Below are 243,926 nucleotides of genomic sequence, written 5' to 3' on the forward strand. Positions count from 1 at the left end.
CATGCTTGCAGATGGTAAATAGCCCAGAGTACACAAACAAGCAAAAAAATTTATAAAAACTTGATAATTATTTCTTGTGAACATTAACAACAGATTAGTTCTTTATAATCCAACATGAGAAACAAAACGTGACTCAGTGGACTCTGGTCTTGTTCAAACAAATTAGTTTGTAGCATGATTTCCATAAAAATGTTTTAAAAACCTGAACCATTTCTCTTCTATAAGTAAATGTTCAGCCACAAACACCCATTTCTCTCCTCAATTTATGAGCACTGTGCGCTCTGCAGGTCACAGTAAATGTAGGCGTGATTTGTTTTTGGTAGTTCAAAGGCTTAATCTGTTGGGATTTTTGCCATAACATGATTTTAGGTTTGTTTAAATGCTGAAATAATTTATGTGAAAACAAAAGGCTGACTTATAGCTTTTGTAGATCTCCAAATCCAAAGTTGAATTATTTAAAGCTCCTCAGGGCAATATTTTTTCTATCAGATAAAGATATAGTGTTGGCCTCATTGATCAATAAATCGAATATCATTTGCATGCCACTTGAATGTTTGTTTTGAACTCCACTGTAAACTCTCAGTATATTGGCATTATTGGAAAAGTTTTGTGGATTGGATTGTGTGATGTGAACAACGTGAACAAACCAGATCAAAAATTGTTCCTAGTCTGGAAAAGAAACACAATAAATCACAGAAAGGATGAAGTAATCTTAAATATCAGAAATGAAACTTCGAACATCGCAGTATTTTGTATCGTAAATTTAGTAGGAATGTTGGTGTGTAAACATTTACTCGTGTACACATCAACGGCATTCTAGTCAGGGAAAATGATAGCCCACTTGTGTACAATCTGTGCAATAAAGACTTTGCCTATCACCAGAGCTCTTCTAGCCTCTGTTACCACCTCATTGCTAAACATGTAGCAGCTAACATGAACAATGGTCCTAGTCCGAGCAGGCAGTTTCTTGAATCCACATGATGGCGGCACCTGTGTGTGGTCTCGCCGCTGGTTGATAGCCTTAGTGCCTCACGCCTGTCCTTATGCTGTATGGACTAGCTTGCTTTTTAACATCAAAGAGTCGATGGAATGCTGTTTCAATAACCATTTGTGTGTGCGCCCACCTCTAAGGAGTACCTGTTGTCACTTTGTGTCCCATGTAATCCAAAGTAGAGGCCAAGGAAGAGAGGTTGCAGGGCTGGCGTCAAGGTAAAGATCAGACATACCTCACGGCTGGCTGGTTTCCCAACTTGGACCAAGACTACAGGAGGCTGTGGGCTGTCCCTCTCCATCAGGACACGCCCGGTATCGTTACCCCACCGCCGCCGCTTCCCTGGTCCTTCTGCAAGGAGCCGATGATGCTGGAAAGTTGATGGACGTGATGCCTGGCGGTTGGGATCATCCTGGTCCTCCGTGTCAGCAACATTGGAGCATCAGCTGATATGCCGGTACAGATGGACACCACGTGACCGTGGGAACTGGCTTCGGCAAATTCCACTGCGCCCAGAGGACACAAAGTCAACGTCATCAACGAGATGGATTGGGTTGTTGAATGCACGCTCTATTGCAAATAAAGCCTTCTCTCTGAACGAGCACTTCACCAAGGAAAGCCTGAATTTTATGTTCCTGACAGAAACATGGCAGATTGACATAGAGCTGATTCACCTGAAGGAGCTGTGCCCTGTTGCCTGCTCCACTTTAGGGAAGCCCCATCCTGGGCGTCGAGGCAGAGGTCTTGCTGATGTGTACCAGGACAGATACACATGCAGAATGCCTAGGTTTTCCTCTAGAAGGGCAAAAAGGAGGATCGTCACAGAGTCCACAGCTGGCAAATTTTGTGCATTATTTGAACGTCGTGCTTTACTGGAATGCACCAATGTGGATACATTCTTGGATTGTTTTAACACTCAATGTTTTGTAATCTTGGACTGAGTTGCTCCCTTTAAATCCAGAAATGATGGCCATGTGCAGTCATGTCCCTGGATAAACAAAAGTATTTTGAACTTAAGGAGACTGTGTCGGAAAACTGCAAGCTTGTGGAAATCTACCAAACTCGAGGTCCACATGCTGCATCCATACCTGTCAAGTATCCCGTTTTGGCCGGGAAACTCCCGTATTTTACCCCTCTTTCCCGCTATCTTCCCGTATTAGTATTTTCCCGTAAATATCCTGTATTTTACTGTAGTAATAATTAAAAGATGCCTTCCAAACTGAACGCCGTCACTAGCCTCGCGAGAACTGCCACCTGAAATGGCCTGAGTGGCAGTTCTCACGAGATTAGAGCGGCAAAAAACCCGGAAACAACTCAGAACAGAGATGATGAATGAAGACGTTCTGGTGAAAAAAACAAAGAACTGGTGTAAATACGTTGTAAAATGTTACAGAGAGTTTATCTTCCTAAAGAGCAGCAGGATGTGACACAGTTACACGTTCTGTTAGATTAATAACTGAGATTTTAACGTCTACCACAGCGGAAGGAACGACATAAGTCACCATGAAAAATCAGCCAATCACAAGCTCCACAAATATAAACTGCTTTATAAAGTGTTAAAGAATGTGAGGTCTGTAATAAATGTGTCTAATAAGTCATTAGTGAATACCAGAGAACCACATGAGTGAGCATGAGAAATAATAAGAAAATATATAATGAAAATAAAATGTTAATGTCTACCTCAAAGACAAACAATGTGAAATTAACGGTAAATATGCAACGTGTTGACTTGTATATGAACTGTAAGTATATTAAATAAACACATGTGCTCCATATACACATTTATGTTTTTATTTAGGCGGTTTTGTAATTTAGGAATTAGGGCTGAGTGATTTATCGAGATTCAAGATGTATTGAGTTTTGCTATTTTGGCAATATAGAAAACTATAATATTTCATGTATCATATGAAACAAAATACTAGTTTTAGGAGTCGCTGCTTTTACTTCTCAGAACAACATGTAAAGCTCAGTTAAATGGATTTCTGAGTGTCACATATTGTGCATCTGTTTGTCAATAAATGTCCTTGTGTAGCATTTAGCATCAGCAAATTTAACCCAGAATTGTCTTTCTAGTCAGACTTTATTTGATAAAATTATCTAGATTTATATCATATATCACCATTTTGAGAAAATATTTTGATATATATAATATATAATAATATTCACAGCATTTCAATGTTAATAAAGGTTGACTTACCAGATTCTAATCACATAATTGTATTTAGTAAGCGGTTGACAAGTGGCTATTTTAGATTTCTTGTACACCTATGTTAAAATATAAGGGATACTGGAGCTTGATTGGGCGGGTGGGACGGCTCGTAGTGAGCGTTAGAAAATTTCCCTTATTTTCAAATCCAAAACTTGACAGGTATGGCTGCATCTAAGAGACATTTTCTCCTCCTTGAATGTTCTGATTAAAGAGAGAAGATCAAAATACTTTAACCAGTTCATAGTTTCTAACAAGGGAAATCCAAAGGTGTTACTTAACACTATACATTTTCTGGTGCCCAATACCCTTCCTGCTACCTCCGTGCTTTGTAAAGCAAACAACAGTGACTTTATGAACTTTTTTCTTGATAACATCAGAGACATTAAGGGTAAAATCCCAGCACCCTCTTGCTGTGGCCCAGCCATTGCTGAACCACCCCCACAAGTCTTTGCCAGTGTCGTTAGAGGACATCGCTGCACTTACAGCTAAAATGAGTCCCACCTCTAGCCTAGTTGGTGTTCTCCCTTCTAAATTTTTTTGTAAACATTATCGATTTGATTGGGCCATGGGTCATTAAAATGTGCAATCTGTCTCTTCTGGAGTGTTTCCTAGCTCCTTTAAACATGCAGTGGTAGAACCAAAGCCAAAGTAGCTCAGCTCAGAACTTAAGAACTTTCGGCCAATATCAAAGCTCCCTTTCTTGTGAAAACTCTGGAAAAGGTGGAAACAAAACAACTGACATCCTTCCTTGAGCATCACAACATCTACAACATATTTCAGTCAGGGTTTTGGAAGCACCACTCTACTGAAACAGCACTGCTGAAAGTGTCCAGTGACATCCTGATGTCAGCTGACTCAGGAAGGTGTATCGTACTGGTTCTGTTAGACCTGTCCTCGGCTTTTGACACAGTTGACCACTGCATCTTGGTAAATTGACTTTGGGATCTGGTGGGAATGTCAGGCTCTGTACTAGAGAGGTTTACCTTATATTTGAGGGGTAGGAGCTTGAGTGTGTCAGTCAATCACAACATGTCGAGGTCAGGTGAGCTATTCTGGGGTGTTCCGCAGGGCTCAGTCCTAGTGCCACTTATGTTTTTATTGTACCTTCTCCCTCTTGGACAGATATTTCAGAGGTTCAGTGATGTGTCTTATCACCTGTTTGTGGTTGACTTACATCTGTACTGCTTGTTGCTGAATTAGAAGTAAGTAAGTAAGTAAGTAAGTAAGTAAGTAAGTAAGTAATGTTTATTTGTATAGCACCTTTCACAGACAGAAAGTCACAAGGTGCTTCACAGAATTACAATAAAAATACAAAGTACATTTACAGTCACAAAATATGATGGTCATTAAACAACCCTTAAAAATGCTTTCTTAAACAAATAGGTTTTCAGTTTGTTCTTAAAAACATCAACAGAAACAATTGAGCGTAAGGAAGGCGGAAGATCAGAGGGTCGGGGCAACGGCCTGGAAGGAGCGATTTCCTCTGGTCCTGAAATGAGTTTGAGGGACCATGAGCAGGTTCTGATCCAGAGACCTCAGCCTCTGAGAGGGGGCATAAGGACACAACAAGTCTCTAATGTAGGAGGGAGCCTGGCCATGCAAGGCTCTGAAGGTCAGCACCAGGATTTTAAAATGTAAACGAAAAGTAACTGGGAGCTAGTGAAGGGCTTTTAGAATGGGAGTAATATGAGTCCTTCTGTTTGTGCGAGTCAGTAACCTCGCCGCAGAGTTTTGTGCCTGCTGAAGAACAGTCTCTAATGAAACTCAGAGAAAACTGAGACACTTATTGTTGCCTCCGACAGTGCCATCCTTGGCAAATATTGGGAGACCTGAGCAAATCATCAAACCTTTGATGAAGACATGTCTCTGGTGCAGCGTTCAAGAAAGTCTTTAAAGAACTGTTCAACTGCGTAATATCGCCAAGCTGAGCCAGATGTGGGAGGGGTCGGCCACAATCTGTCCTGCATGCCTCAGAATCCTGGAGGCATACAGGTCCTGGAGGGAGGGCAGATCGCAGCCGATGAATACACGTATTACTCTGTAGTTACTATCCTGAACAGCAGCTGCTGCCGTCAGCTCGTCCCTGCCACAAGTACATACACAGTCGCATTCAGACTGTAAAATGAATTCACCTTGAAAAAGCTTCTCTTGTTTTACACGCAATTTATCCTGTCTGTTCTCGCTCTCCCTCTTACACCAGTGTGTGTGTGCGGCAGGGAAGATGCAAAGCGAAAGCGGCCCATTTCTCCTCAGTGGTCCTTTCCTCCTCAGTGTTTGTGACTTTATTCTGTTGCTTCTCCACCTCGGTCTGCCTTTTTCTGCTTGATTTGCCGTGTTACTGTTGTGTCTAACGCCGCGATGGGGACTTCTGCTTGGACATCCGTCATTAGGCTTTTACTACCGATGGTACCTGAACGTACCTGACTTCAGTCGAGCAGCCAATAGAAATGCCCAAAACAGCTCGGAGCACACGTGTTTGTAGAAAGATCTCTGATTGACTGACATCTAGATTCCAGGAGTGTCACACTCCTGGATTTCTAAACTTCATTACAGGGCCAGGAGAAGGCGATGAAATTCACTACTCAGAACACTTTGGATTATCATATGCTCAAAGATGTTTATGGATTTTTGACCAAATGATCCAAAAAATGTTACAAACTGCAGCTTTAACTGTTCCATGTATACGTTCCAAGGCAGGGGACGATGCTTTCAGTTTTAAGGCCCCTAGTAAAAGGAACACCCTGCCTGCATACCTGAGAGGGGCTCCTACATTAAACACTTTTAAAAGCAGAGTGGAAACTCTACTTTTTGCAACATTTTATGGCTCCTGTTTTCAGTGTTTGTTTGTTTGGGTGCATGTTGGGTGAGCTACTTTGAGCTTTTATTCTAGATATTGAGCATCACGTTAGTTCAGGCAGGCACAGAAGTCAAGCCAGCCAGCCCCACAAACTGACAGAAGCAATTCCCTTATCAGTTAATCATCCAGTTGATCATGTTCCATGCTTCCCATTGGTTCGAGTGAGTCACAGCGCTGTATTTAAACCACTGCAAATACGTCTATTTCAGCACGCTTTTTCACATCTCATAACCCAACCCAGCTCCTCCTCTTCTGTCTAATTAAACACTGTCTTTTGTTGCCATCTAACGCCTGTGCTTCTGTTCCAGGGGGTCATGCTGACCGCTCTCTCTGTATATGCTTTTCTATGTAGCTCATGAAAGAGCAAATGGGAGCTCTCTTCGCTTTGGGCTTTTCACACAGCCGCTGGAATGGCAGAGGTCCCAGAACAGAGCCTTACTGCCAAATCTAAAATGCATGCTAAATAAAGCTATTTGACTAAAGTGATCCTGACTGAACTGTATATTGTCTTTTTGATTTGCAAGTTATCGTTGTGAATATAGCTTGAATTCTTTATTAATATCGAACATTAAATAAGCACTCAGTGATGAAAATAATAAATGCAAATTTGTAAGCTAACTTGTTTTCATTGGTTTAAATTGAAAAACGTGGCTTCTTGCATCAAATATTGCTCCGCTAATAACTGACATTAATTAAAAACAAAGCCTCTAATTAATTAGACTTTTTTAAATCGAGTCCCACCACTAGTAATATATACAGTAATATATGAAAGCAGCAGCAGCCAGAGCAGAACATTTAAAAAAAAACTGTGGTTCAGGATATGCAGTCTGCGGCACATTTGAACACTTCTGTTAACGGCTATGCTAATGCACGCCTACATGCAAAAGCATGGAGCTGCTAACATTGAGGGAGACGATGGTTGCGAGAGAGAAAACTAGTGCTGTCTGGAAATATTTTAAGTTTCATGCAAACTGCGCATCACAAAGCTTTCATACTTTAATTCAACCAGGGTTAAAGCCTTACATCACTGAAGAGCACTTAGACGTCAGCTTGTGCTTCACCTGACATTAGCACAGATTTATCCTAGTTGGACTGACCCTACATCTCACTTCCTACCTGAATCAATACCATGCATAATGGAAAACATACCAAGCCTTTGCAATATGCTTCTGCTAAAAATTTTCATAACTGTGTAACAAACACCAATTAAACTTTATGGGTGTGTTCAGAGCTCATCATTAAATCCTTTTTTTTCGCTGGATATCTTGGATCCTCTGTGATGGACTGGCGTCCTGTCCAGGGTGTACCCCCGCCCAGCGCCATATGAGAGCCGGAGATTGGCACCGGCAGACCCCCGCGACCCTGATAAACGGGAATAAGCAGGTATGAAAATGGATGGATGGATGGATCTTGGATCCTTAAAATCAGTTCCTCTCTTGTGTGGGTGATACCATAGTCTAATTTGGGCAGCTCACCAGTCCTTCACATGCTTAACATTTTCCTCCACTAAGGCTGTAGCTTGGCAGATGGAGCAGTTAATAGAGGTAATGCAAGCATGGCAGCCCTGATATCAAACCCAAAGATCTGGAACAAATATGAGTATAAAAGTCCCAGCAGACAGAAAAAATGCCAATATGTGACTTCCAATTGCCCTTAATATGTGGTCACACAACTCATCATTGAAGAACCCAAGGTGGTCTAGAGGTGGTCATGGACCACTGGTGAACAGGGGGATACATTTGGCCCTTATCTGTCAAGTCTCCCGTTTTAGCCAGGGAAATACCATATTTTACCCCTCTTTCCCGCTATCCTCTCGTACTATTATTCTCCCGTTAGTATCCCATACTATAATGCAATAGTAATTTAAATATAAATAAAATAAAAAAAACATTCCTCTGCCTCTCCAAGCTAAACGCTGTCACTAGCCTCACGAGAACTGCCACCTGATGTGGCCTGGGTGGTAGTTCTTGTGAGATTAGTGATGACATCAGGAACACACCTGGAAACAGCTAAGAAGAGGGATGGATGGATGAATAGATAGAACAGCAATTTTACCTTCCTAAAGAGGAGCAGGAGCAGGCTCTATTGGCCAGCAGTGGAGGCTGGATAATAGAGGACGCTAGGGTGCCACCCTACCACTCACCACGTTCGTTTTAGTAACACATAAAACATATTAAAAAATGAATTTAAAATACTGCAAAACAAATGTATGTCTGTATTTAGACAATCAGAATAAGACTTACATAGATTATGATGATGTGTAAAGTAGCTTTGTTGTCTGATTGGTGAGGTGTTTCCTCCATTGGACGCACTAATCTTTACCATCTGCACTCATTAAAAGTTGTACATGTGTAGTCACTCCTCTTCAATACGAGTCAATGGAGTAACTGTGGGCGCAGATCGCTGCGCTGTGTGTGTGTGTGTGTGTGTGTGTGTGTGTGGCTCGGATATATACAGAGGCACACTGATTTAATAATGGCCGTGGCTATTGATACAGAAACGTATCATGCGGCACATGACTTAAAGTTCCGTCAGTTTTATTTTAGCTCAAATTTATTTTTAGCTACTCCGCTAACCCATTTTTTGTAGCCCTAACTCTAACCCTAACCCTATCTCTATCCCTAACCCAGGAAATACCCTAAAATGTAATTTTTTTTCATATATGCATTTTTAAATGTTAAATACGTTAAAATGAAGAAATATATATGACAAAAGGGGTTTAAACCCACGGCAGCAGATGGAATTATCCTTGAGTCAGGCGCCTTTGATCACTCAGCCATCCTGGCACGGTGAAAACACAGACACATTACGTTTAAATATAAAAGGTCCTGAAAACGTACCCATAGATCCGTACCAATAGAGACTTCCTTTAATACTTGCCTTACACATTTTTTGAACAATTCGCTTAAAAAACAGAAAAAAAAGAACTTGTTATACTATGACGATATACTTACTTTGAGTAGAGGCTGCTGCGGCGTCCTCTCTCCAGTTTATCCCGTGTCAGTAAAACTGGAGATGGCATATCTCTGTTTTTAAGTGTTGAAAACAATTTTTCACAGGTTTCGATGCTTCTAAGGTTAGAGCAAGGCAGTAGGCTGCTAGCACGATTAGCATTGCCTGAAGTGCACAGTTAAATGTGCTGAGGACATTGGCAATTGTCCATTTGTCGTCTTTGTGGGGAACTGGGGTGTCAATCATCTTCCTCATCAGGAATTCCATTCTGACGCCGGCTAAGCTCACGTTGGTGTAAGCCCTCCCGGAACCCATAAGGAATGCATTGTAACGACTGAAATTAGAAAAAAAACTGATTTTACATGGGAGTCTATATGAGCAGTCTGGGCAATTTTTAATTTGACTGAGATCGCCCAAAACGGGCGTTACTTAATGGACCACAGCCCTGTGCTGATTGGACAATGACATAGAGAGCAGCTCAAACTGTCTAGAACTGTCACAGCCCTGTGGAAGAATATGATGAAAAAATTACTCCTTTTCTTCTTTGGTAGGGCGTCGCCCTATCGCCTTTATGAAGAAACCGCCCATGATCTCTTCAAGTGTAACTTAAGGACAAAACTATGTTTTTCTGCTGAAAACAAATGTATTTGGGGATGAAGTAATGTTGTTGATCGATTCTTGACCAACTGTTGATATTTTAGTGAAGTATTTCAAATTTGGCGTATTTTGTAGTAAAAATGTAAGTGTGACTGTCTTCTATGCATGGGTTGAAACCCACGTATTACAAAGTTGCTATTGGCTGAGAGGAAGTCAATGACGTTTTGGAGGAAGCGTCACTTCTTAAAAAAAACCAGCACCAGTTGTTCTGCTATCTGTGGCAATAGTTTGGACTGAGAGAAATGCAAATAGAGAGGTATAGTGAGTGTTTAGTAGCTATTTTCCATCAATCAAATACATGTTCCTACTGGACTTTTGTGATTCTTCTGTGTGTTCCAATGAAAGGAACGTAAAAGTAGATCCTATAGAATCACATTTTACAGGTAAAGTGAGTGACCAGGTTGTAGTGCGAAGTATAAAGGGTTGCTATCTCATGTGTTGTTAATAATGTTAGGGAACATGATCTGGGACAAGACTGTCATGAGAGTTTAGTTTTAACCTACTAATGACGTGTTATTGCAATAGTAATCCTAAAATTCTAGCTTTTATGCCCTCAACAATAAAGCAAGCTATCATCTAAGTGAAGACCTTATTATACGTAAATGTTTCCTGGGTTTTTATTGTTTTTGGTTTTTTTTGTGTGTCCTCATAGTCTAATGTTTGTAACGAGCAACTCCGGTTAATATATTTTTGACAAATCTGTGGCGTATGAACGCTCCATAAACATTAATGCACTACAGCAGCCTGTAGCCCCAAAGAAAGATGGTGCTGCATAGTCACGTCACTTCCAATCAGCAGCAGCAGTCGATGAAGCATCTACATATATTATGTCTATGGTTAGCATGGTATAGATTGTTCCTTGGAGATGTCAGAGAGTGACGGAGCGTGCTTTAACTGCTTCATAAAGGCATTAGTTTTATTTTTATTTTTTTTTTCCAGCAAAGACGCACATAAGCCTATACCTTGGGGTTTAGTGACTTTAGAAAGGTGCATGCATGCTGTATCTACACTTCAAAATTGCCCATCATACCAAAGAGTTGCTGTGTCTGGATATAAAAATAACCAAGAAAACATGGGAGACAATCATCTGTTTTTATTTTGACATATTGTTGGAAACACAAATGTTTTGAATCAGTGTGTCTGCAGGGTTAATGGTTGACACACAGGTCGGTCTGTTTAACACAACGGCTTTGTGTTTGTTTGTGTGATTCTCCAGTGGGTGCTCTTAAATCCTTTTTTTGAGGTGTACCCACTGACAGCCTGCAGTGCGATTATTTGGGGGTTAAAAGCAGCACCCCCTCAGCTTTTTTACCCCAATCTGGTTACCAGCTCTGACTCATTGAAGCGGAAGACAATGGCGAGCATAGGGATGAGGCTAAAGGCCGGCTGCAGCCGCCGCTTCTGCTTGGATGAACTCATTTCAAGCATGATTTGTTTTGACTGATATGAGCTGCTTGGATTAGCGTTAAGTGTCTTTGTTTCTGATCGAAAGAGGTCCAAACCAACTCTGAGTGCTTAGCTGTCCTAACATAACCTCTCCTCTGATGATTAACATTTACCATCAGTGATGGACTGGAATAGTGCTGCATTTTTACAAGTTTGACTTCTAAGTAATTCTTTCACCCCCCCACCCCCCAAAAGGGGGAGATCAATGATGCCACACCTCTTCTTTATGATAGTCAAAGTTTACGACTTCTCTCTTGATAGCCTTTTTGTATTCTTTGCCTTTTTAATGTCACAGATAGCTTCATATTTTATATCTGCACGCCTAATCTTTAACGCCTTCCCAAGTGTGTCATTCATCATTTGTTACAAACCATGTTTAAGACAGCTGATATCTGACCTTATAATAATAATAATAATAATAATAATAATAATAATAATAATAATAATAATAATAATAATAATAATGCATTGGATTATTATTGCGCTTTTCATAGTCACAGTGTGTGACAAAGCCTTTTTTTTTTTTTTAAAAACCTGATATGCATGTGGTTCTTTGAGCCTCGAACCCCCCCCCCCCACCCACTATTGCCATACGTCAGACATGTGCAACATGCAGCTCATGTTTTCAATGAGAAGAGGAACAGACTTCACTGTGACAAAGCAGAGAAGCTGCTCTTTATCTAGAACTTGAATGCCCTTTGTATTTTCATGAGAGAACATTTAATTTGAATGTTTTTCAGCAGCCCAGTCACGTATAGGCCAGTGTGTTATTACTGTATTTAATGTTCAATTGAGTGGGGTCAAGTCTGAAAACAAAATAAAATAACAGCTTTTTAATCTCTTACAAAAGTTTCCATTTTAAAGCAGTGAACAGTGTGTCATCATCATCATCATCATCATCATCATCACTCATTCTGACAGTCTTCCTCTATTTAAAAAATGGTAAAATATGTGGAAGTGCAAAGCCTCTGCTTTCAACCTGGTTAAGCCTGGTTAGAATTTCTGCTTCCTATTAAAAGCCGACTCTGTTACTGATTGGTCACTTTGGAGCGTTTCAGGAAGTGTGCTGTGAACGCAAACCGAGCCAAATCATGCTGATGAAATTATCAGCTTTTTGCTCCCTACTTACCTGGAACCTGGGACTGTTCCTGTATGAAATCAGCTGAAAAGTTACTACAGAAGAAGAAGAAGCAAAAGTTCACTTCTTGCACAACCCTCTGGGGGCTGGATTGCAGGCCGTCCAACACTCATACTACAATGGGGAAAATAAGTATTTGATTTACTGCCGATTTTGCCGAAGTTTTAGAGGTCTGTAATTTATATTGTATATACACTTCAACTGTGAGAGATGAAATATTTAAAAAAAATCCACAAAAACACATTGTATGATTTTCAAATCATTCATTTTCATTTTATGGCATAAAATAAGTATTTGATACAATAGAAAAATGGAACTTAATATTTAGTACAGAAACTTTTGGTAGTAATTAGAGATGTCAGATGTTTCCTTCGGTTCTTCATCAGGTTTGCACACAGTTCAGCAGGGATTTTGGCCCACTCCTCTAGACCTTTCTGGGCAGCACAGAGTTTCAGCTCCCTCCAAAGATATTCCATTGGGTTGAGGTCTGGAGACTGGATAGGCCACTCCAGGACCTTGAAATGCTTCTTATACAGCCACTCCTTAGTTGTCTTCCTTGGCTGTGTGTTTTGGTTCATTGTCATGCTGGAAGATCCAGCCACGTTTCATCTTCAGTGCTCTTCCTGAGGGAAAGAGGATGTAGGGCAAAATCTCGTGATACATGGCCCCATTCATCCTCCCCTTAATACAATTTCCAACCCCATGCTTCATGGGTGGGATGGTGCTCTTGGGGTTGTACTCATCGTTCTTCTTCCCCCAAACATAACGAGTGGAGTTCAAACCGAAAAGCTTTGGTCTCATATGACCACATGACATTCTCCCATGTCTCCTCTGGATCATCCAGATGGTCACTGGTCACTTTAGATGGGCCTGGACATGTGCTGGCTTAAGCACATGCCTGCGCTGCAGGATTTGAATCCATGATAATATAGTGTCACTGTGGTCCCAGCTCTCTTCAGGTCATTAACCAGTTCCCCCCGTGTAGTTCTGGCCTGATCCCACACCTTTCTCATGATCATTTGTACCCCACGGGGTGAGATCTTGCATGGAACCCCAGACTGAGGTAGACTGACAGTCGTCCTGAGTTTCTTCCATTCTAATAATAGCTCCAACTGTTGTTGACTTCCCACCAAGCTGCTTGCAGATTGTCCTGTAGCCCATCCCGGCCATGTGCAGGTCTACAATTTTGTCTCTGGTGTCCTTAGACAGCTCTTTGGTCTTGCCCACGCTGGAGTGGATGGAGTCTGAGGTACCGAGATCAAACTGGTGCAGTTAATACGGGTAATAAATGAAGAATAGTAAAGCTTCTCAAAGAAAAACTAATAGGTCTGTGAGAGCATGAGGTTTGGTTGGTAGGTTTTCAAATACTTATTTTACACAATAAAATACAAATTATTTAAAAATCATACAATGTGTTTTTGTTATTTTCTTTTTTAGATTCTATCTCTCTCATTTGAAGTGTACCTACTATGAAAATAACAGACCTCTCCAGTCTTTGGAAATGGGAAAACTTGCAAACTTGTCAGTGTATTTTCCTCACTGTACCAGGAAGTGGGGTGGGAGGTCCCTGCCCTCCGTTGGTGCTCCCAAACTCCCTTTCCCTTGTATTTCCCGTATCACACAGTTGAAACACTGCCCTCCCTTTTTACATGTTTTTCCTTCTAATAAGTCCGGTTTACAAAAAGTACCAACTTTATGGCAAATATTGTTTATCTGGGAAGCAATCTTCTTCTGGTTTCATTTAAAATCATATTAACCTCAATATATGACACATTAGCCATGAATGTTAGAGGCACCTGATGTTCCAACAATATATTTATGACACAAAGACTCAATAAGTCGTCTTTAGTATTTGTTTGTGGCTCCAATAATCTGAATTGACTTCCTAATGGAGAGAGGTCAACACAATTAAGATGGTAAAGTAAGTCAAAGAGCACTCTGCTGTCATTTATAGCCCCATTTTGTGGAGAGATCTATGAGTTATGATGATGCTCTGCTAATGGAGACAGTAATAACTCTTACATCTGCTGCCTGCAGTGGTTTATTACATGGATATGTTCACATACTCAGTGAATAAACAGGGCTGGAAGGCTGGGTTTTTGAAACAATAGGCGTAATGTACTGTGCTGGTCTGGATTTGCATTAGCTGCATTTAGCATTTTTCTGATGAACAGGAGGCTGGTAACTGTGTGAGCATGCTCCTTTACAGACATTGTCCTGAAGCTGCTTTATTTAACATTACCTATAGAGTTATTGTTCAAGTACAATCAATGTTCTTATATGTCTGTTGGTCATTATCAGTTAAAGATGCAGCACACAATAGTTTTTTTTTTGTTTTTTTTGATGAAGTCATGTCGGCTGCATAGATCAATAGACTGAAAATCATGTGCTTGAAAAAATATGTAAAGCGATGTAAAAAGTTTATTTTTTATCTCCAGTGTAAACACTCTTATTGTTGCATTGCATTGTGGGATGTGGACAGATGCATAGAAGTGTTTTTTCTTCATTGTTACAACGATAGTTTGTTTGACTCCATTTTTGTTATAGTTTGTTCCCAGTATCGCTTGTGATATCACCTCACTCTGCAAGACATCCAATTTTAAACATCCACCATTGTTTTGCCACAACTTTTGGCCTATTAAAATAACAGAAATGTGTTGGGGAGTCACTTTGGCAGAGTTTTTGGGTTCAACTTTCCAGCTGTAATTTCAACCACAAAAGACAAGAAATGAATTTTCACACCACCTAATAATAGACACAAATGTGATATATTGATCCGTGGCCTAGAACATGTTTTTATGTTGTTGAAACAAAGAAAGAGAGCTATCTTTTTTAACTGAAAATAAATTCAGATTAACATAACATTTAAAGTGTATGAAGAAGAGTTAAGAAACTTAAATGGTGCAAAAAAAGTTTAGTCAGACAAATCTTCTTTTTTTTTTTACCTTATAACCAGACATCCACATACAGTATATCCTGAAATTATTTTAAAATTGGAGCAGTTTGGAAATTGACACGATATTTTATAATAGGCTCTCAAGAACCATGTGCAATACGTTACATTCTTAGTGATGCTCGATATTCTCCGCCAGTGGCGTGCACAAGTAGACACTAGGTGGTGCTAAAGCACCTGCCTTTTGCCCTCTGGACCAAGCAAGTGCCCTTTTCAAAGTTCGTGTTTTTTTTGTGGCCCATGCTGACATGATCTGTTAGTGCTCGTCGATTAAAAGCGTGCGATAATAATACCCCATTTAATAACCCCTCCACCCCCACCCGCACACACCTCTGTCAATGTGAACGCGCAGAGCGAACACAAACGGAGGAGCATTGTAGCAGCAGACAGTGCACAGCTGCAGCCCACAGACACCTCCTCCCCTGCCCACTAGCCAGGTAACACATAAACGCATTGAGTCAAGTTTATAACTTGCATTTATTTATCTCTGTTGTGAAGTAGCCTGTCTCAACGCCACACAGCTAGACATAAAATAGCCGACCGCTCACCTGCTTACCCAAAATCATTAATAAATGACGTGATGATGACCACCGATAAAGTTTGTCATTGGTATCCTACAGCATGTGAATCTATCAGTATACTTACTTAAGATGAATATTTAGTAGGCTATTGTGTAGGTTTACATTAGGCTACATAATTAACACTTGCATTAATGTATATGCTAAATGATGAACAGGCAATTCCCAATTGCCTGCAGAAAAAGTAACCCTGTACCATGTTGAAATATAACCAAACAGTCTTTTTCTTATTGTTGGTCTATTTTAGTTTATTTTACCAATTGCTGTATACTGCCTAGAAAGGTGAGGGTAAGAAAGGAAAAAGAAAGGAAGCTACAGCAGGCAGCCCAGGGGAGCAGCTCTCTGCTCTCCTGGATAAAAGCATCCACCAGCCGAAAGGAGGAAGAGAAAGATGACAGATCAGAGTCAAGAGTCATGTTCACTGTTTAGGGCATTTTAAAGCTCAGAATTTAAAGTTGACCTATTCCTCTAATTTTACTGAAATATCTTAAAAGCTGTCCACATTTTATTTTAACTACACAAAGTGGTTTGCCTGTACTAATTTAGGCATTAAGCTATTTTAGTTAATTATATTAATTTAAGTTATTTCTATGTTACAATACTTTCAGTAATCTTATATTTACCCCAACCTTTAAAAAACAGGCTATTACGAAAACTATTATTATTTTATTCTAGGAAGCCACAGCAGGGAAGCAGTAGGCCATCTACCAGCAAAGAAGCTGAGACAGATAAAGCAGAGTCCATAGCAGCACCAAGTCTATGCACAGTTACAGAATCAGAAGTGCTGTTTGATGACCAGATTGAGGGAGAACAAGAAAGGCATGATGTGGCAGCTGTATGTGAAAAAGATGACACAATTAAAAAGATAGCAGCTTGCCATAGAGAAAGACATCCAGGTAAATCATAGTGAGGTCATCAGACTCTTTAAAGACATGGCACCAAGGAGGATGATGCTCACTCTTCACTCCTCACTTCAAAATGACACTTTGTACACTTCTTTTGTTCTGACAGGGGAAAAACACTACACTAATCTATCATTGTAGCTTGTAACTTGCTTAAAACCTCTCCATGTGCGTTCATTCCAAAAAAATAAAACAATAGTGATTGACTGATCAGTGTTCTTCGCCCATTATCAGTATCGACTGATATCGGCAGTGTTACTCCTTGGTGAGGGAAAAATTAATAGGGGAGAGGGAGTTAGGGTAGGACAATGGAAGGAGTGGGGAGAGTCAGCAGAGTCAACTATTTTGGTTGTGCTGAAAGTGAAATGTGATGCTCCTGTTGTGCACATTGTGTTTCTGGGTGAAATCTATTGAACTAGTCATTGGTGACAAATATGGAGAGATTGACTAAGGTGACATTACACCCAGCTTAGGTGTAAGGATGGTGGCATTGATCCCAACTAGAACTGATAGTTGAGATCAATGTGTCTAAAGTTACGAGCTTATCCCAAAGCCTAATGCACGTCAGTATATCCATGACCGATGTGCCTCCAAGAGCTGCTATTGTGAATCCAGGCACTCTCCCGGGCTTGAAAGACCCCCCAGGCCGGCAGCACCAATGGGCGTATCAGTGACCAATCCTTTCGCGGGCCTGATAGTTTTGGATCCATTCCACGCATATGCAAAACGCGTCTACATCCGGTCGGCGTATTTTGTGGCAGTTTGTGTACTATTTTAAAGGTTGAAACCCTTAAAAGAATTTGAAATTTATGTTTTGAGTGAATTCAAATTTATTCTAGTTTTTATTTTATTTTCTGTTTGATTTTTGATTGTCAGTGCTGGGTATTGTGTTTTGATTCATTTTTCTATATATCATCTTGCAGTGTTTTTTTGGTTTTTTTGACAACTTTAAACACTTTAAAACAATCACATATTTACACGTGTATAATTCAAATATTTAACAAACGTCCTATGGTCTGTTAACATTTAAATATCACATCCCAGGAGCTCTGTCGTAAAGATTGGGAGTAAAGGAAGTGACGTATGTGTTGAAAGGATCTGAAAGGATCAGGCACTGACAGGGCCACCTAGGAAACCAGGGGGATGCTGCAAGTGTAGAAATTGTTTTAAGTAGCAGAGGCTACAAGTATCTCCATTGTTTGCTTTAAAAACAATGGAGATATTAAATGATTAAAGTCATGATTAAATATAACATGTATTTATTCTTATTTAGCACAACAAATGATTCTTGATGTCACATCGTTTTCAGTTTGACCTTAAGTCTGCATTTTTCCAGCAGGCCAACATGATAAAGAGTCTGCAGAATAATTTGTTAATTCCACTACAGAAACATTATCGGTATCGACATCGGTTATCGGCCAAATGAGCTTTAAAATGACGGCATATCAAATATCAGACAAAAATCCAATAACTTGCATCACTAGTTATAATCACTTTATTTTACATGATTACATTATGAGCTGCAGGTGTGTCCCAATAGGCTGCTCTAATTGTTCACTTGCATTTGCTTTCTTACTCCTGCTTATTACCAGAATGTGCCTCCTGATGCAGAGAGGACTCTAATCCCAGTAAGCCCATTCTCAGTAATCGGGTCACACTCAAGCCCCTTACCGCCCTGATTAGCCCTGCTTTGGCTTCAGCCTTTACTCTTACTATGAAGCTAGTTACTTCCTTTACTTGCCAGCCAACTCCCTGTCCACTCAAACATTTTCTACTCGACCTGCATCCTGCGTCTGAAAGTAGTATAAAATCTGCAGCCCTGATTATATAATGAAATGTAATTAGAATGGCTGTTTCAAGCACTGATCATTAAGTTTACTGACCCTCCCTCTTTCATAGTAAATGTTTGGTGTGCTTTCATTAAAGCGCCATTTGCAGCCCTGTCATTATTAATCAAACAACCTCTCAATTGAATTGTGAGTCGTGGGCTTGAATATCATACAAGGTCAAACAGAGCTCTATTAATAATGCAGGTCTTCCGTCAGCTCTTTGAATGAGTGCAGCTCGTTCTGGCTTTAAAAAGAATAATACAAAAAATAAAACTGTGTTTTTGGTCTGTTGTTTAGGGCTTGTAAGGATTTTCTCTACCTTCTATTATTTATTTATTTAATATTTTCTGATTCTGATTCTTTACAGATCTTTTAATTGAACGGCTTCAAGGACAAATGACAAGTGTAGTATTATTTCATTGTCATAGAGTTTCAGACAATTCATTTGGTAAACGTCTCAAATAACTGACAATGTACAACTCAATAGGTAAGGAAGTGTGCTTGAAAGCATAGTATTAGGGGATTGAACCTACTGTGGGCCATCATTCCTTTTCCGTCTTTTTGGGATGTCTAGAATACATCGTTTTCGGACTTCCAGACGACGTCCAAAAAATCACGTCGTTTCAACGTTTCAACCTCAGTCTGCTCAGTGGGCTATGTTTCTCTATGTCTGTGTGTCTTCATGTCTAGTTCATGCCAAGTTTGATTTTAAACTCTTTTTATTTGTTTTTAAATTATTGCATGGCCTTGCACCTAATAATGGCAGACCTTCTTCACCCCTATGACCCTGCCTGGGTGCTTAGATCGGCTGACCAGCCGATCTAAGGGTGTCAGACAGCAGAAAAAGCTCAGACGTGGCCAAGCTTTTGTAATTTTCAATTGAGGTGGGACATGGCCGGCCTGTAGTGAGTGTTTTAAAGGAGACATATCATGCATTTAAGTCCTTCCTTTTTTACATATAAATCATACAGTTGTGGTCTATTTAAAGTGGAACTGCAATGCTTGGGTCTGAATTCCTCATTATTATAGCTCCACCCCTTTTCTACCCCTTTTCTGATGTGCTTCTGAGAGCAACTCGTTTTGGTGCGGCCTCTTTAAATGCAAATGAGACACTTCATACCCCGCCCCCTCTCCAGGTTGCAGAGGTGACACTCGGTTCAACTCCACCCTGTTCGGCCATTTTTGTAGTTTGATAGAAGAGATACGATTGTTTAGCGGCGCATAAACTTGTCATTCAGAGGTTATTTCCAAAATGTCAACAACAGAAGACTTGTCCATCCAGCCTTACATGTTCGAGCCAGAGTCTGACCTGGTGGAGCGAGATGAAAATGAAGATGATGAACCTGCAGAACCCTAACAAGTGAGCTAACACAAGCACCGAGCTAACGCTAGCGCCAAGCTAACGTCACAAAATGCATTTTAATACAGTCTTTTCAAAGACAAAAACGGCAAAATGAAAAGACTAATGAAAACTTTAGACTTAAATTAAATCACATAGACCATATCATCAAGGATCTAAAACGAGCACACAGCGCTAACATATGAAGATGGTGCAACTGCTAATGCTAACAAAACAATGACAGGGATGTCTTATCATCACACTTTTTAGCGTTATTTACAGCTTACCGTAGTGCTCTGTTCGTCGTCTCCAAAGATAGAAGGAATTGAACCCTCAATCAGACAAAGTCTTTTGACAAATCCTTCTTTATACTAGCGAAGCAGTCATCCTTTTTGAACACAAAAATTACCTTACCCACAGATGTGGGTACATTTCCGTAAAAAAAAGGTTCTGATGCTGGGAGACGGTGTAATGATTTTGACTTATCCTCTCATAACTTCGGCATCCTTGAGCTTGGACTACAAAATAAAAGTGAGAAATAAAAATGGCGGATTGCTCGAAGTGTTGGGCCTGGAGTCGATGTCCTAATTTGGCAGTTATTGTTCAAAAAACGTAATAGAGAATAGAAAAGTCGAAGCAGATTGAAAAATATGACCAAAACAGAATTTAAAGATATCGACATAGCACCTAAAAAGACTAATTTGAACTTTTCTGTACTTCTAAACACTCTAAATATACAACAAAATGCATTTAAGGGCTAAAAAAGTGGATTTAGTATGATATGTCCCCTTTAAGATAGAGTTGATGGGTCGACTGATGGTCATAGCTATGGGGATTGGGTCACAAGTGAATGACTTACTTTTCCTTATGATGTCCTTAACCTCCAACTGTGTGATCACATCCAAATAGAAGAGGAGTCGGGCTGTCTGAGGCTGGAGTTTGTTGGGTGTTGGCGATGGAGAGGAGAAAACGAATGGTATCTACATTACCCTTATAAAAAAAAAAAAAAAAAAAAGTGATGTAGCTGTTGCATGTCTTGTCTGTGGCCTCCTAGTGTATGATCGTTTTTGGATTGAGAATGAGATTTATGGGAGAGAAAAGTTTCATGTTAGAGTATAACTGTGCATCCTTAAGACTTAGCATTGGACAATTAAATTAAGGCAATTTAGTCTTCAAGACTTCAAGACATTTTTTTTAAATATGTTTATTTCATGCTCAGCAATTAAAAAAACCAAAAAGGTGTGGGGGGAAATACATTCAATGAAAATCAAGCCTGTAAAATAAATACATGTAATTACATTTTTACAGCTCAAAGCCTGGTATGTTGAATAGAGAATCTTTTTTGTGACACACAAGCTGATGTCACACAGGTAAAGGAACATCAGGGGAGCTATGGAAGGAGTTTGTTTTTAGCATCGGGCAGCTAGGATGATAAATGCGAGGATAACTGCACTAAGAAAAGACTGAAAATGTTAATTTTGGGAACATAATAAACTGGCCATCAAGGTGTGTTTTTATAGAAAAACAGCCTTTACATTCCACAACAGCAAGTAACACTGTTTCATCTCCACTCAAAGCAGTCACTCGGTCCGACAGCAGCGGTCACCAGACACAAAGCACCGCAAATTAATGATTTTAAGAGTCAATGTAGCTAATTCTAACATAGCGTTAGGCACAATAACAGGTTTCTGTTAGTTATGAATACTGTTGTTGATGTGAAGCAAGGTAATTGTGCTCTAAAACTGCCCGTTTGAATGGCTTTGTCTGCTGGCCCAGTCATTTTTCTACCTCACACTCAGCGTGACTTAAGCACGCAGACACGATTGCAGCAGAAGTCTACGTCCTCCTCAGCTGGGCCACAAGTAACAATCCAAGTATTTAGTTAGGAACTGTAATTTCTTTACAGTTAGGAACTGTAATTTCTTTACAAGTATTTCAGGACATGCCAAGCCATCTTCATTTTCCGCTGCATGCTGGTTTAGCACGTGGCTGAGTGTGCAAAGGTAATATTTTGTAATTTGACGGGGGCATAAAGGTCCCAAAGACAGCCCAACGACTGGTTGTAAAAGTCCACTGACTCTGAGACTGGGAAGAAAATCACACAGCGAGAGAAAGAGGGGTTGGATATCTTCTGATCAGATACACTCAGATCATACACCAATAGCTTATTGACAGTGGTAAATTTTGTGATTATGTGTCTGCCCTCATGAGTATGTGGGGACATCAACATGCTGTTGGAAGTTCAGGCAGTCCAGTAGTTGGAGGAACTCAGCTGTAGGGCTACAGGAGGGAAGTGTCAACATGAATATTCATGTCTTGAAGAAGTATGATGTTTGTAGAGGTAATGCAGAGAGTGGTGAACACTACAGTCATGGGGAAAGGGAGCTCACATGTGAAAGGAAGGCACTCTAAAAGATGACAGCGTGGGCAGGGTGATAAGGGTTTCAGTCCCTGTCAGTGTAGCACTGGCAGCCCACCACCACACCCTATGCTGCGTGCTTTCTATATGTAACTGTACTCAGGAGGATAGGCTTCATTACAGGCTGAGTAAACATCTGGTTGGTGCCAGGTTTATTTACAATAAAATGTAGTCCTTTTTCAAGGATGCAGTTGTAGGGATTTTTTGTTACCAATGAATTTTATGTTGAAAAGTTCCAGTTTGACCATTGATTTGGGAGATGAATCTCTGTAGTGGTTGTAATACACTAAAATCCACTCCGTGTATACTTGAATCTGGTCCACATCTTGGTTGAATATAAAGATATGGTCAGAATCAGAATCTTGCGATGCTTCTTGTGCATGGGTGTAGAGATCTTGCAGTACTACACACATTGAGAGTGACGGTGATCTGATGACAATAAAGGGTTGACGCTGGACCAGATGGATATAGGATAGCGTAAGCAGAGTGGCCGGTATGATGATGATAAATCAACTTTCGCCCAGAGCTTCTATGTAAGTAGCAGGGTTTGTGTCAAAGTCCGAGTTCTTGGCTGGCTGGAGGACACAGTGAAGTGCAAATGTTGAGGCTGAACATTCTTGAGATGGAGTTCTCAAACATCATTCCGCAGATCGCCAACTGTGTTAGCCTGTGGCTAGTTTTTATCCAAACACGAAGCTGGAGAACTCACAGCATAAAGTTGAACCATAGCATAGCAGCATGAAGGACTGGGCGCAGATTTCACCTTGTCACATGTGTGGGATGAAGACCGTAAACATCAAAGAGAAGTGGCAACCAACTCATGCTAGAGTACCCTCTCCCCACTGCTCACTCCAAATCCGACTGAATTTCTGACCAAATTTCAATCTTTTACATCTTTTTTAGGAGCATATGAGCTTCGATTTTTGTATCTATGAGGCCTACACTATTTCTAGAAAATAAAATAAAATTGTCTCCAGCAGGTTTGATGGACTATAGTGACACAGAAGATTTGCTCTGGATCTTAACATTAATCAAATATTTAGACAGCCTCTGTTTTGTTATAGATTACGAACACTTTCCCCCCCCCCCAATTTCTCAGAATTCGTAGAATATTGATAAAAGATTCCCTTTAAGGCTTGTTTCAGTTATAAATAATCCTGTCTGGATCATCTGACATATTCACAATCTGTCTCACTAGCATGCAAACAATCATGTTTTATCCAGCTGTCTGCTTCTATCAGAGAGCAGAACTGCTTCACTCAGTCCTTTGAAATAGGTAGAAGAGGGGAGGTGGTGTGGATGGAGGAAGGGTGGAGAGGGTGGGCATGTGTGCATGTGTCTGTGTGTAGAAGAGAGTGAGAGAGAGAGGGAGAGGGAAAAGGAGGGAGGTGCCGCATCAAGCCGGCATAGAGCAGCAGTAGCAGCAGCAGCAGGCTGGGCTGGGAATCTATTGTTCCCAGTATTATTACAGCCCCAGCTCATTCTGACTCATCACAGACGCTACCGGTGTAAGGACACAAAACCAGAGAAACACAGCAGAGCCTGTGGGATTACTTACTCCTGGATCAAGAGCGAGGACAAAGCACAAAGCCAGAAAACACACTCAAGTCCAGCTTCTTCTTGTCCTGTCGTCTGCATTGGGATCCACAGTGCAGCTCCCTGTGTGCTGTTGGCCATGGGGCCGGCCGGCAGAGCTGTTTGGATGCTGGGGTTCTTCAAAGGGGCAAAGCTCTCCTCTCTGTGGAGGTTAACACTGCTCTTTTTTTGGATCTGGGGACTGAATGCTCAAACCGCATCTGAGTCCAAACCCATGTACATTTGGCAAACAGGTAAGACTCATCCTCTTCCACAGAGCCTTCCTCCTGGTTCTTGGAGATGCTGAGATGTTGGCTGGATGTCCCATGCTCTTACTCCTGTGTTATTGTTGATTAAATATTTAAAGGCTGTCTAAATGTTTGTGTACATAACAGGCTTCAAGGGCTGCTTGGGAACTTAATCGGAGTGCTTTTTGGACACGTTTCTACTAAGTACAGTCTTTGTAAAGGTCACATCAGCTCACAAATTGCCTTAGTTTTGATGGAAAAAAGTTTATGGCTCAATCTCTTTCTTTACCATGTGGCTGAGAATGATGGCTGGAGCCATTTTGCTTGAGTAGGGTCTACAAACGTGTTTACTGCAGTCCTTGAAGTGAGCATCTCTTTGGCTGCCCAGAGAAGGTGTGAGCCCGGGTGGCTGGGACTCCTCAGCTTCCTTCATGATTGGACTCATTCATCACAGTTGGATGTGTGCAAGTGATACGAGGTGGTGTGTGCAAGCTGTAACTGCAGGTGGTGCATTCACGATTAGCACTGGGTTTAAAAACATAAGCCCCAAGCTAAATGAGTGGATGTAAGGCACTGTGGTGTTTGTGTTGATGGCTGAGTTAAGATGAGAAGAAAGAAATCAGGCACAGAGGTGGATGGTGAAGAGTTCAAACATAGTGTATTTTCAGTGTGCAGTAAAAAAAAAAAACAAGGCTGGCTCCCCCCTGCTGCGGCACTCTGCTGATGCTGTTTTGGGTGGTGCCTCTTACCCTAGCTGGGAGAGAGTGAGCACATGGTCAGAAGGACACAATACTGATGCATGGTCCAGTGAGCAGAGGGGTGGAGGATAGTAGAGAAGGAGGAGAACGAGTGATAGAAGCGTGGAATGAGCGAATGTGTGGATATCATTTTGACCCCAAAAGGTCATAAGTGCCCTTTGGGTTCCTGCAGGAGATCAATGTTCTCCTTTTCTACTGCCAAAGCTCTTTGTTTTACTGGATCAATTTACTGGTTTCACTAGGATAACGGCAACATCACCCGCCCCCACAACCACTACCAGTAAGGGCTGATCAATGTGCATCTTGCTGGCAATAGAGCTTAACTTTTTCAGGATCAATGAGGCTGTGAGTGGAGCCTCCATTGCAATGATCTCTTTAATAGATAATTACTCTATGAAATCTATAGAAAAGCTGTCATTTATTTATACAGCTATGTACAAGGGACACTCGTAAAAGGATATTATATATAAGCTGTCTGCCAAGACATCTAGGTTGAGGATATCCCAACCTGATAAGTATCAGATAATGGTCTCAAATCAGTCAAAAAAAAAAAAAAAATGGAAGGTTGTTTACTTCTGGCGATCACTGAATACTGCTACTGTGTTATGCTAGCGACCTCACTGCTCGGTTTAGTCAATATTTGCCTTTTATAATCACGTCTTTAGTTGTTGTTGTATTGTTTTATTATTTGTGTCTCCCCTTATTTATATATATATATATATATATATATATATATATATATATATATATATATATATATATATATATATATATATACTCTTCTCACAACAGTTAATATGAGCTCATAGCGTCTGTTTCACTGAATACAATACAAACGTGTGCTGTGATTAAACCTGTGATGGGATAACTGAATTTATAAGGTGTTGGACACTTGTTGGACACATAATAGGAGGTCAATGAAAGTTTACAGCACGAATCTCTATGTGTAAGGCATGTCTTCTGCATGATGTTCAAGTGTGTTTGTCATTTCACTTGCGTAACTTTTACCACCGACACATTCAAGTCAATGTACAAACAATGAAATCACATCACATGATCGTGTTTCGTCAGTGACAGTAAATAGGCTTGTATTTTATTCTTGTCTATACTCTACCTGTGACCAGATGTAACCTGTAGTATGTTGCAACTGTCTGAAGTTTTTTTATTTTTTGACTGTCAGAAGTAGGTCGCCAGTTGAACCAAAACAAAGTCATAGTTCTTACTGTGAAGGCACCACGCTGAGGTTTGGCTCCACAGCTTGTTTAAAAAAAGGTTATTAGAGTCATTTGTGAACAAAAATAGAGATAGCTTCTCCGTGTGTAAATTCAGGTAAACTACTGTATAACACCGGTACTTCTGCATTTAGAATGCCGCAACATTATCATTGCATCCTTACACCAAACACGGAAATGATGCATTCATATAGCCCATTATCAGTAATTTAAATCTCTGATGTAATATATATTGTTTTAATTGTCTTTATTGAGGTTATTTTTCAGGGTGTTCTATTTTGTTTCTTTATTTTTTTTATGAGGAATAAGGAGCAAGCATGGCAGAACATGAATGGATGGATTGTAGAATACTCTTGTGTTTAAGGTTAAAATATGTACAACTCCTTTGTTAACAATAAAACAAGTAATAAAATTATGTATGATTTGTGCTGATATTGTATCAGATCAGCAACACCCAACGCTGCAATGTCGATATCATATCGGAAGTGAAGATGTTCTATTAGGACACCCCTAGTCTTTGTCATATTGGTTCTGGTAGTTTAGTCAAGGCAACTTGACTTGAAGATTTGCTTGAAAACAATTCACCTCTTATTCAAGAGGAAATGAAGAACTGAAGAAGCCTCTTGGTTGAGAGGTGATAAACGTGCATGTCTTACACCTGCTTGGGCATTATTAAATTCTAGCTGTTATCTGTTAAAATGATGACACTATGCACCTTCTGTGATGTCAGCACTCCAGGTGTCTGCTGTAAATCTGAGGACCATTCCTCATCCATCATTTTCCATCAATACATTCTCTTCCATGGAAGAAAAAGCAGCTCAGTCAAGACTTCAGGAGTTGCATCCAAACCTGCTGGGTATCACTTCTGCTAATAGGGTTGACACACATGTTAGGTGGATGGAATACCTTCTAATAGTGTTTTTTTACAGTATGTCATCATATTCCTGACAAACCGCTTCTATGCCATTTTTAACCCAAGTGAACTTGTACTATGCAACAGCACTATACTATTATGCAACTACATGGGTCCAGACATTGTGACTGTCCTATGGCTATTTTGGTGCTTGGTAACCTAGAAAACACTGTTTATTAAAGTTTTCAGCATTTATATCCTACTAGGTATAAATTATATATTTACCAATCAAGTGCTTTTATCCTCTTTCCCTTGTAAACTCTTTCAGTGTAACTAAACCTGAGGTTTTGGCTGACGTGCATCTAGGCTGGAAATTTTAAACGATATCTTAATTATGAGCGGGGCCATAATTAAGATATTGTCTGAATAAATGCGATTTTGTGACCTGCTCTGAATAACGATAGCGCTTTTGGATTATTTCATGTTCTGATTATTCTGAGAGTTGACGTATCATGGTAAGCCATTTAGAAGAAGGGATGGGCTGGTTTTGCAGCTTTCTGTGGTTATGGATAGTATGTTTTAGAAATCTGTTCAAACCGGCTGGAATTTGGACTCCTGCCTTATCCAGACAATATGGTTTCTGATACCAGGGTCATTTTTGGTGTCTTCAAATCTATTATAAAAACACTGTAATTGTTAGACAAAATGATAAAAACACACGTTTGCACATAATCAAGAGGGACATTTGGAAGTGGGTCACAGCCTTGTGTAATGGTGCTGATGTTGTGTATTTGTTGTTGTTTACTTCGTTATAGGTGAAAGGAATTGATATTCTATGGTATTATGTGCACTACCTCCCACGGTGTTAATTCAGGGGAGGAGATTAAGGATAGAGAAACCAGAGCAGATTGGCTAGGCAAATTTAACCTAGATACTGTGTGTGTGTGTGTGTGTGTGTGTGTGTGTGTGTGTGTGTGTGTGTGTGTGTGTGTGTGTGTGTGTGTGTGTGTGTGTGTGTGTGTGTGTCTTTCCTTTTGGCCAAAGTGTGTCGGCACTTGGCTCCCTGATGCTGGTTTGGCTGACTGACAGAATAATAGCTGCAGCGTTGAGTATATTAGTGGTGAACCATTGTGGCCTGTTGTAAAACACTGTGCTTTGATGAAATGATTTGATAGGGAGGTAAAAGTACGATCCCTAATCCCTCTGCTCTGAAATGTGGTGCAGGAGGTGGTCTGTTTATGTCTGGGGACAGGAACTATTTAATTAGGTCTATGAGACAAATTGGAAATGTTTGGAGCCCTGAAATTAGCCACAAGAGTGTCATGGAGGGGATGGGGCGTGTTTTCAGGAGACAGATGTTTCCAGCAATGTTTGGAATTTAATTTCACTAAATGCATTATAGAAATCTGAGACCGATGAGTAGCCAAATTAACTATGCATCATATAGGGGCTCTGAAGTTCTGTTAACACATAAAACAGAAAATGAAATTCTCCTATTAAATTCAGAAAGCAATTTCAAACGTTTTAAGAAATTTCACTTTTTTATTTTATTTATTTAATATAAAAAGATTCTATCTTTATTTAAAACCAGACCCAAACATGACACAGAAATGCCTCAAATGCATTTCTTGGGACAATACCACACATTTGCACACTAGTTTTCACAGTGATTCGTTGGTTGGCGATAATTTAGAATTTCACAAATAATGTTTTGAGACCATATCATGCATTTCCATGGGATTTGCCCCTTAAGCGGGTGGCTGAGGTCCAGCAGTATAGGTAACGTCACTCTTGAGACATAATCTTGCATGATTTCAGCGTATCCCACTTACGTAAAGTCTCTGCAGCATATAAAAGAAAAAGAAAATTAAATAAGCAACAGTAGTGGGCTCTATTAAAGGTAGGGTAGGTAATTTTTTCCAGAAACACTTTTTAAGTTTTTGGTTGAAATTTTCTTTATGTCCTGACAGAAACTAAGATCTTATGTGCTCTGAAAAAGGAACAAAGAAAAAGTAAAGGCGGAGCCCTCGGAGGACGCTACATTCAAAATCATGCTAGCTTTCGAAAATTACCTACCCTGCCTTTAGCACTGATTGACTGACTGACTGACAGGTACAATTTTTAGTTGAATGGCCAGTAAATAAAGGGTGGGAAAAAAAAATATTTTGCGATTTATTGCAATTTTTTGGGTGCCGATTTTAATGATCGATTTTGCTTTCCATTATCAAATTTTTTTTAATTGTATTTTTTATATTTTCGTATGCAACTACTGGGTGGCGGTAATGCACCAACAAGTGAGTGCAAACACGAGGAAGACTTGCAGCATGAAGAAGAGTTGCAGCAGCTGTGATTTGATTTGTCCACTCCTTTTCTTGGAAGGATGTTGTAACATTGATGACAGATGATGATGATGATGATTAGGATGATGATGACGACGACTATTGTGCGTAATGTGCAAAATCAGGCTTCCTTCACAAACAAACGTTATTCTGTTGTTGGTATGAGGGGAAAAAGAGGAGAAAAATGAGGCCGATCTTCACACTGCAATACATTGTGACTTCTCTTTTGGAGCAGCCTAACTACCAACATGTTGACCAGCTCCTGTTCCTACACAAAAACCCAAACACTCCAAAGCATAAGCTTGATGAATATTAAACGTTTCAGTGGACTAAACTTCAAAAAGTTATGCACAAATTTGTTTTTGTTTTTTACATGTTGTTTTCCTCCTTTCTGATGTAGGTTGTTTTTTGTTTATTTCAGTATAAATTATAATAAATCAATGAATAAATAAAGGATTAAATAAGGATAAAACAGTGAATGACTGAATGTGATGTGATGTGCATTGTTTTTTGGAACTGTGACATATTTCTAAGAAGTTTAGGATTCAACTTATGTGTTTGGATAAGGAAAAAAAATGTTATAATTGTCACTGTAGAATTGCAATACTTGTAAAATCAAAATCGCATTTTAAATCGAATCGGCACCCTAGAATCTAGATTAAAATTGAATCGGGACAAAAGGGTATCAACCCAGCCTTACAGTAAAGTCATCTAACTAGGGAAAGATCATGAAAGAGGAAAGTGCAACATGACACAAATGTGACTAAAATGGGTAAATTTGGTTAATTTTGAAAGGAAAAACATTGGAAACCCTAATCAAACCAACCTGATCTACCTAACGTGTGTATTTGTATTGTTCTTTCTCACATTCCACATATGTGTGTTGTGCTTATTGTGCAGCTTTTTGAAGGAAATGTTCCAGGAGTGTTTAGCAAGCGAAGCTGGAAAGCCTCGGACAGAATGTTGGGGATTAAGGTTTTCTCTCCATCAGCGTGCGTTCAGTTGCTCTTCCAAAGGGTTTCTTTACTCAGAGATTTACAGCAGACGGCAGAGTAATCAGAGCACTTGTGATATGAGCTGCTTAAGCTATACAACCTATGCAAGACAAGCAAACGGCATTTTTTGAGACAATTTAGATTTGGAAGTATTTGACTATGCATCCATGTTGCATATTGGTTTTTCAAGAGGAGTTCTCATGTTACCCTGGAACAGATGCAACCAGTCAGCCCAAGCTATGAACCAAAAATGTAAAGGTTGGCTTTATCATCTGGGAAAATGGATTTGATGGGGTAGCACTTGTTTTGTCTTATCTGTTTGAGCAGAATCTTCCCAGAAGCGTTGTAGCTTGTTGTTCTGTCAACAGGAAGGTCCTCTAGGGTTATCTTCCATCAGGTTTACTCAAACTATGTGACAGATAACACAATCAGATGTGAAAGGAGACTGACTTTGGATTTCAGCTTGTTTTTCTTTGAAATCTGACAGCAGTACTTATTTCACAACAGTTTAAGAAGTTTCTTCTTCCTACTCCAAGCGTCAATAGAGGGATAGCGACTGTTTAATGTACTGCGTTTCTGACTAGCATCTACAAAAGTTCTGACTCTGGGTGGTATAATAGGTCCACCATTAGTATCCGCTTATAATTGCATGTTGGTCGAAATCTGTATCGACTTTTCCACCGATATTGAAAAAACGAGCAGTGCAATGACACCGATGTGTGTATTATGTCAATTTTAAAGTAAACATCATCAAACATATAGGGGTAGTATTACTTTATAATGGTTTTGCTACAGTGATATTAGAATCAGAATTCCTTTATTAATCCCAGGGGGAAATTGCTTTTGTTACAGCCACAGAACACATCACAAATAAAAGAATAAAAATGTTAACAAAGACAAAAGAAAGAATAAACAATAAAATAAGCCTATAATTAAGTAAAAGACTGTTAAAAATAGGGACCAAAAACACACACATTACAGTAGTAGAAAAAAAAGTAGGATAGATAATAATAATAATAATAATAATAATAATAATAATAATAATAATAATAATAATAATAATAATAATAATAATATACATTCCTTTAGCCTCATTCAGAGGGCCAAAGTTGAAAAAGTTCTGTTTCCTCCCTCCTTTGTTATTCTACATTTTGTAAAAAAGTCAACTCCAAACGGGCGGAAACTCCTCCTCCTGACAATTCTGGCTCCTCCTACCCGAAAAGAATGTGAGCTCCTCCCTCTCAAACTTCCTCACACGAAAAACAAACACTGCGGTTTAATACAGAATATACATTATACTTTATTGTCGTATATGCAAAGCTACATACACGAAATGTGTTCTCTGCATTTAACTCCTCCCTCAGGAGCAGTGGGCAGCTATGGGAGCAGTTAGGGTTAATATAAGGGACCGATCAACAGGGAGATTAGAACCAGTGAACCTACGATTACAAGCCTGCTCCCTTAACCACTAATCCCTTTATCCACAGATATATATATTTACACTCAATATATAGATAATCCAGTATATAGATAATAGGAAGCGCAGTGTGAGCGCTGACAATCAGTTCCATTTTTAGTAGCCGTTAAAACGCCTCATATCGCCTTTGATATAGGGCGACCATGACTCAGTGGTAGAGTGGATTGTTCAATAACTGAAGGGTTGTGGGTTCAAATCCCGCTCCAACCGAGTCATTGTCGTTGTGTCCTTGGGCAAGGCACTTTATCCACATTGCCTTGTATAAGTGAGTATGAATTGTGCATAAATGTCCACGCCTCTGTCATTCTGCCCTAGCTGTGGCTACATTGTAGCTTACCACCACCGGTATGACTGCGAGCCAATGGGAGCCGAACAGGAAAAAACGTCATATCCCGTGCGCCAAGCAGTATCAAAACAAACATGGCGGGTGACATGGAGAAGACCTTCGCAGCTGTGGTCTGCTCAGTTTTAAAAGACTTGGATATATTATTGAAATCACAACAAGAAGAGGCTTTAAAACCGTTAGTCTGTACCGTATTACACGCTGTTTATGTCTGCTGGCCTCATTTAAGGAAAAAGAACTACGCTTGTCGTTGTTGTTTGATTGTTTGCGCGTGTTTGTCCCACCCCGCTCAGCCACCAGAACTCAAACGCCATGAGCGCTTCCAGACAAATCACCTGTATGAATAATACAAGGAGATTAGGGTGGATTCCAGGCTACATCTTGCACGTCTACTTACGTCTCGTCCTTTATTTGTTTTACGATAATGTCAATCAATTTAGGCATAGTTTTAGTCTCAATCAGTGACTTCTTTTTTAGTGTTCATTTAGTTTTCATCCGCAAAAACATATTTGTGACGAAATTAATGACGAAAAAATTTAGTCAACGAAATTAATACTGTTTGACACTGAGTTACTAACTCAATTCCTTTTTGGGAGATATCATTTGTAACGGTAACTAATTTCTTTTTTTTTTTTTAAGTAAAACGCCCAACACTGCTTAGAACAAATGGAGATGGGCAAAAAATAGCATATTACTGGACCTTTAAATTAGGTTTGTGGGATGGGTTCTATGTATGCATCAGTATCGGCTAATATCAAAAATGTATTGTCTGACATCATGGGCCAGTTGGATAACAACAAACAGCTATTATTGAACATCTTCAGTTGAGACGCCTTCATTACTTGTCAATAGCCTAAAAGCCTATAACTTCCCCATGGTGTGTATTTCGTTCAATTCAGTCACTTGTGATTTATCTTTTCCAGCTTCACATTTAGTGCTGTAACACAGGCAGCCTCTATGCAGTTAAGCGTGGGATATTCTATGCTGTGGAAAGGACAGGCTAGCTTCATCCACTTTGTCAAATGCCGCATTGGTAAAACACATAATCTTTCTTACATCATTTTTTTTTTCTCAGTAGAAACTCAAAGCATGGACACAAACTATTACTCATTCACACCATTGTGTAGCCACAGCTGCCCTGGGGCGGTCTAAGTGAAAACTGGCTACTGCCTGCAGTCCTTCTGACCAGCACGTTTCCATAGGGCAATGCAGGTGAAGGACACAACAACGTGTTGGATTAAGTGGAATTTGAACTGGTAACTAGGGTCAGAAGTTATTTTTGTCTAATATATAAACATTTTGTAACAAGCAGAGAAGAAAACTAAATCTGTCTTTATTGCATTTTGCTTAATATGTTTTTGTGTTTGTAGTATAGGTATTGGTATCGGTACCGATTGGCAAGCACCAGAATTGTAAAGAGTACTGATATATCCTACTCAAGTAGAAGTACCGTTACTTGATTGAATTTGTACTCAAATACAAGTACAAGTAAGTCATACATAAAATACTCAAGTACAAGTAAAAAGTCTAAACTTATAAAGGAAGAGATCAAATCTAACACAATTAAATCTTAATTTATTTTCCACAAAGGAATCTGTATGAAATAAAAGGTTTGTCAAAATGTACAATTCTTTTTTTAAATAAAATAACACCAATTAATTAAATTCAAAATAAACAATTTCACAGGCTCTTAAGTATAGCTCCATTTATAAACTCTAAAACGAAGAAAATAACCTGCTTTCAGTGCTGTTTTGGCGCGGTGCATTACGTTTAATCTGATTGGTCGGGTATAATGTGACGCATTTAATTGTTCTCTGATCATTTTAAAACAAAAAATTATAATGTACTCAGTAGTGGTTGGGTGTAGAAACATAACTAATCGCGTTACTTCTTTTAAAACGTACTTAAGTGCAAGTAAAATTACTGATTTAGAAATGTACTCAAAAAACTACAAGTACCCATAAAAGCAACTCATTTATGGTAATGTTAGTACTTGTAATTAGTTACTTTCACAAATGGCAAGCACACATACCCAAGTATCATTATTTTATCGGATTGGGAAAAGTGGTATTGGTGCATCCCTACTGTTACCCCGATTCCAAAAATCAAGAACTAAGATAAAAACTGTGTTTGAAATGGCACACTAACATATTATACACTACAAACTCAATGAGTATATACTGTCTACTATATACTACAACTATTATTAGGGTATTGACCATTCCCACTGAAGTAAGTTAGTCAGTACATTTTTATTTATAAAGCGCTTTTCACAGATAATAATCACAAAGTACTGTACAAAACAAAGGTGAATTTAAAACAACAGGAGCAACATCATAAAAAAGGATTTAAAACAACAGGAGCAACAACATAATAGGATAACAAAAGTTACAAATCAATTAAACGAAAGCTTTTCTGAAAAGCGAAGTCTTCAAGAGTCCACACAGTCAAGCTCACGGAGGGACTGGAGGCTACAGCCTGGAATACCAGGTCTCCCGGGTTTTAAAATGAGTTTAGGGATCTTCAGGAGACCCTGGTCTGAAGACCGAAGGCTGCGCCCTGAAGTATAGGAACACAACAAATCAGTGATATACTGAGGGGCCCGAACATGCAACGCACAGAAAGTCGGGACTGAAATTTTAAACTTGATGCAAAATTTGACTGGAAGCCAATGAAAACTTAGAATAGAATGAGGGTAATGTGGGCTGTTCTGGGTGCACCGGTCAAAAGTCTGGCAGCAGCATTTTCTACAATATGAAGTCTTTTTTAGAGTCGACTTGTTGAAACAAGTGAAAACAGAATTACAGCAATCAATGCGAGACGAGATGATCACATAGATGATTATTTCGAGATTCGATTTAGACAACAAATTCCTCACTTTAGAGATATTTCTCAGGTGATAGTTTTTTGGTCAGCTGATGACAGTGTCCTTCCAAAGACATTGATTGATCAAAAACAACCCCAAGGTTTCTGAGGCTGGTTTTAACAGACGAGCCCAGAACACCAAAAGAGTTTTTAATCCGAGGGATCTTTTTTATCAGGAGCGATGAACAGAGTTTCTGTTTTGTTAGAATTCATCTGAAAGTAATTCAATGACAACCAGTTTTTGATGCAAGTTACACATTCCAAGAACTCAGATAAAAAGTGAAACTCTGAGTCATTAAAGCAGCAGTACAACTGAATATCATCTGCATAGATATGATAAGACACATTTCCAAAACCACTTTCTTAAGAACTTTATATTTTGATAGCGCTTCGAGATGACCACTGTTGTAATTTAAGCTATATAAATAAAGTTGAATTGAATTGAATCAATAAAAATATTAAAAAATGAACGTAAATATGTAAAATCACACCAGAAAACAGACCAAAGCCTTTGTTGGTTTTTCCTGTGTTAATGTTCAGATCAGTCCATATTCTAAATGCTGATATGAATGTTGATAGTGTGGCCCTCAGTTCAGACAGTCACACATCTGAACATCTCTGGTCTTTGGTGTCAGGCTCTTTATTAAAGCTTACATTTTCATAAGAGTATCATATAGCAGAATTGGCTTTGCATTCAATAAATGTTTTGATGTGTGGCTCTGTTTGGAACTTTTGCTGCAGCTGCTCCTGTCCATGTGACACACAAAAGGGAGACGAAGCCTCACCTCCAGCCTTTGTTCATCCTCCTTTGACCATTACATCCCATGAGCAAAGTGCCACCTCCTCTTTCTCTCAGGGTGACCTTTAACCTCAGAGCTGAGAGAGGTCCCTCGAGAGGATGAACAGTAAAAAGGAGGCTGGGGCGTGTGGTGCAATACTGCAGCTTCAACAGATCAAGTGTCAAGTGGTTAATTCAGCCATTTACACCAGCTGGTTTAATGACGAGCAGTTGAAGAGGAGGTCACCTGAATTCCATCCATAAAGATGACACGACTGTCATATTTTAAAAAAAAAAAAAAAAGAAAAAGAAAATCTATAATCTATAAATACCATTATCACAAAAAGACAATTAGTCAGGTGTCTTAGTCAGTCCCTCCAGGATTTCGCTGCCCATTTCTGTGATTGTTGCGGCCTAAAATGCCTGATTTTGCAACTTTAAAAAAAAAAAAAATGTGGCAAAAGTTGCAGCATTTTGAGGCTTTATTAGATTCTATAACTTGCCTAAACTGGTCAATTTGCCAATTTGTGAGAATTTCATCAATGCACTCATAACTTTTGCTACAAACACCTTTGCTGCAGAAGAGTCTCATGTGTTCAGCAATTTGTAAATTTGTGCAAGCACCAATGACATTGGCTATTGATACAGTTTTAGACAGTACCTGTAATGAAGCTCTATCAAAGATCATATATAATAGTAGAGGTTTAATCAGGTTATTTTCTTTAAAAGTTTTTCTAGAGCAGCAGGAGATCATTAAACAGTTGCATTCGTGAGACACGTTTGCCGCAGTTTCGCGTTTTTGCGTTTTGGCTGTTGCGACACAGTCTGTAACCAGACTAAATGGTGATTTCGCTCGCACAGGGAGACTTCCAACGGCTGATAATGGCTGCCGGCTTTGGATGTTGATGTGGCTTACACAAGGCGGACGGGCTTCAGCCACGTTGTGTCGCTGAATCGACCGGAAATCTTTAGTCAGAAATGTTGCAGTGATTGAACAGAATGGCAGGGCCACGCAGAATTTGCGGGTATTGGCTGAATTTGCATTAATAGTTGCGATCACAACATTGCAAATTCCTGGAGGGTCTGCTTAGTCTAATGTAGAGAAATGCACATACATAATTATTCTGCATAGACGTTGTCATGTTGGCACACACACACACACACACACATATATATATAAATCGCAAATTTAATTATGAATTAAATTTAAATCCGAATTAGGAGCTTTAGGTTAATTCCAGTTGTTCTGCGCATGCTTGGCCAGTCACGATGATGCGCGGTGACAACGTCATCCAAGAATACGGCCCAGACTAGAGCTGAGACTATTTATCTAATAGGAGCCTTAGAACACATGCATATAATGAAAAGAGTGGATGGACGGAAGCATAAACATGCGGACATTCACGCAGACTTATTACACACGCACGGACATCAGCAAACAAAACATTAGTTCCTTCATCTCCTTCTCCTTCTCAGCGGACCAAAGTGAAACCGTGTTAATGTCGAGCTGCTTCTTCAGATCTACAATCAAAACAGTTCTCATGTGACATTCTCTGTTTTAGCCGACAGTAAAAGATATGTTGTGTGTTTTTCCCGAAAGGCGTGAATACGTCACGTTCGCCCCCTGTCCATTCAGAACCCTGCCCAACCCCCAGACCTAAAGCAGAAAAAAGCCGATTTAACCTGTTTTTCATGTAAACCTCAATTCGGAATTACTATTTCTATGCAAAGACAAAGCAGAACACTTTAATTCAGAATAATTATTTAAAAAAAAACATCATGTAACCGTGGCCAGTATGTTTTAAATCTAATAATAGACTCACTATTTGTGCCTCACTGTGACTAAACACTAAGCCTCTGATTACTCAAACAATGTTACGACACATGTCCTTTTCTGAAATCTCTCACTGTATTAATGTAGCACTTGTTGAAATGTTTCTGCTGTAGATGTGTGGTTGATTTTTAATTGAAACATCAGTGTTTAAGACTAATCTATGTAATTATAAAACATCAAGCCTAATGGAAGGTTAATGACAGCTGTTTTTTTGTCACTTTGTGAATCCAGCTGTTTAGTTCTGTTTCACGTTGTCCCTCATCGCTCTGCTGTCTCTAACCGTTCCTCCTAATCCTCATTAACGCATACAATTGTGTTCTCACACTTTAGGGTTTCCAAAATCCATTAAAAGCTCCCATTCTGCTGTGGCTTTATGTTCTTTTTGTTCCTTCAGTTTCACAGACAGCTTCAGTGACACCCATTGACTTAACGTGCACACACACACAGAATTTAAGGATGGGCTTTGTGTTTAGTGTGTGCGTGCCTCATTACGCTCCATGAGAGAGTTGATGGTGGGGGAAGAGTTGTGAGTATTCTGCCCACAGGCATTGGATATGGAAAGGCTGAGTAATTACCCAGGAGTGGGTCTAGTTGTAAATTTTGTACCACTCTACTGCTGCTCACTCCTTTGTCTGATAAGAGGCTGTGGCTCCAACAATGTAAACACAGAGTTTCACTGGTAATGGAGCATCAAGGTATACACCAGACATAGGCAACTGGAGACCCGGGGTGCACATACAGCTCTCGGCCTAATATTATGCAGCCCCCAAAGCAAGCATACAAAATGACAGAAAAATACATAAAACAAAAGCAAGAATGCATCACAAAATACAAAGAATTACAACATTGCAGGAAAATAGAAGAAAATAAGCAGAATACAAGGAACAGTAATACACAAAATTACGCCAAATAACACAAAACAAGATAAAAACACACAAAATAACTAAAAAGATATACAGTATTACAGTAAATAAAAGCAAAAGTAGCTAAAAAGACAGGAGAAACATTTTTGAAAAACACAAAAAAATTGCTTTTCTTAAACAAGAAAAAAAAAAAAATGACAACATTTACAGGACAACAGAAATGCACAAAAAGCACACAAAATAACAATAAAAACTCTTTTTTGTTTCCTGTGTTATTGCTCAGATCGTTTAATATGCTAAATGCTGACATGAATGATGATAATGTGGCCCTTCGATTAAACATACACTTTTTTGTGGCCCCCGCTGTGTGGAAGTTGCCCACCTCTGGGGTACATTATTAGGGCTTAGTTTCCTTTTCAAAATGCCGATTCTTTTTTAGGATTTACCCATTTCTGCATCAGGTCCGTGTCACTTTACACTTTTCTGTTTTGTTTTCCTTTCATCATCTTGTGTTCATCAGTGTTTGTGTGTGCGCGCGTGCACGTGAGTTTGTGTGCGCACACCACGAATGTTTGTGTGTGCACACGCACAAGTGTTTGTGTATGTGCACGCAGTGTTTGTGTGCGTGCGCATTTGTGTGCACACACCACAAATGTTTGTGCGCGCGTACAAGTGTTTGTGTATGTGCGTGCTGTGTTTGTGTGTGCGTGCACCACTTAGTGTTTGTGTGTGTGTGCACCACTTAGTGTTTGTGTGCGCGCACCATGAGTGTTTGTGCATGTGCGCGCACAAGTTTTTGTGTGCAAGTGTTTGTTTTTGTGTGCGAGACACTTTTATTACAGTTTAATCAGCTTAAGCAGGGTTTAAAAGTACTGTGTTTAAAAAAAACTCTTATTAATTTATTAATTTATTGGCCGATTAATCGATTATAAAAATAATCGTTAGTTGCAGCGCTAAGCCCATCATCACCATCTTTCCGATACAATCTACATATAGTGATGGGTGATCATGAATGACTGGTTTCATGGCAAAGATGGACCAGACATAGTATGGTGCAGAATGAAAAGCATGATTTATGTTAAAGTCAGCAGGTGTTCAACATCAATGGCAGAAATCAACAAACAGTGGTGATCCTTTTAAGGGGTTAATTTTTCATTAATAATCATTATATTTCACACATACATACACATAACCTCTCTAAGCTTTGAAAAAGAGCCTTTTCACATTGCACAGACATTATTTGTGAAGTTTAGGATAAACTAATTTTCTTTTAGAAACCATTTCCAGCAACTTTACTGAATGGTACAAGTTGTGCTGTCGTCGCACGCTGTCTTTTCTGGCACTGCAGGAAAAATAACCAGTTTTCATCCAAGAAACTCCTGCTCACTTACATATTTGACACAGTGAGAATAAAATAATTCACTGCATAGTGCGGTTTCTCAGTAAATGGAAACTTCTGTTAAATAACAACAAATGAGTGTTGAAGAAAGAAATTTCAGTTTGAAGGGTAGAAGTTGTAAATCATTTTATAAATACTTTAGCTCTCATATGGAACAAGGAACACTGACTTTTCTCACAAATATTGTAATGTTGAAGTTTTTAAACTGTCATGGCAGACAAGGGCATCTTGCGACTCAGGGGCCACATGCAGTCCTCGATATAATTTAGTGCAGCTCCCAAAGTAAACACACAAAATAACAGAGAAATACAAAAAACCAATAGAAAAAAAACACAAAAACCCTATGAAATTACAAAGAATTGCACAAAAGGACAACAAAATACAGAAATGTACTCTAAAAACACGTACCTGTATGACAAACATAAACTGAACTGAACTGAATGACTCATATAACACAAAATTGGAGAAAAATGTACAAAGGACAGCAAAAACAGATTAAACCCTTTGTTATGTATTGTGTTTATGCTCAGATTGGTCATTATTCTAAATTTTGACATGAATGTGTTTACAATTTGGCCCCCGCTGTGATAAAAGTTGTCCATTCCTGGTTTAAAAGAAGACTAGTCAAACTTCATTTCGACCAGGCAAATAGTTAGTGTGATATCTCAGCCTTTTACTGTTAGACAGAGGAAACCTGACATGAACAGCCTTCAGGCCAGTTTCCAGAGGTGGGGCTACTGGAGGTCGGACTTAAGTGAGCCGGGTCTCTACCACGGCTCAGGGGAGCTGGAGAAGGCAGGCCCTCCCATGACTTGTGCCCAGAGACGCCCAGAGTATAGGCACAGTCTAACATCTTCCATCATTCAGATTTATACAAAGGTTATATAGATCCATTTTGTGTGACGTATGCATACTAAATTAGGTGCATGTGCACGCAGGCTCGGTGCAAAACAACTGGAGAACTGCCTAGAAGATGGTTCATGGGAGCGGATGGAGCACTATCTCAGTCTGGATCCAGTAAAAAGTCACCATGAAAAGCTGTAAATGGACTGATATGCAGACATGGGACAGTGAGGAGGAGACTTAATGTAGAGATGGAAACTCATCCGTTGAAACTGATCAGACTGTGCAGAAATACACGGAAACCTTTGGTAATAGGAGTACAGCAGCCCGCCTACCTGCCTGTTCATAACAAGTAGTTATAATCATCTAGACTTAATGCTTTTAGGTTTTCTTTCGTATCTACACAGGGTTTTTCTATCAGATATGTATAAAAATCTGGCCATTGAACATCGGGCCAGGAGAACTAATCAGATAACCACTCGGAATTGCTGCATGGGTCCTGCAGTTATTCACCTGTACTTAAAGTCAGTTTCCTTAAATAAGCGGCCGCGTCCTCAGGTGACAACCTTTCTACATACTACAAACTATTTACGAACCTTAACAGTGGTTCATTCATTGCCATTTTTACATTTTTCAAGCATTATATATGTAAACAACATGGTAGGTCTATAGTACTTCATTTTGAAATAGTGTTTGTGAACATGTGGGCCGCTGTGACAGTTTTACTAAACTTTATAGCTACTGATACAGGCTCTGAGTTGAAATAGTTAAAATGGCTGTCAAAATGATGCGGTCGCTATCAGTGGTGCTGAACTGCTTTGAATTTGTGTTGCTTTGATATTAGTGACCATGTAGTCTAATGTTTTTGTTGTTTTGTTATACATCATGTCCGTTTGATGGACTTCAAAATGACAGTCGTTCTCCATTGTAAGCCCTGATGTTGCGGGCATGTGTTTGTTGTAAAATGATGTTTTCATGAGCTTTATTATTTGGGTTTAAAAGGCCCGGTCATTTGCCCCGCCCCCAGCCCGGCTCTGATTTGTTCCGCGAGTGCCTGTTTCCATTTATTTCATGTGTAAATATGGCTTTACAAATATAGAAATGAAGGTTTAAGCAAGTTTTTTTTGTTTTTCACATTTAATTTGAGCAGCAGAATCCACCCATAGTCACTGTGAATTGGGTTTAGATCATTGAGTGAATCTGAAGCTGAGCTTCACTTTGTTGGTTTGTATCTGATTCATTGAGTTGCACACTTCTGACAGCCAGAGGTGGATCTCTGCTTGTGTCAGCTTCTTGGTTATTTATAAACCAGCACACACACACACACACACGCACACACGCACACACACACACACACACACACACACACACACACACACACACACACACACACACACACACACACACACACACACACACACACACACACACACAATGCATCATTCTTTGTGTGTGCAAAAGCCAGCCAAGTTCCCCAAAGACAACATGTTGCAAAGAATCAATATTAAAATGTGGAAAAAGTTTGTGGTAGTAAGTTAACACTAAGTGCATTTTGAAGCAGGGCCAGCGAGTAAACATGCTTTGTATAAAACTGATAAGCCAAAAGTATGAGAAAAAAACCATTTAGTAATGAGAATTAATATTTAGTGAAAGGCCACTTCATAACAGCTTCTTTTTAAAACAGATTCATGATGCACGTTTTTAATGAATTAAATAAAGATGTGTCTGTTTAAACCAAAGTCTAATTATTTCTAAGGGTGTCTGGATACAACTTTTTCACTTCAAAAAAATTAACTTGAGTCAGGATTGGGGTCAATTACATTTTTCAGTTACAATTACATTTTAAATTATCCATGTTCAATTACAGTTCAATTATGATATCAGTGACTAGCATTTTTCCTAATTAGCATTAAATTACAATTGTTTTTGTATCATCTGAAAGTCAATTACAATTATGTTCTCAATTACAAAAGTTATATTACAATTACTGAGCCTATAAATAAATAACCTATTAAATGTTAACCTTTCTGTTAGCATTTCTTATGATAACAGGTCCTAAATCAGCTGTAAAATACACTAAAAACAAATATCTATCATCTAATTTATTTCCTATCTATTGATTACCTTGTTAGGCTCAATGAAAATAAAAGATTTCATATTTTTGGTGTGGGCGTCTGAGCATTTTTTGTGTCAGTATAGCCCTTGATTAACATTTTTTTTTAATGGTAAAATGTGGGAATGCTTGATATGAAACTTATATGAATAATTTTTAACTACATATGTGTAGAACATTACATAGAACTGTAACATGGTTCCCCAGTTTAGCCTTAAATCATAATTCACACTTTTTATAGAATTTTCATGGCAAGTACAAATACAAAGTCAATTATCTGAACTCAATTACAATTTAATTACAATTATGACAGCAACAGATACTTTCAATTACAATTTAAATTATAATTACGCCATAATTGTAATAAATTATCAATTACGCAATTACAAATATAATAGACTCCAACCCTGCCTTGAGTGACTAATACCGATATCTATCCAAAACAATATCAGCACAAATCATACAGACTCTTATTACGTATTCTGCCGTGTGTAATGTTAGAAAAGATTTGATCAAGTGATATATTTCAACACCCAATAAACTGCTTAAAATCAGCGATTTTAGATGCAGGCGATATAATCTGAAATTAGTTTTTTTTTTGCTAATATCAGACCAATATCACATATTAATATCCCTTTTTTTCTTTCTATTTGATCTATTTAACACACAGTTTTGGTATTTTGGGGCGGGCATTGCATAGACGGCACCTCCTGTCTGATTGGTCACTTGAAAAACGGTCAAAGCCAATCAGAGGTACAGTAGGGCGGGTCATCACAGTATAAAGTCCGTGGCCGTTTCCTGGGACAAAAATAAAAAGTAATCTCTCAGATTTCTTTTGATTTTATGCTGGGACCAATGTATGGAGCTAGTTTTTTTTTACTGTAGTAGCTAAACTGACTTCTGGTATATGTACATATACAAATGTTAAATAAAAAAATCACATACTTAATGAAGTGTGAAGATCAATGTCTCTCTTATAATATACATACAACCTGGAGATTCCTGGAGGCGTGGCTCAGTGCCGCATCAAATTTATCATGAAAGTGGAAACGCGTCATCAAATTGGAGTGAGATGTTTGGGCCCGCCCTGCAGTAAGAAGGAGCAACTAACGATTAAGGGAATCAATAAAAAAAACACTTTGGACATGTGTATGAAGCCCAAATAACACTTTTATGATGATTAAAGCACAGAAAAGGTTATTTAGCGTAACATGGGCCCTTTAATGCTTCTTATAGGCCAATCCAGTGGCACGTTTTCCCAGCCCTGACTGAGTCTCAAGGGAAGCCAGGCTTTTTCTGTGAACAGGACCACTTGGCGACTCACTGATGGTTGCTCAGCTTGGCAGCGTTCAGAGTGACAGTGGTCCATGTAAAACAATGGATTAGAGCAGCCTCCTCTTGGCTGCTGCCACCATCTCCACATCTCTTTGATGTCTCGCTCTGCGCTTTGATTGTCTAACAGTGAGCAGCCATGTTTGAAGACAGGATTTAGGTTTAGTGGCACCTGAATTTGATCAGGCTGTTGATGGCAAATGTAATATTGAGTTTAATTCCCTCAATTGTACCTTTCACATTTGAACAGATGTATGTAAAATAGGAACTTTTGTTATGAGGGTGACAATGACTCCTTCTGCAGAATTGAGACTATAATAAAAATCTTTTACAGGATGAACTCATTCAGCCAAAACTCTTGTGGGAATAACATGTCTTAATGCCAACATGTATCACAATCTCAGGATAATAGTTAATGTACATGTATTATGTTCCTAAATGATTTTGGCTTTGTGTAATTAAAGAAATGCAAACTTTGTTTCATCACATTCAAATGTTGCCTAATGCTCCCTGCTTTGAGACCAGTCATTGATGGACAGCTACTACTTGCATTGATAACTGATTTGTATAAAATTGATCTCCCCATGCAGCGCCAATAATGGATGTTTTGCCCCTTAACAGTTTCGCTTCAGTGTCTTTCACAAAGATAAACCCATTTATCTATGTCTCATTTTACGCTGATCAATACAATAGTGTAGGAAAAACGGTTTTGGACGAACATGGGCTTTCACTTTTCATCCAGCATGTGTCACAATCCAGTTGTTCAAGTTAATGAATTCTTGTTTGAATGACTTCAGCACTGATTGTTGCAAAAATAAGTTCCCATTCATATGGCTGCAGATAGAGACAGAATCAGTGTGTAGATTTAAGTCAATCTACTGGTTGTAAACCCTGCGTTAGGTTAATATTATTGGGCTGAAATTTAGAGCAGTACTTCTAGTTTTAGTGTGGATCTTTTTTTAAAAAAGCTATGGGGGAAAAATCACCCTCCCACCCTGGGACGGTTATTCAACTCAGTCTCACAATGACACAAAATGGACTTTGGATCATTTTTCATTTGAATCAATGCAATTGTACGTGCTGCAGGTAACAATATTCATATTTACTGCACTACACGTTTTTTTGTTTTAGGTGCTGCCTAGTGGGAATTGCAAAGTAATGCATGTTAATAGGAGTTATCACCCCACAACACCTACCCTAATTGTAAACCAAACTCTGAGGCAAGTGTTCAAATTGGCTCATTGCATGAAGTAACTTCCAATCAAAAAACATTGGGGCAGATTTCCTGAGATCTGAAATAAAGGGTGCTAAACCACTTACATGCCTAAATACTTTGTTGGCCCTGTTACCTGCTGTGGGGAATTTGATGACATCGCAGCGTAAATCGGCCTTATTTAAATGAGAATTATGAAGATTGGAGACAGTGGACAACATGGTGTAGGAGAGCTGTGTGGCTGAAAGCACACAATTACATTTGAAGCAGTTAAATTGGAGGTGACTGTGCAATGGAGCAGCAGGTGGTCTTCTCTGTCTGCTGCACAAACTATTACTGGCTACTCCATTGGTAACCGTTGCATTGCTAATATCAGCCCATTGAGAACAGGCATCTTGGCAAAGTCTAGAAACCGTCCTGTTGATTAATGATTAACGTTGATCTTGAGTTACTGCAGCAACAGAGAATTCAGTATTTAAAGATGAGCTGCATCGCCCAGCAGGTCTGAGCAGTCCGGGGCAGGGGTGGACCGGCCATCTGGCCATACTGGGCATCGTCCTAGTGGGCCATCAACCCAGAGTGGGCCGGTCCAGTCTGCTACAGTTTTGTTACAGTTGACAAGCAAATGGAGGCAGACATGGTAACAGCCGACAGGTGGCAAAAGATGGTCAAATAAGTGACAAAAATGTGACAAGAGTTAAAATTGCCAAAAGCAGTTAAGTGTGAGAAAGTAAGAAGAAAAGGTGATATATAATGGTAAAGGGAAGCTCAAATGGACAAAATGTGCCAAACAATAATGAAAAAGGGCAAAAATGTGCAACAAAAAAGAGGAAAGAGGTACTGAAAAAGGAAACAAGTGGTATTTATTGGGAAAAAGGAAGCTTATTTAAATTAAAAGTGGCCAAAAAATTTAAGAAAGGACAAAAATTGGATAATAGTGTCAAAAATAGCTTGCAAAAATGGACAAAAATAGGGGGGAAAAAGGGATATTTATTAGCAAAAGGAAGCTAAAGTCTGAAAAAAGTGTTAAAACTTTTTTGAAAAGGGGCTAAAAGGAATTTTTTAAATGGCAAAAGAAAATAAATATAAAGGGGTGAAAAAAAATGTGAACTCTTAAGTTTTTCTGGGGGAAAGATAATCAAAATTGAGACATGAAGAGCCATGCACATGTTGAGCATCACTGACTTAATAATGGCTCCTACATGGTGTCGCTGATAATGTAGTGGGCTGGTCAGGACTGAAAACACCCAGTCCACTACTGGTCTCTGTCTCTTTGTTTTTTTTTTGGAAAAGAAATTGCAAGTTATTTAGAAAATAATACGTGCCTAACCATATGTGTATGGTGTTGAAAAAAATTAATAAAAACAACGGTTTCAAAACATTCACTTGGTTGAGGATATGGGCGGGGCCACAGATAGCATCGTCTGAACCAACTGATCAACTGCTACATAGAAAGACAATTTCAAATGAATCCATCATCTTCATCAGTTGCTCTGTTTATTTCATGCCACATATATTCTAACTATGTTGCACTGTTCAGTTTCCACTTCTCTGGAATGTTCTGTACTAAGTGCTGTTTTGTATTTAAATAAACAGTTTATTTAAAAAAAATCAGAAAAAGCATGAATATAGCTTACTTAAATTTAGTTTGTCAACAATGCAATCATAATATTCTGTATTCATATTTATGTTATCACTCAGTGATGAAAATAATAAACAATTTTCTTGTTTTAGCTCATTTATTGTTTTTCATATTAATTTAACAACTATAAAATTGTCAGATATGCAACAATATATTTGATCCATATTCATATTAAGAAAATAAAACTGCCTTCATCAACATTAGTATTTACGTTCATGAAAAGGTAAATCCAGATTTACAGTGAACGCCTGTTCATTAATCTATTAATCTAGTGACAGTGTATGGATGAATTTATTCTAATCAATATGGATTAATATATAATATTTTAGCTTGTGGTTATCATTCATCCTTTTTTTTTTAGAGGGATGTGAAGAACTAGTTTTTTTAATTCTATGTACTGTTGGATTCTTCCAAAGCTTGGATGTTAATGTATTTCATAATTGTATTATTTGTTTTTTCAGATTATGTGTAAAATATTGTATACATAAAAAGGTTGTGTGTATTTGATAAGCTGGAAGTAGTTGTGCTTGGTGCTCAGGAATATTAAAACATCCATTCTACAGTCGTGTCACTGTCATATCAGGTTGACATTTCAAATAATATTAGAATAGAGCAGCAACATCTCTCGAGTGTTCCTTGGAGAAAACTTGTTTTTTTCAGTGATAAGTGGAGGTAGAAATAAAAAAAGCTACTTTATTAAAAAAGGTTTCTCTAAAAAAAACATCCTGCTGTGCTACAGGCACATGTTTATGAAGTGGATGATCATCACTGCGTGATTGTTACACTTTTAGCACCTTGGACAGTTTCCCTCCAATCTAATGACCTAATGATCCCTGTGTCACCATATTTCTCCTGTTGTGCAGTAATGTCACATACACACTCTCTGTGTGTAGCTGCACACTGCACACTGCACAGTGAGTGTTGTGCATCTGTTTCACTCCACTAAACAGCACGATCAAATGGTCAGCATGCTGCGTCGACATATTGACACACACACACATGCACAATACCCAACGCACACATTACAACACACATAGAAAGCTGTTGGAGCACACATTGATATTGATATCAATCAAACTCCAGCTCTGCTAGTGCTCAAATGTTGTTTACTAGTCAAGTCGAGTAAAAAGTGTCACTAGTACAACTAGTAAAGACTAAAAAAGGACAAAGCAAATCCGGGCTTGCAATTGGATTTTAAAAACATTACAACCAATCAGAGAGCTGTTTGGTTATTATCCCTCCTACTTCATTTGCATTAAGTCTACTTGAACTACCAGGGTTGAGGTCAATTACATTTTTAATTACCCATGTTTAATTAAAATTCATTGTGATTACGGTGAATGGATTTTTTTTCCAATTACAATGATTTTTTTTTTTTTATCCTCAGAAAGTCAATTACATTAAGTTCTCACTTAACAAAGTTCAATTATTGTATTTTTTGGCTTTACTTAGTTTGTACTACTGGTGAAATTTTGAGTGCGCGAGTAGTACTAGTTAACAAAAAGTTTTACTAGATAGTTTTTGACACACTAGTGTTCATCTAGACTTTACTAGTAAAGCAAAATCATCAATGCTTAATATTAACACAAGTAAAACAGGGTTCTCACCAGGAATTTTTCACAGTGTGGTGCGCCAGCTGATGCAGAAAATGTTAAAATGTATAACTCTTTGAAGGCCAAAATTAGTGAAGTAAAGCTAAAGTTGTTTTTTTTCTATCTTTGTGTACTGCCTTACTTTTAGGGGTGTGCCATCTGAGGGACCTCACTATTTGATTTCGATTCAGGGTACTTGTAAACAAGGTACATGTGTCTGTATCCATTCATTAAAGTAACCAAACAAATACTATTTTCTTTATTTATATCAATTCACCAAATCCAACTGTAATTATATTACAAAATAAAATAAATACATATAAAAATAACTGAAATATTAGCGCCATTGCTCCGTCGGGGAGAAAAATTACAACGTCAGGGGCCCCTACGCTCAACAGCGCTGGTGAGAACCCTGTAAAGCTTTGAGTTTTTATTAATGAAATAAGTTTGCTAGTTTTAATATTTAATAAATGTATTATCCCACCTTTAGATTTGACTTTAGTTAATTTTAAGAGCACCCTAACCCTAACGCTAATGCTAACCCTATCCCTATCTCGATCCCTAACTCTATCCCTATCCCTATCCCTAGCCCTATCCCTATCACTAAACCTAACGCTAACGCTAACCCTATCCCTATCACTAAACCTAACGCTAACGCTAACCATATCCCTATCACTAAACCTAACGCTAACGCTAACCATATCCCTATCACTAAACCTAACGCTAACGCTAACCATATCCCTATCACTAAACCTAACGCTAACGCTAAACTATCCCTATCCCTATCCCTAACCCTAAACCTAAACCTAAACCTAAACCTAACGCTAACCTTGACCCTAACCCAGGAAATACCCTAAAATGTTCCTTTTCTTTCGTTTATGTATTTTCAAAGTTGGAGTTTGCCATGTTAAATATGTTAAAAAATATTTCAGAGGGGGGATTCAAACCCACATCAGCGGGAAGGAAAAATCATTTTGTCTAGAGCCTTAAACCACTCAGCCAGTCAAGCATGGTGGTAACAGAGGCAGATTACGCTTATGTAGAAAAGGTCCGGCAGTGACGGAACTGCTCATGTGCATAGGAAGTGCCGTAATTATAGTCAGGTCTGTCTGCGGTCCGGGTCCGGAACTATAGACACTTCGTATTTTGTCTGATAGAATATACAAGCTTTATTCACATGAACAAACACAATACACACCCACAACATGCACACACAGGAGAGTCCCAGTTCAGAAACATGGCAGTGGTGGTGGAACGGAAGCTCGTAATCAGAGGGTCAGTGATTCAAATCCAACCTGGTCCATCACTGTGGGATGTTGAGCCTAAAGTCCCTAAACCCTATCTGCTCGTGTTGCACGTCACTTTGGATAAAAGTGTATTGAATGAAATTGTAACTGTAAAAGAAGCATCGAGGCTCAGTAGAGCTGTGGTCCCTTAACCACTGGACTATGGACGGGCACTGGTCAGTCCATTTGGTACCAGGCCTTCAAAGTAAGAAAATGGTTTTAAAATTGTTCAATTTCTGGTTGTTACCTTTGGAAAAATTCCACTTCTTCCATTTCAATCATCATGCCTGTTCTTGATTGTGGTGTGCTGCAGTACCACACATCTTTCACACACACACGCACACACATGAAATGGGCAGAGGTGTTGGGGTTTTATGGAGCGGATGATAAGTGTTATGGGTTTGCTTCCTATGAGAGAGCTGCAAAGAGCAGTGGTTTCTGTGACGCCTGATGCATCAGTGTAATCAGAATGACAAGTGAGAGGGCAAAACGTCAGAGGGTACGGTTAACCTTTGTAAATGTGAAATCTGTCACGATACAGCCAAACATCCAAATGTTGTTGGTACATTTGAACAGTTTAGTAAATGAGTGTGGGTGCTCAATGGGGATGTAACGATTCACTCAACTCCCGATACGATTCGATTCACGATACTGGGTTCACGATACGATTTTCTCACGATTTATTTTACAAAATGGGAATGTTGACAAATGACTGAAAAATATTCCTTTATTTTTTGGGGGGAAAATACTATACTATTTTCTTTTTATTTTTCATTGTCAAAAGAATTCTTTGATAAACTATGCAAAATGATGCAATTTAACTAAAAAAAAATCTTGAATGAAATACATAAAGGAATAATACAAATGAAGAAGAAACCTATTAATTTAAATTCTGGTTCTATAATAAACAATTCAAAACTGCATAATAGTTCTTTTTCTTTTTAAAAGTGCAACTGAAAATGTATTTTGTGCCTTAACAATTGGACTTTAAAAAAAAAAAAAAAACCGTCATTTTACTGTATTTACGTCAGATATTTGTTTGGACCAGCAGAAGGCACTGGTAACCCAGTGGTCGGTTGGCATGCAGTTATTCCACCAGTGAAGAAGAGAAGCTATGCTAGCAGACAGAGCTAATAGAAAAACGTGACTTTTACAGATATTCATGTAATATTACAGATATTCTTTCGGTGCTAAAGGAGTAAAGAATCATTTATGAGCATGTTTAACAGTAAATGGCAGCCAAAAAGAAAATAGTAGCAGATTCCGCCCGTCACGTCCGCTTCTGGAAGGATTAATATATAGCGCCCTCTGCTGTTTAAAAAAGTACTGCGATTCAATTTTCAGAGCATCGATATGAACCGTGGTACCTATGAATCGATTTTTAACTGCCTTACGATTAATCGTTACATCCCTAGTGCTCAATGTTTGGTGCAGGATCCAATTTATGTGTTGCACTGCTGATGTAGCTGTCCATTCAGGATCTTCATTTTGTGAAAAAAAAAAGTCAAGTTTATCTAATCTTGCCCAAGCCCATGAGCCACCAAGAAATATATGAAAACACCTTTTATTACCATAAATTTCCCAATTTTTAAAACTGAACACACGCACTTTTTCAGCTCTCCAAATACAAATAATAAAAATAATCTTCAGAAAACTGTATTAGACGAAGCCTTCTGACCTTATTTGTTTCAGAAAAGTAAATGTAACATTTCACCAATGGCTTTTCTGAGGTTTGCCACAGGCAGTAACTGTGTTTCCATTACTCTTGGAAATGCGCAAAATCTACATAGCGCAATAAAAACTGGTAATGGAAACACCCACATTTCGAAAAAAACACTCAAATATTGCTTTTTATGCTTTCATGAAGAGGTATTCCAGGCATTTCAAACGCTATGGGAACACTTGTTACCCATCACAGAATGTGGCATGTGGTGCTTGGTCACATGACTACTGCTCTCAGAGTAAAAATGACGTGGTACATGTAAACAGAATTGAAGACCGGGACATTTCTTAGCATTATACTTTAAAATTATTACTGCCACATTAGACGTGAAACAACAAAGGAATACAAAGTTATTCTAGCTTTTTTTGGGGGACCCTGTACAAAAAGCTGTTTGGAGTAGGGCTGGGCTGTATTGAGGCTGTATCCAGAAAAAGACATATATCTGTATTTTTTACTTGTTTTTATTTATACAATCACACAGTACAAATCAAACTATTCATGTATCTAATATTATTTATAGACTACTGCTTATATTTCTGAGATACATATTTTATAGCTTAATTTGAATTAAAATACTTGTTTTAGGAGTCACTCCGCTCTCTACTTCTTAGAACAGCATGCAAAGAACAGTTAGATGATCACTGAGTGCGTCCTAACTGTCCCCTAAACAAGCTACACTACAGAACTCACACACACGTGCTGTCCCTTATAGGAGAAAAGGCCAAAAGTGGCACATGTTGTGCAGCTGTTTGTTAGTAAATGTGCCTGTGTGAAACTTCTGAGTTTAAAATATCGAGATTAATATTGTATATCGTAGGGGTGTCCCGAACCAATATCGGATATCGGATAACGGACCGATATTAGTCTGAAAACAAATATGTATGTAACCAATTGGTTAATAATAAATGGTTTTTCTCATACCTACTGTTGCTGACTATTGTTCTCTGTTTGAGTAACATCACTTGATCAAGCCTTTTATAACATTACACACTACAAAATAAGTAATTATTATTTTCTTATTAAAGAAAAGAGAGAGTAAGAGAAAAGAAAATCACAAAAAAAAAAAGATATGTATGATTCATGCTGAAATTGGATCAACATCGGTATCTGCCCATACGCAAGACTGCAATATCAGAATCATATCAGAATTGAAAAAAAGTCGGGACATCCCTAGCCATTTTGGTCCATATCACCCAGCCCTAGTTTGGAGACCCCAGTTTGCGTATCAATATAATTCTCTTTACCTCTCAGTGATGATGGCGTTATAGCTAGGTTGTGGACTTTTTCATTTAAGTGGAGCAAAACCAAAACATTTGTGTGAGAATGTTGTTAAACCTGCACACTGCAGTGTTTAATAAAGAATAAATCACCCTCCGTGACTCAGAGTCCCCCGTCTAAAGCTTTTAGACCATCATCAGGACTGGTCCACACCAGCCAGCAGAGAAGATCAAACGCCATCCACAGCTCCATCTCTCTCCGTCTCGGCTGTCACTGGGGATTTAGCATAAATGCAGCAGTGTCTCTTCCTCCACCTCGGTAAAACTCAGCTGAATATTCAGAGAAGTGAGAGTCCCAGAGAGGCCGACCTCCACAGCACAGCTTTCTGCTGACAGTCAGTGTTTTTCTTAATGAGATTGAGACAGGCAGCACAGAGGGTGGGACCTGCAGAATATGAGGGGATTCTCTTAGTTAATGGCACCACATGGATGCTGTAATCACATGTTGTGGTACTGCTGTTATGTGCTGTTAATGTCATCATTTAGCAGGTAAAGAGAAAAACAGTAAAATCACAGAACTCATTAGATATTTGGTGTTATTACAGCTTGTTACACTCGTATAAACTATGAACTATTCAAATCACAAACGTGGCTAGTATTATGTTAATGTAAGTCACATTTCTGGTGTTTATACGGATATAAAAGAATTAATTTTGTATGTCCATAGTTTAGTTTTTCACCATAATAGGTATGATGTCCTATCATAAGGAAAACCATTAAAAAAAAGTAGGACCACATTGAGATCAAGCCAATCACTGGCTTCACTGGCCACGTTTACACGGGAGCTTTAATTCCTCTTTAAAGTGGAATAAAAGTGAATTCCTCTTTAACCTGACTTTGCGAACACTTCCTATGCTAATTTAATTTGGAATTAAATTTGTAGCCTGTTCACCCGGAGAAGGTAGAAATGCGTCCCCATACTGCCGCACATTATAATATCATCAAGTTTATCATTGTAATGGTTGTTAGAGCTACTATCTTTACCAGTGAGCTAATATATATTCCTGGTTATTGTTTTTTGAAGTTTTACTGGGTTTTATACCGGTGATTAGTTCATATCTCTTCCGTTCCATGAACCAAAGTGTGTTATTGTTGAGCTGCTGCTTCAAAACAATCAAAATAAAGGTGAAAACAGTTCTCATGTGTGGTTTTCTGTGTTATAGCCGACAATAAAAGATTTGTTTCTCCCGATAGACGTGATACGTCGCGTACGCCCCCTGTCCAATCAGAGCCTTCCCAACCCCCAGAACTAAGACGGAATAAACTAAAGCCGACAAAACTGGTTTTCCATGTAAACCTCAGTTCGGGAATTACTATTTCTATGTAAACGCGAAGCGGAACACTTTAATTCTGAATGATTTAATCCAGAATAAACAATTCCGAATTAATGTCGTCCGATGTCAACTTTTGATATCCTCACTTGTTTTCTGACCACAGAAATACTCATCACTGCTATAGGATAACAATGCATTATCATACATTTAGAATGTAATTAATCTGATAGAGGCAGCACAAGCAGAGTATACATATGGGTAAGTGCTGTTGATTGGTCCTGGTCAAACTTTTAACATTTTAGTAAAAGTATTTAAATTTTGCATATTTAGTTGTAAAATGTCAAAGTTACTAGCCTCTAAGGGTTTTACAACTGAATTTTGTTATTGGCTGAGACGTATTTTTTGGTTTATCAAGCGTCACCACTTTTCACTGTTAGCTCCGCCCCTCCTATAAAAGATGGGAGGAGGGAGGAGGGTTTCCTCCAACCAGCTGTGTGTTTATGTTTGTGGGCTATGTATTATGTGTCGTCGTTAGGTATGGGCGATATGGACTAAAAAAAAATTATCACGATAATTTCTGGTATTTATCACGATAACGATAAACATCACAATAAATAAAAAATTATAAATAAATAAAACAATTCCCAGCTTAAAGTGTAAACAGGTTCCTTACAAACACAAATACATTTTCAAAAAAAAAAAAAAGCACATAAAAAGCACAAATAACTCCATCAGTGTTTTTACTGTTGCTGAATCTTGTTTAATTTATCATATAATGAGTTACATAAAGTTATGGTTAATATGATAATATTTCTCTGATTTCCTATAATTAAACCAGATCAAGCTGATGATTTAATCGTTCAGTATATTTAGGTGTAATAATCTCAATATTTACATTAGTTTAATAGGACCACCTTTGTCTCGCATAGTGACATTTAATATTATGCTAATATTTATTTCACACGACGTGTGACATGTTTAGCTTTAATCTTCCATACAAGTGTTAAATCTGACCATAAACACATCAATGGCTCTCTGTGGCTTTATGACAGTAAGACGTTAGTGGTCGTTAGCATTAGCTCTGTGTGTCGGTGTATTAGCTTAACATAGTTAGCTTTAGTTGAGTTTCCAGTTCATAATCGTTGCTACAGGTTCATCTCTGTCCCCGTGTTTGTGGAACTTTGGGTGGATCTGACGGAGGAACTTGGACTGGTTCACTTTGTTGGATGGTTATCTGGTTTTAACCAAATAGTGTCCATGATGTACCGCAGCACCGTAGCTTCAGGTAGCCGTGATGATCACCGCCATCTGTGTGTGAGCTGGGGGCGGGAGGCGTGGTGCACACCGCGCCCGCGGAGGCTTCGCTACGGAGCTCCCATAAACAGCGTTCCGCTCCAGAGAATAATAAGTTGACGACAAACAGGGGTAGTTTTGGCCTGTGGAACAAGGTTTTTAGGGGCATTCTATTCTAAATTGAAGGACAAATGGCCCGTGACCCTCGCTAATTTCCAACATGAGAATTTATCGTTTATATTGTGGGATGACATATTCTTACCGGTGAGAATTTTTTTGACTATAAATCATAAACGATAAAAAATCTCACCTTCCTAGTAGTCGTTGAACAGACAGTGGTCTGTCACTGGCAGCACTGACTTCCTGACTGGGCGTGTCTTACGGCGTCAGGAGTAACAGCCATAATCAAGGGATTTTTTTAATTTCTCCCTTAATGCCAGGTCAGCAGAAAACAGGGGTTTAGTTCCTCTTTAAGTAAAGTATCGGGACAAGTAAAACTAAAACTGAAATGTGTAATTGTTTTAATAATGAACTCACCCTCTCTCTGGTCTGGCTCTACTCAGTGCCTCTGACTGCTAAAATAAAACTGCCTACATCTCATGGTGAGTCACATTTCTTTGTGAGTAGATTCTTAGATCTATGAGGCCTACACTACATCCTTATCTTTGAAAAAAAAAAAAAAAACTGTTGTCGCTAACAGCTTTACATTTTGCAAAAGAGTGGAGTGGGAAAATATAATTGTAGTGATCCTGAATGTTCCATGTCAGCATGGTTGATGGTCTGGGCATTCAGAAACCATTCATTTACTCACAACCATTTCAAAGTTTTATAGACAATTTTCTTCAGAAAGAGTGGTTAGTTGCAGAAAAGATGTGTTGCTAAAGTTAAAGACAGAGGTAAATAGATTCACTGGTTTTCACAAGTAGAAAGGCAACAATAACTCAAACGACCACTTGATAAATTATGCAGAAAACCTTTTCTAACTGCACAGCATGTTGAGCCTTGAGGTGAAAGTGATACAACAGGATGTTTCTAGGCATTGTGGACTAACCCTATGAATTACTAATGTGAAATTCAGAGAGTAAGACACAAAGACTGTGTCACACAGGACACAGGGATAGCACTAAAACTAATAGGAAATACTGTTACTGTGAAGTAGACAGAGGCTTTGAGAATCTCTCATTTGAAATCAAAAAGCTAGCTTTCATTTTTTGTGCTTCTTTAATATCAAGACTGTTTTGTACGACTATCCAGGGAAGCCCTCAATTTATACAATTTATGTTTTGTGATTTATTTCACAGGGAAGGTCACAACTATTTTATGTTGCCACCTTTTTCATTTTGTACTCCTGAGCAGCAGCAGCAGTGAATATAAATAGCTACAAGTAGGGATGTAACGATTAATCGTAAGGCAGTTAAAAACCGATTCATAGGTATCATGGTTGATATCGATTTTCTGACAATTGAATCGCAGTACTTTTTTAACCAGCAGAGGGCGCTATCCGGAAGTGTAGGCGTCGGGCGGAGTCTGCTAATACTTTCTTTCTGGCCGCCTTCTACTCTTAAATATGTTAATAAATGATTCATTACCCCTTTATCACCGAAAGAATATCTGTAATATTACTTGAATATCTGCAAAAGTCACGTTTTTCTATTAGCTCTGTCTGCTAGCATAGCTTCTCTTCTTCACTGCTAGAATATCTGCATGCCAACTGACCACTGTGTTTCCAGCGCCCTCTGCTGGTCCAAACAAATATGACGTAAATCAGTGCAATGACGTTTTTTTTTTTTTTTTAAAGTCCAATTGTTAAGGCACAAAATACATTTTCAGTTGCACTTTTAAAAGAAAAACTATTATGCAGTTTTGCATTGTTTATTATAGAACCAGAATTTAAATTAATAGGCTTCATTTTCATTTGTATTATTCCTTTATTTTTTTTTATTCAAGATTTATTTTTAGTTAAATTGCATTGTTTTGAATAGTTTATCAAGGAATTCTTTTGACAATGAAAAATAAAAGGAAAATAATACAGTATTTTCTAGTTTTTTCCCAAAAAAAAAATTTGTCTACAGTCCCATTTTGTAAATGAAAAAATCGTGAGAGAATCGTATCGTGAACCCAGTATCGTGAATCGAATCGTATCGGGAGTTGAGTGAATCGTTACATCTCTAGCTACAAGATATCATTAAAAAGCAGCTATGTGAGCAACACTTGGAGGGCTTGTTATTGGATTATATTTGTAAAATGTGTGTAGATATTCTTTGATTGCTGTAAATCTCCTTGAATTTAATGTCTGTTATTTAATGATGCAGGACTGACCTTATCAAGAAAGGATGTAAGGCTTGTTATTACTGGTATAGTACTCAAAACCAGTCTTGGTGACAAGACCACATTTTGAAAGTCTTGGTTTTGGACTTTATATCCATCAAGACCAGCTATTGTTCAACTTCAATGATGTGATAAGAAGAAGAACTCTGAACTGTTCCTGATTAATGAAATCTGATTTTAGCTCACTGATTTGTTTAGTGCCTCATGTTGGTTGACATCAGTCCATCTTATTTCTAGTCAGAAATACTTTTGAACACTTATTTTAGGCCTTGTTCACCACTAATAAGCATCTGATTTTCAAATATCTAAAATAATTCTGGACCTATCAGTGTCTTTTAAAAACACTCAAGGATTTTCATTTGTATAAAAGTTGCTGACTCCTTGTTTTTGTCTGTCAATTTGATAAGAAAATTAAAATTGAGAGAATGCTCCTTCACTGCTCAACTTTGTCATGGTTTAAAAAAAATACATTTTATGGTCTTGGTCTTGACTCGGACTCGACTACCAAATCTTAGTGCATTCTAATCTCCGGTAAGTCTTGTGCCGTGCTGGAAACGTCATACGAATGTACTACTCATACTAAGTTTGACGTCAAAATGTATGTAGCGCGTTCATATTAAATAGTATGAAAAGTATGCAAGAAATGTATGGGGACATTTTTTAACTACACACGGTGGACACACTAGTCATCCTCAACTGTCCCATGATGCATTGTGAGCAGAATGTAAAATAATTCTGGGACCGGCTTCAAGCTAAAAACCAAAAATGTATATCACGGTATTTTTCAAATTTCTAAGGTTTCACGGAAAATGACGGCATTTTTTTCATGCATAATCAGGTTTTCACAGCATTTTCTACTGGTTGAGAGAGGAATTACTGCATACTGGCTCTTTGCCGTGCTAGCTTAGCTTGATTTCTAGCTTTAAATGCTGCTTACTCAGTGGTGTGGTGGTTTCTTATGGTGAATAAGGTAGCGTTTTGTTTATAGGAATTACAAATTGCGATCCTTTGCTCTCTATTTTTGTGTTTTACTGCCGATCGGCCGACATGCTAAGCTAACCGTGTTTCCGTGTCTGTTGTTCTCCTGTAGCAGAGGCATGCGCACGCAGGCACATGCTCACATGCAGCTTCAGAGCTTTCATTTGTGTCTTTCTTATCCATTTACACATATGATTTACACCACAACTAACCAGTCCCTCCAGGATTTTGCGATCGCAACTGTTAACGCAAAATCAAGCAAACTCCGCAAAATCAGTGCTGCAATGCAATTTTTCCAAAAGCCCGCAACTTTCCCGCAACTTTGCTGAAGATGTACTATGGGCTTTGCGCCATAGACATGTATACGTAGATGCCGCATTGACTGCTGCCGCCCATTAGAGCAGTGCGTCTACATATATTATGTCTATGCTTTGCGCTGCTTCACATCCTGTTTTGAACCAGTCCTGGGAGAAAGCATTCAATGGAGTCATGTGTGATAGAAATACCTTGCATTTGCGTACAAAAATACCAGCTAAGGACCGTGCAAAATAGTACCCCACATTGCTTCATAAGAGTGGAGGTACAGTAAATGTTTTTTGTTCAAAATGCAATGTTATCATCGAGCAAAAGCGGAAGTCGTCTATGGACAAGCATTTTGCTTCTGCAAAGCACGTCAAGAGAATGCAAGCCAGTGCACAACTCCATGTGGGAGAACAAACAGGAAGCACACAATAGAGTATGTTCTTTAATGCTTTGTATTTTTTTATTTTTTTTTTGTTATGCCTAAAGAAATATGTCTTCATGACAGGTTCATGTTAAGCACTTTAAGATTCCCTAAGTTCAATATTGTTTACTGACTTGCACTTCTGATGATCATTTCGATTAAAAAATGTTGCAGCTTTTGCAATCAGGGTATGTTCAGTGTATAAGCCCCCCCCAAAAAAACGTTTGTATGTTTTGAAAAATTGTGCAACAATCACAAAAAATGCCTGCGAAATCCTGGAGGGACTGACTAACACCAGAGCGCTACTGTTTACCTTCATATTTGGAAGTGAAAGGTTGAAAAGGGTTTGGTCTGAAACGCGGTGCACGTTCCGAAAGTTGTGTAATTAAATCCACTGATACGACAGTTTATTAAAAATTCCTATCATAACAAAAACATATACCGGTATGAACCCGGTATACCGCCCAACCCTATGGTGGACAATATAGAATCTCTGAAATGTGTTTATTTGAGTTTTGTGGATCAAATGACCACATTTTGATATTCTACTTGGTCACATTCTGGCTTAAAAGCTGAATTTTAGCCTCAGTGTCTTCAGGTTTTTGTTGTTGTAGGTTTGAAAGGCATCTTGGGGAAACTTGGAAGTATTCATTAAGTGGAAACGGTCATCATCCTAATCATGCTAATAGTATATAGGAGACAGTTTATACTCATTGGGTTTGTAGTGTATAGTGTGACATTTCCAACACAGCCATGGTCTTGGATAGTATTGTCTTGAGTACAGCAATTTAGCATTTGAAAGTCCAGACCCTGGGCTTTGGCTGTGGAGGATGCAAAGTAACAAGATTTTTATGTCAGGTTGATGCAGGAATGTTGCATGTGTCTCTGATTACAACTGTCATTTCTATTTGTGATATACCTTTTAGGGTACCCTAATAGGGTATATTAGGGTACCTTCTTTCATTGCACTTTCGAAATAAAACGTACCTCCTTAATGTTTGGATAAATGTAGAGAATGGGTGCAGAACTGCAGTTGTACCTGTGGGCATTGTGGGTAATTCCATAGCTGCTGCTATTGCTGCCAGTTTAATCTTTGCTGAAAACAAGCTGTGGAAGTGATGAGCGTGCAGTTAGCCAGAATATTTAACATAAGAATATGCTGCTTTATGACTCCAGAGACTAAATGAGGGGTTTCCTCTAGACATGTTAGTAATACAATCATTAACGGCATAGACACTATTATTAGTCAACTAGCTGGTTTCAAATGATGGTGTGCTTCTGTCTTGAATAAGACAAATGAGTAATTATTGATATGAGTATATCATTAATAATCAAGTTAACTTTTAATTTTCATAAAAACAAAGAAAAATCTTCCTCACTGACACAGAATTTTAATAAAGGGAAAAAAAACCCTGTTTGACCTGGACATCTCTCTATAAAAGCAAGGAATCTGTGTGTGTGTGTGTGTGTGTGTGTGTTCCTAAAATATCTCTACGTATCAGGATAGACTGAGCTGAGACTTTCAACATGGCTTCTGCTTGGTTCAAGGGTGTGCAACGTCAGATTTGTTTGGACACCCCACCCCCACCTCCTGAGTCGACGGACTCAGTGATGATGTCATCAGTCGTAGGTTACAGTGATGATGTCATCCGTTAGAACATTCTAATGTTCCAATGTATTATAGAGAGAGAGATGCCATGAGTCCTTACCTTTTAAAAGCAAGGAGTCTGTCTGTCTGTCTGTCTGTCTGTCTATCTCTCTGTGTGTGTGTGTGTGTGTGTGTGGGTGGATTAGCTTTTATAATTACCAGTTTAGATAGTTACTGATGATAATAGTTTGATATCAATGACAGCAGTTAAATTCATCAACTCTCTACAAAACCTTTGCCAAAATTAAACTGTAGTTTTTTTTTTTTTTTTCTATTGCAGTCCAATTTGATATTCACCTACCTGCGGATGTTAACATGCTGAAAGCCAATCGTACAAAAACGTCAGGCAATGCGCCATGCACAATGATGCCGAGTCAGCTGAATGCACCGTGCACAAGATGCTGAGTCAGCTGAGGCACGAGATGCCCGCCGGGCCAGCAATGCTGCACTCCAGTCAAGGCTCCCCGAGGCTGAAACCTTAGCTTCCCACTTTTCTATAGCAATACATACTTCCTACGGGCACTGCATTAGTTAAAATAAAAAGAATAATTGTTCAACCTTTCAGATGGTGTCATAGAAGTACTTTGGGAATAAAAATTGTGTGTTTGGGGAAAAACAGTTTTGTAAGGTTTTATGAAAAGACGTCAAATTACAAATTAGGTTGCAAAATGTCCTAAAGGCCATTTATACGCCATTGTCAGAAACACATGGGGCAAAAATTCAGAAAATCAGTAAAAAATAAAAAAGGTTTCATTTGGATAGTTGACTAATTATTTGGCACCGGGGCAGTACCGGTATCATTTATGAGTAATAACATTAATGAAGCAAAATTATTGCTCCCTCAGCAAATAATATATGGAATATGAGATGACCTTGCTTTGGAATGGAATGACTTTCCTTGTGGTAATAGTCCAGCCTCAACCCTGTCAGTTATTAAATTATAAAACTGATTTTTTTTTTTTTTTTATTAAAACCAGTTTTGGGGGTCGTCCTTGTAAGACATTCATCAGTGTTATTTTATTTTATATAATTTTCCTGTGTGTTATTTTTGTACAGCTGTGCTTCATACATAATGATAAACTAACAATCAGGCAGGTGGTTTCTCTTTTTCTTTTCAGTTTGTCTGATTTCTGATTAATTTCCTTTTTGCTTTGAACGTCTGCAACGTTTGGTGAGATGTGGAAACGCAATCAGACTCTGGTGCAGGCAGATGGAAGTAGCATAATAAATCATACTTTAGTCTGGATGCTGAGGGAGATTTCAGCAACCTATTGTTATCCAGCGTGTTCATCTTTTTGCACTAAAGTCCAGTTCCATGTGAGATTACCTCAGCTGCAAAAACAGGCCAATCATCCCAAAGGTGATGGTAGAGCAAGCCTCTAAATTTCAAAATCTTGATTCTGATCCCACAATGTTTTGCTCAATTGACACCAAATATGCACATCTTGATAATCCCTTATTAAACCATCCACACAGATTTTTAATTTATCAATATTGGGCCTTTAAGGCAAGACAAGGCAAATGTATTTGTATAGTGCATTTCATACACAAGGCAACTCAATGTGCTGGATATCTGCCCAGCCCCTGCCCTCACCCCCTCCCAGATCCACCACCCACCTCCATCTGCCCACATGCTATGGTTTTTGTGACTGTATTTTTACTTAATGCATGTATGCCGAGAGGTTTTTTCCTAGTTTTGTACTTTACTCTCCAATAGGGAATTCACTTCAAAACCTGCCTTTTCCCCTCACCTCTCCTTATGTTTTTCTCATTTTTTAACTAAATTCAGGGCGCCTCCAATGCCCATGGCAACCCACAGTTCTCTTGTTCTTGTCTCTTGTTGCGGAAACGTTACGAAGATGTTTGAATTTGAATTTTTTTTTTTTTATTCATAATTGCCCGCACTAGTTTGTTTCCGCGGCTGTGTGTGTGTGTGTGTGTGTGTGTGTGTGTGTGAGTGTGTGTGTGGCTACGGTTTTAGTTTGGACAGCTGAGCGAAAGAGAGATAATCACCAGTAAATAAATCCCAGTAAAACTCCAAATAACATTCACCAGAAATAAATATTAGCTCCCTGGTAAAGATAGTAGCTCTAACAACTGGTAAAATGCTTAAATGGTGATATTACAGCCTCTGAATGCAGTACAGGGACTCATTTACTCCGCCTCTGGGTCCTAGTGCTAGCCGTCCGGTGAAGGCTGTTTCGTTTATCGAGTTTACCGAGGTCAGTGTGTGTTTAATAAGTCCGTGTGTGTCCATGTGAAAGTCTGCATGTTTATGCTTCCATCCATCCACTCTTTTCATTATATCCATGTCTTTTAAGGCTCTTATTAAATAATCTCGGCTGGAGTCCAGGCCGCCGCCGCCTTATCATATTGTCACTAGCGCGTCATCGCCGCAGGTCGCACAAGCGCAGAACAACCCCGAATTAACTTAATTTTTCTCAACAAGAACTGTTGATTTGTTACATGACTATTCCAGGGTTTGAGTTTGTTTTATTTAGTTTCACATCTACCTGGGCTGCAGCTCTTTGTTTTTTAGATGCTCCCAACTTGTTTGTAGTTTTATTTCAGCAAGTTTCAGTTTTACAGTTACAGTTGGGAACCTTTGTAATTGAATACCCTAGTTACAGTACAGCCACCGCATTAAACTGTATAATAAAAATGGCCTGTTTTCAAATGAAAAAAATGATCCTGTTAAATCTGACAAAGAATTGAATTCGAGAATCGTTTAGAACAGGAATCGAATTTGAGAATCGGAATCAGAATCAGAATCAGAATCGTTAAAGTCCAAATGATGCCCAACCCTATTTGTGACTGTCTTTCCATTGTTTCCTTTGGATGGGATGATACTGAAATGTTTGTACAGCACTTTGTGGTTTTTACCTGTGAAAGCGCTCTATAAATAAAGTACTTACTTACATAATCAAAAAGTGCAACAGAAAACATTCAACAGCTTAAAAAATCAACATTACAAGAACATTAAAACCAGCAGCAAAAACATTTTAAAATGCATCAAAATGTTTGAGTGTATAGTATACCCTGATGTAAACATATATGTACAGTACGTGCAATTCAACACTTCAGTATTCATGAGAAAAAAAATTGGAGTCATAGTGGATCATTTTAAAATACATTGTCATGCCAACAATTGGAGTCAATGCTAAAATTACATTTTTAAACATCAGTTTTTAACTTATGGAGCCAATAAATCATTGTTAAAAACAAATTCAGTCAGGACCGCTTTAGTCAAAATAAATGATTTATTTACAATAATAATGTATTTATATAGCGCCTGCAAGTGCTTTACAATGATGTGCATGCAGTCTTATATTTGGCCGTATGGGTCTGTTCCGGGACCTACTTGCCCTTTCCACTTGCTTGCGTGGAAAGCCGGAGGCCGGAGCGCACTTCTCCCTGACCTTCCATGAGCCCTAGCTAAAGGCTAAAGCAAGAAGAGCAGTTAGCAGAAACCTCCTGGAACAGAGCAGAGTTGTCAATGACAACGAAACAACACCCAGTTGGTTGGATACATACTGACCTGAGGAGTTGGGGTGGAAGTGGGCTGTGAATAAGGCTGAACAATTAATTGCATTTGTGATATTATCACATATCATAAAACGTGATTTTCTAATCGCAAAGGCTGCAGGTGTTTTTTTTTTTGTTTTTTTTGTCTGCACATGCTGTCAAAGGTCAACACTACAAGAAGTGCAATCTTTCTAAAACAGCAATGCATGTTTTGTTATTGCAATTAAATAAATTAATTTATTTTATTGCATAATTGTGACCATCACCAGCCCTCTCTAAGGAAGGGTAAGAAACACTATATTTTAGGGAGGATTTTTTTTATATATATTAGTTTATTTGATTTATTTATTGACTGTCTTGTTAAGTTCAGAGAGTGTTTAAGGAGGGCAGTCCACATGTTTACATCAGAATCAGAATCAGAAATGTTTTTAATGGCCATGTACAGTTTTAAGGACTGTACAAGGAATTTGTCTTGGTAGTTGGTGCACAAAACAAACAACAACAAAGAATAAAAAAACAAAGAACAACCCAGCAACAATAATAATAATAATAATAATAATAATAATAATAATAATGATAAAGGATGAGGGATAAATAAAGGATAGATAGAGAATAAAGGATAAATAAGATAAATATATATATATATACAGTGCAGCAGATAATGTCATCATAAAGGTGGTGATCGGGTGGGTGGGGGGGGTTCAGTGGGTGACTTGGGGTGTGTTCATGTGGATGGTGGCAGAGGGAAAGAAGCTGTTTTTGTGTGTCTGGAGGTTCTGGTCCTGATGGACCGAAACCTTCTTCCAGAAGGGAGAGATTGAAACAGTTTATGACCGGGGTGGGAGGGGTCGGCCACAATCTTTCCTGCACGCCTCAAAATCCTGGAGGTGTACAGGTCCTGGAGGGAGGGCAGATTGCAGCCGATGACCTTCTCTGCAGAGCGGATGATACGCTGCAGTCTGGCCTTGTCCTTGGCCGTAGCTGCAGCGTACCAGATGGTGATGGAGGAGCAGAGGATGGACTGGATGATGGAGCTGTAGAAGTTCACCATCATCTTTGTTGGCAGACTGAACTTCTTCAGCTGCCGCAGGAAGTACATCCTCTGCTGAGCTTTTTTGATAAGGGAGCTGATGTTCAGCTCCCACTTGAGGTCCTGAGTGATGATGGTCCCCAGGAAGCAGAAGTACTCCACAGAGCTCACTGTAGAGTCTCCCAGGGTGAGGGGGGTGAGGGGGGCTGGGTTCTTCCTGAAGTCTGCTATCATCTCCACTGTCTTTAAAGCGTTGAGCTCCAGGTTGTTCTGGCTGCACCAGGACACCAGCCGGTCTGTCTCCCACCTGTAGTCAGACTCGTCTCCATCAGAGATGAGACCGATGATGGTCGTGTCGTCTGCAAACTTCAGGAGTTTGACCGACTGGTGAGAGGAGGTGCAGCTGAAGAAAGAGATGGTTTTTCCCAGCTTCACGTGCTGCTTCCTGTCAGACTGGAAGTCTGTGATCCACGTGCAGGTGGAGTCTGGCACATTCAGCTGGGAAAGCTTGTCCTGAAGGAGAGCTGGGATTATAGTGTTGAAAGCAGAGCTGAAGTCCACAAACAGGATCCTGGCGTAGGAGCCTGGGGAGTCCAGGTGCTGGAGGATGAAGTTTCATGTTTCATGAAACGTGAAGTTAGTTAGATATGTTGAAGAGGTAAAGCCACAGAAATATTTGCTTTATTGTTTTAATCTGTGCTTTAAAATGTAAATTTAATATTTATTATGGAACAGATTGCTTTAAAAATTTAAAATTTAAAAATACGATAAGAGGCCTATGAAAAAATAATTGCATATTAAATTGCAATCGCAATATTGAGGAAAAAAATTGCAATTAGATTATTTTCCAAAATTGTTCAGCCCTAGTTGTGAGATGCTTGCTGAGAAGGTATGAGGCAGCTGTCATGGTTTAAGTAGTGCATCCTGTCTGCATTGGCCAATTGGGAGTCAAGAGGGGAGTCATCTGGGCTATTGGTTGATTGGAGGTGTGGCTGGCTGACGTCCGCAGCCTCCCTGAACTAACGCTATGCTCACTTTATCAACATCTCCATGCTGTCTCCATGCAATATGTGTATATTTACAGATTTTTGTCTTAATAATTGAATTTTTGACGGATGTTTGACATTTTTATGAAGGCGCTAACAGCTGCTGTCTTGTCGTGCCTAAAATTCCCTGGCCCTTGCCCATTTCTGCACAGCAACTATAATTTCAATTAAACTCAGCTGAATTCCACCCTGGTGACGTAAAGCTGACAGACAGACACTACAGAAAGGTTAAAGTAGCTGTAAATCAACATATGCATGCAAATGTGGAGCAGTCAAGTGAATGAAGGTCGTCGAAGAATCGCTGGCTTGCTCAAAATCATATCAACACTACGATTTCAGTTACAGCGTCCCCAAACCAATTTTTCCTTGTAACGCTGGCTTATTTTAGTTTGAAGTGTTTGAAGAGTGCAGAATAAATGCAAACTGAGCCAAAGTGCTTACTTTAGCAGCAAACAAGGAGGTCACGTGACTGTTTTAATGCTTGTTACTGGGGTTTTCCACTGGATACGATCCAGTTTTGCCCCGCTGTCCGCCCTCTGGTAATCCCCACCAGTCGCGTTTTGCGTTTGGACAACTGTGACATCACGAGACAAAGGAGTTCTCACAATATTTATATAATTGCGTGAGAACACAGTTAAAGGTTTATGTTATAAACACAACAATAAACAGATAAACAGGTCAGTGTTCCTAACGAAGGAGAACAAGAAGGTTGGACTCTGGTTTTGTCATAGACACATTTTTTATCAACAGCCAACAGAGAAGAGATAAAACTGCACCAGTAAAACATGAACTAAATCAAAGTTGCTGCAGTTTACAGTGTAGTTACAGTATGAGGAAACAATATAGTGAATGGGATTTTGTTTTTACACATTATGACATTTTGGTGATGTAGTTACTTGAAATATAATCTGAAGTGTTTTACTTTGAAAAGTAACCAGATATTTTATTGTGGAGTATGTGCTTAATTTCCTGTTTAGCTTTATTTGCTCTGTGCTGATTGATGCGTTGTGCTTCGGCGTCTACCAGAAATAGAATCCCTGTGTATTTCTGGTGGAGGGCACCGGACTGCTGCAGCTGGGAAGGAGCAGACACGCAGCGCAGCGGACCCGGTAGAAATTAACACATAGACTAAAGTGGAAACCTATCAGCTCCGGTGGCGCGGCGGACACGTAATGCAGTGGAGCCGCATCCAGTGGTAATGGGGGTTAGAAAGGATTTCAAATAATATGAACAACTTTAATTGTTATTTTGTATTTGTTCCTCTATTGGATTGCCCATGATCGGACTGTACATTTTATTAACTCATGATTCCTACACACGTGCTATTTGTGCACAGTAGATATTCCCCAGTGAACATTTTAATTAGCTGATTACTTGCAGTGCTACCAAACCATGTCATTGCTTTGCAGATAAATAAATGCACAATTTAATTAAATTTGATCTAAGCTCGACACTCAGGATAAAACAGACACATCAAGGGCATCAAACATGGGAGTGACAGATTCATGCAATGAAACATGATTAAAGCAGCTCAGTGGTCATGTGATTGTGTGACTGTCCTCCGTGGTTACAGTGTTTGAGGAAATAGTTCCTGGGACACATTGTGTACCTTTTGTGGGTTGACAAGCTCACAGTGGACTTGGATGAGCACATACCGCCAATCTTAGTTTGTTCTTGAGTTCTGGTGAGAGTCGCCAGATTTCCATTGTGCCCAGCCAGGTGAATATCACTGCAGGGCAAAGCAATCACTCTACAGCTAGTGCGTGAAATGATACTTCAACATTAAATATTAACGGCAGCTGTTGGCTGACGGTGGCAGCCTTCCACATGACTGATGCATACGTGCTGGCCAGATTTGTCATTTTACATTGTGGATGTCACGAGCAGCGCAGAAAAGAAAACAGTGAGCTTTCAGGGCAAAGTGCAGCCACTGAAATCTCATTTATTTTAAACAGCAATGTCGTGCAGGGGTGAGGCCATGTAACAACTCATAACAACACCGCTTGATTTTTATTGAGTGCTCTCATCTGTGACTCTGCATCCACTGCTGCTGTGTGATAAATCACTCTGTTTAACCTGCCAGGTTGGACAAAAGACAAACAAGAAATAAATGCATAAACGAGACCCAATGACATTTTACTTGATTTCTCTGTTCAATTGATTGCAGACACACCCTCCTGATTTACATGTTTTAATTCCATTAACCAATGTTTTGTCTTTTTACTGATTTTCATTTTTTCTCTCATGTATTTACATTGTTGCTTTTTTATTTCATATTTTTACTTACACTTCCAGTTGCCTATAGGCAAGGCACATTTATTTATATAGCGCATTTTATACAAAGGTAACTCAATGTGCTTTCCATGATCAAAAAGTGCAACAGAAAACATTCAACAGCTTAAAATCTATAAGAACATTAAAGTTGGAATTTTTTTGTAATCATCAGTAAAAGCCTTTAAAATCATCAACAAACACATTACATCAACAAACATTTCCCTCTCAATCATATGCAGTAGAGAAAAAAAGTGCCTTGTTTCTCATTTGTACCTACTGTAGTGCCTGTGTTTGAGAGAGAGAGAAAGTGGAAAATTAATAAATGGAAGCATTAATAATAGTCTTGGTTCCACACCATGCGGGAGATGACCGTGAGTGACACAAACTATAGAAATAAATCTATTCAGGAGGCACTAAACACTGTTTAATTCCATTTATTTACAAAGTTAAACTCTTTAGAATGTGTGTTATCACTCATTTATCCCATCATTATGGTATAGTATAGAAAAATGTAGTAGTTGGACAAAAGGGGGTACTTGGATTCAGAAACAAGAGAAAGGGGGTACTTGGACCAAAAACCTTTGAGAACCACTGCTATAGGGAGTGACTGTAGCTCAGGTGGTAGGAAAGTTCAACTTCTATCAGAGTGGTTGGGGGTTTGAAACCAAGGCTTCAATGTGTTGAGGTGTTTTTGGGCTAGACGCTAACATTTTTACAGATGAAGATTTTGAGTGTACGACGCTAAATTCTTTTAAGTGTGGTCAGAAAGTGTTATCTGGAATACCAGGAATGCTTCCACCTCAATCAGCTGATCAAACATTATTCATTATTCAGTGCCTGTAATGTTGACTCTCAAGCAATAATCTCTTGTTTACGTTGTCTTTTTTACCACCTCCTCACAATCATGTCTGACTGCAGAGAGAGCTCTTACACCGGATTTCTACTGGAACGTGTAACTACTAGTGGGGTGGCAGTCACCCCAGTAATATCTGTCATTGTGTCCATGGGCAAGACACTTCACCCACATTGCCTAGTATGAACGTACTGTGTGAGTGAGTGAGTGTTGGTGGTGGTCCGAGGGGCCGATGGTGCACTATAGCAGCCTTGCTTACGTCAGTCTGCCCCAGTGCAGCTGTGGCTACAATAGTAGCTTACCACCACTAAGTGTGGAGTGAAAGAATAATCCCTTAATTCTGTAAAACGACTTTGAGTTCCCAAAAAATGGCTATATGAAATTGATCATTATTATAATTATTATTACTACGTAGCGTCTCCGTAATTGTAGCGTAATCCGCCGTCCATCAGTTCCCACCGCCTGCGTCTGTGTTGCTGATTCACGCATAATCGCACGATAGAGTTGTAATCAATACAAAGAGAACCACAAAGCCATATAAACAGTTCATTGTGTTGTTGAAGAGGATCAGAAGGAAATCCACTCGGTCCTGCCCTGATATTATTGTGATCTAACAATGTATAAGAGCAATATTTATATGTGAAATACGATCCACTGCCGATCTGTCCATTAGGGCTTGAAGAAAGTGAATTTAGGCACCAGCAGACATCCACGACCCCGAAAAGTGAGTCAGAAAAGGGATTGAAATAAGATCCGCCTTGAACACAGAGTATTTTATTTTGAGAATACAGTATACTGTATGTATTATTCTGTGTCTGTGCGCTACTTCCTGTCCCACACAAGCTTATCTTTGCTTAATTTATGCATTGTTGCTCCAGCGTTTGGCAAAAATGGACACATGTCCTAAACTATGATGTTAGATTTCCTCTTATCGCTAAATAATGTACATACCAGGGTTGGGGTCAATTACATTTTATTATTACAATTATGTCCTCAATTATCCATGTTTAATTACAATTACTGTGACTTACATTATTTACAATTAAAATAAAAATTCCAAACATTATTTTCCCTCAGAAAGTCAATTACAATTACGTTTCCAAATACTAAAGTTCAATTACAATTAATCATATTTACTGAGCCTGAAATAAATAACCCAATAAATATCCTTCCTCTTGTGTTAGCTTTCTGTTAGCATCTCTTATGATAATGGGTCGGCTTTAACCTGTGTTAAATCAGCTGTAAAATATTTCTTGGTTATGTTGTTAGGCTTCCTTATATTTGAACATATTAGTATTAATATTTCTGTCAGTATATTCCTCCATTTCAATAAAAAACTGGTTTAAATGATAAAATGATCCTCAAGAGATCTGACTTATTTGGTAAAACTTGATCTGAAACATGTCATTACTTATTAAGTACATACGTGTAAGCTATAGAACTGTAACATGGTTTGTATTTAATTAAATTGTAATTCACAGTTTTAATAGAATTTCCATGATAATTACAGTCAACTATCTGAACCCAATTACAATTCATTTACGATTACAACAGCAACAGATTAATTTAATTACAAAAAAATTATGTCCTAATTGTAATTATTTTTCAATTATGCAATTAGAATTATAATTGACCTCAACCCTGCTACATACACGCACATACTTATAAATATTGTGCACAAACATGGCCATGGTTACATGATGATTTTTAATTCGGAATTAGTTATTATTCGGAATTAAAGTAGTCTGCTTGATGTTTACATGGAAATAGTCATTCCGAATTGAAGTTTACATGGAAAACAGTTTTATCCGGGTTTATTCAATTCCGCTTTAGGTCTGGGTTGGGAAGGGTTCTGATTGGACAGGGGGAGAACTGGACGTCCTATTGGGAAAAAACACACTACAAACCTTTAATTGTCGGCGTAACACAGAAGACCACATGAGAAGTGTTTTCACTTTTATTCTGATTGTAGTTTTAAAAGAGCAGCTCGACAATAACACACAGTTTCATTTCATCGGAGATAGGAAGTAATCAGCGCTAATCTAAGGCTCATACTAAATAACTAGTCTTGGCTCTAGTCCAAGTCACCATTTTGGATTATGTTGACACAGAGCATGCACAGAACGACCGGTATTAACTTTAAGCAGAATTAAATGTTTCCAAGATAGAGGACTTTTTTAATTCGCAACTCAAATCAGAATAAACCAACTACCTGATTCAGATTTAAGTTCAATTTGGAAATACATTTGCATTCGGAATTAGGTGTTTACAAGGTCAGTTTAAAGACACTTTTATTCTGAATTAAAGAGGAAGTAAAGCTGCCATGTAAACGTAGCAAGTGTGGAATTACTGTATTTGTGTTGTAATAAAGTGAAATTGACTGATTGTCCGTTTATTGTCCGATGAATTACTATATATTTAAATATCTCACAAGTTAGTAAATTAGCTTCTCCTCGTGGTTTTTAGCTGCAGAAATAATGTTACTGCTATGGATTTTGTTAAGATGGAATTGTTTGTTCCTGCATTGTAACATTGGCTATTCTGCAAAGTTTCTCCATGTTTGTGATTGGTCAGATGCTGCAAACTCCACCCCTTTTATGTGAGCGCGCACTGATTGAGATTGGAAAACCCCGGATTAAGTTAACATGTTGATAACCAGCTTTGAGGTGCAGCTGATGAATTGGTTATAGGTAAAGCCAGCTAACAGATACATAACGTGGATATGTGTCCCCAGCTTCAAAGCAAAGAGCCCTAATATACAAAACATAGCATAAGATGATCACTTACACTGCGTACCATGGGGATTTATGGATTACATTGTGAGAAACATTAGTAAAGGCATTTTAACACTTCATGTAAGAGGTAACTAAGTCTCTAAAGTCCTTATTCATAAGGACTTTCAATTTATCTGAAGATAAAACCAAATCCATTTCATTGCGCTCTGCTGATCTAACATTGTATGTCTGCCTTTTCTAAAGACTCCATTTAGGCTCCATAAATTAAATCAAACAACCTAACAATCCACTCACATAAGTATCACATATATGTCTACACACCTTTGCTTTTTCCAGTGCTAGAGTAGCCTGAGAAAACGGGGGAGGGGATTAATATATTACAGTTTAGCTTTAGCCTGAAGGTACCATTCAGCAGGGTCATTCATGGTAAACAACTGTCAGTCTGACAGATGTGTGAAATACCAACGTGTGTTTGCAGAGCGTTATCGCCGGACATGTGGGCTCGGAGCACTATTGTTTCTTTCAGGTGATGAACACGTCTGCCAACCTTTCAGATGACAGATCACCACTGGTTTGCATGGACGGAGATGTCTGTTTACACTAACACAGCTTATGTCTGTGTTTATAGATTTATTTAGTGTTTGCACGCAATCATTTTAGATGATTCATCTCGCAAAACATTATGTTGAACAACTACAGCTGCTCCTTATGTGAGCAAAATAGTAATGTTGGTTTAAAGCTGATATCCAGAGTTTCTGAGAAACGTCTCGATGTCCCGCCCTAAACAGTCTCACTTCCTCCCACTGCCTCTGCCAATCTACCACAAGCCACGCCTCTAATTTTCTGCAAGCGCGTCACGAAACATAACAAGGTTGTATCAGGTCACATTGATATAGGTCTATGGGTCAGGTCAGAGCCAAAATCATATTTACCGGTTTGCTGTTGTAACACGCAGCCTTGTTTCCGTGCACTGTTCCGCATTCACTTTGATTGACAGTCTCAAATACAAGAAGTCGAAGCCTATTGGCTGGGAGCACTCTGCAATCGTTTTCATTTGTATGGGGTCTATAGGATGAAGGAGGGACTTGTATACATTAATGTATATTTATGACCACTGGCAGTAGACCATAGTAAAAGACTAATTAGGTATTTTTTTGCATTTCAAAAGAATCATAAATAAATATAGATTTCTCAGAAACTCTGGATATCAGCTTTAAGTTAGACATAGGCAACTGGCGGCCCAGGAACTACATGTGCCCCTTCTGTCTAATTGTATGTGACCCCCAAAGTAAACACACAAAATGACAACAAAAACTATAATAAATAAATTGATAACTGAACTACATACAAAAGATTTAAAAAATTAAGGAAAGTTATCCAAACAAGAGCAAAAACACATGAAACGACAACAAAAGACAAAACACTGCCACAGTGACTTCCCAACACATTTACAGCTCACAAACACACACACACACACACACACACACACACACACACACACACACACACACACACAATGTTTTAATGTTATGACATCATCACTGAGTCCATTGACTCAGGAGGTGGGGTGTAGGGGTGGGGCGTCCAAACAAATCTGACGTTGCACACCCTTGAACCAAGCAGCAGCCATGTTGAAAGTCTCAGCTCTGTCTGTCCCTGAACCCTAGAGATATTTGAGCCACACGCACACGCACGCACGCACACACACACACTCCTGGTGGTGTATCTGATGACATTCATCAGCATATCTCAGGCTGTGGGAGTGAATATCAGAGTACTGTTGCTAATGAGCTACTTCTGTAGCTCTTTCCTGTGAAGACACCGATCCCTCTATCTGCTTTGAAGATGGATCTAATCTCATCTAACAATCCTATTCCAACTAATTCAGACTGACACTGTCATTAAAAAGTTCATGATAACATATTTTAATGAAATCTGTTTACTCAGGGACCAAGTGTATCAGTCCAAAAAGCTTCTGTGCATGATAAGTGCCAGAGGGACAGTGACAAACGGATTATATTCAGTGTTCTCATGCATTTCATAAAACATGAGAAAAGTGGATTAAAGTGCAGGGATTTCCAGAGAACATGACAAGTGGATGGAATCAGTGACGTGACGTGAGGTTGATGACTGGTGAGGCACTGACTGGAGTCAAATCTACATCATTATGAAACCAATCAAAACTTAAATACATTTCTTTCTTTTTTAAAAAAAACTAAATTCATATTTGTAAATTGGGAGCTGTTATTTCATTGCACTTTTGCTTTAATTGCAATTGTATATTCTTGCACTGAAATGCTACTAGTTTGAATGTAATGTACAAAAAATATTTTGATTCTGATTATATTTTAATTTTGACCTTAATTAAAACATTTAGTTGTTTTGAAAGCCTTTGATTATTCTTTAATCCATTCCATATGTTTTAATAGTACAATAGCAAGAAAAACAAGATGTTTCATTATCTCAAAAAATCATTTGAAATAAAATGTACATGTTTTTTATTCATTTATTTATTGGGCGGTGGGGATCTATCTTTTACTAAATAAAAAATCTAAATCATGAATGATCTTCTCTTGAAGTTTGGGATTTAAGGGCCTCACACTTTACTTTTTCACTGTGCATTTATAGACGCAGCCAACCACAAAGACTAAATATGTCACACACATTTATTAAACATATTAGACAGACTGTGGAACGTCAGCATGTCAGTAAATGAGTAATCAAACATATATATGAGTGATATAAATAGAGAAAGCAACAGGTTGGTGCTGACTGGCTGCTCCATTAGTGACTGCACGTCACTGGATAGAATAGAACAGTCAATTTCATAAACCACCATCACACACTTAGATAAACACTGATTATATTTGCCTAACAATGTACTAAATTGAATTTGTTTGAAGTGTTATAGTGCTAAATATACACTATATTTATATATCATCAGTTAACAAACAGAAGTTGCTCTTCATCCAGAACTTAAATGCACTTTGTGGTTTTATGAGAGAATTATTTTATTTGACTATTTTCCTGTCAGTGATGGGCTTGTACATTATTATTTTATGTATACATGAGTGGGTAGGGTTACACATTTTATTTTATATTGTGCATTGAAAGGTTTTTCCATGAAGTATTAATATTAATTTATGCAATTGCACACAGTCAGAACCACAAATGCAATGGTACTACTAATTGCTGTAATAATTTCTTTGTGTTTCAGTTTAAGCAATAATTTCTATTTTGGTACATCTATATATATATATATACATATGTTATATTTATCTGACAATGAATTGTAAACTAGATTGCAGTGTGCCTACATTGGGCTAATCAACACCTCTTCCTCCACCCGTCCATCACCCCCTCCACACTCCTGTGCATTGCTCCATCCTCCCTCATCTTCACCTTCATGCAGTCCTCCCTCAGGTGCCAGTGTACCCCATCTGCTCTGTTTACAGCAATTAGCCTGAGCAGGAGAAGGGATAGCAGAAGCAGGGGGTCACTGCCTTTCTTCTCCCTAAGCGCCTTTCCTCTTTCTCTTTCATATCACCTTTCATATTCTCTTTCAAAGCTCCCAATCATTAGCCCATGTACATGAAATGTAAATGCAAGACTCATACTGTAACAGACAAAGGCACATTTCATCACAGCCAGGGCCACAAAAACAGGAAGGAACAAAGGGTTTTGTGTGAATATTTTGATATTTTCTGATTTATTTTTATGTACTTTTTTTGTAACTTTGGATATTTCTCTCTTTTTAATTAATTATTATTTCTCACTTTGTGTATTTTGTTGTTATTTTATGTGCTTTTTTGTTCTCCTTTTGGTCTTTTGGTCGTGCAAGTTTATGAAGGAATTTTTTATTTCATGTGTATATTTTTGTTCTCGTTTGTTATGTTTTTGGATCAGTTTTATGTATTTTTTATTGTCATTTTGTGTTTTTTTGGTGGTTTTGTGCGTTATTGAAATCTTTTTGTGTTTATTTATGTTCTTTTGTTTATCTGTCTCTAATTATGTAGTTTTGTTGTAATTTGGTATATTTTCTGTAATATCTTTTTTTTTTTTTTTCCTTTTGGATGTTTTTCAGTTGTTCATATGTTGTCATCTTTCATTTATATAGAGTAAGTTGTTATTTTGTGTATTTTAGCTGCAGGTGGGCAAGAAAAGATACAACATTGGGGAGTGGCGGCCTAGTGGTTAAGGAGGGTCACCCGTTCAGATCTCACCCGGGCCATCACTGTGGGGTGTTGAGTAAATCCCTTAACCCCAATCCAACTGCTCACTGGGCACCTGCTATTGGCAGTCCACTGCTGCCTCTCAGGGAAAATGGGTAAAAATGCAGCGAAGAATTTCACTACGATGATGAATAAAGGTTACATTGTTAATATTCTATTATGATTGTCTGTGTAATCTGGGACACTAGATTAAGCAATATTCAAAATAATTTCAATCAACCTGTTTTCTCCCATTGGTTCCCTCACAAAAATATGGTAAGTTATAGTTGCTGCACAGCAATGGTTGGGGTCAGGCAAGATTGCTGAGTCAATGGTTTGCCTTTCGGTTTCTCAGGTATGTTGTAACGCACCGCATGCAGGAAAAACTGTGCTCACATGAAGCAGAAGTAACAGGTAGCGTGACAGAAATGAGTAAAAGTTTGTAGAGGCTCCCTGGGAGACAGGCTCTTGGTCTTCATTTTCTACGGGAACTATTTTTCTTAACTATCCATTGCATTGGACTGCTAGTAAATGATAAAATGATGCGTGAAAAAGGCTCTTCTGCCTCTCCCATCACTTATCACACACACACACACTGTAGTATATGTTAATTAATGGGCCCCATTGAATGGGGTACAAGCAGGGATTTGATTGGAACAGAACGGCTACTCTGGAACTTTTTAAGGTTTTTGAACTCAATAAATGAATAATAAAAACATTTTAAAATAATAAATAAAATGTTTAAGGAGCTTTACTGGGGCTACACAAATTCCTGAAGGGGCTATAGCGCCCCCTAGCCTTGGTGTAGTGCCGTCCCTGATCTGTAGCACATGGTTGATTTATTGTGAATTTTCAAAATGTTAAACTTTAGAAGCTTGCTGTAGCACCACCATCAGACGATTGGCCTGTTTTTGCAGCTAGGGAAATGTGGCATTGAACTAAAGCTTTGTGCCAAATTTACTGTATTTTGGCGCATGAAAAGTAGGATTTTCTCAAAAGAAGAACATATTACATGCAGCATAACAATAGCTAATGTAATTTATTTACCACAACATTGGTTAGGGTTTAATGATGATTCTAAATTTGGAATTAGTTATTGGGAATTAAATTATTCAGAATGAAAGTGTTCCGCTTTGTGTTTACATGGAAATAGTAATTCTGAATTGAGGTTCACATGGAAAACAGGTTTATTCGGTTTTATTCAATTCCGCTTTAGGTCTGGGGGTTGGGAAGGCTCTGATTGGACAGGGGGAGAATGTGACGCGTCACGACTATCGTGAAAAAACACACAACAAACCTTTTATTGTCGGATCCAACATAGAAGACCACATGAGAAGTGTTTTCACTTTTATTTTGATTGTAGTTTTGTAGCAGAAGCTCAACAATAACACACAGTTTCACTTTGGTCCGCTGAGAAGGAGAAGGAGATAGGAACTAATCACCAGTAATTAAAGCTCAGTACAGCTCCGGAAAACAATAACTAGGAATAAATATTTGTTCCCTGGTAAAGATAGTAGCTCTAACACCTGGGATAATGATAAAGTTGGTGATATTACAGCCTGTGAATACAGTATGGGGACCCATTTACTCCATCTCAGGGTTTCATTATCACCCGTGCGGTAAAGCCTGTTTCGTTTCCCGAGGTCCTTGTGTGTAATAAGTCCATGTGTCCGTGTGAATGCCTGCATGTTAATGTTTCCATCCATCCACTCTTTTCATTATATCTATGTTTTTTAAAAACCTTGCCTGCAAGATGGATTATTCTGGTGTTCACAAACACCAGACTTCATCTTGTACTGTTCCCGCCTTTGCCTTTCAAATCCGAACTAAAACAGTTAGAACCAATCATAAGACAGTGTTGTGGTTTAGGGCGGGATATCCGGGTGGGACAAAGGCAGAAGCACCAAAGCAAAACTGGTGCATGCGCAGTTGTGGGCAGAGGGACTAGCTGGGCTACCGCTATTAGCATAGCTCCGAATCGAAAGATGTCGACGCAGAAGGATGATTAATGTGCCCTTAACTCACATACTCGTGTTGCAAAAACGGCAAAAGTCAGTCAACAACATAATGACCCCAGCATTACTATCCCAAAATAAAGTTTTCACCAGCGGAGCCTTGTTGATGTTGTTGTAGCAGTGTCTCTGCGGCGCATGCCAATGACGACATCATCATTTGTTATCGTGTGATTGGCTAAAACAAATCATGGTGGACAGGTGCTTCGCCCAATCAGCTTCAAGCATTCTGTTCATGTCCCTCCCTGGTTCCGAAAGGATTCGCCAGACACAGACCCAGATCGATGTAGAGAACTGGAGTTAGAGGGAGGGGCTACACATCAATCTGGCTCTTGCCAGGTTAGTCTTTTAAGGCTCTTATTTAAAAAATGGCCTTGGCTCTAGTCTGGGCTGCCATTTTGGATTATGTCATCACCGCACCTCCTCGCGACTGGCCGAGCATGCGCAGAACGACCGAAATTAACTTAAAGCAAAATACAAGATAGAAGAATTATTTAATTTGGAATTAAAATCAGAATAAACCAGTCACCTAATTCGTATTCAAGTTTAATTCGGAATTAAATTTGCGTTAGGAATTAAAGCTGCCATGTAAACATGGCCATTATCACAACTGTAAAGTTGAGATCCTGTGTTTGTATTTAAGCTCCTCCTATAGATTTTTACATTGAAAAAAACCTCAAAGGCTTTGTGCTCTCTGGGTCACGACTGTCATCCACTTCAGCACTATGGACAGCTCCGAGCCATGGTGCTGCTACAGCTACAGCTACCTCATCAAGTCCAGTGATAGGCTGGGGCTGGCTGATCCTCAACGGAAAGGGAGGGGGGACACAACCCACTGTGAAACAAAGAAATAGAGAGTTTGCTAAAGAAACTGTTGTGCCCTTTTTTCTTTTTGCAAATAAGACAAGGACATAAAGCAAACGTGTATATAGTAAAACATTGTCATTATTTATTGTCAGTAGTTGCTTGGTGAAAAAAGCTTACCTGCAGTCGACACTTGTACTTGTTTACAGTTTATAGAAAACATCATATGCACCGTTGGATTTTCCTGTGTGTGTGTGTGTTTTCCCCATCCCCCTACATGTCAGTGTGTAGCATCAATTGAAGAACATGCCCCACAGGCTGCCTGGCAGACTCAGACAGGAGGTGACAGCGCCCCCCCCCCCCATCCCCACCCCCCTCCGCCCCTTTAAAAGACACGTATGCACTGTGAACAACATCAGTGTGCCCACACCCGTCAATATCAGAATAAACCAATCTGTTCAAATAATTGGATTATCTATGCAATGATTGCATCAATGTTCATGTTTTTAATACATAAATATCTGGTTTCAGTACATTAAACTCTGAGACTCATAACTAATGACGACAGATGCAAACGTTGAATACTGGCTACGGTTCTGTTGTTTCCATTATCCATATGTGATGGATGATTATATTCAATTTCACTGGGAATTCACAGTAGGTTTGTAGGGGCTCTGATTTTCTGTTTCAAAATAATAAATTAAACCATGATACTGTTTACATTGACAAAATACACAAAACGAAATGAATGTTTGCTTTACATTTCACTTGTTTTTATATTAAATAAGATTAGCTACACTAGCGTTGTTCTTGTCTGGGACTGGAGAACTGTTTTCTGTTGAGACCAGCACTGATGTTATTCTGTTAAAGTGATAATAAGAAGAACCACTATGAACTGTTCCTGGTTCATTAATGTTGTACTTTTAACTCCTTGGAAATCTTCTCCAGTGCCTTATTTGTCAGACACCTGCAAAAATATTATTCCTAGTCAGAAATCCCTCTGAACACTTACAGTAGTTTATGCCTCATATACCTGACTGATAATCTGGTTATCAGATATTAAAAAAGTGTATGAACATGTACATAATGACATATTGTCTCTAAGTTCCCCTTTAAGCCATTAAAGAGTAGAGTAAAGAGTAATAGTATAAAAGAATAAAAACAAATAAAAATGGAAAACACCAATAATATAGAATATATGTAAAAAATGTATACAAATATATAATAATTATACAAAAATACACAAAACAATACAACCTCAAACACAGTAGCATCAAAAAAAAAAGAATTGCAATAATTCTGGTGTTATCAATGGCTTTTACATACATACACATATTTATTTGTTTGCTTATTTGTTTATTTTTAAGAGTTTAGTTGAACAAATTTGTCATGTTTTGAGATTTTTGCGTGTTTTTTTTCTAAAAGAGTTGACGACACCTTGGTTTTGTCTGCCAAATGTATTTAAAGGAAAACTGAAATTAAAGAGAGAGTGCTCTTTATTTTTCAACCTTCTCATAGTTTTTAAAATGGATTTTTATGGGTCTTGGTCTCGATTCATTCTGGTCTTGGGCTGTGTTGTAAATGTCATATTAACGTACTACTCATGCTAAGTCTGACGTCTAAATGAGTATGTAGTGTGTTCACATTAGATAGTGTGAAAATATTGAGTACGTGAGAAATAGCCGGTTGCATATTATATCTGGACATTTCCTAAGTACAGTATGCACAGTGGGCTAGTCCTACTCAACCGCCCCATGATGCATTGCGAGCGGAAAGTAAAATTGTCCTGGAACCGGTGTCACATACTGAGTTTACCTCCCTATTGAGATTATAACCCTAACAATATTCTAATCCAATAAACAAATAAAACACATGTACGTTGACTTTGAAAACAAAAATAAACAAAAAAGCAAAAATAAATTTTCTGGTAGTGCACATGTGCGCACATGCGTACGAGGCGCACTCAGTACATGACAACAGCTTCAAGCTAAAAATCAAACTTCCCCTTTTCAAAATAAAAGCATCTCTTCTTTTCTTGCATTAGTTTTGTAATGCTTTTGTAAATAAAGCTCTTGTTTTGAAGTGAACTAGAAGTTTTTTCAGTAGCACAATGGAGGGTCTCTGACAATCTCTGAAATGTTGGCATGAAATTTGTTTTCTGTGAGTTTTATGGATAAAATGAGGACATGTTGATATTCTACTTGGTCGCTTTCTCACTTAAAATGTGTTCAGAACTTTCAAAGGTTGATAATCAATAGAGATATTTAGTGTGCTTCAGGTTTTTGTTGTTGTAAGTTACTAGTGCATCAGTCAGAATCAAAATCAGATTCACTGATAGCGGACGGAAGTCTGCTCCATAGATATAATATACTGTGGTGTAATTGTTTAACATTTGTGCTATTGAATATACCCTAGAGCTGTTGTTAGGATCAGCCAGTAGAATGTGTATACAGTATGTCTATGGCCTGCTCTGTTGATTCACTCACATTGCTGTATCGCAACAAAGCGAGAGCGCTAAATTCAGATGGAGAGCAGGAAGTGAAGCTTGAGAATCTGCCATCTGAATCATCAAAATGCCCATATTTTGTGGAGTTTACGGCTGCTCCAATCGCTCCAACCGAGAACAGGAAAAGAGAGTACCAAAGATTATCATTCACAAAGGTGAGAAATGAAAAAAGCTCACAGAACAACGCCGTAAAAAGTGGATTTGAACCCTGCGTCTGCGGTCGGGAGGAGCAGAATCTGCAGATGCTGTAGCGACCACTTTATCAGAGGTATGTTAGCAAGCTAACTTTGTTTTTGTGGCTGTGTTTATATTATAGCATTCGGTTGTCATTAAATGCTCATTTACTATAATATTTAGCGTTTTTGTGCACCCCACAGTTTTCTTAATGCCCCCCCCCATTTAATACTGCCTGGTGCTGACTCTGCCCTAACATCATTGAGCAACCAAACTAAACTTGTTGAGCTTGAACTGGTCTGTTCCAAACATTACATACATTCTGATTCTGACTGGGCTGGGGTGGACTGAGATCTGTTAGCCAAGCCACTGTTATCAGCCTAGAGCTGTTATCAGCCCATGATGATATTGTGCAGCTGGCTGTTAATAAAAGTGCCTGTGTAGCATATTGCACCAGTGATTTTAACCCAGAATCGTCTTCCTGGTAAGACTTTATTTTGAAATGCCATTCTTTTTGTTTTGTCTTGGAGCTGTTGTAGTACATTTATAATGGATATTCCAGCACTGTGGGAGTGAGAGGAAACCATCTCTAAACTGAGCCATGATACAGCCTAAGCCTGTATTTCTTAATATATTAGCATGCTAATGCATATGCATGCATTGAGAACACTTTACATAATCCCGCTCCCATTTCCACACTGCATCCACGGCACGTAAATGACTCTCAGAGTATATGAGCTCATCATTTAAATGTCTCCCATCATATTGCACTTCTATTGCGTTTGCCACCGCTGAAGAACAACTGAGCCCCTCCACCTGCTGAATTATTCATCAGCTACAGTGTGCTGCCAGACATGGAGCAGGTGATGGGTGTTGAGCTGCAGGACCAGGCTGGCACCTACAGAAAAATTGGGATATAGTTTGACTGTCTGTCATATTACACAGATATCACAAATATAGATTCTCTGCTACGTTTCACACCAGATACCATCAACATAGTCCAATCAGCAACTAGAGTCTAGTTATTGGACCTTCAACTTTCCATGATTGTGGAAAACGAACAGAAAATACAGAATTCACTATTTGGAACAGATCGGCAATATTATTAAAAAAAAAAAATGGTAACACTTTACTTGAATTTTTATACATAAACTGACATTACACTGTCATTAGTAGGGATGTAACGATTGACTCAACTCCCGATATGATTCCATTCACGATACTGGGTTCACGATACGATTCTCTCACGATTTATTCTACAAAATGGGACTGTAGACAAATGATGACTGAAAAATATTCCTTTTTTGTTTTCGGGAAAATACTAGCAAATACTGTACTATTATCCTTTTATTTTTCATTGTCAAAAGAATCCCTTGATAAACTATTCAAAACAATGCAATTTAACTAAAAATAAATCCTGGATGAAATTAATAAAGGAATAATACAAATGAAGAAGAAGCCTATTAATTTAAATTATGGCTGTACAGTAAACAATGCAAAACTGCATAATAGTTCTTTTTCTTTTTAAAAGTGCAACTGAAAATGTATTTTGTGCCTTAACAATTGGACTTTTAAAAAAAACAGTCATTGTACCATATTTACAACAGATATTTGTTTGGACCAGCAGATGGCGCTGGTAACCCAGTGGTCAGTTGGCATGCAGCTATTCTAGCAGTGAAGAAGAGATGCTATGCTAGCAGACAGAGCTACTAGAAAAACTTTTTTACGGATATTCACATAATATTACAGATATTCTTTCGGTGCTAAAGGGGTAAGGAATCATTTAAGAACATGTTTAAGAGTAGTAGGCGATTCCCCCCGACGCCTACGCTTCTGGACAAGAGAAGGATAAGTAGATTAATAGACAGCGCCCTCTTTAAAAAACTACTGCGATTCAATTTTCAGAGTATCGATATGAACCGTGACACCTATGAATTGATTTTTAACTGCCTTACGATTAATCGTTACATCCTTAGTCATTAGCATGAATAAGGTGTCATGAAGACTGTCATGAAGTGTTGTTCGCTAAATGATGACACCTTTGGAGCTATGTTGGCATTTTTTGTGTTAGGTGGAGGGATCTAGTGGGGTTAGGTAGGGCTACGGATAGGGTTGGGCACCGAGAACTGAAGTCAAACTGAAACTTGCTGAAATAACTGCCAACTTGTAGTGCTATTTCTGCAAGTTTCACTTTTACAGTTACAGTTGGGGACCTTTGTAAATGAACACCCTTGTAACAGTACAGCAACCAAATTAAACCCTAGTTATGGACAGGGTTAGGCTTTAGGGCTCTGGGTCAGGGATAGGGTTAGGGTAACAAACGACACTTAATGACAGCCTTTATGACACCTTATTTATGCTAATGACAGATAATGACAGTCTAATGTCAGTCTTATGTATAAAACCTTTTTTTCACTATTATATTATCATTCTTATTAATATTATTGTAAAAATAAATATCAAGTGGAAATTACAACATGACACTGATTATAGCCTTGCATGCATGTTTTTGGAAAATAAACACAATTAGTCTCCATAAATAAGCAGTAAACTTCACTTCTCTGTGACTAAATGAATGAATGACTATAATGAACGCCATTAACCATATTTAGCATGTTTGGCACAATTTTAGCCTGTAATGACATTTTGAACAGGCAACCTTGGCTCAGGTGGTAGAGGGGTGGTCTGATTGAGAGGTTGGGGTTTTATCCCAGTCTATGTGTCGAAGTGTTCTTGTTTGAGCTTTTTCAACATCATTGTGCCCTAGTTTGCACTTTTACATAGAAAAGAAAAGTTTATGCTACTTACATTATCCTTCGTGTAAACGAATATGCCAAAGTTACTGAAATTTGTGATAAAATTTTGAGGAAGATTTTGGAATTTCTTTATGATTAATGTGCGCTGATTGTAATGTTGCGCATGCTAAAATCAACAGCAACTTTTTGGAAGATTTTGGAAAAAAACACATTTTTAAAAAATGTATGTGAATTCTTTTTGTGTTAAATGTGGCCAAATTACAGCAATATTTGTGAAATTTGTGATGTTTTTCTTCTAATCTATTGTCAATGTTAAATTCAAATGTTGAATGTAAATATAAAAGTGAAATCTGAATCTAAATGTTAAATGTAAATGTCACGGGTGAAACGAAATATTTACCTATTATGCAAATTCACCAGAATTAACTTTTATTTTTGTACTCCCGGTGAATTTGCATACTAGCTAAATATTGAGGTTCACCTGTGACATTTACATTTAGATTTGGATTTAACATTTAATTTTAACATTTAGATTTAACATTTAGATTTTAATTTTTTTGAGAGAAGAAATTCCCACATTCACAAATATTGCTGTAAATCTGGCCTAAAGTAAAATAAAAAAATTCACACATTTTTAAACATGGTTTGTTGCTCAAAGCTGCTCTTTATTTTAGCATGCACAACTTTACAATCAGCGCTCCATATTTTGCGAGGTCTCAAAACACTGAAAAATTGAAATGTTGGTGGAGTTTAAGAAATGTAATGGACTGAAATGGACATTTTTACTTTGACCCACATTTCCCGTGGTAAATATGGGTCAACTAGACCTTCTGTGGGCTTGATTTGGTTGATGGGTCTTGAGTTTGAAACCCCTGCTCTACTGTATATGTAGACTGTTTATAGCTGGCAATAGCTCCTTTTAGAAGGTGTCCTCTTTGCCGAGCTGTGTATTCTGTCTATGCGACGGTCCCTGATCCACTGCCTGATTTACACGAGCAGTGTTTGCTCACTGACACAGTGGCCCTGATCTGCTGAGCTGAGGCTTCCTGTGCTAATTTTACTGCTGTCAGAGTGGATGTGGTGACAGATTCTGACCCAAATGACACTCTAAGTCTCCACTCAAACCCTGGCTGATAATACTGCTAAGACCATTAATGCTTCAGTATTGCTGCCAATCCTATCACTGCTGCTGCCACCACTGCTGCAACATGCTGACGAAAGGTCAAAGAAATAATTGAGAGTTAATCAATCTATTTATCAGTTATTTATAAACCCCAGAGCTCTATATTCAGCCATTTCGTCTTTAGCTTTGATGTTTTATTATTTTTTAAGTATTTAGCAAATATTCTTGTCAGAGTTCAAATAGAAATGTGACTTAAAGCCAAATGATAGTTATTCTATACTAGACAAGCTGCATTTCCCACTGCATTTGTCAAAATGTACAATTATTTAAAAAATTAAAAATTAAAAAATAACACCAATAAATTAATTTAAAAATTTAAAAAAAATTCTCAGGCTCTAAGTATAGCTAGATTTATGAACTCTAAAACTGAGAAAAAAACCGACATTCAATGTTGTTTTGGCACTGCGCATTACGTTTATGCCCGTTGATCATTTTAAAACAAAAAAAGTTATAATTTACTCAGTAACGGTTGGGTGTACAACTATAATCTGTGGCCCACTTGAGATCAAACTGGTCCAAATTTTGCCCCTGAACCACAGGAGAAAGTAAAAATGACAGAGAAAACATGGATTATTGTGTAAATCACCAAATAATCCAGTTGTAGATATCTGAAATTCACCAATTTAAAGAAACTCCACAATATTTCTAGAGGCCTGCATTGTTCCTTTGTTTATATCATATGAATGCAGTCATTATTAATTGCAGATTGTGGAAAGAACTCTCCATTTTTCCACAAATCTTGAAATTTCTCACTAATACCTCTAAATGATACAAAAAATGCTAACAAAATCAAGAATAGAATTGAACTAATATTGAAAACTAGGAAAAACAACGATGTTAAAATTGTTCTTTTTTGCCTATTTATAATCTGAGGCTTACTAAACTAAAATGAGTTTGACACCCCTGCCCTAAGCATTAGGCTTGTGGGGGCACTAGTTGCTTCTATAAATTGTAGTGAGATTACTTTATTAGTTACTGAATTCTTAAAGTAACTTCATTGCTTTACTTTCCTGTTTCGTAATATTCCATGTAGATAGATGGACAAAACATATATTATACAAGAACTACCTAGTAAATATTCATGAACATGTCTGTATTTTTGTTCATAGGTTAACACTACATGTAGTGTGGTGCACTTTCACGTGCACCGTAATGAAATGTTAAAGCAAATGACTGACTTGTGATGTGCATTGTTTTTTTTTTTTTGGAACTGACTCATATTTTTCCTTCTAGAAGTTTATGATTCATTTTGGACGAGGAAAATAATGAAACAAAAATTAAATTTATCAATACTATCGAATCACAATAAATCAGACTTGCAGTATACATTTAATAGCACTTAAGTGTCGTGATAAAATTGAAAAAAAAATAAATTTAAAAAAATGCATAACTTAGTGTAAACAGGTTCCTCACTAACACAAATAAATCTGAATACATCAACACTAGACAAATTATAAAAGGCTACAATACTCAAGAGCTCATGAGCTGATATTTTGTGGAATATATTAGTGCATGTGGATCACTGTTAGAGTTATTGTATGCAATTTATTTCTTTCCTCACTTTTCTAAAAAAAAAAAAAAAAAAAAAAGCACATGAAAAGCTCAAATAGCTCCGATAGTGTTTTTACTGTTTTTACTGCTGTTGAATCTTGTTTATTTCATATCTTATAATGAGTTACATGAAGTTATGGTTAATAAATATTTCTCTTATTTCCTACAATTAAACCAGATCAAGCTGATGATTTAATCATTCAGTATATTGCGGTGTAATAATGTCAATAGTTACATTAGTCTAATAAGATCAGCTTTGTCTTGTGAACATATGAAATATAATTTAAAAAAAATTGTGTTTCACAAGTTGGGTGATGGATGAATAGTGACATTAGTATTTATGCTAACATTTATTTCATACAACGTGTTTAAATCTGACCATAAACAAATCAGTGGCTCTCTGTGGCTTTATGGCAGTAAGACGTGTTCTTTTAATCTTTTGACTTGGTTTAATCCTTATATAGAGTGGTTAGAATTAGCTCTTAGCCCTGTGTGTCGGTGTGTTAGCTTAGCATAGTTAGCTTTAGTTGAGTTTCCAGTTCATAATCGTTGATACAGGTTCATCTCTGTCCCCGTGTTTGTGGAACTTTGGGTGGATCTGATGGAAGAACTTGAATGGGTTCACTTTGTTGGATGGTTATCTGGTTTTAACCAAATAGTGTCCATGATGTACCGCAGCACCGTAGCTTCAGGGAGCTGAGACGAGCACCTCACACACACAGACGACGGTGTGTGGGGGGGCGGTGACAGTGCACACCGTGGAGGCTCCGCGGCAGAGCTTCCGTAAACAGCGTTCTGCTCCAGAGAATACTAAGTTATTGACAACAAACGGGGACAGTTTTGGCCCCTGGAACAAGGTTTTTGGGGCATTTTTGGCTAAATTGAGGGACAAATGGCCCTTGGCCCTTGCTCATTTCCAACATGGGAATTTATCATTTATATCGTGGGATGACATATTCTTACTCGTGAGAATATTTAAATAAACAATAAAATATCACACATTCCTACTCCCACCTCTATTTACAAATTTGCAATAAACTTAAATACCTGCAGAATGTTTTTTGAATGAATCTAAACAAGGCCTACACATCCTGAATGAAATAATGAATGAGTTACAAACATTCTGAAATAACCTAACAAACAAAATACTTAAGAAACACAAAACTGATGCCCACCACCCACTAGCTGGGGTTCCATTACAGATTTTCACAAAATGAAAGCGATGTTTCTAAATGTCAACAAAGTATAATTGCGCTTTGAACGTGTTTCCTGTTAAGAATGTGAAATGTTATCCCGCGAGACTTGGCTGCAGAAAAACGGACGCTCAGAACCTCCTTATAACACTCTGTATTCCTTTGTTGTGACACTTTTGTTGCAGATTTTACATCCTTTAGCACTTTTTAAAAGGAGTATATTTGTAGCGCTTGTGATTGGCTGATTTTTCATGCTGACTTGCGTTGTTGCTTTACCCTGAGGTAGATGCTAAAATCTCAGTAACAAATCTTACAGAACGTGTAACTGTGTCCCATCCTGCTGCTCTTTAGGAAAGTAAGCCCTTTGTCCCATTTCCTAACGTATTGACACGAGTTCTTGGTTTTTTTGGCCGGAACGTCTCCATTCATCATCTCTGTATTTCCGGGTTTGTTCCTGCCGCTGCCGGCACTAATCTTGCGAGAACTGCCACCTGAAATCGCCTGAGTGACAGCTTTCACTTTAGAAAGGCAGAGGAATGTTTTTATTGAGTCATCTTTTAATTATTATTACATTAAAATATGGGATATTTATGGGAAAATACTAATAAGAGACAATGGTGGGAAAGAGGGTAAAATATGGGAGTTTCCTGGCCAAAACGTGATACTTGACAGGTATGGACAAACTATGTCGGTATCAGAGATAATAGAAACAACAATCGGTGACAAGCAGCAGCTACACTGGTTCACACTCTACTTCATTCTCTGCAATCCACAGGAGGAAAGAGGAATTTAATTAAATCACTCACACGTAGAGCCTAAACAGCCCGCGGGAGCACTTGGAGAAAACACCAAAAAGTGATTTGCTTCCTTGCATGTTAGATTGTAAGTGAGAGCTTGTTGAACATAAACAATGAAATATTCATCCTTCCGGCCACTCGCTGTTCCTGTTTCTCCACATCCGCTAATAACTGCAGTTCACAAACTACACCGGGAGATGCAGCCATGTGTTTCATGAAGCCTTTCTAACATTTATCTCACTGAAGATTCCAAAGAAGACAACACTGGATCTGAAAACAGAGCCACACACATTTGTCTGAAGTGCTCGCTGCTCTTGTGTTCAAGATGAAGAAATAGATGCTCATCTTTCAACCCATCAAAGAGCCCTGGGTGCTGGTGCTGGTGCTGTGCTGTGCTGTGCTGTGTCCACCCATGCAGGGAATTCCCTCGTATCTTCTCCATGCCCTGCTGTGCTCAGCCAGCAAAGAAAACCCTCATTTAAACCTCACAGGCAGACGAAGCAGCTCTAATGAATATTCAGTATTTTTTTTTTTACCAGAGGTTTAATGAGGATTCACAGCTATGGAATCACAGCATGCTCATTCCTGTGACCTCGTACGTAATCATCACACTTCGCTTCTTTAAAAAGACTGCTTTCAAAGTTGTGTTGCTTTTGTGTGTTTAAGTTCTTTTTTAAACACAAAAACATCAAACAGCTGTTGGCCAAAAGAACAGGAACAAGACGGGGAGCTTTCAATTCATCACTTACAAGAAATGCCATTAGAGGCAACAGATCAGAGATTTTCTTTAACTCACAGAATGTCTGATCGTATTCCTTCTAGAATGTTTTAATGAGACATGTGCCCATTACCTTAGAGAATACAGAGGAGGGCCTTAACTCACTCTCAGGTCTCAGGTACGCTTATTTTTGCATCCTTTTGGCTCATCAATCTCTTTTAGCACACAGTCATTTATTCCCACTGGAATAACAAAAGGAACGTCAAACTTTTACTGGATACACAAGGTTACACAAGATGTTCTATGATGAGTGGGTGGAACTTTTTGCAATCTTCAATATGCTGTCCAACACGAAATGTCCTATTTCCCATATTATCCGATACTGATCAATAAACAGACTCTATCCTTAATCTAATTTTAGGTCACATTCTAAAAATCTCCATAGAAATACGTAGAAACTTAAGTCTAATTTTAATATGATGCCACTGGATGCATTCCACACAAACATCAAAACCCATTTAAAGGAATGCAAGCACAGGGACAACGTCTAGGGCACATGTGTCAAATTTATGGCCCGGGGGATAATTGGAGCATCCAGTTTGGTCTGCAAGAGAAAGTAAAAACGACAGAGAAAACATGAATCATTGAGCAAATGAAACTCAACAAAACTTGCAGGTGCTCACAGTTTTCCTGGTGTTTATTTTGCATGATTGTAGTCATTTTTAATGTTAAAGAGTTGAAAAAACTCACAAGCTAGTGTTAAATAAATATCTCTATTGTGTCGGCTAATGTCGCTATCTGTTCCAGCTAAGTGAAAATAAGAATACATTTTCAACTTTAATATTTGTCCTTGGCTTCAATAGTCGTTCAGACTATTTATCCAAGCAGTTGAACCATTGTAAAAACAATACAAAATGAGACTATGAGGATGTTTACTGTGAACTGTAACAACACAGAATAAAATATATTCTGCAACATAAATCACACAAAGAACATTTGTTGTATATGAGGTTCAAGTCAATTAAGAAATCTAGTGAGTTAGCGTTAGCTTAGCGGTTAGCCCATCAGCTAGTAGTGACAGTAAATATATACGGAAACAGGGAACAACGATTTTTATTAGAGTGTTAAATGACTCAAACACATCCTAGACACTGTCTATTTACTGAAAACACGTGTTAGCACAGAATGGAGGTTAACAAGCCATTTTTAATGAGCCTGGATTGAAACGTCAGATCAAGAAACCCAAACAACATTCTGTCCCACCACAGCAGTGGAACACTTTTCTTTATGGGTTTTCTGTTTAATCATTGGATGCTGAGTCAACATGTGACTGGCATCGTTTCAGAAGACACCGTATTGCTAAACTTTACATTAAGTACGTAAAAAAGAAAAATACTTTGCGGGAGCAGTATTTAGTAGGGGTGTGCATTGCCATGAATCTGCAGCCCAGTCTTAGGGATTTCTGGAATCTGATGAAATATTGCGATATTTTGCAAAATCTATTTAGGGTGTGTAGTTTTCTGTAGCGTCGACATAAAATATTTTACCATCAAAGCATGATAAATAAAAGAGAGAAAATGTGTATATATGTATATAAATAAGTAACTGGGATATACAGTATGTCCTAGAGACAGAACACAGTAAAAATATTAATTCATATTTATTAATTGTTAAGCACACTTTTAAAGACTGCACGTGCAAGGGATGGCTCCACTTTTGTTCTTTGAACTACTCTACATATAACTCATAATCTATGTTGTAAGAGCTACACATACTATCTTCATTCATTACCTGTCCGTTCACCCGGGTTGGCCCGTTACACTTTCCATGTATTCATGGTATATATATAACAATTATTAACATTTATGCTGGACGTGTTAGCCCATCCGACTATTATGATTCAGTGCTTTTATGCATGTACTGCACATTTGTGTTGTACTCACCCTGCAGCTGGTATTTAATGAAGATAGAGAATACTGGTATGATCTGGTGTTGCTGGTTATTTTATGTTCATTTTTCTTTCTTTATTTATTTATTTTTGTTGCTTTGGTTAAGGTCAGTCTTCTGTTTTTTGTCATTTTTAGCTCAAGGAGATGTATGGTTCACTTTCTATATTGCTGGTTCTAACCCTGATGAGGCCTTTTTTCAGTTGAGTTTTCAATGTGTTTTTGTTACATTATGTTTTAGTCTTGTTTAGTATTTTGTCAGTAATATGTTCTGTTAGTTTCTTACTCTTAGTTTTGCATTTGTCTGTTGTATGGATTCCTGTCTGTGTCTTCCTACCCTGTCTTGTTTGTATGGCTGTATTCAAAATGGCATACTAATGTATTACTCATACTAAGTCTGACATTAAAATTTAATATGTAGTGTGTTCATATTAGATAGTATGGGAAGATTGATTGGGCGAGAAATACCAGGATGTACTGTATGCTATATCAGTGTGCACGGTGGGCACACTAGTCATACTCAACCGCCCCATGATGCATTGTGAGCTGACTGTAAAGTCGTCCCGGGACCGGCTTTAAGCTAAAAATAAAACATCACCTTTTCAAAATAAAAGCATCTCTTCTTGTCTTCCATTAGTTTTTTTTAACACTTTTGTAAATAGGGCTCTTGTTTTGAAGTTAACCAGAAGTTTCGTCAGGAGCACAATGAAAAAGTGATTAAAGTGTAACACTATTCTCCCTCCAAATAGCACATCTTGTTCTCCTAATCTCAAACTTAAAGTTTAATCCTCGCTCTCATCCGATGTAGATACGCTTATTCATAATCTTTTGACGATGATCCTGCAATCCATAAATCAGTTTTACAATTGATATTACACTGTGTTTTCTTCACTTTCATTTCCCCCAGTGAGTACACACGGTTTTAATCTTTTGTATAAAAAAATAAAATGTAATCCTTCTCTATTGAAGGCATCGCATGGTCATCAACAGATTAAAGGAAACATCTCCCACGTCTGGTGTGTTAAGACGTTTTGGTGTTTTTCATTCTCTTTGACTTTTATACTTAAGCAGATTTTCCTAGATTTCATCTTGTTTAAAGGCACTTCACTGTGTTTGATTGCCAGAGGCATCGATGTTATCCTAATGTTTTCTGGCCTGACAGGGAGCAGATGTTCCCTCGTGGGTCATCATATCCTGTGAGTGAGGTGATTTGTACTGGGACCTCCATTTCTTAATGTGGATTATTTTTATTTTAACATCTGATAAAAGAGAGTGAACATACACAATATTTTGTTGGCGGACAAAACAAATCACAGAAAAGGCTTTTGGTCACCAGCCTCTAAATTTACCAAATGGATGACTGTGTGATGAAATATGATTTCAAAAAGTGCCTTTTTATTTAGATAATGCCTTGTTCTTAGAATTTATGGTCATCGTCATCATCTTCATTTTTTCCCCATGTTATTCTCCTTCTTCTTGCTAAATCCATACGGCTGTCACTGCATTGACTATAGACTGACAGACAAAAAATAAGGATTTATGGCTAATAGTCTGTTGTGGTGTCGATACAGATAAAGGTCACTTCTCTGATTATGGATGCTCACTCTTGAAAACTGTTTGGCAAGAATCCCCCTTTCTGCATTGACGATAAAGCCATTCCATAACCTTATATTTAATATCTACTTGTTTTTTATTTTTATCAGCACTACCAGTGACGTGCAGTCAGGGTAGGCAAGGTAGGCAGTGCCTACCGAAGGGTGAATTTATATTTTGATTATTTGTTTTAATTATATTATGTTTACAATTTATTTTTCAATAGCCTCCAGTACCTATAAGGTTAATGTGTCAGCATTTTGTACTCTTCAAAGCCCAAATGAGTCAACACCGCTATTTCCTGGTACGGCAGAAACGTTACACAGTCTCACTCCGCTGTAAGACAGGAGGAGGCCACATCCTCTCCCGAAGGCATTTACGTAAAAAGGAAAATCGCTACGCCTTTGGGCGTAACCGTGCTATGCTAAATGCTACGCTAAATACTATACATACTTTCATAGTGCATTAGTGAATACTGCTACATTCTCTAGCTAGTGGGTGGGCCGCGAGATAACACTACAGGAAGAGATGATAAAGAAACATTATTTTGAGGAAAAACGACATGTTTCAAGAGATGGAAGACCAACACCTGAGCTACCAGACCTTCAGCAAAGGAAAGGTCAGAAAATTGTTCGTACTTTCCACAATAAATGGTACAAAAGGAAGGATTGGCTTTGTGGATGCTCTGAGTTGTTGTTGTTGTCATTTTCTCCATGTTTCTGTGATTCCAACACAAACAACGAATGTGCTGCCGTGTCATGAGATATATCTTGTTGGGAGAGTATGGAGGCTATATTAAATAATTGTTTATGTTTTTTTAATGGTGTTTTACGATGTGGATTTTGTTAGATTAACACTTGCCAATTAAAACATATGGAACTGTCATTGGTGTCGACATTGGTCGTCTTGATTTGCAACGCCCTGCCTACCCAACCCTAGTGCTCACAGCACGTCACTGAGTAGTAACAATGATTCACACTCGTTCTGATAACAGATTTTCATTTTTTATCAAAACAACAAGACAATTTGAAATTACAATGTAAATGGATATTGACAAATTAGTAACATTTTATTCCTGCTAGTGACTCAAAAGTACATGATACATTAACTAGTAATTTAGTACAGGGTCGGGTGTTTATCAACAAAAATATATTCTTAATTTGTTATTTGAAGTGCACTATGACCTAACAAGCTCATTAATTAGCTTTGTAATTAATTAATCTAATTCAACTCCTTTTTTAATCACAAGTAAACATTGCAGAGAAATGCCCTCAACTTGAGGTACTTTCATTTAAATTATATTTTTGTGGCAGATCAAATATTTGTTGTTTTTAACAGACTTTAACAGATGCATTTATATTCCAATGTATTTGAGACTCACTGGTTCCAAAGGCTGCTGCCACCTTTAGTTTTGACTATCAGGGGAAATATTAATCTCCAAATAATGAAAAATGGGAGAGTAAAACCCTTGACTGCACACAGAGAGTGATATCTAGAGTACATGATATCTAGAGTACATGATATCTAGAGTACATGATATCTAGAGTACATGATATCTAGAGTACATGATATCTAGAGTACATGATATCTAGAGTACAGGATATCAAGAGTACATGATATCTAGAGTACATGATATCTAGAGCACATGATATCTAGAGTACATGATATCTAGAGTACATGATATCTAGAGTACAGGATATCTAGAGTACATGATATCTAGAGTACAGGATATCTAGAGCACAGGATATCTAGAGCACATGATATCTAGAGCCCAAGATATCTAGAGTACAGGATATCTAGAGTACAGGATATCTAGAGCACAGGATATCTAGAGCACAGGATAACTAGAGTACAGAATATCTAGAGTACATGATATCTAGAGTACAGGATATCTAGAGTACAGGATATCTAGAGTACATGATATCTAGAGTACAGGATATCTAGAGCACAGGATATCTAGAGCACAGGATAACTAGAGTACAGGATATCTAGAGTACATGATATCTAGAGTACATGATGTCTAGAGTACCTGATATCTAGAGCACAGGATGTCTAGAGTACATGATATCTAGAGTACATGATATCTAGAGTACAGGATATCTAGAGCACAGGATATCTAGAGTACAGGATATCTAGAGTACAGGATATCTAGAGCACAGGATATCTAGAGTACAGGAAGACAGATACTGTTTTTTCTTTCTTTTAGCAATCCACAATGCTGTAAGATTGAGGGCTGTAGGAGGGGTTTGTGATGTGCAACGACAGAACCAGGAACAAATCAGCCTGACACAAACTGAAGAAATGATCGAAAACCTTTATTTTGTAAAAAAAAAAAAAAAATCAGCTAAATATGGTTGTTGAAGTCAGTCTTTATCAGAGGTTTTCATACAGTAAACTTTGTCATTGAATCCTTTTCTTTGGTTAATCACATGCTTTTGGAATTGGTTTCAACCATTCAGCTGCATGTTGAATTGAAACACATGGCTACATAAGCATTATCGTCTCTAACAGCTTTAAACAAAAGGGGCAGAAACCCCCAGTCAACAGATGTTGACTGGGGGTTTCTGCCCCCGGTACAAGCATTGAAAGAACAGGTGTGGTAGGAAATGGGCTGAACCGGCTGCTGGTTCTCTTCATTCTGCCAAGAAGTGTCTCTAATCAGATCAGGAGAAGTGGATTAGTGGTGATTCTGTCAACATACACAGTAACTTCAGCCGCTGATTATTGGAACAGAAACATCCTCTGGCTTTAGCTTTCTTCTTCTGTCTGTCATTTTTTCTTCACCAACCCCTATCCTTTTATCGCCTCATCCACAGGGAGTGTCATTCCCCCTGTTTCCCAGCCAAATCCAATCACGTTAGCCTCTCCACTCCATGAGCATGGCTGACTAATGCCTTTTTATCTAAAGGGCAGGATTCACCTACGAGTCATTGTGCTATCTCCTCCCCGATGCCTTACATTCCGCTTCTCCAAACAGTCCCACAATGCCTCCTGCTCCTCTTCCTCCCCTGGGCCAGACATTTCTCTCAAAAGCCTTTTCAAATCAGCCTTGGAGCATTGAGGCCAGCTATTCGACAGCTTTTCCAAGCTTCAGGGTCTGAGGTCATCCATCAAAACTGTATCATCTAATAAGATTTCATTCCATGATGAAGTAGCAGGATTATTTTTGCAACAACACATCATTATTTGGAATGATGATTTACCTTATGTTCCGATGCAAAAAATCATTTTAAGATATTCACTGTTTTAATAACACTTTTAACATTCAAGCTGCCGGAGGATCGTTTTTTTTTTTTTTTATTCCAAAAAAATCCATAACGTAGGGCTATTAGACAAGTAAGAGTGTTTTTTCCTTCAATCTTACGCTGATGTCTTGTGTGTCTTCACCAGACAAGAAGGACAATGATTTCACTTTGTTCACCGTATTCTCAGTGATATCACCTCACTCTGCCAGACATTTAATTTCGGCCAGATTTAAAATGTAAAATGAAGTAAAAAAAAAAAACACTTCTATGCAACGTCATCAAGGGATGATGTGCCAGGTTTAATGGTGGAAAGTTGAGGAAAGCATGGAAACTATATTGTTCAGAATGAACTCATAAATATGGATAATCTGATGGGTAATTGTTAAAATTTGAGTAATATCAATTTTTACAAGAATGTTTTTAGCTCTAGTTTCAATAAGACAATGTATTATTGTGAAACATACAATTTAGTCTTGAAAAGGTAACCAAACTAACACCATTTAATATTTATATTATTATTAATATATTTATATTTTTTAATATGCTCAGTAATATTTTGGCAAAATATGAAAAAACAAAATAAATAAATGAATGAATAGATTAGTTAGCATAAAATCGGAAAATGGCCATAAACAGATTAGGCACTTTTGTTATGAGGGTGTTAATATGTTGTGTAATCCAAAATGTAAAATGTATTGAAATGGTCTTTTTATAATTGAATTTGTATATCATAAGTCAAAATGTCATAAACACGAAATGTCAAGGACAAATCATCCCACTGGGATGGTATCCTTTCTTTCCCTCCACACATGACACATTTATTTTAGGGACTTACAGATTAATCAAACAATATATACAGATATATGTTCATGCAAATAGGTTGAGTTTGAGGTGAATGGATGGATTCTGCTTTTTAAAAAACACTTTCTTTTTATTCCTAGCAGTATTCCTGTGTTTAAACTGGATATATATATATATATATATATATATATATATATATATATATATATTCTTTTTTTTTTTTTAACACATTGCGATTGTTAAATTAATACATAGTATGTCCCCTGTATCTGAAATAAACAGACTGTGGCTCTGCCAACATGAACGTTGATGTAGCTCTCAGATCAGATACAATCACATTTCTGTGGCCCCCGCTGTGATAAATGTCACCCATCCCTGCTGTATGAAATCCCCCATTTGCACCATTGCACAGCTCTAAACAAAAAATTATGTGTCAACCTATGTATGGATGGATCTAAAACAGAACTTAAACCTGAGATTTTACGATTGTCCATGTTGTTCAGTGAAATTACTCTTTTCAAATCCTCAGAAAGTAGAAAATGTCTATTTGTCAAGGTCAATCTTAGCATTTAATTGCTTTACTTCATAATTGTTACAAATATGTGTAAGTGGCAGAAAAAGTGCGTTGAGGCCTTTGTCCAGACCTGGAACCTAAATGTAATTAAATGTAGTGTTTTCTTAAGCTGTGAGTGGGTGGCATGGTGTAATTAATCTTTTACACTTGAGATAGATATGCTTCTGACATGTTCAGTCAGGTATAGGCTTACCATCTGTTTTTACCTCCAGCAGCACATTTGTGAGTAACAGACCACAGGCCATTTGTACATTTATATATTATATCATGTGATGCTTCTTTTGTTGCTTTTTCAGCATAAAGAGTCATTTTAATCGTCCGTCTTCTGTGATCACAGAAAATCCCTACATCAGCAGATCATTCTCATACGTCAGTTGAGTTTAAATGAAAGCACTTCTAAATCGAGATCTGCTTCAAAGTTTGTTTCATTCAGAATTTTTGAAAATGTCAAAAATTTTACAGCAAAGATTTTTAGTCTTTAGCACCTACAGCGAATTTAGGGAATGCCTTACATCTTCGCCATTTATTTTGTGTACTTTTAGTCATATAGAGATCAAAGGCAGACAAGCTGAAAAACATGAAGCCATCCGCCTCCATAAACACAACAATGAAAACCAAACAGAAGGCTAGTCGCCACCATCTGCTCGTGTTTTGCTCCAGGTCTTTGTAACAATAACCGCGGCCCAACGCTGCGCTTAACATGCAACAGTATCGGCTGTGTGCTGCTGTATAAAAGCTGTTTCGTAAGTAGCAGCATGACACCCTAAATGAGCCGTGTAATGTTCCCTCCTGATAAAGAAGCCTAGTGAAAGATGCATGAACACTGGTTGGTTGGAGCCTCTGATGTGTGCATGAGCCTTCATCTAAGATCCCACCCTCAATGGCCACGTTTACATGGGAGATTTAATTCCACTTTAATTAAGAATAAAAGTTAAATTCTCTCTAAACTGACCTTCTAAACACTTAATTCCTAATGCAAATGTAACTACCAAGTCAAATTCCTTGTACTGTCCTAAAACTGTACTTGGCCAATAAAACATTTCTGATTTCTGATTCTGATTTCTGAACTCTAAATTCAACTTTAATTTGAATTAGGTGGCTGGTTTATTCCGATTTTATTTTTCTGAATTAAATAATTCCTCTATTTTGTAAATGTTTAATTCCACTTTAAGGTAATCCCGGTCGTTCTGCGCATTCTCAGCCAGTCGTGAGTCTTTATTTAATTATATTTATTTAATAAGAGCCTTAGAAGACATATAATGAAAAGAGTGGATGGACGGAAGCATAAACATGCAGACTTTCACACAGACTAATTAGATTGGCAAATGAAACAGGCTTCACGGATGGGTGATACCAAAACCCAGAGATGGAGTAAATTATACTGCATTCACAGGCTGTAATATCACCAAGTTTATCATTGTACCAGTACCAGAGCTACTATCTTTACTGTTATTGTTTTCCGGAGATTTACTGGGCTTTATTTATCTGTGATTAGTTCCTATCTCCTTCTCCTTCTCCATGGTTCAAACTGAAACCATGTGTTATTGTTGAGCTGCTGCTTCAAAACTAGAATCAAAATAAAGGTGAAAATAGTTCATGTGTGGTCTTCTGTGTTGTAGCCGAATAAAAGGTGTTGTGTGTTTTTTACGATAGACGTGATACGTCACTATCTCCCCCTGTCCAATCAGAACCCTTCCCAATCCCCAGACCTAAAGCGGAATTAAATAAAGACAAATAAACCTGTTTTCCATGTAAACTTCAATTCAGAATGACTATTTCCATGTAAACACGACGCAGAATACTTTATTTCCCTACTTAAATGGAATTCATTAATTGTCAGTGAATTACTGATTATTGCTTGATTTTACTTAGTCGCACAAACTGAAGAAGTACACAGAGAGATTGCTGCCAACCAAGTGTGTTCACGCTGTCTCTTCCACTCAGGCAGAAGGGGTGGGGGGTGGGGGTGGGATTCTTTGGTGACCTCGGGACAAGCCCTGCTCTGTGATGTCCACATCAGCTACTTTTTTGATCATGCTGTCTAGAGAATCAAAGAGAGCATCCACTCAACCAGTGGAGTTGAAGTACAGGGCAAAGCTTTGACTTAGAGAAGGAAACAACACCCAAAGGTCCTGAAGAGCGCCTATAAAAGTCGATTTCTGGTTCTCAGAGCTTATCAGTCCTAAGAGTAAGACTTCTCCAGCACAAGCTTTGTTTAATGCCTTTCCTTCTGAGATTGAGCTGCTAAACATGATCATTGTCACAAACAGATTTATTTTGAAAAAAAAATCCAGTTTGAATGTTGATGTTTTTGTATCTAGCTGAAGTTTGATGTTTATTGCAGTACCACATAATAATACACAGAGGTGAAAGTAATGGATTACAAGTATTCATGTTGCAGTAATTGACTTACTGTTATAGGTAGTTGCACTTTTTTTAGTTTATTTCTAAATCAGTACTTTTACTTGTATTTAGAGTAACTAAACCCCTGCTTTCTCCTGACCTGCCACTAGGTGGGAAATTTAAAAAATGCCTTAGCTCCAGCTGCTGGGCGCAGCTGGAGCTAAGCCACCACCACCCTCCTCTCCCCGCCCCCGGAGCTCCGCCCGCCTCGCTACGTCGGTGGCCCTCCCCCCCTATTTCCTGGCCTCGCCGCCATCATCAGCCCCCTCCGTCTGGGGTCGGAGTGGACGGGCGACCCGGCGTGCACAGGGCGGTGTCCAGTGGCGAGCAAAGGAGGCTGGGTCTCGGCGGCTGGTGGCGGAGACTCTGGATGCGCCCCCGGCCCTTCTTGCGAATCTCCCTAGCTGCGGTGCCCTCTGGGGTCTACCCTCCTCCCCTCTATTGAAATCCGTGATATAAATTGCCTTGTTTACTTAAATAGTTTTGCATACCCTGCCCGTCACAAGCACTTTCCCATTCGCCGTCATGCTGTACACATCTTTCACCTAACCATTCATGAACTGGTTGTACGCTTCGAGTGATTTGAAAGCCTGCACTCTTCCAAAGTATAAGCACTTTTGGAACAAACCAAATAGTTTAGATTGTCTATGTACATTATAGCAGGAAGGTATTTGTGGTCAACAGTGTCTTGGTTTGACAAACTTCATATGGATCAATACTGATACATCCCGTCTTGTCTCATATCTAAACCATCTCTGTACCGCTTTTGGTGTGGTTTAACAGCCATTTGTGTTGGTTTTGTAAGACATTTTAACTGTCTTTTGTGGAGCAGAATGCAGCAAAGCAGGTAAACAATACAATCTGCCTCTAAGCTTGCCCTCTCAGATTGCGATTCCGGGGAGGTCACGTGGCCTGTGGGAACTATGTATGAAATCTCCAATGAACAATCTAGGCAATGCTAACAAGCTACTCGTTACTCAATATACCTCTATATTCACTCTACTCTCAATCCAACGTACTCACCACAGATGCTAGTTTTTATAAAAGGGGCGGGGCAATGCTTGTTTGTAACGCAAGATGGTCCCAAAACGTCACATGATCTGGTTCTTAGCCAGTAGCAATCAATTGTTATAGTTGGGTTTCCACCCACAGAGGGCAGTCACTCTGACATTTTTCTACCAAATATGGGAAATTGAAATACTTTGACTAAAATGTTGAGAATTGGACCAGACTCAAACGAACAGCACTACTTCTTTCCCACATTTGTATTTGGCAGATAAAAGGGATTTTTTCGGGTATAGTTACTCTTTAAGTACATTCTAAAAGAAATAAAGTTTGTTATTAATTAGTTACATTTCTACACCCAACTCGTAAATTATAATTTTTTTAATGTTATTTTTGTATTTACATTTCACGGTCTCTTCATAAACGGCTAACCTCAGGTACATTGAACATAATCCATAAGTTCTTAGTCATGCCATTTCTGATCAACAACCAGCCACTTTCTTTGGTTCGTCATATACAGATGCCTCTGTGGAAATTAAATTAAGTTCCAACTGTTCAAGATTTAATATCTTCCTTTTTAAGTTCATACATGAGATGTTAACTGTATGTAAGGGAACCATGGCAAGATTTATAACCAAAAATAAACATGGGGGGTTTAAGTAACCAGTAACTTTTACTCTTGGTCAACGTCTCAAAAACAAGATGGACTCAGAGCAAAACAGCAGTTCTGATCATGAGTTTATCTTAACTATTGATGTGTTATAGAAATACTAATGGGATATTGCCTGTGTGAGCAGACTATTGACTTTGCATGATTTGGCCCAGTTGTCAGTAATTTCTTGACCTTTTCCAGTCCCTTTATCTTTGACATGTTTGGAACATATGAATACAGATTGGGTGCCTGCTGCTAGTCCCATTACTGACACCTTTTTGTCCAAGAGCTGCACTAAAATGAACATCTCACACTGTTTTTCATTATCCCTGTAAATGCTACTGCCAATCTTCTGTTGGTACTAACAGACAACAGGGAATGGAGAACAAGAGGGTGGTCTGCGTGGGTGCTGGGTACCATACATTGAAAAAGAGAAACCCCATTACTGAGGTGGAGAAGTCATTTAACACACAGTTCATCCGACATTGTCAAACAAAGTGAGAGATAAGCCTATTGAGAGGTGACAATTGTTCTTTTTGTCTCATGGATAACTTGTTAGCTATAGACCAGACAGGCAGCCCAGGGGCCTTATGCAGGCATTTTGTGCAACCTTCAAGAACACACACAAAAAGAAAAACCTGCCAAAATGACAAAAAAAATACACAGAGGACCTGTACAAAGAAGCTGGATTTCCTCCTATTGCGCTAACTTCCAGGATTTATTCTGTGTAACGTCTTAATACCTTTTGTGTATATTTTTCTGTACTTTTGTGTGTTTTTGGTTAGCATCACCATTGTAACTTACGCTGAAAGGCTAACCTGGTCGGAAGCAGGTTTTCTTTGGGACAACAGATCAGCGAGTATAAAAGCACCACCTCCTGATTAATCAGTTATCTTGGCCCAGTAAAGGGCGGGTCATTTTCTGTACACGTTACTGTGAAGATCTGACAGGAGAAAATAATATTAATGGATTTGATGAAATACTTTCCATTGAATATATTTCTTTGACTAGCTGCTGCATGGCTATATCCAAATGGTGGTGAGGGGCCTTTCAAATAATATTGGCTTTATAAAATACACATAATGTTATGACATCGACTGAGTTGTATAATGAACGTAGTATCGGAGCCACAGACTGCACCCAAAAAAAAGGCGGATATGTGAAGAGAAACTAGAGGTTAGATCGGGGCCCAAAAAATCCAGCCCAACCCAACCCGGGCCCGCAGGCATAAAGCCCGACCTGACCCGACCCGAGTCGACCCATTAACTTAAATTGTAGGCCCCGAGCCTGAAGCAAACCAGACGTAAATGATTATTTTATTGAACGTATTGCTGCCGGTAGACGAGGGGGGAGAAAGTGGGGGTGGATAACGTGACTCGAGACGTTATCACAGGTTTACAGGCTTTAGTGGAGGTCGTAGTAACACGCCAACAATCAACAATCAAACACACAAAGAACCGTCTTACATCGTCATACACTCACACTACCGTGGGAACAGAATTGTTCACTCTTTTCCCCGCTTACGCCCGCCCTTTCCCCAGCCTCCCAGCCAATCAACACTCAGAACACATGTAAACAAAGACACACATTGGCAGAGAAAGCTGCACGTGACCATAATATATTCATGGCCATGGGAAATCTCAGCATCAGTTAACCACTGAATACACACAAGTGGAACATAACCAGAACATAGAACCCAGTCCGTTACAGTATGCAGACCAGACCAGGCGGCCCGTGCGTGTAGCGCAGACCTGACTGAAGCACACAATCATATTTGTTCCCTGCGCTCCAGCAGCAAGTGAGGAATGAACAAAATCAGCAAATAATATTCAGTTAATGTGAACGCTGAACAACAAAACACAACCTAATATCCCATCCCACTACTAGCAGAAATCACTTTGGAAATGATACCACAACAATATAGAAGTATTTTTGTGTTTATTAAAAAATAATAGTAATGTAATTGAGATAAAAAATAAAAAAAAGTTAAAAATGAAGCCCGAGCCCGGACCGGCCCGAACACAGGTCGGGCTTGGGCCAAGAATCTAAACTCTAAGAGAAAAGTAAAATTGACCATCATGTCCATTTATTGTCCAATGAATCAATATTGTTGCTACAACCTCACGGATTTATGGAATAACGGTTTGCAATTTCCTGCCAGAATATATACTCTTATAAGAATAATTGTTCTACCATAGGAATGTTGGCTGCTCTGCACAGTTTTTCTGTGTTTGCGATTGGTCATACGCTGCAAAGTCTGTCCCTTTTAGGTAAGCATGCACGCATTCAGGTTGGAATCACCTGGCTTAGGTTAACGTGTTCGTAGTACAGCTTCTCTGTGACTGCGAATGTTTGGTTAGGTGAAGCCTGCTTATTGAATAACATACAAAACTACAACAAAATCATGTGAAGCAACAAAAATGCACAAAAATACAGAATAACACAGGAAACAAATACAAAGGCAACACAACACAAATACAAAAAATAACTCAAGAGACACTAAAAACTAGCAAAATGAGAGAAAATATACCAAATTACAACATAAATACAAAAATACTCCAAAAAACACGACAGAAAAATACAAAAAAAAAAAAAAACCTAAAAATGTATTTAAAAAAATATTAATATTAAACAAAATGAAAAACCCCACAAAACAAAATTAAACACACATAATGAGAGAAAAAATTACAAAAATACAACAAAAATACACAAAAGAAATCCAATTTTTATTTTTTATTTTTTTGCGGTAGTAATGCTCAGACTGATTATTTATTACTCTAAATGCTAACAGTAATAATGACAGTGTGGCCCTTGGATCAGACAGATAATGAAGTGTCTAGGTACTAGTTGATCCTTTCATAAAATCCAGCATTACAGCACACAGCCTTTTGTGGACACTCTAAATAACCAAATCAATGTCATAATAACTACTCCCATGACAAACAATGTGTTTTACATTAATGCTACAATCTAGCTACAGCTTTATTGTACTTGAGAAATCTCCCTCCGAGCCTTTCCCTGCCATGGAGGATGATCACTGTCAGTGAGGGATCACCCTCAGCTGTCTCATGTGTTTGGGGCAGTTTCCTGCCATTCTGATTGATTTGTATTGATTCGAGCTCCTGCAGCTGAGTTAATTCAGACAGCTGCTTCAGCGACTGACATTTTCATTGCTGTATCTCAGCTTTATTGACTCAATTTTTTAGGTATGCTTTGACAAAGCCTTTGAGCTCACGCTTCATTGTAAAAGAAAATTATTAGGTTGATGGACAGTTCATATTTTCTTTTCAACGTGTATTTGAATCTGTGTTTTCGCTGCTGTATACCATACCTTATTGATAGGTTTCCTACCAATAACTAAAATAAAGTGTCAGGTGCACATATTGAAAATTGGGATTCATCCTAGAACCAAGGAAATAAAGAATGATAGCGTGATACACAAAAGACAATTTTCAGTTGACTTGTAGAACATCTTTTGATTCATTGTTTGAAAATAATTATCATATATTGTGTTATCCTTGCTCTTCCATCTCCGTCTTTTGGACAAAAGTATTTCCTATTTATCTACATAACATCTATCCACCCATATTCAGCACACCAGTGTATGTTATACTGCAACTGTTTTACCTGCCTCATTAAATGTCTACCTTTATACTGTCAGGTTCTCCAACCTTTAGCTCATCAGCAAATGTTTATGTTGACACAGATACACTTTTTCCAGGCCAACAGTCCTTTTACAGTAACATTGTGTTGTTTTACTTGATTTAATAGACGATTTTCATTAGTTGATTATAGGGGTGTGTATTGCCTGGCATCTGGTGATACGATTCGTATCCCGATGCATTGGTTACAATACAATACAATATATCCCGAAGTATAAGGCAATTATTGCGATTTTTTTTAAATATATGACTTAAGACCTTCATGAGAACATTATGGTTGAAAGATATTTCATTGCCATATTTTACACTCAAAACATTGGCGTTAACATGCCATGTGCCAACAACTCTGCCTGTGGCTTTTAAACCAACTTTGACTTTAGTGCAACTTAACTGAGGTATATGCCTAGAACAACAAATAAATGCAGAAAGTTAGTACTTTATTTTTAGATTTTATTGAAAAAACACAAGCTGGTCAAAATGCCCAGGTTTCAGTGCACTTCTTCGTGCAGTTGCAATGTCTCCTGCAGTGCAAAATACTTTCCTAGTTAAATAATGGTAAAAAAAAATAAATAAAAATATGATATGATGCTTTTTGAATCGATGCCATGTAATATGGCGACTTATCGCCAAATCGATTTTTTTCAACACCCCTAGTTGGTAATGTGTTAAACTGATTAATTGTCCATTATTTAAGAAATTACTTTGATTAGGTCTAAATAGACCCACCGCCCACCCTCTTTGAAATAATAATAAAATAGACACCCTTCAATAACATGTATAAATGTTAGCAATGTATTATTAATCATTACAGTTAACAGTTAAAAATGAGCCAAATGCATTAGAACCAAAACTATATTCATAATTTTTAGCCTAATGTTTGCAGTCTGTTATTTTTTAACCTAAATCTTGATCTCTATGCATCAGTTATTAACCAGCTGTGTGTGTTCATGGTAAACTTTAGTAAAACCACTTTTTTCTGCTGAAAACAAATGTATTTGGTATGAAGTAGTGTTGTTGATTGATTCTTGTCCAACTCTTGACATTTCAATCAAAGTATTTCAATTTGGCAAAATTGTTGTAAAACTGTAAGAGTGACTCCCCTCTATGGTTTGACATCTGGATATTACAATTAAATTTTGCTATTGGCCCCGCAGATTCTATGAAAACTAGCATCTGTCTGCTAACTGACGGGGGCTGCTTTAAGAGAGAAACTGGGCGTGGCTTCGCTGCTCCAGGAGAGCCCAGTTGTGATAACCTTGCCGGCAAGATGGATTCTCCTGGTTCACAAACACCAGAATCCATTTTGTGCTCTTCCCGCCTTTGCCTTTCGAATCTGAACCGGTTTGAACCAATCATGAGGTAGTGTTGTGGTTTAGGTCGGGATATCATGGTGTGACGAAGGCAGACGCGCCGAAGCAAAACTGGCGCATGCGCAGTTGCGGGGAGAGAAACTAGCTGGTCTACCGCTATTAGCATAGCTCCAAATCAAAATAGAAAGATACTCGTGTTGCAAAAATGGCAAAAGTCACTCAACGACATAATGATCGCAGCATTACTATCCCAAAAGAAAGTTTTCACCTGCGGATCCTTGTTGTTGTTGTAGCAGTGTCTCTGTGGCGCATGCCGATGATCACACCATCATTTATTAATAATAAACATTCACAACGGTCACTCACACAGTCATACCGGTGGTGATGAGCTACAATGTAGCCACAGCTGCCCTGGCACAGACTGACAGAAGCATGGCTGCCATTTCACACCGACGGCCCCTCTGACCACCACCAACATGTATGCACAATTCATACCCACTCATACAAGGCTATGTGGGTAAGGTGCCTTGCCGAAGGACACAACGACAATGACTCGGATAGAGCGAGATTCGAGCCCCCAACCCTTCGGTTACTGGACGACCCACTCTACCACTGAGTCACGGTTGTTACCGTGTGATTGGCTAAAACAAATCATGGTGGACAGGCTCTTCGCCCAATCAGCTTCAAGCATTCTGTTCATGTCCCTCCCTGGTTCCAAAAGGATTCGCCAGACACAGACCCAGATTGATGTGGAGAACTCGAGATAGAGGGAGGGGCTACACATCAATCTGGCGCTTGCCAGGTTACAGTTGTGACAATGACAAGAAAGATATTTATCACCAGAACCAGAACCCATATCCCCTAACAGAACCCTGAATGAGGTGTTCGTAAAGGATGCAAGTACACACAATTATTGCCAATTGAAAAAGACTGTTTGAAAGTCATGCCAGCTGAAAAGTAAATCTATCATTTGTGTAATAGGTTTCCTCATGGGATTGTCATTTCCTGGAGCCCCGTCCATAACCAAGGAACTTTTTTTAATTCCAGCCATAGACGCACATCAGCCAAAACCTTGAGGTTTAGTTATTATTTAAAATTATTATTGTTTCTTGGCCCCAATGATAGAATGGGATTTTCCCCCTTGGCAAAATATATCTGCTCTTTTGGAATTGTCAGTAAACATTTATTATTAGCCATGCTTACAAGAGATGCTGGAAGTAAGAGCTTAGAGGCTTGGTGGCAGGTTTTTATTTCTAAAAATGTGTGTATATCTGTTTGCTGGTATGGAACTCTAGGAGAAGCTAACGACTAAAACTATATATATATATATATATATATATATATATATATATATATATATATATATATATATATATATATATAAAAGCAACTAAATAAAGTTTTTTAAAAACAATATTAAAACAAAAAATACAGTGGCCAAAAGCAGATGTGCAAGTAGAAAAGAACAAAGATAACATTAGGTTACAGAAATTAAATTGTCTGTAATGTTTGTGAGTAAAAGAATATCTCAGTTTTTTGTTTTTTTCTTTAGAGGCAATAACAAAGTAATCATTGAATTGTGCTTATCCACTATAGAAAACACTGAAGGAGACTGAGAGCACACAGTGATACTGAAATTAAAAACAACAATCAGTCTGGTTAGACTAATTAAAATGGACATTTTAGTGAAAGAATTAACCCATGCGGAAATGTCAAAGCTCCTTATGATGGAAAATAATTGTCTCTTTTTTAATTGATTCTAACATTGAACGAGACCTTTTCTTTTGTCATGTTGGGAAAAAGAGTTTGGAAGAAAAATGATTTAAAAGCCTGCATTTTTCTTTTTTTATTGAAATCTAATTATATCTTTCCAGTAAATTGCTCTATAATTATCATTGTGATGATAATGGCACCACCTAAAGTTTAAACAGAGTGCATGTAGGTTATAATACATTAAATAACTTTTTTGTGCATGATTTTGTCTGGTAGAAAACAAAATATTTATTTCTGTTTTATCCATCCTGTCTTTAAAAAAACAAAAAAACAATGTTGATCAAGATAATTTAAACACATTCAATTCGCAAATTCCTGACTGCATTTCATATGCTATTCTTTTCAGGTCCTTGGGGTCGTTGCATGGGAAGCGAATGTGGTCCTGGAGGGAGCCAGAGCCGAGCAGTCTGGTGTGCTCACTCCGAAGGCTGGACGACTCTGCACACTAACTGTGACCAAGCAGAACGACCTGACAACCAGCAGAGCTGTTTCAGGGTGTGTGACTGGCACAAAGACCTGTACGATTGGCAGCTGGGTGCTTGGAACCAGTGCTTCCCAGTGTCCATGCGCAGTGCTGGCGTGCAGAGGCCTGCGGTGTGCACTCGGGGGGAAGAGGGTATCCAGACCCGTGAAGTTGGCTGTGTTCAGAAAGTCAATGGCGAGCCTGCAGAAGATGCGATTTGTGAATACTTTGAGCCAAAGCCACGGCTAGAGCAGGCCTGTCTCATTCCTTGCCCTCAGGACTGTGTTGTGTCTGAATTCAGTCCCTGGACTCTATGCTCAAAAACCTGCGGCATAGGCTTGCAGAATCGGATCCGCTTTGTTCTGGCTCCTCCCCTGTTCGGTGGGGCAGCTTGTCCAAATCTGACTGAGTTCCAGACTTGCCAACCTGGTGTCTGTGAAGGGGTGGAAAGCCTTTACAGCCTTCGAGTCGGACCCTGGGGTCTTTGTTCTATCCCAGTGTCAAGACAAACCAGACAAGCTGACAAACCACGCAGAGAAAGTGAAAGACAACCTAGAGAGAGTGGAAGACGTTCCAAAGACAGTGACAAACACGAAAAGGAGGGAGACAAACAGTCAAAAGAGTCAGATAAACAGTCTCGACAGGGGGACAAACCAGCCAGAGGAGCTGAGAAACAGTCAAAAAGTGGAGACAAACAAAGCAGAGAGGATGACAAACAGCTGAAAGAAGGAGACAAATGGTCCAAAGATGATGAGAAATCTTCCAAAGACAGGGATAAGATGCCCACTAACCGTAGGAAATTAGCACGGGCAAACAGAAAATCAGATCGGCCGTCTTGGCAGGCGGATCGACCCAACAGGCAGAGAAAAGCAGAAAAAAAGGAGAAAAGGGAGAAAATGAGAGGAAAACTCAAGGCCAAGATTAGAGATAAGCTCAAAACTAAAGACCCTGAGACTAGAGAGCTCATAAAAAAAAAGAGAAACAGGAACCGTCAGAATCGCCCAGGAGGAAAGTTCTGGGACCTGCAAGTTGGATATCAGACCAGAGAGGTGGTGTGTGTGCATAAGAACGGGAATGTGGACGCTCTCAGGTAAGAATCATCCTGTGTTTATGTGACCACTCATCACTCATGGCCCAGTCGTGTTTCCAAATTCCATTTGATGCTTTTATCACAATTTCTCTCATCTGATAAATACATACATACAGTACATGGTAGGCTTCATCGATCACATAGATATATTTTCACTTCATTCTTATCAGCAATTGAAGGTATCGTGGAGGAAAGTGAGATCACGAGGAGAGGAACAAACTAGAACAAAAATGGTATCAAGTGAATCCCTGTCCTCTTTTTCTGGTAAAGAAACACAACACACTATATTGCATCAGTCCACATCCCACAATGCAATTCGTGAAACCTTTATGATAATGTCAATAAGAGGGTGTTTTAAGTGGAGATGAAAATGTACTTCTGAGCGACAAGCCCAGCCACGCCACGAACATAATTATTTTTCCCACTGGAAATTCTACCAACATCTTGTTCAGATGATCAGATTATAGAGGTTAGTACTAGTACTAGTAGCTAAAAAAAAAAAGTTACAAAAGACCTGTGGCTGTCAATCATCATCATATATGACGTCAAATCCTGTTTTTCAACCTCAAATAACTTATTTAAAACAAACTTCACAGAAAAATGAGCACTTGAACACAATGTGATAATAACTAATGATCACAGCAGAGTTTAGGTTTGGAAAAAAAATTATGTGACGAGTATTTTAACTTTACACTTTGACCCACATCCCATCCGTTAAAATTGAGGAGGCGGGGTTTATGACCTGTACTGCAGCCAGTCAGCAGGGGGAGCTCTAAAAAAAAGCTTTACTTCCCTGTGAGCATCGTCCAATCTTTTTACAGTTGTTTCTGAGCAAAATGTTGTAGTCGGACAAAGGGGTACTTGGATTTAGAATTAAGAGAAAGGGGGTACTTTAGTCAAAAAAGTTTGAGAATCACTAGTCTAGATGACTGGGTCAGAACATCTCCAAAACTGCAACTCTGCCTGGTTTTACAGTCCTGATTTTGATTGATGTGTTATTTGAATTAATTACCAAAAACTTGATAGTTTCCATTTCTAAGTTTAGTTTCTATGACTATCTGACAATGTGGATGTTTTTTTTCCAGTGAGGTCAATGTCCAATGTGGCGTCTGAGAGTTGCACTCTTAGTAAAAGATGAATGGCCTCATTCTGTCTGTGTGCTTACTCCACTCTGAAAGAGGCCACTGAGCACTGTCAATTACATCCTAAAATACCAAGGCTCTTCTTGGATGTTTGCTTTTCTTGCCTGGGAGGATGCCTGGAGTCCTTGTTCATACTTCAAGCAAATGCCAATCCTCCCATAGCATTCAAGTTGAATATAATACGTGCGCGATGCACATCCAGATTAATCTATGCTATGGAATAACTGCAAAGAAGAGAGCTAGTATTCCTTTTCCTTACGGCTGGAACCTTCAGAAAGGCTTAGATTGTGATGGATCATGCAAAACTCAAACACACACAGCTGCACCCTGCATGCACACATTTGTGACTTTACACTAAGCATCACAACAGCAGCCTGGGGATGAGGACAATGTTCAGCAATCTCACAATATGTAAGATCATTGTCTCCTAAAAACATTGATTATTCAATGGCCGCTTGACGATTCAAATTGTCACTCTACCTTTGTTACTTTTTTTTCATCTTGTCCGCACATGATGTCGAAAGTCAACACTATACATAGTGCAATCTTTTCTTTTATTATTGCAATAGAATAAACATTTTTTTAATGGCATAATTGTGACCATCACCAGACCTCCCTAAGAAAGGGTGAGAAAAACTTTAATAAAGGGAGGATATAAAAAGAGAGGGCAGTGTTTACACCTCAGTGAGGGGGAAGAGAACAGGGAGTCAGGGTGGGACAATGGAGGGGTGGGGAAGAGTAGACTATTTTAAGGTGGGAGTGAAAAGTGGTGTTATTGTGTTGCGAAATCAGTTAAGCAAGTCTGGTGACATGAAGCGGGTGACACAGCACCATTACTAAAGCTTCACACTCAAACATTTAATTTTTTTTATCAGACAAAGACATCGTGTAGGCCTCATAGATCAGTAATCAAAGACTATTTGCTCAAAAAAATATAGAAATGGTTAAAATTGTCACTCCAAAGTTTATTTTCACCTCTATTATAAACACTCTCTTGTTGACTTTGTTGGAAAAGTACATTGCAATGCATTGTGGGACGTGGTCCACGTAATGTAGAGTCCTATAAACAGATATATATATATATATATATATATATATATATATATATATATATATATATAATATTCTCCAACAGATTTAAATGATTTGATTTCAAATTTTGAATGGGAGATAGATAGAAATAGATATTTAATGCTTCTTATCTACTAAAATTGAATAATTTGAATTGATTTAAAATTATTAATGATAGTATTATTCCTACACATTTCAATTTAAATCAATCTTGTTTAGGATTCTTTCACTTTAAATTTAGGAAATTAATACAAATCTAACCCTTATTTTCTTCACCCTGTTGTCATTTAATATGATGTAACCAATGTGATCAATAACGCATCAGCAAAGACATTTCAGTCCCTCATGGTTTGCTAAAAGTCTACTGTGATTATTTTGTCTCTGACAACCAAAAAAGGCTTTTAGTGGAAATCTGCCGAGAAAAATGAAAAGGAAAACTCAAAAGAAAGCCAAATATAAATGAAAGCAGTAAGCCAGTATACACATTGGCTTCTGCATCTTGACACACAAAGTAAAACAAGTGTCTTTCATCTCCATAGTAAACAACTTCAAACAAGTCAGCAAACAGCTGTAAATACACATGCTGTAACTGTGTTTGTAAAGATCAGCTTTCAAATGCTGGTTTGTCACAATTGGCTAGCTCACACAAAAGCTCTAGTACTCACTGCTGTATCTTTAATATGAACTTTATATATGCGTTATCCCTGCATGCACTCTTCTTCTTTAGCTCTACGTAATCCAGCCTTTGATTGAAAAGGCACTATACATTTAAAGCAGTACAGGCCTCAGCTTTCTACTGTTTTCCTCCGTCATTCTTTCACTGCATAATCAGCTTTGTGTGGGCATTAACCTCCTAAATAACAGTCAACTCAAGAGATTATGAAGCAACCAATACGTCCGACACATGCCCTCTGCATGATAAAAAAAAAAAAAAACTAATAATAATGGAATAATCAGAACCATAATTGGAATATACAATACAAAGAAATATAGAATAATATCTACATTGTATCAAAATCTATTGGAGACAAGAGGGAATACAACTTCATATGTTAAACGTAAATGGGAGGGAGAGCTGGGGGTGAATATCTCTGAAGATGAATGGCTAGACATTTGGAGAACACAACAGTCAAGCACATCATCACGTGCATGGAGGCTATTTTGTTGGAAGAATATAATTAGATTTTTTATCACACCTAAAATCCAACACAAATACCTGTCAGTACCACAACCATGTTGGAGAAAGTGCGGGGCAACAAATGTAGACCATTCTCATGTCTTTTGGCTTTGCCCTAAAATTGTAAAATTTTGGGAGGATGTTCATTTGTTTATTGTCAGAATTCTGAACTATGACATACCCAACTCATGTGTATTACTGTACTTTGGCAGAATGACAGGAAATGTGTTAAAAGAGGACAGATATTTGTTTAAAATTTTGTTAGCAGCTTGTAAAAAAGCAATTACGAGAAAATGGTACAAACCAGACCCTCCAACACAAGATGACTGGCTCAAAATGGTGAAAGAGATTCACATCATGGAGCTTTTGACCCATAAGTTAAGAACCCAAGAAGAAAAATGTCTGGAAAAATGGGAGAAATGGACTGTACACACATCGACAGGATAAAGACTATCACACTGACACTAACATCAGATCAAACTGTAGAGACACGGCAATGCAACATGTTCTTTTTTTGTTTGCTTTTGCTTTTTTTTGTGTTTTTCACTTTTGTATGTAAAAAAGGAAATAAAAAATAAAGTATATATAAAAAAAAAAAAAAAAAAAAAAAAAACTAGTTGGACCAACTTAAATGAATAATTTTAATTTGTAACACCTAAATGAATTTAGTTAGATTAACACAATTGATTAACAGACACACATAAAAAGATGACCACAATTGATTGAAGTGACATTGACTTCATAATTCAATTGTTCTCAAATCCATGTTTGCTTTAGTACATCTTAAAAATGAAGACAAGTAATCTCAAAGTTTTTAGTTCTTCCATCACAATAAAAATAGAAATCTCGTCATAATCTATTTCTACCAATCATGATAATATTTGATATTTTCATTTCATTTCATTTATTTATTCATTTATTTTCTTAATGAATATTCAGTCCGAACAAGCTGATCAGTCCAAACATCTGAAGTTAAAAAAAAGCAGCTTTAAAACCTAATTATATTTTTTCCCCCTAATTTGATGTGGCTGCTCTGTCAGGTCCTATAACTTTGCTCTGATCAGTCCATGAAAAATAAGAAGATTTGGACAGAAACCGTCCTATGAATCTGCCATTGATCTGAGTTAATACAGCTTCACAGTCTGTCAATCAGTCTGCACCGTTTGAAGATGATCTACTGATCATCATCCAGCAGGTCTGAGCACTGAGCTGTGCTGTGTCACACACACTCTCATATGTGAACATTGCGCCACCACTGCATAAATTACCCATCTGATCAGCTGATTGTGGCCTGACTTTAACGCGACACAAGAGTTTGACGGTCAAAACATGGAGAGAAGGACACAGAATCTCACTGGAGCTGTGTGTCTGAAGCGACATCCATGGAGGTCCGCGCACAGCGACCCTCTGGCTCTGCAGCGCAGCGGACACACGTACCGGACTCCACACGGGCTTCAGGCATCCAGCTGTTCTCTTCCTCACACGCACTTTATTTTCTTATTCAGTGGATGTTAATATTGACTATTGTTTTAATTGAATTATTTTCTTATACTAGAAAGATTAACTGGAACCCATTTCTCCATCTCCGCTGTGCTTTGTATAAACATTTACTGCAGCAATGATCTCTGCGTGTGTGTTTGCACTTGTTTCTCAGTTGTACTATTTTCCGTGCTAAAACAATCACCTCAAACAGTTCCAGATTTGATAAATTGCATTACGCCCACTGAATTAATTTATTTGCATGTCCTCCTCCCATTTTCTTTGCTCCTCTTGTGTCAAACAATCTGATTGGTCAAAGCATTGCTGAAAAACACCCATGTGTAACGGCATTAAAGAGGTGCACAGCAAAAACATGAATAAAAATGGATGTTTATTTCAAGCCAAATTGCACATACTTTTTTCCAAACTTCTGGAAATTTTTGGCACAGTTGTGGCAAAGTGGGCTCCTGCCTGAACTTTTTTGTATCTTTGGCCTATTTTGACTATTATCACCAAACTTGCTGCAGTTGATGTTCATACATTAAATAAAGCATGCTTTTTTACCCTTCCCTATTGAAAATTGGCTTTATATTTGATATAAATCAGTACTTTTTTGGGGTGGACTACAGATTTCTGTATTTAAAACATGATTTATTGTCACTCATATATTTCCACAATGTGACATCATCTGTAACCACTAAGGGTTGTACTTCAATCTGAACAGAAATTAGCCATGTAGGTCATGTAGAAGCTTAGAAAAACATTATTTGTGGTTTTTGAAGAAAAGTTGCGAATCAATTTCATGTCGCACTTTTTTGGACACTCAAAGTTGCTTTACAGATTTAAGGGATTATTCTTTCATTCCAAACTTAGTGGTGGTAAACTACAATTGTAGCCACAGCTGCCCAGGGGCAGACTAAGGTACAGTCTGCCTTCACTAAAGCAGAAATCAAAATGAATCTCACTCAGAATTTTGTGTTACTTTAACTGCTGTGACACAAGTTTTGATGTTGGACCAAGAGGACATCTTGACTAATAATTAAGGACTCAAGGTAGAGAATAAACACACACAATTAGCAAGATTACTTTTGTAAATTAATCCAACACCATCTCATTACTTCAGACCACTTCCATACTGTGGGAATAGAATAATTTGTGACTTCTCCTACTCATTATCTTTTGCAGTTTGTGCTCCAAGGAGACTCTGCCGGTGACCTTCCAGGCCTGTGTGATGGTCAAAGACTGTGAAGTAACAGAATGGTCTGAATGGTCAGACTGCTCTAAGGACTGCTATGATTCCAACGGGCCAAAGGGCGAACGAACCCGCACCAGAAAAGTCAGTCAGTTCCCGATAGCTGGAGGAGAAGATTGTCCAGAGCTGGAAGAAAAAGAGCCGTGCAGCCCTCAGGGAGACACAGTGCCACCTTGCATAGTGTAAGTACTGGACAAGAATACCAATGTTGACAGTTTGAAAGAAAGTTTCCTTTCCTGTGAAAATTACAGTAACAACTAATGTTGTATTCTCAAGACCACATAATCTGAGACCAAGACTTGCCTGAGACCAGAATGTTTCGAGTAGAGGTGTGTGGGTCAATCTAAAATATCGATAGTATCAATATTAACACTAGCATCAAGCTTGAGTGACACCAGTGTAAAGAGATTGACCCTCTTTGTTTTTCTCTCTTGCTGTGTGTGTGTAAGGGTTGCTGCTCAAGTTCAAGCTGTATAAAAGGCTGTAAAATACATTGGTTAAACTACAATATGAAAAATCATGTGAAACAAAACACAGAGCTACAGAAACAGAGAAAGCAGCAGAAACGTCCCTCATTCCCTTTTTTTTTTGACAGACTAGAATATCCAAGTCTTTGTCATCAGTTAATATTTACTTGAAAATAATACTTGTCATATGTTACTTAGCATAATTTATGAGGTTACACTCAGCACATCTTGCAGCAGTTTCACATCTTTCAGTAACACCTTTTGAAAGCCCAGACTGTCCATGCAAGAAAAATATGTTTTATTAAATCAGTTTTAATCTTTTTTTTTTTTTAAATAAAGTGGCTATTTAAATGTTGACATTAAACGGATAAAAAAAAAAAATCGGTCACACTTTATTCAAAGTTTTATACATAATTCTGACATTACGATGTCATTATCATGAATAAGGTGTCATGAAGGCTGTCATTAAGTGTTGTTTGCTAAATTATGACACCTTTGGATCTATGTCAGCATTGTTTGGCTTAAGTGGAGGAATCTTGGGGTTGAGGTAATGAACGAATCTTAATGTAAGCCTTCATGACACCTTATTCATGCGAATGAGTCTTGACAGGGGCCATGTCATAACCTAAGATTCTTACTGTCCATTATACAGTAATCAATCAATCAATCAATCAATCAATCAATCTTTATTTGTATAGCGCCAAATCATAACCAATGGTATCTCAAGGCACTTTACAGTAGAGCAGTCTTAAGGACGGACTCTTCATTTTATGGATACACACATATGCATATATACGTATATACACATACATATGTATCCCACACCCACACAGTAACTGCAGCTATTATGTAAAGGATATACAAAAATTATACAAAATCAGGTAGTGTCTGCATTTATTTGATGTTGATGAATAATTATCGATTAACTGTCAGAAAACAATTTTTAATATTTTGGCTTTTTTTGTGTAATAGAAAACATACTAGCTCGAACAAAGTTTCACTGATATTGCCAATATCATATTCTTTATGTCATATTTATTATGGATGGGCAATATGGACTAAAAATAATGATCCCGATAATTTCTGATATTTATCACGATAACGATAAACATCACGATAAATAAAAAATATAAATAAATAAAATAATTTCCAACAGAATGTGTAAACAGGTTCCTTACAAACACAAATAAATCTGAATACATCAACACTAGACACATTAAAAAAGGCTACAATAGCTGCTGACTCAGAGTTCATGAGCTGATATTTTATGGAATATATTAGTGCATGTGGATCACTATTAGAGTTATTGTAAGTAATTCATTCATTTCCTCACTTAAAATGAAATTATTTTCTAAAAAAAAAAAAAAGCACAGTTCCCAGTTCATAATCGTTGCTACAGGTTCATCTCTGTTCCCGTGTTTGTGGAACTTTGGGTGGATCTGACGGAGGAACTTGGACTGGTTCACTTTGTTGGATGGTTATCTGGTTTTAACCAAATAGTGTCCATGATGTACCGCAGCACCGTAGCTTCAGGTAGCCGTGACGTCGTCTGTGGGTGTGAGAGGGTTGAGGGGCGGAAGCGGCGGTGCGCGGAGGCTTCGCTACGGAGCTGCCGTGCACAGCGTTCCGCTCCCAGAGAATAATAAGTTGACAACAAACAGGGGTAGTTTTGACCTGCGGAACAAGGTTTTTAGGGGCATTCTTGGCTAAATTGAGGGACTAATGGCCCGTGACCCTGGGTAATTTCCAACATGGGAATTTATCGTTTATGTCGTGGGATGACATATTCTTACCGGTGAGAATATTTTTGACGATAAATCATAAACGATAAAATATCGCACATTCCTAATATTTATTCCATTAAAAACCTGCTTTCGTGCATGTGTCTGCTTGAGGCTAGTGAGGAATTGCTGTGGTTGGACGTCCCCATCTGGACAGCTTCAAACCTAACCATGCTCACAGATCCCAGGGGCCTCATTGTGGAGCAGCAGAACTGAAAGAGAGACAAACCTGATTCATTAATATGTAGCTTTTCATTGGCAACCTCAAATACGTTACATTATCAACCAAGACAGGGTCCCAGGGTTATATCTTTTGACCTCAGGGTGGATCCCACAATGCATGATTGCAGATACAGACCGCTGTGGACTCAATGTGCAGAGCTGGAGCCACTTGAATGGCTGTTGCAATTAGAGGCCTGCTGAAAACCCATCTTAGAGAGCTCTCAGAGGACACCATTGTTAAATCACACAACCCGAGGCACATTGGAGGAGAAATCTGGGGTCAATAGTGGAATAAGTCTTACAACAATACAGGGGAGATGCTTGCCCTAGCCCAGGTCAGTGACCTGATGCTGCTTAGCGTGTGTGAAAAACCATTCATGCTGTCAGTGCTGTCAAAACACACTGTCGACAAAACAAGGGTTTGAGGATCAGACCAAAAAGGAGGAAAAATAGATGTTGAAAATATTCTTTGTAAGTCCCAAAAGGAATCTTTTATTGATGTACTCTAAACTTGATACAACTGGACTGTGTATCATGTTATCAGTTTATTCAAAAGAAGCACAATGTTGTGCTTTAATATCAAGGAATATGCCACAAACATATTGATAGACTGTATGTTATATATAAAAAGAGCAGAATCTGGTTCTGCTATAATCCCTCCCACTTCATTTGATAGTACTAGTAGACTTAAATATGTTACTAGTAAAAACTCAAACATTTACTAATGGTAAGCTACTAGTAGCACTAAATTGTCTACTAGTAAATTGTCTTTCTTTACTTCTATGGTGTAAAGAAACACAAACTGTGTACAGTCAATATCTCACTGGTAGTACTAGTAGACTGTTTCTAGTTAGAACTAGTACAGCCAAAAGATTCACTAGATGTAATAATAGACAATGAAGTGGGAGGGATTGTAACCAAATCCAGCTCCCTGATTGGTTGTAATATTTTCAAAAGCCAATAGCAAGCCTGAATATAATTTTCCCGTTTTAGCGTATGAGGCTTACCAGTAGTGCTAGTGAACATTTTTGCTTCACTAGTAAAGTGTACTCGTGCACTAGTAAACCAAATTTATTCCAAATTTGAGTACTAGTAAAGCTTTACTGTGGTTGATAATGCTGATAATAAATTTATGCTCAAACACCTTTTCATACAACCAGCAACTATTCTGGAGACAGAGGTCAGAGGATGCAGATTAATTTTTAATGTAACACAATCTGGTTTTTCATTGTTTCTAATCTGCGTGTCAGACTGTTTGTATGTCTCTGTCCTAAAGCTGGGGTATGTAAGTTTTTTTTTTTGCTTTTGTTTGGTCAAAAATCCATAATCATCTTTGAGCATATTGTAATCCAAAGTGTTCTGAGTGACAGTGAATCTATTTTCCTTCTACTGGCACTGTAGTTTATAAATTCAGGAGCGTGACGCTATACTTTAGCCAATCAGAGATCTTTCTACCAACAAGGCAATCCCATGCGCTGTTTTAAGCATTACTATTGGCTGCTCAAGCTGCTCGTCAAAAGTCGATGCACGTTCTGGATCTGAGAATAGGGACAGTCCCATGGCATTATATTCCAGCTGAACTCTCTAATACCTCACGATTCTACATACCCCAGCTTTAACTTCATTGTTTATTGTAGTGATTTAAAGTGATTAAAGTACTGTAAACATCCTCATCCCCTCTCTGTCCTCAGTTACAGCTGGAAAACAACAGAGTGGACAGAGTGCAGGGTGGACGTATTGCTGAGTCAGCAAGACCGTCGGCGTGGAAACCAGACGGGGCTGTGTGGAGGTGGGACTCAGACTCGAGAAGCATACTGTGTGCAGGCCACCACTGATAACCCACCCAACCTCAGCTCACTCAGGAGCAAAGAAGGTATGTCCCACAATGCTTTGCTTTTCACTGTTTCCATCTGAGTGTAACAAAGGTCATACGGACTTTTCACCTCTAACAATCAGTATATTTGGGTTGAATATAATAATTCTAATCATTTCAATGCAAATTATCGCAGAAAAAAAAAAACAACTACAGATTATAAGATTTCCTGTACATGTATAAGCTTTGATTTGTTAATTATTCAAAACCATATTGGGCCAAAGAATCCAAAATGAATAAAAGAGGTAAATTAGTGCTATTTTGTTACTTTAAAGAGTACCGTAATTTCTGGACTATTGAGCTCACCTAAATTATAAGCCACACTCACTAAAAAATACATATTTACCGGTATATATTATATCTATCTATATGCTGCAGGTGTCTATATTGAAACTTAACATACGTATTTACACAGGCTGTTGTAGTTGAATGAAAGACACTACCTGTAACATGGCTTGTTTAAAAAGATACTGCTGCCTACCAAAAAAAGTCATTTATTGCTACTGCGCACTCAAACCACTGAAGTCGTTTTCTTCGGCGTCGCCCTAGATGTCATTTTCCTCTCGAGAAACGGTGGAAACACGTTGACCGTCTGCTCTTTGTATGTTGATCCAGTCTTCCAGATCATTTGTTCCAGCTTTTCTTGTCTTTTTGCATTGAGTCAGTTCTTCTCCACCTTGGATACGGTCAATATTTATATGTGAAGTAGGATCCACTGCCACACTGTCCTCCACTGTCCGCCTAGCGCCCAAAGAAAGCTAGAGATTACCAGCTGACCCCCACCACCCTGAAAAGGAGCAAACGGGTCGGAAAAATGATGGAATTATGATTCGCCTTAAACACTGAGTATTTTAATTTAAAAATTAACCATGTGCACTACCTCCGTGTCTTTGTTGAATTTATGAAGCGCAGCTCTGGCTTCCGGCAAAAATAGAAGGGCTATGTATCTGTTACAGAGGGCTTTGGCACATTGGTGGAAATTGGCACATTGACTTTAATGGAAATCCATCAGCTCCATTGCGGTTCCGCAGCAGGGCGTCCAGGGCGTTACTGGAGGAGACACACAAAAACCTGAAGAAGAGTCATGGATTGGATCATTTTTCAGATCAGCAGAAAAAAAGAAATAAAAGACCAGACAAATAACTTTGCTCTCCATTTATTTTGTAGAACACTTAATGCAACATTTTTCTGCTCATTTAATACAAACATTTAATTTGAGGTGTCAATCCAATGCTTAAATAAAATTTTGAATCATATAAAAACAAATTAAAGTGCAATACAAGGCATGACACCTTCATCCTTTAAACAGATAAGTGTATGGGAAAAAAATTAAGGCATGACACCTTATTTTTTTAAACATGGAGAGTGAATTAAAAACTAGCCTATGCCCACATCATGAAAGAATGAAAGAAGAAAAAGAAAGCAGATCTGAGTTATCATTTCAAATTCTTCCAATAGTCAAGGATGGCCATCTGGACTAGAGCCGATATTAATTTAATAAGAGCCTAAAAGACATGGATAGACGGAGGCATAAACATGACAACATTCACACGGACTTATCACGCACACATGCACGCACACAGAGATGTTCCTTTCTCTCTCTCTCTCCCTCCCTGTGTGTGTGTGTGTGTGTGTCTCTTCTCTCACACAGTCACACACAGATTACAACCAGGAACCCAAACCACACATGAGCGGGTACGCTCGCTGTCAGTCCCGCGCGTGCGCACACACACATACACACGGATGTCGCATAGGCTTTATTGGGGCATTACTAATGATGCATGATTCATTTAAAAAAGTTTTTTTTTTTTTTTTTTTTGTCAACCAATCCACGGACCACGTGCGTGTCGAATCGTGGAGAGAGATCCGTGCGAATCACGGAACAATGATGATCCGTTGCACCACTAGTCAAAGCGAGTGCTTTAGAGTGCGCAAAGACTTCTGCCTTCTCCATTTGTTTTTTCACGACATTCAACAATGGAGCAGCAACCAGTTGTTGTGCTTTTGGTGGTTTCAATGCCCTGACTACCAACAATGTCATCTCCCATACTTCCTGTTTTTAGTCCTCGCTGAGGGCGGTTGACTTCATAGAGGACATAATTGCTCTAGACTTTTCCTGTTTGATTCGCTCTAGACTTCGCCACTCTAGGGTCTATCGTTGTGAACGCACCCTTAACTGCTCCAAGAGCCCCGCCCATAATAAAGGCATGCTTTGATTATCCAGTCTAGATGCACATGAACCAAAACCTCAGAGTTTAGTTACTCCTTAATGATATTATGTGTGAGTTTGGGATTACCAAGGTTGTAGTCTTTTTCATGCTTATGAAACTATCAAAAAAGGTCAGATACACAACAGATACAAAAAATGGTTCTGGCTAGATTTGAAAGGCAGATTAAAATGAAAACTTTTGCTTTGATTACATAATTAAGCATCTGAGGGCTTGCTCAAGATAAGACGATATAGAAAATAGATTGGCTTTTAAAGATATTATCTAAATCAGGTCATTCATATTAACAGTTAGCAGTGTCTACTCAGGCTGCTATTTCACATATTCCAGCAACCACGTATGAACTAAAGAGGGGAAGTAAAGATGCTTCTCATCACACAATAAAATGAGAATGACCTGATACGGATATGCTAATCTATGAACAGAGAGTGGAGAGGGGAGAGTTTGAGCGTTCCTGTGAATTAAAGGCACTACCAACGGCTCACATTTGAAAGTGGCCCAGTAGCACATCCATGCATATCCAGTATTGACACATTAAGTCTCGGTCCATCTGGCTGATGAGGCTAAGCTGGCGTCTGCTGCGAGAAATTATCCTGATCAGATGCTTACAATCAGCCGCATGCTTTCATGAAACAACACTGCCAGGTTTATTACCTTACTTTTCTCACTTTTCCTCACATATAGCCAAGATGCTTTTCTTGAATCTTATCACGCAGCGTAACTAAAGTGGTTGTATGTAGAAATAAGAGGACTGAGATGATGACTAGGAGATAAATTTGGAGATCCATTGTAAATTGGGAGATGTATTACACATATTTATGAGGGGAACATTTCTTACATTGATCAATTAATTGTAAAAACATGAAAAGTCGGAATTCTTTGACTAAATGCTGTTTTAAGTAATCTGAATAATCGAGTAATAGGTGCTGTTGTCTGAAAAAGATACTTTAATGTTCTCATAACTATAAATGAGTGCATCCCTTTGGGTTTCTGTGTATTTCTGAGAGACACGGATTCAAATCCGGAGGCTTTGGGAAATGAATCATCAGTTAAGAAAATGACATAAGTTTTTAAGGCATTAAAGCTTGTCTGTGTGTGTCTTTTGTAATGAATTGCCTCGTCCTCTAAGTGACGGTTTTTATAGACGCGGCCACTGACGTGAGAAACAGTTTGACTGACTCTTCATGCTCTGGTTTAGTCTCATTTTTCAGTGAATAATATCTTCTCTCTGTCCATAAATGAGTTTCCTACATTAGATGAAGATTTTATTTTATTATTGATGTTGTAGTAAATTAATACTATGGGTTAATGTTTTGTGCGTTAATGGGGTGGTGACCTTTCCACTCATCCTGTGACTATGATCAGAACATGCTGGTAAAGAGGTTCCATTAAAAGCATCGTCATGAATCATTTGTTAAGGTGGTGTAAATGCTGTTTAGAAAATAATTGTCTTCGGCAGCTTTAGGTGTCTTTAAAGATGGACAAAAATCATTTTTCCACTACTTTTTTCCTCATAATAGCAATAATTGATAGATATCAATGTACGCTTCTCAATAAAGTCTTACTCAAAAGAACATTTTAGCTCAAAGTCACAGGAACTGAAATGTTACACAGGCACTTTTATTAGTGACCCTTAACTATTGATTTAGCACAATTAATATTCTATATTATTATGTCTTATTCTATATAGTGTAAGAGAAAACTTGCACAGCCGTAAATGTTTTACTGTTGTTGCACAACTAGAAAAAACAACACAGAATTCCTTCACTACTAAACAACTTCTCTGATGGTATGTCTTTACCTATGACTGGGAAGGCAAATGTCATATTGAGTTACTGGGAGGCTTTCTTTTAAATATCTTGTTTTTAATTAGAGTGGGTTATTATTTCTTTTGTTACCCATTTTATTTTATTTTTTGCACTGGTAAACGTAAAACCTGCCGCCATCAAACGGAGACATGCTGTACAACAGCAGTTATACTACTGTGATGTCACGGATCCTCAGCTGGGGAAGAGCTGGAGTCAGATAATGAATGACAGTCGGTGTGTCGAAGCCTCCGAGGGTCCTCATTTGGCGGCTGGAATCACAGCAGTGAGAAGAAAAGACCATCTGGCCCAGTGTCTCCTGAACAAGGTCAAACTGTGCACTGATTTTCATTAATCAGGCTGTGAGGAGCTGCTCACACTTTGGAATAAGAAGAGAGAACAAAGGAGCCATTGTTCCCCTAATGTGCTAAAAGAAACACAGAAAAAGGCTTTTTTTTTTAATTGATCCTTAGATCCTTTGGATCCTTGATTTTGGCATTTACCGGTATTCCTGATCATTTTTTTGTTTCACATTTATTTGTTGTCATGTGACAACATATAAATGTCAAATTGTTTGTTTTGTTATTTAGCGCAGACATATTGATTTCCAGAAAAATAGGACTGGGCCCACATGGGGAGAATAAGACTTATTATCTGGAGCACCATGGATTTCTACAGAGCCCCTGAAGGGACACTAAACATTCTTTTTTTTTAAAAATTAAATCAAATAGTTCTATGTGCTCACATAGAAGTTTATGTGTTGAAGTAAATAGGTTTATGAAAGTTTGACAGAAGTTCATAATTACATAAGTCTACATCCATAAAGAATGGAACGCCATCGTTAAAAATGCCATGATTTGCGCCATGATTCTCAGAAGAATTTCCTCTAATAATATACCGTTGCTAACATGCCCACAAAGTTTTCATTCTCATTGTTATTCATGTTGGAAGTTTAACAAGATCTCACAGCCAACCAGAGTTGAGCTCAAGCACAACCCAAAATCATTTCAATTCTCATTTGATCTAGCACTGACCAACTGTATGTTGTGTGTGACATCTGAAGGGCACAAAGAATGTACGCTACATATCTTAAAGACAAAGCTATTAAAGTACTCGCCTGTGGTGGAGTGAGGACAATTTGCATGCGAATGAGTCCTGTAGTTACACAGAGAATGATTCATGACCCTCATGACTTTGCAGTTGTCTTACAACGGACAATTAAACCTGTCGGGATTTGGACCAAATATATGAAAGTCCTGACAAACGGGAATAATGTATTTCTTCTACTTTGTGTTTCCATAGCTTCTCGACCAGTGGACAGTGCTCTGTGTTTGGGAATTCCTCCAAACACCACCCAGCTCTGCCATATAAGCTGCCCTGTGGAATGTGAGTTATCTTCATGGAGCGCCTGGGGTCCCTGCACCTTTGAAATCTGTGAAGACCAGGTAGCCAAAAAAGGTAAGAGCTTAAAGCAGAACAAATTACATTTTTCACCTTAATAAATCCTTCTCATAGTCCCTGTGAGGGTAATACAAGTGTTTATGGGGTGATTGGGGGGTCTTTATCTCCCCCTGCTGTCTCTGGCCAGAAAATTGCACTTGCAACTTTCCCTGCCTCCAATCCGGTGGCAAGACGTACTATCTATCTATCTATCTATCTATCTATCTATCTATCTATCTATCTATCTATCTATCTATCTATCTATCTATTATCCATCCATCCATCCATCTTCCAACAAACACATCACACACATTTTCACACTTCCGTAATTTATCCCACATCATTCATTTATTTTACTTGTCTCTCTTCCTCATACTGTTCACATGGTCACATGGGACTATATGTGTGAAAGCACCCCTAGTGTCACTGTTTTTCAGTGATCGGTTGCTACCGTTTTGGGAGAGCAAAGGTGCGCATGTAGCTGTGGGGTGGGGCAAGCGGCGGGGGGTGCAGAGTTTTTACGACAGTGACGCAACCAAAAGAGACCTTTAGGGGGAGCGCTAAGCACAAGTTACTTACTTCTGCTTTAATGAGGTGACTGAAAATAGTACAATAAATAAATTTAAACTGTGCATTCTCAAGGACAGCCCTTTAGGACGAAAATGTTTTTTTTTATAACAAGTCCTTACCCAAGTGTGGTGTAATTTTGGTAAAAAAATGTTTATTTTATTTTAGGCTGCATTTACACCGGCCGTAACTGGAGTAGAGACTTCTCTAGGCAGTAAAACCGAAACCTGAAGAAGAGGTTCTCAACAATGGGTCAAAGCGAGCACTAGAGTGCACAGAAACTTCTGCCTTCTCCGTTTGTTCTTTCACAACATTCAACAATAGAGCAGCAAAAGTTTTGGTGGTTTTAAAGCCACGTTTTGCACTGTCGTCGGCTCTTCTAACCATTTGCAATGCCGTGTACTCTACGTCATTGCTGATACTTCCCATCTTTGATCCGCTCCAAGAGCAATTGTGTTCACAGTGCTCCTAATCGCTCTAGGCTTTGATTGTAAACGCTCCGAAACTGATATAAACAATTGCTGTAGAATTTGCCTATTTGATTCGTTCTAGACTTGGTTTGCGTCATCCAAACGAGGCGGACTATCCGAGCAAACGAATCGTAGTGTTTTAACCGATGTAGAATACACCCTAAGTCTTTTAGTTTTGTTTGACTTAAAATTTAGTCTAGTTTTGTTATGCTGTAACAAATTTGGTTTGTCGTGGTAGTAAAAACTCCATTGTCAACAGGCCTTTAACTTTGTGTTTAGTCAGTTAAACTAAGAATGTGCCGTATCATTCTTGTATAATAAAAAATGTCTAAGGCTTGTTAAAAATGTGCAGCACATTCACAAGTTCATGTTCTTTGTTCTGTATATTGAACAAATGACTAACAACCTGCAAGAATTAAGCTACAACACTGAGATTTTGAATTTCAGTTACAATATTTAATTGGTTTTAAAGGAAAACAATGAAGACATTGAGGATGGTTGTCATTCAGATTGGTCTGCGTCATCTTTCTCATTGTTTTTACTCGTCAGACATTTTGTTTCTAATTTATGTTGTCAGTATTTCTTAAATTTATGTTCTCATCACAAATTAGTCACAATAAAGGGTCGTCAATGAAAAGTTGTAGTTTCAGTTATCGCTGCCAAAATTAATAGAGCTTATGACAAGATCATTGTTGGTCGAACCGGAACAAAAGAGAACCAAACACTTACAAAGTATGGAACTTGAAGCTTGTTCTCATTCAGGAAACGAAATGAGCCCAGTTTAATTTCAAATGGGGTGGACCAGAATAATCCAAGCATTTACTTAATTAAATTAAAAAAATAAATAAATTTGAATACTGTATTATTCCCAGGGGGAAATCGGAAAAATTAAAAATACGTAGAATTATAAGGCCTACTATATCATTAATATGTGTACATTTCTATTTACTGAACACAGATAATCTATTTTTTGTATTAATATTTATAACATTATTTGGAGTGCATATTAATGAACATGCAGTACTCATATGTGATGTGTAACTATGCCAGATTTGTTAAAAGCCCCTTTCCATCTATAGTCCTACAACATAAATGGACATACATGAACATAAAAAAAAAAAACAGTTTTTACTGTTTCTGCTTGCCCCTGTCTCAGACCCCCACAGCAGATCAGAGAGAAGGAAGTGGTCTGGAATTTTAGCAGTTATATTGTAAAACTGAAGGCTTAGGGGCATTTAATTACAAGTCAATACAGACACTTAATTAGTTGATTCAAATTGACAAATGTGTGAACAATGACAAAATTAGCATGCCACTAAGGTTTGATTTATTATTTTGGGCAACCTCTATCACAGCGGAGGGCCAGAGGCAAAAAAAACACAGGGTGTGTGGAGTAGTTTTGTGTATTTTGTTGTAATTTTGTATATTTTTCTCTGATTTTGTGCATTTTGTAGTTTTTTTGTGTATTTGTTGTTTTTCTGTCTTTGCAGTCCTCTTGTGTATATTCATAGTCGTCATGGGTTTTTTTCACAGTCATCTTGTGCATGTTTTGAGTCGTCTTGCGTATTTTAGTTGTCAGTTTGTGTATTTTTGCAGTCTGTGTGTTTTTGTTTGGTGTTTTTTAGTTGTTGTTCATGCTAATGTTGTGAATCTGTTACTTTTTAGCTTTTCTGTAGTCATCTCAGGCCACCCGTTGCCCATGTCTGATCTAAAGTATCTACAACCAATAGATATATGTATATACATTTCAATAAGTTCCTTTCCCTTCAGTACTTTAGCGTCTACATTAAAAGCTTCCTCTTGACTGGTTAGTGCAGCAGGTGGTGCTTACTCCATCAGTTGAGCTAATGTGGTGGCTGCTTCAATCCTAATTATTACTGGAACTGCAGCGTCCCCCATGACTAATACATGTTGACTCTCCACTAATGAAGCGTCTGAAATGAAAGGAATAGATAGAAAGTGTTCTCCATGAATCTTAATGATGGATTTACTCTTTCGTGCTCTATTGCTCTCTACTCCTGCTCTACTCCACCATCGATTGGTTACTGTAAGTCTTTTTGAGCAAAAGTCTCTCTCTCTTAAATCCCTTGGAAGCACATCCACCATTGAACAACAGAACATGTGGAAGTCAACAGCAGAGGGCAAGCATTGTGCTTAATTATTCACGCTGTGGTTAAATCATGTTTACACAATTTTCAAGTGAGGAAACTACCGTGTTTTTTCCTTTTTCACTGACTTTGAAGAGTAAACTGATCTAAGACAGTTATTTGGCTCTGAAATGATGCATTTTAACTCTATTTATACAACAGCTATTTCTGACCAGTAATTTGATTGGACAACAGACATTCCAAGAGTACTGATATAGGGCAACAACAGCACTTCTTACGAATTATATCACTCTGCTGTACAGCTGATTTAAATACTGTTAATTACCACTACATCATGGGCAAACCACACTTCAGTGCACTGTCGCTACGTTCGCACTGCAGGTCTTAATGTACAATTCAGATTTTTTTTTTTAAATGTGGAGTATCAAAAGGTTCTGAGGTGACACATGACCCCACGGTGTTTACGGAAGTAAATATGGAGGCGTTCACGGTAGGAGTGTGTGTCGCTCTGAGAAGTTTTATTTCCGACAGAAGTCAGCACTTCATAACTTTAGGGAGACTAAAAAAGAAGAGAGACTGTTTGGATGTGGAGTCGGAGTCAACAGTTTCAATGATGTAGAGTTCATTTTAAATTTACGAATGACAAAAGGAACAATTAATTATTAGAATTATGACATTTTTGCATGGTGATAACGTAGGAGTCGGATATAAAGCGCCTCAGCTGTCCAGACTCCAGTCGCATTGCAAAAAATTGGATACGTATCAGATTTAAGACCACATATAAAAGTGACCTAGGTCGGATTTGAAAAAATCAGAATTGTGTTTTTCAGACTGTCTTTAACAGATCAGATACAGGTCACATATGGGCATAAATATCATAGTTGGTTCGCATTTCCCTGCAGTGTGAATGTCGTGTGTGCTCTATTCTTCACTTGTAGGACTGTTTCTGTTGACAGAGCCAAATGGTTAAATAAACATAATCTCTTGTCAATTAAACTGTTAACTAATAAAATGTGCTTGAAGAACTCTTGTAGAAAAGCAATATCACACTCAAGGTCATGCTGTTGTGCTGAAATATCAGCACTGGTGTGATTATCTACAACCTTGTGCCTATGACCAAAACACACCAGTGTTGATATGTCAGCACAATATCACCCCCTCTAGTGTGATATTGCTTAATTATTTATCATATTTTTGAGAGCATGTTGAATCGTATTTAATCTCAGCTATAATATGAATTATTCATTATGAACTGCCGATACGATTCGATTCACGATACTGGGTTCACGATACGATTCTCTCACGATTTATTTTACAAAATAGTACTGTAGACAAATGATGACTGAAAAATACTGCACTATTTTCCTTTTATTTTTCATTGTCAAAAGAATCCCTTGATAAACTATTCAAAACAATGCAATTTAACTAAAAATAAATCTTAAATGAAATAAATATGCTGCGTCCCTCCCGAGGTATCAGACGGTTTGTCAGAAAGATCAGCCTCTAACTACAGTAAATGTAAGGGATGTGTTATCAGACTAAAAATGTACGGAATAATAATAAAAATAGTTAAGGAGATGGAGAACGATAGTAAGTGTGCTATGCATTCAATAAAAGCATAAAAGTACTGATTAACTTATACTTTGGCAAGCATTTTAAAAATTGTATGGGTTTTTTTCATAGAATTCCCCCACCTGGAGCATTATCTATATGAATGATGCGCCCTTCACATTTCTGCATGTACCGTTGACACCTACCCATGAGAATTGTTGGAGAAGCCAACCTTTGTTATCCTGCACTTCATAGATCATCACATATTATTGTTTCTACTGTATGTATGTGTGTCTTCAAAATTAGGCACCCAGCTCCGAGAACAGCCTTCTGCTCTATGCTGCTATCTTTCAGTCATACCATTTATATCACAGCCAGCAGATAGCTACTGAGTGATGTCTGATAGAATTGAAATCCTTGCACCTCAAGAATGATGTTCCTTCAAACCAACCCAACCCCCACAGCTTACACTAACAGATAAAACCTACATTAGTGGCTCTAGACACACAGTGGCTCATGTTCAGTTGACCTTTGTAATTAAATAATGGATCTGAGAGGAATGAGACAAAAATGAAATGGAAAGGGGGGAGATTCTGATCCCATCACCTGAGTCCTGCGGGGAACTCCGGGGCCGTGCTGCCTTATCGGCCTGGTGCAGAATCATGGATTAGGCATGGGGTGACCTTCACTGTAGATGGAGGTAGCACCCCCACCGTTTTTCTGGACATGGGTTATAGATTTGCTCATCCTTGGACAGGAAAATACCAAAACAGACCCAATAAGGATCATTCTTATCTTGTAAACATTTGTCACTTCAAATAAAATGTTTATTTTTAAATTTTAGGAGTCATGATAACCTTAAATCCTTCAAAAACCTGCTTAGTCCGTCTTAATCAGCCATTTATTTTTAATTGTTTTGGTAAAATCAAAATCCCCACTGTGACCATGAAGTCGACCCTTTAATAGATTTACAGGCATTTTACTGAAAAATGGTGGTGAAGTGGCTGTGATCTATATTTTCACAAGCAATATAACATCCATTTCTTGTTTCCTGTCCCCTTCTTTACTAGGCTTCAAACTAAGGAAAAGAAAGATCATCAATGAACCAACAGGTGGGACTGGAAACTGTCCCCACCTGGTAGAAGCGATACCCTGCGAGGACCCCAGCTGCTTTGACTGGCTGGTTGTTAAATTGGAGGAGTGCATCCCAGATAATGAAAAGGAATGTGGCCCGGGAACACAGATTCCTCAGGTCCAGTGTGTCAACAGTGATGGTAAGTAGACTATAAAGCTCTTTAGAGCCGTAGTATTTGTTAGAGATGTTTGATATTAGCTTTTTGTTGATACCCGATATGCCGACAGTCAACACAAAATTTCTGATAATCATGGTTGAAGACATCAGAGTGATGTGAAACAGTTACAGTATGAATATATAGTTGTAGGTAGGATAATGAAGTATATTTTTCTTTGGCATTATATTTTTGGACACTATAAAGAAGTGGCAAAACTGGATACGTTTTGCTTCATTCTGTCCCTTCTCAAACTAGATGGGTCGTGACATTCGTGTCTGTGTTTTCGATTGATTGAACTACTGCTAATATACATTAAGTGAACTGTCTTCACCTTAATGGGTTTTGTTTTTGTTATTTATTTATTCATTTTCCTTTCTTTTAAGTTAAAATCAAATTCTGATATTAGCCGGGACTGATATATACACAGACCCCTCCCCAACCTAATTTTAGGACACATACGTATATGGGTGGCAGTAACTCAGTTACTTAGTAACGCGTTTAATATGACCACTGTTTTCAGTAACGAGTAATCTAACATGTTCCTATTTCCAAACCAGTAGTCAGATTAAAGTTATTTAAATTGGCAGCTGCTGAATGTAACTAATGAAGTAACTTGTAATATAACTTAGCATAGAATAGAAGTCTGTCGGAATAAAAAGTTAATCAGCATAAAAGTGCATGGTATAAAATGTTAGAAAAGTAATCAGTAAAGTAACAAAATACATTTTTAAAGGAGTACCTTAATCAGTAATCAGTAGCCAGATTACTTTTTCAACTGGCAACACTTTTTATAGATCTCCAGGGAAATAACATATGCCTACTTTAGCAGCAGCTTCTGGACCTCATCCCTTAGGAAAATATGTTATTATATAATGAGTTATGTAAGAGTTAATAAGAGATATTTAATATAAGGATGTTGATTATGTCCTACTGAAAAAATAGAAATACTTAAAGAGTAACTAAACCTCAAATCCACTTTTTTATGCTGAATACATACAGTTTGTATTTGGGTATTAAGTAGTGCTATTGATTGATCCTAGTCCAACTTTTAATGTTTAGTAATAGTATTTTAATTTTGCGTATTTAGTTGTAAAATGTCAGATATACTGACTTCGAAGGGTTGAACGCCAGCTATTAAAAGACAGATTTTTTTGGATTATCGTGTCATCAACTTTCACTCTTGGCCTCGCCCCTCCTATAAAAGCTGAGAGGAGGGAGGAGGGTTTCCTCTAATCACAGTGCTCAGTGAGCACTGATTGACAGCTTGCTCTGTGCGTTCCTGCGGTAAAGTTTTTGAATGTGTGTCTAATCAGAGGGTTCATCAAGCTATGTGTGTATGTACAGACACACAATGTGTGTATTCCCGTCTGTCTCTGCGTGTGCGCAAACGTGTACTTCTCGCTGTTGTGTGTGTCTTTATGAGTGCGTGTGAGGCCGCGGTGTTCTGAGGCTCATAGCGGGAGTACAGCAGGGATAATATGTGAGTAAAAAAGCGTATGTTTATGCTTGTGGGCTGTGTATTGTGTGTAGTAGTTGAGAAGACAGTTGTCTTTCCCTGCCAGCACTGACCGGCTGTGACTGGGCGTGTCTTACTGCGTCAGGAGCCCCACCCATAATCAGGGCATTTTTGGAATTTCCCCCTAGTGGCAGGTCAGCAGAAAGCAGGGGTTTAGTTACTATTTAACTCTAACATTAGTTAGGTATAAAACCATGAACAAAATACATTCAGGAAGCTTGAGGCAGAATAACATAACGGTTTTTCAATATTTATGGAAAAAACAATACCAGTGTAGGCCAATATTACATTTTATTATTGGGCCAATAATGTTGCCAGTCTCTAGACTGATGACAATAAAGTTGCTGCTCGAGATGTGTGTTGGCGACTTTGAATAAAACTTATATTGTACATGAAAGCTGCATTTCCATTACACTTGGAAATGCGCAAATTCTAAATAGCGCAATAAAACCGGGTAATGGAAACACCCAAATTTTGAAAAAACACTCAAATTACGCAAAAAAAGTTTTTACGTTTGCATGAGGAGGAATTGCAGAGGTTTCGATATTGAAATGTGTCGCAAAAGCGCTATAGAAACACTTTTTTGCAAATACATGTCACAGGACGTGACGTACCTGGTCACATGACCACTTCTTTCCGAGAAAACATGACGCGATACATGTAGACAGAAGAGGAGACCGGGACATTTCTTAGCATTATACTTAAAAAATGATTACTGCCACATTAGGCGTGGAACAACAAAGGAATACAGAGTGTTATAAGAGCGTCCATCTTCCTAATGGAAACCCAGCTCGTGATGAATCGTCGTGATGTTGGTAAATCCATAAGTAATTACCGGATGAGTGGAGATAATGCTGCATTGTTTGAAGGCGCTACTCTGTGGTATGTGGGTCACTTTACCCAGCTCTGATTGCTGCCAAGAGGTTTTGCATGTCTTTGAACCATTATGCTGTTTGCCAAACAGCTTTGGCTTATAGCCCAGCATTGTTATTGCAGCATAGTGATGTGTTTCCACAGTTCATGTTATTTTAGGCAATTCAGTTGTGTTACTGTAAATGTATGTAGCTTCTCTCCCTCAGGGTTGAGCTTGGGCAATTGGCCAAACTCTGTTGGTGGAAGAGAAAATAAGGCACACAGGTAGAACAGTGTTGACGTAGGGGTATAATTCTCTCTGGCTCTCTCTCTCTCTCTTACACAAACACACACACACTGACCTAAGGGCCAAACACCTGCTTACTTGTTCAAACTCTAAACTGGGAGTGATTTGGTTCACTGTTAGCAATAGCATCTGTCACGCAGTAAAGCTAAACTGCATCGTTAGCACATAAAGCAATTTTGTGCATTTGTCTTTAAACCTACAGTATAGAAAGCTGCTCACAGGTAAAAAGGTAATTAACTCGATGAGGGTGCAAGTACAACAAAGCTGTGCTTTGTTAAGATACTATGTTAAAATGTCTTTCAAATCTTTAAAGATTATATATTATTGATGTTTTTAATCAGTGTATATGTGTATAAACAAAATTGTGGTAATGCCAATATTTTTGTATGTGGGTGTGTGACATGAATGAAAATCAATTTTCTTCCTAAAAATTGATTTTATTATTTTCCTCACGTCTGCATATGTGGTCATAGGTGTATTGTAGTGCAGGTTCATGTGCTGTTGAAACAAATGTTGGAGTGACTGAATTGTGCTGTGCATTGATTTTTGGATCTACGACTCATGTACCGTTTCTAGAAGTAGTAATAATCAATATTATTAAATATTAAATATATATTGCCTTAAATATATGCAATTAGACACTGAGTACTAAAGATATTGTCCCAGCCCTGGCAAATTTACTACAAAGGAAACTACAACATTATTGGGTTTCCTTTCCAAATGTACAGACCAAAATTCATTGTGAACTCTTTTGATGATGATAATAATGCATTGGATTTATATACCACCTTTCTTAGACACATTGCATTATTATTCCACTCCACACATAACCCCGATGACCACTATTTTATTTTCATCGATATTGTAAAATTAAAATTTGCAATAACTCCTTTTTCCATTCTTGACTCAGGAATGTGTGTGTGGTAGAGTAGTGGGTAATGAGGGCTCTAGGGAGACTCAGACGAGGTATAAGAGTTGTTCATCACTTTCCATATTGTGCTTCTAATCAGGACCTCATTCACAGGCTGCAGTGCTCTGTTGTGGGTCTGCTGCTGATTAGCATCTTCCTCATCCCAAATGGACGTGTTCTCTAATGTTTTGCCCTTGTAAAAACTGTATAACTATAAATGAATATAATATCATATATACAATCTCTATATATCACAAATAATTATCTGTGAACAAATAAATATAGATTTTATATAATTTGCCATGGCAAACAATATTAAATGAAGACACAATTGCTGTAGTCTAAGAGGATTTTTTGTGGATTTTTTTTTGTGTTTAAATTCAATTAAAATCAAGGTTGTTTACACTTATTTAGGATTATCTAACACAAAAAGAAACTGCTTTTGCTATCAGACAGAAGTTGATGTACGTCATGATGCTTAATTTCATTAAAGCAGATGCATTAGATATAAATACGCAAAAATCCTAGGACAGAACTTAATATATGTATCAGTCATTCTTTTCTTTTGTTGCATATAATTTATAGTTGCATACTTACTCTGCACTAAATGTATATTATCTCTGCAGCTATATTTTTTTATTACATTTGTACATAGTGCTGCTACTTATTTATCTAGTTTTCCCACTACCAGAAATGATTACTGCCTAATGTCACGCAAATACAACGAAGAAAAACAATATTCATGACATGCAGTTTAGTCTGTTTTACCTTTGATAGATTTTATTTTTGCCCAATTTAGAACATTTCACAAAATTTGCAGCCCTACCTGAATGCTCCCCTTATAATAGCTTCATCATTCTATAATCAGATGTAGTTTACATTATGATCTGAAAACTACCTCTAAATCAATGGTTTGTGTCCAATATATTTCCGTCATTTGGGGAAAACACACTTAGTACCATTTGGATTCCCACTGGAACCAGTTTGATGTGAATTAGTCCCAATTGTACTAAATTAGTACTTAAAGAAAGTCATTACACAAAAAAGACTTAACCCATCCACTTTTTGTCTATGGGCTTTTAGTTTCCCTTCTATTTTTAATGTTTTGTATAGTAATACTTTTATTCTTTTCCTTAATTATGACCATCCCTAGCCCTGCCGCTGCACCACCACCCTGACCCACCCACCCTTATTTTCCCTTCTTTGATTGTTATTTTGAATGTTCTGTCATCCAGATCTACATATAATTGATTAGCTTAAAGGAGGTCATTGGAATTGCTAAGAAAACTCTAATCAAATTAATGATCCTTCTCTAAGTGTTTTACTTGTGAAACGTAATCTGTTGATCCAAACCAGGAAACATGTTCATGCTCAATTTCTTGGTTTCTCCATTGCCTGTAGTCACTTTGAATCAATCCTATGTCAGGGTAAGAAGCTTAGGTCGGGTGATGGTGAAAAAAACAGCAACAAGTGACATTTTATTCATCAAGGGCCCAAAGTGGGGTACGGGTACCCCCAGTGGTCCGCAAATTGTCATATGGGGTACAGGAATAAAAAAATTAAATTGGAAACTTGAATATAAATCGTTAAACAGTCCATGTATTGCCACAAATTACACATTAGCTGATGTAAGACTACCCATGGTTACATATTATTATTGTTATTATTATTATCATTATTATTATTATTATTCATTCATTCATTCATTTTCAGACCCACTTTATCCTGTTCAGGGTTGTCGGGGTCTGCCGGTGCCAATCTCCGGCTTTCATTGGGCGCTGGGCGGGGGTACACCCGAGACAGGGCGCCAGTCCATCGCAGGGCAACACAGACAGACAGACAACCACTCACTTTCATTCACTCCTATGGGCAATTTAGAGACTCCAATGAACCTTACAGTCATGTTTTTGGATTGTGGGAGGAAGCCGGAGTACCCAGGGGAAACCCACGCAGCATGGGGAGAACCTGCAAACTCCACACAGAAAGGACCCAGGTGTCCAACCCAGGGCTTGTACCCAGGACCTTCTTGCTGTGAGGCGGACGTGCTAACCACTAAGCCACTGTGCCCTTTATTATTATTATTATTATTATTATTATTATTATTATTATTATTATTATTATGTTTTACTAGTGCCCATAGGAAGTATGTATTGCTATAGAAAAGTAGGAGGTTAAGTAGCTTTTTCATGGATGGCCAAATGAGGTTGTTTGAAGGTGGGATGTCATTTAGGTTTGTTGTGAAATGTATAGAGTGATAACTATTGTGTTTTCATGTATAATGGCTTTTAGCAAGGACACTGTAGGGAGTTGAACCCCATCTATTCCGATTCCAGTTTGTTGTCCTCGCAGATCCGGATCTCCTCAGACCGGAACAGACGCCGCCTGGACTGGTTTAGTGTCATTAATCCACAACAGTCAGTTTATTTGCACACAGAATTTGTAAAGCATTTATGAAATAATTTATTAACTGTATCATTGCAGTCCAAACAAATCTGACATTGTACACCCTTGAACCAAGCAGCAGCCATGTTGAAACTCTCAGGTCAGTCTGATCTTTACGGAGCCCCTAAAGGGACAGGGGTGACCAAAAAACTTTTGCGAGATCTCGCAATGTTTTTGCGAGATCTTGCAATACCTTTTGCGAGATCTCGCAATACTTTTGCGAGACCAGTGGGCTGGTTGGACAGCCCACTGTCCAACTAGAAGAACAAAACAAACACAAAAAAACAGAGTGGTCAATGAATAAAGCAGAGGCCAAAGTATCATAGCTTTTAGCATGTTTGTGCCAAGGTTAAAATAGTTTTGGGTCCAATGTATCTCATAAAAAAACTCAACCAACGCATGTTTTATGAGACCCTGTTACAAACTGCTTTCTATTCCAAATTAGTGATCTCATACCCCAATACAAGTTACCCCCCAGAATATCAAAAATGATTGAAGTGATGTGTCATACCTGGGCTGTTTGCACTGCGTCCTCATGTATGGACTGCTCCTCATCCAGTGTAGGTAGGCCATCAGCTGAAGGCAATAGAAGCTGTATAACCTGCGTAGGTGTTTCACTCACCTCAGCGCCCTGAAGAATACAATAAATGAGAGCAGACACATTAACCCTAAAATATATGATGTCATTGCTGACTACTTTTTATAGAAGTCTTTATAAATTACTCTTCTAGATCAGTGTAACTTTGAGTCAAATTCAGGAACACTCCAAATAACATGTAAAAAGTCCACTTTGGTTTTGAGAAATAAAAAAAAGGAAACATCTTACATTGCAGAGACAACAGTATAATAAAATCATTAGCCAGTTAAAGTTGCTGCACAATCCCAGGAATTAGATCAAAAGGACTTGCCTGACTTCCACTTTCACTAAAGATAACAATGGATATTTGTTTTCAATACAAGTTGTTCACGACACACCGCTAAACATTTGAAATGAAAGTCCAAAAAAAATATTTTCATATAGAAATTTTAAATAAAACATTACCTGTGAGACATCCTCATCTTCCTCAGCATGATTAAACTGTATAACCACCACGTCATCGTCGGGATCCCATAGAAGTGTATCTGCCTCGTCAAACAAGGGGTCCGGTAAACTGACCTCACTTGTGTTTTGCCTTTGCCCAATGTCACTATATTTAATGTCTGTTAGGGGTTGACTGAAAGGGATGTGATGGATCTGGACTTTGTGCCGTCTCACTCTCAGATATTGCCCTTATCCTTTTTGATCTTGGTTGTATCTGAAAACAAGTCAAAGATAAAAAGTTGTCAGCTGTAACATCAGAACATATGCTCCAAATTTATTATTAAATGCTGTGTAAGAATACATACCAAAACACAAAATCTATTAAAAGGGATGATTGAACATGCAGGTGAATTGGACCATTGTAATAATCCCTATAGTCATATGAGTTGGACTATTCCCTTTATTTATCAGTGCCTGTTATTTTTAGAGCCATGAAGTAGAGACACACGCTGCTCAGTGAACACAATGGAGGTGAAAGAATGCTCCGTTGTTCAAAACTTAGCAAATAAATCATCCAACAACTTCAGAACAGTCTTAATGGACAAGTTGTGATCTGCACATTCACCACGCTATGAAACAATAACGAACATTACAAAAAGAGTTGTTTTCATGCCAAATACATAGCCGGAACTACATTCCAGACATAGTGCTGTGATGAGTGGTTTACAACTCATCTTAAGTTCACCTCCACTGTGTTCACTGAGCAACACACGTCTGTCTCATGGCTCTAAAAACAAAAGGCACTGACAATTACATGGAATGTACCTACTCATATGACTTTAGGGATTACAAAAATAGAAATTTTCATAAACCTGGGTGCTTCCATCAGTGTCAGATGAATGTGAACGATCCTGCAGTTCTGTGATGGAATCATCTGAGTGAGATCCATCTTCAAGCAGCTTATTTTTCTCAGATGAGGAGTGATCTGTTGAAGCTCCCTCTTTTGTACAAATGTAAAATCTGAGTAGCTTCAGTTTAGTTTGTTCATACATGTGGCCAACAGTGCTATCTAAGGGAAATCTGAGCAACAGTTGTTGTTTTTGCCAGTGTAACGTCTTGTACCTCCACCACTGTTGGTCCGTACTTGACTGTACCCGTTACTGCCAAAATTAAGCCACCCAATTTCAACCTTCCTTTAAGTCTTCTCTCCTGCCGAATTTCTTTGTCTGGCCATGGTATTTTGGGGTTCATCTGGGGTACCATTCAGTGATCCTTTTGTCTTTGATTTCATTTTGCGTGTCCCTATTTTAGCTTTTAATCTCTGTAAAAGAGTGTCTTTATTGGTGCTATGGCACTGTGTTTGTTCACAGAAAGATAGGACAGCTACTCGGTCACCATATGACGTTATGTATTTTGTCATTTGCTCATCAGTCATGATGCGCAACACTGCCTTGTCAACCTGCAAACATGAGAGAGAGAGAACAGTGTCAATGCAGTGTTTCAGTGGTAACCCGCAATTTGACATAGCTGGTCTTAGAGTAAGTACAGTAAAAAGTTTGTACATAGAGATGTCAGATAGAAAGCTGTCCAACTTCACACATATCACATTATGTCTATTTCTATTAATCAAAAATCTAGTTAATCCATGCAAGTGAAATGCTATTTATTTATTATCTATCTCCTCATCGGAGAAAAATGAGCTGCTGGAAGATGGATCTCACTTAGATGATTCCATCACATATCTGCAGGATCTTTCACATTCATCTGACAGTGACGGAAGCACCCAGGTTTATGGAAATTTCTATTTCTGTATTTATTCATTCAAATGTATTAACTTATTGACTGTAGTGCAGATTCCTCTTTAACAGTTTTAAAAGCACCCTGAATGATATGTCCACTTTCATTCATTAAATAATTCCATTACTTAAAGTTAATGTACCACTTATTTTGGCAGATGAGGATTCCATGATTCAGCATCAAAAGAAAGAAGAAAAACAACTCCACCCATAACCCAGCTTCTTATGGGCAGGTATAGAATATAACATACACAACCCACTTACTTATATTGAAATTAATACATCATTTAAACGACATTCATCCTTATATTTATTGATTTAAAATTAAGGTTTAATTTGCCAACTTAAATATTAATTCTTCCAATTATTTTCAAATGGCTTCTACATTAAATCATGTATGTTTCAGAAAGGTATTCATGCTAATAAAGTAAAAGACAGTGCTCTGTCAGAGATCTTATCAACGTGTTATTTTATTGAGTAGTTTTAATCTGATTAATAAAATAATCTGAGAATGATCTTTGACCACTGGCAAAGGTTGCTTTGCTAAATTACACTTTATGCAAAGCTCACAAGGTCAAGCTCAGCTCTTTAAGCCACCTTTACCGCAAAAGGTGTTGGCTAAAATCATTTCTCTAACTTTATACTATGATAAATAACTGGCAAGGAGCGTTAACCAGCTGGTCACGATGATACACTTTCCTGATTTACCCGAATTTACCAGACCGGACCGGCCTTAATAGTCTACAGTCGCTAAGCACAACCAGCCATGGCGTCCAAAGTTACCATGGCAACAAGTTTTTGTTCTTTGTTCAAGTTTAATCATATCATGTCATGACTGCCATTAGGCTGTCAAGTGTGCCTTCCCTATATTAAAATGAAACAATGATGCATTTCTACAAACGTTACTTATATTAGCTTACGATAGCATAGCATTAACGCTAACTTTGTTAGCCACGAATGCGAGTGTGTTAAGTTATAGACTGAATTGTATGCTCACCTTGTCTCTCTTCATTCGTGTTATGTCCTCTGTTGGAACCTCTCTACAAACTAAGAACCGCTCCAAATCGTCTTCCATGATCAGTCCCACATTTGTATTATGCTCCCATATGCTCCTCCATTGTCGTGTGTCTGTTTTACTTCCGGTTCACTGGCTCACGAAATAACATTGCGAGATCTCGCAAAGTATTGCGAGATCTCGCAAAAGGTATTGCGAGATCTCGCAAAAGTATCGCGAGATCTCGCAAAATGTATCGCAAAACTTTTTTTGTCACCCGTCCCTTAAGGGGCTCCGTAGATCTTTTCTTTTCTTGACTGCAAAAAAAAAAAAAAAAACTACAGGATTCAGTTTAATATTGGAAAATTAAAATTATGACATGTTATGTTCTGCTGTCTGGGGGTTGGGCGTCCATACATATCTGACGTTGCACACCCTTGAACCAAGCAGCAGCCATGTTGAAAGTCAGAAACACACCCAGACAGCGATTCCTTGCTTTATAGATTGTATATTGTTTCTCAACAGAACAGATAACATTCAGAGACAAATTTCACTGTGGGGCTACATTGTATGTGACATTAAATGAGTGGTTCCCAACTTTTTTGGGGTTGTGACCTCATTTTAATATCACAAACTTTTGGTGTCTTGTTGCTAGGATTTGTACACAAAGTGACAAAATGCGCCAGCTCAGAAATTTTTATTCTGCATTTTATTTGAAGTTGATTTATATTTGAGAAAGTGAAAGTATAGAATACAGTTGTTTAACATTGTTTTGTGTGTGGTGTTACAAAAAGGGCTGCCACTTTAATGTATTACTTGCGATTAATTAATTACAGGAAAAACTAAGGTGCTAAAAAAAATATGCAGTTTATCACCTTTTTTTAGCACTCCAAACAGCGCGGAATGTTTCTTATTTTAAGAGTTCCCGATATATCCATAATACCGATGCACAGACTACAATACAAGACGGGAGACTGCCGAGCTGCTCAGATTTGTTTGCATTAATTTTGGCTTTTAAAAACACTAAAGCCTAGTTTTGATAGAGAGTTTGTCTTATCACCGGAGCTTTGCAGCCTTCATTACCACCTCAATGTAGCGGCTAGCACGGACAGCTAGCGCGGACAGCTAGCACAGACAGCTAGCACAGACAGTTAACATGAACACTCGGACAGTGCTAACTGCTTCATGCTGCATGCCGTGACTGCCAAATGAACAAACTCACTGGATAAATATTATCTGAAGGAGAGAGAAAGCAACAGGTTTGGTGTCAGGAAAGTGTTCTTACTGACGACCAAGTCAAATTCCTTGTACTGTCCTAAAAACTGTACTTGGCCATTGAAACATTTCTGATTCTGATTCTGTTTATGATGTGCTAACTTATAGCACTACATATGACGTTTTATTTCCCTTTGCTATTGTGGAGATTGACAAAAGTACACATCAATGTGACAGGTAGCCCTCGGGACTAGTCTCACATACAGAGAAATATAAATACTAAAAACAATCAATACATTTTTGTATAAACTTTATAAAGCCACTTTGTTATATATCATTGTTTTAATCTGCCACAATAATGTAATTTATTGTTGAGGGTGTTTCTCAACAATCTTTAGGTACGTTTAAAAAAGAGATTAATTAGATAAATTAATTACAGAGCACGATTAATTAATTACACCACTTTTTTTTAAAGGCTGTGACTATTGATACGGAAACATATGAATAGATTGCCAGTCTATGCATACGCAGCACCCCTCATTGGCCAGTTTAGGTGACGTGATAGGTGCACTACATGACTTAAAGTTCCGTCAGTTTTATTTTAGCTCATATTTATTTTTAGCTACCGCGCTAACCCTTTTATTTTAGCCCCAACCCTAACCATAACTCAGGAAATACCCTAAAATGTTTATTTTTTTAATGTATGTATTTTTAAAGGTGAAATTTGCCGTGTTAAATATGTTAAAATGAAAAAAAAATATGACAAAACTGGGATTTGAACCCAGGGCAGTGGAAGGAAGAATTCTTTAGGTAGGCGATTTACTCTGCTGTTCCTGTCAATTCAGTCTTACTGGTAAATTAGATTAGCAACATCTGCTTTACAAATGCAACTTGGATTCACTCAGTTCTGGATTCAGTTAGTTCTTCCCCATCAGGTGTGAATGCAAAAAAAAGAAAGAAATTATTCCTGTTTTTGTGGTTTTGTGATGGCCTCCATTTTTTATTTGCTCAGCATTTTCCAATCATCATTTAAACAAGTGTGTCTTTAACTGACCTGATGAAAACCATCGGTGTCTGAAAGATACTTCAATGATTTCCTCCAGCATCTCTCACATGGAAGTCTTTCATACGTTTTCCACCATCAACACCATTCCACCCCCACAGCTGTCTGGTTTTACTCACGGCTGCTCTTGAATGGTCTGGAATCGATCTCTCATAGTCTCATCCTGATTAAATGGATCTGTTTATTCCCTTGGGAACCTTGGACTCGTCACTTGGCTTGCTGGCTGCCATTCTTTGACCTATCGCAATAAGAGATTTTCACCGATACAGTGCTTCAGTGACATGATGGAATTGAGCTTTGGGGGTGAGGTGATAGAGGCCAGTTTAAAGCACAGATCTATAAAGGTTACATCAACAGCCCAACACCTTTTCATTGGAAAAACAAATCCTTGAAAAGTCCTTCAAATTAGCACAAACATAAGCAGGGCTGGCGCACACCCTCTATTTGCTGTGTGCCATTGTAGCAACACCACAAAAATACCAATATGTCAGACAAATAAAGCAAAAACCAGCAACACATTCACGAAACAGGATCTTGTCAGCAAACACCACGGTCAGCGCGCGCTTGCCTAGAAACAGTCCAACGTGTCCATGGACCGGCTGTATTTCAACACATCTGAGCACCCAAGTATAAATATTTGAAGCATTAATATCAATGTATGCAGTTGCAATGCTTCAATTTTAGTGAGACTAGTACTGTCATAGCCATAAATGCAACAGAACTACTAATTGGCTTTATATTTCTTTTGGTGTTTCGGTTTTGGCCTTGGTCTTCTCAACACAAGGAATTTCATTTTGGCAAAACCTCATTTTAAAATATTTTTAGCAGACTCCTGACAGCATATAGGCCAACTCGTTTTCTAATAAATAAAAAATCTATACACTACTTTCTCGTGTGAAGCAAACATGCGCGTACACGCATTCAATGTGAGCAGGCACGTATCATCAGCAACATTATATACAAATAAGCAATTAAAGCTCACTTTATAAACGTATTGCAGTGAGCCTTCATGGTCACGAATCAGCATATCTTAATAACTCAATTTTGTAATGCTTGCTCCTTTAAAAGTTTTCTGTCTTTTTTTTCACAATGAGGTAATTTTAGTTTTTTTTTCAGGCTCACAAACTTCATGTCAGTGGGCCAGGCTGTCATTTTGAAAGCTGGAGGCAGGAGGACACGGTGTACAGGTGTAGCACGTGTGTGTGTGATTGACACATTCCTCAGCCTCCTATTTCTCCAAGATTGTACTTGTCACTTGTCCAATGTACCAATTTTCCACCCTTAGGAAGGTACTGCTGTATAGGTGATCCCCTAGTTCGCCTATATGGCTACGCCGGTCCTGAACACAACAGTATTTTAGCAGTCCCGGAGGGTACACAATCACAGACACACTTATGAAAAGAATTGATGACGTAAAGGCAGTACTATGTTTGCTTCTTGGTGTATGACTGTATTGTACCGCTAATGAAAAACAAATGTTCCCAAAGAGGCACAAGGAAGTGCCACGAAACCCTACTGAAAAAGATTGCACTTTACATTTCATCCCATTTCTGAGCTCAGGCTACAGATCCAGTCCCTCAATGCTGCTCTCCAGCATGCTTTAGTTGTCTCTCTACTCCATTATATCTAATTGCAGTGGTGGTTTCTTTATCAGCTCTTCTGCAGAGCTGACTTGATAACCGTAATCTTCGGAGACAAGTGTGTGGGTTGCGGCCCAAGAGGACTGGTGATGCTCACTGCTTAAATACAGAGCACAAGATCAAATTCTACTGTTTTTGGCCCTGAATTAATTAGCAAACAAGGTGGAACGAAAAACTATAGCATCAGTTAGCTGATACCAGGTAACAACATGTGTCTTGACAGAATGCCTGAAAACCAACGAGAGCCAAGTAGTCATTTCAGAAGAGGAGTTTGTACTTCTTTATGATGTGAACGAATCAAAACTTTTGCATTGACCTTATAACCAAATGCATACTTAGTTGTTTCATATATTTTGATGCAAAAATTATTTTAATGTAGCCTATGTGTTAAATCTCTCCCACTCTATCATACCATATGACTATGGGGGAATGGGTGTTTCCATGTTTTTAAAGCAGAACTAAGTAACTTGTGATTAGCGCTCCCCCTAAAGGTCCCTTTTGGCTATGTCACTGTCGTAAACACTCCGCACCGCCCGCCGCCTGCCCACCCCACAGCTACATGCTGTGGGGTGGGGTACCATCTCTTGGATGGTACCATCTCTTGGGAGATGGTACCATCTCCCAAGATGGTAGCAACCGATTACTGAAAAATCCTTAAGCAACAGTGACACTTTGGGTGTTCACACATATAGTCCCATGTGACCATGTGGACAGTATGAGGAAGAGAAACAAGTAAAATAAATGAATGATGTGGGAGTAATACGGAAGGAAGTGTGGAAATCGTGTGTGATGTGTTTGTTTGTGTGCTGACAAAGCAGCTCTGAAAATGGATGGATGGATGGCTGGATGGATATTTGTGTGTGTGCTGCCTGATGGAGCACTGGGTTGCAAGTTTGTGTGCATGCCTGTTGCCGTGACGACAGTGTGTGTGTTTGCTGTGTGTTGCTGCTGAGCTGTCACTGCATGGAGTTGCTCCGTTCCTCGGACAAAGGTCTTCTCTGCTTTTTTTTGCTGGCTCCGCCATGATATAAGTTTGAGAAACGTAAATTTGTAGACAACCATGTGCAGCCACAGGGCTGGTCAAGCATTAGTTTGTATTGAGCCGCCGTAAAGCAGTACGTCTTGCCACCGGGTTGGAAGCAGGAACAAGTGCGGTTTTCTGGCCAGAGACAGCAGGGAGAGATAAAAGACCCCCCAATCACCCCATAAACACTTGTTTTACCCTCACAGGGACAACAAGAAGGATTTCTTAGGGTGAAAAGGTTGTTTAGTTCTGCTTTAACCTTGGCATGGTAGGGACCCCAAACTATGACTGGTTGATCAGCAGAGCGCAGATCTGTTTCTGGGTACTGTAGCCATTGCAAAGTCCCTAATCTGACCATTCAGTCAGTTGGTCCACTTTTTGCAGTATGTTCTGATGGGTTTTATAAATTCATGAAAATATGCAGGTTTACCTAGAAATTGACACATTTGGACAAATCACCATAACTCCAGCTGAAAAAGATGCTAATTCAGGAGGCCATGTCTAGCTTAATTATTCAGGAGGCTGGCAACTTTATTCATACCACTAGAAAGGGGGTTCCTCTCCCACACCACCTGCTTTTGTCCACCTTCTACTTCCTCTTTTCCAGATACATACACATTACAGGAAACCCCTGCTGTTAATGTCAAAAACATAAATGTTTGTAGGTAATAAGTCTACAAGAAGGCCTTTTGATCTTCACGATTATGATTACCTCATTAACACTAGGATGTACTTTACATTATATAATATTTGTTTTTCATGGTACTCTAAGTTAGTCTTGTAGTAATCTTGGTCTTGTTCTGATTTAAAGGTCTTGGTTCTGTTCTGTACTTGAGATCATTTTTATCCAGTCGTGGCCAGACTTAGGATTTTCCGTTAAGGCTGGTATTGATCTGCTATTCTACAACTTCATTAATGGGATACTAAGGAGAAGCACTTACTGTATAACTGTTACTAATTAATTAGTGTTGTAATCTGCCAACAGTGCTCACTGACTGTTCTGCCTCTTTGTAAATCTTTTCCAGTGCCTTATGTGTTTAACCTTGCCTGCAAGATGGATTCTCCTGGTGTTCACAAACAACAGAATCCATCTTATGCTGTTCCCGCCTTTGCCTTTCGAAACTGAACCAAACCGATTCTAACCAATCATGAGTCAGTGTTGTGGTTTAGGGCGGGATATCCGGGTGTGACAAAGGCCGAAGCACCAAAGCAAAACTGGCACATGCACAGTTGCGGGGAGAGGAACTAGCTGGGCTATTAGCTATTAGCATAGCTCCGAATTGAAACAGAAAGATGTCGACGCAGGAGGATGGTTAACGTGCCTTTAACTCGCATACTTGTGTTGCAAAAATGTCAAAAGTCACTCAACAGCATATTGACCCCAGCATTACTATCACAAAAGACAGTTTTCACCAGTGGAGCCTTGTTGTTGTTGTAGCAGCGCCTCTGCGACGCATGCCGATGATGACGTCATCATTTGTTACCGTGTGATTGGCTAAAACAAATCATAGTGGACAGGCACTTCGCCCAATCAGCCTTAAGCATTCTGTTCATGTGCCTCCCTGGTTCTGAAAATAATCACCAGACACAGACCCAGATCGATGTGGAGAACTCGAGTTCAAGGGAGGGGCTACACATCAATCTGGCTCAGGTTTTTATGTGTCAGACAACTACAAAAATACAGACATCAGTTAATCATATTTCTTGGCAGAAATCCCCCTGAACACTTACTTTAGGCATAATAAACATCTTATTTTAAAACCCATAAAAATATTTCTGGACTTATCAGTGACTTTTCAATACGTACAAGAACCAAATAATTTGGTTGAAAAAATTGTCAAGATTTGAGATTTTAGCATGTTCCTTTACTGTTCAACCTTGTCATGGTTATTAAAATATATTTCTATGGACTTAGTCTTGACTTGGTCTCAACTCCCAAAAGTTTTGGTCTTGGTGCAGTCGGTGTTAGGCAAGTCTTAATCTCAGATAATGTGGTATTGAGTACAACACTATTCTAAGTATATATTGGTATTTTTTCCTGCCACAGGAAAAAGAGCTGTTTTTCTTTCTTTTTCAATGCTGGATTTTTATTGGGATGTTAACATCAACAATTGTTAAGTATTTCAACCTGTTTATAAAATACATAATCTACATTGAGTCTCTCATCCACTCAGGTGAATATGTGGAGAGACATCTCTGCCGTGATGCCATACTTCCCATGCCTGTCATCTGTGAGGTGCCGTGCCCGAAGGACTGTGCCATGAGCCCATGGACACCCTGGACCCTGTGCTCCCACACCTGCTCAGGAAAAAACACAGAGGGAAAGCAGACCCGAGCTCGATCCATTCTCGCCTATAATGCTGGTGAAGGTAGGTCACCAGCATCAGAAATATAATAAAAAGAAGTAGCTCAGATCACAGTTGTTTCTCCACCTAAAACTAATAGCACTATCTGTGTCGGCCTTCATAAAGCAGCCTTATATTAGGGCCAACAGTAACTCCTGCACTAAGTTTAAAGATTCTGGAGACAAAAACATTTAAAAAAAAAAAAAAAAAAGACAATGTATAGGCCTCAAATAAATCGTAAATGTGCTTCAATAAAATGTAAGAGATTGAAATTGCCACTCACAAGTTTGTTTTGATCTTCACTGTAAACACTATTTATTGACATTGTCAGAACGATTTGTGCATTGCATTGTGGGATGTGGAGTCCCAGATGCATAGAAAGCTTTTAATTTCAGTCTTACTGAGACTGTTTTTAATTTTTTTTATATTCCAGACATGGCAGACAGTGATTTGCCTTTCATGATTTTTGTTCAAATTTCTTCCCAGTATTGCCTGGGATATCATTTCACTCCACGAGACATTCAATTTCAGCCAGATTCAGATCTTTTTGTGTATGTCCTAAGATAAACACCTCAAATGTGTTGGCAAGTCAGAGCAGTATTTTTGAAGGCAAACACAAAAAACATGGTAAGATTGAAATAAAAACACTTCCATCTACGGGACTCCACATCGCACAATGCAATGTACAACACTTTTCCAAATGATGCCCACACTATGGTTCCTATTTTGAGTGTGCAGTGCCGCCCTCACGGCACACCAGGGGGCCAAGTTGAGAAAATTATTCATGTTGTGGTCAGGTTCGTATCACTCGTGCCACCATGTGTGCATCAGCTATGTACATCGTGCATCTGATTTGGACATACTCGGTGTGCAACTGTGCTGTGCAGCTGTTATGGAGGTTCAACTGTGTACGTTGCGGTGGATGCAGCATGGGGTGTCGGTCTCGGCACCCTTCTGACTTGCATGGCTGAGCCGTGCAATCCTGGGACCGGTGCGTGCCCGAAGCACGGTGGTGCCCAGAAAGTTGTCTCTCAAACAATAATCACTCATTTACTTTGTCTTTTCTTCCTGTCTTCTCTCATTCACATCTGCAGCCAAACAGCACTGTGTGCTCTTACACACAGCCTGCTGAAGCTGTACTGTGAAATTAATGTCGTTTTGAATATGTGAACATCAGCTGAGAGGGGAAGGTTTTCTTGGACACTACAGGCTAATACAGCTGAGCCACACACACATACTGTACCACTGACTATTACAAGCCCTGTATGTGGTAAAAACAGATGTTAAGAAACCTGTTTATGCAGGGTAGCATTGTGCCCGCAAAGTTTGTTCTATAATCCCTTATCGTAGCTCATGGTGCAACTGAACTGCACTGCTAAACCTTTAAACCTCGGCCGATTATTAGGGATACGCTGGAGCAAAGCGCTAGTCCAAGAAATCAGGTGCTGTGATCAAAAAGCAGCTAATAGGGGCCTGTATGTCTTTATTTGATTAAAAAATGATTGTCTCCAGCAGCTTTAAAACGTCCCTACCTTGTCAACCCCCCACACATAAACCAGTTGTGTTTGGCATAGTGTGATCAATTCTTTGTGTTCCTTTACAGCTACTGCTAAAATTGTGGCGTGGGTTACAGTGATGCAGGGTAAGAAAGAAAAGGATGAATGATTCCTAAGGGACTCTGCAAGGCTAAAAACTCACATAATTTACATATTCAAGGCACTTTGTACAACATGTTCCTTCTTCAAACAAATCACTTATAATCTGCCTTCTGTTCAAGGTCCGTCCCTGCTGCCACTGATCCGTCCAATCTTTGGTACAGTTCCACTTAATGTCATTAATCTAGCAAGGATTATTTTTTTTTTTATTTATTTGTTTGCTGATGTAGCTTGTAGTCTCCATATCTTATTTCTGTTTCCCTCAACTAGAGGGGAACAGAAATAAGGCTTTCTAATACCTTTCTGTAAATCTGCAGTGTCAGCGGAGTCCTTGCTTTTAGATGAGAATAATTTCCCATGTGCTGTACATGTGGTAGCATTGACTATTCCTTTACATTAGAAGTGTCAAACCCCATGTGAGTGGTAGTTCTGTACCCTAGATATTTACCATCATGACAGATTTTCACCTTGCACGGTTAGATTAAGGTCACACTGTGACTGCATTCATTTTTATGAAATATCTTGTGCTCAGTACATTGAGGAAACTTTGTCAAAACTCAAAACATTATCATTCAAATCAGTTAACGAATTATGGAGATGGAAGATACCTGACATGCCAATGTTTTACTGCGCATTTGGGCGATGATACCAGTAATTTTTTCCCCACACGCCAAGTTGCAGAGATCATCAAGTTTCTATTGTATTCTGTATGACAAAGCTAGACTCAATGTATCATCCTTATGTTTTGTTAAACATTTTGTATTTATTCATGACAATTGTTTTTAACCAAACAATGAAAATACTTGCAGCCTATCCTACCTGAAACAGTTCCCACTTACTTACAGTACCTCCTTACATTTTGTATTTGAGTGGTAAAATGGTATTTCTACAAGATCCAAGAATTCTGTGTCATAGCTATATAGCTACCTATAAAAGCAAGGATTGTCTGTGTGTGTGCGTGCGTGCGTGTGGAGCAAATATCTCCCTGAAGCGGTGCGAGTTCGACCTGAAACTTGGCCAACGGGTTCCAAATACCCCAAGTGTGTGTATCTGTTATTTTGGAGTAATTTGGTCATTTTAAAATGTTTATTTTAATTTTATTTCACTTCTGGTCGGCCCCGAAATGAAACCTATTCAACCATCTATATCTATCGCCACTTCTGGGTTCATGACGTTTGTTTGGGTTAAAAAAAAAAAAAAGTCAATATTGAAAACGTTTTCGTGCCGCTAAAAGTCATTTAAGTTAATATTTCATGGTTATTTATTATTATTCCCATCATTCCAAACTTACTTTAAATCTCGGGTCACAGACTTCACTTCCTCCTTCATCTCCATGAGTGTGGGCGGTGGCTGTGCTGACCGTCATTTGCCAACCTTATCGCAAACATTCTGATTCTTCAAACAGAGGAATGTAACGTTTTTGTGAGCGGATGGGTCCACTATGATTATTGTTTGTTCTGCGCAACGGTAAGTGTTTCTTCTTATATTCTTCTATGTGCTAAGAAAGATGGTAGCAGCTACAATGTAAACAAACACACACACACAGCTGATGCACGTGCGTGTGTGCACTACATCAGGATGTACATGGTGAACGCACACAGCGCAGTTGAGAGAGAGTTGCGACTTTGGTGTTTATTTTTCGTGGTACTTTCGGGTCTCTCTATCTCTTTATACACACACACACCCACACACGCTCCCACACACACACACACACACACACACACACACACACACACACACACACACACACACAGTATTTATAATAAAAATGTACTGAATAAGTCAAATAAAACTAAAAACTAAACAATATTTATACAAAAAGTACACAAAATGACAACAGAAATGCATAAAAATATACAAAAAGGCTCCAAAAACACACAAATTACTCCAAAATACATACATTACAGAAAAATACACCAAACAACAACAAAAATATGAAAATGATTCAAAATACACAAAACTAAATATTTATACAAAAATGCACAAAAAAACAACAGAAATGCACAAAACTACACTAAAAAAGATACAAAAATACACAAAAAGATTCCAGAATCACACTGCAATGGCAACAAAAAACTATAATTATACAAAAAATGCACAAAAACACAACAGAAAGATACACAAATACACATAATGACTCCAAAAACATACATTACAGAAAAATACATCAAACAAAAAAAATATAAAAATTAGTAACAAAAACAATAATTATACAAAAAATGCACAAAACCACAACAGAAAGATACAAAAATAAGCAATTATACCCCTTATGCTCCCACATGAAGGCTTACTTCCGATGGGCACTGTACTAGTCTAACTAAAAAGCAAGGGACGTCTGTGTGTGCGTGCGTGTGTGTGGAGCAAATATCTCCCCGACGCGGTGCGAATTCGACCTGAAACTTGGTCAACGGGTTCCAAATACCCCAAGTGTGTGTATCTGTTATTTTGGAGTAATTTGGTCATTTAAAAATGTTTATTTTAATTTTATTTCACTTCTGAACGGCAGCTTTTGACCGCAGAGTGTGAGGGGGCGCTAGCACACCATATGTTGAGAGACGACTTCCGGCATCCCTCTTGATCACAGTTGAGTCGACTTCCGGTATCCATGCTGATGAAGAGTTGACTTAACTGGCGTACTGTAGTTTTGTATGAAGTAAAGATTGACAGTGATATTTTTGCAAAATGTTTTAGCGTCAATCTTAAGCTTTTCTGTAACAAGCAGTGGCTGAAGTAATTATAATAATAATAATAATAATAATAATAATAATGGGTCCACAACACGGCTCCACTATGATTATTCTATATGCTAAGAAAGATGCTAGCAGCTACAATTTAAACTCACACACGGCTGATGCGTGTGCGTGCACTACACCGGGATGAAAATACTGAACTCACACAGAGCTGTTAAGAGAGTTGCGACTTTGGTGTTGCATAACGTTTACTTTTCGTGGTACTTCTGTGTCTCTCTTAACAACCTGCGATGGATTATGTGCAAGACGTGCGCGAGAGATAACGCAACGAAGAGATGGATGGAGAGACACACACACACACACACACACACACAGTGTAAGAAATTGAATTTAGTGTTTATTGTGAACAAAAATTTACCTTGTCTATCTGTTAACCCTGACACAGTTTAACTTTTCAATTCAGTTTAGTGTATAATAAAAAATATACAACCCATCATTTGCAGCATATCTACATTGTGATATAAAGAAGCAATGTCTTTAATTATTGGCCATTGGCTATTGGCAATGTGTTAATTATTCTCACTTGTTCCATGTTAGGCTCAGTCCTCCAAATAGAAGATAAGGCTTTACAGCCACTTGAAAAATGTGTGAAACATGAGAAAAGTACCTGAACATTCCATTATTGATTATAATTGGACAACAACCAACTCATGCTGATGCTTTGTGGGCCTTTGTATCTAAATATGGTCACCCTAACCTATAAACTCCAAATACACTTTATTTTTAGAATGATTGAGTTATCACTAAATTCTGTTTACCATCTTTTCATGACTCATTGTTTTATTGAGGCCATCCTAATGAAATATTTATGGACATGCCTCTGAATCCGTGGCATTTGACACAATTATCATTACATGCAAAGCCAAACACATTAGAAAGTGATAGCTATGATTTTTAGTCTAGAAAGAAATCATACTTGAAGAAGTTTTGTTCTTCAAGTAAACAGCAAGACTATTTTTTTCAATTCTGTGCAGCTGAGGTTATGTTTAGGCTTTTGCCGCTGCCTCGGAGCACAACCAGCCTAACTGCCAATCACAGCATGGGAATGGAGGCGCCTTGTTGTGAGTGAGACTGGAGCACTGCACAGATGGCTTACGTTGTCTTGGCAAATGATGCGAGTTTAATCTTTTGCATCACATCATCATTTTAACAGGTCTTGTCGTCAGACGTCTGCAGCATGTTGCTTCTGGCATTTAGACAACTACGTAGCAAAATCCTGAAGATAGAAGATGTAAACAGTGTAAGGAGACATTCATCATCAAGCCAGACAATATACTGGGGAGTGATGGGATCATTTCATCTTACAGTTTTGTTGTGTGATTGGAATAGTCATTCCTGGTAGAAAAACTCTAAAATAATATCTAGCCACAATGTTGTCATTGCCTAGAAGGGACTGACATCATCTGGCATCATAATGGCTCATAGTCAGTCAGTTTTAACCTTGTTTCAATGTTAATTCCTTATCAAAAACGCTCCCAAAATATTATTGGGCTTCCTCCCTGCATTTCGTAGCAATCCTCACTAATCCTGCTCTCTGAGCTGCTGCTCTACCCTCTTCTGAAAAACGAGCAGAAAAACTTTAGTGACATCACTAAAGTCTGAACCGCCCTATCCAGGAAGTGCCTGGAGGGGGCGGTTCTACACTAAATACTGTTTTTTTCCACATATTTACAAAATGTGTGTTATCGTTCATTACATCATTATGATCTACGTATAGTTGTTTTTAAATAGTTTTCTAAGCAAAATGTTGTAGTCAGACAAAGGGGGGACTTGGATTCAGAAATAAGAGAAAAAGGGTACTTCAGCCAAAAAAGTTTGAGATCCACTGGTGTATAGTACGGAGTAAGCCGTTTTGAACACAGCCCATATACTTGTACTACCTTCTTTCTCTCACTTCCCGTCAGTCCGACTGCTGTTAACAACTTCCAGGCTGATTGGACCTTACCTCAGTCGGGTACAACCATGTCCTGCATCATCAGACCACTTCTCCCAGTCTTGTTTGGATTGTCCTTGATGGATGAAATGACATCTCCTTGTATGAGCAGAATGTACTTGTCTCTGATGTCGTCTTTCCTGATAATCACTCTCTTTGATTTTCTTGGCTTCTTTTTAATGTCATCCAACTTTGTTCAGGAACCAAATTACCTGCATGTGGGAGGAGGTTGTGAATTGTATCCAAGATCTTTAATACCAAATTGTTGGGTCCAAGAGTCCATCATTGGAGCTTTAGCTTTCATTCTCCACTGCTATAATGATGAGGACTGTGCCGATGATGAACAGGATGAGGGAGACTTCACTGTGACAATCCCTTTCTCAAGATGCTGCCACTGTGTGATGCAGTCTCTGTTCTTGAAACAAAAAGAATACTAAATAATATAACACAAGCTAGCATAAACTTATGTGATGTAAAAGAATACATAAAGACATTTATTTTATTCACATTTGAATGCAATCGAGATACAGACCAATCTGAATTGAATTATGACTAATGTGACTCTTAGCGACATACTGGCTGTATAATTACAATTACACATTAACACAGTGATAAGTGCTGTTAATATAAACTAATATTTAGGTCAAGCCACTCACTGTGATTGAACAGAGGCATTGACACTGTAAAAGTTCATAACTTCCTTATCTCCACACAACACTGAGAAGACAGCAGCTTGAGAAGAGCTGTAGCTCATTGAAGAGTTGACTATTTATTAATTATCTGCAGTAACGGTAAGCTTTACTGTTTATTAATAAGCCCCAGAGTGATAAATGAGTGCCTCTTTTTTTTGAAGGACATGTTCTGTTGTTTAGACACTACCTCTGAGACCCAAGGATTGAGTTCACTGTCTTTTGAGTCACTAATGGCTTATCTTCTCATCAGGGGGTTCTCCTTTGCCCAGGTGATGGCAGCTGCTAATGGCAGTGATGCTCGGTGGAGACAGTTGTCTGGTTTGCACACCACACCTGGGGTCCACTTTAGTTTATAGACTCTGTATAGACACTTTGCCCCCTGTGTCACCTCGTCCATGTCAAAGCTTACAGCAGAGCGTCCCTTAGGGACTCCCGGGTTTAGACCTTGGCCTTCTTTGTTCTTGTTGTTCCTGTCAAATCAATTTTTAATTAATGCTAATCTTTTTTTCTGAGAGCAGTTGCTGCTGCTACATGCCTCAGTGTTAGCTGACATACAGCACGAGCTAACAAACAAAGAGTGTTTTGGTTTTTACAATTCTCTTTTACAATGTTATTCTTTGTTTGATTATAAGTTCATTTTATTTAATAAACTAAAATAAAATGTTTTTGTCTGTGTTTCCATAAATTCTCATGTAGTTTTATTTAGCAGGCATTTAAATGTCTTCTTAAACAACATTTAAATGCCCAATCTTTTTATTATTATTTTTTCATATTTTTTATTAAGTAAAGATGTGTGTGATAATGGACTACATGTGTAACATAATTGATAGTTATATGCCTTAAACAACAGCACTCAGAGGGGCGGATTCACTAAAGATTTAGGGGTATTTAAATGTGTGCAAATGTCACACCACGTGCTAATAAGTGGTACAAACCCCTGGGAATCAGGATTGCGTGCATTTAGCACATCACAACACGCCCACAATCCATTTGGTTTGTTTCCCTCTGATTAATATGTAAAGTAGGCGTATCTCACAAGGGGCTCTAATAAATGGGAGGAGGAAGTGCTATTAAAGTAATGCAGTGGACGCAATGCAATTCATCAAACATGGAACTGTTTGCAGTGACTGTTTCTGCGGCGAAAATAATGGGTAGCCCTTCGAACTATTCAGTACCTGTGAAGTAACTCACAGTTTCAGAAAGGTTGGTGACCCCTGTTCTGGTACCTGTGTGTGTGTATGGTAGAGAAACAGCTGGACCCCGAAGGCAGCCCATGTGGAGTCCGGTGTGGCTGTGGTGCAGAGGATGCTGTGTGTGGAGCCCCCTGAATGACACACGGCTCCAGTGAGCTCCTGTGTCTTCATCTTCATGTTTTGACCCTTAAACTCTTGTGTTGCGTTGATTGTAAGGGGCATCAGACTAGAATCAGCTGATCAGCTCTGCAATTTACCCAGCAATGGAACAATGTTCACATCTGAGAGTGTGGTGACCCAGGGCTACTCAGGAGCTCAGACCTGCTGAATGATGTTTTCCATGGACTGATACGAGCAAAGTTACAGTCCTGATGGAGCAGACACATTAAATTAGTGGGAAAAAATAACATTAGGTTTTAAAGTTAATTAAACAGCACTTTTATTTATTCATGTTTTTTATCAGCGATCCTGATCATGGTACCATGATCTTTCAGATTTCAATGGCTTGGGAGTCATTTCTAGCATGTAGCTGTGAATATGTACGCTCAAGACAGAAAGTGAAACAGATTTTATGACGACAGCATGTAATGCACATAGTCACCAGCTGTTTAGAAGTTAAAGCAGAACTAAGTAACTTTTTCACCTTAATAAATCCTTCTCATAGTCCCTGTGAGGGTAATACAAGTGTTTATGGGGTGATTGGGGGGTCTTTCCTCTCCCCCTGCTGGCTCTGGCCAGAAAACAGCGCTAACAACTTTCCTGCCACTGACCCAGTGGCAAGACCTACTGCTTTATGGCAGCTCAATACAAACTAATGTGAGATTATGACCAGCTCCGTGGCTGCACACAGTTGTCTACAAATTCACTTTCCTCAAACTTACATCATGGCGGAGCCAGCAAAAAAAAAAAAAGGCAGGGAAGACCTTTGTCCGAGGAACGGAGCAACTCCATGCAGTGACAGCTCAGCAGCAGCACACAGCAGTCACACACACTGTGGTTGTAGTGTGTGTGATTGTGCAACAGGCACGCACACACACTCACAACCTAGCGCTCTATTAGGCAGCACACACACAAATATCCATCCATATTTATCTATCTATTATCCACCCATCCATTCATTTTCAGAGCCGCTTTGTCAGCACACAAACCAACACATCACACACATTTCCACACACCCTTCCGTATTACTCCCACATCATTAATTTATTTTACTTGTCTCTCTTCCTCATACTGTTCACATGGTCACATTGGACTATATGTGTGAAAACACCCTTAGTGCCACTGTTGTATTAGGATTTTTCAGTGATCGGTTGCTACCATCTTGGGAGACCAAAGGTGCACATGTAGCTGTGGGGTGGGGCAGACGGCGGGGGGTGCAGAGTTTTTACGACAGTGACATAACCAAAAGGGACCTTTAGGGGGAGCGCTAAGCACAAGTTACTTAGTTCTGCTTTAATCTTATCGTGATTTCTTATTTTTTTTCACCAGACAAGGATGACAGTGATTTGCTTGACACCATCTTGTTCTAGATTGTTCCCCATGATATCAGAATGAAGTAAAAACAATACGCACCCGTCTCCACGATTATGCATCCCATTAAATACATATTGAGGGAATTTATTGCCATTCTCATTGCCCATGTTCAGTTCTTCAGTAAATTGTTATAAACACTTTCTCAACTTTTTCTTTGTTTTTAAAAAAAAAAAAAGAGCAGTTTTTCTATACGGACAACTTGGGGTCCACGGACCCCTAGTGGTCCATGGTGTAATTGCAATGGTCTGTGAAAAGAAAAGAAAAAAAAACTTTTGAAAAAAATATCCAATGGCATTTATAGAAATAGGATTAGGATGTTATTGAAATGTGACTGAGACCTTTATCAACAATTATCCAAATAAGTTATTGCTTATGATGTATTTTGTTATGGAAGGTCCAACTGAAAGCTCTTTTTTGCTTGGAAGAGTGAATAAATGCAATGATTAAATTTAGAATGCAGTTTCTTCTGTTTCTATCAAACTGCTCCTCAGTCCATTTTCTAATGCAAACTCTTTGTTCTTTTCCAAACCAAACCTGGTCCTGCTGCAATGTCCCACAGGTGGAATCCAATGTCCAAATGCCAGCGCACTACAGGAAGTGAGGAGCTGCAACGACCACCCCTGCACTGTGTACCACTGGCAAACGGGCCCCTGGGGGCAGTGTATCGAGGACTCCTCCATTCCGTCCGGCAACAGTTCATCTGTGAGCCGAGCACGAGGCGAGGATTTGTCCTGTTCAGTGGGGATGCAAACACGCAAAGTCATCTGTGTCCGGGTCAACGTGGGCCAGGTTCCACCCAAAAAGTAAGTTTTAGAAATATTTTGTTATATATATGTATATATAAAAATTAGAGGATAGATTTGATGTAACCGCAGCTGGCACAGTGCAATTGAGTTTAAAAATGTTCTTATGTTATTGATTAACCTAGAAGGCGCACATAAATTGTTTTAGCGACCAAAAATCCCCCAAAAGAAAACACTCATAAAAAGCTAAATACTACGGAAGCCCTAAAGAGCCATGCTTTCATACATTGTAGTATGATTAATCATTGCAGGAAACATCATTCAGTGTAACAATGTCAGAGGAACAGCAGTATATAGATCACTGCATCAGGACTTCAGTAAAGTTAGAAAGACCCAAAAAATGTCTCATTCTAACCGTTATGAGATAGCCAATGAGCTACAAGCTGCAACGAGCTGATCTTCAATGCAATTATTGATCATTTCAGCAGCAAATATTCCATTGTTACCTATGAGCAGTTGACGCTGAGACATTGCGCAGGGACCGTCAACAAAGTGCAACCTGTGATTATGCATAGCAACGTGACCAAATTTACTGCGGACATTAGAAAAAAAACCAAAAGAAAACACACTCTTAAAAAGCTAAATACAGCCCAAAAACCTCAAACAAACTCAAGCTGTCTGGCATAACACAGCACACTGAGTACTGAAACTGGAGTAAAATGAGACTGAATGAGCCTTAACTCAAAGGTCACACCTTCAGGAAATCTAGAATTCCAATTACTGAAGGCTCTAAATTTTTTGAAATGTTCAACTAAATAGTTAGCAAAAAAGCAACTCACTTTCAATTTTTAACATAATTGTTCTTGTCCAAAATTAAAAATGTTTTCAGTGTCCAAGTATGTTAATTGTAATTAATAAAGGTTAAAGCCAAGCATGTAGCGTAATCCTCCTCCACGTAAAAGAGAGAATGAGCCTTTGTTTTGTCTGCAGACTGAGTCGTTAAGTCTCTCAGTTAGAATGTTGGTCCTGGTGTCTGGTTGAGGTGTTAGCTGATGCCTGATAAGCTGCTGTTTTAAGCTCTCTGGCTCTCTCTCTTTCTCTTTCTCTCTCTGGCTCTCGCTCTCTCTCTTTTCCTGGAAGCAAACTGTGTGAATTTTTTATTTCATTATTAAGTTGACGGGGAGCATTATTCTGACAGCAAAGCATCATTGCACAGGCAAAAACCCGAGCAGCTCCCATACTGTGTATGGAAATATGTCTTGCGTTTCGTTCCAGTGCTTACTCTGAAATCAACCAGTGACACTGCTGCATTCCACCAGCAGCACCAACTGTACAGAGGAAATATACACTGCACCCAACAAAGAACAATAAGTTAATCCTTACCTTTTAATATAAATGATGCATGATTTTTCCCTCAATGCAAGTAATACACATTTAAATTAAAACCATCCATTCATACATTTTCAGACCCTCCATTGATCCATTTTTAGATCCACTTTATCCTATTTCAGGGTGGCAGGGGTCTGCTGGTGCCTATCTCCGGCTCACAATGGGTGCTAGGCAAGGGTACACCCTGGACCGGGTGCCAGTCCATCGCAGGGCAACACACAGACACACCCGCAGACAACAAGACGCTCACATTCACTCCTATGAGCAATTTAGAGACTCCAATCAAGCCAACAGTCATGTTTTCCCATGATTCTGGGTGAAAGCTGGAATAGTAAAATATCCAGATTGCAGTTCTTGAAAGACCCTCCATTGATCCATTTTCAGACCCACTTTGTCCTATTTCAATGGAAATAACAGATTAAACCTACTGTTTCAAACAAGCCGTTGAGCTAGTTAGATACAGTATATACAAACTGGGCTCTCAAGTTTCACCATCACAGCAGCTGAACGCAATCTGCAACAGAGCTGTTCATTAATGCTAGTAATTCAAGTCCCTCTTACCAGTTTTTAAATATGAGGGGCGGGGGCCAACAGTGCAGGTTCAAGCTCAAAAAAGCTCACACTCATTCTCAGCCAATAGCAAAATTAATTTGTAATAGTTAGTTTTCAACCCATAGAGGGCAGTCATTCTGACATTTTTACTACAAAATACGACAAATTAAAGTACTTTGACTAGAATGTCAAGATTTGGACCAGGATCAATAAACCACAGTACTTCATCACATTTACATTTGTAATCAGCAAAAAGAAAGTGGTTTTGGAGTTTAGTTATTCTTTAAATATTTGTTTAAAACCTAATGTAGTTCATGGTAGATCTTAGAGATTCAGATCAACCTAAAATGGAAAGAATGATAAAACATGTATGCAAATGCAATGCTAAAGGACTTTCTATGGGAATGTGTTATACATTTTTTATTCTTTGTGTGTTAAGGCATGTTGATGATGTATTTCCAGGTGCCCGGAGAGTCTTCGTCCAGACACTGTCAGGCCCTGTTTGCTTCCATGCAAGAGAGACTGTGTGGTGACGCCGTACAGCGAATGGAGCCCGTGTCCGTCCGCATGTCGAGCAGGTAGCATCAGCATGCACAGTGTGTGTGCGCTTATGTCTCAGTTAATGTAGCATAACAAATGTACTCAACATTTGTTCTGCTTCACAGGTATTTGGAGGTAAAAAAAAAAAAAAAGTCATGTGAATCAAGAAGGAAAATATAACTTTTAAAAGGTTTTTTAGTGAGGTATAAAAATTCTTCTTCAAACATGTTTCTTAGTGGATATATGAGAGATTTCAAGTATAATCAATTATTCATTTCTAAATTGATAATTTAACTCATTCACTCATTAATTCATTTAAGGACTTAGTAATAATTTCTTCTCTCGGCTGATATCCTCAGAAGTCTCATTTCTCTGTCTCATTAGTGCTGTACGATACTGTATTTCAGGTACCGATCCAATATATCAATACGTTTTAATATATAAGGTTGATTCTTCATCAAATTGTGAAATTCATTTGAATCATCTTTCAGTATCATTTATTAGTTTCAATCTGGGACAGTTAGGTAAAGTGCACAGGTAAATGTGACATTTATTATGAGAGGTTATCCATAAAAACGTTTGGTTTAGAGACGAGAGAACAGTATCAACACTGTTTTCAAAACACTTCTGTCAACTCTGGATTTCTTTCCAGAATAAGCAGAGTTTAAACTCATTAGGGAGCAGATTTATCTACTATTTTTTTCTGTTTCTATAGCTCTGTCTTTTCTTTCACATTGTTTTCTATACGCTTGGATAAACTTGTTGTGTTACCACTGAATTTCACTGCATTTTTACATTGTGAGCTATCAACGCTGTTGTGAAGGGGGTCATGCCAGAAACTCTTCATGCTTCTCCCTAATTTCTCAAAATCAATTACTTGAAGTAGAGGGGCCATCATTTTTACAACTATTCATGATGAAAAAATCAGAAAAAACATTACTGTATGTAAACTAAATGTTTCTTACTCTTTAGCTACTTCAAGCTGACTATTAGAAGCAACTTTTTTAAGGCAGAGAGGTAAAAACTAGTGTATAAATAAAGTAAAGACTGATGCTGGTGTAGTGAGGCTTTTCACACTTGCAGAAAACCCATTATTTGGTAATTTGAAACAGAATGTTTGGCAAACACAAAGACAAAAAGCACCATGATTTCATCAGCATGGTAAATCCTGTAATCACTCCTTTATCTTGGAGAGATTTACAGTTTCCATTTTTAGCTTACTCTGGCAGAAGAGCACATAATCTATTATTAAAACGTTGTTTGCAGAGCTATCCCCAGGTCGCTTCAACATGTTCTGTCAGCATTCATGCACAAACAGGCAAAAAGATCTGCATTGGCAGGCACAGGTCCAATTAAACCCTAGAGCTTGCTCATATAAATTGTAATTTAACATTAGCCTCATTGTACCGCTGGGTGTCTGAAGAAATATTTAACATGAGGTGACAATAGTTTGTTCAGATCTGTTCCTATTACTGTGTTGATTGTCAAGGTTACATATGTAATGCTGACATTAATTTTAACTTTTTAAGTAAATGCCACATTTTTCTCTGTCTTATATTTACGCCAGGTGGTAACAATAAGAAAAAGCAGTACAGGAAACGTATCATTATACAGTTACCAGCCAATGGAGGTCTGGACTGCCCTGAGATTTTGTCTCAGGAAAGAGACTGTGATGCTCCCTCAGTGTGCCAAGGTTTCAGGTACCTGTTTAACACAAACACTTTCACACCACTTTCATCACAAACTAAGAGAAATCTGCCAAGTATGAAATCTGGTGACTGGAGATAGAGAGCTTTCATTAGCAGGCATTATTTATCATGGATACATGGTTTTGTTGCTGCATTTCAGATAATAAGGGGCATTGTTTATAAGGGTGTGGTGGAACAGTGTATTTCCAATCTCTTATGCAAGTCCTTCTTGTCGAGTGTAGACTAAACCCCTGGTCCAAACCATTCCTTCTTCTCTAACAGATGGAAGACCCATAAGTGGAGAAGATGTCAGCTTGTTCCGTGGTCGGTACGGCAGGACAGTCCTGGAGCACAGGAGACGTGTGGGCCTGGCCTGCAGGTTCGAGGTGAGCAATTATACATCTTTTCTTTCTTCTCTTGATCAGTGGGTCAATTTTGACCAAAGAAAAAGAGAATTTAATCTGTGAAGAGATGATAAGCAGTGCAGTCTCTAAGGGTGCATTCACACCAATGGCTCCTAGAGTGGTTAAAATGCTCTCGGATTCATTTGCTCTGATAGTCCGCCTCGTTTGGGCAGTGTGAACACGCAAACAAAGTCTAGAGCAGATCCAACACGCAAATTCTTGAGAGATTGCTTCTGTCGGTCTTGGAGCATTTCCAATCAAAGCCTAGAGAGATTAGAAGCTCCATTAACACAACCTCTCTTGATGCAGACCAAGCACAGGACGTATCGGCGATGACGTAGAGCGCATGGGATGATGGGTGGTCAGGAGAGTCGGCGACGGCGCAAAACAGGGCTTTAAAACCTTTACCCTGTGTCGCCGCCAAGTTAAATGACATCATTGGTGACGTGACAAGCCCCTTTTAGTCCATTTAGTTTTATGGGAGGTGAAGCAATGAGGAGCATTTAGCAGCTTTTTCAGTCAAAATGACAACTTGTGCTGCTTTGGGTTGCTCTAAAAATCAGTAAAACTTAAAAAAAAAAGTTGATGTAAACCTCATTAAGGAGAGAAGAAGACCTCCGTGTGCTGTTTAACGCAGCAGTAGGATTCACTACTGATTCTAATGAGCAGCAGTGAATCCTGGTTTCCCTGTCTTTACATGTACACGGACTCTTCTCTCCTTAATGGCGTCTACGAAACAGCAGAGTGGGAACTGTTGCCCCCTGTGGCCACAGATTTTATCGGGTCACGGTTTAAATTTATCATCTGTCAGTAAACAAAAGAGGTTTACATCGACTTTTTTTAATGTTTTACTGATTTTTAGAGCAACCTAAAGCAGCACAAGTTGTAATTTTGACTGAAAAAGCTGCTAAATGATCCTAAATGCTTCACCTCTCATAGAACTCAAAGGACTAAAAGGGGCTAATCACATCACCAATGACGTCATTTCAAGATGGAGGCGCACAGGGTAAAGTAGTCCCAGTTTTAAAAGTTAATGAAATGAAAATGGTGCACAATAATGTGTTTTGTTAGGCATAGATCTCCTAATAAGGACATTTCAAAGGTTTTAGGCCACATTTGTAAAAACAGTGGAGGATCCCTTTAATCACTCGCTTTGACCAATAGATGAGAGCATCTTCTTCAGGTTTCTGTTTCTCTGCCTAGAGAAGTCTCTACTCCAGTAACGGCGCCCTCAAGGGGCTAGTTTATGTAACTGCACCAGAGGCTGTTTGGAGCAGATCAGAAATTGTGGTCTGAACACAAACCGAGCCAAACCAAGGTGATAGAATTATCAGCTGTCCTCCTCCCATTCGAACTGAGTCCACGACTAAACCGGTGTGAAATCACCCTAAGATTGCTCATAAAACAAAACAATTAGTATCTATACCTTTAATGTTCTTCAATGACGTCTCACTGAAAATAGCACATATTACATTTGACGGAGCAAAGCAGATACCTGACACAGCACACTTGCACAGCACACACATCTTTTAACCTCTCAGAGTCCATTATCTGATTTCAATGGTCAACATCCTGCTCATTAATCTTAGCTAAGCTCTTACCTGTAACCGTATACTCTGAGTTTTAGAGACAATTCAATAGAAGGCTTTTACTCTTCATCCTTTGCCGTACACCATGCACTGGACCAAAGCCATTGTATAGCCCTTTCTTCTGATATATCCTGGACCTGTTTGTGTACATGTGTGTCTGAGTGGGCCATAAATTCTGTGAAGAAACAAAAGATGCTCTTAAAGGTGATCATGTTAATAATTCCTGTCTCTACTTTCACATCATCATTAATGGCTATTCAGTCTGGAGGCTACATTAGGTCAGTCATCAGTGTGGACTATGGTAAAACATTTATTACAAGAAGGAGAAAAGATTGGAACAGTCAGCTGGGTGCTGGCTAACTAGCCCTGAAAGTTCAGCGAAAAGAAAGCGAGTGCCCAAGGAGTGTGACCACTACACACTTGTTTATGTGCTACAGGGGGAACAGGAAAAAAGCCATTTTTATACTAACCCTATGGAAATTGCAACACGCATTCCTATGGGTCATCTACCATAAATTCCAATGATTTCTTTTTAGGTCTAAAAATTTTGGTTTTATTTCCTTTTAAATGTTCAAAACATAGTTGCTCACTTTAATCTAAAGTAAACCAGACCAGTGACCATTGATTTTTGTTCTTCCATCCCAAACACATGCCAAATTAACAATGCAAAAAATGGAGGCAATAGTTTGTATTGTTATTGGAAATCTGAATAGTGATAGAGGGAAAACATCAACGTTGATGCTGAAGCTACCCAGAGACCCATGACTAAAATTACTAACACCATCACTAATAGCTGGTTTTACTTTTTCACCCGCTATAATGTACCCAATAAAAAGCACTGGTCATCTAAATACATTAAATTGTTTTGGTATTTTATAACAGGTACAATATATTTTGATGAGTATATTACATAATTTGGTATATTATAATAAGTAGAACTCACCTGGCATTAGTCTTACAGTATGTGTGACTAGACAAAGGATGTAATAAGAGCAATGGTATTTGGGAGGTTTTAAAAAAATAAAACAAAAAAAATGGAAAGTATGTCAAATAATAACTTTACATTGAAACATAAGTCATTGAAGCAAGTTAAGGTGATAATTTAAGGATCCAATATTTACTTCAGTATAGTAAATGAAAAAGGATAGACAAGGTTCAATTTGGTTAAACACAATCATGACAAAGAAACCAAATACACAGGTCAACATGTTTAGGTACAGTTTACTGAAGGGATGAGAAACAGAATGCAGAATGAGTGGAGTGGGTGGAACGAGGAGTTAAACAATAGGAATAATTTATGGCCTGAAGAAGAACATAGACAGGTGAGAGCTGCCATGATGTTGACTTTGGAGACTGTGGCTCTGATTGAGTGACAGAGATGTGAGATTATTTTTTAAACTGTATTCTTTATTTGTTCATTCAGTTTTCGCTTTTATTTCCTATTATTATTAGGTTCCGATGTCCCAGAATGGGACAGAGGAACCTATTGTTTTCGCTTTTATTTCCTATTATTATTATTATTATTATTATTATTATTATTATTATTATACCCCGCCCGCCTTTGATCGCTAATTCGACCCCCTAAAAATGCCTGAAAACTCACCGAAATTTGCACGCACCTCAGGCCTGGCGAAAAATTTGATAATTTGGTGGCGTGAAAAAAAACGGACAGAAAACGCACGCGTAGCGTAGCGTAGCGTGCGTTTTCGCCGCCAAAACAAACGATGGAACCACACGACCGCCAGGTCTGACCGATTTGCACGAAAATCGCCACATGTAGTCTTCGCCCCAGAATGAGCAAAAAGTTACATTGTGACCCCGCCCAAAACCAAACAGGAAGTCAGCCATCTTGGGTCAAAGGTCAAAAATGGCGTTTCGCCCTCGAAACGCATCTGCGCTATCTAGTCTGAGGGGATTCATCCGATTCGCTTAAAACTTGGCAACACCACATAGGACCCATTGAAGATGAAAAGTTATCGAAAGAATTTTTGTATCTGTCACGGTTTGGTCGTGGCGCCGCCACAAAACTGCAATGCTAATTTTCGTTAGCACGCAAAAAATTCCAAATCTCCATAACTCTGACACACAAACTTCGATCAGCTTCAAATTTCACACAAAGGACATATGCCCAAGCTTGGTCATGACTGCTTTGAAACATTTCCCATCATGCCTTGTGTTTTCGACCGGTGTCATTTAAGGTCACGTACACGGTTAGCATTTACAGGACGCCGTTCTAGGAAAAAGCTTATAACTCTAGAATGCAAAGTTCAAACTGCGTCATATTTGATACACATGATGACCGTACAGCCATTAACAAAACTCGAGAACCAATTTACCCATAATGCCTTGCGTTCTCAGAGGGCGCCACTTCTGTGGTCGTCCAACACGAGCAGCTGTAGCGGACAGACGATATGTCGTGTTGACTTCAAAACACTGTAGGATGAATCTTATTAGATGGAAGCACATTGCTATGGCAAATAGAGCAGGCTGTGAAAAGTGGGAGGGGCCTATCATGACACAAGAAAATCCCTCGCCATAACTACACCGTTATATGAAAACGCTTATAACTCTAGGCCAATTCCCAAATCCCCAACAGTGGTATACGTGACCGTGGGTTACCGCCCCCGGCCGCTTCATCGGAACCTATGACGCCGCTCGCGGCTTTAATTATTATTATTATTATTATTATTATACCCCGCCCGCCTTTGATCGCTAATTCGACCCCCTAAAAATGCCCGAAAACTCACCGAAATTTGCACGCACCTCAGGCCTGGCGAAAAATTTGATAATTTGGTGGCGTGAAAAAAAACGGACAGAAAACGCACGCTATGCGTGCGTTTTCGCCGCCAAAACAAACGATGGAACCACACGACCGCCAGGTCTGACCGATTTGCACGAAAATCGCCACATGTAGTCTTCGCCCCAGAATGAGCAAAAAGTTACATTGTGACCCCGCCCAAAACCAAACAGGAAGTCAGCCATCTTGGGTCAAACGTCAAAAATGGCGTTTCGCCCTCGAAACGCATCTGCGCTATTTAGTCTGAGGGGATTCATCCAATTCGCTTAAAACTTGGCAACAACACTTAGGACCCATTGAAGATGAAAAGTTATCGAAAGAATTTTTGTATCTGTCACGGTTTGGTCGTGGCGCCGCCACAAAAATGCAATGCTAATTTTCGTTAGCACGCAAAAAATTCCAAATCTCCATAACTCTGACACACAAACTTCGATCAACTTCAAATTTCACACAAAGGACATGTGCCCAAGCTTGGTCATGACTGCTTTGAAACATTTCCCATCATGCCTTGTGTTTTCGACCAGTGTCATTTAAGGTCATGTACACGGTTAGCATTTACAGGACGCCGTTCTAGGAAAAAGCTTATAACTCTAGAATGCAAAGTTCAAACTGCTTCATATTTGATACACATGATGACCGTACAGCCATAAACAAAACCCGAGAACCAATTTACCCATAATGCCTTGCGTTCTCAGAGGGCGCCGCTTCTGTGGTCATCCAACACGAGCAGCTGTAGCGGACAGACGATATGTCGTGTTGACTTCAAAACACTGTAGGATGAATCTTATTAGATGGAAGCACATTTCTATGGCAAATAGAGCAGGCTGTGAAAAGTGGGAGGCGCCTATCATGACACAGGAAAATCCCTCGCCATAACTACGCCGTTATACGAAAACGCTTATAACTCTAGAATGCTAAATTCAAAATGCTTCATATTTGATACATACGACGACTGTCCAGCCATAAACAAAACTCCATAACCAATTTACCCATAATGCCTTGTGTTCTCAGAGGGCGCCGCTTCTGTGGTCGTCCTATTATTATTATTATTATTATTATTATTATTATTATTAGTAGTAGTAGTAGTACTAGTAGTAGTATTGTGATTTTTTTTAAATATATATATATGTATTTATTTAAAGATGCTGAGATGTAGCTGTTGCAGATATGGGGTCAGATTGATTCAGATCTGTGGACTGTGAGTTGGTTTAAACACACACAGAGGACAGAGAGAAAATGTAATAGACAAAGGATGAACATAAATCTTAAAAAAGGACGTGAAAGAGGAAGGACAGTGCATTGCTGAAGTTGGATTTAGGATTGCGGAAAACAGGCAGAACAAAAAGGAATTTACTTCCTGAAATGGAAATGACAATATTGACACATTTATTCTTTTTTTAATTATTTTACAATGAAATTAAAGGAAGCACAAATTGCAGTGTGACAGGGGATTTACCCTCACATGCATGTTTTGGGGAAAATATTATCCATTTAGCCTCACTTTTTCACTGCAAACAGGTGGACAAAGAGACATTTACCATGTTCACAATTATTCCAGCGAGCCTCAATCATTCTTTCTGTCCCATAGCCGTGTCATGTAGGAAGCAGGATGGTGGCCAAGCAGACGTCGAAGCTTGCCTGAAATTTGCCAGCTCCATGCCGCCTCTCACTCAACTGTGTCAGCTTCCCTGCCAGGAAGACTGTCAGCTGAGCAGCTGGTCCAGGTTCTCCTCCTGCACAGCTGACTGCGTGGGCGTCAGGATCCGTAAGAGGATGCTCGTGGGTGAGTAACCGACGCTGAACTAGATATGCTTTCATAGTTAAATTATTATATTTTCTTTGATGCTACATCAGCCCAATTATTCAAACACATACAGTATTTGGAAGGATCTAATAAATAAATAAATGGTGCCTTATTTTGAGTTTCAAATAACCACATTTATTTTATTTGCCTTGGAGAGGTACCATGTGTATGGAAAGACGAGTGATTGTTTATCATGTATCCTTGATATCACATGATGTCAAAATCACACACTATTTTAGAGCTGAAAAACCTCTGACATGTTAATTAGTCCATCACTTGGCCCCTAATAATTATTTAAATGTACCCAACATGTTTACTGGTGAACTTGTAAAAGTAAGATAGTTGACAAATAAACCCATTTGCAGCAGCACCAGCTAACTAGTTAAAGAAACAAAAAGGATAAGGTGTGAGGAGCATACGCTGAGGCATCATATTGGCTCCCCAGTTCAAAATGAAACATGTCAACCAATGAAAACCCTGGATTTTGCTCTGATCCTGCCTGCTTTGTTTGCAGTAACAGGGACCGTGCTCTAGTTAACTATAGGGTTTATTGTGAATTTACATGTCTACTAGTGAGTGGTGAGGTGTCCACTGTTTTTGGCATTTCTCACTTTACTTGTTAACATGTACTAGACAAATGAACAACTTCTCAACTTAGTCACTAGAGAGTAACACTAGTGAGTAAAACTAGTAACACTTGTGAGTAACAATAGTGAGTAACAATAGTGAGTAACAATAGTGAGTAACACTAGTGAGTAACAATAGTGAGTAACACTTGTAACACTAGTGTGTAACACTGGTGAGTAACACTAGTGAGTAACACTAGTGAGTAACACTTTAGCCTTCATGAGCAAACTAGTGACATGTAATTGTATGCACTAGTGATCTACAGACCTTAAGTCATGACTGACTAGTTAACATGACAGAGTTTTTGCAGCTCACAAGCAGAGGTGAAGGTAATAGATTACAAGTACTCACGTTACTGTAATTGAATTGCTTTTGTAGGTACTTTTTGAGTATAACTCTGAATCAGTAATTTTACTGGTACTTAAATAAGTTTTAAAAGAAGTAAAGTAATTTGTTACATTTCTATACCCAACCGTTACTGAGTAAATTATTATTTTTTTGTTTTGAAATGATCAACGCACATTATGAAAGCACAAAAAATGTAATGACCAGACAACAATCAAATTCATCACATCATATATGAATCAGATTCAACGTAATTCACTGCACCAAAGCAGACACAAAATTAATACATTAAGCTATACTTAGAGCCTGGGAACTTTTTTTTTTACATTTTATACAGATGCCTTTGAGGAAAATCAATTAAGTTCAAATTGTCTTTTTATAAGTTTATACATGAGATGTTTACTGTATGCAAGGGAACCGTGGCAAGATTTATTACCAAGAATAAATGTGGGGGTGAGAGGAACTTGTGATTTTTACTTTGATCACTATTTCATTGAGCTACTTTTGACTTGTACTTGGGTAATTTATGTATGACTTACTTTTACTTGAGTACAATTTCCATCAATAACAGTACTTCTACTTTAGTAGGATATATCAGAACTCTTTACACCTCTGCTCACGAGTGAACTGGTGTTCATAATAAATACTCACTCAGCTTTCCATACAATTGTCTCTGTTTGTTCCTTTGGTTTTAGGATTTGAGCAGTTAAGTTGAATTACTCCGAGAAAAGCTTTATCTTTAACATCATTGTGTTAGATTGCAGCCTCATGCTCTTAGAGTCTCACTGGCTTTCATTAAATATTGACATTTAATTTATATGTGCTGCAAGTAAAAGGTTTGCAGCATAACCTGATTAAATTACCCATCATGCACCGTGTACTTTTTAGCTTCCAAGGGGAACTGAACCGACTGAGGCAAATGGATTAAATATAATTCTACATTGTTGCTACAGTGTATTTCATGGTGGCCAATGCTGTTTTAAAAAAAGTCTCTTGAGTCTTGTTTGAGGGTCTGGTAACATTTATTAAAAAAATGTTGTTGGAAGATCATTATTTTATTATTTTATGAAATACACTCTCATACCTCAATTTAATTATTGTATTTTTACTCAAAACAATCTCTTGATGTCACATCTCAGGAGGTTATTTCATGACTTTGTGCATTCATTACCTACAAGTGGGCTCTATCACACCAATGCAACCATTGTTGATTTTGTCACCTAAACCTTCCATCGACAACCCTTTAACTCATTTTTTGGTATATAAGTATAAGAATTAGGCTACTTATAACAAACATTTAAACTGAATCTATGTTCATTACTTTTGGATGAGTAAAAGCTTGACGAAAAGATGACGCTGGTTGGCCAGCCAATCTGTAGACCATCATCCTCAAATCCATGATTTTTTTTTTCTTTTTAACCAATTAATCATTATAATTTAACATTTAACATTTAATCATAATTTAAACTCTCCGGATTTGAGTTTTGTCCTTGCAAGTTTTAAGTCATTTGTTTAAATATACAGGGGAAAAAGACAACAACTTGTGAAGAACATGATCATCTATTGCAGATAACACTTTTGACATTTGTTATTGTAGAATAAAATGGTACATTCCTAATTTTAATGACTGTGACACTACTAAATCCAGTCCTTGTGTGTGACTAAAGCACTATTCGCACGGGATTAGTTTTACCTAGTTACCACATGTAATAAATAAATGACCCCCCCAACATCTGCTTTTTATGTGGCGCATTTGCACAAGATAACCGAAGCCTGAGATTTTGCGAAAATTTACGGACATCGGAAAACGTGAAACAGTGTGTGAGTTGATGTTAAAACAACTTTGCAGGCTTTTGACCACAGCTGTATTAAAAAGAAGCCTACAAACAGAAAAAAAAAAAAGATTCTTACTGCACATTGCAAAGCAGGACTTGAGCGACCGTGGCTCAGCTGGTAGTGGGTTGTCTTCTGATCGAGAGGTTGGGGGTTCGATCCCAGTACCTGACTATGTGTCGAAGTGTCCTTGGGCAAGACACTGAACCCTAAGTGGCTCCCAGTGGTCGACTAGCGCCTTGCATGGCAGTCCTGTCCCACTGGTGTGTGAATGTGAGATTGATTGGGTGAATGAGCTGATGTGTAAAGCGCTTTGAGACTGTTTCAGTGTGGTGATAAAGCGCTATATAAATCAAGTCCATTTACCGTTTACCATTTGATCTACCTGATATTGCGCCTTCTCTTTTTGTTTCCATACGTTACGGGCCGATAGGTTTTTGCTGCCCTGGGACCCTAAAGGTTTTCTAAACACTCCAATGCAGCCTCCATTCTTCACCAAAAGTAAATAAACATGCGTCACGGTCTGTGTTTATTTCCTACTGAGATCAATTGTGAGCATATATGCGCATGCGCACTAGCGGAAAAGCAATTTTTTAAAAAAAATACTTTTTCAGTTTTGTTTATTTTTGTTTTAAAATTGAACAGACACATGTTTTATTATTTATTGGATTAGGTTAGGGTTATGGTTAGGGTTAGAGTTAGGGTTGTATGCGCATATATGCTCATAATCAATCTCAGTACAAGGTAAACAGACCATGACACCGGAAACAAAACAATGCGTAATCAATAAGGGTGTAACGATACACAAAAATCATGGTGTGATATGTACCTCGGTTTTGAGGTCACGGTTCGGTTCATTTTTGGTACAGTATAGAACAAAATGCAAAACATACATTTTCTTGTTTATTCGAAACTTTAGTAAACCAACAATGTATTGAACATTGTACAGAATATGAAAATAAAGCTTAAGAAATTACAATACTATTGTAAAGTGCTGCCTGGTAATAATATTCTCAAACAAAAAATACATTAAATACTATAGAAATAAGCTCACAGCTTGTTAACAGCTTTTAACAAACAAAAAGTACAGCACAGTTCCAGCATGTAGCCCCTGGCCTTCACATTTTTGGCCAGAAAAATGTACTTGTCCACATTGTCTGCAGTAAGTGCAGATCTGCTGGCAGTTACAAATGCAAAACATAAACTTGCTTGTTCATTCAAAACTTTAGTAAACCAACAATGTATTTAACATTATAAAGAATATGAAAATAAAGTTAAAAAAAATACTATACCGTCAGTATAGATCTAAATTGCTAGGCAGAGGCTGCTTGAATGCTGAAGTCAGCTGCGTTTGCGCTAAGGACGTTTTCTTTCTTGTCGCAGTGATATTCACACTCAGGTGGTGCCGTTTCAAGAGAGTTAACATGTTTGTTATGTTCACGGAAACATACCTGATCTCTGTTGAACTATGTCGGCACACAGCCCTCATTTTATCCACTGGTCTTTCTCCGTTGCAGTATTTCACCCGGAAGTCAAAGTGTTCCCAAGCTGGAGACTTTAGCGACAAGAGATGGTCCTCCAGCTCTGGTTTCTCGCTAGCATTAGCCATGACATACACGGGCTGCACATGTAGCTGCAGGCGGAAGTGAACGCACGCAACTTCCGTTCCGTTCAGGGAACTCATCCGTGCTCAACCCTGTACCTGAACCGAATGTCCTGTACCAAAACGGTTCCATATAAATACATGTATTGTTACATCCTTAGTAATAACGCATCAGATACCGCCCAGTTCTGTCCAAATCACAGAGATACCTATTCGCATTGGATTAGTATTATCACAGGACCTCGGAGTTTAGCAAAATATAGTAGGGAGTTTTTACTTTACAAATTACTGACATGATTGATTTGCACGGGATTAACATCACAGACATTCTCAGCAATTATTACAAATTGCATGTGGTCCCTAGGAAAAACTAATCCCGTGCGAATAGGGCTTAAGACAACTTTTTTTTTTCAAAATTAACACTGAATGCAACAGAAATAAATCACCCTTTTTTCTTATATTGATACAGGAATAAATATTAGCTTTTAAATCACTATTGTCAGAATCTAAGGAAACCCATCTTGTCGAAACAGTTGTTGAGCAATTCCAACCAAAAGCACATGACCTTGTTCAGGTGAGATGTTTTAAAGTAGATGCTTATCTTTTGTCCTTGTTTTACAGGTAAGAGTAAAAAACGTGACCAATGTAGAAATACCCAGATGTATCCGCTGAGCGAGACCCAGTACTGCCCATGTAACAAGTACAACGCCCAGCCTGTGGGAAACTGGTCAGACTGCATCCTACCTGAGGGGGGTCGCATGGAGGTCCAGCTGGGTATGAAGGTACAAGGGGACATCAAGGAGTGTGGCCAAGGCTACCGCTACCAGGCCATGGTGTGCTACAATCAGGACAACCGCGTAGTGGAGGCTTCTCGCTGTAACAGTCATGGTAAGTCCTCTTTGCTCTTTTGAAGCCTTTAAACCATAAACCTTGTAACATTATTTATCACTAGCATAAAGCTTCAGCTCAGAGATACGTTTGGAAACAGAAGGACTATTAAAAAAAAAAAAAAAAAGAAAAATTGTGGTGGTGGTTTTATCTGGTATGGGCAGGCCTGATATGACTTGTTTATTAAACTGACTAAACTGATTGAAAAAATGAGTCAATGCAAATTAGTCGATGCATCATTTAATTACTTTTACAGAAGCTGCTGGGTGTCATTTTTGCTTTTCAGCATGCTGTGCATGGACTGATTTGTATGAAATCTCACCAGGGATGTTAGCTTTCACATTTGAACTGATATGGTACTGATATTTGGTTCATGGAAATCTGCATCGGTACTCAATGGTACCAATTGTTGGTACCATTGAGACACTGTGTGTGTGTGTGCGTGCGTGCGTGTGCGTGTGTGTGTGTGTGTGTGTGTGTGTGGTATTAAATGCTAAATAATAAAATCTCAAAATGTTTCTATTTTATGTCCCTGTGACCCTGAAAAAGGAGCGTGCCTGTCAGAAAAAAAAATTCTTAATGTAATAAAATATATCAAAACAACATCCAACTGTTTGTGTTGTAACGTAACAAATTAAAACACAGCTCTATGTGACCCTCTGATGGGTAAAGGCTCTCCTTGGCTTTTGTAAAGGGAATCACCGGTGGAGCTCTCACTTTAACTTAAAGGTTCCATATGCATACATATGCTATTTTTCACCCATCTCCATTTGTTCTAAGAACCCCAAAAACATAGTATTTGAGGTTTATTTTCCCAAACTTGCCTGTTTTCCAGAGTTTTAGCCTCTGAAGAGTCGCTTGAGCAACTCTACACAAACAGGCTGATTTGCGGCCTACTTATGCATATTCAAGAGTGGGCGTGTCTATAGACGGGACACTGACTTCCTCCTTCCCGCACGGTGATGTGGGGCCAGAGGAGGGCCCACCCTCCTCCCACCCACTCTGTAGCCGAGTTCAATGAAAAAAAAACACTGTGGGCATGTGTATGAAGCCCAAATAACACTTTATGATGTTTAAAGTACAGAAAAGTTGATTTAGCTTGACATGGGCCCTTTACGGGCAGAATAACAATGGGTCATACAAACCTGTGAATGAAAACAAGCATTTACGTTTATGTTTCAAAGTATGAGTAAGTGTGCTAAAAATAATAACTAATGCAGGCTTATTTACCTGGAGCAGATAAAGATGATGAAGCGTCACTGTTGCTGCATCACCAAATATTAAGTCTGTTTTTTCTCCGGTGTGATGACGACTGAGTTTAAGATTCTTCAGATTAAAAGTAGTCCCGCAGCTGGCATTGCACTTCGCGTCACAAATATTCCAGCGAGCGTAATCTTTATCGCATTTTTTAAAGAGGAGCCATTGACTGTCAGTCATTTAATGAACCCACAGCTACTGACATCACTGCGCTCTTGTGCGTGCAATGGTGCGTTCAGCACAGCTGGGAAAATCGGCTACTCTTCACTCCCTCACAGTCAGAAGGATGCGTTTAGGTACCAAAGCATAGTACCGTTTGATATTTCATGAACTGGTGTTGGGTAATACCGACGGAATTCAGTCGGTACCTATTAAAGTAATGAATTTGGTACCCATCCCCCCTTTTTTTTTTTTTTTACTTGTCTGCACATGCTGTCGAAGGTCAACACCAGAGGAAGTGCAATCATTATGAGACAGCAATGCATGTTTTGTTATTGCAATAAAATACATTGATTTATTTTATTGCTTAATTGTGACCATCACCAGCCCTCCCTAAGGAAGGGTAAGAAATCTTTTATTATAGGGAGGATATAAAAAGGTAGAGCAGTGTTCCACCTAAGTGGAGGGGGAGGGGGAAGGGGAGGGGAAAGGGAGCAGGGAGGAGAGACTCAAGGCAGGAAATAGAAAAGGTGGGGAAGAATAGACTGTTTTACAGTGAGGGTGAGATGTGAGGTTGTAGAATAAATTGTGCTTATTATGTTGTGTAATCCAGCCAGTATGGTGACAAGTGTGAAGCTTAGCTATAATGGTGGTGGCTGTGAACAGGGGGAATGAGTGAATGGTAGTACCTAAAGCAGGTATTTGGGATTAACGTGTCTAAGGTTAAGCCCAGTATGAGTTTTATCCCACATCCCAAGGCGTGCCAGTGCATCGTATACCAGTATATGTGCAAAAAAAAAAAAAAAAACGCAACTGCAAACCCAGGAACTGCCCTGGGCCCGCAGATGCAGCCAGGCCAGCAGAAAGTGCGGGGGCCAGGGAGCCCCAGGCAACCCCCCGCGGCCGAGCAACCCCCCAGATGCCCCCAAGATCCCAGGCCGAGAGGCAGCCACCGCCCCCCACACACGCATCCGAGGAAGCCCCAAGCAGCCGAGCACCCAGCGCATCCCCCCACCGACCCCAACCCCCAACCCCAAGGCCCCCCGCCAGTATCCAGCCCCCCCCAACCACCCACACCCAAGCACCCAACCCCCCGAGGGAAGGGCCCAGAGAGCCCCCCGCCCGAGACCCCAGCAGAGGAGCCAATCGGTACCCATCCCTAAGTACTGCTAATCTTACTTTTGCTCTAGAGCTGTTGCCATAGTTACCTAAAAAAGCACTACTAAGGAAACTTTCCAACACATTTTTGTTGTTTCTACAAACTGAAAGTTGCAGCAAAATGTGATGATGAATCCAACCAGTAATATCACGGACTATTACGAACTCGAACTATAATTGTGTTAAGCGAATCACTGTCCTCTTTGTCTGGACAAAAAACACAAGCAATCACAGTAAGAATGAAGGAAAAACACTTATGCGTTCGTCTATCCACATCCCACACTGCAATGCGCTGAACATTTTTGACAATGTCAATAATGTTTGTCCACAGTCAGCAAAAATCTATCTGAGCTGGCCCGCAATTTTAAGTACTTTGAGTGAATTGATAAAAAAACACATTTTCCATTTTTGTATAGTTTAACAATAAGTAATCTCATAAACTCTTCATGTTAGCATTAGTTAACATTTTATGGTGCAATGGTGCAAATTAATAATCCAAAATGCATTTTTACTTTCCACTGCTGGGTCGAATCAAGCAGAAAATCAAAAATGGAATTGTTGAGTTAATTTTACAAAAGAGCGCTTTGCTCGGCTAGCTTGATATAATAAAATTATATCTGACATGTATCCCTAAAAAACCCAAATGATAAATTGATTGAAATAAATAGTTAACAACCTAAATAATGATAATAACAATATTTCAGTTTCAATATTGCATTTACCGGTTATCCCCTCTTCTTTCTTGCTGAGGATGTTCTGTATGTATTCTTTTTGTCATGTTTGCAGGATATATCGAAGAAGCTTGCATCATCGCCTGTCCATCAGACTGTAAACTCAGTGAGTGGTCAAACTGGTCGCGTTGCAGCAAGTCATGTGGCAGTGGTGTCAAAGTGCGCTCCAAGTGGCTTCGAGAAAAGCCATACAATGGAGGGAGGCCCTGTCCCAAACTGGACCATGTCAATCAGGTAAGGAAGGGTTTACTGAAAAGCACAGAATTCATACGATTATAATGTAACTGTGTAATTTGTGTCTCAGAAAAAGTCTCATTCTCTTTCTTTTCCAATGTTTTTCCCTCCTCGATTACTGGATTCAACCCACACAGGCTCAGGTGAGCATCTATTGTTTGTGTTTTTTTTTTTTTTATCATTTTAATTGTTTATAGGACATCAATTTGGTCTGTATTTTGTCATTTGATATTTATTAAGGATGCACCAATCGATCGGTGCCGATTTCCCTTATTTTGGGGGATCGATGATCAGCCGATCCTTGCATATGAAACAGATCTTTTCTGCCGATCCTTTCTACCACCACAACGGTCTTAAAGTAGGTCATAAAGTCAGCCACTGTCCTCTTCTGCTGTGAGAAGACTGACAGGCCCCGCCCATCAGGTCATGTGTGCAACAACATCCAGAGCACAGTTAGCTTAGCATGTCCGCAGTTCGGCAGTATACACCTTTCTCACAATTTGCCTTGTAATGCACCATTTAATAAACCACCACACCACTGAGTATGCAGAATTTGAAGCTAGCAATCATGCTAAAGCTAAAGCTAGCGGTGCAAAGAGCCAGGGGTCCGCTGACGGCGCTTATCTGTGAAAAGAGCAAAGTTACTACGAGGAAAATGATGGAGTTCATGGTTTTGGATATAAACAAAAACCTTCCACTAATGTATCAGTGACTGTAATAAGAGAACAACTAACCTGTGTCATGTACATTATGTTATTACCTGTTGACTTATGAAAATGTGCGCTAAATTATTTCTGTTATTTTAGGAGCTTTTATCCTGTAGTGTAGCTGTTATTTTTAGATTGATATTTTTATATTTAAATATCCACAAAGCTTCTGCAATTGGACATTTTTAAAAACATTTTTTTTGCTCTACAAGGAAAGATAAATCTAATTTACCCCAAACCCTGTGATTTTCTTCATTTGTTAAACTAAATATTGCTCTGCACTTTATTTTTGGCTCCAAACATGTCTTCATTGTAACCTGTTGGACACGTTTATTTTGTTTTTACAAAATGAAAGACTAAAGGAAGTGATATGATTTAGTATTTTGAACAGTGATGCTCTAAAGTGTTAATTTATATATGAGATAATTCATGTGCAGTTAAAACAACACATTTGTATTGTTTCACAGGTGTTGTTGAATGTTTTACAATCAAATTAGATTGGAACATTCTAGGTGCTTAATGTCAGTTGTAAAATTAAAAAAAAAAATCAGTGCACCCCTATTTATTGTTATAAGAACTTAGTAAGAACGCCTATTCACTAAAGTGTGATTACCTCTTTTTGCCGGCGTTGTTTTATTTATTTATTTGCTTAAGTCCATCTCAAAAACTAAAGGGCAGATTTCAATGAAAGCATAAGGAACAAGTGTTTTGGGGATGATCCAGATCAATATGCCAGGACTAACTCTGGTTTCATCAGTTTGCAGACTCGATAAATCCCTGTGTTCTGTTCTTTGAGCTATAGTTCTACTTCTGCTGGTGACTTTGCTTTGGTCATGAGTTCCATTTCATTTTTTGTTTTGAGCATACAACAGCACAGCCACACGCAAGAAATGTTGTCCAAGCCTTTAAAGTGTGAGTGATCTCGGTTCCATGATCAGGATCATTGATTAAGATAACTGTATTGTAAGAGGATATTTAGTGCTTGGCAGAGGTTTGCGCTGTTTGAGGTGGATTCACTCAAGTTTTAGGGGTATTAAAATGTGTGCAAACGTCACTCCATGCGCAAATAATGAGTACAAACTCCATGGAATCAGAACAGGTCTTCAGCGCGTCAGAATGCACTCTTATTCCATTTAGCGCATTTCCCTCTGATGAATACTGTATGTATAGTATGCAGATCTCGTAAGGGGCTCAGAAAAGTGGGAGGAGGACATGCAAATAAATTAATGCAGTGGGAGCAATGCAATTCATCAAATCTGGAACTGTTTGCTGTGATTGTTCTTGCACGGAAAAATACTACGCCTGACAAGCAGGTGCAAAAACACACAGAAATCCGCTGCAGTAAATGACGCAACTGGTTTACCACCCTTTATTTCAGATCTTAGTAAATCCACCCCTTTGAGTGCTCTTATTGTCAGTCGGTATCATAGATAAGTGTGTCCTTTGTGCCAGGTGTATGAGGTGGTGCCTTGCCTCAGTGACTGTGGACAATACGTCTGGGTCGCTGAACCTTGGAGTGTGTGGAAGGTCAGCAATGTTGACCTGAAGGACAACTGTGGTGAAGGTGTACAGACAAGGAAAGTCCGGTAAGATTGCATCACTATAGTACAGAGATGGGTGTGTCTTATCGCAGCAGGGCAACAAAAAATGGGATTGTTTGATCCAAATTCCATATTATCAAGATTCATGCCAGCATTTAGAATAATGACCAAAAGATGTTTTGTCTTGTTGTTTTGTATGTTTTTATTCTGTGTGTCTGTCTCTCATTTTGTGTATTTTTTGTGTGTTTATGTTCTTCTGTGTGATTTTGGTGTCATTTAGAACATATTTCTCTCTTTTTTTTTGTCATTTGTTTTTGTTACCCTATAGTATATCATTTTGTGTGTTTTTGGATTCATTTTGTGCTCTTTCTTTGGAGGCGACACAAAAATTAGACTGAGGGCTTGACGTGACCTGTTGCCCATGTTTGCTATAGTGCATACTGCCTCGTCTATACATTTGAGTCTTTTTTTCTTTTTCTGAAGTTCAGGCACAACCCGCATTGTAAATTCCCTCCTTGATATTTTTAGACATTTCTAAAAATGTGCTTGTGACAGACTAACTAGCATGAATTTATTTGTAACCAGGTGCATGCTCAACACTATCGACGGGCCCTCTGAGCAGGTGGAAGACTATCTCTGCGATCCAGAAGAGATGCCACTTGGGGCCCGCAACAGCAGGCTGCCGTGCCCAGAGGACTGTGTTTTATCAGACTGGGGAGCTTGGAGCCCATGTCCTCTGGTAGGACATCATGTTCGTTCAGCTCAGTCATTCTGTACCAGGTTGGGAAATCAACAGTGATTTTTCCAAAGCAGTTTGACTATCTAACAAAGAAAATAAAGAAAATGTTATTAAAACATTTAACAAGTTTTCAGACAAGTAGATGGCAGCACCAGAAGGGTGTTCAGCCAAAATAGCTTTTAAACCAGATATGATGTCACTCTCAGGCCATGCCAACTTTACTTAGGCCCTGTTTACACAACAACATTTTGCTTCTTGCTTTTTTTCCAAAAACTTCCTCATTAACACAGCAATGTTTTCAAAATGATCTCTGTTTACATGAGACCGCGAGAAGCATAAAAAACGATGTAGTTTACATGCCAGGCCAATAGATGGCGGTATGATAAATGCGCAGAGACACATCCGCCGAACACAAGCCTTTCTGTGCCTCACTGTTTGGAATTTAACTGAACTTCTGTTGATTTACTTCACTGTCACTTGGATCAATGAAGATACAGTCTTTATTACTGCTCCTCTGTCACTGAGCTGGCTTCTTAAACCTGATATATGCTTCTGCGTCAGGACCTACACCGTAGGTACGTCGACGTGACATAGAGGTTGGCCAACAGCCACAGCGTCAAGGGAATGTATTACTCTGCAATTGGCTGCCATGCCGCTAGGGAGTTATGGCTGTGTGAGGTTTCAGAGGAGCATTAAAAAGCCCTTGTTCATCTTGCGATCACAGTAAACAATGTTTTGTAATTAAAGTGTCTTAAAATGCTATTTATATCCGGATTTTTACTGACCTACGTAATCATGTGTGTATTGTTGGACATAAACATGTGCAACATGCAAACAAAGTATAAAAGTGTATTGAGCTGTAGACTTTAAACATAACATCATGTCTGAGCTCCTCTGGCTGCCTCCTTAGCATGTCGCTCATTGTTTGCTGTTAATGAAACACACAAACACACACTGTAAGTACAGAGACGAGGCAGAATAGCCATAATAACAGAAAACACATGTTTTGTCTGTGATTGGACTCTGTTTGGTGGTGCAGCTATGAAAGGAAATAATAAAACATCAGGACTTTTTGTCCATCTCGGTTCTCTCTTCTACTCAATCCTTAAACTCTCGCATCGCTCCGCAAACAGTTGAAACATGGCGGTGTTGACTGGAAAAGGCAATGACTGTGGTTGAAGTCTAGGGCAGACCAATCATAGCCCTTATGTGCCTCGACATGCTGTCAGAATCACACGTAAAATTACGATCTCGGGGTCTGCATCGATGCAGCTATGGCGTCAACCTGATGCAGTAGCATATATCAGGGTTCAGATAAATGGTAAATGGACTTGATTTTATATAGCGCTTTATCACCACACTGAAGCAGTCTCAAAGCGCTTTACACATCAGCTCATTCACCCAATCACTCTCACATTCACACACCAGTGGGACAGGACTGCCATGCAAGGCGCTAGTCGACCACTGGAGCAACTTAGGGTTCAGTGTCTTGCCCAAGGACACTTCGACACATAGTCAGGTACTGGGATCGAACCCCCAACCTCTCGATCAGAAGACGACCCACTACCACCTGATCCACACTCGTCACAGATAGGTGACAAACCTTCAGAAACTTTGAGGCCTGATCATTCTTTTATTTCAGTGTGTGTGACATAATTGAAAAGCTTAAAAACCACACTTTCAGAATCTTTGATAAACTCAAACCGCCCTCCAGTTGACATGTTTATCACAAATGTACAAAACTAAAATTGGTAAATGTGTAATTTGCCGTACCTTGATTTTCTACCATGTTTGTTAGCCATGTAGTGAGAACAGCACTCGGGTGAGGGCAGCATACTCACTCCGTCAGCCAGGACAGGAGAAGGAGTGTCCTCCAACCAAAGAAACAGAACCCTGCAAGCTCAACAGCAACTGCTTCCACTACTCCTACAACATCACTGGTGAGATTTGTTCAAACTGAAGGACAGATGAAAAGAGAAAAGCATCTCACTTATCCTCGTCTGATGTTCCCACAGACTGGAGTACATGCCAACTTAGCAATCGTGCAGTATGTGGTAACGGCATCAAAACCCGCATTCTGGACTGTGTGCGTAGCGACGGTAAATCTGTTGACCTGAAGTTCTGTGCAGAGGTGAGTCATATGTTAATTTGCTCTAATCTATGTGTTTTTTTGCCATGACCATTTGAAGTTGCTAACCATAATGGGACTCCTTTGCAGCTGGGTTTGGAAAGAAAATGGCAGATGAATGCATCTTGTGTTGTGGAGTGTCCTGTCAACTGTCAGTTGTCCGACTGGTCAGCATGGTCTGAGTGTAGTCACACCTGTGGGCTGGCAGGTAGGTTTTCTGATTAAACAATTTTTTATTAAATAACTTTTTCAATTCAGAGTATTCAGTAAATTTGGGCAGTGGTATCATAATGGTTAAGGAAGTGGAAGTGGGATGTTGAGCAAGCCCCTTAACCATAACTGCTAGTGTTGCAAGTTGCTTTCGATAAAAGTGTCCCTTAAGTGAAATTGTAATTTAATTTAATAACTTAAAAAATTGCAATACCTGTCTGTTCCTCTCACAATTAATGGGTCGTTCATTTTGTTCTGCAATGTTTTCAATAACACGGAAACTGGTTTGTTGTTTTCCCAGTTTATTCAAGGCAGGCCATCACAGTAGTAGCACACAGATAATCTTCAGTCAGTTTAGAGAATTAACATTTACTGAATATTAATTCTATTTTTATTAGGGATTTTTTTATATTAAAGAGGAACTAAATAACTTTTTCACCTTAATAAATCCTTCTCATAGTCCCTGTGAGGGTAATACAAGTGTTTATGGGGTGATTGGGGGGTCTTTCATCTCCCCCTGCTGGCTCTGGCCAGAAAACAGCACTTTTCTGCCTCCGACCTGGTGGTAAGACGTACTGCTTTACGGTAGCCCAATACAAACACACTGTCGTCGCGCCAACAGAACGCACACATACCCAGCGCTCCGTCAGGCAGCACACACAAATATCCATCCATCCATCAATTTTAGAGCTGCTTTGTCAGCTCACAAACAAACACATCACACACATTTCCACACTTTATTTTACTTGTCTCTCTTCCTCATACTGTTCACATGGTCACATGGGGCTATATGTGTGAAAGCACCCTTAGTGTTACTGTTGTGTTAGGATTTTTCAGTGATCGGTTGCTTCCATTTTGGGAGAGCAAAGGTGCATCAGTAGCTGTAGGGTGGGGCAGGCGGCGGGGGGTGGGGAGTTTTTACGACAGTGACATAACCAAAAGGGACCTTTAGGGGGAGCGCTAAGCACAAGTGACTTAGTTCTGCTTTAGGTTTTTGCCAATATGCGACTGGCTGATTTTGTCTAATTCTAAATTTCTGATATTAAGTAATACTGATATATACACAGACGACTCCCCCAACCTAATTTTAGGTTACATTACAAATCTTCATGGAAACAACAGGTTAAGCCTACTTTCATTGGATGAATTCCACAAATAAACATAATCTGTACAAAATAAGAAAACATATTCAACTTCAGCAATGGACAATGTGCCATATTGGTTTTTTATGTTGTCTCAAACAGCAGCTGTAGTCTCTCCAGTGTGTCCTGGGTCTTTCTAGGGGTCTCCTTTTGGTGATTGGTGGGTTGCCTTAGCTCACAGAATGTTAACAAGCCATTTCTAATTGGTCACACATGTTGGGGGATTGTGTTCCGATATTTCTGGTTTTGACAGAAAATGATCCGTATTGACATGTCAGGTCTGGAAACCCAAGGAATATGAATTTTGTGGCAAATATCGGCCAATAATATCGCACATCTCCAATTTATCTCTGGTTAATGATCCACTCCACATTCTTGCAAAGTGTTTACTACTACTTTACAGTGCCCCTATTTTTAGTTTTATTCAATGGCAAAAAAGCCAGTAAGTCACTCTAGGGCTTAATATGTCTCTCATTATTTAGTTTGTAAGTGTATTTTTTAGATTAAATGTGGAGTAAAACTGAGAGGAACTGCATGCAGAGAGCATTTTACTCAAACAGGGCAGTTTTTAGCTGTTTGACTAGGTTTGTTTGTTTTTTTTTGTTTTTGGTTTGCTTTTTTAATAGTGATATTTATACATCATTGGCATTGGATGTTTGGCTAAGTAAAAACATTACATGGGGTCTGTCACCAATGAAATAATAAAAAAAAAGTTTAAAAGCTTATTTTTTTAATTGAAAATAACAAAACAACTCAACTGTCCCTATTCTAAAACAATGTGAAAACCATTTGACATTAGGAATAACAGTCATGGCATAGTTTTAAAAAAGCAATGGAAAGGAAAACATAGCCCGGGCGAACCCCTTTGGCTGTAGGGACCGCAAAAAAACAAGGCATATATCAGTTTACTTTATTTGCACACAAAAATAGAAACAGTAGAAATTATGTAATTTCTACTTAAAACCACATCAACCACATAATAAACCACTGCTTGATCATGTGTGAACCACATCACAGAATTTGAGCTCTGGGAAATCCAGAAAATGCATTTCAAATTTGAAGCTTTTCAGGCACAGGATTGGATTAGTTTTGATGGAATCATTAGATGCTCCGTTTTCCTCCGTCTGCTGAAAAGAGGTCACGTCCTTTACTGTAATGTGGAAACCAGAAACTCATCATGATGTGAGAAACTGTGGTGTTATAGCCCTAAACCAATAGAGAGGGGGATAATAATGTCCTTGTATGTAATTCCATCGGATCAGGCTATTGATTGGTGGTCCATTATGAGTGTGTGCTCTCAGGCTCGGGAAGCTCGCTGCTTGCTGCGACCAACCAAAGGCAACAAGAGAAAACAGTAGATATGAAAATGATACAAGCTTAGCTGTAATCGTTCCCCAGGGGACATTTCTTTTACCTGGAGCCACCACCCCCACCCGCAGGAACTAAGTTTTGTTCCAAAGCCAGGAATAGCAGAGAGCCAGATTTGTTATTTTAAGCATACAAGCGTAGCGTATCTAGGAGCAGCAAGCTGCTGTTATCAATCAGACTTGATAAAAACACAGCGTTTTTTCCTGCATGTGGCCAACCTGTGTGCATAATAATCACTAGATTGTTAGTTCACCAGCCAAACACATGTAGCGACAGCTGGCACACTCCTTCTCTAAGCCTATTTTATTCTGCTTCCCAGCATGCAACACTGCAGTCAACCTTGGGAGCCTAAAGTTAGATTAAAGCACTAGGGGCCTGTACTCTGAAGCTGGATTTCCTCTTTTGCACTAACTTCTGGGATTTAATCTGTGTGTTCTGTCCTACAAAGCTGGGCTAACGTTTTACGTAGATAAATCATCATGGTAACTTAGGATGAATGACTAACCTGGTCAGTACCAGGTTGTGTTCTGGATAAGATCTGAGCAAGTACTAAAGTCCCGCCTCCTGACCAATCAGTTCTCTTAGAAAACGACCTGCCCATTAAAAGGAGGATCATTGTGTGAACATGTCACTGTATGGATCTGATGTGACTGTCACGGCAAATTTGCGGTTGACCTCATTTGGAGACATGATTTATTGCTCTGGTTGAATGATGGAGTCCAGGCGAGGCATTGATGAATTTATAAAAAAGGTTTATTATAAAACTAAATAAAAAGGAGTACAAAGATGGACAAAATTAGTGACCGCCCCAGGCAGACGTCCGATGACAGAGTGGCACAGTTCTAACTCATCACGTATATTCCCCCTCAGTCCCCCTCCCTCCTCCCCCCAGGAGATAAAGAGGACAGGGTGGAGGTGAAAGAAGAGGGTGAAAAGAGACAGTTTCTTCTTTAGGTCAAAACAACCAGTTCTCTGGTATCTCCTGATTGTCGTGAGTGTTGGAGGTGTGTGCGTGTATGGTGTTTGTGTGTATGAATGGATGTGTATTGGGTGTGTATGTGTGACTATGTGAGTGTGTGTAGGCATGTGAGTGTGTCATGCCTCTGTGTCTGAGGGAAAAGATGTGTTTTGGGAAGCTGACCTCGAGAAGAGAGCAGAAAACATGAGACAGCAGAAATGAAAAGTCTCAACTTAAAGCCTTAAAAAGAATAAGGTCTATGAGTAAATATGTTAATAAACATAACTAACAATTTTGCCCTGACATGACGCTGCCAGCAGAGAGATTATTAAGCATTAACGCTCATCAATTCCTGCATTAATTACTTGCTTATTTTACTGAAGCAACATTGTTGTTTTAAAGAATTATTCCTCAATTGTGACGTAAATTGTTCTACAGTGTACCTATGATTGTGATTGGTCTGACGTTGTAATCTCTACTTCTGTCACAAGAGCGCGCACGTAGCCAGGCTGAATAGTCATAGAGGGCAAACGTCAAAGACTATTCTAAAACAACCTATTGACTAAAATTAGTATCGTTATCACTAACGCTGGGTGACTCTTCCTCATATAATCTAACCAATAAAATATACTGGTCATCAAAATATAGTAGTTTTTATTGGGTATTTGAATATGTTTACTGCTTGTCATGTATCACCATATTTTGATATATTTGAATGAGAATAATTAGGATACAGAATAGGATTTTTAATTGTCAGTATGTGCATACATAATGAAATAATGTTTCCAAGTTCCCTGTTTAGCTCCTAAAAACAAAAGAGTAAAGAAAATAGTATAAAACAATAAAAATTAAAAAAAAAAAACAAATCAAATGGTAAAACTCCAGTTACATAAATAAAATATATACAACATAATACAAATTGACAATAATAATAACAATAATAGTACAACAATATACAAAATACAAGACAATAGAAGACCAACAGGATTATAAAGAACCCACAATGTGCACATGTGATGGTGGGGGTGGGTTTAGTGACAGTGGATCAGCTGTTAGGTGTAAATGAATGTTATGAGCAAGTGTCAAAACGTGATGGTTTAAATATAGAAATGTGTCAAACAGCACTTACATCACCTTTTTGAAAGCAAAATGAAGCTCTTATCATGAGCACCACAACATAACATTAATAAGCACAAACATAAAACCTCTAAAGTTTTTTCAGATGACTTTATCCACACAAAATTCTGATATTGTATAATGTGCAACATGTAGAGCTCTGCCCTGAAAGATGTTGCATTTAGGTGTTCTGACATCAAATTGGGTTGCAAAGGTACGGAACATTTTCAGTAATATCCCACAGGATAATTTGGAAATATCTAAAAATATAAACTTTAAATGAGAGTGATTTATTTGAATTAACCGGAAATTTGGCATCATTTATAACTAACCGTGTCTTATCCAAACATAAATATTACTATCAATGCACAAATAATACAATTATAAACATAACATTTAAACTAGGGTTGCAAAATTTCAAATTTGGATCCTTTCCATGGGAGAAAATGGTGAATTTACAGAACTGAGGGTTGGCTCTTAACATGGATGTGAAATATAATGGGCAAAAAACATTTTTGCATTACATTAATAGTTCATTTTTTAATATTCCCAAAATTCCCAAGCTTAAATATTTGTGGAAATTCACTGTAAATGTTCTGCCTCTTTGCTACCCTAGCACCAACAGCTCAATCTGCTGCTTAAGTCACACACAACTGGTGAAGCAATGAAACATGTAGAGTACGTTTTGTATTGTTAATAATGTTATTAGATAAATCACATATGTTCCTTTCTTTGTAGAGTTGGCAACAGAGTAACATAACCATTTTAGCATTGGGTCTTATATCATTAATACATTCAAGTGTTGTTCTTTTAACTCTGATCGGAGATAGAAGGATACTCCAAGGTCAACGTGGATGACAGTGTAGTGTTTCACATCTGCACTCATCTAGATGCTATTCTGATGGCCTCTTTGTTCCAATGTTGAGAGGTTAAGTTGTGTCCATGCAGTCATGAATAAATGATCCTTTTTTTTCTGTTTCATCCGCTGCTCTCCAGGCAAGTTATTGAGGACACGGACAGTGATCCAGGCTCCCCAGGGGGACGGGAGGCCGTGTCCGCCCCAGATGGAACAGTGGAAACCATGTATGGTGAAGCCTTGCTACAGGTGGAGATACAGCGCCTGGTCAGAGTGCAAGTCTGAGGTCAGTCGGCCCTCATCCCTCATCCCTAATAGCATCGTTTTTTCAGTGCATTCTCATACGTTTTTAACAAATTAACAGTTTCTATTTCCATTTCAGAGTTTAGCCATTTCTGTATCACGTCTGCATCATTTTACACTTTTCTGTTTCATTTCCGTTAAAACATCTTTCCCTGTTTAGATTACTTTACTGAGTATTAAACTTCCTGAAATTATCCCAAACATACCTAAACAATGTTAACAGCATCAACTACTGTTGTTAATTTTACTCGTTTTATGGGAGAAATAGCATGGAAATGTGTGATATTATCCCAAAATATTATTAGTGAAACGTTTAATTTCTACCAACCAGCGAATCACCCACACGTTTTTCACAAAATCCAGCGTAGTTTTGCTTTCGGAGCTAAAATGCTTCTGCTGTAGTACATAAAACATAATAATCTGAACTGCTTGTTTGTCACTGCACAGTAAAAACACACTAGGATGAAGCTCTGTATTATTTTTCAGTCACAGGATAACATGATCACTAGTGAAACCGTAACACGTAGCATGAGATTTTTAACAAGTTAATGAGTGAGATTGGACATATGTGACACGCCATGTCGAACCCAGGAACAAGTCGCCATGAGAGAAATGGTGAAAAAGGACGAAAACCTTTATTTTCTGATAAAATTGTAATTTTCTTCATTTTGCAAAATATGTTAGTTTAAATCATAAACAAAAAACATGCCATATTTCATATACCAGTATTGGACCTTTTAAAATGGTAAACTTTGCATTCAAAATTACGTTTTTTTTTTTTTCAAGCTATTTACTTGTACACACTTTTGTTATTAGTTTTGGCCAATAAACTGCACGTTGAAGAAAAACACAAGGCTGTTTAAGCATCTGTTCTGATTATAAGAATAATCAGAAAGTGTGTGGTTTTATCGTAGCAGCATCAACGTAATTCATAACTGCAGTAAGTTTGAAGCACTCACCAGAGATGCTGCTGCTCAAACAGGAATCACTTTATTTCTTTTCTGACCACAGAAATACTCAATTTGAGACGTAATCCATTGTTTTCCCTACCGCAGTGCTGCATTTACTCAAACAAGCCAAGAAGACAAGACATTTCTCAGATGCGCTTCGATCGGTGGTGGCTGGCCAATAGAAGACGCTAGGGCGCCACCCCACCACTCACCACGTTAGTTTGAGTAATGGTACGTTCACACCAAATGCATTTTGGGCATCAAAATTGTGCCTCACGCTCGTAGTTGCACACGTGTGCCAATTGAATCAGACGCTTGTCACCAGCGTTGAAGACGTGAAGCGGGACCTCTGACGCTCCTAGACGTGAGTCCACCATAAATTGTCTATGTAAACCTGATGCTGTTGACGCGTTTGGTGTGAACATGCCATAAGACATGCAAAAACAATAAACATTAATAATTAATTAAAAATGCCACAAAACAAATTTATATCTGTATTTAGATAATCAGAATAAATAGTATATAGATGATGATGAGGAAAGTAAAGTTAATCTGTCTGATTGGTGACATGTTTCCTCCTTGGGGTGCACTGATCGTTACCCATCTGCTCTCGTTAAAAGTTGCACATGTGCAGTAACTCCTCTTCAATACAAGTCTATGGATGGCTCTGGGCGCAGGTAAGCTACGCTCAGAGACAGTCTGTGGCTGTTGAATGCAGCAGCTCAGTTACACAACACCACCTCCTACCATAGGAGGGGCTGACGTCACAGTCATCCGTCATAAAGTGGCTGATTGACAGGTGAAGCCGTGGGCTGATTGAAGGAGAAGCAAAATGAAGAAAGATAATTTAAGTAATTCTGCTTTTTTAAAGCATTTTTCAGAAAAGGCAAAGAAATCAGAATCAGAAAAAGCTTTAATCATCCCCGTAGGGCAAATAGAAGAAACATGAATAAACTAGAAACAACTAAAGTTGGTGATTTCCAATCTTGAATGTGTCCATATTTTGTAAACTAGGTCTTAAATTATATTTTGTCAGGTCTTAGATTATCCCCTTTTTTAATTTAATTACTTGTTAAACTAACTAACTAATTTTATTTATTTTTTTTAAATATGAAAAACTAAATTAAAATTAAACTAATAACATTTCAAAAAGTATAATAACCCTGACACACACTCACTCATTGATTCCATTGTATTTGTTCTTGCTTGTTTATGGGTTCTGTGCCAATACATTTGGTTCCTTTTAATTTAAAGCAGTTCAGTAACTGCAATTTTCCTTATTTATTTGTTCAAAGCTGCACAAACCCTGTTTTTGGTGTATGTCTATGTTGGAGTTTTAGCCCCGCCTGGAGAAAAATGCACCAGCCACCACTGGCTTTGATCAAACGTGAATTGCATTAAAAACGATAAAAAGAGCTATTGACAAACATGCCTGGGGGGTTGTGTTGATGCAAAGTAATGCAGATTTGTTACTGTCCCTCAGCTGGCTGCTCAGGGAGGTGACAAACCTTCAGAAACTACTTTGGAGACTGCCAACTTGAAATGGCAATAACTTATTCAAATATTCTTTGATTTCTGAGTGTGATATCATTGAAAATCTGTGAATAAGTCTGATATTAATCTGTTTGTCTCATTTGCTAAACATCCATCCTTTTTCTGGGAGAAAATAGTGTAAATGCATGTGAACCACCATCGGAGATGAATACAAAACAGTACAAACACTGACAGCAAAAGTGAATGTGAATCATACTAACTGTAACTCTGGATTAGGGGGCGAGGTGTGGAGAAGGCCTCCGCTTCAGGAACGTGTCGTGTTTTGTGTCGGATGGCTCGGGTCTTCAGGAGAGCAGTCTGGTGGATGATGAGCTGTGTGGTGATCTGGAGCCCTCGGTGGACGGTGATACACGCATTATTCTGCAGGAAGCCTGCACTGTTCCATGCCCAGGTTCGTCTCTCACCATTAGTCATAGAAACTAGACTGGATCAAAGTAACATTTGTAAATTCTAGATTACATTAGTTTCCTCTAGACCAGTGGTTTCCAAACTTTTCACAGTCCCCCTCAGACATGAAGGGGTACCCATATACCAAGCCTTGTACCCCCTACTCCTGCATACATATAATATAATGTCATAAACAATGTAACTGAACAGTGAAATGTGTCTTTTAATTTTACCTATCACTCGTTTTCTTTATTTAATTAAGTAGCCTACTTTCTTTTTCAGTGAGAAACCAATCTTCGTTTATGGAAAACTTAATTTATCTGAGATTCACGTAAGTCTGTGCTAGAGCAGGGTGACTGGCCATGTAATGAATCTGCTCACCTCTAGAGGGCAGGCTTACATAGACCAATGTGTAATTTGTGGTAATGCATGGATGCTCCTGACTGCTGGTCTATTTATATCAGAGTACAGTACAAATACTTTGTTACTGTACTTAAGTAGTTTTTTCTGGTATCTGTACTTTAATTGAGTATTTTTTTTTTTGGCGACTTTACTTACCTTTTTTTTTTAAACAAATATCTGTACTTTCTACTCCTTACATTTTAAAAATGAGCTCATTACTTTTAAAACTTTCAAAAATCTCGCCACGATGTCCCTTACTTTAAAAATGGTAAGCTCAAAGCTGATCTAGGTTTAATTGAGCGTTTGTATTATTTTTTTCTTCCTTAAAACATTTTATTAACAATTTCTATCTATAATGAGTGCTAAATTCTCCAGGTGTTCCTAAAGGGTGACAAATTAAAATAGGTCCCATGTCCCAGTGTTCTATAAGTTCTTAAAAAATAGCAGATATGGAATTTGTTGGTTTAAAAATCTTTTCTTATTATTGAAGAGACATTTGTTTTACTTTTTACTGTGTTACTGAAGTTTATTTAGTCGCATTTACTCTTAATCAAGAAAGCGAGCAACTTCAATACTTTTTCTTTTACCAGAGTCATTTTTATTCAAGTGTCTATACTTGTACTTGAGTACTGAAGACAAGTACTTTTACCACATGTGATTTATAATCTAGTTTACAATGTTGTCACCCTGTTTTGATTTTGGCACTGGCTATCCGTACGGTTACCCTATCAATATACCAACATTCTATCCGTAGGCAGAGCCCTTTATTGGCCAGTTTAGGTCACGCGATAGGTCAGTCATTGGCCAGTTTAGGTCACGTGACTAAAACTAAACCTAACCCTAAAAATTGTTGCGATATGGGTTTATAACCTAACCCTAAACCTAAAAATTGTTGCGATATAAGGTTATAACCTAAACCTAACCCTAATGCTAAGACACTACATACGTGTACTTTGGTACGTACAAATAGCACCGGGGGTTGTCGGGGGTTGTCCGTACACCAACCGTACGAATAGACACTTTCCATAATTTTTTTATTCATATACCCCCTATGATGATTTGCTCGTACCCCACTTTGGAAACCTAGGACATAGACACATGGCGAAATCTGTGCCGAATAAATGTTTAATTATGCAATGCTAAAAACTCACTGAGCATTGTGTTGGGTGGAATGGAAGAAACTACCAGTTCTTTTTATGGAGCTTAGCTTGAGGAGACATTAAGTTCAATCAACCCTAATTTAGATTCTTCCTGGAACCATTCACCATTTAATCTTGTTACACAACATTCAGTAATCACAAGTACTGTAGTGAACAACTATTGCCTGGATGCTCGCATGCTTTTTTCTCGAGTGTGTTTGATTGCTGAAGCCCTTGAAGCAACTGACAATCAAACCCACTCAGAGAGTTCACCCACCTTACAAACACTGTTAGCAGTGATGCTAACGGGCTGAAGGAGGAAGACCATGTTGAAGGTGTTTAGTGTTGATGATGATGATGATGATGGCTGATTGATGTTTGTTGGCCACTCAGTCAGATCCAATTTAAGTACAGTACAGGGTAGTGGACCACTTTGATTTGGACAGTTTGTAATCAGTCCACATTGTTTGATTGTAACAGACTAAGCAGGGCCAAGGTTAAAGCATTTGAATGCTCATGGTGGAGTCTGACATTAAATTTAATAACAAAAGCAGAAAACTAGGACATTTATTTTAAACTTTACAATCACTTAAACATATATTTGACTGATCTGCATTGGTTTGAAATTTGGCTTGAATATCATAGAAAGACCAGTCCAGTTTATGTTCTTGGGTACAGTCAGATGCATACTTCCTGGTCCATGGGAACCAGGTAGTCCCCATGGACCATGTGAGCAGCTCTAGTCACCAATGAACGCCATCTAAAATAAGATTTACTTTCCAGGATTCAAACTCACAATACACGAGAGATGTATTTAGTACATAGTAAAGTTAAATACTGCTTATAAAGTTGTAGTATTAAATTAATTAACCATCTTAAAAAAAAGAAAATTGCCATTGCATTGTGACAATTGTTTTTAAGTGTTGCAGATCTTGTGTATGGTCAGTGGTATGTTATATATAATATGATATTTAATGATATATATAAGGTTTTTAAAAACACAGGGTGGATTTTCTATTAAAAAAAATGTCATGAAAATGAAACAATTGCATAAATTAGGAGAAATAAAATGTTTCATGTTGAAACCTCAACATTTCTTCCCTTTTTAAGTTACTACTAGCCTTCCTTCTAATCTTACCCTCTTGTGAAAGTGAAGCTGTGTGATTTTAGTATTAAAGAAGTTTTTGTTCAAACTGGTAGCCCTTCGGACTATACAGTACCTATGAAGTAGCTCACAGTTTCAGAAAGGTTGGTGACCCCTGATTTAGAGACTAAAATGACCTAAACATAAATGTGTTTTTGGACTGTAGATAAAAACATAGTTAGGAATCTTCACACAGAAAGGCCCCTGGTCCGCTCTAGAGGCCCTGTCAAAATGTAGTACATGAAGTAAAAACACAAGCCGAGGTATACACCAAGTGTAAATATAATATTATCCCAGATGTATTAAGCAAGGGAAGTTTAAGATAAATATATACAACAACATATAATTACTTGCCAACGAATGTATTTTTAGTTTGGATGCTGACCTCTTCATGTGTCCCATAGGAGAATGCTATTTGACAGACTGGACCATCTGGAGTCCGTGCCAGTTCAGCTGTGTGAGGGGAGACGACCTTGGTTTCGGCTCAGTTCAGGTCCGATCCAGAGCTGTGATGGCCCAGGATCCTGAGAACTTACTGCAATGTCCAGAGCAAGAGTTGGAGGCGCGGCCATGTACAGGTATAACTTGTCTGACTGACACACCTTATATTATTCAATCAATTACTTTAAAATGTTTTCCTGTTTTTGAAATACTACTAAGATGTAATATTTACCAGAAGTCTGACAAGCAAATACAATTTAAATTTAAATCTGAATCTCAGTTTTTTTTTGTGACATATAAGAGGTAGCAAAGTTACAATCTTCTGTGTGCACACTGCAGATGGACAGTGTTTTGAATATAAATGGCAGACTGGACCGTGGAGAAGCTCTTCTCGTCAAGTCTGGTGTGAACGTTCTGATGGACTCAATGTTACAGGTATGTTCAATGAATATACCATAAGATAAGGGGGATGAGTGTTTTGAGATGACTGTGTTGTGTTTGGTACGATGTAAAGTTGAATTGCAAAACTGTTTAAAGTGAAGTGCAAATAGATCTCAAGTTTAGTCCAATTATAGCATGAAATTACAGACCTAAACATTCTGCTTTAGGTCTGGGGTTGGGAAGGGTTCTGATTGGACAGGGGCCAAACATGACGTATCATGTCTATTAGGAAAAACACACAACAAACCATTTATTTTTGGCAACAACATAGAAGACCACATAACATAACATCACTTTTATTTAGATTGTAGTTTTGAAGCAGCAGCTCGACAATCACACACGGTTTCACTTTCATTCGCGGAGCAGGAGAAGGAGATAGAAGTCCGTACTTTGGTCAATCAAAGCCAGTGGTTAATACAACAGCTGCTCTACCTTCACTATACAGGTTGTTGAGTGAAAAAACATTAACTTTATAATAATCCACGCATCATTAGTGAAGTTCTGGTGCTTCATGCCCCGATGAAGCCTGTTCTGTTTGCTGATGTCTGTATGTGTGTCCTTGTGAATGTCTGCATATTTATTGTTCCATCCATCCACTCCTTTCACTATATCCATGGCTTTTAAGGCTCTTATGAAATATTCTCAGCTGGAATCCTCACGGCCATTTTGGATTATGTTGTCACCAGCGCGCCATTACGCAGAACGACTGGAATTAACTTAAAGCGGAATTAAGTGTTTCCAAGATAGAGGAATTATTTAATTTGGAATTAAAATTGGAATGAACCAGCCACCTGATTCGGATTTATTTCGAAATGACATTTGCATTAGGAAATTGGAAAGTGTTTACAAGGTCAGTTTAAAGGGGATATAACTTTTAGTCTGAATTAAAGAGAAATTAAAGCTCCCATGTAAACATGGCCACTGATATCAGTGGGAGGTGGAGACACGAGCAGGAATACCTGGAAGCACAAAAAGACAAGAGTGAATAAAAATGAAACAAAGACCTAAAACTACGCAGAATAAGGAAGACTTACAAAACTCAAAGAGGACCACAAGGGTTAAAGGTCCCATATTATGCTATTTTTCACCCATCTCACTGTGTTCTAAGAACCCCAACAACATAGTATTTGAGGTTTATTTAACCAGATTTGCCTGTTTTCCAGAATTTTAGCCTCTGAAAAGTCACTTTCTGAGCAACTCTACACAAACAGGCTGATTTGTGGCCTACTTATGCATATTCATGAGTGGGTGTGTCTATAGACGGGACATTGACTTCCTCCTCCCCGTACGGTGACATAGGGCCAGAGGATGGCCCGCCCTCCTCCCACCCACTTTGTAGCCGAGTTCATGTTGCTTTATAAACACGAGACAGAGCGTGGGGGCGGGGTGTTCACCGGTACATACGTACATAGAATGTAGAAAATACATACAGTACATAGCACTGCGCGTAGGACGCTGACATGCTCACCTTCGTGGGCGTGTATTTACATGTCAATCACAGCAGAGAGCTTTCTGGAGGCTCAGTACCGCATCAAATTCATCATCAAATTGGAGCGAGGTGTTTGGGCTCACCCTGCAGTAAGAAAGGAGCAAATCACCCTCTAACTAACGATTGAGGGAATCAATGAAAAAAACACTTTGGGCATGTGTATGAAGCCCAAATAACACTTTTATGACGTTTAAAGCACAGAAAAGTTGATTTTGGCTCAACATGGGCCCTTTATACACAAACCCCAAACAGTTTTGAGTGATTATGCCAGTTTGCCACCCTTGTTTCAGCAGCACGCCTGTGATGTAATGAAGCTTCACTCATGATTTTATGTACATAGAAACCGGCAAGAGTTTAAGATATCTTATTGCAATACTTCAGCTTCAAAATATCAATACTGTGTCTATGCACCTGGTACTAATACAGACTCTCTCTCTCTCTCTCTCCCTCTCTCTCACTCACTCTCCCCCTCTCTCCCTCTCTCTCTCCCTCTCTCTCTCCCTCTCTCTCTCTCTCTCTCTCTCTCTCTCTCTCTCTCTCTCACTCTCTATGCGCACACACTGATAAATATTCAGCAGCTCTGACAAATTACCATGTTTTGCTGCAAAGTGTCTCATCTGTCTGTCTGCTTTTTGGAACATCGTCTGAGATGTCTCTATACATTCCCCAGTTTACTTTATTCTCAGTGGAATACAGACTCTTTACCCTGCATTATTCACAATTCTGCTGCACCTGTTTATCAAACAACAAAACAATTACTTCCGTTGTACAGGACATGTAGGAACAGGGTTTTAATGAGAAGATGCATTTGCAGGTTTGCTGTAAATAAGAGCTTTCTTTTTTTTTTTCTTTTGTGCATCAGTTGAATTAGATGCTGGAAATGGATGCTCCTACCTTTGCCGGTTGGCATTTGATTCCATCATAACAAAACAACAACAGAACATTCCCAGAGGATTTGAGATAGAGTTCTTCCCAGCATAACACTGAAAATATACAAACTACAGCTAGTAGGAAAGGATACTAAACTGTGCTGCGATTAATCTTGTCATGAATTAAAAAAAAATGCATGACAAGGTTTTGAGGGCAAAGCCATCAGACATCTCCACAGCTAATTGTGTGTGTCAATAGCTGTTTTAGGAAAATACTGTAGATGCTACTATAGTACAATGATGTTCAGATAATAAAGGATCAAATGTGTCAGTGTGTACTTAGAAACCTTAACACCATCCCATATTAGGGTTGGTACATTTTAATTGACATCTCTAAAGCTTTAAAGGGGCAGTATTATGAAAAATTCACTTTATAAAGGTTTTGCTATATTGATATACATTCCATTAGCCTCATTCAAAGGCCCAAAGTTGAAAAGTTCAGTTTCCTCCCTCCTTTGTTATTCCACATTTTGCAAAAAGTCAGCTCCAAATGTGCCAGTTAGATTTTTTCCCCCCAATAATACGTCATAAAGTGGAAACTCCTCCTCCTGACAATCCTGGCTCCTCCTACCCTATAAGAATGTGAGAATGTGAGCTCCTCCTTCTCAAACTACATCACAGGTAAAGCAAACACTGTGGTTTAATATAGAATATACATTGTACTTAATTGTCATATATGTAAAGCTACATATACAAAATGTGTTCTCTACATTTAACCGCTCCCTGAGGAGCAGTGGGCAGCCACGGTGTAGCGCCCAGGGAGCAGTTAAGGTTAACTAAGGTTAACTCAATTATGTTTTTTGACGGGGATTACTAGAATACACCCTGGCAGAGGTCCCTCATCAATATCTAAGCTGTAGTGTGATGTAGTAACCAACGGTGCAAAACATTCAACTGAGAGCCAGTGAGATCATCCGTGATGGACAGAGTTTAGAGGCAGAGGAAATGAGTTTACAAGACATAAAATGGCGCTACGAGAGTTTATGCTGAAGTTTCCAGCAGCTCACACTCGAACAGTGCATGTGCGGAACTCAGTCGAGTATTGGAGTGTGTGGCGATGGTGAGAGAAAATGATCAAAAAACTTACACTCGGCATGTCCGGGAGGAGGAGGAAGTTGCGTGTGTGCAGACTGACCTGGGGAGAGACTTGGAGGAACGCCAAAATACAGTAAGAAATCAATTCAACTCTAACCCAGATAACAAAATAATAATAATTTTGCCATCAAAAGCCTGGTTTCAGTGTTGTTTTTGTAGTTTTATATAAGAAAACATTGTTGAGGTGTCCCTAAAGCAAAAAAAAAAAATTGCTTCAAAGTCACTAATATGTTTTTTCAGAAAAAGCCATTTTTCTCAGCTTTTTGTCACAAACTGGCGATTTGTGTGAAACTTGCATCTATTCAACTGCTGATTACAGAAGAACGAAACGAGCTAGAAGCAAACTTATTTTTTCTGATGAAATTAGAGACTTCAATTCAAAGAATTCAGATTGTCATATTCTATGGGTCTCTGAATATCAGTCAAAATGCTCAAAAGCGGCTGGCACTGAGGAGGGTAGAAATTCTGAAAGCGGCTGGCACTGAAAGAGTTAATATAAGGAACTGATCAACATCCCACAGTGATGGACCAGTGAGATTAGAACCAAAAAAAAAAAAAAAACAAGATTAGAACCAGTGAGCTCACGATTACAAGTCTGCTCCCTTAACCACTAGTCCCTTTATCCACAGATGATATATTCACGTTCAGTATATAGATAATCCGAAGCACAGTGTGATCGCTCACAATAAGTTCCACTTTTAGTAGCCGTTGTATCGCCTCATGTTTGACATGATCTGACGTTTGTGACCCAGTACGACGCAGCAGTAGGACAAAAATGATTATCGCCTTAAATGGACTATTCCTGTAGTTAAAATTGGAGAGGATGACAAGAAAGTGATTTAGCAGCTTCACACTTCCAGTGAGTGTTTGAAACAGTTGACTCAGCTGCTGCTGCTGCTACACACACTCCCTGAAGCAGCGTTTTTCAGATTCACAATCACCATAGCCGCTTAAATAGTCATGCGTATTAGCGTAATGTGCACTTTTTTGGCTGAAAACAAAACAATAACAAGAGTGTGTGGATAGCAAAAGAAAATAGCTATTGTGATCACCCTCTCCTACAGTGGCACATGACAGATACGCCCACTCATGCATATGCATGAATGAACAGCCTGTTTTTTGAAGCGATCTGAAAGTGACTTTTCAGAGGGTTAAAACTTGAGAAAACAGGCGAGTTTTTGAAAATAAACCTCAAACACTATGTTGTTGGGGTTCTTAGAACAATTGGAGATGGGTGAAAATTAATACTGAACCTTTAAGTTTCAGTCGACTATATCTGTAACAGACTGACATCTGAAGGTAAGTTAGTCGATTAAAATGCCACCATAACTAAAATAGTCCCAATGACTAAAACTAAGTTGTATTTTAGTTATAGTAAAGGACTGACTAAAACTAAATCCACATTTTCTGCTGGCCTGGCTGGTTTGGGATAGGCTTTGGGATAAAGTGATATTGAGCTGAACTTTAGGCATGTTAATCCCTATCCCCAACTATCAGTTCTAGGTGTAAGCTCTGTTCACAGCCACCATCATTATACTTAAAGTGGGTGTTACGTCACCCTCTTTAATCTCTCAACATTTGTTACCAGACAGGTTCAATAGATTACACCCTCAACATAACATGCACTAGAATCACAATACACTTTGAGTACAACCAATATAGCTTAGCATCAATTCCTCCTTCTAAAGCCCCACCATAACTCCCTCTTCCCTGTTCCTTTCCCCCTCACCAGGGTGTTACACTGCCCTTTCTTTTTATGTCTTTCTCTCTTGTAACGTTTAGCGTACCTACTTTTGTTTTCAAAAGTAACGCTGCTATAGTAAGTAGTTTGTGACTTGTAAATATTATTATGAAGACCAAACACATGATATTAATACCTTGCAGGGATGTCAGCTTTCATAACATATATAGCTTTTTGTTATTGAATATATAATGGAGTATAGTAGTTAATATCTTTAAGGAGGAGGAGAGGTGGGTTTTTGTGCAAATCTTGTTAATCGTCAAATGTCAACCTCGACATGCATAAATACTCATCATTTGCTTAAACATGTTATGATCAAGTGATTCTCAACTAGCATCACCTTCAAATAATGAATCACACACACAAGCCGAAAAAATTAAAATTAATAGCAGTAAATGATCATATGAAGCAGTGTTTATTGCAGTTTTAACAGGTGGGAAGAAAGAAGTCAGTAAGAGAACGTTTTTGATTTTTTGTTGCTTTTTGTCTGCCTCTGTGGGGTTGGAAAGCTAACGTTATTTTTTTTTTTTTTTTACCAAAATCTGCTGTCATCCGCTCTTTTCTTGACTCGGCTCTGTGTTTTCCTCTGCTCTGCCTCTGACGCTTCCAAACACAGCGGCTTTCCTCACATGTGTCGGTGAATCATATTAAAACGACATCTTAGCTTTCAGAAAGTGCTAGATTTATTCCAATAGGGCAAATATTGATGGAGAGACACAATAAAAGTGCAGTAAAAGTGAATATGGCTTTTCTTTTTGTAATGCTTCGTGCAGTGCCTATTTCCTCCTTACTTTCTTATTATTTCGGTTACTTTTAACCTTTATAAAAGCCTCGTGTGGACAGGTGTTGTAAATTAGCACGTGCTATCACACTCAAAACAATACATCTGGTTATTTAATGTAATTGCGATGCCCATATTAAATAAAGGGAATAATAATATCAAAGGTTTTATTTTTCCATTCCACTGTATTTTTTAAGCCTTTTCTTTTTTCTTGGAGAAGGAGCAAATGTCCTGCTCGGGGACGGACAGTCGTGTCTGAATAACACCCAGTATGCATTGATGTGTAATATCTAGTTGGGTCTATATTTCTCGGGTTGAAGCGCCTCGACCAAAAAGATGAGCCGGTTACTGTGGAAAGTTAGTAAAGCTGTTTGGAGTACATCTACCCAATGTTGGTTTAGTAGTGATGCAAAAAGTGTTGCTAGTTCTATACCTTATAAGCTGATAAGCTAATCATTTAATTTTAAGTCATGTACAGCAGTACATGTACTCCAAATGTGAATGCTCCGTCGCCTTTGGCAATAGGACTAGAATTTAATTTTTAATGATTTTTTTTTTAGTTTATTTTTATTTTTACCAAAATATTACACAAAATGTATAGCTACTATTTCAGTTCACTATTGTACGGGTACTTTTTTGTTTAGATGTAGTATGACACCATATTTACAGTCCGATTGACAACCCTAATTCTAAACTGTACTTTTTGAGTGTGTTCAGCTCATCCTGCTGCTGCAGTTACAATATTTTGTCTTTCCCCCCACAGGTGGCTGCTTGACATCAGCCGAGCCAATGGCTGACAGATCATGTGACCCTCCGTGCACCAAGCCACGATCCCTGTGCACAGAGGTGAGTTCAACACATTAGTTCAGACCCTGTGCTGAGCAATCACACATTCAAGGTTTAATTCTGATGAAGCTCTTTGACCAGTTGTTTATACTGGATTATAACTGTTTTACCTGCCCCCATCTTTGTTAGATAACAAAAACCAAACATATGGTGATCACTAATATGGTTAGACATATTAGGTTAGAACACACTGGGTGACAGGATCCTGCCATGTGACTCTCTTTGTTTCATACAGTGTTCAAGCTGCAGTTATTTTTTATGTCATTTGGTCAAAAATCTATAGTAACCTTTCAGCATATTGTAATTTAAAGAGGACGTCTTTTCCTGGCTCAGTATCCAAGTGGTGTACAATAAGCACTCTGCCGGTTCAGCCAATCAGAGCCCTTTTTACAAACCAAGCGTTCCATGAGCTGTTTTTTAACGTTCCTATTTGCTGCTCGACCATTTTAATTTTAGTCTTAGTCACTCATCAAAGACTGGATTTGGGTAGTCACATTTTAGTCTTTCAGTTTTGTTCATATTTAGTCAGTGGAAATCAGTTTTAGTTCATCTCATTTACTCATTACTGTAAAAGATTTTGCAAAATGAGGTATGTCAAACTTTCATTGTAAGTATAGTGCACAGGTTGTTGTTTTTCTCTATAATTGAACAAATTAATTACAACCTGTAAGAATTAAGCTCCAAACTTGAGAGTTTAAATTTTAGTTATGATATTTAATTAGTTGAAAGCTAAATAAAACAAAACAATGAGGATGGTTTTAAACCATATTGGCCAGCCATCATATTATTATTTTCTATTATTTGGGAGCAGCACAAGTACGCCAAAGGATTATCAGCATTTATATTCACATTTATAAAATTATCAAAACTAAATGCATTACATGCAGTTTTGTCCTAAAACTGAAAAATGCGGCTGATGTTTCACATAGTGTATATGTCATTTATTGTACATGTGGAAGGACAAACTACAGCATATCAATGTTAGAAAATATATTTTTTACCACCAAAAATCTGTTTCATGGAACTCAATATGAACATGAAGGATTTCATTCAAGGTGCACCATAAAACACTTATTTAACTTGAGCTTGTATTTTATACATGGTATTTTTAGGGCTTGAAATATTTTGTGCTCGTGCGCTACATTTGCTCTCATCCCATGTATCTCCTGGGACTAAGCCTCCCCTGTCTTTAAAACCTAGTGACGCCCCTGTCAGTACTTCTTAAATGTACGTTCTCACAAATGAGTCACAGAATAGTGGGTTGTTGATTACAATTTTAATTGACAAGATGAACACTTGTTTTATATCTGTACTGATTCTGGGGTGGGCATATACTGTAATGATAATGCATTAATAATGTTATCTTTTATTACTCACCTTAGAAAATCTGTATCTCTGCATTTTCAACTATTTTCTCTCTGCTGGATTCATTAACACAGAACGTCCAGTCCTCTCCTCTGACTACTATGCTATCGCTCTCAAACAAAAAGTATAGGGGCTCAGATTTTACGTGATCGTGGAAAACGGACGAAGAAACAAAATTCACTTCCTGAAACGTAAATTTAAAAGCCAGTAATGACACACGAAACGGAAAAGGGTAAATTGACATGAAAACGGTTTGACTTTGAAACAGGGATGTTGCCTTAGCCAAGCATCCACACAGAATGGCTTTCTTAATTACTTGTGTATTGCTCTATCTTTTGATTGCTTTAAAGAGTAAATTCATCAAATCTTGAGATAAACTTCTGAGACTTTGCAAAAGGAAAATGAGAGTTGGGGATCAGGCCTACGGACAGTATTTATGTAAAATTGCTGTGTCTGATGTGCTATCTTGAGCTGTCAGATCCTGACCATATCTGTCCTCGCTTCACTGCTCATTTCTAAATAATTAATACTGTTGCTGCTAAACTTTGAAATAACCACTGACAGCTTCGGGCCTCATAGCAGTTTGGTGAAACCCTTGTGTATAATTAGCAGAGAGCGAATGAAGAGTGAGTCACCAATCAATGTAAATGCACACAACTCTTACTAACTTAATATAACCTAGCTCTGTTACGGGATGGCAAATAGCAAAAAAGACATATCACCTGCAAATAAACCTTTAAAATTGATGGCAAATCCAAATGCTGTCATTATGCGGAATTGAATCCAACTTGGAAAAGTTTAATGCTCTGCTAGCTAGTTTAGATGTCACCTTATTGGATTACTGCTGGAGACCGGGACTCAAGGCTATCGAAATTGAGCTAGCTTGAATCGGGCTGCTGCTGCTGCCGCCACACACACACACACACACACCCTGAAGCAGCGTTTGTCGGACTAACAATCACAATAGCCGCTTATTTGGTCATGTGTTTTACTGTAATGTGCAGTGTGTGGATCGCAAAAGACAACCGCTATAGTAATCAACTGCTGGAATCCCACACACAGAACACAGACGAGTATAACATTAGTGCAAGCCAAGCCCTCTCCAAGACCGTTTACTGACACGCCCACTCATGCATTTGAATAAAGGCCCCAAAACAGCCTGTTTTTAGGAGCGGTCTGCAAAGTGACTTTTTAGAGGGACACTGATGTTCTATCTCTCTATCCTGTTCTGTTGGTCCTTCTGTCCACTAACCCCAACCAGTCACAGCAGATGGCTGCCACCTCTGAACCTGGTTCTGCTGGAGATTTTTACACCTGTTAAAAGGGAGTTGTTTCTTCCCACTGTCGCTAAATGCTTGTTCATGTGGATCTTTTTGGGTTTTTTCTTTCTTATTATGAATTTTATATTTTGATAAGCGCATTGAGATTACTTTGTTGTAAATTGCGTTATACAAATAAAGTATCCGAAAAACAGGAGGGTTTGGGAAAATTAGAACAATTACAGATAACACAAAAAAAAAACACTCATTATTTGATATTTGTTTCCAAAACATAAAAAATGGAAAATGCCTTGTTTTTCAAATTCAAGCTCTTTTGCTTCCAAACAGAAAACAAAAAACAAAAAACAAGTACCTTTATCCGTTTTCTCTATTACCGATTGGCCAAAGTACGTGACCCAGAAGTGTACTCTCATCCGACACTAACGGCTATGCTAACGGTAGAATAAGCCTTTTCGCATTCTCGCTCTGGTGCAGTTCTGCCGCATTAGGTCAAAGGTCAAGAGGGGTAAACTCGCCATGGCTGACGGTGTAGGAAGCGAGTCAGACAGAGATTTAGATTATTTTACCCGTTGATTCCTTGAAGTAATTTTTGCGTAAACGTGGTATCAGTCTCTGAGGCATAAAGATTGAGTTAGCTGCTAAAGCTAATGCTGCACACAAGCTGAAAATTGTTTTTTCCTGACTTTTCAAACTGTTTCAGCTGATGGCGTTACTCCAGTTTATTTATCGACCTGTCCATCTTGTGCACTTCCTTCTAATTTGTAAAGTGAATTAAAAATAATAGCTAAATAAAAAATAATCATGGACCTGGTTAGTGAATGGTGTACCTCGTAAATGTACCTTTTCACAGTGAGAACTCATACTCTCCTTTTCACACTCAGAAATCTTGCTTGTCCCATCAATAATAAGAATACATTTTATTTATAAGCGCTTTTCAAAAACTATAAAATACTTTACAGTTGTTAAAACAATTACACAAGTCAGAAAAAAGAAACCAACAACAATAAAGTAAATACAGAAAATACATAACAATCAAAAGTTAAAAGATTATGGGAGTGTGGAAACAGAGGAGGTCTGTCGCTTTGATACTGTTTCTCTCATTGGTTTTATTAAAGTGCTCAGATCAGCGGAAAGCAATGGTCTCCCTCAGTCCAAGTATGTGCGTCGTTCCCGGGTAGTCTTATGGAGACCATGGAAGTTGGGGCTTGTCGATCAGTGTCCCATCAATTGGAGAGGAGTGTGGAAACAGAGGAGGTCTGTCGCTTTAATACAGCTTCTTCCATCGGTTTTACAAAAGTGCTCGGATATCTGCATCATTCCCGGGTAGAGTCCTGATCCGCCCACTGGAGACCCAGGTAGTCTGTGTTTTCATTCACCAGGGGTAGAAGCGAGTCCCCGATAGGACACAGACCGGGCTTTTGATGGCAAAATTACAACAACGTCGTCTTCCTCCGGACATACAGAGTGTCACTGCTTGCGCCGTTTTTTATGGTTTTATCTCACAATCGCTACATTATCCATAAATTCCACACTTGCTCTGGTCGGAGTGTGTGCTGCTGTGAACGTCAGCTCTGTAAATAGCGCCATTTTCTGTCTCGTAAATTCCTTTCCTCTCTTCCTCTTAGCTCCGCTGAGCATGGATGATCTCTCATCCAAAGGTGTGCTGCTACCTCCTACATGTCACCTATTATTTTGCTATCTGGCTCACAGGCTGGGGGTATTTTGTACTCCACTCCTCCCGACACGCAGAGATGACCCGTTTGGCCCTGTTAGTTGATGGTTTTATCTCACGATCAAAAATCCACTCAGGTCCACACATGTTCTGTGTTAGTATGTGGAGCTGTGAGCTGCTGGATATGTCACAATATTACTCTGTAGCACCATAATCTCCCTTCTTTTCCTGCTTCTTCCTGCTTTGCTGGGTAGCATCAGTGGCTAATCTCTCATCTAAAGGTGCACTGCTGCCATCTTCAGGACACAGTTGGTCACTACAACACCCCACAGCTTAGATATTGATGAGGGACCCCCGCCAGGGTGTTTTCTAGTATCCCCGTGAAAAAATGCAAATGACGAGATATCTCGTCAATGGCACTGAGCGTTTGGATTTGAAATGACGAGATATCTCGTCAATGGCACTGAGTGAGTTAATAATATAAACACTATTAAAACACTAAAAATCTCTGGAATAACATTACAAACGTTGTTAGATTTGAAATATCAACAGATATCATTTGACAAATCAACAAATGATACATGGATTTAAAAGCATGGACCAGTTTCTCCTGATCTTTTTGAGTCATTAAACCTTTCACTCTGGAGATGTTCTTTAGGTTGTAGAAGATGTTTTTGTGATAGATTTGATCTGACTAACTCAAATCTTACGTTCAGCAATCAGAACACCAACGTTTTTGACTTGGTCGTTAGCTTTTAAAGATCGAGACTCAAGATACTTGCTGACAGCAGTCCTCTTTTCCTTGTCACCTCCATCTTGTCATGGTTTAGTTGAAGGAAGTTTTCACTAATCCAGCAGTTTACTTTTCTAAGCAGTCACACAACACCTCAATGGAAGCATAGTCATCTGGGTTCAGTGATAGATATAGTTGTGTGTAATCTGCGTAGCTCTGATAATCAAACCCTACAGTTCTGTAAAATTAGTCCTAAAGAAGCATATAAAGGCCAAACAGAAGGGGTCCAAGAACAGGGCCCTGAGGAACCCCACAGGACATTGGTAATCCGTCAGATTCAAAGCTTGGAAAATAACTTTGCTCCTCCAAGTAGGACTTACACCATTGCATTACTTTTCCATTTAGTCCAACCCATGTTTGCAATCTTTCAACAAAATTGTTTGGTCTGCAGTATCAAACGCAGGACTGAGATCCAATAGAATGAGAACAGATACTTTTCCTGTAATCTATGTTTATGAGAAACTTAGGGTTCTGTAACTGTTTTACAGCATTACAAACACAGTTCAACGCAGCACATGCATCTAAGATATGTCACGCTGTGTTTAAGGTATAGTTACAAATTAAGTATCCTGTGTGTGTGTGTGTGTGTGTGCATGCCAGTGGTAATTTTATGAACTAAAAGTTAAATGAAAACTTTTTCATCAACGACTCTTTATTCCATGACTAATTTGTGATGAGAACATAAATTCAAGAAATACTGACAACAACTAAAACCAAATTCATTTTCATTATCAACTTACAAATTAAAAACGAGATAAAAAGATAAAAAAATGGGTGCTGACCGGCAGGACAATTTATATAACAACCATCATCAATGTCTTGATAGTTTCCACTTTTAACCAATTAATTATCATAACTCAAACTTTAACTCACCTTTTAAGAATTGGAACTTCTTTCTTTCAGGTTATAAGAACTATCAAAATCGATTTCAGTATAACAAAACTGATTTTTTTTTTTTATACATACATGTAACTAAAATTGAGACTGAAACTAAATTGTATTTCCACAGACAAAATTTTAATTACACTAAAAATATAAAATTGTATCTTAACTAAATCACGTTCTCCCTTCTTTGCCACTAAGTGGATGTAAATGTTCCTTAATTCCCTGATCAGTCTTCCATCAAACGTGCACAGTCACTGTTTGCACCATATGGATTTATGAGCACGATTATCCTCCAGAGGCTGTCGGGTAGCCCAGGACCCCCACAGTGAAACTGATGGAGTTAGAGATGATGTAGAGATCTATTGTCGCCAACTGTTTTAAATCTCTATGAAAATAAGAATGTCTCCCCACTTGAGAAGAGGAAGTAACACCATCTTGGACACATAGTCCTGTATATTTGCATATATTCATATTTTTGTGTCTTTTTTTGTTATTTTTTAATTTATGTACTAATGTTGCTCTTCTGCTTTTTTTTTTTTTTAAATCTTTCTGTCTATTGCAGCTGTAATAAGCACATTTCCTCATTGTGTGACTTATCAAGAAGCAGTGCGATTGTGATAGAATCACATGTTGAAACACTGTATTTATCCTCAGCAGGGACATATTCAAGCTTATAACACCCGAAAGGGAACAAGCCTACTTCTGTTTCAAGGTTAAAGCTAAAACATCAGAGTTGACTCGTGATGTTGAAGCTGTTCCTGAATCTTAATGTAATCACTGTCTTTTCTCAGAGGTCTGTGATTACTCATCGTTTTAAAATGTCATATTTTCTTTATTTATATTAAAGCTGCTGGAGACAATTTTTTAATCAGATGAAAACATTTTGTAGGCCTTATAGATTAAAAATGGAAAATATAGTTCATAACACACAGAAAAAAGCAGAAATATATTAATTCATCCAGAAATTGAACTTAACTTAGCTTAACTTAGAAGTTCCTCTTCCTATGGCATATTTGTTGTTCCTCTATTGAGATTTTGTCATCAGGGAGGTTTTTCCTGATTACATTTTTCATTAAAATCCACCATTACTCAGTTTCTTTTCGTCAGTTCATGCCCGATTCAAAGGCTTCTGTGACATGAAAAGACACATATTGGATTTTTTACAATAGGGCAAATATTGTTGGAGTTTTGGTAATTTGATGTACACTTGTCCAAATGTGGACAGTACGTAAAAAAATAGATGTCCGCGAACCAACATGGATGCAAGGCACTCTGTATACTGAATACACTTTCACAAAGCTAGCTATCGCTACTTCTTCACTCTAAATGAAGCCACTTGTCTATTGGATTAGAGCACATAGGTGAGCCTTCACTTGTATCAATGACCATTGACCATCATTGACTTTGCCACTGGTTCTTTGCTTTTCTTTCCTCTGACCACTGTTCAAAAGTCCAGGAGCTGAAGTTTTTGAGATGCTCTGACTCAGCCATCAAGCAATTACAAGTAGTTCAATTCCAAGCACTCGACCATTGTTCCTGTTTCTAACACTTAATAAACATCCCACCTTTGAACAGGAGGCGTGATTCATCAATGACTCACAGACGTTTATAGGAGTGCTGCCCTTCAGTCTTGCAGTGCTGCCAACTTGGCAACTTTCTCGCTAAATCTGACGCCTTTTCAGATCTTCTTGGCGACTGTTTGTAGCTACTAACTACAAATCTAACTATTTGAGACTTTTCTGATGTTTTTTCAGACTCTGACGTGACGTGAAAGCACGTATCGCTCTGCATTTACTGTCCTCAACGACCAGCGGATGCTGCCGTGAGCCCCTCCCCCATTCCAAAGCACTCACAGCCTGTCAGTATCACAGGGGCGTCATGCAGCTGCAGTCAGAGTAGGGGAGACCCTCACCCACACCACTATGCGTCCAGACCGGCTTTCTGTGAAGTGTCTCGCAATAGGACATATTTTGAATTGGCGCTATACAAATAAAGATCAATTGTTTAGTGAAGTTATTTTGACACGTAATGGCCTCTTTCAATGACGTAATAAAAAATAAATAAAAAACAAGAATCAACAAAAGTTCATTTGTAGTTCTAAGCTTATTTACAGTGTTTTTTACCAACCTTTCATCTCTCCCACAAGGTTATTCTTCTCCTGCAGCGTCCATTACAATTTCATGCAAATGAACAATTATGCAAATTAGGCAATAACGTCATTTAGCGACTTCTAGCGCCTTTTAGGACAGCCAATAGCTCCTTATTAAGGAGTTGGCAACACTGATTGTCATGTTGTTTTCAGAGGGATATCTAAGGTGTTTCTCTGCCTTCTGTCTGTCTCAGGCCGGCGTGTGCGGGTGCGAGGAAGGTTACACAGAGGTGATGACATCTGACGATCTGCTGGACCAGTGCACAGTCATTCCTGTGCTGGAGATCCCCACAGCTGGCGACAACAAAGCTGATGTCAAGACCATACGAGCCTTCAACCCCACCCAACCTGCAGCCAACGCCCCCGGGCGGGTGGGGCGCACCTGGTTTCTGCAGCCCTTCGGTCCAGGTATTATTGAAAACAGTTCATGAAGTGAGGACTGTTCAGCATTATTAAAAAATCAGTATGAACTGTGAGAAAGAATGACTTCTTAATGCACACAATAGCCCTCCTTTATCAACCGTTCGTATGTTCGACCAAATTCACGCAAGCTTTGGTATTCATCACTTCTGACGTGAGCGTACGCTACAATCAGGTCATACATCAGATCTGACCTGATGTGTGGATTTCTGCTGCAGCAGAAAAATCTGACTAAGTCTGAAAATAAAAAATAAACTAACTTCAGCTATAATTTAAGCATAAGCAGACACACATTAAGATCCGATTATTAAAAATGAAATAAAATACATTTTAAAAAGTCACGTTATTACTGATACCTGCACTTTTCTGGTTTTCCTTCAATAACGCATTGACAAACTACCGGGCAGGAGTGCATAGGTTCAACAGTGTGCAACACTGGTGCACTGCTTCTGCTCTGTGTTGGACCAGCGTGGGGAATACTGTTGTATATATACAGAGGAAGTGTATTACGTTATATTAACCTGTTTTGCACAACATTGCATTGGTGAATAGAGCAATGTCTGATTTACCAGCACAGCATAAGGAGCCAAAGCCAACCCAGTGGTTTAATGTTATTTATTGCTTCCCACATGCGGACAATTGAGGCCAATTAATGACATATTGTTGTGTCTCTCTCCAGGATCTGGGTTAGGGTTAAACGCTGTTCAGTGCCACCATTATTCTCTTCCACAGAGCGTTTAAAATGAGCTCCTTAAATTTCAGTTTTCACACTACAGAAGTGCACATCTTTGTTATTCTTCACCTCTGATGTAAGGAAGCTGATTTTTCATCTCGGAAACGTTTATTTAATTGCCAATGTTTGTTTGATATCAGTGGGCGGGGCCTCCGAACCCAGAATATTTGAGGGCGTGACATGTTAATAATGAGTTAATTCAGCCGCCGCACTTATCAACACCAGATCATCGGTGCACTGGGATTGGTCAGATACGAATGTTTCATAACTCCCACATTGGTCCTGTTGTACGACACAATATGCACTCAAAGGTTGATAAATGAGGGCCCATGTGTGTGTATTTGGGTTGTATTTTGAAAGAAAGAGCAGAGTGGTGTTACTATAATGGGACTGACCAAAGGCACGGATAAAAAGAACCATAGCTGGAGCTTCTGCTCTATTTATCACCAGGAACATTTGTCTATTTTCATGTTTCTCCTCAGGATGATATTTATCAGATAAAACATGGTTTAGGCCTCATACATCAATAAATTGAAACAAATATGAAAAAGGTTAAAATTGCCTCTCAAAGGTTTGTTTTGATCTCCACTGTAAACACTTGGTTTATTGACATTGTCTGAAAGGTTTTTTCCTGTAGACGGATACATTGAAGTGATATTACTTTATTCTTCCCGTGATTTCCTCGCCAGACAAGGAGGACAGTGATTAGCTTGTCACATTGTTTTTATTCTAGTTAGTTCCCTGTGATGTCCAGATTCAGATCTTTCCGTTTAAACCCCTAAACAAAGATCCCGCTTTGTTTTGACAGTCCTTTCAATTAGAAATAGTTGAGAAGTCATTTTAGCAGAGTTTTTGTTTGCAGCAATTACAACCTTTTTTTTCCCCAGCAAATGATCTACGATTTATTGACCTACACCACGGATATAAAAAAGTATAATTTAAAACCACTTAAGGTGTCTCCTTGAAATATAAATCCATTACATGATGAAAATTATGACTAAAATTAAAAAAAATAAAAAAGAACCATGTTTTTTTCACCTCCTCAAACACAAATAAAGCAACAGGAAAAAAAAGATAAGCAGTGAAAAAAGTTAAAGGTGGAAGAAAAGTCGATAGAAGGAAATGTGAGGACATGGAATGAGGACAGGTGATGTTGGATTTGAAAAGACAAAAGTTAATTGCAAACATTTTTTTTTAGCAAAAAGCAGATAAAACGAAATTAAGATAAACTACCAAAAAGTCATGCTGTGTGAGAAAATACCCAAAACAGCAGAGCAACAGATTGTAGAACATAGAAATAGAAGTCTAAACCATATACAACAAATGATCTGAATATAACACAATAAAATCACACTTTGAAACTAATAACCACATCATTTTTAAACTGTCTTCTAAAGTTGTTCTCATGAACTCTCTGATAGGGATTTACTCACTGACTAATATTGTAGGTTGACATTGTTGGTCAAAACTTATCTTTTGTCTCCATATACTCAAAACGGATTGTCAAAAAATGCTCACAAGAGTTGAACTTTGTAAAGCTTGATGCATTGCAGGATTTTGAGACCCAGAGAAAAACATGACGACAGAACGAAAGCTGAAAAGTTTTATAGGAAGTGTTTTTACTTCATAAGCAGGACAAACATGGCATCAAAGCTTTGGTTATTGTTTTCCCTGAGGTATGATCACTCTGATTTACTGCATATTCAGGTATTTTCGTGGTTATCAACTAGGGCTGTGCATTGCCACGAATATGATGACAAGATTCACGATTTGCAAGTCACGTTACGATTTATCTCGATATATCTTGATACTAGATGATACAATATACAAATCGATTTGGACATTTTTTGAATCTATGCGATAATCGCGTGGTGAAATATTGCCGAATCTAATTTTTCTTACACCTTCATTATCAACATCTGCCATCGTTTTTCATTTCAATTTGTGAAAACACCAGAAATGTAACTATGGCAATATTTTTGGGGTCACACTGGCATCAGCAATGGACGACGTGCAAGAAAATGTGATTTCTGTGGAAAACGCTAAAAACCGAACATAAAGATAGAGAGAAAAACACACGAACACAGGGTCCTTTTGTGAGAGTGCAAAAATGATAAGCTACTTTGTGTGTGTGCGTGTTTGTGTGTGTGTGTGTGGCACACAAGGATTGTTTGGAGCTCTCATTATCACAGTGTTCCTAGCAATGCAAAGGTGCTGCTTTGTCACACATCTTACATTAGCGTCCCTCCCCCACACTATGACAAACCCTTGTGTTTTTACACCACTGTGTCAAACTCATTATGGTGAAAAAAAATAACCCTGCAGAACAAAAAGGAAACATACATATGCATTATATAAATATCACTGTACTGCCCCCTTTAGATCTGATCAGAAAACTGCATGTCAAATAAATGTTAAAAGGCACAATTTAGATGTTTTTTTTTTTTTTTTTGTCATAGTTACAGTCATAAGGCTGATGATGGACTTAGTTTAACCCTAGAGCACTATCACCAGGTGATTTTTACAAACGTAAAATGTCCTCATGGCCGTTTTCTCAGACCCAGCTGAACATAAACGTCTCAAATGAGACCAACATGTCAACATATCAATACAATCTTATGGTGACGTAACACCAAACGTTTTTACTGCTTCCGCTGCTTGAGTGGTAAACTTTATTTAACTTAAAAATTGTGTTTATTGTTGCATGTGTTCATATATTAGTGATCATTTGACTTTGATTTAGTCGTTCAACACATCCTGATGTTTGAAATAGCGTCTTTCAGTTGGGAAACAATCCTGCCATCACTGCAGCTACATTTTTCATAAAATGATTTGAATGTTGAAACGTTATATGTTTTTGAATTTGAACGAGTTGATGGCTAAGTTATTAGCCAGGACGATGGTTTTTTATGTGTTTGTTTTACTTAAAATACGCATTTATTTTAAATTGACACTGTATTTCATAGTGTTACTTGTGCTCCAAATATGAGAGGCAACGCAACAATGTGCAACGTCTGATAAATGTCAAATTACAGTGCAGTCGTTACACATTTGATGGATATCGCACCTGGTATTGACAGAACAGACATTAAAGGAGTTTCTAACAATGAAAAATAATATTAGTATTTGATTTGATTTTCTAAATAAAGCTTGTTTGAAAACCGTTACTTTCTCTTACCAATAGCACCGGGGGTTGTCCGTACGGCAACTGTACAAATATACACTTTCTTTTCCAAAATTGTCCTGGGCAGTTCAATGTTTGTGTCCTGAATGATTACACATAGACATTTACGTATGAAGAAATAATATTAATAATTATGTTATAACTGTCTGTCTTTCTTTCCTTTGTGACCTTCATGTGACCTTTAGACGGGAAGCTGAAGACCTGGGTGTACGGAGTAGCAGCGGGAGCCTTCGTCCTGCTCATCTTCATCATCTCCATGACGTTCCTTGCATGGTAAGGCTGCTATGCTAAGACTTAGTTTTCTCTTCATCATCATTTTCATCATCCATTTTGTCACCCATGTTCAGTCATGTGATGGAGAGGATTATCTGCCTTTCCTCAAATAAACATCAGTTAAACCATCTTTGATGTTTATTTGACATCAAAGATGGTCAAATAAACAATGAATAATCTCCTAAACTGCTCATAAAGGTTTGACTTTCTTTTAGCTTTCTGAGCTAACTCTAGTTTTTTACCACTCAGTGATAGTCAGATGATTCTGGCTCCCATGCTCGCTCACTAATCAGTGGAGGATTCGAGCTAAGGAGAAGAGGTGCAGATATAATGCTCATGTACAAGTTCTCACTGCCATTTTTGTTTTTTTTTGCAAACGTAACAATCAAATGAGTTTATTCTGACTACTTTTGAATTGGAATGGGAATGTGCAGCTTTTTTCCTCCTTTGCCCGTACAGGCATGTTTAATACACAGTTAAAACCAAATGATTCAATACTGCAGTCATTTAAATGCTTCTCATTTGAAAATTAGCAGAAAAACATTAGAAAGTTTGAAAAGTGTTAAACCATTGTGAAATCTCCAGTCGGTGCACCAATGAGAAGCAATGACATCTACATTTTCGCTGCTAATGAGCTGTCTTTACAGTCTGGCAACTTTTACAGAATCCATATATTTTTCTTCCTTTATTCAGATGAAGTTAATACAGTGTCTGTAGTTCTGCTTGGCTTGTTGAGTTTCTTTTGTTGATTAAAAAGTTTCTAAAGTCATCCTTATCTTGCTCAAACCCCATCAGACATGACTAAACGAGCCTCCATCACATCACTGCTCATCTGTTTCATGTGTTGGATTTCATTATTCTTTTTGTTCTTTCATCATTTTTTCTGTTTTTTTTTTCCATGTCTTTCTCCACCCTCATACCCGCACATCCTCTGCTCAGCTTTTGTGGTTGTCACTTTTGTTGCAAGTCGAGCTCCCATTCCCCGTCAGACGGGCTTTACTGGACGGATGCACACAGCTACACAGTGCCTTACACGTGCCCTGACTGCCAGAAAACTCCAGCACGAGGAGTTACAGCTGCATGAGCAGCTCCAGCTGCAGGAGCCTAAACAGGCCCAACTTCAGCAGCCGCCATCACAAGCACAAGCACTGCCCTCCACCACCACCTCCACCTCCACCACCACCTCCACCACCACCTCCTACTCCCTTTGAAACCCTCATCACATAGAGCCTTTTTTCACTCTGACTCACACTCAAATGTGCCCAAACTGCCACAGTGCCTCTTATTATCACTGGGACTCTTTCCAGAGGTGAGAGGTCGACTATTGACTCGGGACACATCGTTTCTTAGGCTTCTAAGCATACGACCAACACCAGAAACAGTTTATTCCACTGAGACCAAAACATTTGCGTCAAGTCTTGTAAAGTTATGCTTAATTGGTCTGACACAAATATTACTAACGTACTACTCATAGTATGTTTGACCTCAACATTAGTATGTAGTGGGTTCACATTAGATAGTATGCAGAGATTGAGTACGTGATATATCCCAGGATATATACCTTTATTTGGACATTTTTTTAAGTATGCACGTTGGGCACACTAGTCATACTTAACCGTCCCATGATGCATTGCGAGCGGAATGTAAAATGGTCCTGGGACTGGTTCAAGCTAAAAATCAAGCATCCCTTTTTGAAAATAAAAGCATCTGTTCTTGTCTTCTATTAGTTTTGTAAATAGGGCTCGTATTTTGAACTTAACTGGATGTCAGTAACATATTGGCGAGTAAGGGGGTTTCCTGTTGAGCCGCCCCTTTAAGAATAAAAAATTCAGCCCAGTCACTTGATTTGCCATCATCTAAATTTGATACTAAAGTTTTTTGTGTTTTGAAAAAATAACTCTGGGAAATTACTCTGATTTTAATCAGACTAGTTTAGGAATGTCTCACAAAGAAGTCAATCAGCTCTTTAAAAAGTAACTGTGCTTTTGGCCGGACTGAATGATCAAAGAATGCCATGGTTATGGACTAAAAAACCCAAAGAACAATCCATGCTATGTTAGCTACCTACTATACCTATCTATTCACAATTATCTCAATCCAACCTACTCTCCACAGATTGCTGAGACAACAGGTGCTAGTTCTATAAAAGGGACGGGGCCAACATTGGTGGTGACGTAAGAAGCCACCAAAACATCCCAAACTACCATTATGCAAAATTGAAGTTTTGACTAAAATGTCAAGAGTTGGACAAAATTGATCAACAACACTACTTCATACCAAATACATTTGTTTTCAGGAGAAAAAGTGATGATAGGTTTTAGTTACATTTCTGAAATGTTCAGCAAAGCGTAAATAGGATTACCTGAAATACAATTACATATACAGTAATTATGAGTTTAATCGGGAGACCTCATAACAAGTGACACACGATTTTAGAGAAAACAAAAGGAAAACGTGTTTTGATTTGTTAAATTGTGAAACAATTGAAAATTTATTTAGAACCTCAAAACAAAAAAAAACAAAACGGCCACGCTGACTACACTCAGACCAAGACCAGGTGGTCAGCTGTGCATAATAGAATTCTGTCATTTATCATCCAAAAACCCTAAAAAAGTTTGCTTACACTCTGCTGCCACCCTGTGGTCACTGCAAGGAAAACAACAGACATTTTAAGTTGTTTGCAAATGAACAACTCATTTAACACGTGACTTAATGATGTTTGGCTCTCTTTTGGTTATAGTTTGTTTAAAATGCAGAGGGGTATTTCATCAAACCCAGCTTAGAGTTAAGTTCAGGTTTAACCTGAGAGTCCGGCTCCTTTTAGCCAGGTTCTAACTGGAGTGGCGGTTTCATCAACAGAAAACAATCTTGTTACCATAGTAACACAGTCCTTGGTGCAAACCTGCTCTCGACCAGGTTTAAGCAGCAGGCTTGGCTTAATGCAGCAGGAACCACATCATCGTTTTAAGTAATTTAGTGATGCTTTAAAACACTCAAACAAAGATCTACAAAAGGAAAAATTTTCCTGAAATTTTCATCCAATTATGTTAATAACTTTTCAAGTTATCTTGTTAACAGACATACACACAGACGAACAGACAGATAAACGGAGGGTAAAACATAACCTCACCACTCTTCACTTTAATTGTGAGTTACAGCATCGTATTTTATTAAAGGTGTTTTTAAAAAAAAACCCACATGATCAGTGTGTGATCACGTGCTTCAGTAGTTTTCTATGATACATTGACTAAATAACACCACCCTTTACAACCGGTACTTTTAAAATGTTCAAACCACAGAAACTTGTTAAACATGTCCCACCCTTTATTCTCACTGCTCATGAACAGATGATGTCACGTCCTGTTGGTCTCAGCATTGGTTTCTATTGGCTGTTATTCATCATAAAAGCTGCAGCGCAAACGCCCTCACATCTCTAATCATTAAATCTGTGATCGATCTCGTGGGTCTTATTACTTAAGCTAAACACTGTCCAGCTGATTGGCTCAGCTGGGGAGCTCCAAGCTGAGAATAGTTTGATGGAATAGGAAAAGCCAGCTTGGTCACAGACAGCCTGGCTAAAACCAGGTTTAAAACCGTAGGCCTGGCTCTACTAAGAACACTGTGATGAAATACCCCCTGGTTAGAGTAATATGTGCATGTTCTCGTGAGCAAAGCAGATTTTTGCTGTTAATTCCAAATGATTTGTCTAAGTTTCTTTGGAGTCTCTAAATTGACCATATTGCGTATGTCAGTGTGAATATGTGCGATGGACTGGGTGTGTTAAATTTTAATAATGTAAAAATTGTGTTTTTGTTCGTCTGCAGCAAAAAGCCAAAGAAGCCTCAGCGACGGCAGATGAACAACAGACTGAAGCCTCTGACTCTGGCCTACGACGGAGACGCCGACATGTAAAGTCTTCCTGCACACGGCGCTGGCCGTAAGGACGCACAGGGTTTCTGTATTAAAAGCCCTGGATATCAGAGCCGCTGCTGGGCATCGATTGGCCGACGTGCAGATGACGACTCGACACCAACAGGGAAAACCTCAGAGATCAAGACACTGACTCCATGTCCATTAGCAGCCTTGATATCCTCTGCTCTCTTTTTGAACGTTTTTATTTTGATACTTTGTTCTCACAAAAGCCTTCATGAATTCTTTATCTTCTTCAGGAAGTGTGCCTTCACTTCGCTGCCATCTCCTACTTGCCGACATTCACTACTCCAACCACAGGCGCTCCAAACAAATGTTGATTTTGCTGACAAAGCACAAGTCTCCACTGGCCACATGCTCGTTGGTCTGAGTTGAGCAGTAATGTATTTGTATCGTTCAAACCCTAGCGCCGCTGTCACTCCTGCCTGCCTCTCCCTCCTTTGTTTAACAGGCATAATTTTGCACTATATTAGTGCAGCATGAGATGAACTTATGTCTAGTTTTGCCATAGGAAACTGCCTCTCTCCATACAAAATGGCATAATAGAGTTTTTTGCAAAAGAATCTCAATGTTTGTTGATATTTTTGTTCCTCTTCAGTTTAGAAATGGGTCTTGATGTAAATAAGGGTTTTTTCTGTGGTTTTAACTTGCTATTTCTAAGGTCGCACATCCTGCTGGAGACGTCTTTATCCCTGACATGTTTCAGATTTCTCTTAGTTTTTAAATGCATTGCATTAACTGGTGCAGGACAAGCATTCTTCATCTAATGTTGAGCAGTTATATGGGCACAGGACACATTAACTCTTTAACTCTGGGCTACTGGGTTCGAAAATGATTCAAAGGTTCTCACTCTCAAAGAGAACAAAACTTCAAACTTGAAATGTTTTACTTTCGTTGTCCTAATAATGTACCAAACACCATTAATGTACACTTGGTACAACTAAGTCTCAGTAACTGAGGTGCTTGAATAAGTTGAGTTATTGCGTTACATTTAAAAAGGTACAAAAATATCATCTTCAAAGCTTTTTTTTGATCTTGAATGAGGTCAGAAACACTGTTTGAGAACATGTCATGGTCTGTTGACCTAAAGTAGCTCAAATACTGTAGAAAGATTCCATTAATGACATGGATAACAAATAAAAGCATCAGTTAAATACTTTACTGTCCATGTTTAGAAGTTAGTATCAACTAGGGTTGTCCTGATACATCTTTTCAATTTCGATACAAAACCGAAATTGCAGCTTTGAGTATTGGGCGACATCGATCCAATGCAATAATATTACTGAAACAGAGAACGATAGTTAGCAACAGTAGGTATGAGAGATACTGACCCATTTGTTATTAACCAAGGGGTTCCGTAAATTTAATACCTTAAACAATAATCTACATTTCAATAAAATACATTTAAAATAGAAGAATTACAAGACCCTAAAAAATAACCTCACTAAATCTTATAAAAACAATACATTACATCAGAGATTTTTTAATGCAGGCATATATAATCCAATACTCATTCCTTGCTGGTATCGGACTATATCAATATGTCAGTTATCAGTTACATCAGATCAAAATATTGGGACATTCTTAGTATCAATTACAGGTTGTAGTCACTGTTATTTGAGTGAAACATATAATCATGGTGGTGTTACAGGTCCAGGACTTGCAGAGTTTCCTCTCTCCTGTGAACCATTAGCAGATCTAAAACTCTTTTCCTTCAATTAAATGAAAATAACTGGAAATGATCCCAAAGTGTGTACCTTTGTGTTTCTTTTGACACTGAATTGAACTACTGACATGATCTCAATATTCATTCATGAATAAGACTAAGAAAACACAATGACACACGTGGGTTGTGTCTAACAACAGAAATCTCTGGTAAAGTCGGTCCATCAACGTAACCTAACCGTGGCCCCTAATAAAACACTATTATTCAACTCAGTGCAGCACTATCTCATAGGGGAAACGTGACACTGGCACGAAAAAATGAATGTTCTTCTGCACAACTTCTGCATTCCTTTCAAACTCGTGTTTTGATTGGTTATTTAGTGGAAGTAAATCTCATTCCAACATTTCCCTCAGTGTAAAGGTTATGGTGATAAATCTTATTAACATACATTATTGCCAGTTTGCTACACACATGCATGGAAAAAAAGTTGTTTTCCTGAAGCACAAAAATGAGAAAAATGTGTTGCCCTGCACAAAAAAATCCCATAATGTTGTTTTTGTGACATTTTCATGAACTCTGTGAGACTTCAGGCTGTTCAGTGTTAACCATCACAATAATGGTCTTTACCTTTTCCATGTATTAAAAAAACAAATTATAGGCAACTGGAAGCTTGGGGCCAATTGCGACCTTCAGTTTAATTTTGTGTGGCCCCTAAAGTAAATGCACAAAATGAAAAAATCTAAATATGGAGAAACAACAGCAAAAATACACAGAATGACTACAAAAACATACAAAAGAACAAGAATAATACACAAGAGGACAACAAATACACAAAACATCCAAATTACACAAAATGAAAAAAGAACACAACAAGAAATACACAAATTTGACAGGAAAATACACTAAATGTGGCCCTCTGATCAGAAGTTGCCTGTTTCTGTTCGTGTTCATTCTTTGTCAACAGAAAGACACTATAAGTGCACATCCCTCCCCACCTTTAACATTTCCAAAGCCACAGGGTGAAAAAACGTGGCCCCTGACGCTCTCCTGTATACACCTTTGTACAAGATAACCAAGTATTGAACCCATACGATGCTGCCTGACACAACCGCCTGATGAAAGCTCGAGAGTGAATATTGTATTTATTATTTGTACTGGGACATCCTTTTCATTGCCAGTAAATGGTGGAGTTTTGTTGCTAGCAAGTCAATAGAATGTTTAATTATATTTCTTGGTATACATGTTGTAAATAAACTGATAAAGATCTCAGTTTTTTTATTTATTTATTTATTTATTGTTCATGTAACATAATTTTTTGTTTTTTTACTTGTACAAAATGTCTAGCAGGATGAAAAAAGGCAAAAAAAAAACAAAAAAAGTGTGAATGTGAGCGTGCAGCAATGCTGATAACCTTGTAATGAACAAATGAACTCTGTCCTTTTCCTACTGTTTGTTTATATGTATTTGACTAATTGCTGATAATAAACAATGGAAGTATTGTTACAAACAATGGGTTTTTTTTCCGTCTCTACCGTGAAACAAAATGCAGCGTAAGCAGCGATTAAACACACAATGGCAGCGGAACCAAATGTATCCAAATGTAACTGTGTATTCAAGACCAAATGCTCTGAGACTAAGAAACAAGTCTATTTGGGAGTCGAGACCAAGAGCATAAAAAAATCTATTTTAAAAAACCATAACAAGTCTGAACACTTTGTCAATTATAACTGTCGTTTATCAGTTTACATTCACCATTTGTTTCCCCCGGGCCCAAACTCAAGGCCGGGGGCCAAATCCGTCTCTTTAGAGAATCAAAATCAGCCCGCTCGAGAAGGTAAAAATGATAGAAAAACATGAAACATTTTGTTTATGACCAACTAATTCAGTTGTAGATATCTCAGTCCCTCCAAATGAAAAAAAATAAAAATAATTAAAAATCCAACAATATTGGCAGAGCTTAGATTTCCAGTTCTTATATACACTGATGGCTGACATTTTTAATCTCATATTGTTGAAAGAACAAAATTTTCCCAAAATCTGGCAAATTTCCTATAGAGTGTTCCATGAATTTCCCCAATTTCTAGGAATCAGGTCAATTTAAGATCCTGCAGGGACTGATTATACACAGATACTTTATCATTTATAGGTAGAAGTGCAAACCAGGACACTTCTACAGTTTGAGCCAATTATGGTCAAATGGTCCTAAAATGAGTTTAACTGGCCTAAAGTAAGTGTTCACAGGGATTTTGACTAGAAATAAGATGGACTGAGTGTTAGCAGGTGCACATAAAGGCACTGGAAAATAATTCTAATCAGTGAGCTAATGCTAAAGCTAAATGTGTGATTAACATTAATTATTCAGGACCAGTTCCAAGCGCTGAAGATGAAGAATAGCAGACCAATTCTTTAAAAGGCAGTTAAAAAAACATCCATTCATGAATCCTCCTACATTACACCAATTTCATTCTTGTGTTTCCTTTTTTCTTTTTGTTCTTCAATTAATAATGTGTTCAATATTTTCATTTGTCTTTTGATATTAATATTTGTGAAGTTTGTTTATATATTAATTTCCACTTATATCAAAGATTTATTGTGCATTTTTTTTGTCTATTAGCCTTTATTGTTTGCGTTTATTGAAAGGGGAGGAGCTCTGGGCTTCACTTCCTCCTTGCTCGTTAGAGCTGATATCTAGAGTTTCTGAGAAATCTATGTTTATATGATTCTTTTGAAATGCAAAAAAAATATCTAACTAGTCTTTTACTATGGTCTACTGCCGGTGGTCATTCATATACATTAAAGTATATAAGCCCCGCCTTCATCCTATAGACCCCTTTACAAATGGAAACGATCGCCGAGTGCGCCCAGCCAATAGGCTTCAACTTCCTGTTTTTGAGACTGTCAATCAACAGAAAACAGGTAAATATGATTTTAGATCTTACCTGACACATAGACCTACAGCAATGCCACCTTGTTATGTTTTGCGATGCGCATGCAGAAAAGTAGAGGCGTGACTTTTGGTAGGTTTAGGGCGCGACATCGAGACATTTCTCAGAAACTCCAGATATCAGCTTTCAATGAAGTTTTTTATATGTGCTAAATAAATAAATGAAAAATGAAATACTGGTATTGACAGAAAATCAGAGTCAGTCCGAGACAAGACCAAGACCTTCAAAATGTGGTCTCGAGACTAAAACCAGATTTGGGTAGAAAAATAATTCTAACCATGTACCAAGCTTAAGTATAACACAGACTCCCATCCCTCATAAAACAAGTAATCAGTCCTTTCTGTTGCACAGGCAACTTTACCCAACGCCAGAGGGGTAGCTTGCCATTAGGCAAGGCAGGCAGCTGCCTGGGGCCTCCCAAGCCACCAGGGGCCCCCTGAGGGCCACCAAATTTGACATAAAGAGCCCAGAGAAACGAAGGCAGTGCGTGCAGCCAAAGAGAGACGTTATCCTTCAATAAAAAAAAATGAAAGAAAAAGGAGGAAGAGGAGAAAAGAAAGCAGAACAGCAGGGAGCGTAAACAGTGACTTTAGCTGTGTGTGAGTGTGACAGCCTGACTGTCTTTAACTTAGGTGTGGCGTGTGTGTAACCAGTTTGCCGTATAAACAGGCTAGTATGACTGTATCACAGTCAGACATCATGCTAGCGTTCCATAAATCATAGTGTAATTGAGCAGTACTTTCATCCAAGTAAAAATGACTGTTTAAATGAGCAAACAGCCGACCTGTCATGTAGCCTATACTTCCTACCTAAGCAACTCTCTCTATCTGTGCAGCCAGTAAGTGAGTAGTATGTCAGGCAAAAAGGTGTAAATCATATACTGTATACTGTATTATAACTTTGATACTTTGGACTTGTTTTCACAGTGTCATAGTACCATAGTACAATCGTATATGCACCATGTCAAAGATGTGAGTGAGTAGGAGTAATTATCTTCATATGATTGAATATTTTTTGCAAAGCACAGGTTTCTTCCTCGCTCCATCAATGAAAGAGATCAGACCGAGGCAGCAGTAAAAGCTGCTAAAAGCCTCCATAACAGTGATGTGTGACAAAGTTCAACATTAGATTTAGAACAACAGAATGTCTAGTTCACCATTTGATTGGTTGGATTTCCAAACAATAAAAATGACAGGTTCATGGTCTCACCTTAACTCTTAGTTAATTATAGTGGACAATAAAGTGTGTTCTATAGGCAGGTCATTTTGTACTCGCTCAGATCTCATCCACTTCATAACCTGGTCAGGTTAGGTGTACACTGTTCATTAATCAAGGTTCATTAATTACACAAGTCTCTAATTAATTAGGAAAAAAAAAAAATTATCTGAAATAAAATATGACCAAAAAACCCACAAAATGTTTCCAAAAACACAGAATGACAACGAAAACATATAAAAAGAAGTCAATATAAATACACAAAATGACAACAAAAATATAGAAAAATGACAGTAATAATGTTCAGATTGGTTAGATTATAGATGCTGATTCAAGATTTTAGATTCTATAGATTAGATTGTAAATTCGGATGTGAATTCTCATACTGTGGCCCTCGGGGCCCTTGGATCAGACAATCCTATTTTTGTGGACCTTGCTGTGATAAAGGTTGTAGTTAGATAAGTTCAGACAGATGAATACACAAAAACCAACCAAAATACCAAACAGTACATCTAGACGTAGCCTACTACACAAAAGTTTGTATTATTGTGTTAAATACACTTTTAAGTTTTTCTGGCTGTTCAATGTGTTTTTTTTTTTTTTTTTGTTTTGTTTTGTTTATTTGTTAGTTTATGACCCAATTTAAATGATTGATTTACATTTTTTTTTACTTCTGTCTACCATAGTCAGATATTTTTACACACAAAACAAGATTTGTCTATGAAATGAACATTTTCTTTCTAGCAACACAAAGCTACCACTAGTGGCAGTAACAGACAGCAAAAATGTGGAATCTGTTCATCCCTTCTAGCACCAGCACCAGCATCAGCATCAGCACCAGCATCAGCACCAGCATCAGCATCAGCACCAGCACCAGCATCAGCACCAGCATCAGCATCAGCATCAGCATCAGCATCAGCACCAGCACCAGCATCAGCATCAGCATCAGCATCAGCATCAGCATCAGCATCAGCATCAGCACCAGCACCAGCATCAGCACAGCACCAGCACCAGCACCAGTACCAGCATCAGCATCAGCACCAGCACCAGCATCAGCATCAGCACCAGCACCAGCACCAGCATCAGCACCAGCATCAGCATCAGCATCACAGCAGCATCAGCATCAGCATCATTTTATTTGTCATTGCACAAGAAAAGCACAAAGTTCTCATAAAATAGTTCACATAATCTGTTCCTTTTACTCAGACAATTGTTGTTCTTTCATTACGTTAATAAAACCTTTTTATTACACAGAATGCTATAAATGGTAAATAAAGATCTGCTGAGGAAATATTGAGGATGAACCTGAGCTAAAATGAGCTGCCTCACTCAGTTATTTAAATATCATAATCAATTATGATAAAATTCATGTTAACAATTTAATATCGAACCTATGTCTGTTTGATTAACAAAAACCAAAAGCAAGGCCTTCTGATAATAAGCTTTTCACTGAAACTGATACAATAGAGAAACATATACTTATAATTAGACTCTTAGTCTTAGTCACTTACCAAAGACTGGATTTATTTAAAGTCACATTTTAGTCTTTCAGTTCTATTTTATTATTATTATAATAATAATAATAATAATAATAATAATAATAATAATAAAGTAATGTTTACTCTGAGCTACTTTTTACTTTTACTCGACAGTGACTTTACTTTTACTTTAAGTAGATGTTTTCTGTACTCTTTCCACCCTGGTTGTTTTATACCTTCTTTGCTTAATTTGTATCTTTAGTTTGTATTATTCACACACACACTTCAGGGTACAGTGTGTATTCTATATTTGGCCTGTTTTCATGCAGGTAGAGATGGAGAATTCCCTCTGACTACACATTCTATTTCTCCTTTAGTTGTTTGTCGTCCGCTGCTTGTCGAAGTAATGCAATCGCCTGAACCATCAAAGGCCTGATTGTTATCGGATGCTGGGGCAGTAAAACACAGACAGGCAACATGGTTTTTCCTTCTTTCATTTAATCAGCACTTCATGTAATCATGTCTCCGTCTTCCAATTAAAATCTCTCATCCAAGAAGAAGGAAGTCCTACAGCTTCCTAAATCAATTAGGTTTCGTTGTAAAGTCCATTTCAGATGACCGACTTGACTGCTGTGACAAAGGAGACATCAACATCTGGCGTGAAAATGAGATTATTAGAAAGATAACAGGTCAAACACTAACGATCATCAATGACTTCCATATCCTCCCTGAACATCAAGATAAAGGATTGTTCCTAGGACTTATTATGTCCCTCTGAGAGGTACAAATCCATGGAGAATTCACATCTTTATGTAACTTAGGACAAATCCACGTTACAGACCTGAAACTGTTCTGATGTTTTATGTGGGTGTTTTATATAAAAGGTTAAAGCTAGATATGGGTGATATTATGGCCATAAAATGTTATATTGGTTGACATTTGTTGTTATGTGCCTCAAGGTTTGTGTGACTGTTTTGGTGTTACAGTGATCACTAGTGGTGGAAAAGAATATTGTTTGGGTTTCACAAAATAATCTTTCAACACGGGTCATTTGGTGGCAAAAACAATTTCCACGTGTCTGACCTTCTAGAAAGATCTTGTTAACCTCCATTCTGTTTGCTACAGAAATAGACTGTGTTTATGATGGGTTTTAGTCATTTTACACACTAATAAAAACTGTTGTGCCCTGTTTTGAACATATAACTACCTCATGCCTAACTGCTAGGCTAATGCTAACTCGCTCGCTAGCTAAACTTACCTTAACCTCCTATAAGCTAAGTTTCCACCCTTGTTTTCAAATGACTCTCTGGACCTCCATCCATGAACATTTTATCATCCAGGAGAGTCTTCTTTTTTAATCTCTCTCTCTCTCTCTGACTTTAGACCTCTCTCTTTTACTCGTGCGACGATGTTGTTGAAACAAAACGGCATCTTTAATGATTCCATCACGTGAGTAAAATTACCGAAATTATCCATACTCTAGCTTTCAGAAACTGGTGGAATTTCTCCAATAGAGCAAATATTAGCAGAGTTACGGTGTCATGTACTGAGTTTACCTCCGTACTGAGATTGTGTCTGCGCATGCTCACTACCGGAATGTTTATTTTTGTTTTCAAAGTGAACGGACACATGTTTTATTTGTTTATTGGATTGGGTTAGGGTTAGGGTTATAATCTCATACGGTCTTTTAAATTAATGTGTTCCTCCAGATGCGTTCAAGGTTCCTGGATAATCCGGAAAATCACCGTATTTGAAATATAACCCCCGACTGTATCAGCTAATATAAAAAATCACTAAAATCAATCATCTTCGGTGTGTGTGTGTGTGTGTGTGGTGTGTGTGTGTGTGTGTGTGTGTGTGTGTGTGTGTGTGACAGGCGATAATGGGCTTAAGACAACAATAATGTTATTTTTTGGGTATGATGACCTATTCCACTGAATACATTTTTTTCTGTATCATGACAAATAACAGCAATAACCTGATAAAAGTAGGATAGAATATGGATACTAGAATACTGAATTAAACTGAAGACAGACATCATACTTGTCACAACTGAGGATTAATTTATTCTTGTAAAGTTTAATAGAAAATTTGCTCTTGAAATGCTTTCACACACCCCGAGGGTAAATGTAATGAATTTCTTTGTGTAGCATTAGGTATAACACTGTCATTTCATGACACGTGAATGAACACAAGCAACGAGGAGGAGGATAAAGTAGTTTCTTCTTGCTTACTTTGAATTGAAATAAACCTCCTTCAGAAAATTACATCAGGGCTGAATACCATCTGCTCCGCCCATGCATGACCTGTGTAAAGGTTAGCATAGAGCTATTGGCATCTTGCACTGCATGCTAATGCTGTGCGCTGCTTGTTTTAAAGGAACACAAACTCTTCCTTTCTTTTTACTTGAAACCATTCAAAGTGTTTGAAGACATTTTCTCAGTATTGATCTGTAAGATTGAGTCCGAGTTTGATGAAGGCATCATGTCACCCCGTTCAATGATACATCTGGGATAACGCTCTGTTAGCGGGCTTCACCAAACCAAACATTCTCTATCATAGCCCCTGTCCTACGAAGAAGGATATCAACACGTTCCCTTAATCCAGGTGATTCAACACGGTCTTCTGATAGGGGTGGATAATGCAGCGTGAGACCAACCACAATCACAGAGAAACTATGTAGAATAAGTTACTTCACAATTGAGGAATAATTATTTAAAAATATGAAGAATTGAAATCCAAAATTAATGGATGTACCCTTAACTTACTTTTATGTATAGGATCCGTAGTTTGTTTATTTCGGCTTAGAATGAACCGGAAGTTACTTTTTTTTTAAACAGGAAGTGATGTCGAATTATGTGTTTACTTTTTAAAACAATGAATTATTTACTTTTTTCTATTTTATGATTATTATTATTTATATTCATTCACATTTGAATATATTTCCACACCTTGTGGCTAAAGTGTAATTTAAAACAGGTTGTCATAGCAACTACAGAAAAATGTCCATCGTAACGAAGAAACTACAGTTCGTTTACATAAACAGATTCTATAGCATGAAAGTTAAGGGTTTTTTTAATAAATGTTATCTAGACAATTCTAAAGCTACAATCTATCTTGAATTAAGGCAATTTGCCACTAAAATATACAAGATGTCCGCCATATTTTTCATTTAGGCAGTGAGCGGAGTCAGCAGTCATGTGACCTGACGTCAGCTTGTTGAAAAGACAGGGCAGAAGAAACTGTAAGCATCTTACGTTCTACGAGCCTCACACGTAAAATACTTACAATATTTCTTGAGGACAAATGTTGCCATTACACATTTTGCTGTGAAACTGCGTTGCCCCACATTAACAACAGTAACTGGGGGTTCGATCCCAGTACCTGACTATGTGTCGAAGTGTCCTTGGGCAAGACACTGAACCCTAAGTTGCTTCCAGTGGTTGACTAGCGCCTTGCATGGCAGTCCTTTCCCATTGGTGTGTGAATGTGAGAGTGTTTGGGTGAATGAGCTGATATGTAAAGCGCTTTGAGACTGCTTCAGTGTGGTGATAAAGCGCTATATAAATCAAGTCCATTTACCATTCATCTCTTTCCTTTTTTTTCTTCTGTACGTCCTGTTCTGTTGTTACACGAATTTTATGAGCATCCTCGGATGTCTTCTTCTTCTTCTGCATTTATGGCAGAGTGGACGCCACAAGGCAGATTATTGCCCTCCACTATCTTTATTTTAAGGACTAGATCCTCCCAGTGTCATGCAGGAACTGCAGCATAGCCTTGGAGATCATTTAGTGGTTCTCATTGTGACCAAATAAAGAAAAAAATAGAGAAAAAATCTTCTCCTGATCAAGACATGATTGCAAATAGATTCTGGCTGCGTCCGACTAGTCCCTCATATCTCATTTCCTATCCACTGTTCCTTAATCCCGTGGATGACGTCACGGGTTTAGGAAAGGTGTCCATACAGGAGTTAGGAAAAGGCCATCATGTTTGTTTTGAAAATCAGACACACTTCCTCTGGGTGAGTAATAATCAGACAGTGGTGAAGGTTAGTGACGTCTGCCGTAGGGAAAAAACTACACATTTCCAAAAATAGACTAAAAGCACATTTATAAAACTTTCCGCTGATATAATCTCGAAAATCACAAGGTTTGAATGTAAATCAAAGGAAAAGAGGTTACCAAGCTATGAGGAACAAAAGTTAAACTAAAAGAACATTGACAATGGTTGCTCACACTCACCTTCCACTCACTAATATAAATGATTTTGAATAAAACATAATGTGGCTAAAAATGTCTCTAATTTCTTATTCTTGAACCACAGATAGTCTGTTTTATGTCAGTTATAATTTGATAATATGTCTTACAGGTAATAAAATATGGCTTTTAGATTATTTAAAGTTGTTCAAGGTATATTATTGCATTGGTATGGTCATCGTGAGTTTCTGTAAGTGCTCGGGTTTGCATTTCCCATGAAATGTCGCCTCAAGGAATTGTGGGTCAGCATTATGGTTATTATGGTAAAGTATGCAATAGTGTTTCTTAGGCTAAAGGAAGTAAAAAAGGAAGCATTCAGCCTCCTTTCCTGGTCATAAAGAGAACTTGAACGCTCTTTATCATGGCCACCACTTAAACACTTCCAGGGGTGAAGGAACAGTGGATAGGAAAGGAGATAGGAGGGACTATTCGGAATAGAGGTTAGATCGGGCCCAAAAATCCAGCCCGACCCCGCAGGCATAAAGCCCGACTTGACCCCAGCCCGACCCATTAACTTAAAATGTAGGCCCGAGCCCGAAGCAAACCCGACGTAAATAATTATTTTATTGAACCTATTGTTGCCGGTAGTTTAATAGCGTGGTGCCTTGAGGGGGGAGGGAGGGGGGGTGCACACACTCACCGCAGCCCAAAATGTATTGTAATGACGTGACTCGAGCCGTTATCACATGTAGTGGCGCTGTTGTTGTTGGCTTACGCGTGCTGTGTCGAGTGGATGTTATTGTAACCAAAAATATATAAAAATAAATACCAAAAGCGATGATGTGTGGTCGGATTTATCAATCCATTTATTGTATAGAAGAACAGATGTAATGTCCAAAACCAGAATGCTGTAGTTATTGCAGGGTATGAAATAGCAGTAAAACTCCACCTGATGTTCCCCTTCCACACGTTAAAAACCGTATGTTCTCCAGCGCCACACCTGAGCCTCCTTAATAGCTGATTAGGGCAGAGCTACTCCTCTAGCGCCCTCTACTGGTGAAATGGCTCCACCATCCCAGTTTTACAGGCTTTAGTGGAGGTTAAACACACAAAGAACCATCTTACACCGTCATACACTCACACTACCGTGGGAACAGAATTGTTCACTTTTTCCCTGCTTATGCCCCCCTTTCCCCAGCCTCCAGCACAATCACACTCAGTAAACAAAGACACACATTGGCAGAGAAAGCTGCACACAGCCCTGTTACCTTCATGGCCGTGGGAAATCTCAGCATCAGTTAACCACTGAACACACACAAGTGGAACATAACCAGAACATAGAACCCAGTCCGTTACAGAATGCAGACCAGACCAGGCGCCCCGTGCGTAGAGACCTGACTGAAGCACACAATCATATTTTTTCCCTGAGCTCCAGCAGCAAGTGAGGAATGAGCAAAATCAGCAAATAATATCAGTGAATGTGAACGCTGAACAACAAAAACGCAACACAACACCGTCAATATCCCGTCCCCCAAAAGCTGAGTGGGAAAATGAGACCCGAGGGTCGGGCTCAGACTTGGGCCAAGAATCTAAACTTTATTTCGGACGCAACCACTTCCTTTCCCTCTGTGTCTTCTTCCCTGTTTCTGTGTATTTCTGTGGCAGCGTTACAGCACCACATACAGGCCTGGTATGTGTACTACAGCGTTTTCCACCTTTTTGTTTGGATGTGCACAAAATCAACATTTTTAGGGGAAAGCATTTTTGTTTTTTCCCCGTGTGAACGGGGCCTAAGTTACCATGGTAATTTAGCCCGGTAACAAGTTAGCCAGCATTGCAGTATAGGACACACCAAAAAATCCTGGAAGGTAGTGCGATTAGAGGAAATCCAGCTTCGTAGTACAGGTCCGTAGTATATTTTTCTCTCAATTTATGTGTTTTTACAATTGTTTTTGAGTGTGAAAGAACCTTAAACTACCTTCCCCTCTCTTACTCCAGTGTCTGCGCACAGGTCTGGTGCTACTCCAGGTCTTCAGCGAGAGATTGGCTCTGGCCGCACACGTGACTCTAGCTCACCGCTGTGATTGGCTCTGGCAAGCACCGGAGCGGAGCTGTACAGCGAAACAGATATAGATAGTGCGCTAGCCCCCCTCACACTTTGAGGTCAAAAGCTGAATAGGTTTCACTTCTGGGTGAACATGAATGTGCAGTTCAGCCAAAATAAAATTAAAATAAACATTTGGAAATGACCAAATGACTCCAAAATAACGGATGCACACACACACACGCACACACACACACCACACACACACACACACACACACACACACACACACATTCTTTCTTTTATTAATAGATTAGATCAGATGAGATTTTTTAGCATGTGTGTTATCACTCGTTCATTCCATTATTATGCTCTATAGATTTTTAAATGGTTTTCTAAGCAAAATGATTCAGAAATAAGAGACAGAGGGACTTGAGCCAAGAAAGTTTGAGAACCACTGCTCTAATCAAAGCACACACTTAAATGAACTGAAAATAATGTACAGCATGAGAACAAGAATGAAACAGAATGCTTAAACTTCACACTGATCTGCTCAAGTATTGCTTATGCTGAGGATTACGACATCATTTCATTCACTAAGTTTCAATTTAGTTCAGAAAGTTTTGACCAATTCTCACTTTTGAGTCTCTGGCAGCCGTTCCTTTGAAGATGTGCATTCACAGCCCTGGATGAAGCAAATGGAAGTTGGAGCTTCCGTCTCCACCTTTCAAAACCCGGTAGTCATTCTAATTGCGACCAGAGAGGGATTGATGTGCAGCAGCTGCATCCTGTGACCAACGCTCTGCTCAGCCATTTGTCTCTGTCAGCTTCCCCTCAGCCCACCCACCCCTCTGCTTCACCCTGAAAAGCTCACTGGCAGCCTCTGACTGCAGCGCACCGGGCCTTTTGTCGCAGCACATGGCGATAAGTGAAGCCCTGCTCAGCCCTTCTGGTCAAGCCCAGTTTGAGTGCGATTCCTTCTCTTTGGATGCGGAGTGACACTTGAGATGGCAGCTGCTTGGGCAGCAGTCATGGCCAACCTGCTGCCATGCTGTCACAGCCACGCCTCAGGGCTCACAGCAACATCTGTCCAAACAATCGAAGATGGAGCCCAGCCAGCCACCGGACGCCAGCGTCACTCAGCTGGGCAATCATCCTCTTCCTCTCGCTCGTCTTTATCTCTGCCACCTCCTCTTTGCAGCCCAGTGATAAGCTATTAGGAACAAGCTGCCCTGCAATTTCCCCTCAGCACTGAATGACCAAAAAAAGGTGTTTTGGAAAATTAGCGACTTGACCTGATGATAACACACCATTGATGGTGCTGAGAGGTGGAAGGAGAGCAGGGAACTCATGTACAAAGGCAGAAAACAGCGTATAGGAAGTGATGTCACAAATCCAGAAATGGATAAATGAACGCATAGTTCCTTGGAGCAGCTGAATCATTGTGGAATCATATGTTGGAATACTCAACCATCCCCGCCCACCCCCATTTAAAATATGCAAATCATTTCAAAGAGACAGGATCAGACACTTACATCCCATGGTATCAGTTACATGGGAAAGAAACTTTTTTTTAATTTAATCAACATTAAACCTATTTACTCAGTGATGAAAAAAAAAATCCATAATCCATAAATTGACAGTTTTGAATCAATTCAATTCACAAAAATCAATTATTTACATTTTTGGAATTGTAATACAAACCAGGCAAGTCCTTCTAATTTTGATATTTCACTTTACAATACTGAAGGTGCTTTGAGGTGTTATTCAAAAGGTAATTAAATAATTCAACAGCTGACTGTGTTAAATGAAAGATCAATAAACAGCATTAATCAAAGATCCAATTGATAATCCTTAATAATGGAAAATTGTATTTTAGAAATGAGACTTCAATATTCAGAATCAAATTGTGCTGATTGGCCAACCCTATATTTCGTAACATGCGGCACGAACAATACAACACAGTAAGAACAGCCTTTAGAGCAGAGAGAGGCAACTTTTATTAGAGCCGGGCCACAAAAATCATCAACATTCATCTTAGCATTTAAAATAAAGTCCAATCTGAGCATTAACACAGGAAAGAACAAATTGTCATTTTGTGTGGGTTTTCTTGGCGTTTTGTTTCTGCATGTTTTTGAATTTATTTTGTTATTCGTCTTGTCAATAAAGCAAATTTTTGTTGCCTTTTTGTGTTTATCAAGAGTGTTTTTGTTATCTTATCGTTGTCATTTTGTGTATTTTTCTGTCCTTTTCTGAAGTTTCTTTGTCAATTTTTGTGACTTTGAAGTCCTTTTGTGTCTGTTGTTGTCTTTGTTGTTGTTGTGTACTTTTGTTGACATTTTGCTGTCGTTTTCTGTGTTTCTGAAGTTTTGTGTCTTATGTCGGGCTTCATATACCTTCTAACTTCACGAATTACAAATTTGTTTTGGGGGGGGCACAAAATTAGACCAATGGCCGCACGTGGCCCCCAGGCCGCCAGTTGCCTATGTCTGCTTTGGAGTGAATCAGGGCCTATTCACACCTGGCGGTTTAAATCAACCCAGAAGCAGCTCGAGATCGCAGAAAAGGTCTTGGCTCGCTTCCATTCGACAAGTAACCAATGCAGCAACTATTGGTTTTACTGGTTTTACCTTAACTGGAAGTCAGTAGTAGAAGTGAGGTAGTACTCAAAGTAAAAGTTACTAGTTACACATTTATTTTTGGTAATAAATCTTGCCACAGTTCCCTTGCATACAGTAAACATCTCATGTATAAACTTAAAAAGAAAGAGACCAAATCTTGCACAATTGGAACTTAATTTATTTTCCACAAAGGCATCTGTATAAAATAAAAGGTTTGTCAAAATGTACAATTCTTTTTAAAATAAAATAATGACTTCAGTTCAAAATAAAAAAGAAGCTATGGATAAATGTATGAACTCTAATTTACCCAGTAATGGTTGGGTGTAGGAATATAACAAATTACTTCTTTTAAAACGTACTTAAGTACAAATAAAATGACTGATTTAAAAATATATTCAAAAAAGTACAAGCACCAATAAAAGCAAGTCAATTACAGTAAGTTGAGTATGTAATCCATTACTTTCACCTCTGCAGATAAACAGGTTACAGATGAGTCTCTAATGTGTTTGAAAATGTGACGTCGTCCAACACAGCCTGTGCTTACTTGAGGCGACATTTCGTCTTCTCATAAGATCGAGTAATGGAGTATGTGTTTTTTTCCCATTTATGTAACACTGGTAAATTAACCATTGGAACGTGCAAAAAAACAAGCCACGCATGCTGTTGTTGCTCCACAGTTGGTGTTTGTTTATAACTCAGGCTGTTTCTTTGTCAAAACTAATGACCCAAATGAATTATGCAACAATTGTCTCCATTTAGCCTCTGACTCGAAACAAAGAAAACCATCCACAGGTGAAAACAGGCTAGAGATGCTCTCTGTAGCAGAAACACACAGATATGTAGTGTTTGGTGCACACTATACTCACTATCAGTGGCCACGTTTACATGGGAGCTTTAATTCCTCTTTAAAGCGGAATAAAAGTTAATTCCTCTTTAACCTGTTATTCCAAATTCAACTTAATTCCGAATTAGGTGGCTAGTTTATTCTGTTTTTATTTCCAAATTAAATAATTCCTCTTTCTTGTAAACAGTTAACAACACTTAATTCCGCTTTAAGTTAATTCCGGTCGTTTTGTGCATGTGCAACTTACGGCAATGACATAATCCAACATGGCGGCACGGATTATAGCTGACAATATTTAATAAGAGCCTTAAAAGACATGGATATAATGAAAAAAGCGGACGGACGGAGGCATAAACATGCGGACATTAACACGGACACATGGACTTATCAAATCAGAGCCTTCCCAACCCCCAGAACTAAAGCCGAATAAACCGTTTTCCATGTAAACCTCAATTTGGGAATTACCATTTCTATGTAAACACGAAGCAGAACACTTAAATTATGAATGATTTAATTTGGAATAACTAATTCATAATTAAAAAAACATCATGTAACCGTGGCCACCGGAAAGGGTTAAAGTGACACAGTAAGTTGAATCTAGGTATGTAAGCAGCCAATGCTGTGGGTCGGACAACGTGATAATGATCAGACAGACGAGTCTATCGCTTCACACTAGGATTAATGTTGGGTTGCTTGGATGGAATTTAAAATAGATGTAGTTAAATTGGAAGGTATCACCCTAACCAGGACTGGACTGGGACAAAAATTCAGCCCTGGCATTTTGTGTCCAGACCAGCTCACTACATTATCAGAAGACACGTAGAAGCCATTATTAGGTCAGATGCTCAACATGTGACTCTTTATTTCAAAATTTTAATTATCATTCCCCCAGAAACCTTAAAACTTTTTAACTCCTTTTTAACTATTTTCTTTGGCCATTTTGCAACTTCCTTTGTCCCATTTTGGCCCTTATTCAAAAGGTTCTGACACTTTTTTCAGACTTTAGCTACCTTTTTTCCTATTTTTTGTTCATATTTGTAAGTTCTTTTTGACACATGTATCCAATTTTTTGTCCTTTCTTTAATTTTTTTGCCGCTTTTCATCCAAATAAGCTACCAAATACCACATGTTTCTTTTCTTTTTGTTTCACATTTTTGCCCTTTTTTTACTATTGTTTGCAACATATTGCTCATTTAAGCTATCGTTTTCCATTATATACCACCCCGTTCCTCTTTATTTGCCCATTTTATGGCCACTCTGGATTGCTTTTGGACCATTTCAGTCACTTTTCCATCTGAAGCATATTGTCTTTTCAAGAAGCATGAAAAAAAGTATTTTAAAGGCACACTGTGTAACTTTTGGCCACTAGGGGCGCTAGACCTGTACCTTTCACGTCAAGCGCCCCCTAGTGGCCACAAGTGCAGCATCGTTGCAAAAATCAACAAACAGTAAGTCGGGCCAGCCTCCCTTGGCTTTTGAGTGTGTATGCAGACAGTAGTTGACCTGTAACTTCGGGATAAGGATTGGAGCGAAGCGGAGCAGGGCTTAAGCCACGGATGGAGAAGCGGCTGCTCAGCCCCGCTTTGCAACCAGCCCGACCGACCCAGCCCTGAGAGCCAATCCTTATCCCGTAGTAATGTGTCGGTCGCGAAAACCGGCTCTAAGAATAGAAAAAGCTAAAAGTTAGTTAAGGTCATTTGTAAATCGTTAAACATTTGTTTTTGCACTTTCTAATTTGTTTTATTTTTTATCGCTCTGTAGAGTGTATAAATAAAGGTGTATTTATATAATAAATATTTGGTATAGTACATGTATTTTTATATTAGTAATTCATATTGTGCATAATTTTACATTATTGTTGGTAATAAATTAACTGAAGCACCAAAAAATCTTAAGAGCCACTTGGGAGAGAAAGTGAGCCGAGCCAAAAGTGAAACGTTCTCCAGGTCACATGACCTGGCCAAAGATGGTCCGTCTCTCCAAACTTACATGGTCGGTGTTTCAAGAGGGAAGTCCTGCTAGGAGCATTGATACTGTCAAGCGCTGTATATTGGCCTGAGGAATCATTTAAAATGACTCTTTAAGTCAAAAAGTCAGCGGTGTGGCTTCACGGCAGCACATACAAAATGAAGAAATTGTGTTGGAATCCAGAAAGCAATTTTTTAAATGTTTTTTTTTTTTCATCTAAGAATATGACTTATGTTTAAGTGTTTTTTGACATTCAGACAATGAGACAAGAGAAGACTCACTAAGTCACCACTAAGTGTTGCCAAAAGCACCAACAGCTGTATAAATGCCACCTCTGGAGTTGTTGTGGGCCTTTGGACATTTCCACTCTCATTCTTATTTTTGATGCATCTGAACTTTAACTTCTCTGTTTCCACTTTTTCTGAACACGACAAGCTGTGCTCACGTTGCTCCTGTGAATGTTTCTTATTCTGTGACCAGAACACAACTCTCTGTGTTTCCTTTATTCTCTCTATCTGAGAGCAGGTGGGCTTTAAATTTGTGACAAATGGCATCTGCCTCTCACTTCTCCACTAACTCCTGGTCCTGTCAATACTCCGAAGTAAAATAAATGACGGTTCATTCCATATAGTCAGTATATGGAATCATGATTGATCAGAGGTCTCTGGAGTAACATAAGAAAAAAAAAACTTAAAAAAAAAAAACTTTGTTGCAAGAGAAATTGATAGAATTGTTTTGTGATCCTGTATGGCTGTGGGATTGTGTCAAGTGCACACTGCAAACTGTGCTCTATGTACAGTACTTTCCATAAAGTAGCTAACACAGTGTTTGACATTTCTATACATGGATAGATTAAATCTGCTATCTGGAGTTTCAAAGAAACGTCACAATGTCCCGTCCTAAACAGCCTCAATTCCTTCCCCCGTCTCTGGCAATCTACCAGAGGCCACGCCTCTACTTTTCTGAACGCGCATTGGGTAGCATTGATATAGGTCTAGGGGTCAGGTCAGAGCCAAAATCATATTTACCTGTTTTCTGTTGTGATGCGCGGCCTTGTTTCCGTGCACAGTTCCGTATTCACTTTGATTGACAGTCTCAAAAACAGGAAGTCAAAGCCTATTGGCTGGCCGCACTCAGCGATCGTTTCCATTTGTATAGTAGAACGGAGGAGGGACTTATATATATTATGTATATGAATGACCACCGGCAGTAGACCATAGTAAAAACTAGTTAGGTATTTTTTGGCATTACAAAGAATCATACATAAACATAGATTTCTCAGAAAGTCCAGATATCAGCTTTAACGTGATAAGTTAAACAGTATCAGGCACAAGAAGTGATATGGTTGCTTATTAAAGTAGTTTAAATCAGCTGGTGGGATGACCGAGGTCCACTGGGTTAGACTGATATTGGGCTCTATTCTCCCTCTGTACTTAAGTCAGTCGCTGCGCAACTTCATCCCAGTTACACACTGTGGGCTGAGCGTCCCTGAAATGTGGGTGTTCCCATTCAAATCTGGCTTTATGCGCATTATCCGGTGTGCTTAAATCATTTTCCACTTACGCGCTTCTAACCCTGGCAAAAGTGCAGCGCCCCAATAAAGTGAAACATTATATTGCACCAGAAATATGGACTTAGTAACATTTGAAGCCACACAGACTCGCATGTCGTGCAGCAGCAGCTATGATCACTCAGCTGCTGCTGCGCGAATAATTAAAACTCTGACAAACGCAGACTTCTGTCCACGTTGGTCACAGTGATTCAACTATTTTCATACTATGTCCAACGCAAAGTCACAGTTTGATCCACTACAGAGTGAAACAAGCTGTCATATGCAGACGAGGATGGAACCAAACTGTTCCCGCACATATAATAATAAGACTCAGCTCAGGTCGTTTTAAACAATTAATATTTAAAACTGCGTATTATGGAAGCCAATAGTTCTGTTTCACTGCAAACATCATTCTGTATTAAAGCAGGACGGGTTATTTCCTCATATCTCCAGCACATCTAACTCGGTCACGCTTTACAGCAATGATGATGATGATGATGTGATGATGATGATGATAAAGGAGAGAGATTTTAACTGTGACTCGGACAGAATGCGGCCGATCCTCAGCAAACTGCAATAATCTGATTAAATCAACGTTACATTGTTTATCAATGAAGGCGTTTCAAATTAAAAGTGAACTTTATGATTTTCACGGATTTCAATGACATTTACAAGCATTGGGAAAACTCCATGTTCCGTGATTTCTAGACAGCCCCCAAAAAATCACCTCCTCCTTTCCTTCAACCTGCCTTCATTCACACACATGCTTTTTAGCTCCTTACGCGCGGTGGGCGTGTCAGCAGCTTGGACCAGAGAATACGCGTTGGAGAGAAGTACGTAACTGCGTAAGAGCTTAAGTCCAGACAGGAGAGTAGACCTCATAATGTGTACAACAACTTAACCTAAAGTAGTCTGAAAGAACCACAAAAGTACTTGGTATGTGTGGAAAACATCATGTCAGGGCTGCGAATTACAGATGTTTGATACTATCTTTTTGCCGGTATCCGATGTGATGATATCGTCCGACACTCAATTTCTCATATAAATTTAAAGAAGTAATTAAATGTAATTGTGCAACAAACATATCTCATATAACCTAGGTTCTCAGAGTAGGGTACGGGTACCCCCAGGGGTACGCAAATTGTCATTGGGGGTACGCGAATTAAAATTAAATACAATGACAGCATTGGAAAGTAGAATAATGCTAGGTGAATGTTAATGCTGGGCTAATGCTAGGTTATTGTTATTGCTAGGCTAATGCTTCTAGGCTAATGCTGAGTCAATGTTAATGATAGGCTAATGCTAATGCTAGGCTAATGCTGAGTCAATGTTAATGATAGGCGAATGTTAATGCTAGGTTAATGCTATTGCTAGGTTCTTGCTATTGCTACGTTAATGCTATTTCTAGGATAATGATAATTCTATGTTAAAGCTAATACTGGGTTAATATTAATGCTAGACTAATGTTAATACCAGGCTAATACTATTGCTATGCTAATGTTAATTTGATGCTAGGTTAATGCCATTGCTAGGCTAATGCTAGATATTGCTATGCCAATGATAAGCTAATGTAGTGCAACGCGGGTCAGCACCTGCATCCTCATTTGCATTTTGTTCAGGATATATAGTTTGTACATGGGATGCACGTAGATTAAGATAGATAGCGAGTTTGCATCAGCATAGCGGTTTGTCCTTGAGCTAACCTCGCCCCTATCATTTTTTCTATTAGATAAAATTATAGTGTAGACCTCACAGATCAATGAATCAAACCTCACTTTGGAAAGTTGCTCTTCATCGACACCCTAAATACTTTGTTGACATTTCCGTGTATTGAGTCTTTTTATGTGGTAATAAATGTAGATGGTTGTTTCTTATTCCCACATCTGATATTGAATTGTGGGATGTGGAGTCGCAGACACGGGTGCATAGATGTGTTTTTACTTTATTCTGATATCATGGGGAAGAGCAGCAACAAACTATAACAAAAAATGGTATCAAGTGAATCACTGTTCTCCGTGTCTGGTGAAAAAAAACCAAGAAATCACTATATGAAGTCAACTTCTGTTTGTCTACATGACTTCATATCCCACAATGCAACATAAGATATGGGAACAAAGAACAACCATCTACATTTATGATCACGTAAAAAGACTGAAACACATCATAAAAACTGTCTAAA

At 38.5% G+C, this 243,926-nt stretch overlaps 1 protein-coding gene across 1 annotated transcript; it reads left to right on the forward strand.

Moving 5' to 3' along the window:
- Positions 1-23,684: 23,684 nt before the first annotated feature.
- On the forward strand, positions 23,685-222,656 carry thsd7aa (thrombospondin, type I, domain containing 7Aa). Its single transcript, XM_028461403.1, has 28 exons — positions 23,685-24,099; positions 109,774-110,980; positions 117,035-117,283; positions 121,263-121,444; positions 126,780-126,935; positions 132,684-132,887; positions 149,860-150,054; positions 160,346-160,589; positions 162,933-163,048; positions 164,578-164,710; positions 164,981-165,084; positions 171,077-171,271; positions 176,322-176,588; positions 179,949-180,127; positions 180,265-180,270; positions 182,287-182,420; positions 182,961-183,114; positions 184,913-185,054; positions 185,130-185,245; positions 185,333-185,450; positions 191,033-191,178; positions 193,916-194,090; positions 197,176-197,349; positions 197,552-197,647; positions 204,452-204,534; positions 212,873-213,086; positions 217,201-217,288; positions 221,113-222,656. The coding sequence occupies exons 1-28, from the start codon at positions 23,946-23,948 to the stop codon at positions 221,198-221,200; spliced, it is 5,319 nt and encodes a 1,772-aa protein (XP_028317204.1). The 5' UTR covers positions 23,685-23,945; the 3' UTR covers positions 221,201-222,656.
- The last annotated feature ends 21,270 nt before the right edge of the window (positions 222,657-243,926 follow it).

Source organism: Gouania willdenowi, chromosome 11 (genome assembly GCF_900634775.1).
Source record: "Gouania willdenowi chromosome 11, fGouWil2.1, whole genome shotgun sequence".
Lineage (NCBI taxonomy): Eukaryota > Metazoa > Chordata > Actinopteri > Blenniiformes > Gobiesocidae > Gouania > Gouania willdenowi.

Coding starts and splice junctions, on each gene's coding strand:
- thsd7aa (XM_028461403.1), top strand. CDS start 23,946: ATGGGGCCGGCCGGCAGAGCTGTTTGGATGCTGGGGTTCTTCAAAGGG. Junction 117,284..121,262: donor ACAGTGCCACCTTGCATAGT/GTAAGTACTGGA, acceptor CTCTGTCCTCAG/TTACAGCTGGAAAACAACAG. Junction 213,087..217,200: donor TCTGCAGCCCTTCGGTCCAG/GTATTATTGAAA, acceptor TGTGACCTTTAG/ACGGGAAGCTGAAGACCTGG.